Source organism: Barbatula barbatula, assembly GCF_947034865.1.
Source record: "Barbatula barbatula genome assembly, chromosome: 24".
NCBI lineage: Eukaryota > Metazoa > Chordata > Actinopteri > Cypriniformes > Nemacheilidae > Barbatula > Barbatula barbatula.
In genome coordinates this window covers 12,612,669-12,888,016 of record NC_136787.1, presented here as the reverse complement: position 1 = coordinate 12,888,016, position 275,348 = coordinate 12,612,669, and the positions used below count along the sequence as shown (strand labels likewise).

General features: G+C 38.6%; 12 protein-coding genes across 25 annotated transcripts; 10 read left to right on the top strand and 2 right to left on the bottom strand.

Moving 5' to 3' along the window:
* Positions 1 to 23,305: 23,305 nt before the first annotated feature.
* Positions 23,306 to 46,406, top strand: bbx (BBX high mobility group box domain containing). 5 transcript variants are annotated; one of them, XM_079448880.1, is made up of 17 exons: positions 23,306 to 24,615; positions 25,901 to 25,981; positions 31,769 to 31,940; positions 32,534 to 32,791; positions 33,548 to 33,749; positions 33,853 to 33,920; positions 35,905 to 35,985; positions 36,123 to 36,197; positions 36,309 to 36,386; positions 38,489 to 38,566; positions 38,825 to 39,704; positions 40,150 to 40,288; positions 42,472 to 42,620; positions 42,795 to 42,884; positions 43,235 to 43,426; positions 44,172 to 44,364; positions 44,803 to 46,406. In XM_079448880.1, exons 3-17 carry the CDS (start codon positions 31,782 to 31,784, stop codon positions 44,882 to 44,884), a joined length of 2,724 nt encoding a protein of 907 aa, XP_079305006.1. In that variant the 5' UTR covers positions 23,306 to 24,615; positions 25,901 to 25,981; positions 31,769 to 31,781; the 3' UTR covers positions 44,885 to 46,406. The 5 variants fall into 5 exon arrangements, with proteins under 5 accessions (XP_079305006.1, XP_079305010.1, XP_079305009.1 ...); XM_079448883.1 differs by having other exon boundaries at positions 23,363 to 23,949; positions 38,492 to 38,566; XM_079448881.1 differs by having other exon boundaries at positions 23,363 to 23,949.
* An 8,305-nt stretch (positions 46,407 to 54,711) lies between these two features.
* On the top strand, positions 54,712 to 58,931 carry LOC306889733 (uncharacterized protein). 2 transcript variants are annotated; one of them, XM_079448988.1, is made up of 5 exons: positions 54,712 to 54,830; positions 55,189 to 55,500; positions 55,752 to 56,018; positions 57,158 to 57,262; positions 57,988 to 58,931. In XM_079448988.1, the coding sequence occupies exons 1-5, from the start codon at positions 54,767 to 54,769 to the stop codon at positions 58,131 to 58,133; spliced, it is 894 nt and encodes a 297-aa protein (XP_079305114.1). In that variant the 5' UTR covers positions 54,712 to 54,766; the 3' UTR covers positions 58,134 to 58,931. The 2 variants fall into 2 exon arrangements, with proteins under 2 accessions (XP_079305114.1, XP_079305115.1); XM_079448989.1 differs by having other exon boundaries at positions 54,718 to 54,830; positions 57,161 to 57,262; positions 57,988 to 58,928.
* A 630-nt stretch (positions 58,932 to 59,561) lies between these two features.
* On the top strand, positions 59,562 to 62,010 carry LOC306889734 (tapasin-related protein-like). Its single transcript, XM_079448990.1, has 6 exons — positions 59,562 to 59,625; positions 59,871 to 59,919; positions 60,196 to 60,534; positions 60,714 to 61,028; positions 61,165 to 61,251; positions 61,725 to 62,010. The coding sequence occupies exons 1-6, from the start codon at positions 59,623 to 59,625 to the stop codon at positions 61,871 to 61,873; spliced, it is 942 nt and encodes a 313-aa protein (XP_079305116.1). The 5' UTR covers positions 59,562 to 59,622; the 3' UTR covers positions 61,874 to 62,010.
* Positions 62,011 to 67,226: 5,216 nt separating this feature from the next.
* LOC306889963 (uncharacterized protein) lies at positions 67,227 to 70,560 on the top strand. The gene is made up of 6 exons (XM_079449367.1): positions 67,227 to 67,349; positions 68,217 to 68,277; positions 68,430 to 68,777; positions 69,116 to 69,428; positions 69,525 to 69,613; positions 70,092 to 70,560. Exons 1-6 carry the CDS (start codon positions 67,347 to 67,349, stop codon positions 70,253 to 70,255), a joined length of 978 nt encoding a protein of 325 aa, XP_079305493.1. The 5' UTR covers positions 67,227 to 67,346; the 3' UTR covers positions 70,256 to 70,560.
* A 315-nt stretch (positions 70,561 to 70,875) lies between these two features.
* btg3 (B-cell translocation gene 3) lies at positions 70,876 to 74,975 on the top strand. 2 transcript variants are annotated; one of them, XM_079448113.1, is made up of 5 exons: positions 70,876 to 71,169; positions 72,099 to 72,305; positions 72,863 to 73,000; positions 73,119 to 73,320; positions 73,446 to 74,975. In XM_079448113.1, the coding sequence occupies exons 1-5, from the start codon at positions 71,066 to 71,068 to the stop codon at positions 73,656 to 73,658; spliced, it is 864 nt and encodes a 287-aa protein (XP_079304239.1). In that variant the 5' UTR covers positions 70,876 to 71,065; the 3' UTR covers positions 73,659 to 74,975. The 2 variants fall into 2 exon arrangements, with proteins under 2 accessions (XP_079304239.1, XP_079304240.1); XM_079448114.1 differs by lacking the exon at positions 70,876 to 71,169 and adding an exon at positions 71,491 to 71,980 and having other exon boundaries at positions 73,446 to 74,759.
* A 628-nt stretch (positions 74,976 to 75,603) lies between these two features.
* cltca (clathrin, heavy chain a (Hc)) lies at positions 75,604 to 105,805 on the top strand. Its single transcript, XM_079448640.1, has 32 exons — positions 75,604 to 75,896; positions 83,273 to 83,480; positions 86,430 to 86,698; positions 87,192 to 87,353; positions 87,937 to 88,050; positions 88,142 to 88,315; positions 92,207 to 92,404; positions 92,656 to 92,856; positions 93,680 to 93,832; positions 94,488 to 94,610; positions 94,779 to 94,916; positions 95,042 to 95,206; positions 95,293 to 95,473; positions 96,419 to 96,582; positions 98,061 to 98,186; positions 98,276 to 98,418; positions 98,786 to 99,020; positions 99,178 to 99,300; positions 100,659 to 100,804; positions 101,176 to 101,359; positions 101,471 to 101,663; positions 101,907 to 102,064; positions 102,572 to 102,736; positions 102,850 to 102,957; positions 103,051 to 103,218; positions 103,541 to 103,690; positions 103,853 to 103,984; positions 104,072 to 104,182; positions 104,283 to 104,453; positions 104,544 to 104,765; positions 104,855 to 104,930; positions 105,222 to 105,805. Exons 1-32 carry the CDS (start codon positions 75,855 to 75,857, stop codon positions 105,356 to 105,358), a joined length of 5,040 nt encoding a protein of 1,679 aa, XP_079304766.1. The 5' UTR covers positions 75,604 to 75,854; the 3' UTR covers positions 105,359 to 105,805.
* A 368-nt stretch (positions 105,806 to 106,173) lies between these two features.
* On the bottom strand, positions 106,174 to 108,151 carry ptrh2 (peptidyl-tRNA hydrolase 2). The gene is made up of 2 exons (XM_079448641.1): positions 108,066 to 108,151; positions 106,174 to 107,474 (listed from the first exon to the last, which is right to left on the bottom strand). Exon 2 carries the CDS (start codon positions 107,464 to 107,466, stop codon positions 106,942 to 106,944), a length of 525 nt encoding a protein of 174 aa, XP_079304767.1. The 5' UTR covers positions 107,467 to 107,474; positions 108,066 to 108,151; the 3' UTR covers positions 106,174 to 106,941.
* Positions 108,152 to 113,606: 5,455 nt separating this feature from the next.
* LOC306889693 (vacuole membrane protein 1-like) lies at positions 113,607 to 151,909 on the top strand. Of its 6 annotated transcripts, none has more exons than XM_079448901.1 (7): positions 113,607 to 113,986; positions 125,654 to 125,728; positions 128,110 to 128,214; positions 129,668 to 129,758; positions 139,464 to 139,580; positions 142,167 to 142,229; positions 142,423 to 149,760. In XM_079448901.1, the coding sequence occupies exons 4-7, from the start codon at positions 129,744 to 129,746 to the stop codon at positions 142,561 to 142,563; spliced, it is 336 nt and encodes a 111-aa protein (XP_079305027.1). In that variant the 5' UTR covers positions 113,607 to 113,986; positions 125,654 to 125,728; positions 128,110 to 128,214; positions 129,668 to 129,743; the 3' UTR covers positions 142,564 to 149,760. The 6 variants fall into 6 exon arrangements, 3 of the variants coding, with proteins under 3 accessions (XP_079305027.1, XP_079305029.1, XP_079305028.1); XR_013786219.1 differs by having other exon boundaries at positions 113,652 to 113,986; positions 129,668 to 129,772; positions 143,774 to 149,760; XR_013786220.1 differs by having other exon boundaries at positions 113,653 to 113,986; positions 143,774 to 149,760.
* A 12,695-nt stretch (positions 151,910 to 164,604) lies between these two features.
* rps6kb1a (ribosomal protein S6 kinase b, polypeptide 1a) lies at positions 164,605 to 170,644 on the top strand. The gene is made up of 14 exons (XM_079448129.1): positions 164,605 to 164,732; positions 164,841 to 164,958; positions 165,047 to 165,115; positions 165,701 to 165,848; positions 166,373 to 166,430; positions 166,785 to 166,885; positions 166,998 to 167,088; positions 167,471 to 167,561; positions 168,440 to 168,547; positions 168,642 to 168,704; positions 168,834 to 168,911; positions 169,201 to 169,308; positions 170,116 to 170,228; positions 170,389 to 170,644. The coding sequence occupies exons 2-14, from the start codon at positions 164,842 to 164,844 to the stop codon at positions 170,576 to 170,578; spliced, it is 1,335 nt and encodes a 444-aa protein (XP_079304255.1). The 5' UTR covers positions 164,605 to 164,732; position 164,841; the 3' UTR covers positions 170,579 to 170,644.
* Positions 170,645 to 173,089: 2,445 nt separating this feature from the next.
* rnft1 (ring finger protein, transmembrane 1) lies at positions 173,090 to 181,514 on the bottom strand. 2 transcript variants are annotated; one of them, XM_079448782.1, is made up of 9 exons: positions 181,298 to 181,514; positions 180,593 to 181,011; positions 180,431 to 180,507; positions 176,782 to 176,882; positions 176,304 to 176,457; positions 176,059 to 176,217; positions 175,218 to 175,283; positions 174,972 to 175,073; positions 173,090 to 174,240 (listed from the first exon to the last, which is right to left on the bottom strand). In XM_079448782.1, the coding sequence occupies exons 1-9, from the start codon at positions 181,321 to 181,323 to the stop codon at positions 174,106 to 174,108; spliced, it is 1,239 nt and encodes a 412-aa protein (XP_079304908.1). In that variant the 5' UTR covers positions 181,324 to 181,514; the 3' UTR covers positions 173,090 to 174,105. The 2 variants fall into 2 exon arrangements, with proteins under 2 accessions (XP_079304908.1, XP_079304909.1); XM_079448783.1 differs by having other exon boundaries at positions 173,183 to 174,240; positions 181,429 to 181,514.
* A 17,727-nt stretch (positions 181,515 to 199,241) lies between these two features.
* Positions 199,242 to 253,558, top strand: med13a (mediator complex subunit 13a). The gene is made up of 30 exons (XM_079449384.1): positions 199,242 to 199,832; positions 203,313 to 203,547; positions 215,381 to 215,549; positions 226,189 to 226,334; positions 228,984 to 229,181; positions 229,657 to 229,851; positions 230,100 to 230,262; positions 230,460 to 230,573; positions 233,903 to 234,631; positions 239,063 to 239,279; positions 240,536 to 240,566; positions 240,818 to 240,939; positions 241,240 to 241,330; positions 241,759 to 241,970; positions 242,675 to 242,874; positions 244,661 to 245,574; positions 245,669 to 245,836; positions 246,007 to 246,230; positions 246,457 to 246,646; positions 246,731 to 247,145; positions 247,331 to 247,550; positions 247,631 to 247,822; positions 248,458 to 248,681; positions 248,837 to 248,979; positions 249,058 to 249,216; positions 250,829 to 251,014; positions 251,308 to 251,459; positions 251,552 to 251,716; positions 252,188 to 252,288; positions 252,384 to 253,558. Exons 1-30 carry the CDS (start codon positions 199,767 to 199,769, stop codon positions 252,514 to 252,516), a joined length of 6,474 nt encoding a protein of 2,157 aa, XP_079305510.1. The 5' UTR covers positions 199,242 to 199,766; the 3' UTR covers positions 252,517 to 253,558.
* Positions 253,559 to 254,346: 788 nt separating this feature from the next.
* ints2 (integrator complex subunit 2) lies at positions 254,347 to 274,124 on the top strand. 2 transcript variants are annotated; one of them, XM_079449382.1, is made up of 25 exons: positions 254,347 to 254,924; positions 255,631 to 255,924; positions 256,197 to 256,335; positions 256,449 to 256,551; positions 256,636 to 256,749; positions 258,396 to 258,526; positions 258,613 to 258,783; positions 258,870 to 259,090; positions 260,651 to 260,776; positions 261,139 to 261,210; positions 263,163 to 263,277; positions 264,016 to 264,084; positions 264,516 to 264,650; positions 265,718 to 265,894; positions 266,414 to 266,522; positions 267,441 to 267,545; positions 267,732 to 267,896; positions 268,511 to 268,712; positions 268,802 to 268,912; positions 269,606 to 269,807; positions 269,887 to 270,177; positions 271,381 to 271,488; positions 271,775 to 271,880; positions 272,368 to 272,544; positions 272,911 to 274,124. In XM_079449382.1, the coding sequence occupies exons 2-25, from the start codon at positions 255,632 to 255,634 to the stop codon at positions 273,081 to 273,083; spliced, it is 3,615 nt and encodes a 1,204-aa protein (XP_079305508.1). In that variant the 5' UTR covers positions 254,347 to 254,924; position 255,631; the 3' UTR covers positions 273,084 to 274,124. The 2 variants fall into 2 exon arrangements, with proteins under 2 accessions (XP_079305508.1, XP_079305509.1); XM_079449383.1 differs by having other exon boundaries at positions 254,541 to 254,924; positions 255,628 to 255,924.
* The last annotated feature ends 1,224 nt before the right edge of the window (positions 274,125 to 275,348 follow it).

Sequence of the window (275,348 nt, the reverse complement as noted above, 5' to 3'; positions counted from 1 at the left end):
TTGCTCTTTATCTCACGTTGTTATGCCTTTTGTGTTTTAGAGGGTTTTTGTGTATTACGAACACGAACGATCAGTCATTTAAAAAAAAAGCTTTATAAACACTGAAGCTCGCCTAGCTCTGTTCTGCGAAGCGCGTTCACAACTTCACGTAATACGTAATTACGTTGAAAATGTCACGCTTGACGTTGGTAGGGCAGGGCGAAAAACTTCAAAGTCGTCCGATATCGTTGTTTTACCTTTTAACTCCCTTTTTTGTGAACGGCGTTTGACTTAGTATTTGCACGTTCAACTTGTAAACACTGACTCTGTACTTTCGCCTGCGTCAAGTGTGACCTTTTTAACGTAATTACGTATTATGTGAAATCATGAACGCGCTTTGCAGAACAGAGCTAGGCGAGCATTTGTGTTTATAAAGCATATACAATTAATTTTTTTGAAAATGACATCGTTTCGCTAGATAAGATCCTTATTCATCGTCTCATCGTATCTTTTAATGCCCTTTGAGGCTGCACTGAAAATGTAATTTTGACCTTCAACCGTTTGGAGTCCATTGACGTTCACTATATGGAGAGAAATCCTGGAATATTTCTTTTCGACTAAAGGAAAAAATACATAAACATCTTGCATGACAACCGCATTGAGTAAATTATCATCAAAATGTATGTTGAAAGTGAACAATTCCTTTCAAGTTCATTAAAGCTTTAGTCATTATGATTAAACATTTACGCCTAATAATCATACTTTACTATGTATCTTGCTTGCAAAACACTTTCAAATGATCTGTGTATTATATCTGACGTACTGAAATATATATATTTTAAATTGTGCACATAATGTGTAAATATAATTTTCCCATATGTGTTGCAATTGACAAGCATGTTAATAATGTCCTGTTTTGTAAGTGTAAACAAGAGGTCACTCAGGCCTCTTTAACACAGAAATCTTTAAGATTGTCTTTCATCCATCTGTTTTGTCTGGAGACCAGATGTTTATGGATTACCTATAGTATTGTACCCGTTAAATGAATAAAAAGAAAAGGCAATGTGAAACTTGACAATTGCAAAAACATGAAAATGTGAAACCGAGGTCCAACCACTACAAAAACGCACTGTAAACGCTCAACGAGGAAACAGGAAATGGCTAAAACAATACATCTCATTTGCAGTAGAATCACACATCCGTGAAGATACAGTTTATATGATGTACAACGCAAATCTAATAATGGCATAATATGTATATTATATTTATGGCTTTTTAAACAGACCCAGTGTTGTGATTTTCTTTTGTTTATATGCTATTGTATATTTTGATGTCATGCTGTCGTATTAAGTTTGCCTTCTCTTTTTATTATTATACCGGAATACAAATCACATGGCCAAAAAATGCAGCACTTTGAGCTGTCAGTCTGGAAAAAGAGAAATGTAAAATATGACTCATTACACACGCAGAGTTATAATGTTTATAGCAGGCTCTGGTTGTAGATTAAGTAAAGCTATTTATGTGGTTAGCACATCCCCTCTGCTTTTTTCAGAACATCATTTGGTTTTTAGAAAAGTTTATTTCACCCGGCCTTTCATGCACCGCCTGATTAGAATTTTGAAATGTGCTCATGTTGTCAGACAGGAACCATGCATGATGTTTGTAATGAGAATGGTTATCCCTGGGGCCATGACCAGGAGGTCACACGATACAGTGCAGTGCTTATTAAAGCACAACGCTCTCAGTTCCTCTTCAATGACACTAGCCACACATAGACAGGATATGTGATCCCATCTCTCCCAGGCATATCTTTCAGCAAAGAAAACTGCAGATAAGGAATAAGAAGCAATGGAGTTGGTCAAATCATTACAGAGGCTTACGTTGGCTTCATACTGTAGATATACATATGATATGACACATACTTTGTATCTCAAACATTTCAAAGTGTAAACGTTTGAATTGGAATTTGTAAGGAAATATGGTATTCGCTTATTCAGATAGAACTGTAGTGTCAGCATCATACTGCATTATGTATTAAGTGTTCAAGTAAAAGGCCATAATCTAAAGTGTGACGTTACAGGATGTAAAACGATTAAGAAGGTCAGCATAACCGATTTCCTCTCAAAAGGATCAGATGGTCAGCATAATTTTGCTTCTCTGTTAGAATGTGACCCTGCTTTCGATTTCCCTTTTCCTGACCCGTGGAGGTCAAGTATGTGGTAATAGCTTAGAAAGGAGGTGGCGGGAGAGCCCGAAGTGTGACGGAGAGCTTCTGGTCGACCATCACCTGCTTCCCATTGCCATCAATTTGAATTCATATTCACTGATCTATAAAAAGCAGCAATCTTGAATCGATCATAAGAATAAAGAACATTTAAAGGGGTCATATGGCGTGAATACATGTTTTTCTGTGTCTTTGGTGTGTTATAAGTTGCCCATCCATGTATTAGACATGTAAAATTGCGTCGGAACAAAAGATGCATTTTATCTAAAAGCGAATGCTCACCCGGTGCTCATTTTTAGGGCTTTTGTAGAAACAACAAGATGAATTCCATGTTAGGTGACCCGTGGTGCATGTAGATAGAAATAGCTCATTCTAAGGTAATAAAAACACAACGCTTCATTATGTAAGGTCTTTATACACCTACGAAGACATAGTTATGTTTATGACATGGCATTTCCTATCAAAAGATCCTTCTAAATATCACACACCGTACCTTTAAATGCTCTTGAGTATTGAAGAATATCACTGGCATGCTTCTGAGTCATTATTTTGTTGTTATGACTAAGCACACTTCAGTATTAGTGAGAAAGCAGTCTCTCAGGATGTCTGTGGCCTGTCAAATGTGTACGTGAAACGTGACTGACAGATACTGATTTTTGCAAGGGTTGGGGTACTATTTGTTGTATTGTTTCAAAAGGTTTATTATATATGGCAACAGGGCACAGTGATGTCATCAAACGTTGTGAAAGCTTTCGTTGGACGAGGAAGTAAAATGATGAAACTTTGTTCCAAGAGGAGAAAGTTAATTTCCAATTTAGTGACTTTCCATACAGGAACACTTCTCTTTTACATAAGATGATTCAATCAGGAAATTATTACGTGTGCAAGTGCGGCTCTGTGTGTTGCTGAAATGTAAAAGGTGTTATTGTGCCCTCGGGAATTATGGGGCCGTTTGCATCAGAGCAGACTGCCATTAAAGAGAGTATTACATCAGATCTAGTCTTACCTGTAAATAACATATGAATACAAGATCTGACACAGATGACTGGCATAAATACAGTCCCCATGAGCCACCTTGAGGAATTATTACGGATAGGATTTCGGAGTAGGTATTGTGAAAGCCAAGCAATAAGTTGGATTTCTGCTAATTCCAATGGTACCGGAAAAATAAAGTAGTTTTAATGTTCCATTGTTCGGTGTCCAATATAAGTGCCTTTTTTGTAAGTGAGATCAATGAAAATGCTGCAAGTGAGTGTTTTCTTTCAGGTATTGTGGACCGCCTTCATTTCAGCTGGATCTTTCATCAGGGCAGTCATGTCCCGACTTGAACAGTCTGAAAAACCATCTTCAACAGGCCCCTTAGATTTCCATGTTTGGACCCACAGTTTGCAATTTCTTCTGGTAATGGTAAAGCAAACAAAGCAAACAGACACAAATATCCGGCCCGGCATACCAATCCCTACCACGGCAAGAGACTGATAACCAAAATGTATCTCACACAGCACTTTCCTGACACCACAGCTGATAGCTATGCCACCAGATGTTTTCTTCAATGTTAAACCCCCAGATTTATTGTAAAACATAAAATAACTAGATATACTTATCTAGCCTTTCATTGCGTTGGTCTGAACTATATTGTCTTGTGCGAGATATTTTCCTGTCGTTCTCTTTGGTTGGTATTAGACTCTGTATCCAGAGCGATGCCCATGGCAACAGAGCTAAATAAAGATTCATGAAAGTGTGTGTTGCTCAGATAAGACATAGGAGTTCTGTCAGAGAGGAAACGGCTAAAGATGAGAAACAATTCAGTCAACCAGAAAGCCATACAACCTCTAATCAGCTGCAGCTGGTCTTTGGGGCTACTTTGTAGCAAACTTCACACACACACACACAAGCACACATAAACAAATGTTAACCATGCACAGGACTTCCTCTGCGGCCTTGCAATGAGGTTGCATTACTGCACCATCATCTGCATCATCATTGCAGCGATCTTCATCATCGTGTCTCATCTACAGTACATCCTTCAAGCTCTGATTCATATAGTACATCCAACAGATGAACAGTCACTTTTATGCATTGGTTAATCTTAACAGCACAGAAATCTTTTTTAATGGTCATCTGATAATGGCGACTAGTTGAAAAACACTAAGAAATCTCAACATTGTATTAATGAAACCCAACCAATGATTGAAATGCACTTCTAAAATGTCATATTTATTTATACCAATGGTTGTGTTTGTCCATATTTGTCCATATTTTGGGACAAAATAGGGTTTATACTTTTAATTTATGGTTTCTCTATACAAGTTTAATGTGCAGAGATAACTTGAAAGAGCCATTCTTAAATAAATTTCCCATAAAAGTGTAAACACTAAATAGGGGCGGTTTCCTGGACAGGGATTATCTTAAAACTAGGCCTTGGTTAAATTAGGAAATTTCAGTCGTTTTACTTTACAAAAGAACATCACTTGTGGGTATCTTGAGATGAAACAATCATACTAATGTATGTGTCAGTGCAAGTTCTTGTCAATTAGGACCTCTTAAATTTATATTAGTCTGGGAGAAGCTTAAGCCCTATCCGGGAAATCGCCCCCCATTCATTTGCATTCAAAGCGGGACCAACTGTTTGTCCACCCAATGGTAGACCGGAGTATTAATGGAATTTATGTGAAAAAAGTAAGCACCTTTTTAAGTAATTTGTTCCGTTTTTTGCCCCCAGTGGAACAGAAATTACATCTCAAAAAAGATTATCCTTGTGTATCAGGCTTTAAAATCCATATTTTTAGGAATCTACACATAAGAATCAGACATTGTGACACACTAACCATAACTGTTTCCCTGTGTTCTGACCACCACATTGTTTTCCCCTGAGTTATCCTAACTTAGCCCTTGACCGTAGAGGAAGTGGTGATGACGTTGTTAGGATGTGTGGGCCGCGGCCCTTACATCACTAGTGTAATATTTATCCCACTCTACTCCTGAAAACACAGAGACGCAGAAGGAATGTGAGCACTCAGGAAATGGCATCTGCGCAGAGGAGGAGGGCCCGCTGTGCGCCGTCGTCCTTTAATGGAAGCAGCTCTCCATTCCCAAACACAGAGCTCCGGCTCCTCTGTTGTGAAATGTGACACCTTCACAGTTCACACTCAACAGCGTACAAATTTACTTGAATTTACTTGACTTTACCAAGACACTGTTACACAAGCGACAATTGCTCTAAAATGCATGAAGAGTGAGACAAAGAGAATTTTATGTTGTGATATAGTTTGTTTTAGAAGTAGCATTTATAATTTTTTATAGGTTTCTAAACAAAACCGAATACCATTAATAGCAGCACATTTGCTGTGAGGATGACTGTGTTGACTTAGAAGACTTGCATATTCAGGTAAGTTCCTTGGGTAAGTTAATTTTCAAGAAAAGGAGTGTTTTATACTGTGACTGATGAGGCCGGTGACTAGGAGCGGAGTGAGTGAGGTGATAGCCTGCCGATTACCTGAAAGTACTCCCCCCTCCACGGTCTGCTCCCTTAGTACTTAAAATGTCCTCGCCGTAGTGGTCTGCCCCTGCCTCACAGAGCAGTATGTGCATGGAAATCTCTCGATCTCCTGGATCTTACGTTACGTTTGACTGCGGATGAAAAAGCTGACATCACACCAAGGAGTTAGAAGAAGGCTCGCCATACCCTCGAAATGAACTAGGGGCCTCGGTCCGATAGAACGTCTTCTGGTATGCCGAAGTTTACAAAAGACGTGTTGAAAGGAGCTCCGCCGTTTCGATGGCTGCGGGCAATCCCTTGAGGGGACAGAGACGATGAGACTTGAGAATCTATCAATTATCACCAGAAGTATTACCAGAGGGCCGAGGCAGATCCGTGACGAAGTCCCCTCTGAGGTGTGACCAGGGTCGAATGAGTGTCGGGAGAGGCAGCAACTTTCCTTCGGGCAGATGACGGGCACTCTTGGAAATGGCTCGCTCTTTGCAGCTCTGGACGAATCGTCTCACATCCTGAGCCATTCCTGACCACTAGTAGTGTTGTCTGAAAAGCGAGCGGGATTTGTTGGCCTGCAGGTGGCCAGTGTCAAGAGAACAGTGGACGGAGAGCATCATTTGGTTACGTTGAGGTAACGGTACAAACAGGTGAGTTGGTTGACAACACGGCGGACGAGTGTGAGGAGAATTGGCTGGGGTAAGGGAGTCTTCGTGAGATCACTGAATGGGACATACGAACAACGTCTCAGGGAGTACTGGCTCGGAGGAAGGTTGATCTGGTGGGCTGTGCATTCTGGAAAGAGCATCCGCACGAGAGTTCTTCAACCCAGGTCAATAGGATATCTGAAACTATAAACGTGTAAAAAAACATGGCCCATCTGGCTTGACGTGGGTTTAGGCGTTTTGCGTCTTGGAGATAATTGAGATTCTTGTGACTGCACCCCTCTAGCCAATAGCTCCGCTCTTCCAATGCCAGTTTAACAGGCAATAACTCTCGAACTCAGACATAGATATTCATAGTGCCATTTTCTCTGCGGCTATATAAATATTTATATAGTATGTGTATATCAATTTACATATAGGCATTTATCCAAAGTGACTTACATTGCATTACACTAGACATTTTGAGTATGTGCAATCCCTGGGTTCGAATCCATGACGTTGGCGTTGCTAGCGCAATCCTCTAACCACTGAGCTATACTGCATATATACTGAATTAATATAGTAGTACAGTTTTTTAAAGAAATACACGGGTTAAAATGCTGATTTTAAGGTTCACAGATCCTCATAATATATAATAAGTCAAGCATTTCAGTCCATCGCATGTCCAGGCTGTTTTAAGGTCATGACAGAAAAAGAAGCATCGTGTTTTGTTTGGGGCCATTAGTGAAAGACTGTGTGGTCCCAACAGGCACAGCTGTTGGGGCGCAATAGAACAGTTCCTCACAGTACTACTTTTTTGTGTGAAATTAAATGTACCCGGGTGATCCTAAATTGGACCACCCTGATCAGATTTACCAACTCACCTAACGCTGTGACAATTATGGTGACATATACAGTAGAGGGAATTACTTAATTTCACATAGGAAATACTGTATGTCAGAAGATTGGGGTTGGGGGCAAAGATAGAGCAGGAGATTAAAATCAGACTGCGTCTTACGACATGAAAGAGAGGTTTTAGAACATCTGCACAAAAAACCCAACTCATCCTTTAAGGCGGCAACTTGATTCAGAAAAGCTGTGATCCAAGTTATTTCCAGACCTTTCATGTAACTGCAGAGATGAGGGTGAATATTTAATTCTAACACACAAAAAAGTCTGTCAACCTAACAGAACTTTAATTCTTTGAACAGAAACGGTAGTGTGTCATATTCCTTCAAGGCCATCTAAACAACCACATCTCCCTTTGATTCAAAGCGTAACTTTAATCTATGAACAGAGCTCTGAGCACAAAGTAAGGGCACAGATGATTCTTTCAGTCTTTTTAAAGAAAACGGAAGAAGGATGTGGACCTTGAAATCTTTATTTCTCTGTTTTAGGATAGGAATAGTCATGCTTATTCAATTAGCCAGTAGCTGTTTTATTCACACAGCACAAAGCAAATGAAGTTTGAAAATGGAGGCAGTTTGTGTTTTTCCAGGGATGGATTTTTTTATGTAAATAGCAGCTTGAGATGACATTTTTCTGGTCAAGCTGAGGTAAGTACAGATGGCAGATTGAACGACAAGCGCATCGCAGTGTAGTATAGACCTGCTTCACATTGCATTCTCTGAAAATAATGCTTGTTGTTCAGATTTGAAGGAAGTATGTCAAACAGCGAGGAAGAACGTTCTGAAACAAAGTTTGAGCAGGGTTTCAGTTCAAACCTCAGCGTGGGAATTGCTGCAAACCTGTGGTTACTGCCAGAGATGAAATATTAATACTAAGATTAAAATTGTCAAAAATAATAAGACAGAGCCTGTCATTGAGATAATTATAGTTTATTCAAGTATTTTAGGATGTTATTACCGTACTGGATTACAACTAAATGATGTGGGTCAGATTTGTGTGTGTGTGTTATCTCATCTGCCAGATTTCCATGTTTGTGGAAATGGTGAAGGTTACAGTAAGTGAAGGATAAATGCACCTTTTCAGGGCGTCTGAGGAGAACTGCATTTCCACGCCTGACAGATTTCAACCCACATGTATCTGCATGCGCTGATTGACGAAATAATATCTGAGTAATAGCAAAACCGTTCGTTCCTCTTTTCTCACCTATTCGCAGTAAAACTCCATGAGTATGAGCACAGAATTCAACTACATGACCTTTGACACAAACGTCTGAACTAGAAATTAAAAAGATTCTTTGAGACCGTATTAACATTTGAGTGGGACGTGATGATTAATGTAAAATGTGGATAGGATGCAGTCAGCACATTTCCAGCCGAGAGTTATCTTGGCGGGCGGCGAGTATGTGGGCTTTGTTTGGATTGAACGTGGAGTGCAGAAAGTTTTTGGGAAATCTGGTTGATGACAAACTTTTGACCGTAATATATCTCAAAACAAAAACTTACACGTTTCATTAGCATTGATTCATGTCGTGTGTGACGTTCTCCATTAAGCTGAATGGCTGCTAGGATTCCAAAGGAAGTCATGTATAGATATAATGTCATTTTTAGTTATTAAAAAGTATTTTTTTTATGGCACTATGACTTTATGGGGGAAACATCTTTAAAGAAACTTCTAGGTAAGTTTCTATGTCCACTCTGTTGGCCGTTTAGATGCCCCTACGACTTTTCACAGGTCATAGGCCTATATCGTAAAAAGCTTTTATTCTATAAAGTGTTTAAATAAATCCGATATTTTTGTTTTGTTGCTGTAACGTCTGATTTTGATCTTAACAGAGAGCGCCGAAGTAGTGTACTGTCTGTTGCTATGGTAACCTCAGGTAACTTATGTTTGTCTACATTATGTTCATTCATGTAAAACGGGATTGCAAGGGTTGCACTTCCATATTTTGTGCGTTTTAGTATGTTCGTATGTTTTTTTTTATCATAGGTGTATAAAGACCTTACATAATTAAGCATTCTCTTTGTATAACCTTAGAATAGGCTATTTCTATCTACATACACCACGTCCCCTCATGGAATTCGCCATGTTGTTAATATGGTAGCTAAAAGACAAACTAAAAAAGATCTTCCTTTGTGTTCTACAGAATAATGACAGGATTGAAAGGACATGGGGGGAGTAAACAGTAAACAATTTTTTTGGGTGATCTATCCCTTAATATGAGGATTTAAATGTCGAGGCTTTGCCTAAACTTAATGACGGCACGTTGTGTTATTTGTAGTTACGTTGTGTTATGATGTTGTTATTGCCATGGTTAATAATTTGTTAATGTACAACATACAATACGTACTGTATCATGTACACTGTTATGCAGTTCTACTTGAAATAGTTCCACTGCTGTTGCATTATGGGTACTATTTTAAATGACATCTCCCCAGTTATGAAAACAGATTTTCCAAACTAAACTCACACCTGACATCATAATATGGCACAGTGCACAAAATGTTCTCTTGCTGTAACCTTTATATGTACTGAGCCAAATACTTCAACATCGGTTATCAGATGCTAGAAAAGGGTATAAATAATAGTTTAGCTAACTTCCACAAATAGTTTAGTAACAAAAAAAGTATAAACTGAAGTGTTCCACTTGAAGCCAAGATCAGAAAAGTGAGTTTTTGGCAAGCCGGTCTGATTTCCGTCTTCAAACATGTGAGCAGACATCGATAAACTGAAATAAATAAATACTTACATCACTTGAGAAACAATGTAACACAATTAAGAGCTAAAGTGCATGAGGTAGCTCCAGATCATTTTGAAGGTTTCCTAAACAATTCTTTAATGTTTTACAAGGGTTTTGTTCAAAGATGCTTCCTGACAGAAGACTATTCTCGTACCATATGCAAGCAATTCCGGCTTGGCAAACGTATGGCCATCTCACTCCAATAATGTGTTGTAAAATCTGAAGCGCTTAACCGCAGACTATCGTTTACTAGATCTGTGCTTTACTTTATCCAAATGAGGTGTGAACACTTGTAGTCTTGTGCTTCTTTTGTTTATTTTCAATCCCAAAAGATTATGGATATCAATTTGAACGTGCTCTTATGAAATGTATTGATTAATGAAACGATTGTATAGTACACTTATTTTTTTCAGTTTACTTTATTTATCCCCGTAGGGAAAGTAAGTTTGCAAAATAGCCACGAAGGCATTTGACAATCACTATGTCATATATAAAATACACATTTAATATCAGACCAGCTGAAAAGCATTTATTGTTAAAAATAATCTTTCAACACTTTACTGCACCCATTAAACTTCCTTCTGATAAACACATAACCGAAACACATAAAAAAAGTGCACAATAAAAACCACGGGACACAGAGTGATTCACTTTTCAGATTTCCACAGACATTATTTATCAAACCTTTCTGCTGACTGGCAGAACGAATCATGCGCCCTTGGTCAAAAGTGTGCACTTGGCATTGACACTCGGACTGAAGAATTAGAAACACACTCAAGCTTTTAAGGCCGGACAACAGGGTGACTTATTCAGTCACAGCCGAACGAAATATGATGTTTGCCCAGGATACCTGCGAGGACGCCACTTTTAGATTTATTACCACGAAGCATCTCAGTTCACAAAACACAGATGTAAAAGAGCATGTGGGTATCATGTTAATCCAATGTGACTTAGGTCACCCTGTGTTTTTCATCAGTATAAATGTCATTCTGGACCATGTAAATGATCTTTGCTGTGTGTCTGATCTCTAGGCAGTGGTCTTTTGTTAAATGGCAGCGTTGACATGGCTGTGTGCTGACCTCAGTAAAGCAAAAAGCACAGAGGCACACACACACAGGTAGAGTGCTCCAGATGACCTCCAACATTTACTACTGACACTCAGCAGAGATGAAAGCAACCTTTGGGCTTTAAAAGAGAGGGGCCTAATAACAGGAGGCAGTGATATCTGATCACAAAGGACAGTTTCGCTTGGGCCCCTTCTGCCTTTCATTTCTGTCTCTTTCTTCTTCTTTTCTTGAACTTCTCTCTGTGAAGAATGCAGACGGCGCACTAGGAAAGCTGCTAGACATCTTGAAGAAGTAAGAACATGGAGGCGTGTGAATTTCATGACTGTGACAAGCGACTTTTGGGGCACTTTTAAGTTTTCATGCCCACAGATAAGATCTCTTTGATATCTCAATTATTTTTCTGATGTTAAATGGCGAGCGAATCGAAACTTTTGCTTATGTCTTCTCTATCACAGATGATTCACTGAAAAAAAAATCCTACATCAAATGTTTAAGTATTATTTAAAAATGTGGCTAGTGATTCATTGATGTACTGTTTAAAAACAAATGTTTTTATATTTTGATAAATTTTTTACAATGTTGTAAAATATTCAATGTCCTGTTTTGCTGTCTTAATATTTAAGTATCATCATTAAAATGTATTCATTTACAGTTTAAAATGTTTTCACATTCATTCAACTCAACAAAATATGTTTTAGTAAGTTGACTTGTAAATATAATTTGATTTTAGGCTGCTGAAAATGTAACACAGCAAAACATTTTTGTGGAGTTTTAGAAGAGATTTCAACAATGTCTTACAACGCTGTGTTTTGATGTCCAAAATGTTTAAGTATCATCATTTAAATGTATTCTTTTACATTTTAAAATGCTTTTACATTAATTAAACTCATCAAAATATATTTTCAATAGGTGAAATATATATTTTCAATATTTACAAGTTGACTTGAAAATATAATTAGATTGTAGGCTTCTTAGCAAAACATTTTGTAGAGTTTTAGAAGAATCTAAACTATGTCGAACAAATTTACACAGATTTTACATCTACAATTTTACAACCTATAAAAAACGTATTTGTCTAATTTGTGTGTTTTTTGTCCTTCTAAGCATTTTTAGGAGAAACATCATTAAGATAATAAAATATTCCCCTGGATTTTGGAAAAACGAACTTTGAAATATTTTGTACACTTTTACAACAGTGCCATCTATGGACCGTCCTAATTCTTGCAACACTATTGCTATTTGCTAATGCACATGGCCTACTCAGGGTTAGCAATTTTATCCAAACAGAGTAGTTTTGCAACCGCGTAGCAACATACTCAATTCTAACCAGAACAGCTTAACAACGTTGTTTGCGCAGAATAGATTCATAGCAGCCAGTTTTAGCACTTTAGCACCGCTCATATTTGGGTAGGTAGGCTATGCATCTTTGTTCCATGTGTGGCAGCAAAAAAAGTATTATATTATTAATGACACTATAATGCTATCAATATCTAATAAAATGGCTCTTTTTTAAAGCGGTACATCTCGCCATCAATGCACAAAAGGTCTTGATAGGAAACAGATGCATGCTTTGTAGGATGTCGGCATGTCTGTTTTTAGCTTTCTTTCTCAAACACCGCCATGTGCCACGGTGCCTCTGAACATCCCCGGACATACTAACTCTTCCCATCTGAGCACCATGGTATATATGCCACGCTGTCCCGTGCCACTTCTGTTGTACTTTAAAGTTGGTAAAAGTGACAAATATTTCAGTCTATCTTTTCTCTGATGTGTGGGTCTTACCACAGGCTACTTCTGAAGACTGAGCGGTGGTTATCAATGGTTATGGTTAGTGAGGTGGGCTGTCGTCCGGAGGGCTCTGGGTTGGAATCCCCTCCTATGCAAACCATTGGAACTTTATCTACATGCTCTCATGCTTAAGTTATAGTAACACAGCTTTTTTATGTACCTGTGGTTCAAAACCTTAATAAAAGATAATGTTCTCCATTTATAATCGCCAGACGGCTGGCTGAAGATTCCCACATGGATTACATCCAGACATCTCCATATGCAACATACACAAAAACATCATCAGTGTCTGACTGTGTGTGTCTCAAGAGATTTCTCAGGACTGTAACGTGCCACATCGGTGTAGTGCAACAAAAGACCCTCCATGCTGCATTTCCTGTGTAGCTCCGAGAACCCAAATCTGTCAACCATCAAAGAGGACTGTGGTGACCAACCAATGAGTAACTCAAACACACACAGATTCACTGTCTCAAAAATCCACTGACACCAGACCTGGCAGGGTAACATCCCACACACTTACAAACTGCCCTGGAGCGCTGAACATTACACACTATTCTGCAAAAACACATTTCATTTTCTAGTGACCACTGATGAGATAGAATAGTCATTTCTTGAATATGAAACTAGTATATTTCCATTTTTTAGTGCCGTCATGCAACTCACAAGTTTGCGCTAATTATGATTTCAAGAAAATTTTAGATTTATTTTAAGAATTACTATGGTCAGCATTATTTTATTGATAAGTGACCAGTGCTGTGTGTAATTTTTAGAAGGATCTATTAACAGAAATGCAATAGAATATACAGAACTATGTCTTCAGATGTATATAAAGACCTTACATAATAAAGCGTTATGTTTTTATTATCTTAGAATGAGCTATTTCTAACTACATGGCGGGTCCCCTTCTCCATGTTGTTTCTACAGTAGCCCTTAACGGACAAACTGTTCTAACTGCTCTTGTAAATACGTTATCTCCTTCGACAAAGAAGCGAAAACGTCCTATGTCAGCCACCGTAGTGCTTCAAAAGGAACGGGTGAATTGAGTAGTTGTAGATGCTGTTTAATTTCAAACACTGGACCTTTAAAGTAGTTTTTTTTTTATTCACACAATTTCACAGCAATTCGTAACAATTTTTATGAGTTTCGTGTCCAGAATGTTTAGGTTTAGGCGTGAGGTCAGATGTGGTTGGAGGGGATCTTTTCTAATAACTGTTTGCACAGTTCATTTCAAACAAATTCACATTAGCCACCTTGAATGGAGATCAGGCTATCAGTTTATTTTTTAATTTATTAATATTCAGTTTTGTCCGTCAGTGTGGTGACCTTCGAAGCATACTGTATCCTTTAAAAATGTGATTAATAACTTAGACAATGAATCGATTTGATGTCATCAAGGGAGATAAGGAGAATAAAAATATAACCACTTAATGCACTTTACTTTCACTTCTATAAATTTCAGCTGTAGCAAACACATCGGAGAATCATTTTTCAAAAGAAGAGGTTAAATAAAAATGTCATACTGGGTTTGTCTGTTAGGACGTCTTGGGTGTAAACCCCCTCTCTCTCACTCGTCACTTTCACGGGAAATGGCTTCCAGCTCAAATGAAATTATGCTGACTAGCCTGCTCATATCTCTGATTCGAGAGCAAAGAGATCTGTTTGCCTGCAGGGCCAAATGCCAAAAGCATGTATTTGTTAATTATAAAATTATATTGTTTAGAAGCAGTGTGTCCATTTAAAAGTGTCCCTCAGATTACTGAGACAAAAACTATATCCAAAAGTGCACTTTTAAAGAAATGTCCATATAATGGAAGTCAATGGGCTCCAGTGTTCACGAGTACACATACAGGTTGGAAAGATTATTGAAATGAGCATGATCAAATGATGTACATCTTTTTTCCTTTGGGGTAAAAAATATCCATTTTAGGGTAATTTGCTTTACAGGAAAATTCTTTCACCCACCCTCCCATCACTTCCCTTGAAACTCATGACTTTTTCTGTGTGGAACATAAAATGACTCAAAATGTCAAATCTTCTCTTTTGCATGCAAAGCATAGATATAAGAACAGAGAATCATTACTATTACGTTTAGTTTTAGTTTTGATCATTTTATAATGAAATAAATGTGTTCAGGTTGTGCCACACTACCATTTCTAATGCTTTAAGTTCATTGTTACTTTTTTCTTTTTCACTAGTCATGTCTTATCCACCTCGGGACAGGTTTTTCACTGTAAGCCCCATTCAAATAAAATAGTTTATGTTTCGTGCTTCGAAAAGTAACTTCCTGGCGTACAATAGTAGCGTGACAAGTACATTGTGATGACTTCATCAGGACGTGAGAATAAGAGGTAACACTACCCCAGAAGATGTCACATTACCTAAACTGGAAACCTAGAGGCATTTTCCAATTTCACAGTCATCTCAGCTAAATCAAATCTAGATTGCTCAAGAAGTCTTTAAATAAGAATTTGCACAGTTAAAAGAAGTGAAGTGCTGGTCATGCCTGCCTTCGTACTCACAGGATATATGCATGAATGTGCATGCAAAAGAAAAAATAATGCGCTGACACTGTAGCAAAGATCGAATGATCACTGTGTTTGCATTGCGGCCCCTTTAAAAACACAGGAGCTTTTAATCGACACACAGTTGTCATCCCCTCTGTGTCATTAATTTATTCTCAAACGCTTCATCATTAGAAATGTGATATGATATGGTGCTGAGTGAGTCCTCTTTACGTTCTGTGTCGATTCTTGGCTATAAAGGCTTACTGTCGGTTAACATAAATCTAAGTAAAGATAATGACTGATCAATGAGATTGTTTAGGAAAGGTCTAATCGAATCGCTCTGATGCAGTGCTTCCTCTGCTGGGGAGCTGAAGCTAAACACATTATCTCCCCATTTCCATCAGGCCCGAGGCTCTCCCCGCAGCACAGCGGCTGCCAGATGATTCGTCTCTATAGGAGAGAAAGAAAGAGATCTGGTTGTGTCAGTTCTTCTGATCTAAATGTCACAGGTCTGAGCTCCCGTGCTTGCTCTGTGTCTTTTGATGTTAGGCCGCGCCGTTTTGTGAATTGTGAATGAAATGGATTCCATAGATTCTAGCTGGTATCATAAACGTTTTATTTGATGTCCATTAAATGTGTTTAGTCTTTATTCTGCATTAATGTATACATATTTATGTAATATCCATGGACAGCTTAAATCGCTGGTTTTGATAAGCATAGTTTAAAAAGATAAAATATACCTCCACCTGCTGGTTATGAACCCTTACTGCGATGCCTTAATGATTCTTAATGAGAATGCAGCAGTAAGATTAGCAGATTTTATAACCCCCATGAACTGAATTAAAAACATTAAATTAATTGCAATTAATATGGCAAAATTGTTTTCTTTAATTAAAATTGACAACAATCTCACATTATCCCTTGTAGTTGCATCATGACCCTCTACAATGCAATTCAGCAGTCTGATCTAAACATAGTTAATAGTTAATAGTTAATAGTTCGGCTTTATTGTCATTCCGCTACATGTGGGGACATACAGTGGAACGAAATGTCGTGCCTCACAGGACCAAGGTGCTACATATATACAGGCATACATAACTATCCTACTGATGGTATGACAATAAATTACTATGTTTTCATACAAAAGTGTTTTGGGAGATTTGTACACACAGCAGTGTGTAAAAAGTGTCTGGTGCGCATAGAGAGGGGGGGGGTGTGGCGGTCCTTATTTCGGGAGGTAGGGGATGGTTGTATGGGGGGATCATAAGGGCAGGGTGATTTGAGTTCAGGGCTCTTACAGCTTGGGGGGAAAAGCTATTGAGAAGCCTGGCAGAGCGGGCTCTGATACTCCGGTAACGTCTTCCTGATGGTAGGAGCTGGAAGAGACTTTGGGAGGGTAGGGTGGGGTCCTTCACGATCCTGTTGGTTTTGCTGGATCATCGTGTAAGGTAGATGTCTAGGATGGAGGGGAGAGGGGCACCGATGATCTTTGCAGCTGTGTTCACTGTCCGCTGGAGGACAGAAACATTTCATTGATTCAATCAGTAATCTTACGTCACAATTAATTATTAATTTAATATCTTGTTTAAGTAAGAATGTGTGTACATATATCATTGTCACAATGTGATGTGTGTGTTTTTTACCAACTTAAGACTATTGAAAACAATGATCTATGAGGTTGGATTTCAACATCTTACTATTTTCAATATTTATTTATGTGTTTATTTATACATTCATTTATTCAGTCTTTATAATTATTCAGCAGCATAATAACTCATCTGAGTCATTTTTTAACTGGATTCTCATTCAGTTATAATTGATTCAGTTAATGATGCTTTCGATCCTCTTCAACTAAAGATTTTCTGTTGACTTGGGATATTTTGAGAAATATCTCATTCGTTTTGTCAGGGCAAGTCAATGGGGCCCTGTGTTGTTTAGTCACAAACATTCACAAACAATCTTTGGCGTTTTGCTGAAGAAAGAAAGTCGTGCATGTTTTAATGACATGAGGGTGAGTAAATTAATAAAGATTTGTCATTTGGGGCTGAATCCTTTCATCGCAGAGGACCATTTCACAATATTACCACGTGTTTGCTGCGTAACAGAACTTCTCTTTCCTTTTTACGCTATGAGGCTTTGCAGTGAGTGAGTGACACAGTCAGAATAAAGAGAGAGAGAGAGATCTCTTTTAGTTTCTCTCAAGCTCATTAGTGTGAGATAAACGCAGTCGCCAGGGGAGCAGAGACACACATGTACACGCTCAGAATCTCCATTTCAAATCTCTCTGCCCACTGGCCTCTCCCCTCTCGCCTGCTATAAATGCCAGCTGCCTCCTGCTGTAAGCAATGGTGTTTATCTGCCGAAGACCCACCATGTTCATTCATTTGATCTACGGCATCATAAGAAACCCGTTCCTCAAAACGTTCATTGAGATGGCCTTCACAGCAGGCAGAATTAACACGTAATCCCCCTTTTTATGCTAATAAGGCGTTCATTCCCCTGTGTGTACCTCCATCCCCTGCTAGCTTGACCCAACCAGGAAGATTAGCTTAAATGAGAGGGCCGCCTGGCAGGAGGGCCCCTCTGGGTCCCCTAGTAGAGTGGTCCTGCGATATGTTCCACCAGAGCCAGGAAGCCCTGAGTCTGTCTGTTTCCAAACCGTTCAGTTCATCCAAAATGGTTTGGAAACAGTTTGAGATTTCATCCAAACACGAATATTTTTTTTTCATTTACCTACTTTCATGTCATTCCAAACCTGCATCGCTTTTTCTAGTAGAACACAAAGGATGATATTGGGTCCCTATTGACTTCCATTGTATGAACACAAAACCACATTTAAAAAAAATATTATTTCGTGTTTCACGGCAGAAAGTAAGTCAGGTTTTGAACAACATGCTAAACCCTTCTTAGTCTTGGGTGACCTGTCCCTTTAATAGAGAACATATATCTCAAGCTATATTGAAATGATGCTGGCTATGTTTTTCCTGTCTTGCTCTCTCAGCAGTGAAACAGCTCTACCCTACAGCACTAACCTAGAAATCCCCGGCCAGCCAATGACACACAAGCAACTCCTGTATCATTGGTGTTTATTAAATAACCAAATACTATTATACTTCTCTTTTTTCTATTCTCTTGTCCGAGCTTTTCTCATTAACAGATCATTTGCTGGGAATTATAAACATAAAAAATAGACGTTATTGTGAAGATATCTGTGTTCAGGCCATTCTGGCACTGTGTGTTTATTTATGCCGAATAAATCTTTATCTAAAACTGCTGGAAAGTCCATATGTAGCTGCGATCATACTTGTCGTTTTGACCATAACCAACAGGGGGCAGCATTTGTAGAGAGTCAGACGCTACAAATGTGATATCTTAACCGTCACTAGAGAGTGCTAATGTACCGCAAAACAACACATCTACTGCAAATATCAACATTAACAATACATCAGACTTATAAATGCGATCAGACATCAACAAGCGAATAAGGCTAGAGAAGCGGTCAGGCATATCTAACTGTGGGAGGGTCGATACTGTTCTGTTTCTAAAGAGGTCAAAGGGCACAGGAACTCTTATACCTATCTGACATTGATCAAGAACGTTCACAGCATTCAACAGATTGTCTTCTTTTTTTACATGGGTCAAAGATTACAGAGAAAAGAGGCATCTAAACCTTTGGGAGAACAGTGGTATTGCACTTTTTTATATTCATTACTTTCTATATTATTATCATTACAGCATAGACATGAAGGATAAAGTCTGTCGATATAAAGTAAAAAATGACACAAATAAAAAAATGTCATTATAACCTCCAGTAATCTTTCCATTCCTAATTATAAGCTGGGCATGAAAACTTTCCGTCAAAGAATAAAGGCCATAATAACCCAGTTAGGTACTACTTTTCTACTATTTATTTCTTAAACCGGGGTCTTCGTTTTAGCTGTAGTGCAGTGGGCAGAAGCGCAGTGTGTCTTGAATGTGTGAATTGATGAAATGACCTGATCCTGATGCTTTTATGAAAAACAAATTCGACCGGCATAGTAGAGTTGGTTCAGCGACAATACAACGCTGTCACTATCTATTCACTCTCATGTCGTTTCAAACCTGTATGACTTTCTTGCTTCCACAGAACACTAAAGAAGATATTTTGAAGAAAGTTGGTAACCGGACGGCACTTATTCACTTATATTGTATGGACACAAAATCAATGCAAGTGAATGGGTGCCAGCACTGTTCGGTTAACAACATTCTTCAAAACATCTTCATTTGTGTGCTGCGGAGGAAACATGTTCACAGTTTTGAAACGACACGATCATTTTTGGTTGTATCGCTTTAACAACACAACACTGTAGCTTAGTTCACCCATTATGTCTATTTAAGGTTGTGTAATATATGTCCCTGAAAATCTGCAAAGAGTTTATCATTAAAGAGTTTGAATAAAGCTTTTTTAAAGGTGTTTACATATACTAAAAATTACAAAATAGTATCAAAATGTACACATGTTAGGCAGTATTCCAATACTTCTTAATATTTTGTCTGTAAACACATGAAACATGAAGCCGTCTCATAAATCTGTTTAATAATTTGATAACTCACTTTATTTTATTAAATTAACAAATGTTTACTCTCTCTGTTGAATTTCTTTTTGTTTGTTTAGTCTCTGTGTTGTCGTTTTTCTCAGTGTTGTATTTTCTTTTGTTTCTTTTTTCAGCACAGACATAATCAATGGATCATTATGTTGTGTGTGGGTAATCCGTGTACTGTTGTATTTCGGCCTGAGATGGTTAAACATAGCCTATGCTTAGCAAACTGAGCATCCAGAATACAACAAAAATTTGAAACGGTAGAAAAGTGGCCAGTGACACACACACATTAATGCTACAGCACACTCCACCGGTTTCAGGAAGGAAAGCGCAAATCACACAAGTAATTCTATTCAACAAAATTGGTCCATCACAGGCACTGTATAAAATAAATCAGTGGCTTAGGAAATATCACAAAAAGAATTAACATAATAAAGTCTTTTAAATACATTTTCATTCCAACAGTTAATTTCTCTAAAATCAATATTTATAATTTGAGTTTATTTAAAGGGGTCATATAACGCAAATACGTGTTTTTCTATGTCTTTGGTGTATAAGTTGCCCATACATGTATTAGACACAGAAAATTACAAAAATGTAAGTGTCGGAACAAAGATGCTTTCTATCTAAAAGCGAATGCTCACCCAGACTGAAATGACTTGTTTAAGCACTCCCCCACAAATCTACATCAGTTCATGGTATGATTAGACTAAGACCGCCCAAATGTATATGCAAGTAAGGTGGGCGTACCTATCAGTACCTGATGTTCCAAATATGGTAAGAGGCATTACATTTCCTTCACACGCGATATTTATCCAATCACTACGCACTGGTTAACAGGCCAATCATAGCACACCTCGCTTTTCTGAGTGATGTGCTTTGTAAAAAATCAGCACGTTTCACAAAGGCAGGGCAAAGAGGAGATACAAATATGCACGGTTTGTGGAAAATACACATTTTTAACCTTAAATTTATACACATTGCATTCTAAAACATCTAAAACAAACAATTATATTTGTTTTAGCCGTGTGATATGACCCCTTTAATGAAATTTCCTGTAGCTCAGTGGTTAGAGCATGGCGCTGGCAATGCCAAGGTCATGGGTTTGATCCCAAGGGCTTGCACATTGAAAACAAATGTATAGTATAATGCAAAGTAAGTCGCTTTGGAAAAAAGCGTATGCATAAATGGAAATGAAAATATTTGACATTTAGATATTTTTCACTTACATGATTACTTGCAGTATATACTCAATATTGAAGGGTTACTTGTTTCACCAAAAAAAGAGTGAATATTAACTTTATATTTCCAAATATATTTATTATATTATTTACAATAATAACTTTTTGGATAGCACATCTCTGATATCTTTCCATCCAACTCAAATGTAGAAAATGTGCAGCCTTAACAATATAATATGTACAGTTTCAATATTTCAGTAGTGTATGAAGTGTGAAACTAAATGAACAGCAAAAATTTAAGTCTAAGAAACTAAACTTTCTTTGCAACAGGCTCCACGCCTGTTTTTACGATGGTTTACATATAATTATGATGCTTTACCAAATGAACCAGAGTAAGATGATACTTCAAATTCATTATAATACACTTAATAGGTATACATAAAGGTGCTGTATGTCATTTTTTGAAGGATCTATTGACAGAAGTGCAATTTATGCATAATAACTATGTCTTCAGATGTGTATAAGGACCTTATATAATGAAGCGTTATGTTTGTATTACCTAAGAATGGGCTATTTCTATTTTCACCGCTTGTCCCCTTGCATGGAATTCACCAAGTTGTTTCTACAGTAGCCCTAAAAAGAAAAGCGTATCAGAAATACGAAAACGTGACAACATATTTATCCTGTGTCAGCAACTGTAGTGCTCCGAAAGGGAGGGGTGGACTGAGACATTGGTTGCAATTCGTGACCTTACGTATAGATGCCACTAAATTTCATACAATGGACCTTTAAGCACATATTTTTATGTCGGCTACACTTAAAGGCGGGGTGTCCGATTTCTCTTAGCCGTTGTTGTTGTTCAAATCACCAAAACAAACACACCCCTACCCCATCTTTTGCTTTCGTCACCGCTCGGCTCGACTAATGTCCGTCATGTGCACTGTGTACCTAACTGCTTCAAGGTTGTTTTGGTACTCGGCCCGACTTTGTCTAAACAAGTGTAATTGGGAAATCGGACACCCCGCCTTTAAGTAGTAGTACTACATCTTTAAGTTAACTTGTTTCTAATACTCGGTGCTAAGTATTAAAGATAATAGAATTAACTCCTTTTTTCTAAGAGTAGGGCGAGAATTAATACACAAATTGAGTACAGGGGAAGAGGACCCACAATTTCACACAGTTAAATCGGTAAATAAAGTCCATCAAAACAAATATCTTGATTTAAGTCATTCCAGAGTAATGATCTGATCAGTTAGTACTTTAACTTCACTCTCTCAACGGCTTCGTTTTACGGGCTCAAATGATCTTATCAACACTCAAGTTTGAACACTTAAGATGAAACATCCAAAAACTGATTAGATTTCACTTTTGTGGGAACAGAATGTGTGTCATCAAACTTATTTGACCACGAGGTTAATGATTGGCCCATTATAGGCTCAGCCATCATGAATGATGGGATACACTGAAGAGGAATTTGATAGCTTTGTTGTGTGAGTTTTATCAGGAAAGCAAAAAGACGTGTCTCACAGAAATGAACTTGGTTTATTATTAAGTTACTATGAATGAATCAACCTGACTACATTAGGATGTACCAACACATTGCTTTATAAGGGTCTGAAGAGGTAACCGTTTACGGTGTTACTTTGGTGTTGTTTATTAAAAACAAACACAAAATACTTGTGTACGATGTTGCACGACTCTGAAAAACATATAAGTAGTGATTCAAGCACATTTATGCACATCAGATTCATTGTTCGCCTACAGTGTAATGATAATCTATAATAGTTTGAAAAAACCCAAATGAACCCTTTCTGTTCTGTAGGATTATTTTTCTATAGTGTATTTTCGCCGATGCATACATGTAAACGTACTGTATTACGCAAGAGCTCACATATGCTGACACAACTGTCCTGTTTCTTGTGTATAGGGTTAAATGAAATATATAGGGTTCTCTGTTACACAAAAGAATGACGGATATCGCAAAAGTATGAACTTAACAGCCATTAACGTATCGAACGATCCATCGCTTAGGTACGACATTGCACCTCTCCCAACCCTCCTCTTCCTCATCATGCAATAACCATCGATCATCATCAATGCGAACATCATAAATAACCATGTCATAGATTGTTTTATTTAAGCTCACGTGCTACCAAAACCGATACGCGGGGCTGATAACGCAACGTCCACTCTCACGTTAGCACGCGGAGCCTTCGTGGAAAACTCTTGATAAAGAGGGCAGCGAGACAGGAAAACGGCGCAGCGATGACAGACAGCGAGAGCTTTGACACGGATCGTCACTAACGCGGCTTTCTGTCGTGCACAAGACACGACGAGCCTTCAACAATCGCATGCAACGAGTGAATCGAGTGCGATAACATCAATGTTGTTCACTAATGTGTGTGCACTCGACCGCTGGTGTGTGTTGTGGATTGTTCTAACACACCGCGTACGAGGTCTCCGCTCGATGGCGTGTCTTTATCGTTAAATGTACACTTGAACGTCATCTAATGAATGACAGTCTACACTTCTTCTGTAAGTGTTGTGCGTTGCGCGTGTCGCGTTAACGTCCAGGACATTATGAAGATGTGGTTTTAATCTCTCTATCTCGGAACAGTGCTGAAATGTTTCGCGCGTTCTGAGTGGCCGTCCCGGGCTGTCACTCAAGCGTGCGGCCAATCGAAACCGGCCTTACACGAAAACTATATTTTCACTCACTGCATGTACAGTAGAGTGTATGTTGCAAAAAAGTGAACGGAGAAAGACACTCTCGAACGGGGTGAGAAAGGTGGACAACGCCGTAGTCGACATCCGACCTGTTAAGTCACTTTGGTGGCCTGTTGCGGGTAAGTGCGGGCGGGCGGGCATGCACTGTTAGACTTTATTTTACAAGCACGACGCCGATGTGACACTAGTATGCAACACCCAGGAAGCTCTATCAAAGTGGTACACGGCGAGAAGAGAAATAGTGGACCTGTGATCAAAAAGCATTACGTCGCCCTGTGGAAGTGGGTGCTGAAAAAGTTTAGACAGAATGAATTGACTATGGATGATGATGATGATGATGATGATGATGATGATGGTGGTGGTGATGATGATGTGACAAGGGTAGGCCAGTCAGTCCGGCGCTATGAACATCCACACACTGTGCGCAAGGGCTTCATAACAGAGCAGTCAGTGGGAACACTTGAACGCACGGAGGGGGAGGAGGGCTGCGAGAGAAAAAACAAGCCGAGAAAATTGTTCGACTGAAACGAAAGTATTAATACCAAGTGCATTCGGCCCCACCGTTACTCGCATTAAGAGCGATCATCGCGGTAGTTTTGTCGACTTCACGTTGCGGAGTTGCGCGCGGCGGCGTCCATCCGGTAAAAATAATATAAGTGCGGGGAGTCTGTCTGTAGGGCTACTGTACGGACGGCCAGCGCAGAACTGTTCTGATGTGTCAATAAGTTTGAGGTGGACGGGAGGCTGGAATGAGAAGGCCCCGGCGTTTCGATTGGATTTCAGGGGTAAGTTTGCATCCGCGAACGGCACGATGACTGAAAACTTGGCCGTATTTTGTGACAGTAAAAGACCCGAGTGTCGATTGATCGGGAGCTCTCGCGCACACAGTGCGAAATTCGTGCCAGTTTGTTGCACCGACGCGAAGTGTTTGACTGCTTAATAATGGCCCCGGTGAAGATAGGATCATAAACAACTTGAGCGATCGGTGCGTTTGACACCTGCCCTCACCGAACATCACCGTTTCTGTGCAATAACCGTTGATATAACATGTACGACACGGTGAGGGCAGTTATTCGCGCTCGTCAGAGGAACAGCAAAATAGGCACTTCCCTCATCCAGCGCAAGGTTACAATATAACAAAACAATCAAACGCGTTTCGTCCGAGTTGGCTTCCGAAAGTGCGAACATGTCGTGTTCGAAGTATCATCACGGATCGTGCGATTATCGCGTATGGGTCTGGCAATGACACGTTCAGCCGTGCTCGAGCAGTCTCGCATCACAGGCGCTAGCAAGCTAGCCAGCTACTTTTATTCTATCTGACGAAACGCAGCGAGAAACCCGAGCACCAGACCGTCTCATTTGAAAAGTCTTCCCCGAAAACCCCTAGTTTAAGTAATGAAAGCGGTCGTCTGCCCGCGGAGGGGATTCTCTCCCCGAAAATGCGCTGGCGGAGTTTGACAGGAGTGAGATTTATACTTCATCTTCCCCAAAGCAAGATGGACTCTCCTTTCGTGTGTCTGCCTTGTCAGAGCCCCGATCGACATTTTGCACCGATATGCAAAACCGTGGACGGTTCAGATCAGGGGTCAAACGAAGTATGAAATGAGCTCGATGGTCTCAATAATCGGGGAATATCACTGAGATGGTGCTTTGTGGAGTTCTTGAATCGGTGATCTAGAGTTCCCTCGGGCTGCAGAGAGAGAGAGAGAGAGAGAGAGAGCACCGCTCTCAGGCTGTACCTGAAAACTAAACGCTGCAATACTGTACAAACTGTCGACGAAACGGTGTCGGATGTGCTTTAATGTGACATACGTGAACGTGCCCGCGTGGCTTTAACGAATTCAATGCATGCTGTGAGTGATGTATTCTGGGAATTAATAACTTTACGCTTCATCAACAATACCGAACGAAGGCGCACGTATACCTCTAACTAATCCACAACACACGGTTAAAATGTCGCTGACCGACGACGAGATGGGACTCGGGACGGCGTTATGTGGTGCATTTGGCTTTGCTTTCGACGATTTATTCCTGTACTGAGGGCACAGTGTTTTTTCTTTTACTTTGTAGGTCATCTTCATCGCATGATACAGCCTGACTGACAGATCCATCCTCATCTTTCAAATACCGTTTTCCATATTCTGTGACTCTGTAAGTACACCTTCATGCCATGCGTTTTTCGTTATATCTCTTAAACGATCGGGATGTGATACCTTAACATCATTGATCAAACACTCATTACATCACGGGTTTTCAGCTCATGTCTGTACATAATCACCTGCTTTTTTGGTTGTGCTCAATCCGAGATAAAATTCATATTCATACTTCGATGCTTTATCATCCCCAAAACTAGGCTGCTTATAAAGGTTTCCTGAATTATGGCACAATAATGACATTGATAATCATCGCGTGATATCAAATGTGTTACATTTGTAGAGTTTAATTCAGCAGTTTGATTTTGGTATTCACGTTTTTGCTGGTCTGGTAATAGAGTTATTAAAGTTTCAGGCCCCGATTCCAATATTGATGTTATTTGCATACTGTATAAAGCTGCAGTTGTTTGTAAGTGACCTTTTCGCCCGGACAATATTAACAAACGTTTTTGTTTTCATTGGATTTACCAAAGCTGCATTAACAATGGATTTTGTCCTATTATATCTGTAGTAAAACATGCACTTCTTAATATTGATTCATGTAAATCAGCATCATTGGTCTTCTATGTGCTTTTAAAGATACAGACACATTATTGGCGCCAGGGCTGGTGAAAAAAGTTGTTTTGTTCTTAATGCTTTTGTTTCCTTCCATTTCCTTCAAAAACAGCTAGGTTGTAAGATAAATAGTCCCTTTTTTACATTAACCTTTGTGAAGTAGTGGTTAATTTATGCAAAACATTTATTCTGTCATCATTAACTCATCGTCTTGTTGTTTCATTCCCAACGACTTTATTACATGGTGGTATGCAGCAGGTGACCTATGTTAAACACCCGAATAACACAAGAAAAAAAACAACGAATGTGGTCCCTTCTGTTATATCCTGAATTTGTAAAGCAATTCGTTTTGTGGGACAGAAACATTTCGAAACAAACAGCCATGGTTAAATATAAATATATGTGTATAGTTCAACACATTTTTTCACGTTGGTTCCCAAAAATCACAGTTTTTCAAACATGTTTCTGTCATTATCTATCCAGTATCTGTTTGCTATTAAAACACAAATCATGTTAAATTCATATCAGAGTTCCGATTAATGTCATTCACCATTAAGATACGCTGAAGACGTAGGCAAAACCTGATGCAAATAGTGTAGTCATGACTCATGTCAGTCCGTATGGTTTTAAACATATTTGTTTCATTCAGTTTTGGTCAATTTAGATCATTATTTTGTTGTCCTAGCAGTTCAAGTGCGACAAAGTAACAAAACCTTTAGCAGTGTTTCAAATCTATGTTGGAGAATTGTGAAAATGTATATTGTTAGATCATTTCATCATAAAATCTAATTCATGTTTTTTTTTACAGTAATGATATTGTTAGTTGGACCTGAGAGATGAAAATGGCTAACTGTGGAATTGTTGACTCAAATCAAGTAATACTTGATCATCTAATTTAGCGGTTACAGTCTCATTGTCTAATGAGTTGATTAATCCATGTTAACTGTTAAAGGAATGTTACATGTGTAAGAAAACGTGAGGTCTAACGTAAAAAAATAATTAGAAGTACAGAATTTCAGTAATGCACTTACAATGGAAGTAAACAGGGCAAGGCATTGTAATAAACACACATGCTGTTTATGAGTATTGTCATACGTGTGACTTACTATCCAACATTCCTTGTGTCTAATGTCTTAATTGTTTCCATCAAGAACGATAAGAGACTGGCCCAATGTGATGTGAAAATAGTGAAAACGTCACTACAGATTTATATATACGAACAGCATGCAAGGGATAGTTCACCCAAAAATAACAACTCTGTCATTTATTCACCCTCTTGTCATGTCAAACCTGTATGAGTTTCTTTCTTCCGCAGAACACAAAAGAAGATATTTTGAAGAATGTTCATTACCGAACAGCGAGTAAATGATGACAGAATTTTAATTTTTTGCATGAACTGTTACTATAAACTTCGCACAACACAAAGTCTGCCTTCTAAACTCTTTTAATATTGTATGATAAATACTTGTTGCAATACTTTAGGGTCTTTTTTGCTATGCATTACGCATATTGTGCGTTGGTTCTCACTATTGCAACTTTGTACATAATTACAGTTTTATTTATTATTATTTGATCATTACATTTACAAAAAACAAATGACAAGAGTCATTTCTTTACATTCTCTCGATAGCTTTGCTGTTGCTATCTTCATTGCAAACAAAATGTTCGTTTTTAGAGTCACCAAAACAATTGTTTTGTTTCTGGTAATCGGCAGCTGTTTTTTTTAACCAGAACGTTCCTTAAACTGCTAGTTTAGTCAGCAAGTTTACTCCTAACAAACATTACAATGACCAGACCACAAAACAACCTTTTGAATGTTGAGACTCATTTAAGAGTAATTGACAACCACTCACACAATTGCTTTTTGAGGTTTGGCTTTGGGTCACAGATACTAGGAAATGTAAATTTGTTTGAACCTTCATACAACTCTGTTATACCACATGGTGTGCAAGTTCCCTGCATGCAATGCGACAGAAGTCAAATACACTGCTAGTGTTGCTGGATTATGGTATGCTGTATGATCTAATGCTGCCAGTGTCTTGCGGTGCTCATCTTTTTACTTCATTATGTGTTTGTTGATTGTCACAATTATTAGGGAAACTTGAAATCTTACTGTAGATGTTCTTTCATTTAAAGGAAAGCAGTCATGCAATACGTATTTAAGAGGGAAATAGTCATAAAGACACACCTACGTTTTGTCATTTCTAATTGTAAGTTTGCTAAAGGAGAATTGAGTTTGAGTTGAGTGGAGTTTATGACTTGCATTTGTGGCTGATTGAGATTCTAGGCATTTAATATACAAACAATTGAAAGCTGGTGAGAAAAGGGTCTTGTAGACAGTTGCTGTGCGTATTACGGTTTGATTCCTTGAATCGCAAAGCTACAGTTGAGGTACACAATTGTCCTGAAAATGAGCAGCATCTGTGTCGTTTTTGTTTGTTTTCTTGCGTTGCATACTGTTAAAAACAACTAGTAGGATTTACTTTTTTATTTTTTGTCAAGTAAAATTTACTTTAAAAGACTGTGCAAAAAAGTTAGGTAAATTCTACTAAGTGTTTTGTCAGGCAGCCGGTTGTTATCGCAGAAATAAGCCACTGCTTGTACATTATCATCATCACATGAGAGAAAAACTGGACATGAAATGTGAATTTGAAATATTTGATTAGCTCATTTGAACCGAATGCTGACCTTCCGTGAGGAAAAGCCATTTATTTTTAATTTAAGAAACAACGTTCAGATATATTTGGTTTAATCATTTGTTAATATAATGTCATATATGTTTTTACAAAAAATGTGTCAAAAAAATAACCTGTCAAAAGGATTTGCTGCATCTGGGCTACCGTGTGTTAATAGTTTTGAGTGGTTGTTATCTGGGACTGCAAAAACTGAGAAAAAACTATTATGCTATTTGATATTTTAGCCTAAGTATACATTTTCATAATATAAAACAATATATAGGACACATGTATGTTATATTGTCATCTACCCATTTCCAGCTCACTTAAATGCATTGAAAGTTGCTTTCAGACAACAAATCAAACTTTTATGGGATTGTTTGGTAAGACCTTAGTTAAAATTCTAGCATGTTACTCACCCTCATGTTGTTGCAGAGAATGTATTATTTCTGGTTAAAGACATAAACGTTTGTATCATAAAAAAGGACAAAAACAGCAAAACATATTCTTTATTTTTTGTGTTTCTGAAGAGGATTTTGTGTGAAGTGTTGTGTTTAACTTCAGTATGAGACATGCTACATTTTACATTAGGGACACATCTTGCGACACATGTTAAAAAAACAAGATTTCCAGTGAATGATGATTAAAGTGTTGGTCTGCTCTTCACACAAAGCACACAAAGCATATTAAAAGGTTACTGTTACTAGATCTAATATCAAATTTGTCGGTTAAGTAATTTTGTGTTCACTTTAACTTGGTCTTGCTCTCTACGGTTTGAAATGTTAACATCACGCATTAGTGATACTTTGGCTGACCTCATGAAGTGCTACAGGCCTTTATATCTAGCACTCCAGTAGATTTTTAATAACCAGTGTGTTTAAGTTAGCAGCAAGAGGGCAGCAGACACAAGCTTTGGAAAGACTCGCAGAAGATGTCTACTGCTACTGGAATGTCTAAGATACACGTACTCCCAAATTCCTTTCCAAGTATTTACTGAGCACCTCTGGAACAGACTTTAGGATCATTCATTTGTGTGTACAGTTTGTTATTGAGAACATGCTGATGATTGTTAGAAGCAAAGTGTTGCATCTCTCTGCGCTAAAGTGGCATCTAAACACAATGAAGTTCATACGAAAATGACACATTTTCTTTTATGCTTCTAAAGGATTAGTTTACCCAAATATGAATATTCTTTTCATTTACTCACCCTCATGCCATCCCAGATGTAATCTTGTGAGTCATGAGTCATGACAAAACGTGTATATGACAACTAGTCGTGAGACGTGTGAGAACTAATGAGGTCCAAAATTGTCAACGTGCCGCGATATTTGTTTCTAGTGCTCGCGTGTTTATTTCTATTGTGCTATATTATGTTAAAATAATACTTTCTCTCACAGATGTGTTTCACTTTATTTGGATTACTTTAATGAGGGATGTACATGCTTTTCCTGAGCTTTGCTATTTTGAGTCCCATATAAGAAGATAAACTGACAGTATTTTTATGTAGGATTATGCATTTGTGGTAAACTTAAGAAAGGGACTCATACATTTGGGATGGCATTAGGATGAGGGAATCAAAAAAACATTTCTGGTGAACTATTAATTTAATGGTTAAAACATGTTTTTAGGTCCTGAATCTAAGTGACTTTGGGTATTTTATGTCGATGACTCATGTACTGTATACTGTATGTGAGTGTGTGATGTGCCGTGTGTCTATTGGAGAAGCGAGCGCTGATGTGTATGTGAAGGTCACATGTACAGTACAGAGAGACTGCATTGGTGTTGTGTACGCAGAGAAACTGTGCTGAGACAGACAGAGAACACTGCAGTACGCTTGTTTTCCCTGAACTAACAATACTTACTGGAGTTCACTGCACACTGCATCTGCGCTGAATCCACACTGCACAATGGTCTTTGGTCTTCTATGTTCCATCCCTCCATCTTTTTATGACTAAAGATTCTCTCTGTCTATTTTACAGCCACATCAAAAATACATTATGGCTGTCTGTGCTTTTCTTATATTCTTATGTGGATTGTCAAATTATATTTACAGTCGGTGGTTTTCTGTCTGTCTCCTCATATCTCGTTCATCCATGTCTGGTTTCAATGTTCTTATTAGACGTTAAAGTCACTCGGGCATTATCCAGATATTTGCCATGTTGTGTTAACAAGGTTAACCAGTAAGCCTGCCTTGGTCAACCATCTTCATCAGAAAGAACATGCCTGTCTTTTAGGTAGACCAGTACTTATTTAGCATAAGCCAGCTTGGAACTTCATGTTCTTTATGGTCTAAACTGTGTCGGGTAGACAAGTGGCCATTTTTGCATCCCCCATGTCTGCAGTTTGTTGGACAGATAGATTGTCCCACCCCGAAATCATGCCATTGGTCATAATCTTTACACTTTTTGTGACGTAACCTGCAAAAATTAATTTTTAAGCAATGTAATTACCAGTGAACAGTGCCCTTGTGCCATCTTCATGACCTGTTGTGTTATAGGTTATGTCTTGTTAAGCAGCATTGAGGCTTGTGATTGACCTCTCACCTTTGCCCTCAGGGTCAACAGCAGTATGAAGGGCGGAGGTGGAGGGAAAGAGCCTCCGGTGGAGGGAGAGGTCAGCGGAAAACGGCCCAAACGCAAGTGCCTGCAGTGGCACCCGCTGCTCGCCAAGAAAGCTCCAGACTTTTCTGAGGAAGAGGAGGAGGAGGATGAAGAAGAGATGGAAAAGGTGGGTGATATTCCTACATTAAAGACTGGATCTGTGAAAAATGTATCATCTACTAACATGGTAGTGTGTAGATGCAAAGTTGATAAAAGAGAACAGCAAAGAGAACCACTTTTGTCAGAACTTTATGGAGATTTTAATGTTTCATTGCACCATTGGATAAACATATTGTGTTCTAAACTCTTTTTATATTCTATTGTATGAATAATATGGCATATTCAAATGAAGAACGGTTCATTAAAATCATGCAAATGTCAGATTTTCTTACATGAAAGGATGAAATAAAGTTAAATGTATTATTCATTCAAATGCGCACACATTGAAATCTACCAAAATGCTCAACTGGTAGAGCATGGCGCTAGCTGTGCCAGTTCCCAGGTTATGCATGGACTGATGTGTACAACCTTATGTGTAACACAAATGCACTCAAAGATGCTGCGGGTATCAGATGCATAAATGTTTTCTCCCCCTGCAAACAAAATAGCTTCTTTCGAACATTAGAGTCAATACACTTACCTCTTGATTTTATATTCATTTAGATGTTTTCAGTGTTCCTGTTGAAAATCATTGTTTTCTGTGTTCACATGTTACTCAAGGAGCCGGTGTTATGCACTGAGAGCGGGGTTCAGGAGAGCGAATGTGTTGCGATGGAGGATGACGTTGAAGAGTTCTCTTCTGAGCAGCGAGCTCGCAGGCCCATGAATGCCTTTCTGCTGTTCTGCAAACGGCATCGTTCGCTCGTTCGGCAGGAACATCCACGACTCGACAACCGGGGAGCCACGAAGATCCTAGCGGACTGGTGGGCCGTTCTGGATCCCAAAGAAAAGCAGAAATACACAGACATGGCCAAGGAGGTGAGAACCGAACTTAAGTGACTTAAAGTCATAATGCAGTTTTTTTACAGGAATGTCTTTTAGTATTGGTGTCTTAATTTATGGGGTGTAACGATACGCTCCGTTTTGTTTATTTTTATTTTATTAATACATTGAATAAGCTTTAGATTCATATTTCTTTTATTTCATGTTCATTTTAATGACATTTTTTGAAATTCTGTTATGTATTTTGTCAATTTGGCATAGATTTGTTATATTTCTAAGCTTTATTCATTTTAGTTTCTTTTCATATGTTCAATAATAATTGTGGTGCTTTGGTTTATTTCAGTTAACTGTTGAGGTAATATTTATAATTTTTATTGATGCTCCGAAACCATTCTTTAAAGATGTACGGGTATTTATTTCTGGTACTCACCGATACCGATGGCTGTACCTGTATATTTTTGGTGAGGTGGCAATTTTCCAAGCACAACACACTGAAACTCTGCCTCAAAACATAATATAAAAAAAAGACAATTTTATTTTTATTCTGTGAGGTATGTCACGCGAGGTATCGGTGTATCTATATGATTATGACTACAAGTACATGAGCTTGGTATCGGGCCCGATGGTGCATCCCTAATAACTTTGGTTTAGTTAAGATTTGTCAAATAATATTGAGACCGATATTTTATTTTATGTACAGTTGATTTATTTTGTCTTGTTTGTTTTAAAATGATGGAATGAAAAGTGCAACTGTGTTACTGAAGTGCAAATGTATTATTTTGATGCTGTCAGTATAAGGATGCTTTCATGAAGGCTAACCCAGGTTACAAGTGGTGTCCCGCCACCAACAAGCCGGTGAAGAGCCCATCCCATTCCTTGAGTAATTCCCGTAAAAAAGTCTGGTCTCTGCCCTCCAACCCGAGCAAGGACGCATCCATTGCCAAAAAACTGCATAAAACTGAAGGCGCACCCCAGCTAAACTTTGCCATGGCAGGTGGGAATGAATAACAATCATGTATATTTAAACACATACTGTGTCATGTACATATAATGTGCTATTTAACAATAAGATTAAGCTAAGCAATTGTTGTCTTTAGATCCCACTAAAATGGGGGGCTTAAGCATGCTGCTGTTAGCCGGGGAACACGCCCTGACCGCCAGAGAGGTAAAGAACCATCATTATAATGCAAAAGTTTATAATATGCTCCATCTTGACTTTTCTCTCATAAATCAAACATCCACATTTGTACACTTTGTTACGTTTTAATCCATCTAAACCGAAGCATCAAATAATTTACGGACAGCAAAGACAGTGTAGCCTACAGCTTCATTTGAGTTCAAAGATGCCACAAACCACAAATATATGGACATGAGATTTCAGTTTTCCTCCACATCGCTCATTGTGTCAGTCTTGTGATTAAAAACCTCCGCTCCCAGAAGTTGTGTAGCAGCCAGCCAGTTAGATTGAACTGTAATTGGCTGGCAGCTGAATTGGCATCTCTTGCCGTTTTCTGTGCGTTCAGCTTTATACAGTCCATGAACAGTCAGTGGACATTCAAACTGATACCACGTCCAAATCTGTCACAATGCAACCCATTGACTGTTCAGAATTTGTCCATTTAACAAGCCACATGTTATTTAGATCTTTTATAAAGGGACCGATTTGATCCAAGGTCTGTATTAAACATAAACTTCGGATTAGCCGTGGGATTGTCACTTCTACATTTAACAGGTTATTTTTAAACCTTTATCTACATGTGCTTCCTACAAAATCACAACAATTGAGATTGACGGTTGTATTGGTCAGCGGTTAAACAGGTTTTCAGAAACGGGAACAGAAAAGGTATCTAAATGAGAATAGCCGTTATTAGTCAAGATCCAGGATTGAAACAAATCAATATTATTCTGTACAGAGGCAAACGTCTGATATAATGAGCACATGATCAGTGCTCATGTAAATAGACTGTGACAGGCCCATCTCCACGGATACAGCAGCCACAGCTATGACTAAACAGACCGGGATATTAGCGCTGCACTGTTTTGAGCTCCAAACTGGGTTTGTGTGCCGTTAGGAGGTGCGCAGACTTCATCAGAGACCTTTATTAGGCTTTGCAGCTGTGGAGATGCGTGTGTAGTATGTGTGCGATTCGGGGATTTGTCATGACTGCATGTTTGTGTTCGTTCCTGTAGGTTTTACAGTCTCTCAGCCTCGTTAATCCTCTATAAATTTCATTTTCCTCCCACTAAGTGATCCTTATTGCCTCGGCGCGGAGCATTTGTCACTGAAGAGAGCCACTGGAGGTTTATATAAAACGAGAGGCAGCGTCTCCTTGTTTTGTGGCCAAATTCGACTACATCATCTGTTTCAACAAGGAATTCATACTGTCCATAATGTTTGACTAAGGATTATCTTTTGAATGTCTTTGTTGTCAAATACAATCACACACAAGGCCATTATTGCATTCTAAGTCTTTTGGAGTGGACAATTTAGGAGTGTTTACTTCGGTCAAGTGTGACACATTACGATGTGAAAAAAGTTGAAATCAATGGGGTTGTCTACACCGCAAGAACCAGATCTATTGCATCACAACGTGCCAACTGTTGATATACAGTCAGTTTATGTTGTTTTGAACAGGGTGAAATGAAAGAAATGATTTAGGAATATGGTTATATTGGTATATTCATTTTGTACTTAAAGGGATAGTTCACCCAGAAATAACAATTTGGTCATCATTTATTGACTCTGGTGTTGTTTAAAACCTATATATGACACAAAAGGAGAAATGTGTATGTGGTTTTGTCCATAGAATGAAAGTCAATGGGGATGTGGTTTGGTCACCAACATTTTTCAAAATATCTTCTTCTGCAGAAGTAAGGCTGAGAAAATTATGAAAGATGTTTCATTTTTGGGTGAACTGTCTCTCAATGTTAGTCTGACCGCTAACATTACATTTTCATAGTGAATGTGACCTATTTGTCAAGTGTTTTCCATTTTATTGAATCAAACCTGTTGCTTTTCCTCTAAGCTGTCAAAAGAGGGCGACGTTGAGTTGTAAACATCAATGGTCAATTCAAAGAGAGTGTTTGAGTCAGGATTGTATGTACTCCGATCGCTTTGTTCTCCTTTACTGATTTAACTTTCGTTTTAGATTTCCTCCAGCTCTTCCCAGACAGAAGGCACAGATGCTGCTAAGCATGCTGGGAAATCAGCCCTCTTCCAGCTGGCTGAGGTGAGACCACCTGAACACTTGTCAGTTTTTAACAACAGACCCATTAAACCCTCTTTATCGGTGAGACGTCCCTGAGCCATATGGACGCTTGGCTGTGTACATCTGAATGACTTGTTACTTCCTCATTTTTTTTTTAGATATCTTCCAGTCCAGAGCAGCTGACTGAGGAAAGTAAGAATGTTGAAGATAGAAGTTCTCTGACAAATGAGGAGGTCAGTGGCGTTGAATTTATATCACTTTAAGTGTAAATCTGGGTTTGACTTATCATAGATTACGATGAACTGCTGTTTATGGATGACTTCATTGTTCTGTGCCATCTTTAGGCCTTCGGACCGTCTCAGCCGAGCTCTCCAGACCTGCCCAAGAGTTGTGTTAAATCTCCTCTGTTTCAGCTGGCTGAGGTATAGTTTTATTAAACGCTTTTGTGCTATGCAGACATCTTTCAGACTACAGTTACAATCATACCGTGACACTGAAGTCATTCTGAAATGTATTAAAAGGCATTAGTCTACTTTTCAGGATGCTTTAGAAGTATTTAACAGGACTCTAAATAGGGCTGAACGATGAATCGGATTTGCGATGTGAGACGATGCGATTTGCTAATCGCAAGATTCTGCGATGTGAAAAATATGAAAGTGGCATCCATTAGACCGCTTTGAGTGGCATCCATTAGACCGCTTTGAGTGGCATCCATTAGACCGCACACACAGCCTGTATTACACTCGTGCGTCTGCCCCGCATTGCGTGTCTCCTGCACATCACGGAAGAGCCGTTTAAACTTTGACGCGCACACCCAACCTGTGTCATACTCACCCGCCTCTCACCCGTGCGGCGCATCTCCTGGTCAAACCATTTGGACTTGACGAGTCGCGCACACACAGCCTGTTTCATAATGCTCGTTTATACTCGAGTAGGGCGAGAGGGAGGATGTAGCCTATGTACTATTTTAATAATTCACTAACACAATAGAAAACTTTATGGATTTAAGTGTTATAATGGGAGTTGTATTTGTTTTAATGGAAACTATAACAGTGTACACTTGTATTTGGATTATATTGATGTGATGTAATCCGGCAGTTGGGAACCAATAGAACAACAGTAATTCCTATTTGAATAATGCCCAAAACACACTACAAAGGGAATTCTGTAATGGTTTTAATGGAAACGATTAGAATGACTTTTTTATTGTTTTCTTTCAGCAGGGTAACTATACCCATATTGTGCTTGAAACTATTGACAATTTTGAGCTGAAGGTTGACTTAGAAAAATGAAATGGCAAATCGCAATGTCTGTCAAAACAATCGCAATTAGATATCTTCCCCAAATCATACAGCCCTAACTCTACAGAGTATTAGCTTTGTCATCGAGACAGTCTAGTGTTTATTTCTATTGTTTAAGTTTACTTCTCTAGCTCATACTGAGAAGACAAACTTTGGAAATGTACCAAAAGTCGAGTTTCACTACTGGTCTGTTAACAATAGTTAATGAATTCAGCAAAAGCTTTCAATAACAGGCAGTTACGGTGTCACTAAAAGGTCTCACTTCCGCTATAGCCGGTGCATTACCTGTAAGCACACAGATTTCCTCTAAAGACACGTCCATTTTGACATTTTTGCACTCTCTGTTGCTTGTTTAGTTTGGGTTTATCATGGTTGTTAACTGGAAGAGCGTCAGCTGATTTTGTTGGTTTTAAACAAGAATTTGTTCAATTCTGCTTTGTGTGGGCAAACCAACATGTTATCGAGGATATTTGAGGAGGATTGTAGTAACTTGGAATTTTGTAATAGTTTTAATGGAACAATCGAATGGTTATCCACTCGCTAATGCAGACCTATGTTCCTGCCAGAACACTGCGGTCTGCAAAGGAACAACGACTTGTGGTACCATCCCAAAAAGGAAAAAAGTCACTCTCCCGTACCTTCTCTGGATCTGTTCCACATTGGTGGAATGATCTACCTGCTGCTACAAGAACAGCAGACTCGGTTGACATCTTTAAAAAAAACGCCTAAAAACGCATCTCTTCCGTCAACACGTCGCTGATCGATTTATCCTAATTCATTTCCCTTTCCTTCTTATTAAAAAAAAATTAAAAAAATAAATAAATAATTGCTAACCTCACTATTCTTGGCTTTGTATATTCAATATATGTTTCCTCATCTGTAAGTCGCTTTGGATAAAAGCGTCGGCTAAATGACTAAATGTAAATGTTCATAATGGTATTTTAATGGAAACCCGTACACTTTCTGTGATCTTTCTGTTGTTGTTTTTACAGCAGGGTTTTGACCCAAAAATTATGGATTGCAGCTTTAATATAGACAGACAGTGTTTTTGTGCTAAAGATTATCTTGAAAAACGATGCATCACTATTTTGATAACACTTGGTCTGGTGCGTTCTTAATAGTTTTGGTGTGTAAAAATACCACAATTTAGGGAATTGCATGTCATTCCTATGTTTGCGTTTACTGGCAATCCATATTAATTCATGTGTTTTCTGCCTCTATAGCAGATATCCTCCAGTAGGTCTCAACCCGCGTCTGAGGGGCGGCAGTGTGGCCAGTCGGCTCTTTTCCAGCTAGCTGAGGTACAGTACATCACTTACCCACACACACTGCGCTTACTACTCGTGAATACACAGATATTAGACAATTAATCTTATATATTTTCTGTCAAATAGCAGAATGAATGCTCAGTGTTAGAGTTGTTAGAATAAACAATGGAAGACAGTGGGATCTTACACATTATAGGACAGTTATGCATATACTGCCACCTGCTGGATGTTCATGTGTAGTTCATACTATGTGTTCCATAATCTGATGTCTTTCTGTATGTGTATCTGTAGATGTGTTTGGCCTCTGAAGCAGAGAAGATGGAAGCTCGCTCCTCACAACCTTCAGAAGATTCATCTCTCTGTGCACAGCATAGCTCAAGCAGCACATTCGACCCAGACTGCAAAGAGCACAAGGACGATCCTCATCTTCCTCTCCCCATGCCATCATCATCATCAGCCTCATCTTCTGCCTCTACCACTGGGTCCACCTCTTCTTCTCCCACTGACGCCACCCCTTCAGCGCTCAGCCCTTCTAAGGCGCAGAAAAAGAAAAAAAAGAAGAAAGAAGATAAAGAAACTGATGAGTCTGAAAAAAATCCCACATCACCCAAAAAGGTAAAGAAGCGACAGTCGCCTGACTCGGACTTGGACAGCGTGATGTTCACTATCGAGGCGGTTGCTAAAGGTGCCTGGGGTTCAGAGGAGACCCCTAAGAAGAAATCTCGTCCCTCAGAAAGTGACAGCAGCCCAACTGTCGACCAATCTGTGGCGGTGAAGAAGAAGTCAAAACCCAAACAGAAAAAAGCAAAAGATGAGGCGAAAGAGGAAGAGGAGACGGAAGAGGATAAGCAGAAGGACGTGGAGATGAAAACGGAAGAACCTCGCCTGTCCCCTAAGGCAGAGTTTGAGAATCCTGATGTGAAGGTGGAGCCCCCCAGTGGTGTGGAAGAATTAGCGCTTCCCTGCTCTCCCGCACAGCCGATGGAAACAGAAGAGAAAGAAACAGACACCATACCCTCTCCAGACCAAACCAGACCTGAGGGTAAGGAACCAGAGCTCAAGCCAGAGACCTCGGGGTCCAGGAAATCCGAACGGAGTTGTAAAGGGGCTCTTTATAAAACACTGGTGTCTGAAGGGATGCTGACGTCTCTGCGGGCAAATGTAGACAGAGGTATTACGCACATACACATTATACACAGGAATACTTTTAGCAAGAATAACACTTTAGGTGATAGTCATCTGGTGATTTGCGTTTCTCTTTCCTGTGTGTTGATCTTGCATGAGTGACCCAAGTAGATGTTTGACAAGATATGAAACTTAAAGCCCACTTATTAACACTGCTGTGGAGCAAACCTTTAATGGAAAGAATTACTTCTCCATTTATCAGCTCTATATAGCATTTATCCTTTCAACTTCTTAACAAACACACTCACGTACAAAGAAAACTTTATGATCTCTTCAGTCAATGAGATCATTTAGCCGAAGCACCATTGGTAAAGCATTTGTGTTAGCAGTGCAGAGGTCATGGGTTTAGATCTTAGCAAAGACACATACAGATAAAATGTTTAGAAGTGATGTTTAGATGTGTAAATGTTGCCGTGTGACGTTTTTTCCAGGGAAAAGAGGTTCCCTGCGAGGCAGCGTGTCGGATCACGAGGGTGGCTGGAACGACGAGAGTTGGGGGTTTTCTCAACCTGCTCCCAGTACCCCAAAAAAGCTAAAGAAGTCCAAATCTAAAGAGGAAACCACGCCTGGGTGAGCTGTTTTTCTCCAAAAGTCTACTAATTTAACCTAACTGTTATCTTGCTGTCAGATCAAACACCTTTTTATGCTGTGCAATGCAAGCATGACATGCTTGGCTTTATTTTAGCTTAGACCACATAAATAATAATGCAAATGAATAAAATAAGCCAAGACAACACAAGTATATACAAGCAGCAAAATACTCTCATGGTTCCAGATAAACAATGAAGCTCAGAACTGCTCTGCTACACAGCTACTACAACTACAACAACATATCTTGGTTCTAACAAACAGAAAACCAATGTTTCTCACATACTGATCTGAATTAAAGAAACCCCCTTGGCAGGTGATTTTTATGGTGATCTTTCTCTCCAATGTCTCTCTGCTGAAAAGTATCTCCATAGATGATATCATCTATGATTATCTCTGCTAAAAGCCTTAGTACTGCGGGACCTAACGCGTGTCGGCTGGAAATTTGTATAATATTAACGCAGGTCCTGACTTTTATCCTTCTTTTTATACTTAAAATCCACAGACCTTTTATTTTATTAAATAAAAAAGACACCGCTTTCACTACAGTCTTTCTAATGCCCGCATGATCTCTTCCCTGCCTCAACATGAGAAGACACGGCATCTCAGCCACCAACGACTTTTGTAATGTGGTGGCCACCGTCGTGTTTCGAATATAGGAGTGGTGAGCAGAGGAATGAGAGATTGGTTGCAATTCTCAAACTCCCCACTAGTGGCCGCTATAAATCCCACTCTAGACCTTTAATGGTCTAAAAATACTTAAAGTAATTGTGGTGTTTGGTTCTTTTAAGATCAGTTTTCAGTTTTTGCTAAAGATATTCATAATCTTTTTCAACCTCACACCTTTATATTTTTAAATTTTTGTAACCCATATCAAACATTTCGTTTTTTTAGTCCTTTTTTAGTTTTTACAAAAAAACGAATAGCAAATTTTTTATAAATGCGATTTGACAGAGCTAAATGAAAAATGTTTTACTCATACGTCATCTGTGTTTGGGATGAAGTGAACATGTAAAGGATTGCTTCTCAACCTTTTTGGTCTATAATATTTTAGGCCCCGCCCACTCACAGTTTCTACCCAACAAAATATTTAACTATCTTTGTTTTAAAACTACTTTTTTGTTTTGCCTTTTTAATGTTTGTTTTGTCTTATTTTAAATAGTTTTAATATAAGAACAGCTGTTGCATTTTTTAAATGGAACTGTCAGCAGAATGGAAGTCATTACAGGACGGAAGTGCATTTTCAGATTATATCTGAAGATTATGAGGGAACACGGTTTAAAAAAAGAGAATGACCCACATTGATCAATTATTTACCATGAACGCTGCAATATTTCAGGAAAAAATAGGCATTTACATTTTTTCACTGGGACTTTAACATCCAACAAAGCATGTCATAAACCCTGCGTTCATTTGCACTTCTCTAAATAGATTGCGTTGGTCATAATGGTTAGGTGTTTTTTAATGTTCGCCTTATTCACCAGCAGAAATTTCCATTCCCATCTGCATTTTTTTATTGTTTTTACTGTTTAGTCAATCCGGCCCTCAGTATTGATTATTCACACCCATAATAGTGCCATTTGTCCTACTCTAAAATTTCTCAGACCACAAGCATTCTGGGATTGATTGTATTTGTGGTGTTTTAGTGTGTGACATTTTTTTCAGCTTTAAGATTAAGTTAAATAATGAAATGTAAATGTTTGAATTTAAGATGAATCATAACTTAAAATCATAACCTCCTTCGAAACATTCTTCGTAATGCGGTCCGGTCAACCACATCTCTCACAACCTTCAAAAAACGACTTAAAACACACCTCTTTGGGGAATACTTGACAAATAAAAACAACACTTACCCTCATCTCTCAACAGGTAGTGGTCTAGCTCTTGTTGAAACTAGTAACTTTGTATTAGCACCTAATGTACTGTTGCTCTCTTTTGACATATCGCTTATTGCTTCCCCGAACTCTGTGTAAGTCGCTTTGGATAAAAGCGTCTGCTAAATGACTAAATGTAAATGTAAAATAAACATGATTTTTGTGTGATAAAAATATGCATACACATTTTACGCTCAAACGGGCGATGACAACTCTGTAAGAGAAGGAGACCCAGTTGTTTTTAACATTCGAAACGTTTAACTAATGTTCCACTGTGTGTAAATCTCACAGACTGGGTAAACTCGAGGAGGAATTTGAGAAAAAGTTCAACAGCTTGCCGCAGTACAGCCCCCTGACATTTGACAAAAAGACCGCATCAGTCACCAAGAAGAAAAAAAGCACCGCATCCAACCCCCCCGAACTGCCCAAACCTTGCACGGGTGAGTACACTGCATGCATGCAAACTGACATCACTTCCTCTTGGCCTCCACACTCATTTCCTCATTGGTTCTTAGGAATTGGTCATCTCATGTTCAGAATGACATAAGTTCCACCTAACATAGCATGTTCTGTTGTTTTATTTTTTTGTTCTGTTTATTGCTTTTGGAAATTAGGTTCATCTTCATCTCAGAAAAAGACCTTTTTCCACAAGATAGTGAACAAGTACAAACACAGGAAGGAGAAATCCAGTGCGGCAGACAAAGGTGACACTTGAACAACCGATAGACATTGTTCCCATGTTTCTACGTGATCCCAGTGAGAGATTGTGTGTGAAACTGTGTTGACGGTTGTTGTTTGTCCGTGGTTTAGCCCAACACTTCCTGCTGCATTACAGGCAGCGCTGGCATATCTAGGTCATTCTGCACTCTGCTTTTCTTAAAGGGGCTCAGTTATGTAGGTATCCAGCCTGTTGTTGGGCCGTAAAAGGGCCACAATAGAAACATGTATTACAGCACACAAATTCACACCATTAATCATCTAGGTTTGTGTTAAGTCTGAATTAAACCATCTGATTGTTTTGTTTTAACATGCTTTGTGTTTTATGTTTTTGTAGATGTTGTCACACCTGACCCAGCGGTCACAGAATCAAGCCAGGTTGTGGAACCGGCCAGTCCGTGTGTGCCTGCCTCTCCTGAACCCCAAAAGGTTTTGGAAACGCCCGTGGGCAGTCAGAAGAGGAAGGCCCGCAAAAACAAAATCACACACTTGGTGCGCACGGCTGACGGTCGAGTGTCACCTGCAGAGGGTGAGTCTTTAGCGTTTTTTTATGTAGTAAACAAGATTGAAACAAATCCAAACTCGTTCAAGTCATTATGGAATATTGGCATGTTTCATTAATCTCTATTTTTGGTCAATGTGTACCGGAAGTTCAGTTGGTCTCACAAAAGTGACGATTGTTTATGTTGTTAAGATGAAAACGTCTATATCCAACTCATAATGTTTCATCAAAAACATTACAGGGACAGTTTACCCAAAAATACTATTTCTGTCATCATTTACTCGCACTCAAGTTGTTCAAAATCTGTAGAAATGTCTTTGTTCTGATGAACACAGAGAAGGATATTTGGAAGAATGCTTGTAACCAGACAGTTCATGGCCACCACCGACCTCTATAGTAGCAAAAAGTTTGCATTCCTACATTCTTCACAACATGTTTTTTGTGTTCAACAGAACAAAGACATTTCTACAGATTTTGAACAACTTGAGTCCACACATGACATCACTTCTCTACATGATTTTAAAGCAACAACAAAAAACGAACATGTACTCGTATGACAGAATCGGCCCGAGCTTTATATTCAGTGTTATACAGCCAGAACACCCTTATAACTCTCAGAATACCCTAGCGACTGCATAGCAACACCCTGTTGCATTGTGGCTGTGAATTGCATCCTCACCTATTTCAGGAAATGTAAAATTATGTTTCAGACCTGATTGTTACTTGGCACAAGTTTGTGTTTCATTTTCTTATACCGTTTCTCTTTCTGCAGAGGACAAATCAAAAGATCAGACCAAGAATCAGGATGAAAAGCCATTTACTCACGAGACATTATGCAATAGGGGGGTCTGCTACACTGACCCCGGATCAGAGGAAGGGGACAGGTCGGATACGTCCGGCGGCCTCCCGACCTTCTTCAGCTTAGCGGCCCTCGCTGAGGTCGCCGCCATGGAGAACGTGCACAGGTATATGAGAGCAACCACATCGGCACAATCGAGTTCACTGACTCTTTAATGAGACAATAGTTCAGTCATTCACCCTCATGTTGTTTAAACACAAAGTATGAACACAAAGAAGTTATTTCAAGAAATGTCTCGGGGGGTTTTGTGACCGTACAATGGAAGTCAATGGGGACCAAAGTAGTATGGCTACCAACATTCTTTAAAATATCTTCTTTTGTGTGCGTCAGAAGAATAAATGGATGATTTCATACTACTTTATTTCCACATATGACAGGTGGTTTTGAATGCACAATAGTTTAGAGTTTCGATTGATGTATTTCCTTTAATGGCTGTGATTTATTATTATCAGACTAGATGAGAGCTCCAACCCACCAGATAAGAGCTGGTTTTGTGGTGTCCATGAATAATACATCCTTGTTTGTGTGTCTTTGTGTATTGCAGAGCCCAGCATGGTGTAAGCATCGCCACAGAAGGTCAGGTGAAGGACATGGCTCCTCTGCTGATTTCCTGTGCGGACCAGTGAGGTCTCTGGCCCAGACTGGGTCTAGCCCAGTTGTAGCCTATGTACGGACGTGCCGTGACCTCATCTTTGACCATGGGCCCCTGATGCCAGGGGAAAAGAGAGATACTGAAAATGAATGAGGGACGTGGATAAGGATGTTTTATCCCAGAAGCCTTCACCTTGCACCCTATCCCCACCCCTCCCTCTCACACCCTCAGGGCCCGAGGGAGCCATACCTGGTCTCCAAAACTGTTCCTCTAGTGGCTTCGGACCAGTTATCAAACTTTACAATCTGCAAGAAATGGCTACTCTATAAGGTCAAGTTTTGCCTACAAGAAGTGCATTTGAAGCTAGCGCTCTCTCGCTCTATCTGTCTTTATTTTTGTTTTACCTTCTGTTTCTTCTGGTTAGCCTTATTGCACAAACATCTACTTCACAAAGCGACAAATTACTTTCTCAGTGAGAGGAAAGTTTGTGGCTTCCTGCCTCCCTTTCCTGCTCTGAATCTTATTATGAAGCAGAGAGAGAAATGATTTCTAGACTGCCCGACCTCGGCTTTACACATCTGTTTTTTTTTATTCTTTGCACACTTCAATACCATCCTTCACGATGCACAATGCCTAGATGCCTCTTTCTTTCAAGCAATGACCCGTCTAACGCATCGGAAGGTGAGAGTATGAGATCGCGCAGGCAGCAGCGATGTGTAACAGGGGGAGCCGGATGTTTGCGTGCATCTCGCTGCGGCCACATGTGTACCCACTTCTTACTGACTGAATCACCTGATGGAAAGCCTGTCGAACCGTTTGTATCTTGAACCCCCCCATTGCTTTTAAGATCAGCGTGGCGATACTTGAAGGAAAAAATGCATTTTATGTCAATACTTGACCTTTCCGCAGTTTGTAGCGTCTTGCTGGCTAATCCAAAAGAGTGCTACGCCTCTCTAGCATAGTTTAATAATAGACACTGCACTAATTTTTAGCTTCCTTAGATTTTTAGGCTTTTAGTTGACGTTGGCTTTTGTTATAATAGAAAGTTTTGGTATTTGTTTTGTGCTATTTGTATCGTCACTGATATACTCGGCCTTGTTTTCCTCTCATACCCGAGGCTGTAGATGCCATTCCAGCTTAACATTTTATGATTCTGTCCATTTAAGCACATGGTGGGAGGGAATTGGAGATAAAAGGAAACAGGGATTGATGTTGAGACTCTGGATGTCTCTCTCACTCGTATGCACATGCACACACACCTGTATTGTGGGAGTCCCAGCGTAGCGTGTTCGCTTGTAACAGCACATCCTGTGAGTCAGGGTCTGGTCTTCAGATCATGTACTGTGTGTCTGCATTGACTGATTGTGAAAAATCTTATTTCTTACCAGTATTTTGTTCATGTTATCCAGTAGAATTATCTTTTAACTTCCTTTTAAGATGCAATATATTCCAAGTTTTATTTTATAAAGTGATGTTTATTTTTCTTAACCCAGTTTCAAATGCTCAAAAACAGTTTTGTCAGATTTCTACTATAAAACACGTTGAAGTATTTGCATAAAAAAGAAAACTATATAGATTTGATCTGAATATTACTCTTGATATCTGGCACTTTTCATTGTTGTTAAGACTGAAAAACCTGATTTTACAAAAATACTTGAGAAAGTGATTTCAACAGTCGATTTTCTGTGTTTTCGGGCTGGTTTGACCCTCAGACTCAGGTTTCCGAAAGCCTCCTGAGATCCCAGAGAGTCTAGATGAGGTGAATGAAGGAATTCTAGAAGCCAGATCACAAAACATTCATCTGCTGTAGTCGTGCTTTTCCGATTTTGATAATAGTTTGTTTTGCTTTTCAAAATATCCTTCTATAAATGATATTGTCTGTGAATTTATGAACTAATAAGGTTTTTTTACTTTTTTGAAAATACTGTATTTAATTTTTCTTTCCGTAGAACACCTTGCGTAGGTCCGTTTTCCTCGCTTTTGTTTCCGCTTCGTTTTAAAAACCTCTTTCCCGAGGTTAGCTGTACTGGATCGAGACTGTTGTCAGAAGCTCATATACAAATATCTGTGTATATATATATATATATATATATATATATACCTTTGCTTACCTGTTAAGCCAACAAGCACTGAGATAGATGCACCGCCTCTAGACGATTAGTTTCCTGCTTGTGAAAGTGCACGTGCGTGACAATGCCGCATATGGCCTACGTCTGGTGTGTGTGGCGGGGCACAATGTCTGAATGTTCCCCCTCCCTGTTATTTATACAATAGAGGCATTTATTCCAAGCCACGGGTTTAAACCTCAAGTGTATTTTAAGTAATAGTAAGCTTGTAGGCTGTAATTGTGCCTGAGGCAGTTGTGAGAAATATTCATGTTTACCTGATCAATCAGGACCTAATCACTTTTTTAAGTGTGACTTTGTGAAGCTTATGGAATTTTATAAATCACCTTTATGGCCCTGCTTATGAAACTTTAGAAGTGTATCACAGGGTGAAAGTATTATAAAGATTATGAAACCTCCTGCTCGTTTGTGTTGAAATCGGTCGGTTGCGATTGGAGACTTTGAGTTGGATCAATATGATCATGAATTTTCCCAGCTTCATTGTAGACTATCGGTGGACGCCATGTTTGATTCACGCAAATGAAAACAAAAATATCGTCGCTGTTCTTCCGAAACCTTGCATGTCCAAATTTGATTTTGTTCTGACCAAAAATGGAAAGAACAAAATACTGTGTTCTTTTTAATACCTTTTTAATGATACTTGCAAAACCGAGTGACAAACACAAAGGGTGATTAATAATAATGATATATGACAAAAAAATATAATTTCAAAATGTGGAGATATGAGGTTTCGGAAGGTTTTGACGAGAAAAAAAATCAATCCATGAGTTGTTCAAATAGAGATATTTTCTTGGTTAAGTTTAACAATCGAAAGAAATGCTTTTTAGAGTGTATGGTTTTAGGATTACAAGCCAAAATTTCACAATCCATATTTTCCATGTTTTATCTCAAGTGTTTCATCAGCTGAACTGTTATTAAATACGCATCTTGTTTTCATACGCGTCAAATGAATCACGATGTCCACCCTGACCGAGGTCTATTTGAAGATTATCCGTTTCCTCAAAGGATGGAATCATGGCCAGACGAAAACTGTTTGTAGTTCACAGGAAGTTACCGTAAGACGTCTTCCCTCGCGTGTAACGCGCCTCAGACGTTACGCAGTTTATGTTCTTCCCAGCGATCAGGAGAAGTACCGTACGCTCAGACCACACGTTTTTCTCAAGACGTTTGCCAAAGAAAAGCGAAAATAGTCTAATGGAAATGTATGGATGCAGAACGTCAGGCTCACTCCACTGCGTCAGACCAGTGGATCCGTCTTCAGGTTTCAAATGTATTTTATCAGCACAACTAATTCTTCTAATGTTTTCTGATGGTTTTCCTCTGAATTGTGCAAAATGTTGGCACCTTTTTAATGCCTAATTTTAGGAAGACAATATTTGCACCTTAAACCCATACCAAAACACCATCACCTTCTAAAAGGAATAGTTCACCCAAATATTTTGTCCTCATTCCAAATACGATTAGCATATGTTGCACTTTCCGAACAGTTAAAGTAAATAAACAACAAATATTATAAAGATCTATTCCATGAACTTCAGTTAACATATTTTTTTTTTATCAGATTTTTTGTCCGACATCAATATTGAGAAGCAGTGAGATGCATATTGAAAATAGATTAAATAAGCCATGAATTGAGTGTTACGTGCATAGTTAGCAGCATGTAGCATCAAATAAAAATGATATACATGAACAGAATGGAAAGATATATCGGTTGAACGTAATTATTCAAAGCATTCACTTTAATACTGAATTTTGTTGGTGAACTTTCCCTTTAAAGATTGATCTTCCAATCTCGCCGGTGTCCCCCTCATGAATGCCATTCTTAACCGACCCCTCTCACATATTCAGAGTGACATTGTGTGTTTTAACAATTTGTTCATGCTAGCAAATGTTATATTGCGTAGTAGCTTATTTGATCGGCCCAGCATGATGCAGAATTCGATCCCATCCCATGCCCCTGTCATGAAGTCCACCCTTCCTTTTTCTATTTAGAAGATGCCTCTTAGCGAAATGCCTCTATGAAACAGAAATTCCTATATTAGCTATAAAGATTCTGATATTATTCCCTTTTGTGCTAGATTGTCTCTTGAATGTAATGGATTTTGTACCTGTATTTTTCTAATTCCGATTCAGTCTTTCTGTACGCGGTGGCTTTATACAGAGGAATTCTATCTAGGCTGCTTCTTTAAGTAAAAACTTTGTAAAAACTTCCAGTCGTTCTTAATACACACACCCTGACCTCTGTAGTGCGCGGTATAAACTCAAATCTCATGAGGGTACCCCTGCCAACTTCGTATGTGACGTCATCTTCTCTTTTACGCATCTATACGCAATGGCGGCGATCGCAGATATCCGTTTTGCCAAACCTTCCACGTCTCACCTCCTTAACTCGTTTCGAGTCTTAATAACCTGAATATGCACCCCGTAAATAATGATCATTTTTCTCTGTATAAGAATGTAAGTTCGTGGCTTAAGATGCAGTTGTGGCACCGTCTGTTTAAAAGCTAAACCCTGAGATCCTGTTCTTTCTGAAGAGTTTCTTTCTCTTGTGTGCTTGATCTGATTATTGTCACTAGTACTGTAAAATGCAATGTATGGATTTGATTGTTACAGCCCAGTTGTTGATGCAGCCTTGCCTTACTGAAACCCCCTGTGTAGAGAGGGAACCCTTAGCCATTGTCCTTCTCATCCAGTCTTATGTCATTACACTGTCTGCTGACGCAAATGTTATTCTTTGAACACCTATTAAAGTAACATACATATGAAATGTGTCTGATTGCTTGCTTTGATACAGATGTTACTGATGCTGTTTTAGAGACAAAGTAGTATTACATCGAGTGGTAACAAAATAACATTTATAACCAAAATGTTAAGCAAAAACTTTTAAAGATTTAACTATATGTACGGTTAAAAATAATACAATTAAAATTGAAACTGGAAGTGCTTATGTACCCGTGTTTACATCTTGAGAAGTGGTCTACATAGGGCATAAACTAATGTTCATAATATTTTATTAACAAATAATCCTTATCATACGATAACATATAGACAATATTTTGTTAAACAAAAACGATTCTTAATAAAAAATAAACTAATTTGTGTCCTAGCCAGATAGCAGGAAAGCACCATGAGTCGCCGTGGAAACTACAGCAGTTAAAAAGTCACTTCAGGGGAGCCGTTGGGGCGTTTTGAACAAACAGGCGAAAGGGTGACATATTATTAAAAGGTTGTGTAGTGAGTCCTGACACGGATGCAGAAAATTAGAAGCGTGCATCATTAATGCAGACACTGGTATGTATGGAAATAAGTATCGAAAGTTGATGGTGTGAATCCAGATAACCGCAAAACTTATAAATATGGGATAATGTCATCTTGAATGGCTGCCCGCTATCTGTTCCTTGTAGTCTTCAGCATCACACTGTGTATATTTAAGGGTCAGTGTTAATTCCTTTACACCAGGGGTCTTCAACTACTTTTCTTTGAGGGCCAGATTGTAAAAGTATAAATGGGATGCGGGCCAGTTTTTATACCATATCCTCATTTCTTCTGTCATTTTGTATTTCTGTTATTTTATACTGTTTTTTTTCGCTGTTACTTTTAGATCATATATTAAAACATGCAGTCAGATATTGCATGTGCCTTTTTATGATATTTTATTAAAAGGGATACTGACTTTTTGTATTTTATATTCCTTGATGCATTAGTTCACCCAAAGATAAACTTCCTGTTTATTTACTCACCCCCAGTCCATCCAAGGTGTGGGTGGCAGTGTTTTTTCAAGATAAATATATTTGGTTGAAGTAATAAAACTCAAAAACGCTAATATTTTCAGCACGAAAGTAATCCCTGCCTATTGTGACGTTAAACTGGCGTCTTCTGTGCATAAAACTGAACGTTTATTATCGCATCTTCATGTGAACTCCAATTGCGCTCATGTGCCCCACGCACTTAAAAAGGCAGATCCTTTGTAGTGTGAGATCTGGATGGTGATGAACAGCTATTTTCGTACATACGTAGGTAATGAATGCTGCAATAAAAACAACACCGTTTCCTCATTTGGCCCATGGGCCGCCAGTTGACTAGCCCTGCTTTACACTATAATTAATACTAGTATTGACATGTACTTCGTCTTTAATTTAAAAGTTTTATTTCATTTAAGAGTGGTAAGATCATTGCGTTAACAACGCAAGGTTGCGGGTTCGATCCCAGGGGATTGCAGATACCTATGTAAAATGTATAGGATAATGCTATGTAAGTCGCTTTGGATAAAAGCATCTGCCAAATGCCTAAATGTAAATGTAAAAAAAAATGTAAGAGATGCTTGGCTTGCTGTACACAATCATTTTTGTGAAATATAAGGGGGTTGTGTAACGGAAGTCGTGGTTTAGTTATTTTAGTAGGTTTTATATCCTATATCCAAAATGTTGTTATTTTTCTCCTTTTAGACATACATTTGACATGAAACTTCTCAAGAATGTCAGGGGAAACCATTCAGTCAAACTTGAATTACAACAAATTTGTGTTCTTTTTATTTGACTTCACAGGCGCAGAGTTTTTTATCAGCGCAGTCAAAGGAGAAACTGTCCATCTGCCCTGCGTGTCACACCCTTATATCAGTTACCTAAGTTCTGTAGAGTGGACGAAAAACATGAACACAGCAAACATTATTTGTAAATATACGAAACACCAAAGTAAAGCTTCATCTGGATATTGCATTTCCCGTTTTAGAGTTACGCCTTTTAACCTAAATATTGAAAACGTTCAGTTCAGTGACTTTGGTCGTTACACTTGTAAATGGTCAAGAATAATTCCGACACCAAGCCTCGAAGTCATCACAAATGTGACGCTCCTAGTTTAAGGTAATTTTATTCAGATTTAAAGTTTTATTAAAATCTAAGTATAACATGTTTAGCCTTTTGACTTTGGTAATTACATTAGTAAAAGCATAAAAAATATGTCCACTAGCATCAAAGGAAAGATGTGATGCTCTGAAGGTAAACATGTCTTGCGTAAATGGCGTAAAATCTATATCATAGTAAATCACCTATATTGCTGTCATTACACTTTTGGGACAAGTTTAAGTTACAAAACATTAAAAGTTTAGTAAATCATTTTTTGTTTATTGATATTCATCACTCTTGACTGGCAGATCTCTCTCTGGAGCTTCTATACAGCAGTAATAACAGCTGTATTCATCTGCTCTGCACTTTAGAGGCTCTGAACCCTGAGCAGGTGAACTTCACCTGGAGCACAGAGGGTCAGAGGTTACCCAACGCGTCCTCTTCTTCAGACACGAGCAGCAAGCTCGATCTGTGTGAACCAGCCGTGAATGATGGCTACCCAATTACCTGTCAGGCCAGCTACTTCTACAACAATACACTGTACAGCATAAACAAAACAGTTGAAGCTTTCACTTATGAGTGTAGGTGATTTTATTTTTGGGGTTTTCGATCAAAAATGATTGCAACTATCAGCCTGTTAAAATGATGCTCTGTATAGCTGGACTGATTGATACTATTGATTGTTAAAATTCACGAGGCCAACCTGAAATCTTTCTGGTCCAGTGGTTTTCAAGCAGAGAGTTTCGGTTGGTGGTGTGACGGTTTATGTCATCTTCATATTCATCATTGGCTTCAGCTGGACCATGTTCTTCAAGCATAAATGTAAGACTTTCTCAGTCATGAATTTAGCTTTTATCCCATGACCACAACAACATTATTTTAGCTGCTGATTGTAAGCGGTCTTTAAAGGGTTACTTCACCCAAAAATTCATATTTCGTCATGAATTACTCACTCTCTAGTTGTTCAAAATGTTTATGAATTACTTTGTTCTGATGAACACAGAGAAAGATATTTGGATGAATGCTTGTAAGCAAACAGTTCTTGGCCACCATTGACTACCATAGTAGGAAAAAAGACAATGGTTGTCAAAAGTTCCCCACGACTGTTTGCTTTCCTTATCCTTCACAATATCTTCTTTTGTGGTCAACGGAATACAAAATATATACATTTTTACGACAGCGGTAGTCAATGGGGTTCAAGAACTGTTTGGTTACAAGCATTCTTCCAAATGTATTTCTCTGTGTTCATCAGAACAAAGACATTTATACAGATTTGGAACAACTTGAAGGTGAGTATATGATGACAGAATGATTTCTTTTTTGGGTGAACTGTCCCTTTAAGTGGCTTTTATGTTATTATCAAAAAGGGTGATCGAAAAATCCCTGAACCTCTAAAAAAATAGGCTTCATTTTAACCCAACGTTGTGTCAAGAAAGGATGCTAGAGATCACTATCTACTGTTTGCATGGTGGCTAAGCCCTCTATTTTCTCATTAGTTTGCAAACAATTAAAAGGTCCAAAGACTACATTTTAGATAATTCATGTTTGTAAATCACTGTTGACTCTAAATAGTTTTCTTTCGTCCTACAGTTAAGCGCTGGTAAGGCTCCCCTTAACCATCAACATGAGAGAGCAGTAGAACACAGGAGTAAAATACAACCTCATACTTTTTGGTCAGAACGTAGTACTGTAATTTCATTACTGAATACATCATTTCTGCTACTTTTCTTCTATTGTACTGCCAAGATGTGTTATAACGTTTTTATAAATCAAAATCTAACTTAAACCCGAAAACAAGCATCTAACAAGTAATTTGATTGATATTGTTACGTTCGTAATGTAATGAGTGATACAATAACTAATATTTAATATGTCAATGGGAGCTTTTAAAGCTACAATCTCATATCCAAATGTAATTTACAAAGCTGTGTGCCGTCTGTCGACTGTATGGAGACAGTGTTTATGAACGGTATTAAATAAGCCATATGACTTGGTTCTGTGTGTGGTTTAATAAATGATGTCCTGTGTCACGGTCGCTAGGAACGAGAACCCAATTGCAGGCACCAGAAGGTGGTGGGAAAACAAAGAGTTTATTACAAACAGCCACAATGGGGAAGAACCACTGACGACACTAAAGTACAAACTGTGAAATAAACACTTCCCACGAGGGGGCAAAAATAGACCAACTGGCAAGGCAAGCAATGAGATAATAATGGGCTGGTGTGGGTAATGACCCACAGGTGGAAAGCTGGACTAGGAACGAGAGGGGCAAGGCCAAAGACAAGACTGGAGAGAACGCACATTATGTCCTGATCGACAATAATATGTGTCTCTCCACACAAAACATGTGGCTCTGTCATGATTCTGCCACTAGACTAGAAAATCAAGACAAGAGAGGCCAGAACCATGACAGTCTACGAGACATGGATATCATTTACTTGTGCTAATATAGTATGTCAAGTATTTAAGGGTGATTGTGAAATATTGTGGTTGCCCCTTCCAGTATGTTATGGCTTCTTGTGTATGCCTTTATTTGGAAAGCAGAACTTGAAAAAAATTATATGATAAAAACAAACAAAAAACTCCCGGTTTCATTTCTTTGGTATGTTTTTAAAATGCATTTCAAACCGATTGTCCTTTGTCTTTGAATGAGTAAATTTTTTGACCATTGCAAAAGTCATAACACCAACAAGATTAGAAATGAGAAATGTTGTTTACAGAAACTCAGTGTACAACCACAGGTAGCGTAAGGTTGAACGTGGTAACAAATAACAGAAACATAATCTAAATATGTATTAATGTTTACTCAGTGGAAGAATGGTTGTCTTTTTTTGGTGATTAGGGTTGTGGGCGGGTTTATGGACAGGAAGTTGTTCCTCCGTGTGTGTGTGTGTATGTTGCGAAGTGTTTCACTCGTTGAGCCTGGCTCAAAGAGGAAATTCAGTCGACATGTTTTTAAAACAGCTTAAAAGTTATCTTTTAGTTTTGGCTTTAATTTATTTCCCAGATAAAGGTAAGAGATATAAATTCATTGTTTGTTTGATGTCTGTTGTCTTTATTTAGATCGAAGACATTCCAAGTAATTGGGCTACTACTGAACATTTTAAGTGATAGCATATTTTTATAAATATATTTATATACGTTCTGCGGAAGAATAAAATGTCATACAGGTGTGAACTACTAAGGTGGTGAGTAAATGATGACAGAATATACATTTTTGGATGAAAATACACATTTATATTACACGGACTGACAAGCAATAGACTTTTACATTCGACCACAAGTATGTCATGATTCATGTTTCTCATTTTATACTCTGTTCGTACAATATTATGTTGTTGGCTTCACTGACATTTAATCTCAAATTACAGGTGCACAGATTGTTATCAAAACATTTAAAGGAGACACTGGTCATTTGCCCTGCTTCTCAGACCCTGGAAACAGTACCAAACATTCTGTAGAATGGATAAAAAGCAACAAAACAATTTGTAAATATCAAATTGATTCTGTTATTGGAACTACATCTGGATCTTGCATTCCCCGCTTTACAATTAACAAGTCTTTGCACCTGAATATAGAAAATGTTCAGCCCAGTGACATTGATACTTACACTTGTAAATGGTCAAGAATAATTCCTCCACCAACCATTGACAGCATCACAAATGTAACGCTCCAAGTTGAAGGTAAACGTATTAAAAATGTATTCATATATTTTTTGTAAAATATAACTCTAGTCATAAGTAAAACTTTATCACTTCTGACAAAAATTGCTTTCTAAGGTGTAAAAGAGATAATATCGAAATAAAGTGATATTTAAATAAGATCATCACTGTTTTACAATATCAGGCAATAACAGGACAATAACATGGTCCGCTATTAATCCTTCAACTGACGTTGGTTCTGCTTTCTAATATTCATCTCTCTTCACTCTCAGATCTCTTGCTGCAGCGTCTAAACAGCAGTAATAACAGCTGTATTCATCTGCTCTGCACTTTAGAGGCTCTGAACCCTGAGCAGGTGAACTTCACCTGGAGCACAAAGGCTCAAATGTTACCCAACGCGTCCTCTTCTTCAGACACGAGCAGCAAGCTCGTTCTGTGTGAAAAAGACAAGGATATTAAAGACAATATTACCTGTCACGTCAGCTACTTCAACAACAATACACTATACACAAAGAGTGTAGATTTCAACCTGAGGACAGGTGAGTCCTTTAAACTTTCACTAGCTTTCACTTTAAAGTGATAGTTCACCCAAAAAATGAAACTTCTGTCATACTTTACTAACCCTCTTGTCATTTCAAACCTGTGTGACTCTGTTTCTTCTGCAAAACACCAAAGAAGATATTTTGAAGAAACAGCACACATTCACTAGCCATTGGTATTGCGTAAATACAATAAAAGTGAATAGGTGCCAGAGTCTATTTACGTCTAAAAACATATTTTTTGTTCTGCAGAAGAAAGATTGGTCATGCAGTGTTGAAATGACAAGAGGTTGAATAATGATGACATCAGTTTCATTTTTGGGTGAACAATCACTTTAAGCAGGACAAGAATGTAGCCATTCTTGAAATAGTAAAAATAATACATGCCATTAAAAGACAGATCGAAATGGTTTTCAGTCTGACCTCTGTCATCAAACCGCCACCAATGTTTGTCTGTTTGTGGAAAAAGTGTTAAAACCACATGACTGGTTGCTTGTTTTTTTCTCTGTTGTGACAAAGTGTCAAAGAAATAACTTGTACAAATTATTCCTCCACCTTTTTTCATTTTTTGTAAAGTAAAATGTCGTTTTTCATGTTGTTTTACAACAGGATTCAGTGTATTTCTGTAATTGTCAATAAAACAGTACAATTCTGTAAACTTACGGTAATTTTACATTGTACCTCTGCTTAAATCATTATTCTGTCTTACTTTGTATAGTACACTCTTTAAAAACATTCCAAAAGTGGTTCTTTGTTAATAGTCCTTAAATGAATAATTTTAATTTATTTTAACAGTCTGCCAAACCTTTTTCTACTAAAGCCAACCCATCCTGATCACACAGGAATTCGTAACTATTTTACGAGGTGGCTTATTCGTACAAATTCACACATCCTCGAATCGAAACAAAAGCATATGTATTAAAAAGACTATTCTTTAGCCCCAACCCTAACCCATCCCTAACTGTCACGAAAGTTGTACTAAAATGTGAATGACGTCAAACGAATTCATACGAATGAACCAAAATTAGAGGAGTTGACTAGTGGAGTAGTGTAAGAGGTTATGGGGCCGATTTCAAACACAGCCATAGTATGACAGACCGGATGTTAATTCTCCACTAAAGATGATCCTCTGTTCACAGCAGATGCTGTCAGAGGGAATCTACAGCTGCTGATAATCGTATGTAGTGCTGCTGCTGCTGCTGGTGTCATCTTCAGTCTGATCTTTACTGCTGTCTTTTACAAATGTGAGTCTTACTACAACGCATATTACATCACACAGAGCGCATCTGGTTTCCACAGGAAATGTGTAATTCCTTAAAAAGACTAAATGACACAAATAAAGAATTGTGCAACATCTGAATACAGTTTTAAAAAAGAAGGTGAATGTTAAGTGGAAACAGTGACTACCTGCCACCCCTCTCTATCTCTTACATCACCGTCCTCCTTTATGTCAGTTTCTGCTTTCTGTCTCCATGACATCTTAAAGACATGCGTATACCAAGCCATCACAGTTAATAATAAAAATGATTATCAAAATAACCTCCCTAACAAGATCATTTTAAAGCCACCTGAGGATAATGTGGCCTTTTCCTTTTCATGAATCGGCCTCTGGTTGCAATCAGAAAACTCCACTAGGTGGCGACAGTAAACAATACTTTTACAATTTTATAGTATAAAAGTAACTACAGTTCTTGCAGTTGTAATATTCTGCTTATAGCCACGTTACAATTTGATGAGATTTATTTTAACAATTTAACAATTTGCATATTTTTGGGCTACTAAATCTGGTGAGTGGTGATTATAATAGATACAAGAATGTGTACTGTTTCTTATTGCAAAACGGATGACTTAAAATGTAAATAAATAAACAAAATTAATTTGTGTTGTCTGTCATGTTTATTTATTTATTTATTTTCATTGTATTTGTCATCACACTGACTTTAATTGAATATCTGTTTGATTTTTGCAGGCAGAAAGAGACGGAATGCGAATGAATCTGTAGTTTTCACCAATAAAGTGTATGAGAACTTCAGTTTTGCCATGACCCGCCAGTCAACAGAGAGAACACAGCCTACTATTACTACACAGAGGGAAGAGTGTGTTTATGAAAACTGACCTCCATACTGTCCATACAGTCTTGAGCCTAAACTTGTTTAGGACGATGGAGTGTATGATAAAGCAGTGGTTCTCGAACTGGGGGCCAGGAGGCCCGAAGATGGATCCAGGGGGGCCAGAGATTTTGTGGGATTTTATGACATATATAGTAATTTATCATAGATTTTATGCAATCAAACATTATAAAAATAAGACCACCATCTTCAAGAATAACTGAATATGTTCTTGGTTTACTTTTAAGTATTCTAAGTATAAGATTAGTCTTTATTTGGGGGCCGCAAAGCTATTCACTCTACACATTTAGTTATCATAGCCTATAGCTGTAGGTGAGACCGGAGCTATGGTCACACTTTATTTCAGTGAATATTGCACAAGGTAGCCTTCATTTGTTTTGGAAATTCATTTTCTGAACTTTTCAATCCAGACTTTATAGCTGCTCTGGTCAACTTCCCTATGTGTGAAAAAACGTCTTTCCTATTGAGCGTTGTGTGTACTATGAGTGCTTTTATGTTCCAATCCATATTTTTTATATAAGCGGGCACTTTAAAACTTAAAAAAACTAAAACAAAAATGTTTCAGAAAATGTAATATATGTGTTTTCATTGTGTTCAAGCACTATATATATCAACTAAACTATTTCATGTTGAATTTGTTAATAACAGTCTCTGTTTGCACGTTTTTGTCTGATGAATTATAATATTCATACTGTTTTTGCATTAAAGTGTTGTAAACATAAATTATAAATATGCATACATTTATGAATTCTGTGAATCGAATACAGTATCGCCTTATTGTGAGAGTCTCATGACTGACAGTTCCTGTGTTGTATGCTGCAGAAAACAAATCTCACACTTCTACTCTATTGAACTTTATGGTGTCATTAATTACAATTATCATCGGATGATCATCATACTTGTCAGATTCTTATATTATTTTATTTAGATGTTAATTATATAAATATACAAAATGTATGTATTTTCTTTGCACATGGTGAAAATCTATTTCCCAGTTCTGCCCACAAAATGTTTTGCGGTTTACAGGCACATGCAAACTCTCTTTAACATCTTTTTCAGTTGAACTTCACATTCACAAAAGTACAGCAAGTATAAGCAGATGGTATGATTTGCAAATACAAACACTTCTTGTGAAGTGAACTTTTGCCTAAGGAGTCCTCTCTGTGTTCTAAAACTGGGGTACGGTAACAGTCTCCTCAGCATATTGTTTGATAATTGTGCTGTACCTTTTTGTTTTATTTTTTTAATCTGGTCCATATGATTTAGAAATACGTTGTCAGTCATTGTAAAAAATAATTTCCACTATGTTAAATGTTTGAAAACAAAAACAAAGGAGTAAGAATCTTGTTGGTGTCGATTTTAACATTTGCTGTTGAATTACCCAAAGAGGAAATCGACCCCACAGCACAGTTTCACACTTTCAGTAAAACACAGTGAGAGAGCAGTCACGATCAGCGCTTTCCTTGGATTAAGGGATGGTGAGTGTGTCATTTTTATCAACCGATTTGAAGACTAAACTGTATGAACATGGTGGGATGATGGATGATGCATGTTTGCTTTTGTTTGACAAAATATAAATGTATACATATAGTCATTTAAGTCACTGATCAAGCATTTATATTAAAACAAATTCTGAAACATACTGTATCTTAATGCATTTTTCTACTGTAATGTTAAATGCGTGTGATGATAAATAATTAAATGCATCAAAATGTATTTTCAGTGTCTTCCTCTGGCATGTTGTGGGTGGATGCTTCTGACTTCGATTTTTGGTAATGCAAAGCTTTTTATCTTTTGACTTGTTTATATGACAAAGTGAATGAAATAGGTATACTAAAAGTATAATGGATGTAACAATAATACGATGACCTGAAATATCATCTGTTATTAATGATTCAACGTAAGATACACATTTAACATAAATAAATAAAGCTTAATTAAATTGATTCAGAGATTTAAGTTAAATTGGTTAGAGATCTGCAAACAGCATATTACACAGGAAGCACAAAATAAGCTCAACTGTCTTTTTTATGTTCTGTCTTTTTCAGCTTTTGACTACAAACCAGAAACTACAACACTGCACTACCATCAAGGAGATTCTGCCAATCTCAGATGCAAATATTATCCATTAAATGATACTGACATCATCACAGTGGGCCTTAAAGAAAATAACAATGAATTGTGTGCTTACATGAATATGAAGTCAGAGATGTCTCAATGTGATGATCGTATCAGATTTATCTGGATTCCAGAGACTAATGAAATATTTTTTGAGCTATTAAATCTTCAGATAAATGATTCTGGCACATATAGTTGTGCTGTCACACGTTTGGCACCGCCACCTCAAAAGATTCTGGGGGTAATAATATCACAAGTTAATGTTTTTGGTAAGTCAACTGCAGCATCAGGTAGCAACTGCCCCTCAAATTAATGCAACAGACATAAAAACATGAAGTTGTTTGTAAAAATGTTCGTCATTAAAAAAATATGATTACAATATTTTGCATGTTGTTGTTGACATCTGCAAAATATTTCGTATTTTACTGTATACGTCTTTCCACTTTAGTGCGTCCAATATTATGTATGTCCTGTGTGAAGAGGCCTAATGGATTACCATCGATTATCTGCAGTGTTGAGGGATTTTACCCTGCTGCTCTTGAACTGCAATGGATGAGAGATGGAGAAATCATCAACAGCTCATACTCGCACAAAGATGAGAATTACAGCACAAATGCATTTGGATTGTTCACTCAGAAATCTTACCTGGAGTTGCCACCACATTTATTTAATGAAACAATCTTCTCCTGCTGGGTTAACCACTCATCCCTAAAAAAACCTCTTATAGACAATTTATCCAGCACTGCCTGTTACGATCAAAGGGGTGAGTTTAAAAATGTTTCATATTTAAATCTTTACTGAAATGTGTTATTTTCATTATTAAACCAAATATTAAAAATTTAACAAGGAGGTTTTAAACAAGCTTTTGACATGAATATTCTGTCCATTACTTTTTTAAGCTGTGACTTTGACTCAGACTGTGGCATCAGTAGTCTTCGCTTGGCTGTTTGTCTTTGTGATTATTGTGGTCAGATGTAAATGTAAAAGTAAGTACAGTTTCTAACCTAATCTGCTTGAAATCTTGCTTGAAGTCTTCTACAATTTTCGGTAGTTTAGTAATGTTTTGAATAGCTCTAAATTAGGAAGTGAGTAGATTCTCATCTGTGAACGTTGTACCTTTTAAAAAATAGGCAGGTGCAAGTAGTAACCAAGCAGAATATCCAGTCTATACAATTTTTTGAGAATCATTTTCTTCAAATTTAGTCGTGTTTTTTAACTTTGTAGACTCAATGAGCCACAAATCTCCCACGCTTATTATCAGTTCCTGTTTGTTATCGGAAACCCTACTGAGCCTAATTGTCCTCAAGAATATTTAAACAATATTGACAAAAAGAGTATATATTTCACCACTGCAAAACTGTAACAATACATAAAAATAACTATTATAGATTTCTTCTCATATGTGATTCATTTTTTATCTTTGTGTTCATTGGCTGAATAATCTCTCATGTTCTTCCAGGAAGAGCACAACCACAGTCTTCTGTAGAAGATGGTGTCATGCCTGAGCCTGTTTTCCCGACTGTCCTCCAATCTGTTGTTTATTCAGCGTTGGGCGATCATCATCCAGTCCCATGCAGCCGCAGCCCTATAGTGTCATCTCACCTCTAAACCTAGATTAAAGACATTTAGTTTGAATCATGTATATCTCATTCACCACCCTTATAATATACCCATTTGTTTAATGCATATATGGTATAATTGATCTGTAAAATAATTTTATCCTCTCTTAAAAGTAAGTTCAGTTCAGTTCATTTTTATTCATTTCCCGAAGGCACTTTGGTTGCAGCATACAAGCACATCACTTAAGACAACACCCACAAAATAAAACAAAACAAATTAAAATGCGTAAATAAATAAAATTTTAAAACATTATAGCTGAGGGCATAAATACATTTCTAAACCGGCATGCTTTCCTGTAGCTCAGTAGTAAGAGCATTGCGTTAACAATTTATTATTTTGATACCAGGGGATTGCACATCTACGTATAAATGTTTAGGATAATGCAATTTAAGTCGTTTTGGATAAAAGTGTGGCAAGTGCCTAAAATGTAAATGTAAATGTCTTGCTGATAGGAGTTCAATAATGAATGCCAGAAGGTAGATGCTTAACCTCGTGATACAATGAGTGGGCGTTAACCAAAATGGAGTGCATGGAGTCCTCCTCACTCAATAGGCTAACAATTACAGAATCGTCAGCAAATTTTATAATATGCCTATTACTAAAACTACTCATTTGTTACTATTAACAATCATTTGTGTACAACATACAGTAAATGATAAAGGAGAGAGGACACACCCTTGAGGTGACCCAGTAAATGACACCAGCCATTCAGAAAAACAGCAGAGTTCTGCGCACAAGAAAATCTAAAATTCATCCCGCCAGATTAAAATCCAGCCCAAATTCATGACATAATATATATTTTTCAACTAAAATGTGTGGCTGAAATGTTAAAAGAAGAGATCAACTTTTTGACTTATCTAAATGCTGAAGTACTGCGTGTAAGAGAGTTGCTACTTCATCCTCTACCCCTCTTTTTTCCCTTTACGCAAATTAATGGGGGTCTCTGTGTCCTTAGCATAATTTGTCTTTTGACTAATATTTCAAAACATTTCATAACTAAAGATTATTTTGACGTTATGTTTGTTTGGCACTGGAATTACTGTCGACTGCTGTGCATGTTGACTGTACATGTAGCTGAAAATACAAAACAATAGTGTATGACCAACAAAAATGTTGATGTCAACAAAAAAGTGACCTCAAACTTTGTTACATTTATAATGTATGTTTATTTTTCCGTGTTTGTTTAGGATGGCCTTATTCAACACATAACCTAAAAACCAGTAGCACTGCGTGAAAGTAATTATTAGGTAAATGCAACCTGCAGCATGCAGTAGCTGTGACTTGTATACTGAATTCCTTGCTTATTTCATATGCATTGCTTTGATGTGTTTCTTTGTTACATACTTGAATGTTCCTGCAATGGAAATTATAGAAGTAACACGCTGTATCAGAGTGTTTGAAACAACATATTCCTATAGCTTGGCACTATGCCGTATGATATACAGATATGAGATAACCCTTATTGTACCATGGTCTTTTTGAATACTCGATTCTGATTGGCTGGTAGGTGTTAACTGTTTAATGTACAGGTAGTTCCAGTCTGTTTGATCAACGTTTAATATGAAATGACAAAAATATTTTCTGGTTAATCAATAATTGCACGGCAATATCAGCTTTAACGTGGCAAATGACTTAATAAGCAGGACAATCCACGTCTCTCCTTGCATTGATGGATTTTAATGCACTTCGTGGATGGAGGTTCTTATACTCCAGGTCATGCATTAAAATTCTTTAATGCACTTGCTAGCCGTGGATTATCCCTTACTTACTTTAAACTTAAAGCTAAATAAGTAGGCTAAATACATCGTTTTGAGATAATACAAGATAACATTTGTAATTGGCATCATCTTAGTATGCAGTCAATCTCCAATCAATCTTTGTCAAAATGTAAAACCTGCAGCATGCAGTAGCTTAGACGTGTATACTGAATTCCTTGCTTATATCATATGCATTGCTATGATGTGTTTTCCTTTGTTACATACTTGAATGTTCTGTGCACCTGCCTCAACACATCTTTACTACCTCCCACACTGTGTGGTTAAAGTAAACAGAGCGCAAGATTCTTCTGTTCAGCTGCCCAATCAGAAGATGAAGATGGCGGTCTCAAAAGTGGTCTGGGGTAAACAAACACAACAAAATGCAGGTCTGCAAGCAGCTTAGATTTCCTTGCAACTTAATGTGCGTTTTAGACCTTCTCACACCACTGCAGAGCATTGCAAAACTGTACACTCATGCTGCTCACACTTCCCCTAAACCCTCAACACATTCAGTTTGAATTCAAATTTGATTGAAAAATAAAGTACAATAATCTCAATACTTTTCTAAAAAAACATCAAACATCCAGGAAGTCAATAAATCCAAGTATGATAGTAGTGCATTTCAAATGTACTGTAAAACCACCAAATTGGGTTTTGATATTTTCCACACATAGTATTATACAAGTATGTGTATATGTTTTGTGAGTAAATGTTCAATGACTCTGTAATCTGAGAACGGATGTCATTTTAATCAAATCTGTCAGCTGCACACATTTCTCTTTCGACAAACATTAATCTCTCATGACTGTTTACTTCAGGTATATTTTTACTTCCTCTCACACTGTGTGCATATAAATAACTTAATTTGAGCTGCCGGTTTACAGAATGAGGCAGTGATGTATTTCCTGCAATGGAAATTATAGAAGTAACACACTTTATCAGAGTGTTTGAAACAGCATATTCCTATAGCTTGGCACTATGTCGTATGATATACAGATATGAGATAACCCTTATTGTACCATGGTCTTTTTGAATACTCGATTCTGATTGGCTGGCAGGTGTTAACTGTTTAATGTACAGGTAGTTCCAGTCTGTTTGATCAATGTTTAATATGAAATGACAAAAATATTTTCTGGCTGATCAAAAATTGCACTGCAATAACTTTGATGTGGCAAATGACTGTATAAACGGGATAATCCACGCCTCTCTTTGCATTGATGGGTTTTAATGCACTTCGCAGATGGGGGTTCTTAGACTCCAGGTCGTGCTTTAAAATTCTTTAATGGGGTCTTTAAAGCATCTGCCAAGTGAATAAATCTAAATGTGAATGAAAAACGATAATTAATCATAATACTGCAGTAAATGTCTTTGTAAATGGAAAACATTGTGCTCAAACACACACCAGCTCTCAGTGTTCATCGTGGATTATCAGTCAGCATCCTCTGCAACTGTTTCCCATCAAATGACATTGACATCTTTACATTGAGACTTTTGTACATTGAAAATAATTATGTTTTGTGTTCATACATGCATGCAACCTCTTGGATATATCGGTCATATGATGATCATATCAGATTTAATTGGATTCCCAATTAAATGTTATTTCAGCTGTCAAATCTTGTAAATGATTCTGGCACATATAGCTACAGTCACGAGATTGACACCACCACTTGAAAATATTCTGTTGATGTATGGAACACTGTGTATGACTTATCACATTTACATTACATTTACATTTAGTCATTTAGCAGACGCTTTTATCCAAAGCGACTTACAAAGAGTTCAGGGGGCAATAAGTGATATGTCATACAGGAGCAATAGTACATTAGGTGCTAATACAAAGTTACTAGTTTCAACAAAAGCTAGACCACTACCTGTTGAGGGAAAGAGAGAGGGTTAATGTAACTTTTTGTTTCATTTGTCTGTCAAGTATTCACAGAAGAGATGGGTTTTAAATCGTTTTTTGAAGGTTGTGAGAGAAGAGGTTGACCGGACCGCGTGGATGAAGTCTGTCTTTTTCACAGCTGACTTGCAGTTCCAGAGACCCTCAGAGAGATTCAGAGGTGTAGAAGTGGTGGCGTGAATGGGATGGGCGTGAGAGTGAACGCAACGTGCAGAATAGAGCCAAACATGCCTTGTCGATTAGCAAACAAAAGCCTGAACGACTTGAATGGGCCAGGGATCGCGATCAACTAGCTCTGTGCTTTTAAGTGAAGTACTATAATGTATAGCGGCTAACGGCAACTTAAAGTGACTTCAGTAACACAGTACTCGAACGGAAGAAAAAGCACTAACACCTAAACACTCAGTCAACAAGTAATTAAATAAACAAGCTCAAATAATCTTAACTAACAACAGGCAACAGTCCAGTTCAACAGTTAAAACAAGGTAGCAGGGTAAATAGCAGACTTACGCACTACTGCAGACTTCTGATGACTATTCGGTTCTCAATGTTATCAATAACATTAACCAAAGACTTGTAACCAATGTTTGCCAAATGAATGCAATGATGTTATATGATTTCATCAGTAAAACCACAGCAATTATTTTGTCGAGATCAGAGATTTCTTGACCTGTGAGTGTGTTATTCATATGCTGACTGCTATGAGACGTTTAGAGGTATATGGCTATACAGATACTAAAAAATTTATGATATAAAAATGTTTATGTATTTCTACTTAAGGGGGGGCGCTCAAAGAGGTTCTCGCCCGGGGTGCAATTCAATGTAGAACCGCCACTGTTCATAGTGTTATGTGAGCATTTCAGTGAGTTCATTTTTTTGTTATCGATGTAAGCTTTGGTCTTCTTGACTGTATATTGTTAGGCGCCCTTCATATTAGTACTACTTTAATGGCTCTAATCCCTGCATCTGTCTCAAAGGTCATCCACTGAGGACCTGTCGAAAGCGACCTCAAGATATCATTGTATTCCACTCGGAACTACAAACCGTGTTGCTGTATTCGTCATCCGGTTTCATTCAGGAAAAGCCATATTAGTGTCACCAATGCAATAGGTGATTAAGAACAGTGACTAAATGAATACATCATTCACACTAAATGAACATATCTGTCTTTGAACATAAATATAGATCTAAGAGTTACTACTTGTATTGCTATAAAACGCATTAGAGCGTTGTGAATTGGTTGATTGACATTAATGGCCTTAAGTGTTACTCATTCTTGAGTTTTATCAAGACTTCTCTAATTAAGACTTCACAAATTTACAATAGTTATTTTCCTTTTCCACAATTTAAAGATGAGTTAAAGGATAGAATTTTTTTTTACGATTATTCATCTGACATGTAATTTGTATTCAAATTATATTATTTTCAGTACATCCACCAAAGTGTATCATTCTAAATAAAAAAGGTTTAATAATTTTAAGTACTTTATCATGTGTGCATGCCAAATTTTGTATAAAGAAGTTATACAATAATAGCTGAGCTTTGCATTCGTGACAGATGTTAAACCTCAAACCACATTTGGTCATCTGATCAGATGACTTTATTTAGTCTTCTCGCTCAGGAGCGAGTTGTAACCAGTTCCTCTAGACCTTAGAATGTTGTTTTCATTGTCCCTTGGTCATGGGAAGCTGCTCATTCAAAAAGGTTGTATTTAACAGATTTTTTGGGCACATCATCTGCAAACAAAGACATCACGTTAAGAAACAGAACAGACATTATCGCCAAGAAAGAAAACAGTAAAATGGTAAGAATGTGGATTGTTTACTTGTTTTAATGTATTCTTTTTTTAAATAGATGTAAATTTAGAGTACACTGTAAACGCTTTTTTGCTATAATTATGCAGCTAGTTGCCAGAAACTTGCTGTAGATTTATATTTATCTAATTTATTGGCAACAGTTTGTTCATTCATATCAAACATTAACTTTAAATTAAGTATTTTATCTTTACAGAAAAAAAGAACAGCCTCATGCAAAGCATTCTGGGCACCAGAAAAACACACATAACCCTTTTTCAGTTTATTTTATTTTGGGTCCCAGAATGCTTTTCATGAGGCTGTTATTTTAAATGTTTCTTCTGTAAGGATCATTTATCTTTGAACAAACTGTGGCAAGTAAATTACATAAATGTAAATCTACAGCAAGTTACTGGCAAAATGAATGTTTTCTTTGTTTAAACACAACAAAGAGGGATACCTAACAGTCTCCTGTTGAAAGAAAACATGCTGGGTTAGGTTTTGATGCTGGTTTGACCACCTTAAACCAGCTATGGACCAGCACATGACCAGCTAAGGACCAGTTTAAACCATCTTAAACCAGCACAAACCAGCATATGCTGTTTTTTTCAACAGGGTCATGATGAGCTTTAGAGCTGTCAAGACAGTCAAGTTATAATTTTTGTAAGAAATGAGCAGAACCTCCAGATGAGTTTCGGTTCTCGCTCAGTGCGTGAAGTTTCATTATGGTGCTTTGCGAATTTCAAGACCTAACGTGTTATCTACTTACTGAAGGGACATAGATCTTGTATGAAATCAAGTGTGTACATACTGTATTAAAACGAATCCTCTGTTTAATATAGATGTAAGAAACTAAACAATTTTCATTCTCTGTGCAGAAAACATCAAAGTGTTTGGCTTTAACCTGCTGTGCGTTGATTCTTCCGTATTTTATCGTAGGTAATGAAATGCTTTTCTAAACGGATCACGAAAAAAAATAATACAGCCTTCTGTATCTTTTCATTTGAACGTAATATAATATGGTGAGAGAATGGTGTGAATGCCAGGGATGAGATTCAATTTGTTCCATTAAAATGATCATGTTTTTTCAGCTCAACACAGAGTGCTGAATGTCACATGGCCCCGGGTTTTTTATGTTCAGCGGGGAACGTCTGTCAATATCAGCTGTAACTACAACATATCAGATGACACTGAAATCATTCATGCATCTCTAAAAAAGGATCAAGAATTGTGTTTTTACAATATTAATAATAAATCACAGGTTAAAAAGTCATGCAAAGATATAACAATTTTCTGGGTTGTAGAAACTAAAGAAATAAAAATTCAGCTGTCAAATCTTCAAATAAACAATTCAGGCACTTACACCTGTACTGTGGAAAGACAAGTACCTCCTCCTTCTGTGAATCTAGGAATAGACCAAACAAATGTTCAAGTTATTGGTAAGTCATTTTAAGAATCCTAAAGGGATTGTTCACCCCTAAATTCTGTAATGATTTATTTACCTTCATGTTATTCTGTGAAACCCAAAAGAAGACATTTTGAGAAATGTCTCAATGGTTTTGTGTCCATACAATGTGAGTCAATGGGGGACAATGTTATTTGATAACCAACATTCTTAAACTTATCTTCTTTTGTGTTCTGCAGAAGAAAGACAGTCATACAATGTTGTAATGTCATAAGGGTGAAATTCTTTAAATTTGCTGTACCTGACTTGGATGTGATCTTGATCAATGTTCAATGTTTTCTAATAATTGTGTCATTATTCAACAATTCCTAGCACATCCCAATGTGTCCATATCGTGTATAAACGAGCCAGGTGAATTGACAATGATCCTGTGTAGCTCTGAGGGGTTTTACCCTTCGGATCTACAGCAGGTGTGGCTTAAACATGGGGAATTTCAGAACATCTCTCAGACACAAAACATTTACAGAGCTAACCCAGATGGATCAAGCAGCTTCCATTCACATTTAAAACTATCTTCTGCCATCTCTGATTATGTACACTATTCCTGTTGGGTAAACCACTCATCCCTGAACAAACCAGTTGCGCTCCACCTGTCTCTTGATGACTGCTATGAGAGAAATAACAGGTAATCTGTTACAGAATGTACCAATGTAACGGCCGTAGAAATACTGACAAATGTGTTATGTTTACTGTAATTGATTTCAATATTTTCACATTCAAGTAATAATATACAGATTGTTCTGGGGATTTCTGCATCAGCATTGCTGATTGTCATCATCTTGATCGTCGCAGTAGTACGTAAGTGCTTCGGTGAGTTTAAAATATTATCTTATTTTCGAAAGATCAGTATAGTCTTCACACTTTGACTACATTTGCTTCTAACACCTCCACCTGAGTTAAATAGAGCTATCATTTCTGATTCGCTTATGAATAGAAGGAAAGGAGGTATGAGGTTTCACTGGGTTCGTCGGGTAGGCATCCTCTGTGTTTGGGGGATATATGATTATAGAAATACATAGTATATTTACCTTTCCTTGCAATTATCAGAGAGACTTCTCATGAGTTCTGTGTCCGATCCCACTTTCATAACATCCATTATCCTGGGCGAAAGATGCCTTTTGGTGAAGTGCAGCTGGTAATGCCTTTTGCATGCTTCCCATCAATGCGACATAGGCTCATAAAAGCAAACATAACAAACATGGGTTAAAACTATCCTCCCAGATATTTTCATATGCAATCAGTGTCCAAGTATACTTATAAGAAGATTTACAGTCTCCTCTTTTTACAGAAAGAACCAATCGCAGATCTCCTATATCAGCTGAGGCTGTTCGCAATTCTCATTCACAGGTAGAGGTGGTTTATTCGATGCTGGGTAATCCTCGTCCTATCCCATGCTCTAACAGGCCTAACCGGGGTCTTGTCAACACCACCAACACATTAAACAATGACTGAAGACACTTCATATAACCACTGACAGAGAGAGAAATGTAATCTGTTGATATTCAGTTTTGTCATGTGATCTAGTCTCTTTTTAATGAGGAGAAAGGTCTCCTCAGCAAGGAGTTATTACATAATTTGCAAAGTACAAAATAACAATGTAATAGATGGCTTTTAGCTCATTTTTATATTTCTCCTGACATGACATTTGTCTTCTATTCTATGAATACACATACAGTGTACATACAATTATCTAATGTTTATTGTCAACAGTGTTTGGTAATTGCATAACTTAATAAACAAAGAAGGTTTCTATGTTGAAAAGATGTCATGTTTCACTGACTGAAAGGTTACGTCCTCTCCCCTGCTGACATGATCGGTGTTACCATAGGGTGCTACCCATAACACGTCTTGGTAACTGGTAACATCTTGATCCTGCAAACAATTCAATGCTCCTTTTATGGTAACATTTTAGAGGTGGTTCATCCTGTGAAAGAAGCACATTATATTAGACAAATCACGCATGATGTCTGAGCATTATATTTGGCCTGTTAAATGATCACAAAACTGTTTAGGCCTGTGAAACATGCCTCCCCACGCCATAAGAGGGCACCATCGCCCCATTTCTAAAACAATGGTGTTGAACCCAAGCTTAAAGTTTTATATATTAGAATAGTGCCGTTTTTAAAACAAAAACGGCACTTTTATATCCAATGCCCTCCCTTTCTAAAAGCAAGATATGAAAAAACGTGCTTAAAACTAACTGTCGACCTGGACCAAGCGGTTCAAAAGAATCGATTCCCTCCGGCATCGTTTTCTCAGAGCATGCGCAGAAGACACAGTAACGTCACTCGCGTTGCACGGATCTGGAAGTGTCTCATGTGCCAGGCGGGCAGGAGTGAACCACATGTGGATGAAGGGAAAACACGGTCAGTTTTTTTGTTTAATTCCTAGTATAAAACCACTTATAACTAATGAATGCTATACAATATCTAAATTTAAATTATAAATTAACTCAAATATTTTAAACTGGAACGGTCGGAAAAGAAACGGAAAATGATATTATTATGGCCACGTTAACTTCGGCTAGGATACAGTAGCTAGTTTCACTTTGTAATAATAATTTTAGGATTTATATGAGTGAATAAACTGAAAGGTAAATATAAAATGATTTTGTGTTTTAGGATAAATTATCTTTAAATAAGGTCGCCGGTAACGTTAACTAGACTCATTGAAGGTGAAGTTTAGCCTATTCTTTGTCGAGCAATGTTTCGGAACTAACTGTTTACAAATGTTTACGTGTCTAACAGACGAAACGTTTGGACGTATACATGTGTAACGAGTGATCATCACGACACGATGATAAAACGAAGACTTGAAATGATAAAATGGCGCGCTTTTTAACTTGCGTTAATATTCTAAAGAGTGCCACTTTATAAAAAATAATCAAGCAAATTTGAGCCTCTTTTAAAATGCCAAATATGTTAAATTATGCATTTTTTATCAAATTGATGAAGTTCAGAAATTCTGGGCGTCACACTTTTTTTCCACGCGTGATGTCAGTCGCGTGTCATTTTAAACGTTTGTAATGTATTCAGCGCGCCAATCTAAGGCTCAGTCCCGCCGTCTGAACTCCCATCTTAGTTATTGACGTCACGTTTGCAGGGGCACAAGCACAGTGGTTTTAGTTCCATGTATTTGTGTACATTTCTTTTGTAAACATAGATTTTTATTTACGAGGTAACCGTTTGAGTTGAGACATGATCTGTTGAATTGTGTAAAGTCTGTTTCTATTTAATGTTTAAAATTGTTTGTATATATTATATATATAATATAATAACTGGGTTTACATTTACAGACGTCGCACCTGGATTTCAGCTGAACAGCTAACAATGAAGAAAGAAATAGCGGCGGTGGTATTTTTCCTGAAGCGGTTGATAAAGAAGGCGGAGAAGTTGGATGCAGAAAAGGTGGACCTGTTCGTGGAGCGGTTAACCGTAGCATTACAGGAGAAGTACAAGGGTCATTGGTATCCAGACAACCCCAGCAAGGGCCAGGCATTCAGGTACAGCATTTCGATCATTGATAATAGAGAATGTGAAGCTACGTCATGCCGTGTTGAACATTGCGCCATCTTGGGAGGATGGCTGCTAGTGCGTTCAATGCAGCGTTTTGTTTTTCTTTTTTGATTAGGAAATATAACTATGGTAGGTCGGGTTTGCTTTGTTAACTGCACTACATTTACATTTATACATTTGGGAGACGCTTTTATCCAAAGCGACTTACAGAGCATTCATGTGTATACATTATATCACTGTGTGTGTTACCTGGGAATTTAACCTCTGTCCTTTTACGCTGCTAACGCAATGCTCTACCACTGACCCACAGAAACACAATAGCTTACGCAGAGTCGTTCTGGAAAATCCCCTGGTTCTTTCACTTTCGATATCTCCATTTATCAAACAAACAAGTAATGGCACATATCAAAACGATAACAGCAGTGGAGAATGATCCTTCCAAGATGGCAGCGGCACTGCAACATAGGGCTTAACGTCAGCTTTACATTCTCTAAAGAGACTTCATGTCTACTATATCATGAATTTGACATATGTTTGTATGCAGGTGTATTAGAATAAACCGGTTTCAGAAAGAGGATGTGGAATTGCTCAGAGCTTGTACTGAGAGCAGAGTGCTATACAAAGATCTCGGTCTTCCTAAAGAGCTCACTCTATGGGTTGACCCTGGAGAGGTGTGTTGCAGGTGAGATGTCGTAAGTCTGTGAAATAAAAGGTTAAACGTTTTCTATTATTCGCATCTATATTGGGTTGTATCTATATGGGTTGTTGTTTTATCCGTGTCTTCTAAAATGGTCGCACAGGTACGGTGAGAAGAATCATGGTTTCACTGTGGCCAGTTTCTCAAGCGATGATGACGATGATAAAGAGAATGTGACAAAAAGGGTGACGAGTGCTGTGGAGAGAGTCACATCGGATTACCATTCTGGATCATCTTCTGATGAGGACACCAGCTTTAGGGAGCCCCTGTTTACCCCACCTTTCCACAACCAACCTCCATACCAGGTACACAATGTCACCGATGGATGTAACTATGTTGACTAAAACCAGTTAAAAGAGGATTTAGCTATGAATTTTTGGATTGGCTTAAATCTTGGAAAAAGTAATATATTCTTCTCTTCTTTGTAAAGCTTATATATGCCAGTGCCCCAATCTGGCCCCATGCACCAAGGAAGAAATTTGCTCCTGGGAAGGGGCACTACACTCCACGCCCACACTACATGCCCCGCCTCCCTTTCAGACCTAACCAGTCTTTTAAACCACACAACTGGGTCCAGCAGGGGTACCGTAGCAAGAGCGTCTACTGGGGCAGCACTCACAACCAAGTACACCAGCTCCTGTGAGCACTGCAACTATGTTAGTTAACTGGTGTCTATGTGAAAAGCGATCGATTGGGAAAGTGTTTTTTGAAGTTACCTCTAAAATGACTGACCAACTTTTTAAAAATTGTATTTTTGTAGTTCTATTGTTACTTTTTTGAATTAGTGACTGGTCTATTTTTAAAGATAACAGTAACTCTTTGCACTTTAGATTCTTTGTAACAGAATATGTATCGTACTTATTGGATTAGGAATATTTGTAAATCATTGTAATTGGCTAACACTATATCGTTTTTTGTCATGGTTTCAATGACCAAATGTTTTATTTATTGACAGTGAAGTATTATGTATTGCATAGACCACTTAAATTATGGATAACATTAAAAAACATTTTCAGAAACTTTTCCATGCCTTTTTTTCTAGTGTTACTGTAATGTTTGTTGTACTTTTGTACTGTATTTTTGGGTGAACTACTGTTGTAATGGTATATTGTTGTAGTATTGTTAGAACACCAGTAGGTGTCAGCACAAGATTCATATTTAACTACTTTTCCTAAATGCGCACTTTGAATTGGGTATATCCAAAAAGGTGCAAAACATGTTTGTGTTGTTGTCTAGATGGTATTGTACTACATCCTATACTGTTTTATTAAACATGTTCTATCAAGTATTGCTGCTATGCCATTTTAATACTAATATGAATGATTAAATACTAGTATATATGAATGTATAAATACACAAAGATTTGCTTCTGCATGATTCAGTTCAGCAAGTTCATTCTGCTGGCCACACCTTTCACTCTGAGCACAGCAAACTATCCACGAACTGACTGTGGCATTCAGAGGAAATAGCTACACTTCATGGCTATCAGCCCCACCATTGCAGACTTGAGGAATTGCTTAATAGTTCACTTCTCCTTTTCCACACCTTGTCTGTTAGTCAACAATTTATTATCCAACTGCATACTGAAGTCTCCACCATGAGTTTGGCAAACATGTTGCTAGTGGGATGACCAACAAGAAGTACAACAGACAATGTATTTGCAATAGAGCAATTGTATTTCGTCGTATGTTGCACTAATTTATCAGTATTTTGCAATGTACAATAAATCACTTTCTGGAATTGGACAGGATCAAGAATTGATGACTACAGGAGTCTGAAACATGTATGCATAGAAAATGCACAGTACTGTTAAGAATAGGCTATGGCGTATGATGCTATAGTTCCTTAATAAAATTAAGGACTGTGAAACATTAAGTTAGGGTCATTTTGATCATTATGTATAGTGAAAATCAGTATATTCTATTTGTTGTGGTTATGTTTCTAATAAAGGAAGATTTTTAACAACAAAATAAATGGTTAACTGTTAAAATTTTCCGAAAATCAAGAGTATATATACAATTTTTGGTTTACATATTTCGTCACCTTGTGTTCGTGGAGTAGAAGAAGCCGGAGACGCAAATGCACTACTAATAAAATAGCTTATTATTTGTATATTTAGTATGCCATGGAATTCATATTTGTTTGTTGTGTTTTGTATATTTACACTAATCGTTTTAAAATGCATCTCATTTGATGCAAATAAATAAAATGCAAGTATTCACATTAACATTCCACGACTTTGCATAAAATGTCCCACTACATGCTCAACTGTCACATAGCTGAAAAAATAAATTACAAGAAATTTAGTCGGATCTGACGTCAGTTCACGAGGACGAATGATGTGGCAAAAAGCAAAGGGCGAATCGCGAAGAAGTAGTACCTCCTCTATCCATCGTATTTACACTAATGCTTACCGTTTGGGCTTTAAAATGATCAAAAATATTTTGTAACACAACAAAAATGTTTCTAATGTTTTTGTGTCTTTTTATAATGTCAACCGTTTAATGTCAAACCAAATAAAATTCCCTTTTCCCCACAGCGCTCTGTATCCCTCCGCCTCCATTGAGGTCTACGGCTGTTTCCGGTGCGCATCTCCACCGGACGGGTTCCGCCGCCATTGCAGGTTTGTAGAGTTCCCTTCAGCGGCGATTGACATTCTGGAGTCGAAGCGCCTCATTTACATTCAACGGGCGAATAGAGTAACCTAACACATCCCCGGCTCATCTCCCTTCCCCAAAAACAAGACCACATCCTTTCATTCCCGGCTTTGGATCTGGAGTAGTTTAGAGTAGGTAATAGCAGGAATTAAAGGGGAAAACGAAGAGGAACCACCATCATCATGGCTCAAATCCTGCCCATCCGATTCCAGGAGCACCTGCAGGTAAAGACTCACACCTTCAAATGACAGTCACAATTAATTTGTTTGTGAGTTTGTTAGTTTGAAATGAATACGTGAGTGTCGTTTTAAAAACACGGTTGTAGGCAAACCCACTCCCCGATGAATAAGACCTCCCATTACCAAGCGGTAGCAGGGAGTTAGCATAGCTAACGTTACAGTCAGCGAGAAAATAATTCAAACGGATGTGTATCAAAACCTTGTTACGATATGTTGCCTTCATAGGCAGCATTTTGATCGTCGTTGTTTTCAATATACAACCGGTGGAGTTATATTCGTGTAAATGTAATGCTGTATTCAAACTGTAACGTTACCTTAGCATGAAATAGATTTGTGGCCTGGAAGTGACTAAACTGATAATAAAAGGGAAGGTGTTGTAGTCGAAGGGTCATTACACTAAACTCTAGTAAGTAACCTTGTCCCCGGACCGTATACAAATATATACATAAAATTCAGACTTATTATGGTATCACTTTGGTAAAGGATTCGTTTATTCTTGTTAAATATTGTCTAACGTAAGAGGACAGATTTTTGAAACCGACGTCGAGATTACGTGCGTCAGGTAGCAGGTGTAAAGACGCCCCGGGCGACGTGCGTGTCACGTTTTGGATTTGCTAATTCCCATAATTGTTTATTGTATGGCTGACGTTGTCTATACAACTATAGGTTGTGAATGGTGTTTGGTCACTAATAATATTGTATCAAATTATATGTGGCAACCTCAGTGTGTTGTACAAAGCAACTGTATTTCAGTTTATTCAATGTCTGTTCTACGTCCTTGTCCTTAGGTCATTTCATATGGCAAACAGTCCAGTGGGTAAACCTATTAGCTATTGTTAAACATCATATTTGCACTGGACCTGGCCTGTAATGGTCAGTGTTTATCATTAAACATTCTTTACATTTGTACCTTATACTGAACGTTCAGTTTGCATTTTAGACATGAACAAATGCTTGGCAATTCATTTGTGTATCTTAAAAGCTGCCCAAGTCATTTTTTGTCATAGTGATTTTAATAATCTGTACTTAAAAAAAACAAAGAGCGCAATTGACCAAAAAGGGCCTAAAGCCCCCTTTTTTTCAAATGTGAATATGGAACATCACTTTTTCAGTGAATTGCCAGCTTATTGTCAGGGTTCAATAGAAGTGGATGGCATTATGTTGTACATGTCACAAGAGTATGCTTTTATGGAACCTTGCTCGTGTTACGTGGAAATATACAGCTGGATATTTGGGTTTGCCGCTAAAAACTAAAGCTGAAATAGGTGCACGTTGATGGGAATATTTATTTACAGAACTGGGGTCTAGTCACCAAGATTCAATTTAATGAAGTATGTGTCTTAGATGTGTCATACTTTATTTATGATTGTAGCTCATTCATATGTTATCCATATATAGATCTGTAATTCCTGTATATAGATCATTTAAAAAGGTTTCCACTGTGCTCCGTAAAAACATGCAATAATCTTTCGATCATTTACACTTTATTGTAATGCATTATCAAATATTCCTCATTCTCCTGATTTATAACCAGAGCAGAAAGTCAAGTCTACAATGCATTGGATTTAATGTAAATGATCTGAGTATTTTACGCTTATTCGAGTAACATTTACATTGTTATAAGGGTAAGTCAGGTGATTATCGGATGGAGTGTGTGTGTTTTATGCTTTAAGCCCGTGTGATGCTGTTTAATACGTTACAAGCCCTGCAAATGCATTTGATCTTCGAACTCTAACCTGCTGATCTCACATGACTGTCTCGTGTAGATGGAGAGATCCACTCTTCATTTTAGACTGCTCAGCATTGTAAATCACTGCATACCTCAAAAAGACTCATTGAATGAAAAACAGATGTATTTTAGTGGAATCCATGGAAATGCATTAAGCCCTTTCCCTTTCTTGTTCACCAGTTTAATGTCCACACCAAACCTGTCCGGCTGGTCACATGTCACCTGCAGTCATGTGGTCAAATCTTCTAACATGTTGATTTAGCATTCTAGACAATAGGTCCCGACTTCCTGTTATGGAGGACGATGGCAGTGCGTTGCAAGCCTCAGCACATTGCGTATCCTTTTCCACTTTTCCTTCAGCCTTCTGATAGTGATCAGTGTGCATTTTATGCTGAGCAAGGTGGCAGTTTTCCCTGTGTAGAGAAGGAAAGGGGTTGAAGAGACACAGAAGGTTCCTGTGGGCCATTATTAGTAAAGAAAGGAATGTGCTGACAGCTTTAAAAAGTCATGAATTTAAACAGCATGCCTAATTTATATGTTTGAATTCAGAGGCTATCATGTTGTAAGGTCTTCGAAAAGCATCTCTCACTTGCACTGATTTGCGGTGAAGCTCCCCCTTAGAAACTTGCTAAATGCATTAACACCTCAAAAGCGGTGTAGGTCAGCATGACAGAATTATGTGCTAGTTAACCCCGGTTAAGTCAAGTGACTGGCTATTCTGAATGTTTAATGAGGACACGGTAGGAGTTACGTGGTTTTGGAAAATGCCAACTGGTAGGCAAAGGCAAGTAATTTATTTGATGGTAGACTGTCAATACGAATGAATCAAGTAGCTTTTTTATTTAAGGCAATACAGTGAAATGATGGAGTTGTTCTTAGGAAGCACCACAGGAAGCATAATTCTGCTGACTGTTTTGTCTGTTTCGTCATCAGTTCATGCCTTTGAATTCTGCCTTTCCTCTTGTATCTTGAATGCATTTTATGTCACCTCACTGGTAAAGTTCACAGCCATTATCTTTATCTAGCCACTTTAAAATGCAAAGGAAGTTAAGTGTACAAAAGAAAAGAGATTAAAATGTTTTTTTTCTTGCCTATTATGTTCTGCTTATACATTTTCGTATAAATAATATTTCAGAATTTTCTCAACTATATATCTGACTTTATAAATAAGCAGCTTTCCTTGTTCCATATTACATTTATTTGGCCTATTTCCTGGCCAAAATAAAATCTATGTCACATGCACTGAAGGGAAATATCCACCAAAAATCCAGAAAAGGAACCGGCCTGCATTCTTTTTTTGTTCTGTTCTGATATTTCTTGAGCCATGCAGCTTGTTCTTGAAGGCCAGACACCGATGACTTACCTAGTGGGAAAGCAGGTTAGTTTCTGGGCATGTCTGTGACGACACCGTAGCAAGCAGGAGTTGCGTGGTGTGGATGATTCATGCTTTGCCCAAGGCTAATGCTACGGCAGTTAGCCTTCTCTCACTTACGATTGCTTCACTGTTACTCTTTAACTCGTTACATTTATGAGAGCTGGCAAGGGCTGGGTTTTCCATCAGCCAATAAGAACGGAGTGCTCGGCACTGATGTCATTGTGTGTGATGTCATCTGGAGATACAGGAGAGTGTAAGAAATGTCAGAAATACATTTGTGAGCAGCCTTCTGTTCACCTAATAGTGGACAAGTATGTATGTTTGTTTCTATGTGTTTTTCATTAATTTAAAAAGTGTTGACACAAATTAAAACTTAAAAATTTTAATTGACTGTATTTTAAAATAAAAAAGTAGAATTTAGTTTAAATTTGACATTTCATTTTTAAAATAAAATATTATTTTATTCTTTTTTTTTACAAATTAACCATTTTAATAATTGTCGGCTAGTTGTTACAGTAAGTAATTTTCGTTTGAGATGATGTGGCATTCTGCTTCGCATGACAGAGGAATGTGGGTGTGGCCTCGGGCGTGTCAGTGTTAGTTCTTCATTGATAAATGGTTATGGTGATTTCGTTGAGGTCTTCCTAGAAATTGTGCAGCATGAGACAGAGAGATACAATAATACATTTGTTAACTAAAATAAAATCATTAAAACATTCACAGTGTAGTATTAGTAAATATTTAGGAACTTAAAGGGATAGTTCACCCGAACTATATTCTTTTTCCTGCAAAACACAAAAAATATTTTGTTTATTACCATTTATATAACAAGAGGTAGGTGTTAGGTGAGTCTTCCTTTCTCGTCGGTTGATGTGTGAGCGGGCTTTTTCATTCAGTTTTCTGGGAGAATTGAAAAGTTGTTACGAAATGGATTTTCACGTTGGAAAAAAACTTTCCGAAACCTATAAGAACGCTGGGGGAGTGTATCAAGCACAGAAATGCTACCTCTACTAAACCCTACTAGTTTTTTGACAAGTTGAGCATGAGAACGTTTAACACTGTAAAGAAGTCAGAATGCATGACACACCATTGCACGGCCACTTTAATACTCTTTACTTGCTAGTTTGCATAAAATGCAATGCAATTCTAGCATTCTCCAGATTTACATTAATATAATATAACGTTGATGACCAAAGTTCTTTTTAATCTAGATTCAGCATTAATTCAAAAAAGCTTTTAATATTAGTATATAAGTAGTTAATGTCCCAGTGGAGGTACTGTTGTCCAGCATCACGGTTCATTTGTGCATAACAGACATTTAAATGCTGTTAGTCGTGTAATGTAGAGGAAGGGCTCCTTGTGTCATGTGTCCAACTGTCAGCTATGATCTTTGTTATTCCCCTATGGATAGCAGCAGGTGCAGTTTGCAATATTACAATCTTGACTGGTTATCTCTCTGTTCTGTGCTAGACTGCTGCTTTTGTATCAACCTACTGGTATTAAAGATCTGTCTGGGGACTGATAAAAACCAGGGCTGGGTTTTGGCTGCTCTTCAGTAATAAATTTACTGCTTCCCCTTTGGGCCATTTGACTTTGTATTAGACAGAACAGTCACTTTATAAGTTTTAGAAATTTAAGCTAATATGACTGAAGTTAAGATGCATCATGACGCCCAATCAGTTTCCCACTTTGCTCCTGTCTGCACCCATTTTAAACAAAATTCTATTTTGAGATAAAATCTTACTGCATTTGTTTCTTAGTCATATAGTCTGATTCATACTTTCTGAGACAGATAAGATAGATTTAGACTTATTTACTGTTCAGTAAAGAATCTGTTTTGTTAGTGTGTAGGGAAGGTTGTCAGTGTTTTTCGCAGTTTGAGAGACTGTGGCACTGAAGTCATCACACACTGATGTCAACATATTTTTATTGAAAATAAAGTGCATTTTTACTAAAGTGTCTTTATTCAAAATGAAATAAATAGAGGGGTCTGAAACCCAACCACTCCACCAAACTCATTGGTAGGGACCGAGGAAGCATCAAACAGGTCAGGAAATAAAGAAGACGCGGAAGTGCTGTTTACCTTCTAGTTACTCAATCACAGATATATATTATTATAATATCTTATTAAATACCTGCGGACAAAGCACTGTTTATATGTGCAATTACTAACGTTACATTCAAACTGCGATAGCTTGTTCATAAATAATTATGAATTCCACAGGGCTGTATTTATTTAAATGTTTATTAGTGAAATAATGGTTATATAGTCAATGAAAGTATAACTTAGGGTGTTTTACACAAGTTAATCTTGTTAAAAAGTTATGCTAAAACTTGCTGAGTATCAACCCGATGAGTGAACAGCAATATGAATTATGAGCATAGAAAACAAAGGTAATTAAATTCAGCTCTTTTATTCCCAACATGAATTAATTCATGGCTGTTTTATTTCATAAAAATAAACGTATTTCACGTTTATAAAAAAACGTGTCTACTCGTGTTTTGTGATTGGCCTAGTTTTAGTACTTGAAATCTGTTTCACTTCTACTCTCTGATTACATGTTATTGTATCGTATTGTAATTGAATGCTATTTTCACATATCATCTGTTCTGTTGTCAGACATAAAACGAGTAGGCCTATGAAATAGTGACTAAACACAATCCAATCACATCTTGTTTAATCCAACCAGCTGTTATATGAGGTGATGTTTGGCTACATTAAGTTACTTGTTTGTCTCAAGCAGCGCACAGCCTTTACTGCCATTGCTCTTCATCAATGTTATTGTTGTGTTATGAGCGCTTTTTTTATTTGTAATGCATGGAATCGTTTTATTGTATTGCAGACAATTCGGCGCAAATTCAGAAATATGATTCTATATCAGTTATTCTAGGTTGCCTGTGTTGAACATGCATATTCTCTTTTTAGGTGTTATCAAATAGAATGAGATGTGACACCTAAACCACCAAAACTAATAACTTAGTTTATTAAAAAAACGTTCTTTTGAGAATATGGCCTTTACGATAAACTCCTCGAGATCTTGTCACACAGCAGAACCAGTTGTTTGTCCAAGTTGCAGGGGAACTTAGTGGTTACAGTTCCAGTGCTCAGATTAGGGCTGGGCGATAAATCGATTTTATCGATTAACTCGAATTTTACGTTTAGGGCGATTTTTTTAAAAATGAAAATCGGTTTTCTCTTTAACTTCTACGAGCGACGCTCCCGAGTGTTCACACCAAACGCGAATAAAACACGCTATTCGCCAGTAGTTGGAACATTTTGAGTTTACTCGCTTCATTCACGCGTGTAATTCGCGCCATTCATGAGTGAAATACACGTCATGGGAGGGGCTTCTGGCTAGCGGCTCTCGTCTAATTGCGACATGGATTTTGTTGAGAGGGTAGCGGCACACCCAGACGCTGATCCACTTTACACTTGTCTGTCCCTGCTACAAGTGCCCCATCAGATAGGCTTTTCAGTGTGGGAGAGGGCATTGTTACATGTAACCGGGCATGCCTCAAGCCAGAGGTAGTAGACAGGCTTGTCTTCCTGGCTAAAAATGTGTAAATGAAGAATGTTGAAACTAAAGTAATGGATGCAGATGTTTCATTTTGTTTACAATTTCAGGGATTCAGGAAAACCGTTTAAAGTTTTGTTTGCACTTTATGAATACCACGGCTGTATGTATTTTTGTACAATCTAATTTAGTCATTTTTACCACATTTATTTGACCAAAAAGGGACACACAATTAAATTATTTATTTATATTTTAAGTTATTTTGAAGGTGCATTGTGTCACTGTAAGTTTGAGGTTATTAGAAAACTGATAAGCTACATTTTCACTGTTTACAACGGCAGGGCCTGCCATCTCGTTTACAAGCATGTTTTAAGGCTTGTTTCCTGTTACACTTATCCCCCAATGGGCAATTTAGATTAAACTGCATAAAGGAAAATCAGAACAAAATAAAGAGTACATTTGTTTTGAGCAAGTTCTTTGTCAGTTGTAGTTTGTTTTTAAATAGAAAAAATAAATCGATTAAAATCGAAAATCGGGTTTGGTGTGAAAAAAATCGGAGATTTCTTTTTTAAGCCATATCGCCCAGCCCTAGCTCAGATATTGACATTGAAGTAAAATATTTGGTTATAACTGTTGGAGTTGTTTGTGCCAATTATATGGATTCATTGTAAAGGGAAGCTTGGCACACTCATTGTTTCGAGGTCTGAGAGAAACCTGATATAATTTAAATTCTTTTTTCCAGCTCCAAAATTTGGGGATCAATCCAGCCAACATCGGGTTCAGCACCCTGACGATGGAGTCAGATAAATTCATCTGTGTGAGGGAGAAGGTTGGAGAACAGGCGCAGGTGGTGATCATTGATATGGCGGACTCAAACACCCCCATCCGCAGGCCCATCTCTGCAGACAGCGCCATCATGAACCCAGCCAGCAAAGTCATTGCGCTCAAAGGTATGTCCTAAAAGACATTCTTAACAATAATAGAAACATTTGTGGACTGCCGGATATTTACTAGTGAACTAGAGCATTAAACTGATTTAAATCAATTTAAAAAAATGTAAGTGTGTTGTTTTTAAGCATTATTTGTTCACCCAAATTCCCCTTAAGCTCCTCTTAGTTAAAATTTTACTGAACCAGATATTGCATTAAATGTTTTAGCGTTGTCCTCATTGTAGGTAAAATTTTTGCCCACATTAACATGATATGTTGTGTATTTTTTGTCATGCAGCCATAATTGCTTTGTCTTTTTGTTTTGTTTCCTTTTGTTTTGTTGCTGCTTTCTCATGTGTATGCAGACGGTGAGTTTACATTTTAGTACAATGATTTGTGGAAGTTATAATCCTGTTTCTAAAATGGTCATAATTGTTCGGCCTTATTCCTTAATGTTGTATAGGGTTATGATTTTGGCAGCAAAAAGCTTAAAAAAACTATTCCTTGCAATTCTGTTAAGTTACCTGTGCTTAACGGCAATTTACAAGTACAATTACAACAGAAAAACATAATTGATAAGAGAGGTGTGCCGCAAGGTATCGGCATGGACCCCATGCAGATTCACACAATTGTAGTCTGTGTGAATCAAGCATTTTCTGGCAACTATTTGATATTGTTTACATAGATAAGGACTATTTAGCCAACAGTATACATCTTAATTACCCACTTAAGCTAAACAGGATTTGACTTTCACAAAATTCATAGATTTTGATGTTCACATCATTGTTGATTTCTGTAGACCTAATCTAATTTATGTTTCTGGGGTTTGAAATATTGTTGGGTATATATTTGTCTATCTGTTTATTTCATTTGAATTATAATTTTACAAATTTAAGCTGCTTGCATTTTGAATAATTACCCTCGCCCTGACTGTTATCTTAACATAAAGCATCTTAATATGACCATATAAATAGAGGCTATTTTATAGTCCATTTGGTTTATTTCCTCCATTGTTTTATTGCTACACAGCTTGTGTTTAAGTTGCAACTGTGTTCCTAAAATGTTTTCAGTTAATGGCTGTAGATCATATGTAAATAAATACCACAATGTTTTGATATGAAGAGACATTAGTGTAAGCACTGTAGCTTGACCATTTTAATGCCTTCTCCCTCACGTTATGCCTTCTCCATCGCGCTATTAATTGCCATTGCTATGTTAAGTGAAGTTAATGGGTGACATTGGCATGATAAATGTAATTTTCTGCTTGAACAGAGTTTATTTGTGGCATTAGCGGTTTGCTTTGCCTATTCAGTAGAGAAAACAGAACAGTGAATGGCTGTCATTGAAGAGCCAAGACAGTCTCCAGCATAGTTTAAAGTCCAATCAATTAAATGTTTGTTGCCACAGATTTAGTAGCTTACTTTGTGTTCATAACATCTTGTAACCACCATGTTGCCTTAACAATATGTAAAGGTAATCTAGGCTTACTAAATCCTCCTCTTGGAGATTCACCATCCTACAAAGGCTAGTTCAAACTGTATTAAATTAAATTGGCTATTCTAGGTGTTCATGTTAGATCTTAGTTGAAAATACACTGCATGGACATAGATTTCTTGGGAAAGAAATGAGATGCCTAGTAAATAATTACAGACTCCTGTGAGACATATTTATGGTTCTTAGCAAGTACCATACTTCTTGTATGGGTGTTTAGAACTGTAGTTTAGACGCTTCCATTCCACATTGGGACAGTTTTTAATGTGGATTGACCCCTCCTCCTCACTGTCTTTCTAATGCTTTAATGCTCACTCTACCCCCTTCATTGCTCTGCACATGGGATTCGAGCATCAGATGTAAAACTGGTCAATTTCCGTCAAACGCACATAAGCTGAATTCAGATTTCTGCAGCAGTCGGCTAAACAGCAGCCTCTGATCCGCACTTGGGTTGAAATCCATAATGCATGCGCAGGAAAAATGGTTCTGCACAGCAAGCTGCTTACAGTCAACATGAAATTAAAATGGACCCCATTTATTTTCATCACGAGTCTCTGGTCTTGTGTACAATTCATCAGTGCACATTATTATTGTATAGAAAATAAACGTATTCTTCAAATATAATAACCGTTCCACCTAAAAAATGTTAACTTAAACTAGGAATGTGCTGTTCAATCAAAGTTTCATTAAATTACAGTAACTATATGCAGTATTTAATGTAGTTACGTATGTAAGCCAAACTACGTCCACACCACAAATGTCACACCTCTTTTAATATTGAGGTCCTCCTCCAGCTGAGGATTTGTCCTGTTGATCTAAGTCTTCATCGTTGTGTATTTTTCTTTATCAAAGTCAGTCTTACGTCCAAAATCTCAAGTGTGTCTAACATGCAGAAGTGCAAAAAATCTATTCCATCACAACGGTGTATACTTTCATTCCGCCTAGTAGTAGTATATAATGCAGGCTTTGAAGAATCTTTCCAAATAGTAAAAAAAGAAGTGATACCAGTTAATAAATTAAATGGGTTACAAATGTTGTTTCATGTTGACTTTACAAGCCTTTGCATTTTTTCCTGCAACCTTTCTGTTATTTTTACTGGAATGTATTTTGGCTAAATAAAAAATATTGTTAAATAATCAGGCGGAAACTAAACAGGTGAGTTGTCGACAAGGTTTTCCTTTCCCATAACATCCATTATTCAGTCCAGTGTGTCATTCTACACTGGGACACAATGTGTTAAGATGAAAACCGTCGCTGCCGTTTTCTATACAGTTCCAGAGCAATGCTTAAAAAAATGTCATCCATTCCTTATCAAGTGGATTCCCTGAAATGTTTAATTTACTTTGTACACCTTTAATCGCTTGGCTTTGTGTAACTGCTATGACTTGACAATATTTCTACCCGGATACTTTACCAATCAAATATATTTGTCTGTTTCTTATAAATCCTCCCTGATTGTCTTGTCATCACCTCTTCCAGCTGCCAAAACCCTTCAGATCTTTAACATCGAGATGAAGAGTAAGATGAAAGCACATACCATGACCGATGATGTCACTTTCTGGAAATGGATCTCTCTTAACACGGTCGCCCTGGTGACCGATAATGCCGTCTACCATTGGAGCATGGAGGGAGACTCTCAGCCGGTCAAAGTGTTCGACAGACATTCCAGCCTGGCAGGATGTCAAATCATCAACTACCGCACCGATGCCAAGCAGAAGTGGCTGCTGCTCATTGGCATTTCAGCTCAGGTGTCACAATCATTCAGCGTTTTTCCTCATTTCCACGTGGAAACTTTTGTGTTTTGCCAGACATTACCATCATTGATAGTTCACCCAAAAATGACCCTCATATTGTTCTAAACCTGTATACATTTATATTTTCTGCTAAACACAAAGGAAGATATTTGGAAGAATGTCAGTATCGGTTACAGATCTCGCCCCCCATTGACTCCCATAGTATTTATTTTCGCTATTATGGGAGTCAATGGGGAGCGAGATCTGCTCGGCAACTGACATACTTCCAAATTTGTGTTTAGCAGAACAATGTATTCAGGTTTGGAACAACTTGAGGGTGAGTAAATGATGACAGAATTTTTATTTTTGGGTGAACTCTGGTCCAAAACGTCTCTCGCTGTCTATCTATCTGTCACTTTATCTCTCTTCATCTGTCAAATGGGCTATGTGGGTGTGAAATAAAAAAAAATCCCAAACCTTCTATTGAGTGTTCTGTTTCTCATTACAGCAAAACCGAGTTGTTGGTGCTATGCAGCTGTACTCCGTTGACAGGAAGGTGTCACAGCCTATCGAGGGTCATGCTGCTGCATTTGCCCAGTTCAAAATGGAGGGAAACACAGAGGAATCCACTCTGTTTTGTTTTGCTGTGCGAGGCCAGGCAGGAGGAAAGGTATGTCTACAGAAGAAAACAATTTTTGCATTTAATACCTTTAATTGTATTTACATTTTATTTAACATACATATGATCAATGTGTAAAACAGTTCTCTGAGTACGAGAGGAAATGCTATGTTTTGTTTTTGAGGATGTGGTGTTGAGGAGTGCCAGTTTCGAATGTTTATATCACTGCTGTATTACTAGGTACTCATGTAATTACAATAAACAGCATGAGCTCTTTTATAATTACTGTTTGGGGGTGATACTTTCAATACCCCAAAATTAAAATTCTGTCACTATTTACTCATCCTCAGATTGTTCCAAACCTGTATACATTTTGTTGTTTTGCTGAACACACAGGAAGATATTGTGAAGAATGTCAGATCTCCCCCCATTTACTCTCATGGTATTTATTTTTTATGGGGGGCGATTTCTGAAATTTCTTTCTGTGTGTTCAGCAAAACAAAGGAGGTTTTGGATCAATCTGAGGGTGAGTTAATGATGACAGAATGTTCATGTAATTATATGGAGAACTTTGTTACTCCACAACATGAATTTTACCAAAGGAACATAAAAAACTACTACTATTGTTATGCAGCTCCATATTATTGAAGTGGGCACACCACCGACCGGCAACCAGCCATTCCCAAAGAAAGCCGTGGATGTGTTCTTTCCTCCTGAAGCACAGAATGACTTCCCAGTGGCCATGCAGGTATGCAAGTTATTTGACTTCACCTGTGTGACGGACAACATGTATTCATTTATTAATTCCTGATGTCCAAAACGCATTTCTTTTCCCACAGATGAGCTCCAAACATAATGTCGTCTTCCTCGTTACTAAATATGGTTACATTCATCTGTATGACCTGGAGACCGGCACCTGCATCTACATGAACAGAATAAGTGGCGAGACCATTTTTGTGACTGCATCCCATGAAGCTACATCTGGAATCATTGGAGTCAATAGGAAAGGACAGGTACGTGGCATTTTTTTACAGCAAATTTGGTTTACACATGCAGATATTTCAGGGTGATGTCTACATTTCTGTGGATGGTCACTTTGATCACAGAGATCTTTAACACCAGTGCTGTGTGTGTGTGTGTGTGTGTGTTTGGTTGGATATCTCAGTCCAAGCAGATCTAAGGAGGACACATGTTACAGATCTCTGCTCAGTGCCCCACAGACAGAACATTTAATACCCTTTAACAGTCGTACCAAGATATGGAAATCTGTCCTTTTCCTTCTACTCTTTTCCATTTCTCTCTTTTCAACTGCCTTTCAGCACAGCTTGAGGCATTTTTTTATTTTTACTCTTTCTCTCCATCCTTCTTTTCCTTATAAAGAGAGTACAGCTACTGCAGCCATGTCACAAATGAAGTCATAGTAGATGATTTTGGGGTTGGGCAATGTCTACCAAATTGGCATCGGTCAATGTCTACAGTGAAACATTGCGAACAAAGTGAGCAATTGCTGCACCCATCGATATAAATAACTAGATGCCTTATTCATTGCCCTCCAGGTACATGGATGCGTCCACCATCTTGGAACGGTCCAGAAAGTAATGCAATTACATGGGAAAGCCATGTAATACAGACCGGTCCGCACCGTTCAAAATGGCGAACGACCTAAGTATAGCGGCCCATAGAAAGAGATGCTAATGCGGCATCTAGTTGATATATATGGGGGCACCTGCGTTTGTTGCAATCGTTCGCATCTTTTCGCATCTTTTCGCGTCTTTGCATTGAATTAGAATTTTTACCCAAGCGAAAGTTCATTGACACCCATTTTTAACACGTTTGTATTTTTGAAGACACTGAATGTATTTCGCGTCATCCGGGTGCGAAAATTACAAACTATTCCCACGAGTAATAAAGAGCAAGGAATGTGATCCTTCGCGTTTGGTGTGAACATAGCATTATCCCTGTTCTTATTTGTTTACAATGCGCAGCGCAAAGCAAAGCAGCAAGAGTCACGTTGGATGACATATGGTCATCATGTCAATTAGCCATCGGCAATGGATGATGGCATCGTCTATCGGACCAACCGTAGATGATTTCCTCACCCATTCTGCATACTGGTTATTAACAGACAGGTGTTCGGCCTGTAAGGTGAGGCAACGTTCCCGTCTTCCAGCTCTATCTTTTCACAATGCCCCATTATAAGCTTGTTAATGGATCCCACAAGCGGGTAAATAATTTTCCAGTGGTGCCGGAGAAAGTCATAAATTATTCAGCGGGTGACCGAAAGCTGATCCGAAACCACATTAAGGCAGAATGTGGAGAGCATGTTACCTTCCTCAATAATACACAACTGCTACCTGTGTCAACAAGCCACCAATGGGGAGTAAACCATTATGGCCATGCTTGGCTTTCAGTTGACATTTTACTCAGAACCGTAAACGTGTAACTTAAAATGAAATATTGTACGTATTATTAGAAATAAATTTAGCCTTCGTAGTATATGTCAGCTGTTGTTTGTCAAGCCAATTTGTGTCACAGACGCGAATGCAAAAACTCATATGATGATTTATTGAATAGAGATTTTGCATTTACTCGCACTGGCATTCCCCATCTTTCGGTCCTCGGCATTGGTGGGTAAAGAAAAATCAGCTTGTAATAGCCACATCTTCACCAGTGATGGGAGTGACCTTGAGAAGGCCTTCAATGAGAATAGCTGTGAAAAATGCAAGGGGGAGACCGAGAGAAAAAACTGCTGTTGTCATGTGATCTTGCCGTGGGAGGCATTGACTGGCGTTCTAAATCCTTTCACGTTAACCAGGGCAGAACCTGACTACAATGCACAGCCAATGGCAGCCTGTGTAGGCAGAATGCATCATCAGGTTCTGTGACATCACACGCATCCCTTCCTTTTCAATCTCTGTATATTTCTTCCCTCTATTTTACAGGTTATGCTTTATTACTTTTTGAATCCTTTGAAAAAACTGTTTTGAAATGAAAGAATTGTTTTATTTATTGATGATATGAATACTGTATGTAATATTATAAAAATTAGTTTAATAGTAAATTAGCAAAGTGGTGGCACATATTAATAAACCCAATATTATAGAATCAATTCATGAAAAAGTCATTTCAGAACATTGGCTGTTAGTGTGATATCGCTTTTCTAGGGAACTGGGCTGTTTATCTTGTTTGTTTGATAATGGAGGGTTTGCCGCTTGTATCAGCAGATGTTTTCTGGTCCTCAGCAGAAGCGATTCATTACAGTCATCCTATCATCATCTCTTCAGGCCTTGAGCTTTTATTGACGTCAGTGCAGCTTTCTCCCCCTATTCCCCACTGCAGTCTCTCTTCTTCGCTCTCTATATCACACACAGACATGTAGTCTCTTGTTCACTCCTCTTTCCGTGGTGGCGAGCTGCTCGATACAAAGGACTGCTCTATTTTTACGCCTCTCTTTAGTGTCTCCCTCTCTCTGTGCAAGCTGACCCATATTGTTGGGGGCGGGCCGTGCTGGTTTAAGTGGAGAGTGAGACGCATTCATGCAGAATAACGGCTGTGACTTTGACCTGCTGATGCCGATTCAGAAGCTCACAGTGTCTTACGCAGAGTAGCGAAGAGATGACAGCATCCTTCTGCAGCAGCAGGGATACAGTCATTTACTTGTCCACCTGGTTTTCAGAGGAAATTCTGTTTTTGTGTCCCTGTTAATACTTGAAACATTGTAAACGTAACGTGACCATTTATGTGCAGCAATATATTTAGCAAATATTGTCAAATATATACAGTTTTTTGTTAATATGGGTTTGATTAGATAAGTGTAATATTGGTAAATATGTGTGGCCCTGGTTATATAATCTGAAATTCTTTTCGGAGGAAGAAAAAGTTAATATATTTCATGAAAGAGTCTTAAACTTTTGGCGGTATAATGACCTTAATCAGGTATACCTTGAAACCGGTATTCAGCCCATGCCTACCCAGAATGCCATAGTGATAGCATAGCAATACCGGGCAACCATTCCATATTTAGCATGTTCATTAGTCATCTTATTTTGATGTTGTATTAAATTATTTTACGAATTTATTTTCTTGTGATCTTTAAATTACATTAGGTTAGACCTGTTCCTGGAAAATCCGGTTTTGATTTTGTAATTTGAAATATTCTCCCCCACTTGTGCAGGCCAATTCATGTTGACAGCAGTTAAAGTATGTGTTGCAACCATTGAAAATCAGTTTTTTTTAGCTTGTTGATGTCAGTATATCACCTTAGAAGCCAAAAAGGCTTTCCAGGTATCCCAGTCTTACATATTTAATGTAGCTCTAAAAATACTGCAGAACATTGTGCTTTGTTATTTTGGTTGCTTTAGATTCAGAAGTAGTTAGAGAAGCTATTTATTTGCAAATAAATGCACAAGACATTGGTCGAGACATTGACATCTTAATTGAAATTGCACACACTCCTTGTACTTTTGAATCCGATCATATTACATACAAGGGACGAGCATGCACACTACCTTACCTCCAACTTGATGAGGTCATCTGATATGAGGTGTTGTGTTTTCTCATTAGGGTTCATTGAGAGGAGATATCTCAAATTCTCCCATTTTGAAAAAGTTTCAGTGTTTTAAAGGCGTCTATTCAGGGTTGTTAAATACATTGAGGGCACACAGGGAAATGTTTGCTTTTAAATAGCAAAGATAGAAGGATAAGGCATTGGTCTTGTCAACTTCCTGTTTGTTTTTCCTTCCTGGATGTTTTCATTCTGTTCTCAGCCTGATCTGGTTTTTGATATTGAACATAAACATAATGATAGTTCAGTCAGTTCCTACATTTCACTTGTATATCACTCCTGTACAATGATTGATTACTTTCTTACATCCCAGACTTTATCTGTGTTTGTGTGTTCTTAGGTGTTGTCAGTGTGTGTCGAGGAAGAGAACATCATTCCGTACATCACCAATGTGCTGCAGAATCCAGATCTGGCTTTACGGATGGCGGTCCGAAATAATCTGGCAGGGGCCGAGGAGCTGTTTGCCCGCAAATTTAACAATCTCTTTGCTGGAGGAAACTACTCTGAGGCGGCTAAAGTTGCCGCTAACGCTCCAAAGGTAAGCTGATTATTTTAAAATATAATTTACTTTTTAAGATATTTGATTGTAAAGACCTTTTATATAATTCTGTATGTATGTGGCATTAGCAGTTCCAAAGTAATGAGTTTGATACCCATTGGAAACATTAATAGAAACAAAAATATTGTGTAGGAAATTAAAGGCACATATTGCATAGTTTTTCCACACATCTGAAATTCTTGTGAAAAACATACATGTAAGTTTGTTGACCCACATCTTGTTTGTCTCAGGGTATCCTGCGCACCCCTGACACCATCCGCCGGTTCCAGAGCGTTCCCGCCCAGCCCGGTCAGACGTCCCCGCTGCTGCAGTATTTCGGGATCCTGCTGGACCAGGGCCAGCTCAACAAGTATGAGTCTCTGGAGCTGTGCAGACCCGTCCTCCAGCAGGGCCGCAAACAACTGCTGGAGAAATGGCTGAAGGAGGACAAGGTATGTGGAGGGGGGTCACTGGGGAAATGGCACACCCACCAGAGCCCCTTCCTCTAAGGCTATGTGTGAAGTGCAGGGAACATGGTGTGCTTACATGTTCTTTAGAAGCGAAGAATGCATCTATATTTGTGACAAAGAAAGGGTTTGTGCGAACAGACTGAGCCTGCGTTTGAATGTTATCTAAGATGTTCGTTTTAATGATGTAATGGGCTTGTAATGTAGGCCGAGGGGTGTTTAGGTGGCGTTCCTTGTAAAATGGGGAAATAATTCTTAAGCTCCATCTTTCAATCTACATGGTTTTTTCATGGTCTTACAACTAGTAATGTTATTTTGGTTCAGTTTATTTAATGTAGTGTCATGATTTGAAGTTCTGTACACATAGATGGCCTCTGTATGTTTTGAAGGCTAAAGTGATAGTTCACCCAAAAATGACATTCCGTTAAAAACCTTTATAAATATTTCCTTCTCCAGAACACAAAAGAAGATATTTTAAAGAACATTGGTAACCGAACAGTGGTGGAACCAATTCACTTCTATTGTATAGACACAAAACGATGGAAGTGAATGGGTACCGCTGTTGTTCAGGTACCAACATTCTATAAAATATTATGTTTTGTGTTCTGGAGAAGGAAAGTCATACAGGTTTGAAATGATGACAGAATTTTTGTCTGGGTGAACTATCCCTTTAAGGGCCCTCATTCTTGGCCTAGTCCTAAAATACAATTGAATACAGTTTAGTGTTTTTATAAAATAATCTAAAGCTTGTACTTCACTCCAGAGTTAATACTGATGGTAAAATCTAATGTTGTCTTGTTTTCTTCAGCTTGAATGCTCCGAGGAACTGGGAGACCTGGTGAAAGCTGTGGACCCCACTCTTGCTCTCAGTGTCTATCTGAGGGCCAACGTACCGAACAAAGTAATTCAGTGCTTCGCAGAAACTGGCCAGTTTCCCAAGATCGTACTGTACGCTAAAAAGGTACAGTAACCAATAACATGACTAAACTAATTCATTGTCTGTCTTGAGTATTTTGACTGTCATTTAGTGTCTTTATAAATCCAATTTAGGACTTCAAAACTTGGTTTGTACAAAATGTTAAATGCTCTGATGTAAGTATGGTGCAAGTCACTTTAGGTAAAAATGAATTGATGTAAAGAAGCAGGATGTCTGCTTTGTGTAAGGGTATTTAATATTATTTATAGTCATCTTACTGTGAAATAACAGAAATGTGTTTTAAAGGATAGTTCACCTGAAAATATAATATTTTGGAGACATGCGACAACCAACAAGAATGGTTTAATATAAGAGTTATGTAAAGTAATATGGGATGTTATTTCATATCACACATGTATTTGCCATTTCTTTTCTGCATATTTCTTCAATTGAGCAGTGACCAATTCCGTATTTTATACATGAAGTGCCAAACATATACTGCATTTTTGCCATTCCATTTTAATTTGGGCACAATTTATAATTGTTTATGAAGAACTTTAGTACAAAGCCTATATATCAAAAGTTTTGTAGAATCTTGAAATACATATAGTCAAATGGAATTGATTGAATTCATTTAAATACATAAACGCATATTAAACCAGACTGATGTTATAATAACAAATGGTTTTGGGGGTTGTAGGTGGGCTACACTCCAGATTGGATCTTCCTGCTGAGGAACGTGATGAGGATCAGTCCAGATCAGGGTCTACAGTTCGCTCAGATGCTTGTTCAAGACGAGGAGCCGCTCGCTGACATTACACAGGTCAGAACGAGGTGGTGGAGAGGAAAACACTAAAAACAATTTGAAATCAAATCCAGAGGGCGATGTGTTATTACTCACTGCAAATATAATGACGTCGGTGAGGAAATGTTTCTGTTTATCGCAGCAGCCGACAAACAGTTGACCGCTGCTGTGTGTTTTTCCTTCCAGATCGTTGATGTGTTTATGGAATATAACCTGGTCCAGCAGTGCACATCATTCCTGTTAGATGCTCTGAAAAACAACAGGCCATCAGAAGGGCCGCTGCAGACCCGTCTGCTGGAGATGAACCTAATGCATGCACCACAGGTACACAACAATACAAAATCAGTTAGAGTTGTCGCAGTATCAAAGTTTCGATAGTCATTGAACTAAATTGAGATACATAAGTCAAATCTAAACAAAACTGTCGACGTATAATTTCCCTCCTGCAGGTTGCTGATGCCATTCTTGGAAACCAGATGTTCACCAACTATGACCGTGCCCACATCGCCCAGCTGTGCGAGAAGGCGGGGCTTCTGCAGAGGGCTTTGGAACACTACACCGACCTGTACGACATCAAACGAGCTGTCGTACACACGCACCTGCTCAACCCGGAGGTACCGAACCCTTCGTTCAACTGTACTGAAGTCTCTTATCATAGAAAGGATGTGACCTGTCTGTTTTATTTCCCAAATGTCCGTAGTGGCTGGTGAACTACTTTGGCTCTCTATCAGTGGAAGACTCTCTGGAGTGTCTGAGAGCCATGCTGTCCGCTAACATCAGGCAGAACCTTCAGATCTGCGTCCAGGTGGCCTCCAAGTATCACGAGCAGCTGTCTACCCAGTCCCTTACGGAGCTTTTCGAGTCTTTCAAGAGTTTTGAAGGTAAGAAGTAAATCCCTTACAGAAACAGTTCACCCGAAAATGAACATTCTGTCTTCATTTACTCATCCACAAGTTCTGATGAACACAGCGAAATATTTGAATACTTATACTTTCAAATATCTTTCTGTGTTCATCAAAACAAAGATACAGACAGATTTTTATAACTCGAGGGTGAGTGAATGATGACAGAATTTTCAGTTTTGGGTGAACTGTCCCTTTACTGTCATTTCATTGCTTGTATGTTATAAATGAGCTTTACCAAAAATGTCAACCGCTTTGTTGTAGCAATAAAAGTGCTCTTAGGGCGCATTCACACCTATAGTTCGGTTCATTTGGTCAGGACCAAAGGCAAAAAATGATTACCACTTAAAGTGTACATTGCAGATGTCTGATGTGTCTTCCAAAACAGACCCTTTTTGTTGGCAGGTACAGCCGCAAAATCACAATAAATGATCTCAAACGTCTATATAAACACTCTTGTTCACTCTTGGTCGCCTGCCAACAAGTTTGATGCATCTTGTGTTTTGCTTGTCTATTGACTGTACTCTGTGTGCGTGTGTGTGGTTCTAGTCTAAGTAGGACAGGAGGTTTGGCAGTCGAAGCAGACAGCAGCATAGCCCTCTGGCCACCCACAATACTTCAGGCTTTTCACATGACACACAGAGTTTGAGTGCTTTTGACAAGTGCCTGGAAGTTAATGGAAACATAATGCTAATGCTAATTCTGCGGTCTGAACTGTAATTTCAAATGGTTACCTTCACCCGTCAGTATGACAGACGTCTGTGGATGACGAAATATGTCTGCTTAGTTTTGAGGAAAAAAGTGGTTGGATAATAATTTTCCACGAAATTGACATACGCTTTATATAAACAATGTGAATAAAGCACATCCAAACATCTGTCCACTAACAGTCGCACGTCATTTTTGGTTGTGTTCTGGACGCAGGCCTCTTCTATTTCCTGGGTTCGATCGTGAACTTCAGCCAGGACCCAGAAGTCCATTTCAAATACATCCAGGCCGCATGCAAGACGGGCCAAATCAAAGAGGTGGAGCGGATCTGTCGGGAAAGCAACTGCTACGACCCAGAGCGTGTCAAAAACTTCCTGAAGGTACTGCCAAGAGCCTATCAGCACGAATTAAGAAATGGTCCACCGCAGAAGCACATTATATTCTACGGTTTTCTTTCCATCTTTAAGCATTGCCTCATAACATTTCCTGTTTTGTTCTCTCATACCGAACTGAATTCGTTGCCACGCAAGCGAGCCTGACTTTTTTTTAACTTTGTTTACTTCAGAAAAGAAACATGTATCCACGTCAAATTCACAATGTTGACCAAACACACTAGAACAATTTGTATGCACTCAGTAGGTGTGCTATATATATTTTTCCTTATGAATATTATTTTATTTTTGTCCAAATTTCAACTACCATGACCCTCATATACTGTAACTAGATCGGGCATCCACCTGCCTGTAGTTTGCAGGGAGATGATCTGATCTTCTGTTCTGATGGTGGCTTTTGTTATCTGCTGTGCTTTTCCTTGTAATCTTTGGAATGGGCAGGACTTGTATCAGGTAAATCCACCCCTAGTCCAAAATTCCCTTTTGTTTTCTATTTTCCCTTTATTGATGTTTCTTTATGGCTACTTTTCACCCATTGGTCAGTTGGTGGATTAATACTGGGATTGGTGTGTTGTTCCCAGCATTGACTGCTGGGAACAACCCCTAAACTTGGGCCCGGACTGATGGGCCTGATATTGAGCTTGTGGTTTCATGGAAGAGTGTTTATATGCATTTGGCTGTGTACGGTTTGTGGTGACCCTGTTTCCTTCTCGGCTGAAATAGAAGCCGATTTTTTTTTTAATCTATTCCATCAGAGTCGGACCTTTTAAAGTCATTTGATTTGGACTCGGACAGCTTTAGAAGGGAGGATCCCGAGATCAAAGTTCTTCTTTGTTGGAATGATTTTGAGTTGCTTAACGTTGCATCCTTATTTTGAGATGCTTAATGTAGCGTCCTTTGAAGCTTTACAAACGTTCAGCCTCGGTAAACATGTTTGTAGCCAAGCTTCTCAAAGTTGTGGAGATGGATTTGTGATGTTGCTGTGGAGTGAATTGTGCAATCCCAGTTTATTAATCCTGTGTCTGTTGTAAACATGGCTGTTGCTAGAAATTCTGGGAATCCTGTGTATTTCTCAGCGTCACTAATCAGTACAAACCTGTGGGTCCCTGTAATTGTTTCCACCTTTACCTTTGATAGCTACATAGCTACAGCACTGAAGCAGGAGAACAGTTACATGTTTTGGCCAACAGAGGGAGCACTGATACCACCTCAATGAATGAGAGGATTTATACTCTGGGTTCAGTTCTCCACTTGTCATTCGAAACAGCCTAATTTTTATTCCTCTAATATTTTCACATATCTAAATTAGTATTTTTATGTATACATATCTACTTTCATGAACTCCTTTGATTATAACATGAGTGGATAGTCATTATATTTAAAGAAAATGCAGATTTGACTTTAGTCAATAGACTTCAGAGTGCCTGACATCTGTTATCTTCATTTCCTCGTCGTTTGATTGACAGGAAGCCAAACTCACCGATCAGCTGCCTCTCATCATCGTGTGCGATCGCTTCGACTTCGTCCATGACCTCGTGCTTTACCTGTACCGAAACAACCTGCAGAAGTACATTGAAATCTACGTGCAGAAGGTGAGAAACCTTTTGTTACTGCTATAGTAGCTTCTGCATTGCACTTACACTTTTATTACAATGGAGACATTATAAATGGTGATGTGTAGGTGAATCCGAGCCGTCTTCCTGTGGTGATTGGTGGACTTCTGGATGTTGACTCCTCAGAGGACGTCATCAAGAATCTGATCCTTGTTGTACGTGGTCAGTTTTCCACCGATGAGCTAGTGGCCGAGGTGGAGAAGAGAAACAGGTATGAACCAAAAGTCAATTTGCATGTTAAAGATAACATCAAAATTAAAGTTATTATGGATGTGAGAAATGGATCTTGCGTTCTGAAATATTCGTCTTCGTTATGAGAGGTTCCTGGTCAATTTGATTGCATGAAGTTAAAATAAATAAACTACATATCTCATTTTAAAATATTAACATTTGATATGTTAAAAAGTGTTATATAAGAATATGAAATGTATATATTTGAAGGTATTTTGAATATTAATTATTTTATTATAAAATATAATGGGTTTACATAATTTAAAATATCATGAGAAATCAAGTTTTTGTCTTTTGTAACATTTCCTCACACATTCCAAACTTATTAACTTTTTAATGATCATCAGACTGAAGCTGCTGTTGCCATGGCTGGAGTCTCGTATCCATGAGGGCTGTGAAGAGCCTGCTACCCACAATGCCCTGGCCAAGATTTACATCGACAGTAACAACAACCCTGAGCGCTTCCTCCGAGAGAACCCATACTACGATAGCTGCGTGGTGGGGAAGTACTGCGAGAAAAGAGACCCTCATCTGGCCTGCGTGGCGTATGAGAGAGGACAGTGCGACCAGGAGCTCATCAATGTTAGTAAAAATTTACTATAAATGAGCTTTAGGCCCGTTCACTTCATGCCTGGTGCCACAGAGCAATTTGATGTAAAAATATTTGTCTTTACTGCAAAGCTGATTAGAAATTTAGTGCATAGTTGATCATTCTCCGAATGATGTTTTTTTCCTACAGGTGTGCAATGAGAACTCGCTGTTTAAGAGTTTGTCACGTTACCTGGTGCGCCGTAAAGATCCGGATCTCTGGGCCAGCGTGCTTCTGGAGTCCAACCCCTTCCGGAGGCCTCTTATTGACCAGGTAGACTTTAGAGCAGTGGTCTTCAACGTGGTGCCAAGCACAGGGCTCCACCAATCAAAGTTGCACATGAATGACCCTCGGGACTATACCGATCGGACCAGTGCTGCATCTTCATGAAAGTTTTATAATTTGCGTGTTTTTAAGCTTTGCCAATGTAAATATATTCAAGTGCAAAAATATATAAAAGAGAACTTAATTTGATCCCTGTGAATTTGATGTGCGTTCTGTGCGCAGGCATATTACATAAAACGCAAATGATAAAAAGCGCATAAAAACGTATGCGCTGAATTGAGTCTTATTCATTTTAATCCAACAAGAAGATATGCATAATCAAATACCATAGCAACACATTTACTGAAAAAAATCCCTGCTGCGTTTAAAAAAATGAATGTATCTTTCCTCAATTTATTGCATATCTGGACTAACGGTAAATGTAATGCGCCATTTCAAGTTTAAAAAAGTTAACTCCTTGTGTGGATAACGTTACCAGCCCGACTGAAAACCATAACCAAAAATAATTTCATATATTTGTTTCTATTAAAAACAATTTATGCCTACTGACTATATAATCATTTATTTGTCCATATAACAGTTGGTTTATGTGGTAGAATTGAACACAAATTAATGTATCTTGCAATCCAGGGTTAAGTCGCTATTTAAATTCTTAACAAATATCATATGTTATATTTGTTTAACAATGGGAATGGGTGCTCTGGCGAGACGGGTCCAGATTCGTACAGAATGCGCTGCGCTCGAGTGGGATTTTGGCAGACGATTTCTGATTATTATAGGTAGTGGTGTCATAACGTGATTACAATTCCAAAGGATGTTTAAAAATGGCCCTGCTTTAACAAATGTGGTATGCTGGATCCCTGTATTAGCTCTTAGACTCTTTACATTAAATGTAGATTAATCCTACATTCACTTTATGAAGTGTTATTTTACATTTATTTTATTCAATTTCTGCATGAATACTGTTTATTATTTTTTCATTACAAAACATAATCATTCATTTTTGAATGGTTATGGTGGTAGGTCCTTAACTAAGGTGAAACTGACTGTAACAAAAACAAAAGGATTAAACCTAAAAGTTAAGTAAAACAAAGAAATAATGCATCGCACAGTTTAAAGTTTGGAAGTATTTTCTTATTATATCCAACATGTAGCCTTCTGGATGATTTTTTCTCTTCAGGTAGCCCTCTCTTATAAAAAGGTTGGAGACCCCTGCTATAGAGAATGACATATTCAATATTTTATCTCTATCTAGTAGTACTTCTATACATTACAAACTACTAGTAATAATAATAATAAAATCAATTATATATGTTGCTTAATGTTGATTTATTTCTATCGTGCAGGTGGTACAGACAGCCCTGTCAGAGACACAGGACCCTGAGGAGGTGTCAGTCACAGTGAAGGCCTTCATGACCGCTGACCTGCCCAATGAACTCATTGAGCTGCTGGAGAAGATCGTCCTGGATAACTCGGTCTTCAGCGAGCACAGGTAGATAAGCACAAACATATTCCAAAATACCATGAGCTGAGCTTCTCACTGGTGGAAGTAAGTGTCGTTGTAGACAATCTCAACTTTTAAAGTGACATATCAAATGTTTCCCCAAAAATCATCATTTACTCACCATCTTGTCATTTCAAACTTGTGTGCTTTTCTTTCTTCTGCAGAAGACAAAATAATATATTTAGAAGAATGCTGGGAACCAAACAACGGCGGCACCCATTGACTTGCATTGGTTTTGTGTCCATACAGTAGAAGTGAATGGGTACCGCTGTTGTCCAGTTAGCAACATTTCCTGTGCTTTGAAACTGTATAATTCTATTCCAAAACTGAACTCAATCAAAACCTTTTCCTGTTTTTAGAAACCTGCAGAATCTGCTCATTCTGACAGCCATTAAAGCTGATCGCACTCGCGTCATGGAATACATCAACCGTCTGGACAACTACGATGCCCCTGACATCGCCAACATTGCCATCAGCAGCGAACTCTTTGAGGAGGCGTTTGCTATCTTCAGAAAGTTCGATGTCAACACATCTGCGGTTCAGGTACATGATGTTTAACTGCTGGGTGGTTAAGTTTACTAGTTTGCAGCATGATGCGTAATTCATTTGAAGGCAATCTGTTTATTGAGATTGAACTCCCTCTGTGGCCCTCAGGTTCTGATCGAGCACATTGGTAATCTGGACCGGGCCTATGAGTTTGCCGAGCGCTGTAATGAGCCGGCCGTGTGGAGTCAGCTGGCTAAGGCTCAGCTACAAAAGGGTCTGGTCAAAGAGGCTATTGACTCCTACATCAAAGCTGATGACCCCTCTGCTTACATGGAGGTGGTCCAGGCTGCTGACCAGAGTGGTACGAGCTGTTTGCTTCTGCATTATTCTGTATTTTACCTTCTCTACACAATTCAAATATAAATAAATTGAATTTATCACATCACATTCTTACCTTGAATGCCATATGTTAACAAATGTAAATGGACTCGTTTTAGCAGCCCACTGTTTTATTTAATAGATACAAAATAGTTTTAGACTTTAGTTGTTGATAATAGGCTTTCCCCCATTTGACTCTGTATTGAATGAATATTTTCCACCTCAGGTAACTGGGAGGACCTGGTGAAGTTTCTGCAGATGGCCAGAAAGAAGGCCAGAGAGTCATACGTGGAGACTGAGCTGATCTTTGCACTGGCCAAAACCAATCGTCTCGCTGAACTAGAGGAGTTTATAAACGGACCAAACAATGCACACATCCAGCAGGTAATGATGACATCAAACAGACAAATGAGAGGTTTTATTCTGGAAAATATAGCCACGCACAATATTAAGAGAACATTTCGGCTAAAATTATAAATTTGGTTCATACTGTGAAATACTAACATTATCTAATATTAGCATTTATTTGCAGAAAATGAGAAACAGGTCAAAATGACAGAAATTATTCTCTGATTTAATCATATGTATTTGGGAAAATTATAATATTATTTTTGATGTAAAATAAGTAATATGTAAAAGATTATAATATGTGTCTTGTCATGCTGTCAGTCTTTCACATTGCTGTTGGATGACTTTGTCACTGCCGAGGTGTGATTCTGTTGAAATTCAGACTGGAATGGCCACAATAAATCTGGAAATGCTAATTAAATGAAAAAAAATTGGAATGGACCTTAATTTTTTTTCGGAGGCTGTATATTCTACTATTTCTGAAACGCGCTGTCGTTATAACTGAACTTATGAACCATAAACAATATTTACTGTCTTTTACAGGTTGGCGATCGTTGCTACGATGAGAAAATGTATGAGGCAGCCAAGCTGTTGTACAACAACGTCTCAAACTTTGGCCGCTTGGCATCCACACTGGTCCACCTGGGCGAGTATCAGGCCGCTGTTGATGGAGCCCGCAAAGCTAACAGCACTCGCACATGGAAAGAGGTAAGATCAGACATCCTCCGATATTAGACACAAACAAAGACAACTCATAAAATGTGTAAATAATAAATTGAACCATTTTATGAGTTAACATGGGCGCGTATGTTTGTTCGTAGGTGTGCTTTGCGTGTGTGGACGGGCAGGAGTTCAGATTGGCACAGATGTGCGGTCTTCACATCGTGGTCCACGCTGATGAATTGGAGGAGCTCATCAACTACTACCAGGCAAGTCGGAAGCTCCAAAGTAGAAGTTTTTAGCAGAAATTGAAGCTGTAGATCACAAATTTGAGTTGTAAAGTTTTACATTGCTGTCTGTAGGACCGTGCCTACTTTGAGGAGCTGATCACCATGCTGGAGGCGGCGCTGGGGCTGGAGCGTGCTCACATGGGCATGTTCACCGAGCTGGCCATCCTCTACTCCAAATTTAAACCACAGAAGATGAGGGAGCACCTGGAGCTCTTCTGGTCCCGAGTCAACATTCCAAAGGTACACAACAAACCTGCTTTTGCGCTTCACTAACTTTATTTCAGATTTGTTTGGTTTTGATCAAACTAAAAACTTCTTTATCCTGTCTTTGACATTCGAATGTCTTTTCATCCTGTTAAACAGCAGTACTTTATTGTTTTGCTTACAAGAGATGTTATTTTCCCTCCCATCATCCCACTCCAGCTATAATTTAGTTCAGTGTGTAATGGGATATTCTCCAAAGAGACTATCTTAGTATAATCATATCATGAACAGATGTTACAACGTCTGTCTCCTCTCCTCTGTGTCTCCCTCTGTCTTTTTCTATCGCACATTCAAACAGGTGCTTAGGGCAGCAGAGCAGGCTCACCTGTGGGCGGAGCTTGTCTTCCTCTATGACAAGTATGAAGAATTTGACAATGCCATCATCACCATGATGAGTCATCCCACAGACGCCTGGAAAGAAGGACAGTTCAAGGATATCATCACAAAGGTAAACTACCTTTTAAGGTACAGTAACAATGTTAGTCAGAGCCTATGGAAGCTCTCTGAAATCCAGATTGTGTGTGTGTGTGGTCAGATTTCAATCTCAGCTGTGCTTTTCAGCTTTCCAGGAAATTCTGATTAAATTATAGTTATGATTTGTCTTGTTAAGGTGGCCAACGTGGAACTGTACTACAAAGCGATCCAGTTTTATCTGGAGTTCAGGCCCTTGTTACTGAACGACCTGCTCATTGTTCTGTCCCCGAGACTGGATCACTCGCGAGCCGTCAACTTCTTCAGCAAGGTAAAGAAGACGAACTGCAGTGTCCAAACAGTTGTTCAACTTTTAACTTAACCCTTAATTTCTCACATGAATCATTTTGCTTTCCAGGTTAAGCAGCTTCCTCTCGTCAAGCCTTACCTGCGGTCAGTACAAAACCACAACAACAAGTCTGTCAACGAAGCACTTAACAACCTCTTCATCTCCGAGGAAGACTATCAGGTTAGATATCCACTTTGAACTCAATCAATTAAAAAATACTAAACCAAACTACAACAAAAACAGTCTTATCATCTTCGTGTTTTCTCCATCGTCTTCTCAGGCCGTCAGGACGTCCATAGACGCATATGATAATTTCGATAACATCTCCCTAGCCCAACGCCTGGAGAAGCACGAGCTCATCGAGTTCAGAAGAATCGCTGCTTACCTCTTCAAGGGCAACAACCGATGGAAGCAAAGCGTGGAGCTCTGCAAGAAAGACAAACTCTACAAGGTGAGCTGTCCATGAAGAGATGACCTCGTATGAAACATTGGATGCGCTTTTGTAGCGTGCACTGGTGACAGCTCTTGTTGTTTTACCCAGGATGCCATGCAGTATGCATCCGAATCGAAGGATACAGAGCTGGCCGAGGAGCTTCTGCAGTGGTTCCTTCAGGAGGACAAGAAAGAGTGTTTCGCAGCTTGCCTCTTCACATGCTACGACCTGCTCAGGCCTGATGTGGTGCTGGAGACTGCATGGAGGCACAACATCATGGACTTTTCCATGCCTTACTTCATTCAGGTGATGAGGGAATACCTCAGCAAGGTAAGGACACTGTAAAATAAATGTGGATTTCCTTACATGGATTGAAACTCCCACGTGTCACATACAAAATGTTTATATTTGGTTTCCAGGTGGACAAGCTGGAGACCTCAGAGTCTTTAAGAAAAGAAGAGGAGCAGGCGACAGAGACTCAGCCCATTGTTTATGGTAAAACACGAATGATTGATTTACATTTACTTATGTAATGTGTGTGTGACAGTCTTCCTCAAACAGATTTAGAAACTTTTGCAAAATTATATTTCATTGTATTCATGAGTACAAAAACACACCAAAAATGATTCTACATTTTTTAAACCAGTTAAACCAACAATTTTTTTTTAAATGGCTTTGATACATAACAATGATATTTGAGTTTAATTGTAAATACATTAGTTAATTTAAGTTAAATATGTATTCACGGTTCTATGAATTTGACAAATCTTTTTTTGAATTCCTCAGGAACACCTCAACTGATGCTCACAGCAGGTCCCAGTGTGCCCGTTCCCCCACAACAGCCCTACGGCTATGGGTATTCGGCAGCACCAGGCTACCCCCAGGCTCCTCAAGCCCAGCCTGGTTTTGGTTACGGCATGTAAGGATGCCCCGCCGCTGCCGGTTGGTTCGGTCCAGCATCCCAGTCTAACTCTTCCTCAGTCCGACTCTACATTTTGCTCACAACAGGGGATTTGAGCAAATATTCTTTTATTTTTCCTTTTTTAAATGATTGTTTATTATTGTTTTTTCTTTATACCATCATGAAGGACTTTCTATATCGTCAAAGGTTTCATCAAGGATTATTTTTTCACATTCCAAATATCTTCTAGATTTAATTTTCTGTCAATTTTATCTGCAAGTCTAAGGGTAATGGTGTGTACAATGAAAAGACTTTTCACCAAGTCAGCGTAATTCAAATGGCAAATGTCTGATTTGCACTCTAGCAAGAAAACAATTAATGTATCATTTATTTTCATGTGCTTTGTTCGGTTTGTCTGCATATAACTAGTGTATATTCCTGAGAAGAAAATAAAATAAATTTGCTACCATCACCTCCACCATAACAAACACTACTATATAACAATAAATACACAGGGTTGTGTAGCTCTTGGTGTTTAGAAAGATTTTAAATGCATACTGATGCAGGCAAAAGGCGTGCGTTTTCCCCACCTATGCTGGTTCTCCAGTTAAAATTGTCGTCTTTTTTCCAAACTTTTGTTGTGCAGTCACCTGTGCTCATTGTGTGGGACCATCCATTTGAAAATATATATATATATACAGTATGCCGCTGTACACACCTGTGTATTACTAACCTTACCTCTCTGTGCTGCAGTGTGTGTGCGCGTGTGTGTGTAGGCTGGTTGTTGTAATTGTTTAGGTATGGCATTGACCTGAAAATAGAAAGCCAGTTTATCCTGCCAGTTATGCCTGATACCTAAATTCCATTTATCCTTTATTTGTAAAGAATCACAAATGGTAATCTAATTTGAAAAGAAAATTTAAATGAACACCCTGTGTGTCCTATACTCAGATTTCACTGAGGTCAGGTTAATTATTTGCGTATATTGTAGTGATCAGTGCACATAGAATAAGATTTTCCCTTATAAAATAAAGGCTTCTTGTTTGTGAAGATCTTGTGTAAGCTTTATGTGCCATGTTGTTTTACACACATCCCTGTTTCTGTAGCTTTGCCTTTTCTTACCCTTCGTACTCAAGATTTATTTGGGAATTTGTGGGATTTCATGATTTGCGTTCAAGCATCACATGTTAATGTTCATAAGATATAAAACAGTCTGTAAAGGTTAATATTAAATACAAGATGATGTCCAGTTAAAAAGGAACAGCATTTTAAATCCAATGGTCATGTTTTGGGAATGAGGGAGTCTTTCTGATATTGTAGAACAGAGATCTCAGATTAACATTAACGGAATAGCCCATTTCTGTACATAGATTTAAAGACCAAACAAATGTACTTGTATGTTCAATACTGGAATGGGTAAACTGTTTAATTAAAATAAACGGTCAAACTATAATTCAAATCGTCTCATTTCAACCCTTTAATTGAATTTCTTCGATCTTTGTTATTTCCTCCACTGTACAAAAACTACAAAGTCTAGGACTGGTGAAAACTGTACACCTAATGACAAGTTAAGCCCCATCTTTCCAATACACTCAGTGTATCCATTTAATACAGTTTTAAGTGTCCTGTAACTTGGTCGACGAGATCTGACGGCCCAGGTCCCACACCAAGAACCGTCCGAGAACCAGGGGCGATTTGGGTTCTTCCAGCATCCTGTATTAAACTAACAGGAAGTCCGAGCTCTTTGGCATGGGTCAGTAACTCTAACAGACAGTCCTCATCCGGGGCCTTGACCACCACCTTAGGTTGCCCACAGTACTCCCACTGTTTCAGGAGCTCTGGGTTTCTGCGCTGGACCTGTTTGTACGCGGACACGGCGGCATGAGAGCACTGGGCTGCCACTTTTCCTTTTCCCATCTTTAGATCTGTTCGGACCACCAGGATCATTTTGAACTCTCCGCGCTCTCCCATCACGCTAGTCTCGCTGGCAGTAACACTGCGGTTTTCCAAAGCGGTCATCATAGTGCGGGATGCTTTGCCAAAGCGCCCACGGAGGTGCCAACCCAGGCATAGGCCACAGCCCACACCTGCCAGTATACCTAATGCCACAGATCCATATAGGGAATCCATCCTGAAATCTGAAAGACAAAGATCAGGGGTTTTATTAATGAAACATCTCAACTCACAACGCTGTCTTATCTGTTTGGTAAACAATATTTTAATTTTGCAAAGAAACTTATCACATGGCCCCTCCCTTTTTTTAACTTGGCCAATAGCGTTTCGTTTACTTCACAGCCTTGAATCTGATGAGAAGCTGAAGTGCAGCATGATGTCATTAATCGTTGATCCGAATTGGTTAAAGTAAGGGACTGTTTTGAGTACTTGTATATTCTAAACGCAATTTTTGGCACCCTGGTTTATAGGTACTTTTGACGTATTATTGGTTTCTATAAACGAGTATTTAAACGGCTAGCTTCTGAACGAGCCCATTCATTTATGTAACATAAACTATAGTCAACACGGCACATTTGTTCGCTGCATTTCAATAATTTAAATCAAGTATATATACAGATCACTCTCTGCAGGTGTAAATGTCACGTTCATGACCATTAATGCCAGACCGAACAACTATTGTTCACTAAACAACACTCCAATGAGCTTTTATTTACATTTACCAGAGAGACTATTTAACAAAAACGCGATTGTCCGAGTATTTGGAAACAACTTACCAGCTATGATAATGATTTAGCAGCCTGAAGCTACCTGCAAACTCCACAAGAGCCACTAAAGCGTGCCGGCGCGTTCTTATGACGTCACTCTCTTAAAGACGCAGCAGACATTTACTTTTAGGAGACACACGTTAAATGATGTATCCTTTTCTGCCCCAAAAGTGTCTGTGCGTAATGTTAACCGTAGGTCTAGACTCTACAGACACCTAGACGTTAGATATTGCACCCACTACTTCAAAATTTTGGGTAATGCCCTACAAAATTTCATTCGTATCAGAAAAGGTTCCCCAATGTTCAGCAAGGGAAAAAACTAAATGGGGCTGAATTCAAACCAATGGTCTAGAAGCTGTCAGTTAAAGGAATAGTTCACCAAACATGAAAAATTATGTCACCATTTACTCACCCGGTTATAAAGATATTTTGAAAAATGTTGGTAACCAAAACCGGTTGGTCCCCCTTGACTTCAATTGTATGGACACAAAACCAAAGCAAGTTAATGGGGACCAACGGTTTAGTGTTACCAACTATTTTCAAAATATTTTCTTTTGTTTTCTGCAGAAGAAGAAAGTCAAACAGGTTTGAAATGACGAGGGCATGTAAATATCGAACTATCCCTTTATAGTGCTAACCAGCGGGCCACCATATTTGCCTTTGCCAGCCCTTTGTATTCTTCAACTGCATCCCTTGTTCAACATAGGAGGGGGGACGCGTCCTGATGGCTGAGAATGCTCCTGTCAAATACCTTCCCCCTTGTGTCCCGCAACATTGAAAATTCATACATACCTCAGATTTTTACTACAACAACTATCCCAACCCCTGGAGGTTTTCAGAAAGCTATTGCTGAATTTGTCCAACAAAGCAAGGGAACAGATCCTGTCAGCTGAGAATGCCACTGTCCCCCCTGTGAAAAAGAAAATAACCATTGGGCAGGACCCAAACCCACAAAGTTTGAACTGCCAGCATTTACCACTGTGCCACATGACTTCGTTCAATTGTGACTTTAAATGTCCCTCTTAATTCACAAGTATCTCTCTTCAACTAGTTAGGTTACCTTTTACGATACACCGGCAAATATTTATATGTGCAACCTGTAACAACGGTCCAGATGAACTCTCTCAATAAGTGTCCGATCTCTTTTTGTGTGCACTGTTAATTCCTTTCTCTATTAAGCCCTGGATACTAATTTAAGAGTGTAAGGAAGCTTGAAACCAGACACTATGTTTTTTTATTTAGCTCTGGTGATTTTGATGCCCTCCGTGTACCCCTGATAGAGCAGGTGTGTTCGGGATTGTGTAACATACTTACAAAATTGCTGATATAATGTTCTGGATTCTGACATTGTCCTTCCTGCTTGCCAGGCGTTTCCTTGCTTGATGCAATGGTTAGACAAACATGTGTGTCCTATTCATCCTTCTGTGAAGCTACTATGTGAAAGCCGTAATTGTAGGTGCTCTGAACGTAGAAAAGTACTTTTAAGCTGTTAAAGTAGCATGTTAAGTAAGGTAGCACTGTGGTGAGTGCACTGAACTAAGATGTTGTCGTGTTTTAGATCCTCCTAAAAACTACACACTGGACCTTTAAGGTGCAAATATTATATAACTCTTGCAATGATTCTTATTTATGTAACCAAATGTGGTCAGGTAATTTCAGTTTAGTTGATCTTCGAATTCTTAGAGAGCCTTTTAGGTAAACTGACATTTAAATAAAGTCATTTGGGTCTTACAGTATGACTTCACTCCGTCACCGCAAAATAAAGTCTTAACATGTATTACAATTATTTTGAATACTAAAAAGATACAAAGGGGAAGGAGAACAAGATAAGATTGGGATAAAAACACAGGGCATCAAAGTTTTTTCTTACGTCTTTGCAATGGTGGAACAGTTATTTTCGGTGAGTTTGTGGTGGGCCTCTGGGTTTTTTGTGTAGTTGGAAACTGACATGACTGTCTTTATATAGACTGTCATGCCGCTGGCCTATTTAGTGTGTCTGTGAGATCTCACCAGAGTATCGTTAAGCACACCAACATTAAACTTCCCTGTGTGTTTGCCATCCACATGCACTACATTTGTAAGATTTCCGGAGAAAAGTGCAGTGTTGCTCTCACACTTAAAGAAACAGTTCACCACAATATGAAAATGTTGTCTTCATTTACTCACCCTTGAGTTGTTCTAAATCTGTATAATAGTTTTGGTTCTGCTGAACACAGAGAAATATATTTGGAAGAGCTTTTGTAACCAAACAGTTATTGGCCACCATTGACTTCCATAGTACCATATTTCTTTGTTCGGTTGAACACAAAAGAAGATATTTTGAAGAATAAGAAAACAGTTCTGAGGCACTTTTGACTGCCATTTTAATTTTTCTACTATGGTTGTCAATGGCGGCCAAGAACGGTTTGGTTACAAGCATTCTTCCAAATGTATATTTTTTGTGTTCATCAGAACAAGGATATTCATACATATTTGAAACAACTTGAGGGTGAGTAAACGATGACAGAATACATTTTTTTGGGGTGAACCGTCCCTTTAAAGTAATAGTTTCAAACCCAAAGATTGCATTTTTAAGGAACACAGAACTTCAGCAACACCTAATTTGCATACATTGAAAGAACATTTTGCTCTACTTTTATTATTATGTATATGTTATAAATTAGTAACAAATTTTTATGCATATATCGAATGCAAACTTTTTAATTTTTTTAGTCTCTGACACAAAAGGTTATCAAAAGGATTCAGAATTTTGCTTTCCTTTTTGTACTTGAACTTGAGCTTGTATTGAAAGAGCCGTTAAGGCATCACGAGCATACAGATGATTGAAAAATGCATTAAAAACAAGTACAAATTTTTAACTTTAGGTGAACTATGACTTGAAAGATAAGGATAGACAGTTTAGGATCCATACGGCACAAAGTATGGAAATCAGCAGGTTGTTTTTTAGCTTCATTGTGGTTGGCAGACTTGGCACTGTTGCCTTGGCATCTACAATGACCCTGGCAGGCATAAGGCTTGCTTCTCTGGATCATCCAGGTCTGACTGAGTTACAGTAATTTGCAAAACAGCAGAGAACGGCATCTGGCAGGGCGATCGGGCAAGACAAGCGATCGGATACGACTATGAATTAAGATTCTTCACCTGTCATTGCTTGTTTATCTCAATCTTTTGTCTCAAAATTGTCATCTCACTCCTGGCTGAAAGGCATTTCAAACACTGATTTTTTTACTTTGTTCTGCAGAACCCCTGAATATATGACTGAATGAATGGTGCATCCAAAACCTTCAGGCTATCTTTTACTGTATTAATTTACTTTTCCAGAAAATTCCATAGTTGTCTTTTCAAATACCATAAAACGTTACTACAAATAATGTTTTGTTATATTCTATTATACAATATATATTTAAAAAGGAAAAATTACATTTGATCTTTTAATTTCCAAAACATTTTCAAATGAATCCATATAATCATCCTTGAAAGCAGCCACAGCATTTCTCACGCACTAACAATGAGATCTTCATGCGGGCTGTATTGTTTGCCAAGTAGTTATTTATTAAAATCCCCATGGATTACTTTCACAGATCTTGTTTCAGTTCTGTCAAAAAGGTTTGAAATGGCTTTTAGGTGGGTAAGACTTCTTGCAAAACAGCCCCGGGTATGTAATACCAGTAGTTAAACACTTAGAAGAGCTAGGGGCCTCATCGTGGTTTCCTCCCACACAGCCGAGTGCGATAGAGCGTGTGCTCTACGTGCTCTTCAAGAGTACATACACACTGTTCATGTAGGCCACTTTAATGTTTACATAGTAAAATGTAAAATATGCTGTTGTATAATGCCATGTGAAATACATTGAAACACGTGGTACAGAACTCTCTCTCTTTAACCTATTTCTTACTTCCAGCAGTGATAATGTCCAGCTTTAATTGCACTTGAACTGGCAAGTCTGATCGGAAAAACACATCTTTCATGAGGGAAACTCGAGTCGTCTCTCAGTGTGTGGGAGCATTTAATCAGGCGAGTCGCTCTGACTTGTAGTACTTGTGTGGAAATGATTCTTATATGACTAAGTCTGGCATTCCCGGACCAGGCGTCTGGCTTTTCCAAAACTACATCTCTAATGACGCAAGTAACCGCTGAAAAATAGGCCAGGTGATGCTCCGCTCCCCTAAGATAAATCTTATTTAGTGACAGTGGGAAACTGATAGTTTTCAATAATGAAAGTGCGGAAAAGTACAAGCTATTATAGGCAAGACAGGGTGTTAGTTTTCGCTATTGGATTAATAGGAAATATACAAGGTGTGTTAATTGTTGTGGATCATGTCAGCACAAACGTAGAAAAAGCAAAAAGGTGAGAAAATTTAAGGTGAGATGATGGTGTTTAGACGACATAGGCCGGTTATGCTTTTTGAATGGGGAGGTTCTTCCAGTGGCTTTTTGCAAACCATAATTTATGATGTCAGGATGTTGGTCTTATTATAAAGATTTATTGTAGATCTTTGTTTGTAAATGTGGTTGCGTAATGTCCTCTCTAGCTCAACATATAAACATGCCTTGACATCTCCCTGCCTCCTCATGACAACCAGCTCTTATTATTGCTAAATCCCTGACATTATGATTTAGCAGAGGTGAATTTGCACTTTTTACCAAGCCTGTTTAATCACTTTCTACCTGTAAACATTACATAATGTATAAAACACCAGTATGCAAGCCCAATGGGACTGTGGCAGCAAACAAACAAAAAACAGCAAGATGTTTAAGTAGAGGAAGCTTCACTGGAATTCACTGGAAAAGCGCATTTACTGTTCCGTTTTCCTGGAATTCCAGTGATGCAGATCTCTTCCAGAAACCTTCAAATGTCTCCATAACATCTAAACCCACTAGTTTCACTATGACAACAAAACAGCCTGCCCTCTTCACCAAAAGACGAAGAGACCCAGAGGAACAAATGTTCAGATGTTGTTCTTTATCTCTTGAGACTAATGGACTTTCATTTAAGCATTCACTTTATTTCTGTTGTTTCTTTAACAGGAGAAGCAAATAAGACATTGATGGCATACGGTGAGAGTGCGGCGCTACTGTATAAAATAATTTGGAGCACCGACGTATTTCATGAGAAATCTGGGTTCATACTGAAATCATTTACTTTTGATTGCAGACATTGGAATTTGGCAAATCTAATCATACTGTGAGACATTGTTTCAACCTTTTCTGCAACTATAGGAGACACATGTGGGACCAATAAGATGTTCTTCTCATGAGAAACATTTACAGCAATAGCTTCATCTCTATGCAATCTCATATGAATAATTGTAATAATAAAGTTGTGTCATATAAGTGAGTTTTCTTTCTGAAGACAAGTCATATACGTAAAGGAGAAACAAACGAGAAATAACAGTGGATATAAATGAAACAGAAAGCAATGTGTGCACTAGATGCAGTGAGTGAGTGAGTGAGAGAGTGAACGAGCGAGCGAGTAAATGAGAGAGAGAGCAAAAGGAACTTGTTGCCCCTTGTTGGTGTTATGTAAGACTTGGCCTGCTGTAGCAGAATAACACTCTCAGTGCTTTGAACTCTGGTACCCTAGCTCCGACCACCCCTCTCTGTAACAGCGAGAACTCACACTGAGGTGCTCTCTCTCTCTCTCTCTCTCTCTCTCTCTCTATCTCTCTCTCTCTCTCTCTCTCTCTCTCTCTCACTCACTCACTCACTCTATTTCCCTCTCCCTTCTCTGCTGTGTCGCACTTTTCTTTCTCCACTTATAAGCTGTGTTTCATTCTTGTTCACAATCCTCTTCCTTCCACATGTCTGCCTGTCAACCTGACGCATTGATGTACATCTCTCGCATGGAACGTTCCTGAGGAAGATGTTATGGTTTATTTACTTTCTCGCCTCTGCCGGACATTGACCATTTGCACACCACTCTGTATCTAGTAAGTACCTGCACCAGCTCAGTGTCATACCAATGTGTGCTTTTAAAAACAAGTATAACTGGATTCCTGGGAGTTGCACGTGTTTTGCGCTGCATGGGTGCATTTTAAATGCGACATACGTGCGCGCGTCTTTCTGTTGGAGCTGAATGCACATCTTTTGGGATGTTTGTATAACGATCCTGCGTTGTCTCGTGTAAGTGATTGTATAACCCAACTATTGCTTCCTTGTTGCTAATGCATGTGTGTAAACAACGTATTTTGAAAGTGAATCCACGTGCACGCGTGTGTCCGCACTGTGTGTGTTTGTGGCGTGGCTGGCTGATGTTTGCAAGGTGTGCGTGTGTGTTGACAACGGGTGTTTGGTTCGGCTGTGTGTCAGTCGGACACCTTGTTTGGGGTCGGTTGCCATTTCACGAAGCTATTGGAATGAACGAACCCCTTGACCCGAGATTTAGCTGAGGACACGCCCCCTCTTACAGACGCACGTCCTCTGTTTCTTGTTCTCTCTCTCGCTTTATTTATTTCTCCTCCTTCTCTCTCTCTCTCTCTCTCTCTTTATTTATTTCTCCTCCTTCTCTCTCTCTCTCTCTCTCTCTCTCTCTCTCTCTCTCTCTCTTTATTTATTTCTCCTCCTTCTCTCTCTCTCTCTCTCTCTCTCTTTATTTATTTCTCCTCCTTCTCTCTCTGTCTCTCTCTTTATTTATTTCTCCTCCTTCTCTCTCTCTCTCTCTCTCTCTCTCTCTCTCTCTGTGTGTGCTCCCGAGGGCAGCTCGATCATTTCGATTCTCCTGATGCTGTTTTTCTCACTATATTTCGTTTATTTTCGGTTATGCAATAGGGAATTAAATGTAGGCTACTTATTGGGATTTCTTAATTGTTTATTCGATTAACGCACACAATTTAGTACCTATAAACGGGAATTTCGACTTGAAATCTTTTGACAGTGTTTACTAAAACAACTGGTTTTAGGGACTTTCTGTTGTTAACATCATTACAGTAGTTTGTCGTTGAACTGTGGGTGAATCGTTGAATCTTTAACTAAACGGATTCGTTTAATAATCATGACTATTAGTTTAAAACAATCTGCAAATCGTGACGTATGTCATTCAGCGTAGGTGTGTTCTGATTTGTGATCTATTATACAAACTATCGCGAGAGCGTTTCAAGGGCATGCTCTCGAATCGCTCTCGCGGGACTGTGATGTATTACTTCGATTGGTCTGCGCAGCGTCGCAAGAATACGAAGCCACCTTTAGCCAAAATGAATTTCTAACCATCTAGAGTTGCTTAAGATGCTGCTAGACGGGTTTCTTACAAATGCAATTTTGGTGTTTATTTTAATAGAAAATTGCCATTTATTTCTATAATTTATAATACTCTATAACACACTCTGATGTCATAAGATCCCGCTTCGCCTGTTACTGTATATCGACTGCATCAATTCCAAACATCTTAATCAGACGTGAGTTTATTTAAGCCTCTGTTTTGACACACAGGTGCTAGCAGGGTCACAGACAGAGGCTTTTAAACATCTGGTAGACTTTAGTGAAGGCCAGCCTAGTTCTGAACATCCCCGTGCGTCACGCACTCACTACGCTTTCACTGTTTCATTTGGCACTGATCCCTGGCTTCAAACGGAGAAAGAATGTACTAGAAACTTCCCCTGGAAAGAGCACTTTCCTGTCTTAATGTAATCGGAGAAGTATTTCGGACTTGTTTTTTCCTCTCTTTTTACTATTTGGCACGTTAGGATGATTCGCTTGTTATCTATTAGAGCTGTAGCGCCATCTAGTGGTTATGTTTGATAACGTCACAGACGAACCCAATGACCTCTCTTAAACGTTGAGGTTTAGGGGGGACGTATAAACCGATGGGGGTTCTTGATAGTGTACGGTGTGAGCTACAGAATGTATAGATTAAGCATTAATTCACGGTGGATAAAATCTTTAAATGTGTTAATGGACGACGGTTCAGCGATCGGTAAGTTGGTGCATTATTGTTAAAACCTTGCTGTGAGGTAGACAGTCACGAGTATAATTTCACTTTTTATTGATCTTTGTTATATCGCGTCGCCTTTTCGGTGTTCTGTCCAATCGTGTAAGAAAATTAAACCCTTCTGTGTGCCAATGCATGCATACACTTAAAAGCAAAACAAATACAAAAATGATCGATCGGTGATATTAGATAAAGTAACAAACTGAAATGAAAGAAGGAATAAGCCAATGAATGGATTAATAAACTTGCTGGATTGTTTTGTTAATTAAACAGAACGTTATTGCTCACCTTGCGTCGATTTGTTTATGTCATCTGTTGTCCAGAAGATGGCGCCATTGACCAGTGTTGATGTCACGTTCGTGCTCTTCGTCTGATAACTGAGAGCCAAAAGTTGTAATATTTTCTAAAGGGCCCCACAGTGTTTTGGAAATCATTGGATTTTAGTTTTCGTCTGTATTGCTTTAAATTGATAAATTCACCTTTTATTAAAAGTAATGAAATTCTGTGAAGAGACATGATAAGAACATGGTCAAGTTTTTTTAAACTGTGAAAGTACCATCTTTGCTGTCAAAGATCAAATGTTTTCTGTTGGGTGAGGTCATTGCGGATCTGGTTATGTGATATGAGGTGTGTGATCGTATGTCGTCCCTTTATTTCATTGAAAAAGGTTTTGTCATATAAACCAGTTTTACTTGAGTAAGGACAGGATGTGGCGAACAGCGTTTGAACGTGTTTTACACACATTTACTTTTTATAATGCACATTTATTTATTGTTATATTTTGATTGAGAATTTGGAATGAACATCCTACCACCTTAACGATCATCAGTACTATGTAATGTAAAAGATCACATTTGTTTTACTGTACTGCAGTGATCGGCACCTGGATATTTGGAATAAAAGATTATGGATGTACAGAGTCATATACCTGAAACAGCTTTCCTGTTGCTCAGCTTTCCTGAGCATGGCGAAAGCAACCCAAAGGAACATGGGTTGGATCCCAGGGATCGCACATACTTCGAAACAAATGTATAATAGGATAATGCAATGGAAGTCAGTATAATGCGATGGAAGTCACTTTAGATAAAAGCGCCTACAAGATGCATAAATGTCAATGTAAATATACATTAAAATTTTACGTGGACGATGAAAACGTAGCAGAATTTTAGTTAAATTAGAGTTTTTCGTCTAAGAGTTTTATTTTAATTTTATAATTGCATATTTGATTTTGTCACATAAATAAATATAAAGAAATAGACTAAAACCTCTGCTGTATTAGGAATTCAATGATTTGGTTGTAATTGTAAAGTATAAGAATAAACAAATGTATAGAATAATCGTGAATGTAATTCAGGTTAACTTTTGTTGTACTCGAATTTTATTTAGTTTAATAACAATAATAATAGTTGAAATAATCTGACAGGTTGGTCCACAATTGTCGTCAAAATAAAGTCACACTTCAAAATGCTATGTTCCTAAAAATAGACTTTTTATAAAAAATATATTATTTCTTTTGATTTATTTGTATTATTAATGAATTTAGCGATTTCTTTTTAGGTTTTAATTTGTTATAGCTCAGCTATCATTCAGTAATATTTTCAAAAATAATCTTTACTCTATTTTTTTTAAAAGAAACTCTTGTCAAGCAGAGGGTGAATAGTTTCATTATTTAAAGATCTTCACATTCCAATATTCTTCCTTTTTGTGTTTTAACTCTTTGAAATACAGAACATGCATAAGAGCAGGACTAATATATCTTTTTTGGCAACCCTATCGCCAGTCCTGTCACATAACATCATTAATCACTGAACACGGCATTCGATGAAGATCTTTACAAACTTTGGTTCTTATGTCTCTTTTGTCTGGTATCTGAATTTTGCATTCACTGCTCATATGAGTCACAGCTCGATCCCAGCATCTCTCTTTGTCTGTCTCTGTGGGAGGCAGGACGACATGTACTCTACCCCCTCTTAGGAAAGTCAGTTGTTCTAACTTCAACCAGCCTGCAATCTCACAGACCTTTGAACCAGCTCCGCTGACCGCCATTTTTGTCAAGTTGTAAATATCGCACTCTGTCCCTCTGCTGAGGCGCAAACGAAACTGTTGTACTGCTGGACTGTGATGTGAATTGGCCTTCGAACAACCTCACATACACTATGAAATCAGATGACTATACTCACTGTAAATCTATATCATGTTACTGAATGAATGGGATGTTAATATACACATATCATGGTACATGCCTTAAAACATGGTATTGCCATGGTACTTTGAACTTTATCATTTGTAGTTTATATACAAGTAGTAATTTATTGTCATGAATCATGATAATTGAGACAAATGTTTTGTCATTTGCTACTATTAAATGAATTGCTGTCAGAATAAAATGACTGCATTAGCTGTGTTAAGGTCAGCCTGGAAATTAACACTCAACTATAAATCAATTTAACCCGGTATAAAAAACAATATGACACTTTATATTTTAACATTTGCACTTGAGACGTCATTTTGAAGATTCATTGTACTGTATGTGTGTGTGGTACTTTGCCTACAGCTATTTGCACAGCGGTTCTGCGATGTAATTTTGCCATAATATGCTTGGAAACATGTTTGGGTAGGAAAAAGCTGTTTGTTTATTGAATTGGTCTGATTTAAAGCTTTTTCTGTTTCTGAAATAATGCACCTGGTTTCCATCAATAAAAGGATGTGTGATGTATGTCTATCTAATACTCTCCACCAGCACGTTATATTAGAAATCGCTTATTGTGTTTAAGGGGTTTGTAGAATTAAAATGTGCTAAAGACCTTAAGATAAAATTGCGATTACACCCTGAAGTGCTCTAAAAAATGTCATCGGCTATGACAATATAAATGTCAGGGTTGGGTTAGTACAGATATTATGTTGCAGGATTTACGGCCAAGAGGCTTCATCGTCTGAAGAAGGTGAATTTGATCTTTGAGAAGCACAACTATTCACAAACGCTCAAATACACTTTGCTGAAAAGTGAAAAACGAATATTGTGGATTAAATATTTATACCCTTATACACATGGTAAAGAGTGACAAAGAAAATAGTTCCTGTTCGTTTTTAATCGTGGCGTATTTAAAAAAAAGACAACGTTCAGAACATTTAACATTTGTTGTCTGTTTTGTTAACATTATGATGTTAAAAGATGGTGGATTTTATTGCTATTCTTTTGTGCTGTTATTACTATTTTGTGCTGTTTTCACTATTTTGTGCTATTCTCTTACAATGACAAAAATGTATAGGCTGGTTAATAAAAGTTACAAAACAAATAAGTACAGAAGTCGCATATACAATAAAAAAATCTAAATGGAGCTTTAAATCTACAGTAAATGGAGACATAACTTACTATCATAAACTTATTTATTTTTATTGTAACCCAACAATACTTCTAAATGTTAGCATTTAAAAAACTAAAATTATGCAATTATCTAAAATATATATATATCCTTTTTTTGTGATGTCCCTGGAAGGTTTTGATTTATCTATCATCTGAAGGTATTTTTTACATCTCTTGGCATAAGCAGGTTAGAAAGTCACATACTTAATGTATATATAGTATAGACTTATATATGAGCTTTTCAAATAAGTATTTTAGAGAAGTATTTTCACAAGTTATTTATTTGTGAAAGTTGTATATTTAAGGATATTTGTGAGAACATTTGACATTTTCTATAAAATGTGTTAAAGTCCGCACACACACAGAGAAAAACTATTGACCATGACTTTGTCACAAACTGTGATGAAGCCTTTCTCACTTTATCAAGAAACTCTCAAGGGTCATAGTCTCTATATACCACACCTCCACCAACACCTTACCACCTGCAGTCATGCTCTTAAAACCCATTGCCCAGGTGCAGCAGATAGACGCTCGCACACCTCACCCCTCTTTTGCCACACAATGGCCCTCTAATCGTGCGTGTCATTCTGGGTTGTGGGCGGGTTTGAGTTGTGAGTCAAATCTGTACCTGCTCAAGGCCCTGAAACCACGTTTGAAACACACGAAAGGAAACTGCCGATTCATACGGGTGACAGGTGTGAATGTGTGTGCAGACGTGCTCGTCTCTGTGCTAAAGGTAAATGTAGTTTGGCATGGGCATCTGTCTTAAGATCTGTTCTTTAAACTTTAATTCAACTTTTTCATCATTTCAGTAAAAGTCTTATTGGTGTCAAATCCGGGACTAAAGCTTTGACTTTTACGTTATGAATGGAACAGACATTTTTGCATGATTCATTTCTCTCATTTGCTAGTAGGAAAGTGACACAACATTCATTCCATGACTGAATTACCGACAAATTTCAATTGTATTAACTTTCATGTGCATGTGTTTTAGTTTTCTTGAGTGTTTACTTTTGTAATTGTGTTAGTACAGATTTATTAAATGTATACTAATAAAAAAACAAGTTTATACTAGAAGGTAGTAACATTAGATTACATCAAAAATGATAACATTAAAAGTTTAGCAAGTTCCAGAGTTGAATCTGGAAAACACATGCTAGTGCAGAGATTAAAGAGTTAAAGAGACAGTTCACCCTTTAACTTTCTGGTAAATTCTTGTTGTTTTCTCACTCTCTTGTTATTTCAAAGCCGTATGATTTTCATGTCTGATGGCCACATAAGACGCCAGACAGAATGTTCCCTCTGGTCTTTATGATACAGTGAAAGTAAACGGTGATCAAAAACAAATCATAAAAGTATTATAAAGTCAAGCTTTGTGTGAGACTTATTCAGTGAGACCTTCCCTGCTGTAGCACTCAGATCTTGTTAGATTTTGTGCAAAAATTGAATCCTTCATGAGAAAAAAAAGCACTGATTAACCCGGCATAACAATCATGATGCATTAACAACTACCGGTAAACACACTCAAGCATAACATCAGAGCTAGTTGAAACTGGTGGGCATGGCACTGACTAGTAAAGCCTTTTCTTTTCGCTGCCGGGAAGTTGAGGTGTGATGTTCGTATCTGTGCGCTTTTGGTCTTCGTTTTTTTTCTTGTGTCACCAGAAAAAAAGAAATTTGTAAGAACACAGTAGCATGTAATCGTCACTTTGAGGATTTGCAGAATCCTTCTTAAGAATAATTGATAGTTTGCTTGAGGTCAATAAATGATGTAATGTTAAAGGACTTTTGTTCTGCGTAGTCTTTCAGTACGCTTCCTGCCCTCCTGAGAGATGAAAACAAATATGGGTGTAATTATAGGAGTTCTCATTGTCAAAGCTTTAGATCGGCTTGTATCATCAGTGTTACTTTTCTCTGTTTCCTGTCAATCAATGCATTTTGTGACCGGGGCTAATCGTCACAAGGGTTGTTTAATGGTTTTAGTTAAAAGTTTATGTTTACATTTTGTTTAATTTAGTTGTTAGATTTGACATTTTTGCTATTTAAATTTGTGTGTTAAGAATTGTTTTATTAAGTTTACTTTTAGGTTACAAAACTATCACAATGTGACAACTTACCCCATGTGTGTCACAGCATGAGTCACTGCATGTGTTTTCATGAGCTACACATTTTTTTCTAGAGATACATCGATGTATCTACCAATAATCGTCATCGGTTAATAAAAGCAAATTTTCACACTAAAGGCTATCGGCCGATAGTTTAAAAACAGCCAATGATCAGGACCTACCAATCATAAGGGGACAGGAAAATGCAACGAATTTGTGCTCTGTATATAGAAAATAGAAACATCGCCAGTTTAATGTTCAATATTAATGGTCATTATATTCATTTATAACTTAACAAGTTAAGAAATATTAATTTAATCTTCAGAATCGGCAGATATCACTCAGAATAGTCGCCTCTCTGTGGATAAATTTAGTATCGCTGCATCTCAAATTTGTCCTATTCATTTTTAATAACAGTAGAGATGTTTAATATATTTTCTAACCAGGATATTACAGTATGTACCCTTGGCTACAACATTTCTCAAATAAAAAATAGGCCCTAGTGTCTCCTATTTGTTTGCGGTCTTTCATACCTTCAATTTGTGGCCTTTTTATTTGGACAACCTTATTTCTTTGTCTGTGTCCAGTGGCATGGCAGTGGGTGGAGGGACTAGAATGAGCTCATGTGGTTTAAAATCCCACATTGATAAATCATGAACTAACCCCCACGCATACAGTCACAGATCCCCTCTACCCAACCACACATTACTTCAGCCCAGGGGATGCTGTCTCACAGTCACCTTCCGTACACATGCATACACAGATTTCAAACTGACATCCTATGATTCTGGGTAATTTAAGTAACCGTTCTTTGTCTAGTCTAAAATGATTGGGATGATGTTTTCTATACACTTCTGTACAAAAATGTGTTTTACAGAAGCACCGTGGGTGCCGCAAACACAATGATGTCAGCGGTGATCTAAACTAAAGTGATTATCCAAATAGGATGTTGAGCTTAAAGTGGAAATGTGTCATTTTTTATTCTTTGTTGAAGCACATTCTCCTAATGCTGCTTAATATGTAGAGAAAGCTGTAAGAAAGCTGTTTGTAGGGTTTTTTTTCCAAAACATTGCTCTGCATGTTTCAGCACCCCGACAGGATTTGATGGCTCAGCCAATAGCATGAGTTTGGGCGGGACTATTTTTTTCTAGCCAATGTCAGATGCGAATAGTTTTGATAGTGTTAAGAAATCCGTTTTCTTTACAATATCCCTTTTACAATATCAAACCAACTTCATTTAAAATACCATTTGGCAAAAGTAAGGATACATTTATTTTCATTTTATTAACGTAATTTATGAATTACAATTACAATGAACTTATTAAATTTAGCGGAAAAAATTCTCTAACTGTTTAATCTGATCAATTTAATTTTCAATAATTCAATTATTAACAAAGCCCAGCAGCAGTTGGAGAACTGACAGTTGCCAGTTCACAGATCATGAATGAGGGTTGCCAGATCCCAGGCCTCCCTCCCGTGTGACTGCACTTTTGCTCTGTTTGAACATGTGTGTACACTTCACTAGTGATGTGTAGTGATGTGACTCCACAAGTGGCTCGTCTTTATTGCTTGACCTGGGTTTCTGTGGGCAGCCACAAGAACGTCCGCTCTTTCATTTCCATTATCCCATCGCTTTGGACTATGTGCCGGTGTTCAGAGCAGACAGCTATTGTGGGGGAAAAAGAGAAGTATTAGGCAGTTTTATAGACTTGAGCATTTTTTTCACCGACCACGTAACTTCAGGCAGAGTAAACATCTCCATGCTTGGAGACTGTTATTCTAACAAAAGCAAAAATGTTCTTGCTATATTTTCATTCACTATCAATGTTGTTTTTGGTGAATGAAGGTGAAGTAGTCTTAGATTTTTGATCTTATTGAATGTCTGCGATTTAAAATGTACAGTTACAGTACTGTACAGTTATGTTGGATGTTATATTCAGAAGGTTTACAGATTGAATTTTTAACATTCATTTTAGTGAACAATACCTTTCATTTGCACACCTCATTGCCACAACAAGGCAAACTCATGTAATAAAATATCTGCACTGTTTGAACATCTACCAGCCCGACTCTTTGTATATTGTCTCTACACGCAGACAGCATTCCAAGACAACAACACAACTGAATGTAAAGTTAAAAAAAAGAACACAGGCAAAGACATTAATGCTGTTCTAAGGCACAGATGTTAAAACGAGGTGGATGAGCATTTCTCAGATTTACAAAGATCTTTCAGATTTACGGGGACCATGATATTTTTTTCAGTAGATGTATTGAGAATGAATGATTGTATTTAACAAATGAAAACGTTGCATCACATCTTTAAAAATGAAGAATTTATGAACTGTGCACAGCCGCAGTTAGAGGTGCGTGCTGTTTGTTTACCCTTTTATCTTACAGGCTTAATCATCGGTATCCGAAAAAGAGAATTCTTCGAAATAGCTAAAGAATTACAAAAGCTTTTTCTGGCATAACGGATTGGTAGAAACTGCACCTTAGTCACGTTGTGTAATAAGTTTTAGGGAAGTTATTGCTCAATATTAGGATTGCTGTGACTCATTGGTCCTATATGAAAACCATTGAAGAAAAGTGACAGTCTGGTATGATGAATGATGATTCAGACTTTTAGAAGCATTCCTTTACGGAGACTTATAAGCGGCCAGCGGCGTTATCGGTTATCACCTGCCGATGGCCTACTTGTACTGGAAGTCGGGGGCCGGGCCCTGTTGCAAAAAAGGTTTTTTGTTATGGCTTGTGTGTAGAATGTGCGTCAGAGAACACTCCTCTTTTACACCCTGTTAAACAATCGTTCAGTAAACTATACCTGCGAGAGCCCTCTGTTTACAGAGCGAATTGGCCTGTGGTGTCAGGTGCGTGTGTACATGTAGAAGCATGTAAAGTCTGTGTAGGAGTGTCATATTGTCAATTCAAACGATATAGTGCTCTTGGTTTGTCGGGACAGGCAAAGGGTTTATCATCAGCTGTGTTTGATGTGTTAAAACTTTCTTTTTTCTTAATGCGTTAAGTCGTACTACTGGAAACACAGAAAATTCAAAAGCAATACGCCAGCTGCATCATGTCCAAAATAATGTTGTACTTTTAATATGTTAAAGTGTAATGTTTACGAGGATCTATTGACAGAAATGCAATATACTATACATAACTATGTCTTTAGGGAAGCGTTATGTTTTTATTAGCTTAGAACGAGCTATTTCTATCTAAATACACCGTGGGTCCCCTTACATGGAATTCACCATGTTGTGTCTACAGTAGCCACATTTCGTAAATACGCTATCTCCTTCGGCAAGGAAGCGAAAACATGATGACATCTGTCTTGTGTCAGCCATCGTAACACTTTAAAAAGGGAGTGGGGAGGGACAGACTGAGTCAATGATTGCAATTCACAACTTCCACACTAGATGTCCCTAAATTTCATACACTGGACCTTATTTTAGGTACATTAGTAACCAAACACTGTCCCCCATTGACTTCCAGTGTATAGATACCAAACCGCTTCGACACTTCTCAAAATATCTATCTATTGAGGTCACCGGGCCACGCCACCTCATCTCCCCTCCCACTCTCATCATGTCTTCCTCCCTGTACGGAGCAACAGTTGGCTGGTGACACATCATTTCTGTATTTTTGATATGAATGGATTTCAGAAAAGCAGTGAGTGCCATAGTGCTTTTGCGTGTTTGTGTGCGTTTACAATGGAAAGTTGTCTGATGTCTTCTTCTCATAATGTATTTGACACAGGTGCAGCACTCGCCCTTAGCAACGGTCGTTTCTTCCCCAGAGTTTCTTTTTTCTCCTTTGATCCGTGGCTTGTTTCTGCCCCCTGGGTTTCCAATTATCACCCCCTAGTGTTTCTGCCTCCCACTTATGGCTTTCAAGTAATTGCAGGTCACATCATGTAATGCAGTTTTGACATAAAGTCATTGCCAAATAATGTTTCTTCGTGCCCTCTTTTTAATATGCATTTTGATGTTTTTTGTAATTACATTTGTAATGAACATCACTGGTTAATTTCCAAGTTTTGTTTTATCAATACTTAAAAGTTTTAGTTGTTTTTTTAGTAGATGCCTGTCTAGAACTTGCCTGAAGTCATGTGGATTTTGCTTGCATTATATACTGTATTCATTGACATTGAGTATACAACGTTAAAAATGTATATTTTTTAAATAATTCTACCTTTTTCTTCTAGGGTCCTCACAGAGCCCATGCAGAGGTAGTGGGGGTAGAGGCGTCTCTTTTGGCTCTCCTCTCTGAAGTAAAGCAGGTAGGGGAATCGGGCTTTCATGACTCTTGGCCTTTTCATCAGAGGGTCATGTTATCCTTTATTCAACCCCATGTTGTTCAAAACCTGTGTATGACTCTCTGTTTTGTGGAGTACAGAAGATTGTGATATGCAGAAAAAAAGTCGAACAGGTTTGGAATGACATTAGGGTGAGTAGATGATAAAATAATTTGTGTATTTAACAGTAGCAGCACAAGTAACATCATCAGACGTATTTGATCAGTGACCTAGAAGTTATTTTTGAAGCATTTGTACATCAAAACATTTCAATTAAATGATGGCTGTCAAATGATTAATCCCAATTAATTGCATCCAGAATACAAGTTTGTGTTTGCATAATATATGTCTGCATGTACTGTGCATATTATTCTTGTATTTATAAAAACATACACACACATGCATATATTTAGGATACAAATTAACAAACATTATTTTATTTATAATGTATTTCATTGGTAAATAAAATTAAATGCATGTAAATATTTCCTAAAAATGTACACATGTATGTTTTTGTGTTTGTAAATACAAAATGAAGATGCAGAGTACACAGACATACAGTATATTATGTAAACAAATCGTTTGACAGCCCTAAATACAATTTTCATGTTCAGAATTGATTTTGAATGCCAAATTTGTTGGTGTTTTGTCTGGTCACCATATTTGACCATGTTTAAATCCATTCTAGAGATGTCCCACCAATATCAGTGCAGAAAATACTATTACTAGATTCGGTCAGGTCTGCTGACGCTTCATATCTAAGATTCATGTGATTAATACTGAGGTCTGATTTCATTGAGGTCTTTTTTCTCAATGATAACTGAGTGCGGTGGGGAAAGAACCTGCCAGTGTTTGTGAATTTCCCCACTGCTGCTTACTAGCGGTTTCACACTTCACACATCAGACATGTGGTTTTGCATTTTTTTTTCTATGAGTAGTACACTCTGTGCTTCAGGGCGCACATGCACACACAAGGGCCAAAGAGGAAGTGATTCTATAGACAAGGCAAAGATGGTACAAGCTGAACTAGAAATGTTCTTACCATCCTTCCTGTCATGCAGCCCATGTATTATGTGCGTATGTAGGGGACTTGCTTACGTTGTGTTTACAATTGTGGCTTATCTTTTGAAGCCTTTTTTTCGTCGAAATCAATAGCCCAGTACTTCATTTCCCCTTCAATTGCGTAACCAAACTGAATTACAAGTACATGTTTTTAAAGCTAAAATAATAATTGTTGGAAAATGGTTCTTCGAAAGGTCGTTGGGAGGTTTAATACCAAAAATAATGAATCTGAAAAGGAAACATGTTGACTACCAGTAAATGATGCTCTTGAACTATTTTTCATCTTCCACTAATCAGAAATGAGAAGTGCTCTCTGTATCTGTGATGATATTATCAGCTAATGTCTGTAAACATGTTTTGTTATGTAGACTGTCTTCCGAACTATTCGTCGTACTGCAGCTAAAGCTCATTTTGCAGTCATTTTATCTTTCAACCGACCTCAGGTAAAAAAAAAATACACAAAAAAATGCTGTTGACAGTGTGGCGCACAGTGAAGTTAATGCAGTAAATAGAGTATACGTTAATTTTCACTTAGAATTTTAATGGCTTTTAATTTTCCTTCATTATGTTTTGGTTTTATTCCAAATGTGCACACAAGAACTGGTTATCTTATCGTATCCGTTCTGAGGTTGCGTATGACCTGTGTTTAGCTTTGTTTCAGTAAAAGAAGCAGAAAGGTGGGTTGGAGATCTGTGTCTTAATCAAAACACCTGGCAGTGCCAGACTGTCTGCCAGGCTCCCCCCACTCCCAGGAGACTGGCATTGCCGTAACCCCTATTTCCCACCTCATGGTGGGGGGGATTTTATTTATTTTATATTAATTGTATTTATGATAAATGCCATGGTTTCATTCTTTTGTAAAAATGTGTGGGTGAAAAACAGACTCGCCAAGTAAAGAAGTCAATCTTTTGAAATGCATTTACTTTGTAGATTGATTTTTGAGACATTTGTGACCCTTTCTGAGAATTCCAAACTAATGCCTCATAATCTGTTTATGAGATAATGAGCATCAAAGTTAGATTTCAACCAGCTTGACTATGATTTCGATCTTTGATATGGCCTTACTCAGTCAATTTAAAAGATATCAAGGTGTTTTTTCTGTAGAAAATGACTAGCCGTATTTTCCCAGACTGGGTCACATTTGTTTTGGACACTATATCTGAATGTGCATTTACAAGAAAAGTTCTTTTTTTAAATAATTGTACTCATTAGACAGCCATAATACAGCATTTTCAGCTATGTCTATGTCTTTAAAGGTGTATAAAGTCTTTAGATAATGAAGTGTTATGTTTTTATTAACTTAGAATGAGCCTGACCCTGCATGGACACCCCTGTCTCCGGATAGAAATCTTTGGTGAAGCGTGAAAAAGATCTCGCTGAACATACGCACACCAAACACGGGTTCAGAGGTGAGGATTCTCAAGGCTTATTTTCCAAACTAAGCTGCCTCGCAACGGTTAGCGATTGATTCCTAGAGTGTGCCACCCACACAACGCACATACACATACACACCCATCCATGCTGGTGGCAGTTTATCAGGGAAAGTAGATCTTTCCTGCCCTGCAGACCTCATCTGTTTCTCTACCACCCTGCTATAACCCCCCGTGGACATAACTGGGCTTTCTATACTCTCCACCCAAGGGGCAGGTGGAACACACACATACGAACACACCAAGTCACACACACACTAAGCAAACACCTCCTACCGAGTGGCATTGAATAGGACAGCTGCCCATGAGATTAGGGCCAACTGCTTTGTGAGTAATGCAGCGTCGGCTGCCATCAAAGCCAGTTGTTTTGAAGAGACAGGATATGTAAGAGGATGTCCAGATTAAATAACAGACTTATTAATGTCAACCTGACAACAGCGGGACACAGAAAAAACTACTTTTAAACATTTGATACACTCAGTTTTTTGTTGCCAGTTCATTAAATATGTATTAAAATGAGCTCACGCTATGCTCATTTTTTTTACATTTACATTTCGTGTCGAGTTAACTTAATCCATTGTAATATTTACTGTACTTACAAAAAGCATCATCTGCATCCATTTACACAGACACTGTATATTTACGTAATAATTATTTGTGACCCAGTCTGTGAAATTCAGGCTTAAGTCTCAAAATCTAATTCTAAGATAACAAGTGATTTCAGTTCTTGGAATTGTCTTACTCTATATTAAATATTAAAGATATTAAGATTAAATGTGCTCTATATCATGTAGGATGATTTTATATAGAAAACAGTAAATCACCAAAAACGACGTTAGCTGGGTTTTACAGACTGGGTCACAGTTTCCTTTCATTCATTAAATGTTTTTCAACATCCTAATTTTTAAGTTTTAAATAGAAACAAATGTGTACAATTGAATGACTTGTCAAATGGAACAGAAATACAACCTCGACGTGATGAGTAGGTTTAGCACAAAAAAATTGTATCAGATGTGCGGTATCAAAAATGGATAAGATGTCTGTTATTAAAACCTAGCTTCGTCTTTCTGGTTATTCTAGTTTGACCAAGAAAATCATGTTAAAAAGATGTGGAGTCATCCCATCCCTTACATCCCAGAATTTAAACACAACATTCGCTAAAACAGGCTTTTCTTCATTGTATCAGTTATGTTATAAAGCATTTTAGCTACTGCATGCAAATTCATAGGCTACATGAGAGGTGTGTATCTCTGTCACTGTACAGGTTTGAACCTTCTGAACAAATATACCATTCAAAGACATGTTGTTGCTTGGTACCCTTCTGGCCTGGAGGTAAAAGGATTTACGGAAAACCCATGTCATCGATTCAGCAGTTCATGTTTTATGCAGAGTCATCTGATGTCATTTTGGCAGCTTGTGTGTGTGTTCACAGGGTGTGAGAACCGTGATGGGGAGCTCCCTGCGTACTGCGTGGTTTAGGTGATGAAGACCATAAGATCCTAGCAGAGATGATGGGAACAATGGTAAGATTACTCAGGTGGGTCATATCACAATTATAGGCCCCTCCCTTCCCTGTGACCTTTCTGTCTGGCCTGTTTATTCCCCTCCTGAGGGAACAAGCTTTTATATCAGTGCTGCTTTTATTCTGTCCTGTATTCAGTCTGTAAGACAAACACAAGACCACACCCCCACTTTCCACTCTTTATTTGTGTTCTTACCCTCATTAAACTCTTCAGATATACAGTAGTTATTACTGCTTGCTGGCACTCACACTTAGGTTAGGGAGACCTTAGTTTAAACTACATGCACAGGCAAGCATGAATCCCATTTCCGTCTTCCGTTTTTTTTTCATGAATACCTCTGTCACTCGAATTACAATTTAAAGTAGGCATACACCACATTGTCACAATCCCATAATACTCCCAAGAAACTGCGCCCTACCTTACATTTAAAGGTGTTACACCAAGGAAACTTATCATATGGATCTTAGTAAACAAGCAAACATTTTTGTTGAATAATAATTACACAAATGTGATGGTAGAAAAAATATTGAGCTTTATTAAAGGGCCAGTGTGTATATTTTTTAAAGGATCCATTGACAGAAAGGCACTATGATATACATTATTATGTCTTCAGAGGTGTATTAAGACCTTACATAATGAAGCGTTATGCTTTTATTACTTCAGAATGAGCTATTTCTACATCTACATAAATCGCAGGTCCCCTTGCATTGAATTCATTATGTTGCTTCTACAGTAGCCCTTAACAGACAAACTGCTCTACAGAGCACATTTCGTTAATACATTATCTCCGTCAGGAAAAAAGGGAAACGTTATGTCATCTTAGCGCTACTGCGGCTGACTTAGCACTTTGAAAAGGAGGGGTGGAGTGAGCCGTTGGTTACAATTCACAACCTCACCACTAGATGCCGCTAAATTTCAAACACCGGACCTTTAAGAAATTGTCTACAATTCTACAAGCCTGTATTTTTATGCATAAAAGTATCTTTTTATCTGAAATGTGATCTACCACTGTCTAAATGCAACCAGTGAAAACATGCAGATTATGTTCATGTGTGCGTTCTGATGTGTTACGACAGACTTGGGTCTCTTTCTCACGAATAGGAAGTTTCTAGTCACTGCAGACTTACAGGGAACCTTTATCTTGTTTGTTAACCTCAAACCGTCAGCGATGGAACTCTGTGTCGTGACTCATGTGCTCACTGTGTTTCTGAATTACTCTACAGCCCAACAGCCAATCGTTTCACATACAAAAAATCTCTCTGTGATTACAAAACAGCGCTGCTGTTCCAGATTCAATCAAATCGACTGTGCACTTGGACAAAAACGTCCAAATAATGTTTGTTTTGGTATGATTTTTACACCACTGATTTAGGTATTGAACATATTCTTTAAGTGATAGAAAATTCTCTCATAATTTATTCAGTCTCATGTCATTTCATACAGAGAAAGATATTTGTAAGAATGTTAGCAATTTTTCATTGACTGCCATAGTAGGAAAAATAAAATGGTAGTCAAAGGTGCCCTAAACTGAAATGAAAAAGAATTCTTCTATGGAAGTCGATGATGTTAAAGAACTGATTGCTAACATTCTTACAAATGTCTTCTGTGTTTAACAGAACAAATACATTTTAACATGAGGGTGAGCAAATGATGACGGAATTTGTATTTTTGGGTGAACTTTCCCTTTAAGCTTTGCACTGTTGTTTACTCACCCAAAGCTCTCGCTATATTTTCCTTGTAATATATAAAACCGTTTAGCTTTATATTAATGGTTCTCCACTGGTTTTCCCAGGATTAAATAAGTAAACAAATAGTCTTAAAAAGCTAAATGAAATAAATTATTATCAAACAGGCTAAACCTTCTTTAAAAATTGGGAAAATATAATTGTCTCTTGAATTTTAAGTTACATATAGACAGTTTCAGCAGCAACAACATAAACAGACGTTATGTGTCCCAAAATTAACTTCCAAAGAGACCTCCGTAAATTATCTAACTATTGAGTAGTTTTAATTGAATTGAATACAGTTAATATGCAATAAAATATTCATATGAATTATGGAATATAAATATAAAAAACAGACAGGAAGTTAACGTCGGGTTAGCGTATGCGTCCGATGGTACCGCCTTTTAGGTACGTTTTTTTGTCTTCCCTTTTAAATAAAATCATACTCTTTTTACTATACTTCCTTTTTCCATTATTAGTTTTTTTGCTTTTATTATAATTTTTTATGACATCCTTTTTTTAGAACAATCCTGCGATCCACCATTTTAGAAGTAATGCTTTATTAACCTTATATTTGCTTTGTGTGTGTGTGTGTCTTTGAGTGTTTATGTGTTTGCACATGTTTATATTTGTGTTTGTCCTGTCCTCACATTCATAAACTACACAGTCAAAGAAAATAAAAAGGGCAAGTTAAGCAAGAGAGCATAATGAAAAGCAAGATATTCGGATAGACGGATGAAAAACTTGCTTCAACAAAACAAACATGTTATGACTTTATGCATTTTGTCCGACTGCTTTAAGATGCGTAGCCGTCTCTCTCCCTCTCTCTCTCTCTCTCTCTCTCTCTCTCTCTCTCTGTTTTATTCTGTCTGTCCCTCTCTTGATCTCTCACTCCCTCTCTGTCGCTATGAGTTCAGTCATTCCGGCGTTCGCGTCTGGGTCGCAGCATCTCTCTTTAGCGCTGCAGGATTGTTTCTCATTACATTTCCCTACAGTCCTCTCCTCTTGCGCCTCTCGTCTCAGTTGTGCAAACGGAGCCTCATATCCTCTGAATGAAGACGCATCCTCTGTGGCTTTTTAATTTTACTGAAGATTTCTAATGCTGTTTATCTGTGATTGGTCGCTCTGAATCCCATTTGTCTTTCAGAAATCATCCTTCGGTAGAGTCGCGATACAGGCGCCGATGAAACGATCTGACGCCGTACCTTTCTCCGAAGCGGATTTCAAAAGCTTATTTTGTTAAATGCCAGGACTGTTTAAAATTGAATACGTTCGAAAAGAGCGCAGTTTTTACGTTTTTCATCTTTTGGGGGAGCAAAGGAACTGGTTAAATGGGTCTTTGTGTGTGTTTACAACTGTGTGTGTTTTGTGTGTGTTTGTGTGATGACAGATAAAGCACTTTAAAAGAATGGCTTTCAGGGGTCCCCTGCCCACAGGTCAAGGGCATGGGATTATATGTCAAGTACCTGTGTCGTCATGCTGGTTTCTGATAGCACCGGATGTGTCCCACGTGTGTGACTGCACATGAGCCAGGCTGGCACGAAGCTGCTCCATACACATCATCAGCTACATCCGTTTTTAGCTACGAACAGCTGTGCTTTAGTCACTGAAATGGCATCATTCCTGATTTTTTCCTTCTTTTTATAGGATTGACATTCTTATATGTTCCATCTCTTAAAAAAACACACAAAAGAGGTGTCTGTTTGAAAGAAAGACTTATTTTTCTTCCATTGGACTAACAGTGTTTCAAAGCCAGGAAAAGGTAACATAGCTGTTTATTTATATTTATTTCCCAGCACTGAAAGGGTTAGGTAGTCTGTGAATTCTCCACTGCCAACTCCCAGGCAGTTGAGTAAAGTAACCCGATTCAGAGGCATCTGCGCTGGGAAGGGCACGTATCCGCCTGCCCTACCTCCCCCCCCCCGTTTCTCTCCTCCTCCCGTAGCTGTGGTTAGCCCCGCCCTTTCGTGTCACATGACTTCTCTGAAAATCCCTCCTCCCCCTGCCTCCCCCCATGTTTCCAGTAAACCGCTTGTAAGGAGGGGCTGAGTCAGTCTGCAACCAGCTTCCTTTTGACCACAGCTTGTTAAGAATTTGTCAACGTGGACTCCGGGCGCACATTTTTTTCCCCGTTTTGCGATAGATAGATTTGAATTTTTTGTCCCTCCCTGGAACGGTCTCTGGCTCTGATTACGTCAGGCAGCCATAATCACTTCCTGTGCTTAACCATAGAAAGACAGAGAGAGCACGTGTGGGGGGATCTCATAATGTACTTTGATATTTGGCGGCTTTTGTGGCAGACACATTTGTCTTGGTGCCTTTCTCAAAGGGTTTCATTCATAAAAATAAGAACGATATAATAACTGACGACCTGATTACGGTCTTCTGCTGGGTGTCCCAGCTGGCTGTTGGATTTTTCCGGATCGCACAGACTCACGGACCGATAAATTTACATTCCATGTAAACTGGAGCGATCCAAAAATAAGTTTCTAGACACCTCATAAGAATCTATTAGGTGCTTATTTTTTAAAGCTTTTTTAAAGTCTGTCATCATTCACTGTCCCACAAGTTGTTCCAAAACTCTATACATTTCTTTGTTCCGACAAACACAGAGAAATATATTTGGTTGAACCAAATAGTTCTTGACCACAATTGACTACCATAGTAGGAAAAATTTCGATGGTAGTTAAAAGTGCCCCAGAATTGTTTGCTTTCCTACATTCTGCTAAATGGCTTCTTTTGTGATCAACAGAAAAAAGAGATTTATAAAGAGATTTTTTTATACTATGTTAGTCAATGGTGGTCAATTGGTTACAAGCATTCTTCCAGAATGCAACACTTTTATACAGATTCGGAAGAACTCGAGAGTGAGTAAATGAAGACAGAAATTAAAAAATTTACAATACATTTTTTGGTGAACTGTTCCTTTAAGTGTACGATTGTCATCCGCTAGCCTCAGGTATATGTTGATGGTTTATGTATAGGAATGTTGCTATTGTTACTAAGGCGCCATTGACGTAAGGAGACCCTGGGGGAAGTCAGTCTGTGTAGGCAGTAACTTTAAAGCGCAGTGGAAAGAGGAATATTATGAGGTGTGACTGTAGATTAACAAAACACTTTTTCCTTTCATGTATATGCGTCAGTCTTTGTAACTTCTGTGTCAACGAACCGACCATGAACCCTGTGCAGTGCTTAATATATTACGTAAGTACAGTGTTTGATAGGTGGCTTTACAAAATTAAGGTAGGTCGATTTTAGGTCGATTTTGTTTAGATATACATCCTTAAAAGTATAATGTTCAAATGTGTTCCCTTAAAATTATGCTGAGCTTCTCCTTAGCAAAACAAGAAAAATAAAAGATGAACTTCAAGGTTTACCCAAAATTTGTAAATTCTGTCATCATTTACTCACCCTCTTGTCATACCTGTATGACTTTCTTTCTTCACAAAACACAAAAGAAGATATTTTGAAAGAAGAAAGTCATTCACTTCTACTGTATTATATGAACACAGAACCAATGCAAGTGAATGGGTGCCAGTTAACAACATTCTTGAAAATATATTATTTTTGCGTTCTGCAGAAGAAAGAAAGTCATACAGGTTTAAAATGACAAGAGGGTGATTACATGGTGATACAATTTTGAACTATTTGCCCAATGCATAATGTAAACTATCCCTTTAAAAATGGAAAAAGGAAAAAAAGTCCTGGAACGGCATCAGAGAGCTAAACTTGTCTCCCATGGTTTTACTGAAGGTACACCTTTGACGAGATCTCTTAAATGTAATTGCTGGTAAACGCCGCCCAAGGGACCGCTGGGTCAGAGCTGGTAAAGGCAGTGGACTGTGGTGGCTGAACATCTTGCCAAATGGAAATTTTCTATGTCCATAGAAAAAAAAGAACAAGTCCTAAGTCGTCTGGTTATTCATCCTTCATGTCAGATGGCCACTGTTGTGGTTAAGGAGGGATTCTTCCCTCTAGAATTATGAATATGTCACAAAGTCATGATTACATGTGTACAACTCTATAAAACTCCGGATTTAGCTCTCTTCAGTGTTCCGAGCTGTTAGGTTAAGGTTCGCCTATAACTCAGACAAATGACTAAGGAGAATTAGTCAGAATCGCGAGCAATACGGCATTGTGTCATTTTTTTTCAGTCTTCATAAATGAGTGATTGTTGGGGTCCGTTATGTAGGGTTTGTGGTTTAGCTTCGTCTATTCAGCATGTGCAGCTGGATGATGGGTGAATCGTGTTCACAGATGTCTGGAGATAAAAGATACCTTTGAAACAGATAAGGCATTTGTAAGTGGACCTGAATGCAGTGATTTAGTCTTGACATTACTCAGCACTTTCTTGTGACCGTTTGAAACTGACTCACCGCTCCGAGCAGAATGATGTGTTTGTATGGGGATGGGCATGAATGTGTCTCCTCTTGGCACTCTTTAATAAAACACTTTGATCTTGTGATTTAAAGCTGATCCTGCACTATGTCTGAATAAAAGACATTCCTATCTTACCATCCTGACATCCTTTAAACAAATGTCCGGTTTAAAAACCGAACAGAATCTATAGAGAAGAAAAGCAGTAGGATGCTTTAAAGAAAAGAAAAAAACAGTGGAATGCAATGTGCTGTTGCTATGTGTCCAAACAGTCTTTGTGATTGGACAGAACAAATTTGGTATTTTCAAGTTCGTCCAATGAAAACACAGTTGTTCTGGCCGGTCCCCGTCAACCCCTCCCTTTTCTCTCCTGGCAGCTTTTCTTGGACCCATTTGTTGTCCATATTAGGTCTGATTTGGTAAAATCCCCTCCCATGCCCCTGATAGTTGTATCAAGCACTAATGTACTTTTATCTCCGGCAGCAAGATGCTTTTTCAGCATATGTACAGTAAATGAATTAAAGATGATGTCATTGGGCCATGTCATCAATATATTAATTGGATCAGCCACCTGTCAGCAATTTTACAGTAACCACGCTTCGCAGTATGATCCGTGGATATTAAACACTTATTTTCGATCATGCGATGCAATTGCAGTAATTTATGAGTACACACGAAATGGATTAAAAATATAACAAATATAAAAACATGTCGATACGGAGGTAACGGTTATCTGTTTTTAACATTTGCACAATAATGACTAAATGCTTACTGAAGATTCAAATGTAGCATGTTGTCACTTTATTATCAATACATTACAAAATGTATTTATTTCTTAAAAACATCACTCTTTAGCTTACTATGACCTAAAGAAAATTGAGTTATAATATATCTTTCGAAAGAACATTTAAAATAAGATTTCTGTTCAATTAAAGCTTTTAACTGTTAGCTATTACATTTTATTAACCCATGGATATGTACCTGGTCTGCCCTTCCACTTAAAGATTAAACAACATGTCAAGTGACTTCAATAATATAAATTAAAGCCTGATTGTTTGTCAAAAGTATTTCGGCTTTATATCTGCTGAACATTAATGCTGACACGGTTTCAAGTAACCTGTGAAATGTTTTCATAAGAATATTCCAGTATGTCTTCCCTTCCCAGACCTTATTTGTCCTATATTTAATTTAACCACCCCTCTTCCCAGCAAAGGTATCATCAGAAAAGTCCATGTCATTTCATTTAAAGAGTCTTTTGTGAGAAAGTGAGGAATAAATCTTCAGATATTTCAAGCCTTTGTGACTCACTGGAATTATTTAGACGTCTGGCCTTGCCCCCCACTGTTTTAATTTGACAAAATATCCTTCAAAGGTTCACAAATCTTTCTGGTAAGGGTTAAAACATTCAAACAATACTTTATATGGTCAGTCTTTTGTTGCAACATGCATGCAATCTGTTTGATAAAAAAACTAATATACAGATCATCTGATGTCTAATGTCTAAAGAAGAAGAGATGATTCGGCTGTGTTTTTGTCTCTAAACCGTCTATCAGAGAGCAGTAAGTTCATGTAATTAGTTTACACAACTTATTGTTCTTAAGTGAACACAATACACCCTCTCTCTCTTTCGCTCTCTCGCTCTCTCTTCTGATTTAATGGTGAAATCCTTTTCAATTACTAGGAAAAATCATGCTAAAATGTACAGAGATAAATAGGAACGTAAATCAAATGTTTGAGGTGCACAGAACATGCCTGTGCAAAACAAGCAGTGTCATTCGTTTTACTCTTGGTTTATCCTGTTCTTTGAGTCAGTGCGCTCTCACGATTCTTTCTTAATATCCTTTGATTTGTTCTGTTTCATCAAAAAACTGGTAATTCTGACATTTCATTATGTATTGAAACAGTTTTGACTGTGCATGTTTTGCAACCAAATGATTATTTAGAAATCTCACAGAATATGTGGAACGCCCGAGTTTACAGAATCCTGTTATCCGAATCATGTTAAATATCATTTCGTTTGAATTAATCTGTCAATTTTTTTTAAAAGGCTTCACAAAGACCAGACAAAATCATCAAACGTCTTAATAATAATAATAATTGTTACTGATTATACAATTGAAATGTTTTTGAAGATCAAGCTTCATTAAAGACAGAGTTTTTCAAATGATTTTTGACTGTAAAGAATTCTATTAATAAATAAACCACTGGGGTGAGTTAATACAATTATCTCTGTGTCAAAATATATTTGAAATATGATTTAAGCTTTGATATGGTTATTATTTCATAGAAATTGCATTGATTGTATGTATTTATTACATTTATTAGATTTTCGTTTTTAAATAGGAGAGGCATGAAATCTTTGTCTGCTAGAAACATTTCTTAAGCAAATTTTATAAAATAAATATAGAGATCAAATACATTTTCTTTATAAGAATTTAATGTTACATGTGTTCGATGTAGGCTATTGTTAAATACTTTTGACAAACTCTATATTATAATTATTTTAAACAAACAGTTCCTAAACTAAATGCAACAATCACTGGATTTATTACGAGGTGTTCATTACTGGCAAATAGTATAGACAAAATAACAGTTTATTTCTCTTTAAGTGCTGTCTGAGAAGTATATCAATATTTTTTCTAAATGTTCATTTATTTTGTGGATTTCTTTAAAACCTTTAAATGATACTAATATGTGTTACTCTGAAAAGATGAAGAAATGTGTGTACGGTCTTAAAAATATGAAGTTGATAAGGCTTTGTGTGTCTTCTTTTTCTGAATATCTAGACAGCTGAGGGAAAATGAGATCTAATTACTTTATTTAAAAAATTGTCAGAACAAAGTTTAGATCTGTTTTTGTTTTGGTGTTATCCTTTCCATCCGTAATCCACATCGAGTCTTTTCTTAAAGAATGATAAACCATGAAATACAATCATTCAATACTTAGAAATACTATTATACTTTTGTAATTAATGCTAATTGTATTATCTGAATAAGATTTTCGTTTACTTACATTTTCATAGATCATATATAATTATTTCGTCTGTATTTTTAGCATGGGGGAATAACACTGATTTCACGGTTTTCTCTTAACTTTCTGATCGGTCAAATGTTCTAAATTATTATAACTATTAATAGCTATAAATTCCTGTACTATATGAAGTATTTTACTAAGTTACTTTACTAAGTAAAAACCCTTTCTAAGCTCTTCTTCCTAATAGTTATATTATTATTTCTGTAAAACTTTGCCTACTGTTCCATAAATCTTTGATTCATAGTCCAGGAATCTCTGCTTGTGTTCAGGGGAACAGAAGGACTTTCATAGGTTATTAGTAATAACAAGAATATGTCACAGTTTGTCAGCGATGCATAGTTTTGTTAAATAATTTACTACAAAAATCGTATTCTAGTTATTTCTGCTTCCTGCATCTTTGTCTGCACTCTCATTTTTGTTACTGTTGTGTTGTACCTAAATCCGATAAAAATAATACCTAGTCACTAAACGCTAAACTTGTATTTACATTTAGTTAAAATTCTGTCTATTGTTGGACAAAATGTTTTCATCGTGATTCATCAGACATCTGGGATTTTCCTGTGTTTTTCAGATCTCAAAGCTTTTATTTGATGTGTCAGGGATCATCGCTGGACATTCTCCAATCCATTTAGTGTTCTACAATTTTTCAGTTTCTCATGGAAAAACAATGATAAAGACAAGCATTGAGGTGAGTTAAGTTATTTTATTATTGTGGAGATTGCATAGTAATGTTTATCCACATCCTTCTATATGTTTGAGTTTATATTTATACGTGAAAGTGACAGGTGCTGATAAACAAGTTAAAAAAACACAAGTTATTACTTAAATTACATTACTTAAACCAATCCAAATGAAAGAGAAAGAGAAATATCTCTAGTTTATGGCAAATAAAGTGGCAAATGTACAAACAAATTAGCATTTTATATATAGTGTATATACATATATGCATACAGTGTATATAAATATATATATATATGTATGTATGTATATATATAGCATAGCATTATATACAGAGTCAGTATAAATGTGTGTGTATTTATATATAACCATAAATATGAGGTATATGGATCTTTTGACCTACTAAATGTCCTCAATATCATATTTGCTCACCTGAAGGAACATTCAGAGCAACTGTGACTCTACTAAATCCAGAGGCGGCCATTTTGTGTTTTATCTTCCTCCATTTTGTCAAAGTTGCAGCTGTGGTAGTCTCTCAGTTGAGACGCCCAAACACTAATTCCACGTTCATGTGTATTAAATTATAGTGGAAGTGATCCAAATATACTTTAACACACACACACACACACACACACTTGAAAAGGTTTTGTGCCGTCTTTGTAAGGTGGAGTCAGGCTAAATTTTTAAATAAAATATGCTGTTCTTTTTTCTGGTGTCACAAGTATATTAGAAATATATTTACACAATTTTAAACACATTTGCGAATGAAATTGTAATGAATTTCATATATATTGTCTTTTTTATTCATATTGTTGAAGCAGACAGACGTTTAGAGTTTATTGAGAGGCCATGTCACCGTTATGACTGTTGACAATGTACTCAAAGTGAAAATTAAAAGATATTTAATAAACATGCTCACATGCGTGCACACACACACACTAACAACCCTAACTAGAAAATGTGATACTTTCCACCGGTTAGATAATATCTTCCAACAAAGAGGTCAGTTTGTGTACAAAAGTAAATCTCCCTTAAATTACTCTACTAGTAATAGTTGAATAGTTCTGTGCTAAACTGCACATTAAAAAATAATACAATGCAATGGAACCGTAGTATGTAGTGTGTTAGAAAGAAAAGTGAGAGACACTGTATGCGTAGGTCTTAATGTGAAAGGATGCAGGACTTAGTCATACATCTAAAGTATCTTAACAGCCTTTTAGTCTTGCACCTCACCTGTGGATCAGGTGTATTCTGACGCACAATATGTTTTTGTTTATAAAATGACACACTCATCTCAATTATTGTCTTTCATTTCACCATAAATAACTCTGTAGTTATAATTGTGTTGTAGTAGAAGCATGTATGGTGAATTTCTGTGATGGGAAATGGAGGAAGAAATATGTGTGTTAATACTGGTATAACATAAGCATAATCCATCCGAATATCCAAGAAAAATAAATGGTACAAAAACATAATCAAGCATTTCTGTTTAAATGCTGTCCTGTTAAATAGTATTATAAAGCAAATCAAAATTATTAATGTACAAAATATTACACTTTTACTTATTTAAAATGTTTTAATTTGAGAATTTGTACTGTTTAATTAGTCATCAGAAATAGAAAAAAACGTTGGAAGTTTTGGGGATTCTTTTTTGGAAATCATCACTAATGCAATGTTTGGTGAGAGACCTACTTCACTAAAGTTAGGATTTACAGTATCACATGCCTGTACTCCACCAATCATATAGGATATGTTTTTGTAATAAAGGTTACAATGAAAAGTGCAAAAGTATTTTACAAAGTGAGTTTCGCAAAAGAATATAGACACTCCTGGTAAAAGCCGAAATGCATTGTAGCCTGTAGTGGCACGTACACACAACATCCTTTGTCAAAAAAGAGTTTAAATAAAAAACATAAATAAAATGTTATCTGCACAAAAGAAAAAGATGTTTCTGGCCTAATGATGACACGGCACTAAAACAACACACCTCACGCACGCAATGTCCAAATGTTTCATACAAAGGCCCAGACGTTACGATGGGTGTTTATCTGACTCAGTCACGATGGCTGAAGAAATAACACTACTGCAGACAAACATAATGAGTAAGTTCAGACTGATTGAGTTGAACCCTCCACTAAAAAGAAAAAGCCAACCACCCCCCAACACACACCCGTACCACCCATCCTGATTTGTATCATGGATGATCGGGAATTGTGACTCAGCAGGATCTAGACTGGACGGGGGCAATCTTTGATCCTAGTTTACTTCCAGTCTGGTTTTTGAAAATCTTTTTGTCTTTTTTCACAACACCCCCCCCCCCCCCCCCTCGAATGTATTAGCTGTAGCCCTGGGCCCCGATAGACTCACGCCATCTGTAAATTGCCTCGCCAGTATCTGTCAGCGTGTTGTGTTTTAACCTCTGATCCAAAAACCTTCTTTGCTGACCGCTGCATGCTCATTTTCTGTGTTGGAGGGCCCATGGGGGGGTTCGCTGATGTGGTTATGAGTGTTTCACCCAGTTCCACTCCCCAATGAGCGCATGGTTAGATGGATAACTTGATGGAGTGACTCGGTCTCTCTCTCTCTCTTCATACAGAACGTCTTTGTGATCATTACCTTCAGTGTGAACATAGTGGAGCAGATGGTGGCCCCTTATTGGGTGAGTAATTCAAGACATTGACTTCTATCTGGGGGCCCATGAGCAAATGGAAAGGCAAAACATTGTCTGTGTGTCAGTTTGTGTGTGTGGTTATGGTGTGTCAGAGGGTGGGTGGACGTATAGCAAAAAATGAAAGAGTTACATGAAAGTAAGGATAGAAAGCAACTTTGAGCTTTTTTTGTTCTGTGTTCAGGTCTCTGACTGGGAAAACCCTTCACATGAAGTGTCTACCTACAGTTCCCCAAAACATTCATTTGACAGTTTAACTGTGGAAATATGCTTAAAACGAGTGCCATTCGTACTGCATATTACAGGCCACACACACAAATTCTGACTTTATTTAAAAATTCCATCCATTTTGTTTGCATATGTCAATGGCCTTGATAGAAGGCAATTGTGGGTAGGCCCGTATGGTTTATTGGCGGTGTCACATACATATACTATGCTTGGTCTCAAACTAAATCATACTGACCCTCAAACTTAAATTCTTTAAAGTATATAGACGCCACTAGCTGGGTGGCAATGTCTATGAGGTGGCCGCTTTAACAGTTAGAATTAAATACAGCACATACTGTAACTTTGTGAACATGCATATCTAAAAAACTTTGTTGAGTTTGTTTCTTCTGCTGATCACAAAGAAGATATTTTGAGGAAGGTTGTCAACCAAACATTTTTCAAAATATCTTCTTTTGTGTTACTCAGAAGAAAGAAAGTCATACAGGTATTGAATGACACGAGGGTGTTTACAGAATATTTTTAGGTAAACTATCCCTTTAAGGACTAGAATCACCTGAGCGGCCTTATGAAAATATCTCACTGGCCGAATGTAAAAGTTTGACACTTCTGCTTTCATCCGTTTGTAAGTCGTGTCTTTTTTTGTCTTTCTAAACAATATGTATCCATAGTACACATTATGGATTTCCGAGATGGATTTTCGGGTTGGCTTTTGATGATTGTGCCGACGGTGACTTGTTTCAGTCGGCTAATGGCTGTAGATCTGACGTCGTCTCTCTGTCATTGCACTGTGGCGTGTGCTCCTTCTAATCTGAAGATGACGCCTACACAGAGTGTCATATGCACCACCACTTCACATAAAAATCCCAAAATGGCAACGATGACTGTTTGGAATATTGTGAGTGGGTGTGTGTGAGAAAGAGGGAGCGATACAGAGATAGAGAGATGAAGACAGAATGCAACAGGCAGACAATCTGGGTTCTTGATTGACCCTTTGCAAAGCCCGCCCCCTTTTGCTATGTCCGACATCAGCCAAAGCGCTCCCACTGCACTAAAGAATATTTATCGTGACATAATCATTTCGGGGGGAAAATGATGTTTACTTTTAGCCAAAAGCAATAAGAAAGTCTGCAAAATGCATTTGAATGATATATTCAGGATGTGAAAGTGACTGGGAATAAAGTTAACAAAATAAAGATCAAAGCTCTTGCCTTTATTACTATGCTTGCTGTAGCGACATAACGTCTGGATTGCTCCATTGATTTCTGACACCTTTAGGCAACTGGTGAAACTTAGATTATTTTTTGCAGATACAATTCTGGCAGTGCTGATGAGATCCAGTCCATCAGCGCGAATCATGACAGTCAGTCTATGAGGTAAAACTCCGGACAAGTCTTCTTGTACGAGTCTGTTTTAAGCAGTCTTTATTGTTGTACATTATGACAACTAAGATTCCACAGTGACATGACTTTTAGCTGGGATCACGTTCGTAAAGTGTGACGGCCAGCAATTAATCCCGAAGGACTTTTTAAAACCACATCATGCGCAGCCGGTAAAACTCTGTGGTTTGTTTGTCGGACAAAATGGTGAATAGCAACATGGGGGGGTAAAATATCGGCATTATGATTGGTCAGGTCGCCTGTCAATCAAACTCCAGGCGAAGGGTCAATTATGTACAAACGTAACACTTCCAGTCTGGAGCACCTATGAAAGACTATTTGGGAACCAAAGTTACATTTGGAAATGTATCGATGCCATTGCACTAGAAAATTAAACCGAGACCATAGATAGCATGGAAGCAAAATATGTCATGAAAAATATTTCAATTACAAAAACCACCTGTTGGATAAAGAAAAAAATACAAAAGTCTTAAAGGGACAGTTCACTCTAGAAAATACAAATTCTGTCATCATTTACTCACCCTTGAGTTGTTCCAAATCTGCATAAATGTATTTGTTATGATGAAGACAAATACTGTACAATACGTTTTTGATGGTGTAAGACTAAACTTCACAGGAAGTAGTATACAGTAAAAAACTGGGCTGTTGTGCTTTAATGGACTATTCAATACCATCTGCTATATGTTTTGTTAAAAAACACACACATGCTGTGTTGTGTCCAACATCTGACTGTGGTGAGGCTCTCAGGTGTAATATACTCTACTAAGCACTTGTGCTGTGGTAATGGGCATTTGTGTTTAAATGGGGTAATAGGATGCTATAGGTGGGGTTCAACACTGCTGTTTTTGGCTTGTGAACACCTGTCTTCAGGGGCAGCCCCTTCTGACAATGCAGAAGAGTCAATCAACCCGGCTATGACTGCAATACCTCACTGAGATTGCATCAGCCTGTTCAGCAACAGCACGATGTGCTCTTTCTTTTAAAAATGCTGATGATATAGGGAATTTCTTATAAATCTGTTTCCAATGAAAGAACAACAACTTTATTTTCCTTACTTTTCGTCCACATGGTGTTTTGACCCAAAATTAGGTAATGGGAATATCAGCAGATTTGTGTTATTTATGGACTTGTTTTTCTCCAGATGTAGTGCAGAGAAATAGAGACGTGTTCGAGGAACTGGTTATGATTTTAGACATGTGTCTACGTTGTTATTACTGTTTATCTCAAGATGTCCTTCTGTGGTTTTACCAAGTACAAATGTAGATATTATGCAACTTAAATCTATCTTTGTGTGTGTGTGTGTGTGTGTGTGTACCAGTTTAACAGTCCTTATGGGATATATTTGTACCCATAAGTGAGATCAATTTGACAAAATATTTTTGAGATGATAATTTGTGAAAGTGCTGTATAAATAAAGTAAATGTTTTTTAATGGTGTCTTCTGTTAGTGTTAGGTTAGAGTAATGATAATTTGAAAAATGATAATTTGCCCTGTATAAAAAGTGTGTGTGTGTCATACAGTGTTTTGTGTGTGTAAGAGAAAGTTTAGGTAAAATTTGTGTGAGATCCGAAACTAACATTTGCTGGTAAAAATTGTTTAGGGGTGTGTGTGTGTGATCACATCAACCTGTCTACATAGATTAAAAAAAGAGAAACTAGTGATAAGAAAGGGAAAGAAAACGAGGACAGAGGGTGTTTCTGAGAAATCGTCATTACAAGAATTAGTTTTAGGAGATGTAGTTGTATTGTTACCTAGAGTTCTTCAGTCTCCCCATCAAAGGCCTTTAACCCCCTCATTTTCCGCACAGACACCAAACATTTATTTTACAGCTTCTTTGTCATTTTTGTCCATAACTTTTGTTTTTCTTTGTCTTTCACAATCCTAAATATTTTTTCTATACATTGGATCCTCTTACATGTTTACATTTTCAAATTTTTACACCGTGTGCATAAATAATCCACAGAGAACGCTGACATTTATACTACATTTATCCAAACATCGTTTTATCAAAGACAAATAAAACATTGTTATTTCTAAAATATTCATGTCATCATTGTACAATTTGGACAGTAATAAATATTTAGTTTTAGTCATAACCAAACGAAAGGCATGCAAGTCTTCCTGTTCCTGGATTGTGTTTTTCATTATCCTGTCACAAATGTTAATGTTTATTCACTTTTACAACCTTCCACTCATGAACTTTATTGTCATGCTTTGCTCCTGTTTTAACCTCTTTGATTTAATAGCTGTGTGGTGTTATTACTCTGGTGTGAAAAGAGACCTTAGTAATGAATGAGCTTTATTCAGGTGCTCAACAACTCTACACAACCACTCCACTAAAATAAGGTGTGTAGTTATTTCATTATTGAGTAAAGTGAGTCCCGTCACAATGTTCGACTCGTGGGCACATTTATAGCAGGCATGTTATGTGTATTTTGAAAAGTTGAATGATGCGGGAAATATACAAATGTAAAAATAATGTACAGATTTTAATATCTGTTGCATGTTTGTGTGCAGTACATACAGTCGTAAGTTATGTTTTTAAAAAATAAGAAGCCTTGCATCTGAATTTAATATTATGTTTTCATTTCTATAATTAAAACAATTCTATGTAGATTAAGTTGCTATATTTTTCATGACATAACATATTTTGAAACATTTAGCATGTTTGGATTGCAAGAAATATTTTGACCCAAGGTCTGTAAATGTGAAGTTTAAAATGATTTGGGAGTATTTTGCATTAGCTGGATTCATGACTGATGCTAATGTGGGGAATACTTTCAGTTCTCATTCCCTCAAAATGAAACCGTATAAATTCTTCATTTCTTCTGTATGAGGTTTCTTCAGTTTTGGCAGGGAAACTGTGGCTTCATTCACACATGTGACACATGGCTAAACATTACATGATGGCTGAATATGTAACGAACTGGATATTGACCCTAAAAATGGAGAGAAACATTTGGACTTTATAGCACATGATAAACAGCATGTAAAGTCATAGATTACATAACCTATTTATTGTTTATAATAAAATGATAAAATTGACATATTTTGTAATACTAATAAAGTGTATTTATTATAACTATAGTCCCTTCCAAAAATGTCTTCTTCTTTTCTCGAGTTAACAAGGCTGTCTATATGTCATATATTTAGTTATTTAGGGTTTATTTGGGGATTTTTATTAACTAATTAATTTGATGATGGCACATTAAATTTATACAGTGTTCAAATGAAAAAAATACATTCAATACGATCAGTATTTTTTTATTTTACTAAACTTTAATTTTACACAAGGACAAAATCTTATGAAAAGATATTACAGAAACAATGGCAATAAATATTTGTCAAAAGGAAAAAACAGGATAAAGAAAAATATTTCAAGCATCCTATACAATATGTGTGACATAGACAGACATTTTAAGTGTTTTTGTTTCCTCTGCCAAGAATTTTAAATATACACGTGGCTCATGGTTTCTTTACGTATTGCATCTAATGACCAGGTCAATGGTTTTAAATGGAGTGACCCAGAATCTTTTTAAATGAAGAATAAACATGCAGTTACATTATGTATGCCGGTTTTCAATGTGTACTATCCACTATAGAGCATTACTTGATTTAAATGAGATAAAACAGTCCTTAAACTTTTATTTTGGACATTAATGGGAAAATCAGGGACATGTCATTAAATTATGCCACTTTGGAGAGCTGTAGATACCTTTACGTGTAGTGTTCCATATGCGATATATAACTGTAGTATGAATATAATTGCCTTTAATGATTTTAATGATGCCTTTAACGGTTTATCCAAAAACATATTTGCCCATAACTTTATGATAACTTTTATACAGATGATTTTATGATTTCTTGTTATAGTGAAAAGGTGTTTTATTGCTGGCGTTGTGAAAACGTCACACAACTGTTCTTTGAGGTGGGACTTTTAAAGTATTACACACCTTTAATTTTTAACATTTTGGTGGGACCTTATATGCGGTAAGGAGTTATTGTATGCTTTGTGTGATGTCATCATTTAGATTTAGCTTTATTCGGTAAACAGATTAATGTGAGGAGCTATAAGACTCCTTAAATGCCAAGTTCACCCAAAAATTCACTCTTGTGTCATTCAAAATCTACATATGACTCTTCTGTAAATCTAAAAAATACATTTTGAGTAATGTCTCAGTGGTTGTGTGGCTGTAATCGAATTCAGTTGGGGACGATTTTGTTTGGTTACAAACATTCTTAAAAATATTTCCTTTGTGGTCTGCAGAAGAAAGAAAGTTAAAATAAAATATTTTTCCTTTCACATTTTACAAAATAAAGGAAAACAGAACGTGGAAAACAGGCCATTAGTGAAGCCAGTTTGGGTTCACTTTGTGAATTATCATCATACTGTACATTATTTAACCTGACCATTGTCCTGCTCCCTGAAAGGCTTTGATTTCCTGCTAAAGCTGTTGCTTTGTCTCACACGTAGTGTGGCGTATTGTTCTGTCTTACATTAAAGCTATCTATTGTTGTTATTTCCTGATTTGTGTGCTAATCGCCTGCAAGATCTCAGAACTAATGCCTTTGCCACGGTCAGGCGTGCATGCTTGTGGACATTAAACAGCACTTTTAAAGCTGAAAAAAGTGCGGTCCTAATACGTGTCCGTGTATTGTGTGTTGCGTAGATAAATCATACTGAAACAGTCTGTGGTCACACCTCAGTTAACCCCTCCCATTGATGATGTTACATCAATACTGTTGATTGGTTAACAGAGAGCAGTTGTTTTCATTCAAAAACTACTTGGGTGCGTGGCTCATTTTGCATCTCTATTCAAATACGGATTACTGTAAGAGATCTGAGCATATGTTTTCTCTGTTGAAGATCTGCATTGATAGTCATGGGCTCGGTATATGAGCATAGAGAACTAACTTTGGGCTATTTTAAGTGAATGGCATCTAGCTGAGGAACAGGACATGTGCCTTTTATCCCCACACCAGCATACATTTCCATCTTACAGCATTTCCTGCGGTTGAGCAGTGAATGGTCACATTATCAGAACAATGCATATGCAGATGAGCTGTTTTTTACCAAGAACAGTAAGACAAAAAACCTTGACTGATGGTGGCAGGCCAAGACAGATAGACATTCCTTAAAAAAGTGAGAGGAAGAAGAAATCAAATCAATCTGAAGCATGGCCTGTTTAAGATTTGTCCATACCAATGCTAATAGGGTACAGTACATCCCTGGTATTTCTGGCACGCTCATTCACTGTTGTTTCGTGTGGTTAGGCTAAAAATGGTGATCGTAAATGATGAATTAGTTTGCTGTCGGTTTCTTGGCATGGAGGACAAAGTCACCTGTTAAACGGGCATGATTGGACAAAGACTGCTTTGAGTTGATGGTGTCATTTCCAGCTCAAAAGCTCAGGGTCGAGTCTCCGTGGATGGTGGCTGTGTGCTGATCGAAGCTTGTCTTACTAATACTGACTGTAATAATGTTATCAGCCCTTTATTCCTGGTATCAGTATTTGTGGGAAGACAGATACTGGCACAGTCACGAGGTGACTAATACACACTTTGCTAATCTGTTACACAGAATGGTAGAAGGGAAACAGAAACACATTATTAAAGGGACAGTTATCTTTAAAATAAAAATATGTTTTTCTAAACAATGTGAATAGTGATCAGGTGGTTGGCAAAATTTCCTAAATGTAAACAAAACGTCAGAAAAGATGCCATAAACATTCGAAATGTTCCACGTGAAGTCATGTCACTTTGAATATATTTCCACATAAATGTTTCACACAGACGGCTTGAGTCCCCCGTTTACCATTTGCATTCATTGTATACCAAATAACCTTCGTTTCGTGCTTTATGGAAGAAGAAAAAAACAGTTGTGGAATAACAAATGGGACTGGAAATAAAAAAAATTGGGCTAAACTATTGTTTTAAAAATGTACAATAGTAATTTTCTTTGACGCATTAACATTAAAAGAGAATGCGTAGGATCATTAAATGGCTTGTTCATTAGAAATGAGGTGACCGCTTTATCTGTTAACGCTGTGTCCGTGACTTGCTCGAGTTCTTTCGTCATACTTGTGTAGCTTTGCGAGTCATTGCAGACCCAACCAGCCTCGAATCTGAGTCATTGGCCTGTTTTACTGGCCTGTCACAGGTAGACGTGTTTAAACTGAACAGGGGGCCATTGCAAGGAATTTGGTTAAAAAAAGTAAACTTGGGGATTTTTGGCTCCATGTGGCTGGGAACTGTTTTTGCACACAGAGGTGAGCAATAAGAATGACTCGCACCTAAGTGTGGAGAGAAATGATGACATTTGCAATAGATTAGTCAAGAAAATGTGATTGGCACACTACAGCAACAAATACAATTTCGTTCAGACAGTTTTAACAGTGTTTTGAGTTTGGCATTGAAGGAATCCATGTTCAAAACAAACCAACTGCAGTTTGATTGATATTCATTGGACTGCACAATAAACATGATTTTTTTAAAAACAGATTTATCTCATTTTGGAACCAAACTCTTCAAATGTTTACAGATGTGCAACTTTAGGGTGAGTAAATGATGACAATATTTTCATTATTCGTTTCTGACATCTGTCTCACCAGTTTAACCCTAAATAAATCTAAACGGATTCATAAAAACAATAACCATCATCAGAGCTTTTCTCTCACAAATTCAATGGTGAGTATAAATATCATAATTCATAATGTATAAATAATCTATGCACGTTTGAGGATAAATCTATAGTCAATAATATTATATTAATCCTCTATGATTGCTGTGTGTCTATTGGGTGTTGAAGTGTTTGGGTCAGGGTTAGTTGGTTAAACAGCATCCTGCTAAAGGTAAGCACGGTTTACCCGCAGACCTGCAGTTCACCGGATAACTCACCTACATCTGCTTCACTGTATGACTGTACACACTGCACCGTTCCTGTGCGGTTTCTAGCTCTGTAGGTGTGTGAAAGTGTTTTTGTTGTGTGGCATGTTGTCTAAAAACTAACATCCGATTGTGTGAGCTCGTGAAATTTTATAAAATACACACAGAACAGACGCAGTAAAAGGTCAATAATGACATTTGTATTGATGATTGCATCATTTATTATTCTATAAGGTGCAAGGTGTTCTCAACACAAGAATCTTTATGCTTGTGATGATATACTGTATGTACGTGAATTATTTTGCTGCAGAATGTGTGAGCATTTCCGTTTCAAAACTCTTGTTTTTAATCATCACTCAATGTCTCATGAAATAGCAGTCGGATTGCACGGAACTATATCTGTGCGGTACGCGGCCGCAAGTGCGTCAATATTAAATGCCGCCGTGTTTCGCGTTGACGTTTAAATATCCTGTTTACTTGTTTGCACACTTTCCCTGATCAGGAAATCGATCTTGTTCATAATCACTGGGTTATATATTGGTCAGGTGGCTAAAACAATACTGTCTGTGGCCTCTTTTGACATTTGCGTTACAGTGGCTCAGATTATATTTACAGTTATATAAACTAGCCCGTGTTTAGGGACCGTGTTTCAAGTGTCAAAGTTTCATGATTAAGAGGAAGGGAAGGGCATTTCAGGGTAGATTGTGGCTAACCAATTTATCCCTCTCAACCCGACACCCCAGCTTTCCATCTTCCGCTGGCTCGGCCAAAAGCAGCTGTGCCTGGCCTTGCCCACACAGTCATCCTGGGCATGTTTGGTTCTTCAGTGATTCAACAGGCCGTCCACCACATTCGGTTCCTGCGTAATCGAAGCTTGCTTTGAGGACGTCTGACGGCTCTCTCGTGCCTAAGCCTGTTTGTGTGAGCACACAAAAAGATTTTCTTGTGATCACAGATGCGCAAGACCTTGTGGACTGCCTACAGAGGCACCATTTTAAGACACTGTTTAATAAAATATAACATTTCACCCAAAAATAAAACAATTGTCATCATTTACATCATTTCAAACCTGCCGAACACAACAGAAGATATTTTGAAGAATGCTAGTAACCAAACAACGGCGGTAACCATTGACTTGCATTGGCACTATTTCCACAGAATGAGGTTTCATGATGGTTAGGATGCTGACGTATAGGCAGCTTTCTAGATTTTGGGCTTGGATCGCTATTCCTTTATTTTGGCCTTTGCTCTTCTTTTCACAGCTTGAGAATTTGGAAGGATGTGAATATCGGGGCACATTAGTAAACACTTAAATATTTATTTTCAGTGGGATTTGTGAGTTTGCCTGCCGACCTGCTTTATGAATGTGCATGTTTGTGCATCGAGCTGACCAGCGTCTAGTCAGTGATGTGTGCAGCTGTGAAGTGGCTTGTGTAAGTTTGCTATAATTAGTCCATTTTTTCCCCCTGTGAGCCAACATGGAAACCCAAAGGGGCAGAGATCAGTATTCCCTCTCTCCAAGTCTCGTGCTGATAAGTCTTTTCCGATATAAGAGTGATCTCACCCTTATTCTGCTTTCCTGTTCTGACATCCTTTGTTTAGTTTTTTCTTCTTCATTCTTTCTGAGTTTAAACTTTGGGCTGGCACAGCTGGTATATAAGCAAGAATGAGCGTGAGCACGTAAGTCTAGTGTGTGTGATTAATACCCGGAGTTCGGGGATCTCCATTCAGGATGAGTTCTCATGGTTTGCTCATGAGGTCATTGGGAAAGATCCTCATATAAACTGGAGCGAGTTTTAACCGACATTAGAAGCCAGACTAGAGGTGTGCCGCAGTGTAGTTATCAATTTCTCCACAGACCGTTACCTTTATTTGTACTTACTCCAGTTAAAATAAGTTCTGTAAGTGATAGGGCGTAAATATTTAATTGCCCTACACTAAATAAAAAATCTGAACGCAGTTAAACTGAAAGGAGATGAGGAAAGCACATTAAGGCCACGTCATTAGTGTGTATATATAGATGTGACTGTGTGCGGTTGTGTGTGAGAAGCTGTAAATGTCTGTGTTCAACAGCCATTGATGTGTGAGGTTTAAGCTCTTTATTTCAAGATGGCTGTTCTTATTACCTGGCAACAATGGTCCCTCCTATTTTTTATTGTTGTTGAGCAAAACTCATTTCAGCTGGGTTGACTCTGTGGTCACTCGAGCAGAAACAGGGAACTTTAGACTTTATGTTGCATTTAATATCTAGACTGTATGTAATACTGTATGCCGCTATTAATTTTCTTTTTTACAAAATCCAAAAGGGATAGTTGACACAAACATTATAATTCTGTTATCATTTACTCGCATTCTGTCTTCTGCAGAACACAAAAGAAGACATTTTGAACAATGTTGATATTGGCATTGGTTTTGTGTCTATACAATAGAAGTTTATCAACATTCTTCGAACTATCTTCTATTTTGTTCTGCTGAAGAAAGAAAGATAATGTGACATCACAGAATAAGACGAATAATTCGATTTAAAAAAAGACATAATGTTGGCTTCTGTATGTGCGGCTATGACTCAAATACTCGCAATGTTCCGGTATGTAGTATTCATTATATTTTTCCATATTTAAAATATCTAGACTTGTATTTCACATGATGCTCATTTGTTAACATTTAATTCTAGACTGAAAACAAATATTTTTAGCCTGCCTCCCGAACAGCATGGGGGGACATCAGATATGTGCTATCGTGCACGCTTGCAACATTGAGGGAAATATTGGTCGGCGGCTTTAGAGGGGACCTGAGGTCAGAGGTCACCTGTGACTCAAGGCTTGTGGAATTCAGTCTAAAGGAAATGAATAGCGCTGAGGAAAAAATAAGAGACAGAAATCGCAACTGCTACAGGAAATGATAGCTCATTAGAATGTTGTGAGATGGTGACTGCAAATTATTAACTGTTTTATAGAGGGACAAAAAACTAAAAGGAAGTTGGGACCTGTTTACTACTAAAAGTCCCCACGTTGTTCACTGGGGAAACAGAAGCATAAATGTTTGTAAGATTCCTGTCTGCTGATCCCATGGCTGTGCTCGCATGATGTTTCTTCTGAGTAAGGTCTAGTCACCATTCCAAAGATTTCCGTTTGTAAAACACAAGTGTTAACAGGTAATTCTGTTAATGGTGTGACAAGACCTCATCCTGTTCCTGCATCCATTTAACAGATTCGTGTAACCTACATTCAGAAATGGGATATTTGCCGCTTGCTCTGTTAAAAAAAGGTAGACTCAAACAATATTAGATTTACATTTTGTCATTTAGCAGACGTTTTTATTCAAAGCGACAGAATGTTCAGGGAGCAATAAAGCGATAATATGTGCAACAGGTTTTTTTGTTGTCAATTTTTTAGTCAGTTGATTGATATTAAATTTGATTTTATTGTGTGGTAAAACTTGTTTAATTGTTCTTTCATGGTAATGTGTATTTAAGGATTTTTCTAATTTTCTGAATTTCGGGTTAGCGTTGTGGTCTTCCTGTAGCTCTGGTATGAACATATTCTGAATGTATATCTTGAATGTACATTGTTCTGGATCAAAATATGTGCAAATACCAAGTAAAATATAAACACCATTTGCTTAAACCGAGAAAGGGATAATGGAGATTCTCCAGCATGCTGCTTTAGGAAAATAAAAGATTCTTACAAGTAATCACTTCAACACTACATACTTATTGTTTCATTTTATGTCTTAAAGCATTACGATTAGCATGCAAACGTGTGCTAGTGTTAGCTAGCGCTATACTTGATTTAGTCAGGTTAGATTTGATCTGGCTAATTTAAGTTTACTTATTTCCGTTGTTCGCACTTTCCAAAGGTATTTCAGTTAACGGTTTAGTTTAATACTAAGAAAACCTTATTAAATGTGTGGAACCACTGTCCACAATTGAATTAATCTGAGCCCAAAAATATTGTTTTGCCTGTCCCCGCACGCTAATCTGTTTTGCTAATCATTACTCTCCTCCTGCATCATCCTTTATCCAATAATACAATTTGGAGAGCCACTTTTCACTTTTTCCCTTCGGCTTTTGTTGACGTTAGTGTACTCCTAGAGCTGCCTGAGTCAGAAGCTTATGTGGTCAAACAGGCAAGGAGTAGATGTAGCTCGCGCCATCATGCTCTTGACCGGCATTTCACATCAGCGATGACCGGCATGGATCATCATCATCATCCTTTTCTGCGTATGTTTGATTATGTCACACTCCTGTCACACACTGTGGAGTGAGGTAAACAAGTGAAGGAAGGGTTTTAATTAAATGACATCAGCTGGCCATGTTCAATCACCTGCGAGTAATGGAGGTAACGTATCCTCACTTTAACATCGTCCACCAGTACATCCTGTGAATAATCTCAAGTAATCAACATGACAAGCCGTATAACTGTAATATTGTAAGGTTTTGACTTGCTAATGATGATTCCTCATTTGGAGGTGTATTTGTCTTCATGAACTAGCACTGACATTTGGAATGACATATTACAGTATAATTTTGGGCCTTGCCTTGTTTTGTATGCTATTTCATTATAATATATTTATATGTATATATGCATATGTATTTTATTTTGATAATATGAGATGAATTGTTGGTTGATTTTAGACACCTTATATTACACACGTTTACTCATGAACCAAATGAGGACATTCCATAGACTTCTATTGTTTTATACATAGCTAGTTATAAGCACTATAACCTAACCCTAAAAGAGAACCTCTGCATTTGTTACATTTTAAAGTGATTTTACAAATGAGGACAAATCCAAAGGGAAGTTATGCTCGGATTTGTTAGGTTTTGCTCACTTTTGGGTACAAATTTGTCCTCAAAATATGGTTAAACTGGCGCGCGCACACACACACACACACACACACACACACACACATAGATGTGTGTGTTTGTGCCCAAATCCTGAAAGTTTTTGATATAACAAAAACACATCTTTTTTTTAAATAATTTATTAAGACAGTTTTTTAGCACTTTAGTAATTTGTTCTTTAACTTACATACAACATAATGAATATTAACAATGAATTAGTTATTGCTCCTCAAAATATTTATTTTCATAGATGTCTCCACATAATTGTAATATAACTTTCTGTACATTGTATGTTTCATGTGATTTTATTTGGGTGTTTTACTTGCCTCAGGAGTTCCATGGATTCATTTTAATAAAATAAATAAAGCAAATCACACTTTGGTTTACACTTTTGTCACTTTAGATTAATTACACATTTCATTCAAAAAGTGTCATTTTAATAATTGTAATTTACTTTTTTAATTTATACAGTTGCAGCCACAAGTTTTACATTTTGGATAAAATCTTTGATAAAGGGACGGAAAAACACTTTAGCATTAGGTGTTGTGCCAGGTTTGGTATGACCATTTATTTTAAGATAGTGTATTGAGATAATGTATGTCTGCTTGTTTTGTAAGGTCTATTCATTTTTTTATTTACATTATTTAATCATGAATAATGAGCCATTAGATTTTTTTTAGAAAACACATCTTCGTAAAAATAAAGCTACAAAAGACATTACATTTTTATATAACATGTGTTGAAACATCTCTAAATGGATTGTGTTGAGACTGTATGCTGCTTTTGTTCTGATATCCTCAAAATGTACACTTTCAGACTTATTTCTTCTGCCGAAATAATACCTTTACCATCATAAAATATTGTGTTTTCTTTCCAAAACCATGCCAGATATTTTTGGAAATATTTCAAGTACTCACTTTTATTGCCCCTCACTGTACAAATCGCATGGCTTCCACCGTGAACCAAACACACGAGCATTTCCCAAGACATCACAACACATTTTTCTCATTTAAAAATGTAAATATGACCAGACCATAGAATGCTGAGAGTGAATATATATCATTTAGTCCAGAATGTTTTTCCAAAGATATCCCTGCCCCAGAATGTTCCAGAACCGATGTGAAAATCCTTGTATTATGGACTTGACATGTAGATGGACCTCATGCTTTAGTAGCGTGCTTCTGGCGGTTGGTAGGAGTTTAAGGTCTGACTCGCACGGGCACTGACTCACCGAGGCTCATCGGAGGCTCGATTGGAGCCCGCCAAATCTCAAACACAAAGACACAAGTTTTTGATCTGACTCTTTGTTCTACGCGAGGGTGTTTCGCAGTACCTGTTCTCCAAATTCCCGCTGACAACAAAACAAATGAACGTTTAGATGTCGAGATTAACCCTGAAATGTGCACATTTTAGCCTCTCTGTGTATTTAGTTGGTTAGCTTTTGGTATGAGGTGTGTGGGTGTTGGTTTTGATGGTGGATCCTAACATACTTACTATCCATTACGAGTCTGCATGTTTTTGCCACTTCTCGTGCTCAAGTTTTGTTGTTTTGATCTTTAGTACATTCAGTTAACCCCCATACGGGTGGGTGATAATGTGTTTAGTTAATGATTTAACAAAATGACCAGCATGAGCTCATCTATTGTCTATCCGTAAAAGTTGCACATTCAGAAAGTGCCCGGGAGAGTAAATTGTTAGCCTGTGTGTGTGTGAAATGCACAAATAAAGATTCAAAGAGATCGTCCGACCACTCATCACATGACTTAAAGTGCTAAAACAAAGACTCAAGACATGTCAAAACAGATTAGCCAATAAAGTTGTCATTTTATCAATATGTGTCACACAGAAATAATCTCACTTTTAGTTCAAAAACGTATGTATTGTGTTTAATTTGCTCGACTTGTTTGGGAGGGGCCATTGGCCATGCCAGGGCAATCTCCTTCTCTTTTCCTTGCCATGTGATTGTGTGTATGCGTGTGTCAGTGGGGGGGGGGGGGGGGGGGTGTATAGCTAGTGGCTAAATCTCATAAAAGGGTTTCCTAATATGGGCTGTCTCTCAAAGAGTCCCTCCTTCCAACTTCAAGTGGGCGGAGTTTTCACTCTGTCTCAACCAGTAATGACACAGCATGGACTCACTTCCTCATTAATTGGCTGAAACCAGTTCTTACAGGAACCACCGATGATAAATGTGAGAGTTCTGAGAAATCATTCATTTCTTCCTTCAGCCTGGCTGAGGGACGTTTCAGGGGAGTGTGGATGGCTCTGCGCGAGCATGCCTCTGGGACAAGCAATCTCCTATTCTCGATCCCCACATTTTTCCGCACCATTATTTTTTTACGCTAGGTTATGTAGGTTTGAGAACAAGCTGTACTTTTATAGTTTTTTTATTTTTGTTTCTGTCTTTTGGGATAAACTCTGAGAGCTCTGTCTCTCTCTCTGGTGCGTGCGCTTGCTCGCTGAGAACGGTGGGGGGAGGCAGTGCTAACACTGGGTAAAGGAAACTCACTGACCTTTCGAGTTGGTAAGTGAAATTTATGTGACCTCTCTGATCGCTCTCTCTCTTTCTCTTCTCCCTCCCTTTCGTTCCCCCCGTTTCTTTTTCTGTCAAACAGAGATCTTCCCCGTTTGGCGCCTCTCTACAGAAGCCTTTCAGGAGTACCTTGAGGCCCAGAGGGCAGAATTACAGCACTGGGCGGGAGAGGCCACCCTAACCGTAAGTGTTCCATCTCATCACGCCCTTTACATCATCTATCTATCTGCCTTCACACATAGTCATTCCCTCCATTCTTCCTTTAATTTTCCACGGGTTCAGACTATATGTTTATTTCTCTCTCTCGCCCCTTTAATTTATTACTCCCATCCCATCGTTTTGTTCCACGTCCTTATTATCTCCCTCGCCTAATTATGGCTGGTTTTATTCCAGCGTGTGATTCCGTGTTATTGTTTGCATGTGGCAGACCATAATGTAGCGGAGGGCTTCGTACGTACGATCGCGGGGGCCTGTTCAGGGTCTGGCCGAGGAGGGATGCTGAGTCATACTGAGCAGTTGGAGCTCTTTGAGTGAACCGGACACTCCCCCGCGTCACACTTACCTCCCCCCTCCTCGGCAGCCGAACCCTGTTGAACCCATTGCGGGTTGCCGGGGACAGGAGGGGCCCCTGGGAGGAGGTTGGGGGGAAGGGGGGGGCGTGTAGCTGCACTCTCGATTCCTACCGCTGACAGTCCCCTCAGAAAGGCGCGTGGAAACAAAGAGCTGCACCTTTATACCTCCGGAGCGCTCGCTCACGTCGTGTTGAAGAATCAGTTGAATCGTTCTTCTCATGCGAGCGCTTTTCCAGCTCGTGTGTATGTGGGGGAGGAGGAAGGAGAGGGAGGGAGATGATGTTGCACAATGAGAGATTACGGATGTTTCTGGAACGATGTTCCTTTTTCTGGTAACTGGAACCTCTCGTAGTTACTTGAGCAAAGCAGTGGTGCTTGTTTAACTGGCAGGAGGGGGTGATGCCAGAGCGCGTGTCACAAACACAAATCGGTTTTGAGAGCGAGAGATTAGAGCGATCGAGGGGACGGCGGAGGGGATAAATGATGACTTAACCTTCGGTTACATGATATTTGTGATGAGTTGATGTACTTGTGTTCATGTTTAATTGACAGCTTTTTTTTCTTTCTTTTACAGAATGAAGACCGGCTGTTTCAGGAGGCAGTGGTCATCGTGGTTTGATTTTCGTTCTCTCAACTACGTGTACCTAGATGTATGTCATGAAAGTTAGCTTCCTTAGGTTTATCTCGAGATAATCTTAGAGTTTTCTCCCTTTTAGTCAGGTGTATTTTGTAATGGGGCTATCAGTAACATTTGACTTTTTAATGCCCTTGGTAAGCAGGCGGTTTGCGCTGAGATACTCATGTTATCAGCTCTTCATCTTACACAGGTCATATGATCTTACTAGTAGGGGTTGGCACTGATGTTGTAGTCTGTTACCCTTAAGTAGTCATAAGGGACCGACTGCATCAGTTTTGCCTGGTCTTGATTGACAGCTGATGTGCTGTTAAGTTAAGCTTTGCTAGGTGCTTCTGGTAAAAGAAATGTAAGTTACCCTAAAGATTCTGGAGTTTTACAATTTTAATGAGAAACCCCTCATTTTAAGCTTGCATCACACGTTTCGTCTAGAGATCGCTTTGTTTCAAGAAACCCATAGACGGGGTAAAAGAGAGTGTTCGTATAACCACATGACTCACTATAGTGCCGCTCCACTCCAGATGCAATAACGCATTCAATCAGATTAAAACGTGCACATATGTGCGTGGGCGGGGTGCCACGTTTCCCGCGCAGCTCCTTATCGCTCATATTCTATACATGTTAAGAACATCCGGTCATGATGCGAGATGCTCGTCGCCGCACGTGCTCATTCGGACGCTTTGACGGTGTGTTGTACATTTGTGTAACAACATGTTTAGCGTGACGATGACGTTCGTAATCTTGTGTGGGCAAACTCGTTTTTGTTACGTATTCTTTCCCCTTCGGTTGCTTGTGAAATGTTTTTCGCGGTGCCTTTTATAACGTCGCCCTGGTAAGCGAGTCTGGAAGCGTGCAAAAAAGGCAACAGTGTGGAGTTTCTGTGCCGTTACCTCGAATGAACCCTCGGCTGAACTCAATGCACTGCGCGCCGCCGGCGTAGCGAGAGAGAGAGAGAGAGAGAGAGAGAGAGAGAGAGAGAGAGGCTGCGCTTCAACATCCAGCCAGTCGTCTACCTAGACAGCCTGTGTAGAGCGTTCGATCGCGCGAACGGAGCTTTAACATTGTCGTCTATGTAGACAGCTCGGTGTATTTAATACACAGCCACAGAGAAAATAGGGGACACAGATTGAGAAAAGGCTCTCGGCTCTGCCATCAAGGGATTTATGTAATTAGATTGTTACCATTGATGACCACGCCCCTCTTTCAGCATCCCGTCGGCTCCTGTCGTCATTGGTAAGTGAGTTAATTCTTGGTTGTGTGTTTTAGTAGTGTGGATAAGATATTTTCCAGTGTGTCAGATAGCTTATCAGACTGGTGTTGGCTGTTACATTAGTCCGGCGACAACAGTCTGTAGGCTGTCCGACATTTTGGGCTTTTCACCCCCAAAAGTCATAACATCTGTTTTTAATTCGAATTTGTCTTTTTGTAATTGTATTTTGAGTACCTGTGTTTTTGTGTTGATGTCGTTATGGAATATGTCCGGTAGCTAAAGGGCACTGGTGTGTGTTATGGAGAACGCGAATGACGTGTTTCTGCTCGCCCTATAAGTTACACGTACACGCGTGTCTCCGCATAGACATACATTACTTCCTTCCCGTTAAAATGGTGTGTGTGTGTTTCCGGCACTTAGTTTTGTCCTCTTGAATTTCTTGAGAATCCAGAAAACACATCTCATTGCAACACACTTTCATGGCAGCATATCTGTCCACGCTGCTGTATTTATACTTGCTCATCACTTGATTCGTTAACAATAATCGTTGATTTAATACCAGGATTTGTTATTGAACTACAGTGATGTTCATACAGCAATTCATGTTCGTTGTGCACTCGGACCTTGTTAAGAAACGAGGGTGCTTTCACGTTAGTCGTGTCATTTCCTTGGTACTCTTCAGAACATCCTGTACTTTATGGAACCCCCTCTGCCATTCATGTTTGCGCGTGTATGTATTTTTTATGTATTTAAAAAAAACAATAAACTTGAATAAAGACTCTGTTTACGTGTCATGGTTTTCTTTATTTGTTGTATAATTTACAGATTTGTGTTACCAAATCATTACAATAGCATATCTTATTATTTTTAAAAGCAGAACTTTAACTTGTAGCTGTAAAGCATTTACAACTTTAAATAAACATTTGAATTACAAAATGTAAATGAAAGAAAATAACATTAGTTATTTCTAAAAAGTATTTGTGTAGTATACATGCATTTTTGTAAAAAGTCTTTGTTGGAACGCACCTTCAGTGACGTGATATGATATGACTAACAGTTTGAAACTGACCCACGCCCACTTCAGTTACAGGCTTTGCCTTATGGCTTGTTATTATGCAAATTAATCTGGTTTAAACCGTTCTTAATATTCAAATAAGGCTTGACATGTTCTCTTTGAGATTTTAGCACCTCCCCCCCCCCACACACACTCTTTTGTATTCTTTATGAACACTGTAGGTCAGGTGTTCTTGCTCAGCACGTGACCGACGCCAGTGTTTTGAGGGTTTAGTGTGTATCAGGCTACTACACACACGCACGTCTTGTATGCACTGCCTCGAGGGAGCCAGTAGGGGGCACGAGTTAACTTTTTAGATAGACCTGAAAGCAGTCGTTTAAAAAAATGAGTGTTATATTGTTATACAATATATTTATATATTAACAATTTTTCAAATGTATCGGTACAATTTATAAATCATTTCCTTTCATTTTTTTCATAGTTACGTCTCATTTTTGTGACGAGCTACAGAAGTACAGAAATGTGTGCATGTTTATTTTCTTTCGAGATATTCTGAAGGAGTTGATCTACTGTTATGATTCAGAGTTCCTATGAAACATGAGAGGTTTGAAACAATCAGGGAATTATGATTCTCACAGCTGGCAGGAGCAGGTGCATAAATAATTTAAGAGGCGGCTGAAGTCCAGGCGAGTCAGGGGCTTTACCTGTCACATGAATCAATGATGTCCTGTCACAGGACCAGAGAGCACTGTCACACCCAGGTTGAGTCAGAGTCATGTGTAAATGTTACCCTAAACAGATTTTGTGATTATTATCCAGTAAAATAATAATCTTAAAATAATCAAAAAAAAAATATTCATGCATGATATCTGCACATGCCACAGCTACCTACAGGTATGAATTATTAAAATGACCGGAAAATATGTTTAGTTCCTTCTTGTTCATGTTCCAATTGGCCACTTCTCCTTTCCAGAAAACAAAGTTATCCACTGTAACTACACTTAACAACAAGAGGCTAATTCATAAAACAATCTACATTCAGATCAAATGTACAGTAAATCAACAGTCATATATTGTGATGTATTGTTTAGGAGTCGTTTGTGTACAGTATAAATGGGCTATTATGACCTTTCAAAAAACATAACTTTGGAAAGTCCCTGTAACTGTATTTTGCATAATGCTTTTTTCCAGCTTGAAGCATATGTAACACACAAAGTCCCCATTGTGATCCATTTATGTGGTTTTATGAAGTGGGGAACAGAGAATTGTGGCCATCCAGCACTTTGTTACAATGTGAGCTCGCATCTTTTTTCCAGCTGTCCATTCTGCCACATTTACCAACTCGGTTTTAAGTAGAATAGGATCAAAGGTTTGTATAGAATTACATGAATTGTATAAAGTTATCCCTCATGACACAGTTTAATCCTTAATCTAGTACTATTGGAAATATATATTTTCTTTTCTACACTGAGCCTCAATGTAAATCTTTATACATACACCAGTCTACAGAATGTTCTCCCTCCACTAACATATTCCTGGCTGTAGTCACCTTTAGCTTGCTCACTATTTTCTGAGACAGTGTGGATGGTAGATCTCTAAACCAATAAAACATAACACTATACTATAGTGTAAAGTAGTATACTGTGCTACACTACACTATATACCCACAACTTGGTCTTTTATGGACATCTACTGGTTGTATGGCGTTACTGCACGTAAAGCACTTTTTACAGGAGTCTATTTACGTCCATGAACCGCTCAAGACCCATCGTTCATCTACAGACTGTACCAAAACTAGATCATTAATAGACTGGTTTCGAAAAATGCAGCATAAATTGGTTTTCAAAAATAGTTTTACATTTACATTCTGCATGCATGCATTTTTGCCAGGACTTAAAACACTACACTGAGCATGCGCACTAAAGGTCGTTGAGAAATCGCTCCACACTCGTCGCCGAGCTACCGGTGTGCCAGTTCAACCGCGGCAAGGATGCGTACCGGAGCCGGTTATGGCGGCGTGGCATTAAGGTTTATGAGTTAAATTATAATATAACGTTAACTGGATTGGGGCAATGGCCGGCGTGTTTGATATCGATCTCGATCAGCCGGAGGAAAATGTCACGGATGATGAGCTTGTTGACGGGGTATGTAACCGGTTACCGGCTTCGCATCTACCGCATCACCAGGGCATGGCAACCGGCCTGCTGATCGATGCAGCATTGTAACGATACAGCTTGAGTCATTATTATAGGAGCGGTCAGACGACCAATGACATTAGAAATTAACCATGGTTTTACTATGGTATTTTCTAGTAATGTTAAGCACAGATTTAAAGTCGTCTTACTGTTTTAATAATCAAAATATGAACATGGTATTCGGAGTAAAACATTACTTTAACTATAGTAAAACCATGGTTATTTTCCATAGGACATCAGATGGTATCCAAAAGTATTTTTTCTCTGTTTCATTTAAATATTTTAAATATTTATTTAAACACATTAAAATGCATCTGAGACTGAAATAATCTAAGGAAGTTTGTAGAGCAAAGTTTTACTTTTCTTAAAAATATTGTTTTAATATCAACATGCGATCAACAGCAAGCATCTATATTTTACCCATTTAAAAGTATAATTGATTTCACCATTAAAGACAGGCTCATCATTTATACCTGTGTAATATAACATGTATCTAATATCTCAAATTTGTTTTATAAGAAATCAAATGAATGCAACAACAGGATACAGTGTTCATACTTGTGTCATAATATCTTCTTTTAGATGCTTTGCTACTGAAATGCCTCTGAACCTAGAATAAACTTGGATTGGTCTGATCTTCAGTCTATTGTGAGGCCTAGACCTGTAATGTGATAACAGCAAATAGTGACCTTGATAGTCTCCTGAGTTGAGGAGAGCCAGTGCGCATCAGTCATTGCTATAGATTGAGCTTTAATGTTCATGTCAGATCTGCACACTGCATTTGGAGGAAAAGCTGCAGAGATACGAGAAACTGATGTTATAGATTAGTGTAAGCAGTTAACCTTACCAGAACACAGTTTTAGGCCTACACACAATGTGTTGAGATGTTTCAGCATCCCACAGTGACGCTTGTTTTCATTTGATTGTATCCACAGGCCCAAATAAATGACTACGTAGACCAGTGCAATAGATTTGAATGGTAAGTCTGTACTCGTGCATGCATGTGTAAAAAACACGAAACACCTTCATGTCTTTTTCCTCTTCATCTTTTTTCTGTAATAATAAAGTGGTAATGTTTTGAAAACAGTATGGATGACTGTGAGAAGTACGAGGTCTCAGAAAACAACGTAAATCAAGGCACAGAGCAGATTCGTCCTGAGTGCTTCGAGTTGCTCCGTGTTTTGGGTAAAGGAGGCTATGGAAAGGTAAATGGGAGAAGAACATTGTCCTCTGTGGGGACACACATACTGATTAAAATGCACCTAATGTAAATGTTTTCTTTGTTTAAAAAAGGTTTTTCAAGTACGCAAGGTTTCTGGGGCAGCTTGTGGAAAGATATTTGCTATGAAGGTCTTGAAAAAGGTACAACCTCATGTTTCTCTTAAGCCTTTGCAATACATCTTTTCTGGGATGTCTTTTATCATCTATTGTTTGTAATGTTCTTTTGTGTAATCCATCATGTCGGGTTCAGTCAGGTGAGTCTCAGACTAAGGGTCTGAGAATGCAAATGTTTCATAGTTGTGTGAATGTTTTTAGATTTTTATGCATGTATCATGTCTTTTCAATGATCCCCTAACACGTGGAACTAAAGACATGGCAATTGTAACATTCATCAACAAAAGGTAGCTTTGTTTAAAATGCTTTTTTTATTATATCCATCTCGAGTCCCCACATTAACATGTTCCTTTTAGCTTTTGTTGCATTCAGTTTGCTAGTGACAATGCCTTGGATTCATAGATTAACTTTGCACACAACCGTTCACTGTAACGGCAATAAAAGCAATAAGGACACCAGCCTGAAGCTTCAGAGAAAAACACACGACAACATTCACTTCACACTCATCTCACAACCCATCACAGCTGTGGTCGAGGGTTTTATGATTGTGTGGTTTGGAGACCCGCCGAGTGTGTTTCACTATTGACATGATCTTGCTGTGTTTCTCACCAGGCCATGATCATACGCAATGCGAAGGACACGGCTCACACTAAGGCAGAGAGGAGCATCCTGGAGGAAGTTAAGCATCCATTCATTGTGGACCTTATATATGCCTTCCAGACGGGAGGCAAACTTTACCTCATTCTCGAGTATCTAAGCGGTATGTTTACATGGTGTGTGGTATGCCTTTGCTGTTGTAACTTTGGTATGTGCCAGCAATCCATCATTTTAATAAATAAAGCTTTGGAGTCCAATCAAATTTAAAGGGACAGTTCACCCATAAATGAAGCTTTTTCAAAAATGTTGGTGACCAACCAACACTGGCCCCCATTGACTTCCCTAGTATGGTCACAAAACCACTGAAACATTTCTCAAAATATCTTCTTTTTGGTTCCACAGACGAGAGAGTTGTATACACATTCTGAATGACATGAGGGTGAATAAATGATGCCAAGTGGGGTGAACTATCCCTGTAACTCTCTAAAAGTATATTTGTATCCCAAATAATTGCCTGTTTGAATGCTTCATGTTATTGAAATGTCCTGCTTCTCATTGCCCATTTCGATTGTAAAGAGGATTTTAAAGATAAAGTGCACGTGTTCAGGACATTGTCTGAACCATTCATTTCCATGTGTATCTCTGTGATCAATAACTTTGTGTGATCATTTGATGTTTCTCTGAAAGGTGGAGAGCTGTTCATGCAGCTGGAGAGGGAGGGTATCTTCATGGAGGACACGGCATGGTGAGCCAATGATCTTTGTCTGTAGGTCTCAGAATATGGATTCTTCTGGTGTCCAGGTGACCCATCTGTGTGACCTCACACCTCTGCTGTGTGTAAACATTGATTTAATGAGGAAGAGATCCATTGTGTTAAAAAGTCAATGTCCAAACAAGTATAGATTGCCCTGTTGTCCTAATAGCTGACTTCTAGGAAACATCAAATGGATTGAATTCAGATGTAATAGATTTAGTCCAATAGTGGTATGGCTGCTATTAAACACAAATAGTCATAATAATTGAAAGGGTATTTTTGTTGCAAATTTGCTTTTTAGATTCTAAGTTTTCTGGGCTTTTTTTAAACAAACTTCTGCAATAGCTTTTACCTAGCAGAAATTTCCATGGCGTTAGGTCACCTCCATCAGAAAGGCATCATCTACAGAGATCTGAAACCAGAGAACATCATGCTGAATAACACCGGTAAGAAAATTCACAATCCACCTCTGTACGTCTCAGGTGGTCCTCAGAATGACCCCATAGCATTAATATGCTTTGTTCTGCTCTGTATGTGCTCATTACATTCTCATTACAGGTCACGTGAAGTTAACAGACTTCGGACTATGTAAGGAGTCGATCCACGATGGCACAGTCACACACACCTTCTGTGGGACCATAGAGTACATGTATGTTTTTTTAAAAGTCATATTTTAAATTTCCCCTTTACTGCAGTTCTCCCATAGAGTTATTCAGTTATATTTACATCAAAACAGTCATATTTTCGTTTTACATGCTTATGTTTTTACCCTTAATGGGTCTTTTATTGTCACATATGCATGTGAAGGTTGAAGTATGGGTCCCACAATAGATTTGATGCAATGGCCCCTTTAAAACTCCATCCAGTGCGGTTCATAAAGGTCAAAGCCTCCATCAGTCACATGCACTGAGGCCTCTCGTGTCAATCAGGTCAAAATAACATAGACAGCACCAGAAAAAAACAGCTTTTCTCTCTCAAACTCATTCATTTTCTCTCTTTGTCCCTCTGTTCTCTCTCTTTCCCACTTTCAGGGCCCCAGAAATCCTCATGAGAAGTGGTCATAACAGAGCTGTGGACTGGTGGAGTCTGGGCGCCCTGATGTATGATATGCTAACAGGAGCTGTGAGTGCTTCTCAACCCTTCTGTCTGTTGTGTTTGCTCTACATTCATGTTTCACAAAACGATAAGAACCATTTAGTCAATGAACGGAAATTTTCGGTTTGGGCGTTTCAATATGAGAGTGTAGAGTATGCTGCAGTATTTGAGATATGCCAAGAAAGTACTTTTTATCAGACTCTTGAAAGTGTCATCTTTGGTGATGTTATCTATATTCGAGGTGTATTTGACCTCATGAACTCATTGACAGACTGACACCGTTTTGATGGTCCACAAATGACCAAGCATAGAAAAGATAACCGAGCAAAGCCTTATTAGACTTGATGTACTTTTGTTTTCATTGTATAAAGTTGGCACTTGGTTAAAGGAATAGCCCAAATATGAAAATTCTGTCATAATTTACGAACCCTAATGCCACTCTAGATGTACTGTATATGACTTTTCAGTCCAAAAATCACAGTGGTTAAATGTCTTCGAGAGTGAAGTTTTTATATGAGATTTTGTCATTGTTTGTGAGAGAAAACAATAATTATTTTGAGATCAATTAAAAAAAATATATACATTTAGGTGAACTATTCCTTTAATGCACTGTACCGTTCAAAGGTTTTAAATCAGTCCTCAGTTTATGTTTCCTAAATTTGAGAATTGCAAGAACTATGTCAAAACTATGCAATAGTAACAATACAATTTATGTTGTGTCTAAAGCGTCCAAAATAAACAAAAATAATTTTCTAGTCTCTTCAAAGTCTCTAACAAACAAAAAACACATTTACTGATTTAGAAGAATACATTATCTTTGACATCTTCGGGTTATCTAAGTTTGTCCACAGGTCAACTAAACATCCAAAGACTGCACATTAAACATCTAACCTGGTCTCCCACAGCCCCCATTCACTGCTGAGAATCGTAAAAAGACCATCGATAAAATCCTGAAGTGCAAACTGAACCTTCCACCTTACCTCACTCAAGAAGCTCGGGACCTTTTGAAGAAGGTAGAGGTTATCATAGTTCCGTCAGCCTTGACCTACTTTGTGGAATCTTGTTGTTGTTGCTCATCTCTATATGATTGTGTGTGTTTACACCTAGCTGCTAAAGAGAAATGCTTCGCTGAGACTGGGAGCAGGTCAGGGAGATGCTATAGAAGTCCAGGTATCATTGTTTTTTACAGTTGCATACACAACTTAAATAAACTCCTATAAGGATGCGTGCTCGTATTAATTTGCCCAATCCTTCTGTGAACATCAGTATACGCTGAATAATGTACATTTTTGTCTTCAGGTCCACTCCTTCTTCAGACATATAAACTGGGATGATCTTCTAGCTTGTAAAGTTGAACCTCCCTTCAAGCCTTTTTTGGTACAAGACATCTTTATTATTTTCATAATCTACGTGTATTGTGTCTTACATGTATGGGAGATTGACATCTAGCGGTTGAGCTTGGAATCGCAGTCTAAATTCTAAATATTTTGTTTAGCCAAGTGACGCTTCTTCTCTGGTTTTTTGCTTTTTATCAGAAATAATCTTGTGACTGTGTATCGGAAGTTAAGGGCAGTCCACGAACGTGCGCATGCACAGTAACATTCGTTTATGTTGTTGCTTCGAAACCGTCTATAAAAAAATAACTTCTTGATGTTTATTTCTGAAGCAATCAGCAGATGATGTTAGCCAGTTTGACTCAAAGTTCACCAGTCAGACTCCTGTGGACAGTCCCGATGATTCGACACTCAGCGAAAGTGCCAACCAAGTCTTCCTGGTCAGTATGTTTAATTTTAGGCTAAATGTATTCTCGATTGTGACTGTATTTACCTATACAGCTTGCTAATCGACATCACACCGCGTTGAATGTTGCGCCATCTTGGGAGGATGGGTGCTAGTGCGTTTAATGCCTGAATCGTTCAGGAATTTCTCCATATATCAAACAAAACAAGTAGCGGTATACATCAACACAATAATGCAGTGGAGTATTAACCTGCCAAGATGGCGGCGCCACTGCAACATGGGGCGTGACGTCAGCTTCACATTCTCTATATGCATGTGGCAGACATTCTTTTCAAAGAGCATTGACATCAGCTACATGAAACTACCGACAGCTTGACTGTACAGAAAAAAGAATATCACACACATGAGGATGTATTGTGACAAATACTGTGATATTATATTAACTTTGCTGCATGTGGCACAATAACAAACACAAGAGTTTTGTATACAAAGTCTGATCTTGTTTGTCATTGTCAGGCTATGTAGAGCAGTGGGTCACTGTGGATTTGTATTTATTTCCTATCTCCACACTAAATGTGTTTATACATTGTGAATTTGTCAGTTGTTCAGCATGTTGTGAATTAGTTTTTGTAGACAAACTTACGAGAAGAAGATAATGTCTCATCTGGTCTTTATTATCACCGTTTAATTGGTTTTTCCAGCTCGTAGCGTGACATGATTCTTTTTTTTGCTTCATCATAATTACACATCCTCCTAACTCAACTGTTTTTCTTCCCTTTTTTCCTTTATTTTATCTCACTAATCTGTTTTATATCTCTTCTCGGATACCGTCTCTCCTCAGGGCTTTACGTACGTAGCTCCATCTGTGCTCGAAAACATGAAGGAAAAATTCACTTTCGAGCCAAAATCCTGTTCACCTTTCAAACTTCTGGGAAGCCCGAGAACACCAGTGAGGTAACATGTTTTTCTCAATCCTCTGTGTTTGTACGGTTTATGGAACGGGAATGTCCAGAACGTTTTATAGTCTTGTAGCGAAGACTTTTTTTATGTAGATCATCAACAGAAAATTTGACCGAACGGATATTCAAAACTCCATCACTCTTGTTCTTCCCAGCCCACCCTTTCCAGAAGTCACCACTCCATCATGCCGACCCCCCGACGATGCGCCCGAGCAGATGGACATTAGCAGCAGCGTTGAGGTTTCCGCACCTCTTCCCATCAAAAAGCCTTTGGGATCCACTTTCATGAAACAGTCTTACCCGGTGCTCTCCAAGAGACCTGAGCATTTGCAGATAAATTTATGATGTTTAGTCTCTATCAGATTTGCACTTTAGGATTAACAAATTACCCAGAAGGCCTTTCTGCACCCACTTTTGAACACATTCTGTATACAAGCATGAAGCGCTTGTCTAAAGCCAACTGTCTCTCTGCCACAGAAAGTTGGTTTACTTGCTGTAAATGTGATCACATTGGACCTGGAGGTGACTTTAAGCATGAATTTCGCCATCTTTTATATATATATATATATATATATATATATATATATATATATAACACTCCTGCAAAAAGTAAGGGGAATACAGAGTGTCTCTAGGTCTGTTTTTTTATTTATTTGCTCACATGCTTTGGGGTGTTTCGTGCAGTTTTGAAGAGCGACATTACTGTGTTTGGCGTGTCTGTATGTGGTTGGAAATGGTTATAACTTTGTTAAAGTGCTTAGAAAAGAGGTGGATGCTGTAATTCTTATAATGCATTAAAATGTGTTCCCCATGAATCAGAGATGTTGGCACCTTACAAGATATACAGATGTGTTAGCATAACCTACCTATGAAAAAAACGATGATTTATATTTTATTATTATTTTAATTATTATATTTCGTCTGTTTTAGATTTTTTAGATATCTTTTGCATAATTTTGTCCACTTTTGTAAACTATGCAAATTTATATACAGTAAAGAATTACAGCAAAATATGTGGTGACATTATTGGCTAAAACATTTAATAAATATAGGTATAATACATAATTCATTATAATTAGTCATCCTTTGATCCTTTGCCGCTGGGTTTACAAATAAACATTTAAAAAGTGCTTGTTAGTTTTGACAACTTCTTATTTAATAATTGAAAAGTACAATTTCTTTTCCATATCCTGAAAAACAGGATATTTGGTATCCAAGGTTCGTAAGGACAGCAATGAAATAGATTATTGGTTGTTCCAGTGACTGCATTATTATATACGCACCGGTGCTCTGTGGGTTTCAAGCGTCCACATTTAAAATCTGGAATCTACCATTTAATTTCATCCTGAAAATATGAAAAAACGTATAGTTGTAAATGATTGAAAACAAACAACAATGTGACATTGAACGTACAGATTGTTTAAAATAATCATCTGTTTTTTTTTACAAATTTGTGTACCAAATAAAAATTCTAAATTGATGGACAGGTTGCTCAATTTGTTATGCTGATTATATATTTGTAATGAGGTTTAATAAATTATATTTACCCCACTATATGTCACTGTATGATATTGAGGGAGAAGAAAATCAGTATTCTAGAAATACTTATAGAGATTTTAAGGTCAGAATTTATCCCATTGGTGTACATAGATACTATTCATCACTATTGTTGCTTTTTGTCATTTTATTTTAGTTCTAACAGCATAATGTTTTTTATTATAAATCCCAGAAGTGAGCAATGCTAAATCTGCATCTTGTTTAAATGTACTGTATGTATAAAACAACCATCATTTAGAGGAAAACAAGTCATCATGGTTGGAAGTATTCATGAGTGTCCCTGTGCAAACAATGCTTTATTATTATGAACAAACAGTCTGCCTGCGGCTAAAGATCGTATCATTGTAACCGCATTTAAACTATTTCTGGATGACAAATCATTTTTATTCCCATGTGAATGTTAAATAGCCCAGGCTTGTTTTGCTGTGACACTGTAATTGCCTGATTGAACGTGATATTAACCTCATTTCCATTGTGTATCATCGTGGTTGGACATTAGGAGGCTGTTGCTGTGATTGAACTGTCTGGACTTTGAATCAGTTTCCATCAAGCTCTTAATTGGTCGTGTTCACTATGACCTGTCTGTGAATCTCTCAAGCTCTTTGCTCATAATACTGTCAACTACAGTGTCTACAGATAAACAACAGCCTGCTGTGCCGTGGCGGTTAAAAGCCTCTAATGGTTTTATATCTGAAAGGCTGTGATTTTGAAGTCTGTGTGAGACCAGCAGCATGATTCCATTACGATGCATCTGAACGGCTTTTTAACTGCTACTAAGACCTGCTTTTGCATACATAAATATCGACAGATTATGAAAACTATGCAATACTCGCTGAGAGGCTGGTGTGCGTAATTTGGCACAAATGGCTTTACCAATAAATTGAAATTGGTTTTGTGTGTCACGTATGACACAGTGGGATGATTTGAATAGTGACTGTGGCCTCAGCCTCTATAATCACAATTCTTACAGCCTGGGTCTTAAAAAAACTAGTGATCAATAATCTATCACTGATTCGTGATGATCTGACAGAATATTAAGACATGCTCAAGACTTGGTGCTAAGTGTAAATGGTGTCATTTTCTAATCTTGTAAGAAATTAAAGTTTACATATGCAAAATCTATTGTGTGCTTCAGACAGTTTAACTTAAAGATGTAAACCTGCTTTAAGAAATGTAAGGTCGATTCAGATTTGGGTTGTGAAAAAAATCATATGAATTGAATGCAGAATTTCTCACATGAATCTACTCGATTTGTCATGTACTTGACATTTAATTAAAAGATGAATGGATCTAAAGTATTGATTTATGATGAATGAATCTGATATTTATTAAATTTCATAAATTCTTTGTCAAATCTCTGGTGAACACAGTTCAATAACTGAAACACAAGTCTCAAATTGCATTTACTAGAGACTTTATTTGGTCAATTCTCTTTCTTTGTACTGTAAGAAACACACTTGCGTGCAGTAAAATATATTTGTAATTGCATACTGTATCATGGTAAGAAAATATTCCTTTGGTTTATTACAAGCATGATTAGAAAAATACCACGAAACTGTGTAGACCTGAAATGTGCACTGCAGTAACGTTTGTTAATGAATAAATCACAGAGAAATCTTTCGTGAAATCCTAATGCTACTCTGACAAATTAGAAGTAAATATATCCCAGAAAAATAAAACATGCCATTTACATCCAACGACCAAACCAGAATTCTTGTAATGCGACAGTTTACAAATGTAAACATCAGCATATTTTCAGCCTCCTTGAATGTAAATTCATAAATGTTAACTTGTTTTTGTTACAAAATGAACAACAGTTGACAAAATGCATCTTTCATACAAAAGAGAAAAGACTCTCTAAGAAAATTAAAGAAATATATTAAAATACTTTTAGGGAGCAAAAACTATTAATTGTCTTTGTGTTTTCTTCACAAATACAATATCACATTGTGTCCCCATCTTCGTCAAAAGTTTGTATCTTTTCATTAATGAAAAAATATTTGTAAAACCATAGATGGCAAGAACACCATAATATATAAATTATAGGCTAAATATTAAGGGATTCCATGCAACAATGAAAATAACCATTAATTATAATAATTCAAAGAGCTGGTGAATATGCTTGTCTTACTGACAAGATTTATCCATACAAACAAAGTCAAAGAGAGGGACTTTTGGAGATATCCACCAATAACCCAATAGCTACCGCCCTCTACCAAGTGCTGCAGTGTCAACCCAGCAATCTAATAAGATAGAGACACATGAGTTGATTCACAATTAATACTTCGTCTTCATCCAGTCCGTCAGCAGCATGTTCAGTAGATCTGTAAATAAGCCGATGTCGTGCCGTCTTTCCACTTATGCACCTTGTCAGAGATAACCATGCGGCAGAGCGGGCACGTCTTCTCCTGGTTAAACCAATGCGAGATGCACTCCTCGCAGAAGATATGCTGGAGGGCGAAATCACACTTTACGTTAACATCTTGTGCTTTCAACAGTGTGAATGCTTTTTACCGTAGCTTTCGCAAGTCATGTGAACCAGAATAAATGCTGTAGTGTGTGTTTTCATGGGTTTCAGACACGTGACCTTTTTGGCGTGGGCACCATTTTGAGGACCTCCGCATTACAGAGTATATAAGGACATGGAGATCCAAGGCTAATTTTATTACTAAACCATGAGTTTCCAAACCGTGCCCTCAGTTTTGTAAATAGCACCATTAATTCAAATTCCTACCACAAAGACAAACTGTGCTCGCGCTTTCCATTTATTTGCATTTTACGTTTGTGCATTTGGCGGACACTTTTATCCAAAGCGACTTACATTGCATTATACTATACATTTGTATGTGCAATCCCCAGGGATAGAACCCACAACCTTGGCATTGCTTGTGCCATGCTCTAACCATTGAGCTACAGGAAAGCATTCCCATAGTTTTGCAAATACACCCTTATTTTCACCTTGAAATTAAAAATATTTTTAGGATATATTACATTTATAGAAATTGATTATAGAATTAGGGCCCGTACTACGAGGAAACAAATTCATTGTTTTAAGATTTCATGTTATCACAGATAGACGCATGTTGCATCTTTACATTTTATGACTCATTGTTTAGCCTGGGAATGTGGAAACTATCCGGTTGACATTACAGGTCCAGCTGAAGGAAGATCTCGTGCTTACCTGACACAAGAGAACCCGAGGCTGCTTAAAATCAACTTGACAGATTGGGCAGATGTCACCTGCTTCTACACATTGAGCTGAAGTTGCAGGTGATCCATTCACCTTTATAGAGGGGAAAATGGTTTTCAAAAACTGAATTTCTGTAAGGTGTACAGGCCTGCTTCACACTATAATATTGTGTTTAGCAAGCGCACAGACTAGGTAAGGTTTAATATAAAGTTTTCTGAAGCTGGTAACCTTTTATACCTCATAACTGATAAAAGTCCGTAGCGTTTTTTGCAACGACCCCCACTGTCCGTACAATCCTAGAAGCTGAAGATATGGAGACATGACAGTAATTAGAGCAAACCAAAACACCACTATATATTTCCACAGAGTTCTCAAAAATACTGCATTCTGATTGGTCAATTACAAAATTCTGAGCAAATATTTTATTCAATTCCGCATCTGATTTCCTACAATGTTTTCCTACCACTTTTAGCACCTATTTTAAATCTTCTCAACAAACTTTGCTTCTAAACACTGATTAAGAGCCAATTCACACCAAAAACACACCTACTGGATAGATATTAGTTTCTACACCAATGGACGATAACGTATGTTTATTATAAGTTTGCACATGGTTTTCGATTGGCTGTCAATATTTCATAGATCCCAATTATATCATTCCTTTGTATCATTATTGTTATAGTTGTATTGTGAACTCTACTTCTCTCTTAAATTTAACATTCATAGTGTGGACGGATAGAAATAGTTGAAATACTTGAAAATGAAACTTTTGTCATCATTTACTCACCCTCTTGTCATTTCAAACCTGCATGACTTTCTTGTGCAGAACACAAACAAAGATATTTGAAAAACGTAGGTACCCATTTGACGTTGTTTGATTATCATACATTTTCAAAATATCGTCCTTTGTGTTCTGCGGAAGAAAGAAAGTCATACAGGTTTGATATGACAAGAGGGTGAGTAAATGATGACAGAATTTTCATTTTGGGGTGAACTATCCCTTTAAATCCATTCAGAGGACCTGTTCAATTAAACACGAAGTCAACTGGACAAACAAGCAATGTTTTCTGGTGCCTACCTTCATTATGAGGTAGAGCAGCGCCAGTATGATTCCCAAAGTCAACCCTACTGAAGACTCTATTTCATCATAGCTGACCAGATAACGGAACCAGAGAGGGACAGGAGCAATCATCTGATACACCTGACTCACTTCCTCTAGAAGCATATACCACTGACCCTGTGGACAGCAGGATAGATATGAAAAGTTAAGCTTTCAATAAATCATTACAAACCACACAACAATACAAAAAGCATCTTGCTTACCCTTCGCCGGTACGCCATGAGGGGAGAGGGGACAAGGAGAATAAGACACTTGAGCCCCATGAAGACAAACTTCACAATGAAGTTAGTCACACCGATGCACCATAAAACCTCCCAGAAATTTTGGGAATCTATCATCGGGTTGGCAAAGACAAGGCTAAGGGAAGATTAAAGACAGAATACTTTATTTTACAGCAGACAGATTATAACATGCCGTGCATGTTTCGATCAGTTCCCTTCTCAGAAATTTGCTCATTTAGCTGACGTGTCAATTACTGTTTAGTAACATTAGGCCCTTCTCACCTTTTGTTCACCCTTCGTGAAATCTGTGAACTAGCAACTTTTCAGCTAAGCATCAATATGTTTACACAGTAAGCGAAACCATTCATCACATGGTGTAACCTGTGATGTAAACAGCCTCAAGCTGACTGTGCTGTGACATGTTACAATCTCAAGCAATATGCAGTTAAAAAAAACTAACCTGCGGTAAAGTGACTGAGTGTAAAAAGTGAAGAACAGGAGAAGACTGGAGGATGTGAGGAACAACAAGAGCCAGACACACTGCCGCTTTGTCCTTCGGTCCTTTACAAAAGAGACACAAAAACTACAATTACCAACTCCAATGCAGAAGTAAAGCTTTACAGTACCGTATTGACGCATGCCCAGGATTTTTGGGGCCGATCACCGATTACGATCTTTAGAACCAGTATCGGACGATATGATCAGAGCCTTCTATTTATCATGTAGAATTGTATTTAACAATTTCAAAGAACAGTGTATATTTGATATATATTCATAATTATGAAAAAACAACAGAAAAACAAACACATACAAACTGCAAACGTTCGGGAATGACAACCCCGTTTAAATGCAGGAGTGAATCCCCTTATAGTTCCATTTGTCCGCATTAGTGATGATTGGGACACTAGTAACCATAGCCTTGTCTGGCATCTCGCAGAATATAACTTCTAATATAATATCTGTTATTTTTCAGAGATTCGCCTTGTCCAACAATTAAACTAAACTACCTCTAACAGATGCGCTGTGTTTTGTTGGAGGGCGTTTTTTTGCAGTGTTGTCAGATTCATTTATTTTTAAGCACTTTTATGTTTGTTGTTGTCTTGTCTCAGATCCTGGCCAAATTCGCCATTCGCACTATATACATCATGGCCTCCTAATCAACCCCATATGTACCAATTGGCTTTGTAACACTGTCTCCTCTCCACCAATAAACTGGTGTGTGGTGGGCATTCTGGCGCAATATGGCTGCCGTCGCATCGTCCAGGTGGATGCTGCACATTGGTTGTGGTTGAGGAGATTCAATGTAAAGCGTTTTGAGTGCCCAGAAAAGCGATATATAAATGTAATTAATTATAAATATTAATTATAAAGCTCGACACTTTAGGTGTTAAAAATGGATATAAAAATGGATTTTTGGGTCTTAAAATATATAAATTATTTGTATTTTTAAGGTTTACTTTGGGCTTGTCTCTGTTTGCAGTTTTTTTCTATGAAGATATGGCAACACTGTCACTTCAGCGAAGGGCTCGTGAGCGGCTAAGAATAGTCCCATGTCAAATTTGATTAAGGAAAGACTTCTTTCACTGCTTTTTTCTAGCACCTCACATACAGACGTATTGCACATAGCGAGATGAACAAACTCCTTGCAGAGAAAATTTCGGGTTGACAAAACCAGAAAAACCCAACCTGGTTTAGATCAGGTTCAGCTGTTGCACAACGCTTGGTATCAGTGTTGCCAGATTGGGCGGGACCCTCATTGGGCTTCTTTTGAACAGGTTAGACCTGAAGAAAAATGCATTGGGCAGGTGGACAAAAATTGGCCTTCTTATGAAATTAAAAACCCGGCCAATCCGCTTGCCTTTTCTTTGCGTTCAAAACATGTATAGTGTCATCCCAAACACTCCTGACCTCAGCATTATTGGTTCAGTTTAACCAATCAGATCTGGGATAGGAGACCTGTGAATCAATCTACCATTTACAGTCTACCGCACGTGATGACTCGTCAGTGAGGAGTTTTGGCGCTATAAAGACCAGATTTTGTATATTGAAGCGATCACAATGCCAAAGTAGCCCAAAAATGTTGCACGGTACTGGTGTAACTTCCTCAAATCTCACAACGTGGATTACACATGTGGGGACAGACGACTCGAAGACTTTGAAAATATAACAATAACTTAATAAAGAGCACAGTTCAATGAGTTGCCAGCACCACCCGGTCCTGTAGATTCATCCTCTACAACATTAGGAAAATTAGACCATTCCTATCGGAGCACTCTACGCAAGTCCTAGTCCAGGCTCTTGTCCTGTCCAAACTGGATTATTGCAATGCGCTTCTGGCTGGACTTCCTGCTTGCACAATCAAACCTCTCCAGATGATCCAGAATGCGGCGGCAAGAGTGGTCTTCAATGAACCGAAGAGAGCGCATGTAACTCCGCTCTTCATCAGGTTACACTGGCTCCCTGTTGCCGCCCGCATAAAGTTCAAGGCTTTGCTCCTGGCCTACAAGACCAACACCGGATCTGCACCATCGTATCTCCACTCGCTAATGCAGATCTATGTTCCTGCCAGATCACTGCGGTCTGCAAAGGAACAACGACTAGTGGTACCATCCCAAAAAGGAAAAAAGTCACTCTCCCGTACCTTCACTGGATCTGTTCCACATTGGTGGAATGATCTACCAGCTGCTACAAGATCAGCAGACTCGGTTGCCATCTTTAAAAAACACCTAAAAACGCATCTCTTCCGTCAACACGTTGCTGATTGAGTTTTTCCTAATTCTCTTCCCTTTCCTTCTTTAAAAAAAAAAATAAATAAATAAAAAAAAATAAAAAAAAGAAATGATTACTAACCTCGCTATTCTTAGCTTTTATACTGTGCTAGGCTTTAATGGACTAGTTTGATGCACTTATGTATTTTTCGTTGCCTATGTTGTTATAATTGCTTCCAATGTTTCCTCATCTGTAAGTCGCTTTGGATAAAAGCGTCTGCTAAATGACTAAATGTATGTAAATGTAAATGAGTTAGTAAAATCTAACTGATTATGGGATTAAACTACATCTGTTCATTATCAGAACACCTTTAAACTCTACAGACTGCTCTGGCATAGCTATTCCTTGACAGCTGCAGGACTTGCTAAATCTTGCATTATATGTTTCTGTAAAAACAACTTCACGAAAGACGTAACTTAGTGTAGTTCGGTCAGACATTGTGGCAACTCTCAAAGGTAAGCGCATTATTGTTGCTGTTGTCGTACTAGTATGTATCAATGAATTGCTCATTTTTGGTGCATGTATGAAGTTCATGAACTAGTGAAAACTGCCTCCTCATGTTGCTTTGCGATTTATTATAGTGGGCACCTTTTCTTGGTTTCTGGACATATTAGTCATAATTTCTTTCTCTCTTTGATCCGATAGATCTGTTTCCTTGTTTTTATTATATTTTGTCATCTTGTCATACTTTCGATTCGACGCAGAAGTATAATTCAGCGTTAACTCCTCATATCCGAGTAGTCTTTCTTGCATATGAATCATATGAAGTCAATTATTTGACAGAGGAGTTTCAATGCCGTTATATGTGTCTTGACCAGACACGAACCGAACTTCAAAGCTATTAGCAAGAGTCTAGTTAAGTTCCCTTTCATAAGGCGTTGCGCAGGCCGATCGGGGTATGACATCAAAGTGCAACAAGAGCAGAGCTCCGTGGGCTTTCGAAATGTTCTCGCGGCACTATGATGTCAGACATTCGTCGATCGGTCTGCAGCATTTCATGAAGTCGAACATACCTAATGCAAAGTCAGAAGACACAAATGCAGTATTTTGTGAGTATCAGCTCAGTACCATAGGAGTGTGCACTTTTTAAATTGTTATAAATTGTATGTGCCTAATGTAAACCTGTAAGCTATCTGTCTGTCTGTTTGTTTCACGGCAGTACTGTATAGGTACTCAAGATTATATGAGATTGTGTAACCCGATCTTTAAAGCCATTTATTGTCCGATCGGCGACCGATCAATCGGAGCACCCTTACTATTCAAATCAAGCGTTAATATTCATCATGTGATTTGAAACACTTCCCAAAGATCTATTGACACACCAATAAGAGGCAACTTACATGGAGAAACACTTGCGTTTGAATGTTCTTGTTGACATACATAAAAGTGGTAAACAAGCCGACAGCAACAGCCAGACCTGAAGGAAGAAAACATCAACAGGGGTCATGAACTTCACACTCAGATCAGACACCTGTTTTCACACATAGCTGTCCTGTACTCACCCAGGGCGTGCTGGATGATCAGTTTTGCGCACAGGATGACTAAGAAGGGAAGACTCTTCTTGACCCATCTCAGAACGTAACGCAGCTCTGATAACGAGCTGCTGGATTCTCCAGATTCCAGGTCCGACTCTGCACTGTCCGAGTCGTGTTCGTGCGCGTGAGAATGAGAGCGGCTGTGACTGGTCGCTCTCGGCCTCCGGGAGTTGGCACTTCGTCCGCTCGTCGAGCTGGCGATTGGAACTCGGACGTCCTCGGCTGTTTCCGGCCCTCCGGATGTTCCCGCACCCGGCATCCGGGCGAGCAGCTCCGGCTGCAGGGTTAATGACAGCCCGGTGCCGTTCTGTGGGTTCGGCTCAGGCTGCATCGGATCAAGTGAATCCCTCGGTTTATGCGTTCTTCTTGACTCGCTATATGCTGCTCTGTGTTAGAGGGAAAAGTACAAGTTACATAACGTACAGTACGTGTTACAGTATAACGTTACACCTGTTTACACGACAGTACGACGATGTAGGAAAATAAACACAAAGACTAACGTCGTGTAGCAATTACTTGAAAGTTATTAATACTTAGGGAACGAATAAATAACAGAATTGCGCTCCGGTTTGTACCTCTTACACTTTGTGCTAGTACATTATGTTTAAAAAAACATCAGATGGTGTCTTTAAATAGTAAGTCTTTGTGCTACGGTTCGACGTAAATAAATACCTGTCATACTGCGCGCGGAGTTTCATGATAAAGAACCGACATCCATACTACAAACTATGGATGTGTTTGAGCAATCAACATAAAAGTAACTCAAAGAGATAATTATTAAAGACCGATAATAAGGAGTTTACTTTCGGCTTTACATTGTTCCGGGACCATCTGACCTACTAAAGGAACCTGTGGCTCTACAATGCGACGCACAAAAACAAAAGTCCTCAACATGGCTGTCTGCCAGGCGGCTTTTCAAAATAAAAGCGCCATTGCCCGCAGTGGTGGGCAGAGCGAGCCTTCGTGAAACATTAGATCGGTTGAATCAAATGTGTCGTGTCGTTTCGAGGCTTCGAAACAATCCGACACACGTCTCCACTGTGACACCTAGTATTTATTTGGGCGCGTTACCCTTAAGAACCAATGTAAAAACGATAGACAATCCCTGACGAGTTACAATTTGTGTGTTCATAGGGATGTTCGTTTGAATGTGTCGTCGGAGGTTCGAGTCTTGGTTGAAGCGTTCGTTTTCACAACAGAGTCATTGAACAATTAGTTTTTTTTTTTTTTTTTTTTTTTTAATAGCCTATATGTCTGACAACTGCTTGAGACGGGTTTTGTAAACTTTAGACTCTTCGTTGTAAATGATATGGGCTGCTTTGGCAGTGAAAATTAAGATCCACAATGTCTCACATTTTTACTTAAAAACATTTTCATTAAAAAATGTTATTTGCTCTGCTGTTGAAGGACTTAGCCTACTTCTGTTTTTTTCTTTTACATCAATTTACATATATAACCGTTTACTTCAGTAATGCATTGTGGGAAATACTTTACTTTGGGTCTTTACAAATGCCCTGAAGCTCTCATTCTCCAACACTGAAAACGGCTGTAAATGTTTGATCATGTCCAGTCTAGCCTGCTCAAAGTCCTTTGCACCTGCTAAAATAAAAATGAATAATACATTCTGTGTACATTTTTTAGTATGTTATATAATAGTTTTTATACGATTTGAGGGCTTAATAACGGTGTTATTTAATTACTGGGCATGAGATGCCTAGAATTGTTAATGATTTTTCACTGTGAAACACATACATACCTGAAGAACACCATGTTTTGGCTGCACCATCCAATAAATGAAGGTAAATAAATGATATGTCAACACACACCTCACAAGCCTGTTCTCAAAATGGTCCCATGGGCTACAATTGACCTTTGACTTTTTGCTGTACTCTTCTTATGTATAATGTATAATGTATGTCAAATGCCAAATTATCTCACATATATCAATAACACAAAAAATTGATCTTTTTGTTTAATCAAATTTGGCTAGATTTCACATTAAGTGATATTTATCCAGAGATGATCATTGTAATAGATCAAACATGGTTATTAGTATCTTCTTGATTTATAGTTAAATCAGTTATAGACACTGGTTTGTGAGTATACTTTCAGATCAACAACCCTAGTGGCGAAATGTAGTCGAGTTTTGAAATGTTTCGAAACAGTAATGACCTAACGAAGCCTTGTTTGCTAAAGATCACGTGACTTAGGCCTTTTTAAACGGGGCTTGAAGCTTCATGAAGCCTGTTTCGAAAGAGAGAGAACCCAACCTAATACACATACATTAATTTCTGACTTCAGGGGGAGAGATTTACCCACCCGAAGATGTTTTGGATTGTTGATGGTAACCTCATGGCAATGTATCAGGTTTATTTCAGGTTTATAATATATATCACTTAACCAAAGGGAGCCGTCCCTGAAGAGCATAAATACAGTAACAATTCCAAAGGCCAGCCCATTTAAACTAATCATATGCTCGTCTGTCTGTCAGCTTCTTACATGTGCAGGCATGCTTTCCAACTACTCAGTATGGACTCTGCCCCCAGACTGTCTTTCACTTGCTCAGTGATGTTCTAAAAATTTTATTAATATTTAATCTGGCAGAGGTTAGATTTATGTGCTCAAACGAATGCAAGTTTTAAGTCTTAATAAAAATATATTGTAATCCTTTTATAAGCTGTTCTTTATTAAAGAACAGAACAACGTCCAAAAAGACATATAGGCAAATGTAACTAAGTAAATATATGGCATGCCCCTCAATACAGTATATGATGGTTGTGTCGCTATGTCCAGATTTTAATACTCATTACCTTACTTTATTTATTCATAATTTTGTGAATCCTGTTTTGTTAAATGATGCCTTTTATTTTTCCTGCTGTACACTGAGAAGATACGGATAAGGTGACACGGATAAACTGGAAGTGTATCCTGCTAGATATTAGAGCAATAAGAATTTTAAGGAAACTTTTCAGCACAAATTCTGCGCAGGATTTTATTGTTTTTAAAGAACATAACAATGGGAAAAATATAATATTAAGCTTGACAGTGATTAGGTGTTGAAGTTGTTAATATATCATTTTCTACAATATTTCTAATTCCATAACATCCTCCTTGCAAAGGTGGTTCTAATTTAGTTCATTTATGCAGATTATTAAAACTCTAAAGTCGCATTCTTTGATGTTTTGCTGATAACCTCTATTGTAAAATGTGTGCTTGTTCTGTCTCGAAAATACATTTCAAATGGTTTGATACGTGGTTTGATTTTATACCAATGCAATAGCATTTATAAAAAAATCAATGTGTCTTTGAAACATTAAATAATTAGGGCCCAATAAAAAAAAAGATTGGCCAAACATTAACATAAAATGAATCCATTTAAGATCATCCTTCAACACTCTAGCTCTCTCTCAATTCCCCTCTTCTTATCTCGCCTTGGTGTTAAACTCAAAACAAGGTTAATGAGGTGAATAAGAGCAGCTCCCCTCTCCTCCACTACCATATAATCATGTTGCTCAACAGGAAGGCTGAAAGTTAAGTTGCAGACCAAGTCGAAACGGCAAGTGTATCTTACAAAGGTATACTTGACACGTAAATAGCTACATATCAACACTGAATGAATATATCAAGAGCAGTACGTGGACATGGTGAGCTGATGGGCTAACTCACTCACTTTATACCTCCCTTTCTCATTGCTGTATCTCCTTTCAAACTCTTTATTGCAATTTAGGTAAAACTTATTTATAGAAATATGAATTCAGCTCATCGAATATGTATTAAACTTGCATTTTATAAAGGGTTTACCAGTTTTGTAATGATCTGGATTACCAATTAAAAAAATATCGTTTCTTATTGAGTATATTCCGTTTACAATCAGCAGATGGCGCTTCATGGCAAGGAATTAGGAAGTCAAAGAGCACATGAGCTAATAAATAAATGTGTTGTTTATTACAGGACAGTTTAGTGTCCAATTTAGATACGCGCGCGTGTGTGTGTGGGGGCACTTTTGTGTTTTTTAGTCAGGTTACAGTGCTGGTACTAAAAATGTAATGATTGTTTTTTTTTAATTGATCTGCTTTCCAAAGTTATTATTACAAAACCCTTTGAGATTGTTCACATTTACATGCACGTTTTATTACATTCATTTAGATTACAAAAAAAGTATTTAAGGCCATAAAACAATGCATTTATATAAAATATTGACATTTACTCATGTTAGCCATTCTAATGATATACTGTGTATATAGCTTACTAATACACTATCTACCATCACGTGCAGCAGTGAGTGACAAAATGAGATGCACACCCGTCATCCAAAAGTTCCCGTAACCTCCAGTTAGCCTACTACATAATAAACAAAATTGACAACATTTAACTACATTTTCCTTAAATAAATAAGCAACATTGCTGCTTGCTTAAAGTGTGAACTGATGATCTGCGATCGAAATTCAGCTCCGATTTTCAGGCATTTAAAAAGACGTCTTTGATCGTTCTTTGTCTGAGCGTCTCATTTTACCACCATACGCTCGCACTCTCTCTATCAGAGCTCCCTTAATCAGCTTGTAGGTCAGTTACCATGGCAACCTGATCTCTCGTGGATGCGGGGCTTCGCAGAGAGGGAGATGATCACCTGCCCTCAGGTGTGTGTCTGTGTGTGCGTGGTTACATTTCGGCAGGCCTCTGCCGACAACCCCTCTTTACAAATGTGTATTTTTTTCTTATCAGAAATGGAGATGATGTGGACGCGCCCTTCAACGAGGTCACTAAATGGCTTTTAGCAGCAGCTTGACAACATGCCTACGTGAATGTCACATCTCATAGGCCTCTAGCTCATTTATGTCCGTATTTGATTGACAATTATCGCTTAGCTGATACATCTGATGAACAGCGATGGGCCCTTGTTTAGAAACTATTGTTCAATAAAAGGGAATGGTCTAAAATATAATTTATTAATAATAATATTAATATATTAAGAGCTTATATAATTGTATACAACATTCTAATGCATTCTAATGATAACATCCTCGTTGCAAAGGTGGTTTTAAAACGACTTGAATTAATTTATGCAGATTATTAAAACTCTAAATCTGATTGGATGAGATGGACACCTGACCTCACATTCCACATACATAGGTCGAGTTTCTTGCAACCATTACATACAATGTATAGGTTAATGCATTATATTACTTAATAATAATTAATAATTTTAATAATAATTCATATTAATATGCAAACTATTTATTGAACATCTGTGTCTGTATTGTATGTTCTTTAATAAAATATTAAATGCAAAATTAAAAACTGTGTCAACCAACCTACGTAGTTGCTTTTTTGTTTGATATATATATATATATATATATATATTTAATAACAGATTGCAAGTGGTGACAGTATGTGGACAGATATCTTTGCTCTTGTCTGTATCATCACTGGTAAAATTCACCCAGCCATTAATCTTGAGCACTTGATCAATGTTTTCACCTTCACAATGCAGTTATGAAGCCCACACTGTCAATTATTTTAAAGTGTGGTGTCAACACATCTCATCAGATACATCCGATAGACACAGCACGGCCGAACACCTTTGTGTGCACATCATTACGCGTTAATTAATGTCAGCTTCCTGTACTTTAAATGTACATACATTAGCATTTATCACACATGCTGGGCCGAGTGCACAAGGTCGACTTCTGTTGCCTGCTGTTGACTGACTTCCCTGCAGAAGGATTCTTTGGTAGAAAGGAAGTGGGCAGCATGTCACAGCTGCGGGGTGATCCCGGATCCCACATTCCATCACGAAGTATGAACATACGCATGACTGGATTTAGTGAGATTTTATAATAATAGCAAACAGTGAAGGGTGAATTGCTAATGTAGTTTAGCTTAAATCAAAATGTTCTCTTTATTATTGTCATTCCATTCAAGATGTAAAAATGTTATGTATCCGGTCGGCTCCAATTGGTACAAATCATTTTAACTTAGTTAGTTGAAATTGGCTTCCATAGTAGTAGTTTTTATACTATGGCAGTCAATAGTGCCCCATAACTGTAGCAAACATTCTTCCAAATATCTTTCTTTGTGTTAAACAGAACAAAATAAATTTACACAGGTTTGGAACCTGAAGGTGAGTAAATGTTGACCGAATTTTCATTTTGGGCCGAACTGTCCCTCATTGATCACATCAACTGTTAAAATGAACTGCATTAATTAACCCAATAAGTTCATAAACTAAAATATGTTTTGTGATTGTGTCTGAGAATGTACAGTATAAAGTCTTATCTCAAATGTCGCCGGTGTTTAACATGGATATGCGTGTGAAGGGATCAGCATCAGCGGAGGATTTAAATTTTCTCTGTGTGATGAACCTCATATGTGTGTAATGCCCTTGTTATACATTACATGTCACAGCACATATCAGTCTCGGGTGGAGCTGGAGCATCTTAATATCTTAATGCAAAGCTTAACATCTTTACAGCATCAAACGACAGCTCTTGAAACATTAAACAATACACCATCCAGTAGGATTAATTTTTATTTTATTTTAAACAATATGTTTTATCACACGCTTAAATAAGCAATAACTCACTGTGATATGATATTTGTCGCTGGTTAATTACGCATTAATAATTCAATCATATTGATGACAATATTGCTGTCTTCCCTCATTTTTACAGCGCCTGCTGATAATGCAGACGAAGTCTTTGAAAGCATGACGCTTATAAATCTTCTGAATTTAAAAGAATCTGTCTGGTTTCGCTTTCTCAGCACGAGGAGAGATCTAGAACCCTTAGATCAGGCTTTTGCTCTCGTGCCGTCTGGGTTTGTGCAATGGCTGTATGGGGAAGATAATCTCATTTAAACCATATCTTTGTGAAGACTTCTCATTTCAGAACACTCGAACAGCCTGCACGTGTGTTTGTGTGCAGTAAATCCTGTCTACTGCGCTCTAATAGGTGTGGTTTCTCCTCAGCTCTGTCTTAGAAAATGTATTTAGACCAGTTTTTTCCTCAATATATCCTTTCTCACCTGAAGTGTGCAATTTTGTCCATAATGTCTGTCACAGTTTGGTCATTCACCCCTGTGGTGCTTTCCAAAGATCTTGCAATGAGTTACGTTAGAGTCAAGCAGTTATAATGAGTAAATTCAATATAAAATGCATCCCGGAATTTTCCAGTGTAAAATTTCGCATGGTGTCTCCTGTGTGGTGATGGTGGATGTGTTGGAAGCAGCAGTGTGCACACATGGGGGGATGTATGACTTGACAGCTGTCTTTGTGTTGTGTAATCTCTCAGTTGCACCATCTCTTACTGCGTCAATCCCTTTGCCCGGTAGCTTGTGTAACCAACAGCTTGACTCCAGTTGTCATATGTTGTGGTCATACGGGTTGTCCGTTCTGTATGTGTGTGTGTGTATGTATGTGGTTTAGAGGAGTTTAACTCTTGTAAGGGGTTTGATGGAATAGTTGTTTGTGTGTGCGTGCTTGTGTGCCAGAAGGGGTCAGATAGGTTAGGGTGTTCCTCCAAAACTGAAAACCCACTCTCAGCTGTCACAAACCATCAAGTGATCTGGTGTTCATGCACCTGTGTGTGTGAGTAAGATGGTGCAGAAAGGTCAAACTGAGGTTGATGCAACAAGTGGCTCTTGGTGTCACTCGTGACGTCACCGACAGCAGATCAGTCTTACGCGTGCCATCAGATACGGTCAATATCAGTGCAGCTTGTCTAATTGTTGCTTTCGCCATCTGTTCTCAAGTGTTCTTCAATTTTACGGTTTGTGAAAAGATAATGAACAGTGGTGAGAAAAACAGCAGTATTATTATTGCTCGCATGTCGCTTTAGGGATTTGAACAAATCCTTAAGGCTAAACATTTAACTTAATAGTGTAACATGTTCCACACCTTAGCAACCACTTGCAATGCCTTAGTAACCACTCATATCACCTTTAGATCTGCACAGCAAGATGCCTAAAACACCAATTCATTCACCAACATCCTGGCAACCATCCAAAACTCCCTTGAAGGGACAGTTCACCCGTAAATAAAAAAGTCTGAAATAATTTACTCACCCTCGAATCTGTATAAATGTCTTTGTTCTGATGAACACAGCGTAAGATATTTGGAAGAATACTTGTAACCATACTTGTGGGTTTTTGGCCAACAAAGCATTTTTAGTGTACAACTGTTTGGTTACGACCATTCTTCCAAATATCTTTGTGTTCATCAGAGCAAAGAATTTATAAAGATTTGAAACAACTTAAGGGGAAGGAAATAATGACAGAATTTCTATTTTCGGCTGAACTGTCCCTTTAAGCATTGCTTGTCCCTTTTTCTGACGTCATAATTTGCCCTTTTTATGATGGTTTCAGTGTCAGCCAAGACATGGAAGTTTCACTCTGAGTTTTAGATTGACAATATTGTTCTACATTTATATTTGGCAGACATGTTTATGCAAAGCAGCTCACAGTCCATGTAAAATATAACGTTTATTCAGTTTACTGCGTGTTTTACAAGCTGAGCTGTACTGATATTTATTAGTCAGTGTTTTTGTGTCACTGCTACTGAATCGGTGTCATATTAAGTGGTCTTAGAGTATAGAAGATGAGAGAAATATGTTTTGATGCAAGAAATGTCTCCTGCCACAAGCCACAACTCTCTCTCTGTTTTCTCTTCCTGCCTCTGTCTCCCTCTTTCACAACCTAGTTCTGTCAGAAAGTGTCCTGGCATTTCTGTCTCCTCTACTGTGTGTTTGTGTGTGTGTTTCGAATGTGCGTGTGCGAGCATGACTCCAGAGACATACCATGAGTGTGTATCCAGAGAATAATCAGGTAATTGATCATACAGACAGGTAATCATTCCTGTGCCAGACTCTCTGGCTGCGAGTGGTCGGGCAGCATTAGAGAAACTTGTCCTCAAAAGCTGTAGAGAAAAAAAACAGTCAGGCAGCCCGGCGGCTAACGTGGGGAGAAATTAAAAACGAGGCCATATCACATAAATAGAATTCCTAATGTTGCCAAGGCCACAACAATTCTAAGAAATGGTTTATGACAATGATTCATAATTTACAACTTTTCTGTACTGAGCAGATGGTAAACACAAAGAAGATTCTTAGTTTGACTTGACATCATTTAACCAGCATATCTAGACGTATCATGTCCATTCTAGTCCAGTGTCTGTTGAATTTCAACAAAATCAAACCTTAGGAGTCAACAGCAATGTGAAAGACTGACAGCATGACAAGATAAAATTAAGGTTATCACATCAACTTATCAATATCAACTTTTCTAAATACATGTACAAATATAACTGTTGTATTGCTTAAAAGTGAATAAGAACTTGTTTGCTGTATTTTTAGTACAGAGCATATTTTGACCGGTTTGTTTTCATTTTCAGCAAATCTGTGCCAATATTTGATTTGAAATTTGTGACAAATGTTGTTAGTAGTTCATAGAATGAAACAAAAATGATCATTTTACACAAACACATACCTATAAATAGTAAATTCAGAAAAACTTAAATTATTTTAAAATGATCTCCTAACTTTTTCCTCGGTGGCAGATGTATATACTTTCATACTATTGACAAAAATGAGACGTATAAAGACTGTCAGTCCCCATTCACTTTATGTAACAAAACACCACATCAACCATTCTTCCAAATTTCTCCATAGAACATAAAATATTCCTACAGGTTTGCTACAGCATGAGGATTCTTTAGGAGGGTAAATAAATGTGAACAGAGTAATAATTTTAAGGGCGAGGTATCCCTTTAAAAATGTTGGCTCATGGGAGCAAGAACAGCAGGAAAGGTTATATTAATAATTGGGGAAGAGATCTATAGCCAGGGAGCTGCTCAGACTCAATAGTGATTTACATTCATTGATATTCCGTCAGAGTTTTATTTTTACAGCTGCATCAAAGCCTGAGAATCACTGCCATGTTTTATCAATATTCAACTACTAAAATATTACAGGTTTACTTCTTCAGCAGTGTAGGGCTGCAATGGAAATGTATCTTGCCAGCCTTGAGAGGCTGCTAAAGCCTCCCTAGCACTCAACACACATAGTGACTTAATGATAATTAGGTCAAACCAGGAAAAAAAGAAAAATGGGATATAGATGTTATATTAATATAATCTGACGTTTATTAATAATTAATACGGTGATATTGGTTTAGTATATTAAACTCTACTAAAATACTGTATGTAAATTATAATTTAAGGTTAAAAGATTTCGGCCTTTCGTTCGTGTGGGGTAGTCGTTACACTTCATTGAATATTTCCCAGGGTCATATTTAATATCTACCTTTAAAACACAGCGAACATGCCTAATTTACAAAATAACTGACCTTGTAAAACATGCCCCAATGTATGTTAGTGTGGTTTTATTGTGTTCACTTTTTAACCAGCAGCCATTATTAAAATGTGATGATATTTGGATTTATAACATGTCTGAACTAAATTCATGAAACATGTTTGAGAAAAAAAGTATTTATGTAAATTGACTTTTCGCCCGCAACCTTATAAAGTCCTTGTGACAACTTCCCGTGTGACAACTAATCCCAGTCTCCTCTGTACTTATCTTAACTTTAAAAGCAGCTTCAAATTGACATTCTCCCCGTGGCCCTCAGCATTAAAGAAGAGATTCGCCGTTGTCTCCATCAACCCACATTTGCCCTGCATTTTTCTGAGGTAAGTGACAGAACCAATCCCAGCACACACAGGAGGCTATATTCCCCCTGCATGCTTTATTTACGAGCAGCTCTCCCATTAGCTCTGCGTTCCATTTGTTTTTTTGTCATTTCACTGTCTTTATACTTCAGGTGCCTTTATTAACAAATGATCCTGTTGTAACTGGCTTTCACCTTTAGGAAAAAGGGACTGAAGATCAATGCACACATTGTTAAAGGTTTTCTTTAATTTGTTACAATTGCATGACAACTTTTTACTAAATTGTGAAATCACAGTTTAAAGAGGATCTATCTGCATTGTGGATGCAGTCTGGATACATGTAAAAAATATATATTTACAGATCGCTCTATAGTGAGTACTATAGCAATAATTACCAGCATGCGTTGCAGCATAAATAAATTATGTGGTTGCTTATTTCTATTGCTGCTTTATGTTGCTATTACTGTCTTTGTTTTATTTTAAATATTGATCATAACATTTTTCTGTGTACTTTTTCTGTTTATCATGTTATGAAAGTAGTTTCCCGTTCTATCCTCCCTGTCTCTCTCTCCTGGCACAGAATCTCATCGAGGGCATGTACTTACAATATCTGACTGCAGGATAAGATCACTGTCTGCCAAACGGAATTGCCTTGTCTAGCATGAAACTAGGGCTGCGGACTAATCATGAGTTGAAAAGCAACAAAAGGAAATAAATAAAGCAAGCAATGCTGGAAAATTAATTGAGCCCCAGCATGCAGCCGCTGCGCAGGGGAGAGAGCAAGACTTTGGGGTTTTCGATAGGCAGAGTAGTACGGGAATGTGAAAAAGAGGGACAGGGTGAGAGAATGAAAGATATTGAAAAGGAGGGCGAGAGAGAGAGTTGCTCCCTTTGTGTCTGTTCAGTATGAGATGGGGGAGAGGGCAGCAGGGGGTCGTGGTTGTGTGTGTGCGCGTGTGTGTGTTTGTGTATCATGAGAACCCTGCAGACGCTGTCCGGTGGGTGTCTGAGACCATGTTGAAAGGAGTGATTCTCCGTGTGTTCAGAGAAATAGCACACTCTTCATAAATTATGTATTCCTCCCATAGACAGCCAGGCAAACTCACTCAGACAGCCAGCCAGCAATAAGCTGGCTTCCTGTAGCCATAAAGGAACAACAGAAAAGAGAGCAGAGGGTCACATAAATGGTGTCAGAATGCAGAGAATAGAGAAGAGAATTATGGGTTATTGGTTATAATGATGATCACAAAATGTGAATTTACAGTGGTGACAATGAACAGACTAATTGAGATAAACAGATCAACTGCAATGCATGCTGGGAATCATCAATGCGGTTTTTATTATGATATTACCCAGCATGCATTGCAGCATGACGTTTCTTCTGTTGATTTTCACCATTGTTGAGACTTGTACACTGATTCTTGATGTCTGTGTGTGTCTTAAACTCTGATATAATTTTGTTTTAATTAACATATTTTCAAAAATGTTTAGGCATTAAAATATAAATAAACTCCCTGATCTTATAATGTTATTTTAGGACCAGCAGCACAGCACACAAACCACATGAGTTCAATGAACTTTCATTACCATAACAAATGTAGTTTAAAATCACAAAGCGCATGTTAAAACCAAGGTTTAAGATCCCAACTCAAGGAAACACTGCCCACCATGATGATGACATTTGTTAGATGGTATGTAAGTCCAGGTGACTTGAAATAAGTTGTTGGGTCAACTATTTTAAATTGTGTCAAACAAACTTTCTGAGTTGAAATAGTTAGAAAATTAAGTAAATACAACTTCACTGAGTCAAAGCAAAAAGTAAACTTAAAAGTTAAGTGAATAAAACATTTATAACAGTACATAGCATTTAATAATACATTTTTAAAACCAATAGTTGTAACATTAGTTAATACACATTGATCATAATATAACAGTATTTGCATAAATTAACATGAACAAAAGTTAATACAAAATTCTATATTTTATATTATATATATAATTATATATATTTTATAACATATTAGCTAATACATGTTAACAACTGCAACCTAATTGTAAAGTGTAAATATTTCTTATCCGCAATAAAATAAAACAACATGCAGGTTCACATGACTGAGTTGTGCAATGCAGATCGACCACCATGCAAAAGCCATTTAACACCTCACTGTGCCAAAGCGTTGGGAGAAATAGCTGGGAAGATAAACTCTGCCCACAGAGAACATGTTTCATCATATCCCAGACATATTACAGCTATTTGCTTAGAAGTTATTAGAGGTTACAGTTTCTGAAGAATATGGGTCCACTGCTGTTTCTGTGTGGTATGAGTGAATGAAAGCAAATTGTTAAGTAATGGGTCTGCTCGATTGAAAGCATCAGATCCTTATTATGGGGTTGAGCAGAAGGTTGAGAAACTGGACTCATGATCACAGAATTAAGAATGTTAGCATTCTGCACCATTGTTAAAAGAAACTGCAGAATCTTCTGGGTACCAGACTGATTACATTACGTTTTTGCTTTATGACCCTCACAGTCTGTGTTGTGTGTGTGTGCTTTTATAAAAATATATTTGCAGGAACTGTTGAAGCATACAAGTTTGGCCATGACCCTTTTTTCACACTCCACTAAATACCTCGCCATTTGTAACACCCTGATGATACATCGGAATCAATTTATTAACATTTCAAAATATTTAGTCCTGTGTTATTATAAATTATCTATGTTTAGGCATACATTATAATTTAAATGTTGTACATTTATTTTTTATAAGTTAAGTTAAGTTTAAGTATAAGGTTAAGTTTACTGGCCAACAAGACATTTGTTTTTTTTGTAAAAAATGCTTGAAGGAGACTGTTCCACTCTATTTGAAATGCAACATAATTTCGCTACTACTACTACTACTACTACTACTACAAAAACTAATGATAATAATAATAACTATTCAGAACCCTGTTAATCTTAACACACACACTTTCTACTGTACATCGATATCAAATAGGTCTGAGTTAGTCAAAGGTGACTTCACTCATACAGTTATTAAAGCAGCTTACAGTACAGGGCTGCTGCAGGGCTGATATGAGCATGCATTATTCATGAGCACTGAGCAAGTGTGTAAATTGCTTTGCCAGGGTGCATGTTGAAACAGTTTATGGTATATCTCTCCATGGCTAATGCTGTAATGCTCATATTGATTCCAACCGTTTTCAATTTTACACACACATGCACACGCTGAAACGCACACACAGTGTCACATCGTACCCTTGGCAAATCCTCCACAGAGCATATTACAATTTATCATCAGTGTTAATCGCACACTTGTCTCATTTTATAGCTCTTTGTTTTAACGGATCGTAAAATTGTGCCTTTTGTTGTTGCAGTTTCGCTCTTTCCTGGAGCCTGGTGCACAGGAAGCGCAACGATGAGTACATGTTTGTCCAATGGCCTTCCTGATAAGAGCCAGTCTGTCGTACCCGTGACCACCTGCCTCATTTACAACATTGTTAAGGTGTTTCTCAACTACAAATAAAGGTGCTTAAAAGGTTCCTAACAGTGATGCCATAGAAATTCAGCCTCGAAGAACCATTCAGCCAAAGGTAGTACAGCTTTGTGTTTGCAACGCCAAAGTTGTGGGTTTAATTCCCAGGGGATGCACATATTGATAAAATCAATAGCATGAATGCGCAATACATTGCTATGGATAAAAACATCTGATATGAGATACTTTGTCATGTCTGAATGTTTGTTGTCAGAATGAATAAATACCTGTAAATGCAACATTCAGCATTTATCTCACGTCGAGGTTCTGTGAGTTTGTGGACATGCGGCTGACCCGTGCCCTGTATCCTCTGCGGCAGGATCTGAGCGCTCAGACCCCAGCCCCCCACCTCTACCACCACCCCCCCCTCCGTCCTGGCAGGCCTGCTTCTCTGACGCCTGTCCTTGACCATAACCTAGGACATGACTACCCACTGCTTCACGTCTAATTGGCAGTCCCAATACCCAAACACAAGGGGGAACTGCACCGTGTGCAAGCTTTGATTTAGGAGAGGACCATGGTTTTCATTTGTCATTGATTCTGTCCTTTGAGACGAACGGGTCCCGATTGGGTGGGTGGCTGATTTCTCAGTGTCTTGCTCGTTGTGGACATCTCAGCATGTTTAAATTGTTCAAGCCTTGCCGAGGTGATGCGCACGGGTGTTACTTCTGTATTCCGAATAATGGTCTAGAGAGAATACTTGATGCTTTCTATTCTTAGCCCTCGAGAGACATCTGTCGAACTATAAACCACACGTCGGCAAATATTTAGTGCAGGCTATACAGTTCAGTTTATGCACAAATGATCATTCTTTTATTTACATAATGTGTATTTATGTGCATTCGTTGTGTCCAGCCTGAGTGTTGATATGTTTATTGGCAAGAACTGCAAGGGAATGACAGAGTGAGCTGCCACAGAGGAATTTGCAGAGGTCAAAGTCTGTCTGCGATCCAGGGAGTTTCTGCTGACTGCCGCTTTTCAATGGTGCTACTTTCAGCCTCTTCAGACACCAGAAAACACAGCTGAGGGGGGTGGGGGTCTCTTTCATTAACTCTCTATTCATATTGAATTTATTAATCTCATGCTGTTTCTGCAGCTTAACTAAAAGAAGCAGCGATGCCGTCGCTTCTCATCCATCTGCTCATGGAGCGAGAGATAGGAGGAATGGAGTGAGAGAGAGCGAGATGAACAGAGCAACGGTGCTGAAATGTTAATAGACAGTTCGGAGAGAGGGAATGTGTGTCACATTATTTAGCAGTCCTGGATGTGTCTGGGGGAGGCAACAGCTTTGCACAACCTCTCCCTGCATCAGGTGCTCAACAAAGCTTCTGTCATGTCTGCATTTGTGTACGGGGGAATGTTCTCGCTAATCTCCTGTGTGTTCAACAGTGCGCTCCATTCAAACAGCCATGGCCTCAGGCTGCTACAAACCATGGTGTCACACAAGCAATCCCAGATCCTGATGCTAAGTGTTTACACACAGACTGAATGGTGTCCAGCAATCTGCTTGCTAACAACCTGCTCAAAACCACCTGTGAGGAGAAACGGCGAGAAAACAAAACAGGTACAAAACATGCACCTGTCACATTTACACACTACCATGAATAAGACCATCCTAATTACGAATGTTCTAATACGTCTGATTTTATTTTTGTATTATTCCAATCCACCTGTCCTCATACCACTCAATACCCTATCCATCACATAAATTAAACATAATTCAACAAAAAACTAAGATTTCTTTTTGAAATATTTAAAATAGTTATATTTATCAATTTAGTAATAATAATAATTATGATTAAAATTATTACTCTTGTTGTTAGTCAATTTATTTAAATATTCAAAGAATAATAATTTATATAATTATTATTCTTATTATTTAAGTTATTATTCTTATTATTAATGTCTACGAGTGGTTTTATAATAAGCAAACAAATAAATAAATGATTGTTAATAATAATAATAATAATAATAATGGTGAGCTTTAAAGTTTTATAATGTAAAATATTGATTCTAACTTTATAAATTATTACTACATATTCTGTCTTATACAATTCACTTTTTGGGGAAAAGCAGAAGATTGTGCCCACCACAGGTGAGATGTTGGATTAATCTTGCAAATTACACATTTAGTTTTGTGGTATGTTCCAGTAGAAATCAGGGCTATGTGATGTGCTTTCCTCGAATTACAAACAACAAAAGAGAAGGCTTTCCCTGAGTTTGACTGACACAATCTTACACGGTTCAGGAGAGATTTATGGTCGGAGGCAATCTCCGTCTGCATGTAGCCGGCAGGTTCTCTCAGTAAACAAAAACAGCACTGGGCATTTTCAGAGATGAGAGGGGCAGAGATGCTTGTTCAGTCCTTCAGTGTTTCTAAACAAGGACATCCAGGGGAGAGCTCAGCCAGGGCCACAATTACCCCCTAAATGACCCATTCAGTGGTTTGGAGCTCTTACCAAAATAACCATGAACCCTCACTGTGTGTTCTGGTTGGGCCTGAAGAGCTAACAGGGTATTAGACTGATTGTAGTGGTAAAGGTCCTCATAGACTTCTCTTCGACGTGTCTCTTGGAAGACGATCCGCCCACCAGATGAGGGAAGAAAGTGTCTGGGACCAGATCGAAGCACTTCTTTTACGAGTTCAGTATATTAAAAGTTTTTTTACTAGGTGAAGGAGGTTATTAAAATCCATGTATTACAGCGATTCTCATCCAGTGGGAATTTTGCCATGAATTCATGTCACTTGTAAGAAGCGAGCCAAATTAGACAGATGGCTATGGGTACAGGTTGCATTGACGTGTCCTCGACAAATATGAACAAAAACTACACATGGTAACAGAACATACAACCCAGATTACATTTTCTTTGCAACAAGACTTAATATGCTTTGTGCCAACCTCTATTTTGTCTAAAGGATTGTCACCTGCAAGAGCATCAAACAATTGAAATTCATATATTAAGTCTATTATTATGCAGTTTAAACAGTTGTTGCATTTAAATCATTTATTTCGTACAATAAGCAACTTTCTTGCAAATAAAATACATCTGTTTTAAACTGCATAAGAAAGATAATAAGTGTCGGCTCATATTCTTGTGATCGGAAAGAAGTAGCCTGTCTGCTCCTGTATTTACCCACATTAGCCTTTTTGAACCTTTGAATCCCTCATTGACTCCACTTTTGCAGAAAGGAGCAGGAAGGATATCACCACTTAGCTTGTGTAAAGAACAGGTCTGCTGTTGAACTGTGGCCCTGCAATTCCTACAAACACACATTCCACGGACCACTGATGAGCCCCAAGTCTGCTTGTCTTGTCTTAACAGCATGTCTTACGTGCCCTGTGGGGCAACGTGTGAAAGTGTGTGTGGCAATCTGATGAACTTAAGAAGAGGAGCCTGTCACAGGGTGAGAAACTATCAGCTTTTCAGACAGGATAGTCTATAGAACTGCATTGATCTGCGGACATCTGTTAGAATGTGTCATTTTAATTTGTATCAGTTTTGGAGAACAGGGAAAACAATAATAAGCATTAAATTTACACATTTTCAATAGTATTTAATTTTCAATATGTTTCATATTCCTTTTTTAAATATTGCCGATTGTAATAATACAAGCAGAAGTGTTTGAGCGAGAGAGATGTGCATACCACCCATTGACAGATCTATTGTCTGTGTAGGCTAGGTGTAGGCATGACCATATAAATCAATGCACCCATCAATCCACCTAATTCTCTTTGTATCCGTAATGCACCCACCCCATCAAATCCAAAGCTTTTATAATTTTACAACTGACAAATATGCATTATCCAACCATTATCTCCAGAAGTGTTTAATCCAGTGGACATCTGCTTGCCTTTTGAATATCTGTACAAATCTACAGCTCGCAAGTTCATTATTCTGAAGTAGTGATGTGGCTAATAGGTTCCTGCATGCGCTCATCAATGAAGTTTTCATTTTCTAAATGCACTTCAGCCAGACAAACCCCTCGTGATACTAGAAAAGCAGGGAATGAATCTGCCATCCGATTATCACATCCATGGGAATACATCTCACTTAAACTCTAGAGTGAAGGTAATATCATTCAGGCAACTGCGCGTCTAACTACGCCTAACACTCCGCTGTGTATTACATTTCTTTTTGATAGTCCTCTTCCTAGACATAAAACCCGGCTCGTGTCGGGGAGCCGCATAAAAATGCAAGGACACGTTCGGGAAGATGCTCAAGTGTCTGAGTAACACTGCCGTGGGTTTGCTTTAAATATCCACAGGGTGGCGCAGGGCGAAAGTCGGACAGTAGCGACCTGTAATGCACATCACGGATATACATTAGCTCGGCGGCGCCCCTAGCGGCGGCGAGCGTCGTTTACAGTGTTGTTACGCCCCTCATGACTGCCGAGCAGCCAATGGGCTCCGGGAGGCAGAGTTCTCCCTGTGGCCGCCATTAGAGAAAGGAATCCATGAATTCAAATGGAAACCAGCAGGAACACAGAGCGACTATAGGCTTTTCAGAAAAATGAGCCGTTTCATGTAGTTTCTCGTCGCCTTTCGATGATTTTAACGCGGAATGTTTGTCGTTTTTAGACCGCTTTCTGTTGGGATGGAGGTATAAGGTAGCCGTTTGTAAGCTAAAACCGTTTTTAAACCAAGGGGGAGGGGGGAGAGTTGCCTCTTTTCGCTCTCCCTTTTCTTTTTTCTATTTTAATAACGCATTCCTGCTCCGTTTTTACATGTAATTTATTCCCTCACGGGCCCGTCGACGGTTGCGGCCGTTATTTTATACGAATTTGGGCCGATCGCGGGAGGCGCGAGCGATCGAATGGAGCTGTTGAATTCCATTCCCCCACCGATTGTTTAAAAATAATTCCGTTCACATTCGAGTCGAATTCGGAGAAACCTTCTTTTTTTCCATGGAAACCCCGATGATGGGATGTTCGAGCGCGCAGTGAAAGGATGAGTTCTTGTTTCGTACCGAACGGGGCCAGCTTGGAGGACTGCCATTCCAATCTATTCTATCTGGTAAGAGATTTAAAAACTAAAAGGAAAAAGCAGCCATTTTTAGCCGCCTAGCATGCTAACATCAGCCCCAGTGGGGAGAGAGAGAGAGAGAGAGCGAGCAGGATCCGGGCCCAGTATATGTGTGTGATTTAAACACATGCTGCATGTTTTGCGTTTATTTACTTTTTTAAAGCTTTGCTACAGAGAATGAAACGTTTAAAGGGCTGTGCACACGCCAGCGGTGTGTTTGTTTGTGTTTTTCTGACGTGTTTATAAATTGAGGAGAGTCTGTAGAATGAAGATTCAAGTTTAATATTAGCAGCAGGTTTTGCAAGTATAAATAACCTTATATAGTTTAAAACCTGTTATTTCAGGATTTGTGTGTGTAGTGAACCCATTCATTTAGGCGTCAGCTCAAACTTGAAGTTATCACGTTAGGGGTGTTTACATGAGTGTTTACACGCCAGTCAGTTTGTATGACCACATTTACCTGTTACATCTGACATGGTTTATCATCATAACCAGTTGTTTGATTTAAAACAACCAGTGTTGGGTTTGGGGTTTACCTCATCTCTGCAATAAGAAACATGGGGTTTGAAATAGATGGGGTATTCCTGGAGCGTGCAGGGATGTTTACAAGACTTTTCTGCTCCGCGCACACACACAACCTTTACACACGCCCAATATTGTTGTTAGATTAAGTTTCTATTAGATTAAATGTAATAATTATAATTGCTGTAGGCGAACCCTACATTTTTTGTCATTTTAACATTTAAAGACGACATTGTTTGGTCTCTGTTGACTTTTTTTTAATAGATCATTTGACATTTTCGCAAAATGTGGCACTTACTAAGAAGCCAAACAAGTACAGCTAGACAAACAGAGTCATCAAGGTCTTGTGGTGAATTATATAACCTCAATTTAGTTTAATTCATGCTCTGTTTTATTACGGCCACAACACAATCTCTGATATTATCTGAAGATGGATAGCTCAACCAAGAGCTTGCTTGCACACTTTGTTTGAACGTATTGGTTGATGATTTGAATATGAATAGTTGCAGTTTTCCAGAAACTCGTTCACTCTCAGTGCCTCTCTCTCTCTTTTTGTCACTTAGTTACAGGTGTGCCAATTCTTTATTTACTTTGCTTTTCCATCTCAAATACTAGGTGCGTATGTTTATGCAAGTTCTTTGAAATATTCAGATGATAAAAAGTCAGCATATAATCACAGCGAGCAGCTCTCGGTATATGTAAGCTTATATAGTTTGACCATGTTTTGTTTTGCTCTGTGTAATTTTAGCGCACAACTGGAAGGCTCAGTTTATGGGAAACTGCCTCACCTAAACTTGCTGCTTCATACACACCCACGTATCCAAGTTTCAGTGTATAGCATTAGCCACAGGTGTGGAGTATGTATATGATGAGTTTGGTTCCAAAATGAGATTAAAAAATCGTTTTTTTACTGTGCAGTCCAATTAATATCAATCAAACTGCAGTCCATCATAACTCAAAAAATACAACTAACACCATAAAAACCTGTTAACATGATAAAAAACATGATTTTTTTTCATCTTCATATGATTATCAAAAGTTTCAGAGCAAGAAACCAAGCACCCACAAACTTTTGTAATATGTAATGACTGTGTTTTTTGGATGATAAACAAATGAAAAGATACAAATCTCTGCTTTGCAAGTTTGCTGTGGAAGCTGTTTTGTTATGCATTGATTTTAAATCATGTGTTGAAGCACATATTTTGCAGACAGCTTGCTCGCATTGTCTAGCCGAATTTGATTTGTGTATATCTCTGTAAAAGTGATTTAGCAGCTTTTTTGTTACATGTAAAGCTATTTTCCTGTTATTGAGGAAGGTCTATTGGTTTTTGGGTGCTGATTGACTTTCTTTGAGTGGCTGAAACAATGTGAGAGAGACACTATTGATAAACATTTCCTGGGAGTGAGAGCAACAGTCAAAATGACCAATAGTTTCCTTCATTCTGAGCTGTTAGATGAAGTACAGAGGAGGAGTGTGGGTAGGGGATGTTTTAAGGAGGTTATTAGTGTCACTTCACCTGTGGCTGAGTGGACCTCTGATTCTCATGAGAAACATCTGCTGTTGTTTTTGGGAGTGCTTTGAGTTTTTGTAAAGCTCTAGTGAAAAAAAAGAGTGGATGGATGGATGCTGTGAAAAGGCGGGGAAGAAAGGAGGAAGTTATGTGAAAGGCCATGACCCATTAGATCATTCAAGTTTAAGTGGAAGGTTTAACACGAGTCTTACTGCTTGGACCCCGGCCCTCAAAACACTCACACTTTCCGTTGGTGTTTTTGAATATTGTGGTTGTTACTAAATTTAGCCTGTATTGAATTTCAAGGAACATCTTGTGTTGGCTGTTTACTTCGTGAGGTTGTCGTCTTGTTTTTAATTCAACGGCAGAGTAATTTCCTGCCAGTTTGTTCTTTTTGCCCTGAAAACCATTTTGACTTTTCCCCCCTTCAGCTGTTAACGGTCTCTAAACATCAACCGCTAGTTTTTGTCCCATTTTTAGTTTCAGTAACAAGCGTGTAACCAGCTTTTTCTACTGTATTTTTTTGTGCATCCTGTGCCTAGATGTCGCCTTTTGCATACCGTGCAGGTGTTTGATCTGTGCTCTTAAGTGAAATGAAAATATTTTCCATAGCTAGAAAAGCAGCTGCGAGAAGTTTCGCTTTGCCACAAATGAGCTTTATCAAGAACATGTTTGTTAACAACTGGGCTGATGTTGTCTTGCCAAGTCTCGATTTCTGTTTGCTGCCCGTTCACGACTCTGCATGTAGGAGAAAGAAGGGCTGTTGTTAGGCTTGCTAATGGTCAAGGCTGTGCTGTGCTTTCTTGTTATGACAGTTAATAACTGAATCTTTGATTTATGACTGTTTTTGTCTAGTTCTGTACATAAACACTCCAGTCATTTTGATTGAAACTGAGGTCTTCATGACCTGCCCTACAAAGTCAATTAAGCCGATCAGGATGTGCATCATGTTTTTTATTTGTTAATGGGATCCCTGAATATATGATTGAATCCCCCTCTATCTTTTTTAATTGTTGATTTTCCTCTTAGTTTGATTATTTAGCTTTATTGTATTGTATTGCTTTTTTCTCAATTGGCCATTACCATCTGATTTATTTACTGTTGGAAGATGTATTTTTTGTATGCTTGTGTTTTCAGTTTTTCTCCATCTCTCTCTTATCTGTGCTTGTCTGCGTGTGGCTGATCTTACAGTGGATCATTAAGATAGGATTAACTCCTGGGCCGGGATCCATTAAGTATTTCGTAGCTTGAGTGATGTCGGTTTGGAATCCGTTCCACCACATTTATGCCATTTATCTCAAGTCATAAAATCAGATAATAGATCAGCACTAAGACTTTTAGATGTTCTTCAAATGCGGCCGAATATGTGTGTCTTTTCACAGGTAGTAAGTGGATTTACTGGCAGAGGGTAACTCGAGTTCTCTCTCTTTTTTTCCAGGCTGATTTGACTGGGATAAAATGGAAGAGGTTTGTGTGGCAGGGTCCGACCTCGGCACCCATGCTGTTCCCGGTCACCGAGGAGGACCCCATCCTCTGCAGCTTCAGCCGCTGTCTCAAGGCGGATGTGCTGAGCGTGTGGAGGCGGAGCCAGAGGCAGGGACGCCGGGAGCTCTGGCTCTTCTGGTGGGGCGACGATCCCAATTTCTCTGAGCTCATCCACCACGAGCTTACAGGTAAGCGTTCGAACATTTGAAAAACTGTTGAAGGTACACAAGAACGAGAGAGTTCTCACCCACGCTGTCGACTGTGGTCTCTAAATATCTCCTCTCTCACGCCCACACACTCTTTGTGTGTGCATCTTGATAACTTGTCATCAAAATTTGCCGTAGGCCCATGCAGGCATATTCAGTTATTGTTGCTTCAGTCTTAGTTTTGCAGCCAGACAGTTTGTTACTTGTGGATAAGCATACAAGCGCTGTTAAGTTTGTGGAGTGCAATATTTTTTAAATGCATTTAAAAGAACCAGACAAGACATGAAGATATATCATATAATGTCTTGGAGCTTATCCTCTGTTTTTGTGTGGAATGTATTTCTGTGTAGTGCAGCGTTCGATAGCCTGCTTTAAAACTTATAATCGGTCTGTCTGGTACAGCTGCTGTGTCAAGGAATTGGGTAAAAACTTAGTTTTTTATATTTTCTTGCTTTTAAGTTTAGTTCTGACTGCACACCCACATGGACACACCTGACCCTGCGGGTGCTTATTGTTTGGGATTACTGATATTTGCATTGCATTTTGAGAAGCAGTGGAGTTGGACTGGGATGCTGTGTAATCTTCAATCCAGTGGACGGAATAATGAAGAGCACCCATGCAAGAATGAGCAGAAAGTATCATGGATATTTTCTGAAGAGCTTTCATTTCCACCTTGCTTTTCTTTTATTGGCCAAGACGTTGGACCTGTCCCATTTATATTCTGGCCTTCTATTACATTGAAAAACAAAAGGAATAAAAAAAGAGATTATATAGAGAAATGGAAAGAGGTGAGATTCTTCCTGTGTCCGATGACCCACCCTCATTACTGAGCTTTGTGCCGGAGGAAGGACAGAAATGGAGTCTTATGGCCAAAAGAATGACCAATTCCTGCTACCACAAGGGTCGCGCCGAGATATTGCTGTATTTTTCATTTGTTTTAGGTGGTGTGTTATTATGGCCTTTTCAATGTTGTGCTTTATGTACTTCTTCTTTCGAACACCTCTAGTATTTTTGGTCTCCTGTTGGTCTGCAGAAGATTTTATTGTAGTTGAGATCACATTTAATTCGCATTGGACTGCTAATCCAGTTGATCAAATATCACATTAGGCTTCGTCCTTTCCAATTTGTCCACATTGGGCATCTGTTGTAATAAGGTGTTCTCTGTTTGACTGATTCAGGATCAGCTTTTTTTAGGACTGACTGTCATGTTTATGGTTTGTAGTAAAAACTACAGGGTCATGACCACTTGACCTCTCTTCTCCTCGTTTTAAACGTGTAAACTTTCAGCCAGTGTAAACGTCCCTCTTGACAGATACTCAACAACCTTCTCCCAAACACACACTTTGCAGTGGTCTTTTTACAGCCCCCCCTACAAATACGTCTTGAGACTTACTAGATGGGATAAAGGGCTCTTAAAAAGCAAGTGCATGTCAATATTATTTCCCACGACTTGACCATTGGAAACCTGATTTTGCATGCCTACAGGCACCCTCGCTAAGAACAATCACTTGTTTTGTACACTTTATATGGGAAACATGTCTCCAGAAGGTCTTGTCTTGTCATTTATTATTTTTCTTTTCCTATCTTATACTCTATTGCTGGAGTCTTCAACAAAAATTTCTTGAGGTCCAGTAAACAAACCCTCCTTACCAGCCAAGGTCCGGACAATTAAATACCTAAAAACACGAATTGTTGGTTTTTGGCAGACCAAAGAAATAAACACATCTTTACATATTTTTTTGTCATTTAGCTAATAATAATAATAATAACGGCTGAACTGAGATGAAAAAATAGCAACATCAATTTGTGACTAAACATCCTCTGATAACATTTCAGCTCTTGTGGCTGTTGCAGCTGAAAGGGGGTTTGTTTAATATTTCTTTTAGTTCATGTCTATATTTTCCTTCTAAACGAGTTTTGCACGCATCCTCCATGCACTCTCTTTCTATTTCCCCATCAATAAAGGGCTTATGTTTTCCTAAGATCCACTGTATTCTTAGTGAACACTTTCATATACTCGTTGTTGGCCGGTAAGTGAGTCAGGGGGTACCCAGTAGATCTCTCATACTGGGCTATGAGTAGGGATGCACCGATACCAGTTTTTCTCTGCCGATCCGATTCCGATACTGAACTTTCAAATATCGGCCGATACCGATCCAAATCCGATATCAGTTATTGTTGACCTTTTAAGGTTTAGAATGTCTGTAACTCACACAGTCATTAAATTTATCTGCTTAAAGTCAAGCTTTGCATATTCATGAAATACATCAAAACTTAGATAAATAATATACACAGTATGACGGACATCTTTATTAAGGACACTGTGCTAAACTTATAATTGAAATACATTACATTTAATCAAGCTATGGAGTCATCCAAATGACAATCTGTATTTTCCAACCATCCAGCATTTCTTTGATTGAAGCTGAAATCACGCTGCTTCTGTGTGATCCTCGCAACTCTTTAGCATGTAGCACAGCACTCTGCAATGCGTAACCAGAATCCATCCCATGCGCGGTTAAACTCAAAAGGGAATGGGACACACGTCGGAGCTCCAAATATTAGCAGTGAAGCTCAAAGATTTTACATCTTTTAACTGATCCGCAACATGCGACGACACTATAAAATAACTCGGGCAAAGCTGTTTCAGAAATGTATTTACGCGATGGTAAACTAACGCGGTTCAGGCGACGGAAGCCTACATTTTCCACAACAGAGAGAGGCTGATTATCTAGTACAATAAATTCCACAACTTTTTCTGTGATTTTTACAGATTTTTTTGTCGTCTTTGTGAAGTTTTTCTTGCCTTTGAAATAATTCCTGCAAGGTTTGGTGCTTTAATTCGTCCTTTTTGCGTTTCGCTTGTACAAACTCTTCGTGATCTTTTCCGTGATGCTTCTGAAGATGTTTGATTAAATGTGTCGTGTTGTAACGCGCAACAGTACTTACACACTGGCAGCTGTGCTGCTTTCTGTTGTTTCAAGCGTGAAATATTTCCACATCTGCGACATCTTCAACGCGCTGAAATTTCCATATAGGCATAAAGTTGGGTCCTGAAAGGTCTCCCCACTAAACTCGCCTGTCGGGCCATTACGCAAAATAAATTTCAAAGTATTTAATTATTATTTTTAAGTAAATGCATTTTTCTCAAAATAAACGAACGTTTTCTATTTACTTAAATACAGCTCCCCGTTGAACAATTGCTGGTAATTTGGTATCGGATTTGGATCGGTTGTGCTGACTCGCGCATGATCGATACCCGATCCATTCAAAAAGGTATGGATCGGAGCCAAATCCGATCCAGAGTATCGGATCGGTACATCCCTAGCTATGAGCTAATATATTTTCTGTGTACTTACCTCAGACTGCTGCGTGTAAGTTTCTTCAAAGTGTCCGTCTAGTTTCATAATGCCGTTTAAGGTTTGCACTTTTGACAACCACAATAGACTCCGAGCAAATGAGTCAACCAGGCCTCGTATATGTCGATACAGGAAGAATAACTGCAAATCTCTCGACCCATTCATCTCGGAAAACATGTGATCTTTTCTAACTTTTGAAAAGGACATTGTTTTTCAATCACTGACAGTTCCATCTGTCTGCGCGCTGTGCAGCGAGTCTGTCTCGGCTCTCTTCCATGTTCGAAGTCTAAACGTAGCAACAGTGTGCATATGTTAACTGTCCGTGGCGCCGTAGGACCCAAATTGCTACTGAGCGGACCTTGATGTGCTTGGTATAAATTTGATTGCATTAGAAAATAGTGTTTATTTTTTTCTTATGTCCAGACGGATGCATCTTGCGGTCCGCATTCGGACTGGAGTCCGCTAGTTGGTGAGCCCTGCACTATTGCATAACCTGGCAGGTTGCTAGCATTTTGGGGCTTAATGATACAAAAGAGATCCGTTGCTTAATTGATGTACCTTGTAGACAGCACAGTACCTCACTAGGTTTTACCCCTTATCAGATTTGCAGCTTGTTGAAGTCTTTACATTTACAGCAAGCACTGTTCCTGCCTGCTAAATAACCACTCCTGTCTTTAGAGAAGAACAAGTGAATGAAGAACTTGAAAGATCTTCTGAAGCCTTTTATTCAATCACTGCGAGAGTTGTGGGAAGCATATAGTACTGTTTTGTAGATGTAATAAAACAGGAGGCCATTTGGCTGATGTTGGAGAGGCAACTTTTTTTTTTAGCTCTGAATGGAAGACAGGAGAGAACCAATCCAAGCACTCTGTCGGTTACATGATGGAATGATGTGGAATAACCAAAATGCCATAATAAATAGAGTAAATGAGCATCTCCTTGGGAGAGCACGGCCCTCTATTTTCATGTAAATACCCAATCATCTCCCCTACCCCCCAATCCTCTGTTTCGATTGCTGATGTGCTGCTATCCAGGGGCAACCAGAGCCAGACATGAATTGGGTCTCTCTCTCTCTCTCTCTCTCTCTCGCTCTCCTCTTTGCTTTTCCTCTCTTTCCCTTTCTGCCACCACCTCCTCCTCTTTTTCTCTCTCTGATCTTTTTTGCATAGAAATTAAGGAGCTATAGTCTGTCTGTATGGGTAATTGCTGTAGGGCTCATTTCTTCCTCATTTTCCTCCTCTGACACTCGTCTGCTCGTTCGCTTCCTCCCCCGGCTGCTTGTCTCCCCATGGTGCGAGTTGTGCTGGCAGCTTCTCACTCTCTCTTTCTCTGTCTCTTTCTTGTTCTTGCTCTCTCTTCCCTTCTCTAGGGCTACCTGTTTACCGCATAGCTCAAAGACAGCTGCTGGTGATACCCATTATGCTGACAGGCTTCTAGCATTCACGCTCCGGATTTTTGAGCCATAGCTACGTCTCTTATTTTGTGAACACTTTATATTACAGAGTTACAAATATATGCTTGGAGTTACAAAAACACAGTTTTTAATTGGAGTTGTCTTTTGTTATTCACTACAAATTGAATTATAATATTTACTTGAGGGAAGTCAAAGTAAAAGAATGCCAGACGGAGTTACAAACAGTTGATTCCATACTAGCTTCCCCAAACACTGTTATTGTGTTATTAAATGTTTTAACAGTGAACAACACACTGGTTGTCAGATGCCGTAATTACAGATCACCCTCCGAGACTTCCCCACCAACGTAATGACACAGACGAAGATGCGATGAAGGCACTTTATTTAGCATTTGTCCAGATGTCATGTAGGACGTGACTGAGGCACTCCAGCAGCATGCTGACGGCTAGACTGGAACTGTTTGTCAGACACATGAGCCATGGATTTAAGAGCAGGAATCTTTTGCTGCCAAGCTGTTTGCAGCGTGAACCCTCGGGCCACATAGCCAAGCCGCTCGGAGAAAAGGTTCTTTGAAAACATGTTGGATCCCATCTACAGAGAGAGAAGTGAGTGCGCTGGAGGAGATGGTGTTGTGCTACTGCTTTCCTCTGACATCACTGAGTGTTTGAAGACTGAGGGGCTGTTCTGAGTGAGATCATCTCAGGGAGGCCATTTGTTAATCCTTGGCTCGCTTTGTCCCTTGACCCATGGCTCTGGTGCTTTACCCCAACAGGAAATGATGGCAGAAATGAAAGGAAATAATACAAGTCTCCCCGCTTCAGAAGTGGCATTGTTGTAGTTCCCAATTTCCCAGGGCTTCCCATGTTTTAATCAGAGCTTAGATACCATAACAGTCAAGCAACATGATCGGACCGATAATGCGTTGTGCCACATGACTACCAAAAACAGCTAGGATCTTGTCCGTTTTAGGTAGATATTTCTAGGTCACATGAAATTGGTGCTCATTGTTTCATTGGAGAAAGATTCATACTGATTTACAGTGCCGGAGGTTTTCTGCTCAGCATAAAATGCAAAGCTCTTCTTTGTTCTTCTCGCCGCATGTGTGGGGTCTGTTTCCCCCCTTTTAATCTTGTTGTGCCGTTTGACAGGTTAAGGGCTTTGTGTGCAAGACCGTGTGTTTTTTCTGTAATGCTTGGTTTCGTTCATTTCTATTGCATGTACTATTTCAGTTGTCAATAACATCCTGTTTTATGCCCTTCCCGGTAATGTTTGCAAGCTTAGGTTTAAATCGTGCATCAATGCGGCTTGTATTCGGCTTAATGGTTAGGACCTGCGCACACATGAAATCAATCAATGATTATCTATGGGTTTCAGCTCGAAGGCACCTGGTCTAAACCTGGTAGTGTTTTCAGACGGTATTGTTTGCTACTTGTGCTGATGTAACTCTGACTCGTTCACCCTGTCCTGATGATGCATTGGTTTTTGTACTTAATTCTCAAAAGGGGAGACCAGGAGGAGCCCTCCCTTCTTGTCTCGCTCTTTCTCTCTGCTCTCCTGTCATCTCAGGAAATAGTCATTAATTAGTAATTGAAGCTCTTCTGCCGTTGTAAGGCTGTGAGCTCAAATTCTGAGAAAAGGAACAAACGAGTCGAAGGAAGAAAAACCAAGGGCAAGCGGAGAAGAGAAAGGGATGGAGGTGTTCACGGAGAGAGAGAAGACAGATTACAGCAGAGGATGAAGATGAGGTGGAGAGAAATAAAGAAAGATGGAGACTGAGAAGGCAGGAGAGAAAATAAGCAGAACGAGAGAACAGAGGCTTCTGTTGCGTACGGCTCTAGCTCTTCCCTGGTCAGCCTTGGTCCCCTGGGGCCAATGGTTGAGCAGACATTAATCTCTCTGTTTAATGACCCTACAGCTGATCTAATGACTCCTGCATAGGAACCTGTGGCTGTAGGGAGCAGTGCTACACCACTCCTCTCTGTCCTGCTATTATGCGCCTGTGTGTCGGAAGGAGGATAATATGGCACTCGCTGCTGGTGTATTTCAGTGAATGATACAGGGAGATGCTCCTGAAAAAAAAAGATCTTTGGATGTGGTCTGGTTAAGATATATATTTTCAATGTGTGATCAAGTCTCTCTTTTTAATAAATGTAAGGTGTGAATTTATAATAACAGCCAAACAAACAAATAAATATTAGTTATATATTTTATGGTTATAACTCATCACATCAAGTTTTTATAATAAATGTTTATATTAATATAAATAACTGTAACTGTTTTATCTATGACATTTTAAATTAACACAATAACATCATCAATTGAATTAGAATAATATAGAATAATATTAAAGATTCGCCGGAAATACGTGTTTTTCGATATATTTCGATAAATATGATGTATTTTATGTAGATGCGAATGCTCACCCAGACCTGCTTGAAACGCCTCATGTAACCACACCCCAGCAAATTGACGTCAGCCCGTGGTGTGATTTGACCAAGACCTCCCAAATGTAAACGCAAGTTAGGTGGGTGGCCTGGTAAATCTCATTGTACCGTTCCGTCGCCGGCGCAGCCATGTCGCGGAGATGCTGTGTAAGCCTCTTGGTTTGCCCTTCCAAGGGACGAGGCAACTAAAAACAAATGGTTACATTTTATGTACAATACTGTTCCAGAAAAGTACAGTCCGAATATTCAAGTGTGCGCAGCGCATTTCACGGATGATTGCTTCACAAATCTGGGAGAGATCAAGAAGCTTTGTTAAAAAGTGGGGCAATTCAAACTGTTAAAACTCTTCAAGGACTGTCTGGCGCCTGTAAGTATATTTTCATTGTAAAATACTTTGTAACGTACTAACGCAAGTTGAGTTTGATTTTGTTGTTTCTTTGATTGATCTGCAAATGCAAACACACGTGCAACGTGGAAAAAAAGACAACATAAGTCCTAATAATCAGTAATTATGTTCCAACTAGATCAAAACAAATGTCGTGTTTATAATGGGGTTTATTGTCTTTGTTGAGTCGCGAGGAGACATGGCGTAACACTTGTTGATCAAGAAGGGCAGAAGCACTCGCTGTATTTATTATGTTACCATTCCCTGCTGTAATGCGAACTCGTTTCTATCTCACACAAACTCTTTTTGATGTCTATGGTTGTTTGTTTATTGTCAATTGCTCTTAACCGATGAGCTTTATAAATTATCAGCGCGTTTGAGAGAGGCGGAGCAAAGAGGAGATACAAACATGCCCGGTATGTGGAAAATACAGCGTTTTTAAACCTTAAATCGTCTATACACATTGTATTACCTCTAAAGCAAACAAAAATATTCGTTTTAGCCCTGTCGAATGACCCCTTTAAAAATATAGACTCCTATTTTTTGTATTTATAATGTAATTTAAAGCACAATTGTATTGTGATTGAAACTGTGCCAAATGTGAGGGACTGAATAGACCAGATCACCAAATCTTTTACAGTGTGCTTCATTTTTGCCCTCTGTGCACCACTTCAAAACTGGCTCTTACTTTACTTAAACATGCCAATATCAGTGGCGTTTATAATATCTTTTGAATGTATGTCCATCTATCCCACCTTTGTGTGTGTTGAACCTCCCGTATCGTTACTGGTGTTGTTCTGAAGTATTTTTGCTTGTTTCATTTACCTGCACTTTAACAGCTGTTTATCAGTGTCTTGACACACAATAATACAGCCAGTGTCATTTTGGGATTTTGTAAGATGAAATAAAAATAAAAAGATTCAGGTATGTAATATGCATTTATAATAAATTGCTTATTTTAGACTCCAAGTAATAGGCTGTTTTTTGTATTAGGTCTGTTTTAGTTAGGGGTGTGATCTAAACTCTTTTCTCACGAGACGAGATTTTTTACTTTAAAGAAATACTTAAGGATGAAATATATTTGGTAGTCTTTCATTCAACTTTACACCGATGCAAAAAATATGTGGCATTATAAAATCAACATGTACTGTGAAACACCGTAAACTTCTATTTTAATGAATTACATTATGCAGTATATGAAATGTTTGCTTCCAAAATAAGTTTGTCTGTGACTGTATTTTAAATAACGTAATGTGAACTTGCAGTTGCTGTACTGTACCTTGTGGTACAGTCAGCTCGACTGCTGTTCAGCAGTGCGCTGCACGCTCCCGTGAAAACTAGTGCTTATGCACGCGGCGTTGCAGACGTGTGCACGAAGGTTGAAACTCTTCCGTCTAGCACGTGTTTACATAGAAAAACGGTGAGAAAGTATTGGGATGGAAAATCACGGTGTCTATGAATGGCCGGGTCGGTCACTTTGGGTCACATCACGCACATACTTTGTGCAGTTATTAACATGTTCTGTACAGTGATGAAAACGTCCACAACGAAATGTGTACTCACACAAATGCTCCAAAATGTACTTTGAGGTTACACAGGTTAAATTTAGGGAGCATATGCAACTTAAATGGTAGCAATTTCGAGGCCAACACCCCATCAGTTACATTTAAGCATTTGGCAGATGCTTTTATGCAAAGCGACTTGCATTTCATTGTACTATACATTTGTTTCTGACTATGTGCAATCCCTGGGATTGAAACCCATGACCTTGGCGTAGCTAACAGCATGATATAACCACTGAGCCACCGGAAAGCTGTTGTTTTATTCCAATTGCGTAAGGAAATTGTGTTCTTGCAAGACCAGTTGGCTCTCGCGAGACACATCGGTATCTCGTCACACTCCTAGTTCTGGTATTTGGGATTTCACGGTTGTCTTGAAGTCTTTTGTGTACTTCTGTCTGTATAAGTCTCCGTCTCTCTCTCTCTCTCTCTCTCTCTCTGTCTGTATCTCTCTTTCTGAGAGAGTGTGTGTGGGCAGTGGTCAGACCAGAGAGACAAGGTCAAAGGGAACACTTGATATAAACCAGGCACCCCTTCCCCACTGTGGAAATAGAGAACATGATGGTTTGGTTTAAAGTAGAAACTAAATTACGTGTATATAAATTCAGATTGTTAATATGGCATTATTGTATTGTAGTGGTGTAGTCGCGACTCACGAGTGGATGCATCAAGCTTCGGCAGAGGTTTAAGTGGATATGAGTGTGTTTTGCTTGGTAAGTATTTGAATATTGTGCGCAAAACTCCTATTATTTCTTTTCATGTTCCATTGCTTTAATGTGCAATAGAATGTTTTGAAAATAACACGTTTTTGTAAATCGCAAAGATCAATGCCTGTTATTCTTCACATGTATGATGAACGGAAGTGTTTCATGGTCTTTGAGGTTAAAGTTTCTCACCTAGAATGATTCTGTCGAGGGTGTTTATCAGCGCACACAAAGTAGTTGCCCCCATATTTAAGGTATTAAAAGATGCATGAGACAGCCAAAACCACCTTATTCTATCTCTCTCTATCTCTCTTGATCTCTCGTGTGCTCTCTCTTCGCTTTAACAAAAGACAAGGTGTTTTATTGTTGCCAAGCTGTTAGTCAAATCAATGACATCCTTTAAAAGTGAATTGTGCTACTTGCTGCCTTTTCAGAAGACATCAACGAATTATAGATTCGCCTCCTGGCCTGATTCCAGTTTTTCAGCTGCGTTTAGCCTGCGGTTTGTTCACTGCATGCAGACGCTCTCTGACTGAATGACCTTTTGATTGGCCCACACCGAATCTCTGCCTTTATATTTGCAGTGCTGATTGTGTTATTGAAGAATCTGTGGTATTTTACAGAATTTGATTTAAATAGGATTTAAATAGGTTAGTACTGTATTGTAACGGTAGCTGAAAGCATTTTTATTTAATATCAGACCTATTCATGATGCTTTAATAGTGAGTAAAACTGGATATGCAAAACTTTGTGTATGATTGCCGTTCCTATTCTGCATAACCCTGCAGGGCTTTTTTGCTGAATTTCAGGTGGCGCATCTTTGTATGTCACATGCTAATGTAGAATAAAAGGTTGTGTAATATGATACATGTCTATATACTGTGCATATTAATTTTGTATTTATAAAGAAATACACATACATGTATATATTTAAGAAACATATAAAATAAATTCTAATAACAAACGTGCATGTGTAAGTGTTTATGATTACAAAATTATTATGCACATTACACAGACATATATTATGTAAACAAACGCCTCCTTAGAAACATGAATAGACACATCCTGTTTGTGTCGTTAGCAAGAGACTTCTTCTTACATGCAAAATTGCATGCAAATAGTGCCGTGTCTTATTGAGGACACCGTGGCAGATGTGTTGTTTCAAGTGTCTGCAGTGTAAGGGATCATGTCTGAATGTTTGTTACTACTCCATCAAGTGGATTTGCTCTGTATCCGTCTGCAGGCCGACGGGCGTGCAGACAGGCCGGTGTGGGTAGTGTAATGCTCGCAGCCCCTGGGTGCTCATGGGAGCTGTGCAGCACAGGGACATGTTTGAAAGGAGCTTAAGAGCTGCCAGGTTTAAGCAGTGACTCCTAATGAGATTACTGAAGCATGGAGGCCACAGCTGAACGTGATCTAGAAACAAACCAGCGCTCAGATTTACAGCCCTGTTGGACACTATACCTGCGAGAGCAGCCAGTGAGAGGCAAGAAGACGTTATACAGGGATCTGTCAAATCAAATTGCTTTATCTCATCGTTTTATCTCATGGCTTTAGAATTCTTGCGGGTTGTTTTTTAAGTGGTTCAGCAGAAGTGTCTTAAAGTTCAATTAATGTCCCAGGATTTAAAATGGTTCAATGTTTATCTGGAGTGCTGGAATCTAAATTCAAGTGCTCAGGTGCTGCGCAGTTTTAATTGAAATTGTTACGTGAATTGTTACCTACTCTTGCTAAGAGAAAATGCACAGAATTATATTCCCCAGGCCTAAGAAACGATTTGCCCTAGCTTGCATGTTCAAAAAGCAGCTTTTTATGGAATAAAAATATTCAGCTCATTTCTTTTTTTATTGTAAGAAGGATTCAATTCATAGTCGTATTTACTCTTTTGACATCATTCTAATTGTTACTAAAAAGTTGGTGACCAGGTTTCTGTGTGTGTCTTTTCTCTAGGCGAGGACGACGGTGTATGGGAAAGCGGTCTGTCCTATGAATGTCGTACTCTTCTCTTCAAAGCCATTCATAACCTGCTGGAGCGCTGTCTGATGAACCGCAGTTTTGTTCGCATCGGCAAATGGTTTGTCAAACCCTACGAAAAGGACGAGAAGCCCATAAACAAGAGGTATAATGAGCATTACTTCTGCTTGGTGATTTTGAAATGTTCTTTTGTGCATCAGGTTTGGATGTGGCATTTTATTCGCTTTACGTTAAACTGTATTTTAAGCTAAACTTAATATGCAGTGGGTAGTAATGCAGGGCTCTACTTGCATCTATTTGGACTGATTGATCTTCAAGCGTTGATATTATCGATCTCAATTTTTTCCTGGCTGCTTAGCCTTGGGTAAAGCAGAAATGTGGTTTTAGTTATTTTGATGAAATGCAGATATTTTTATCCTCGGTATAGCATGCACTTATGAGTTGTGCACATTCGATTTTGAATATGATTTAGAGTGTTTTATGTAGCCTTTTGGAAATGGCAAATTTTGTATTCTTTTACCTTGATGGGGAGAGGTCTATAAATAATTTGCTACCAGTGCTCTGACATCTTTTCTGTTGGCATCCTTCAGTTTTGTCCTTACACGCCAAACACATTTGTTTATGAAGCTGTAGTTTGTAGACAGAGCAAAGACGTGATCTAGACTAGGTGGCTTTAAGCCAACCACGTTACCATCACCCTATAAGACCAAAATATAAAATCTGTGTTGCACAGGGGGTATACACACAAGTGTTTATCCAGAGATTGTTGATGGCCGCATTTCTTGTGCTTTAGTGTTATATACATTTTAATGCCATTTAGGTTGCTGCCATGATACATCGTATAGAAAATCAAAGGCAATAAGGTTTGAACGAAGATTTCCGTCTGGAGTGCACTCTTCTCTGTGTGCGCATATTAGCTGCTTACTGCGGCCGTGCAGGCACTCCGTCTCCCGCGCTGCATTTCTCCTTGTCAGCATCTGTGCTCTTTGATAAGAAACTGAGACGACGTGTGTGTAGAGGTGGGGAAAAAAGAGCAGCTCGGCTTTTCTCTGCCCTCTGCCACCGTTCTTTCCTCACGGAGTCATTTGTTTGCTCTTTTTTTTCTTATCATGCTCAAGGTCATTTATACTCTTAGCGCTGCCAGACAGCTTTCAAGCTGCTTAAAAATACAGGTGTTGTAATCTACGGTCTCAACGAATTACACAGATCTGCAGCAGGGAAGCCTGATATCAGTTTAATGTTGTGGTTAAAACACACAAGCATGATACTGAGATCTGTTAACAGGGATGTAACACTCACATTCTCTCTCTCTCTCTCAGCAAATCACTACGATGTGACAGAAAAAGACACAACAGTGTTTTCTTCCAGCTCACCCATTTCACTTACACACTGACACCCACCCATCCCTCTTTAGCAGATTGCTGCAGATAGTGTGATGGGATTCAGCAGTGTCAAAATGCATATTTTAGTATTTCCCTTTTTCATTTCTTTTACACACAGTGTAGTAGAGATACAGTCATTGGGAAGTTATGATGTTAATGAATACAGGCAGGGCTAAACCAATCAGCTCTGTCAAAATATCCGATCTGTGCATTGGTCCTTGCAGTGTAAATGGGTGGTAGACAAAAAAACGTAAGGAAGAGATGGTTCGTTGAAGAACCTTTGACTGAATGGCTCTTTCTCAGGGCTCTAGACTAACATTTGAGAGAGGTGGCACTGTTTCTTCAAAGTCATACAGTTGGTGGCACCAGCCCTTAATTTGGTAGCATTCGAGTTAGGGGTGAGGCAAGAAAAAAGAAACACTAAAACTACATCCAAACATGTTTAGTAGATCACATTAAGTCATTTAGCAGATTAATAATTGCATTAGAAATGAATACAATTCATTATTGTGCTGTCAGAATTATTAAATAATCGTCTCATGGCATTTATTCGACGTCATCGGAATTATTTCAGATAACCACAATTATTGTGAATCCTTCGAGGGTGATCTGCGGTATCTGCTGCATTTTTACATTCACCGTCCTTGATCTGCACTCACTGTTAAATTCAAATGACATTTCTCCATCATTTGAGTTGTATTAGCTTTGTATGTTTTGTGTTGATTTGTTTTGCTTCCAGACTTGCTGCATCTTCACAAGACCCAACACCCTCCTATCTAGTTTTAGTGCTCAAGACAGTTCTCTTTTAAGCTCGCTCTGGGTGCGCGCATATCTCAATCAATGCGTGAGAACTGAAAGCTTTAAGTGATTTCTCTTCATGAAAGCTGCATTGATACAGGGGAAAGGGGACACTGATAGATAAGCGAATGGCTGAAGAAGGGGAGGCAAAATATGGAGTGACTGGATGCGTCGCTTGCCCTATATAATGTTTCTGCGCATTAAATTTACAATGCACAAAAATGTTATATTGCTCAGTTTGGCAGTCGCTCAAGTGCGACCATAAAGAAAACTGACCGCACCAGCAGGAAGATTTATCTTTGTTGTTTTTCTTTCTAAGGTGCCATCCTTATCTTGAACACACATGCAGGTGTAGGCCTACCATACTTTTAAAGAGTAAATATTCCTTGATTTTTAAGTTCCTATTTTGGTTTATGAAGTGTCCAAAAACAAGTATATGTACATACAAGGATTAAAAACACTATTATTTTGTTGATAATATGCAGTTATTCTTAGCTTAATTCTTGACTGACTCTCAAATGATTTGTTCGGCGAATCATCCATCTAATCCCCTCCTTTCCGCCAGCCTACCCTGCTATGACTGGTCTACCGCTCAAGAGCTACAGTGTTTTGGGAGAAGAGTGAAGTCCTAGCAAAATGTAGGCGATATGTATACATATAGTCCCATATGTAGTGATGTAGATCTGCGACGGTTCGCGAATCGGACTAGGGCGTGATTCAGAGTCGACTCCCTTTTAACTTTATTCATTCATCTTCGGCTTTACAACTTTGCCGACTGCTCACATTCACACACGGCATGAAATGTAATTTACACGATCTCGTAGTATGTGCTTTTAAGCGATTTAACCAAACACTTTACATTTTAAAACATGAACATTTGATGAAAATGACTTAAGCTTGATAAAACATTACTTTTATTTAACCCAACCGAAATGTTTTGAAATCAAATAAAGCTTTTTATCCTTTCATCAGACTACATTAACCAGTCTTACTAAATGGTCAAAGTAAATTCACATCCTGCGTTCTCTTGTGATTCACTGATTTTTTTCATACTGAATTCAAGTGTTTATTTTTGTTATGATATGAATTCTTTATTTACAAATCAGCTTTACTTGATGATAACAGTGCGTTGCATAATATTGGCAAAATGTAGTAAAATGAGTAGTCATCTCCGGTGAGTTCATCTTCCCTATATTCCTACTAGGATGGGCATTTTTCAATAAATTCATATTCAAATATTTGAGCTAATAAAATATGAATATTCGTTTATTTAAATTAAATAAATAAAGATGTTTTTTTACGTTTTTATTTAGTCACAATTTCACACCAGGCTTATAATTATCTTTAAATAGTCAGAACGCATTTATATTATATCCTGTATGTAGATTTTTTTATGTAAATAAATGGCAAAAATACATGATTGCATTTAAACCTGTGCAAAAACATTTCGAATAGTTATTGCTGATCGCGTATTCAAAAATTAGAACATTCTTGCACATCCCTAATTCCTACAATAAGATATGACCTGAAGTGAGCTGGTTCACAATCCAAGCTCATTGAGGGTTTTAGATAACAGGCTGGGAAGCAGAGAACATAGTGTAGTAATGGTCTGGGTGGTGATTAGCATTACCGCCCGCTACACTGACTCCCAGAGCTTGCTTACATCTCTCTTAGTGCCAAATCCCTCATTGATAAATTGTGTGTTCAAGTCTTAAGCATGTTTTTTTTCCGCCAAGGAGGTGTTTCATTTTGTCCCATTAGCGCTACCGAAGCAGAACGGTACATCTGTACCTCAGAGGATATCACCTGTTACAAATATGGCTGTGGGTTCTTGCGTGCCATAGAAACACCTCTGATTCACAGCTCCATTCATGAACGACAAGCTGGCAGGAACTGAATCACGTGATGCAATGCCTCTGAAGTGAAACATTGTGAGGCTCTGTGGTGTCTTCCCACCCGTTTTTAATGAATATGTGTGTTGTTTGTGTGTACACGTCATTCCAAAGTAGTCATTCTTAAAGTGTCACACAGATTATTCCAAGTGGCTCGTGTAATTGACAAAAAGTGCCAGCATTGGATTAATTGGCCTGTTCAACCAGTCATGACAATAACTGACTCATTGTCTTAACATTATGTCCCTATTTGTGTTTTGCTTGTCTCCCTTTGACTAGTAAATTATGTCTGTGTTTGGTCTGTCTTGCTGCTAGTAAATAGTTTCATTTATTTGCTAAAAGTGGGATAGTTCACAAAAAAACATGTCTTCTACTTCCCCTTTGTTGTTCCAAACCTTTGTTCTGTCATAAATGATATTTGGAAGAATGTGGGAAACCAAATCGTTCTGGGGTGCCATTGACAACCATAGTACATCTTTAAAGTGACAATAAACTTTAAACAACCAATGCTTTTGACAAAGAGAATATGATTTCCAATTTTAATAATAATCAAATTTAGATGAACAAAAGTCCCACCCATTATTTCCTGCTGAACATTGTTTCACTCCACATTTATGCAATGCCAGTTCATGTTATCTTTAACCTCTGTGGGCCATTTTGATTAGGTAAGGTGTGTTTAAGTAGCGCGTTGCAACCGCTGCATGCACACACATTCACGCATTCCCTTTTGAGGGATTACCTCAGTAAACCTGTTAGACTTCAGGCCTGTGTTGTCCCTACCAGCTCTTTATCTTGACGACCGCCCTCTAAATCCTTCCTCACGGAAAACACAGACAGCCTCCGCAGCGCCGCTGGTTTCCTCTCGCACTCCTAGTTTTTTTTAAGAACAAACCCAAACCCTTCCTGTTCTCTCATGTGCCCTGTTGTCTAGCGTACGGGCACAAAGTGTCTTGTGGTTTCTCTATAATTAGAGGAACTGTGGGGAAGTGAGCGGTTCTGGAGTGCAAGGGATCTTGCTTTTTATTTGTTTGTAGTTTATTTTGAAATGGTTAACACACTAAAATCGTAAATAGCTGTTGTGTTTGTACTTGTGTTTGTTTGTTGTAACTACACTAAGTCACTGGGTGGTTCTCTTATTGGCTGGCTGTGCTGTTTAAGTTGCTTACATCATCCTTCATACAGGTCAGAGCAGTGAGCACGCTTGTGCGCTCTCTCTCTCTTGTCTCGCTCATGGTGGGTGTGAGCAGTAGATCTGTTACCATGGCTAATCCTCAGATCCAGTGTGTTCTTTTATGGGCAGTGTTCACAGGGGAGCTGGTGACGTGTGAGCCATTGTGGAACACGATGCATTCCTTGCACGTCACCGTGTGTTATTCAACACCAATTGTGTCGTAGTTATACTGTACTGGTTATTAACGAGGCATCTGCAATCAGTTTTTGCATTCGCATGATTAAAGTGCTTTTAGTAGGACAGCGAAGGATCGGATCAGACAGACTGCGGCCGCAGTGCTAAATGTATCCCTCACGACACCAACCTGGGTGAAGGCGCACACATTTCTGTGCATCTGTACGCAACCACTGCGATCACCATTAATGAAATCACACGCTTACGTGGGCACAAAATCATTTATCTGCAGAAATGCGTGCACTGTTACGCAGCTGGACAAATGCAAAGAGTTCTTCTTAATGCACACCTGTAATGAACTGCAGCCTGGAATGCGATTTTTATGGGTTTACATAAAACCGTCACACACATACACTTAACACTCTCTTAAGCGACAGAATTCCATAAAAACCAAAGCTCTGGTTAACACATTTTGCCTCTTGACGTATCCAGGCAGAATAAACAAGCAGTTGCAGATTGTACTTTTAAAAGGTCCAGCGTACAAAGTTTGCGAATTGCAACCAAGGGCGACTTTAGAAACAACATGAGGAACTCCACGGAAGGGGACCTGCAGTTAATGTACATATCTCATTCTAAGGTTATGTTTAACTGCACTTCATTATGTAAGGTCTTATAGACCTCTGAAGACATAGTTAGATATATTATATTGCATTTGTGTCAATAGATCCTCCAAAAATAAACACTGGACCCTTAAACTAGTAATATTGTATTTGCTTTATAAAATTGTTGCTGCGATTGAAAAAGCAGAGGAGTGCATCCTTTTCCATCTAAGACACATGTTCTCCCACACCTTGTTCACATGCTGAAAAATCAAAGGCATGTCCGGATTGTCAGAGATAACCATTCTTTCACCCTCCACTGTTCGGCAGCTTCAATAAATAATAAAAAAATCTAGAATGTTCAGGGTCAGTCCTGAAGATGTAAATCTCAAACCCTGTCCAGACTACAACTCCCATCTTATCCGAGTCCTCTCTGCTGCTTTCTGAACACACTTCCACCAGACAGATGCGAGTTCCTGACATTCCACTCTTATACTTCCCATTTTTGTTCTCCTTTCATCAGTAACACACATTTTTCCACTGACTGCAAGCATTGGTCACAGAGATCAATGGTGAACGTCAACCATCTCTTTATCTTTATTCCTGTTTTCCTCTCCTTCTCATCTTCATCCGTCTCTTCTTCTCAGGCCTTGACTCTGTAGATTGTTCTTATCTGAAGCTCCTGTCCTCTCCTTCCTGGGGAGTGGATAGATTTACAGTGGGTGGAGATGTTCCAGGGTCTGGTGTGCCCTCATTTTAAAAAAGCACTTTGATTAAAATAGTCTCTGTTGTAAAGTTTAATATTTAGGTTGAAAATGCATGGACTGTATTTTAAGTAAGTTTGTGTGTAATGGGGTTTAGATGTGTGTGTTTTAAGGTGCAAAGAGTATACACCTGTTCTTCTGTATTGTCTCATTTTATTTGTGTAGAATGGAGTTTTTCTGACCAATAGCAGATTGAGGTATGTGAAGGAGCAGTTGTGTTCACTTAAAACAGCGATGCATAAATTACAGCCTTCAACTTTTAATATCTAATTCAAATGAATAAGCAAAACTGTCAATAATAGTGTTAAACTGATTCTGTGAATTATTAAATGGAATTTTGCATTAAAGCTTAATAACACCCTTCCATGTGCGGCTGTTGTGATAATCTTTGTCAAGATTGAGGTTCTCTGTGATCTGCACTTCTGCAGCCAATCAGATCTACTTTAGTTTGAACAAAGGCTTTGTATTTTGTGAAAGCTTGTTACACGAGATCAATAAACATTTAATTAGCATAAGTGACTGTTGACTAACAAACGTTTTGTTTGCGAACGTCTCGCTTTTTTGTTCAGCTGTTACGAAGAGAAACACAGTCAGCCGTGGAGTCTAGAGGCTTTTTAAATTCGGTTATTGACTGAGCTTTACGTTTAAGAATTATGCTTTATGAATGAGAGGATGTCCTCTTTCTTTCAATCTCTCTCGCTCTCTCTCTGTGTGTAAAGGCATTGCGTGGTGGATCTTTGATAAATGCAGTCAACGTTCATGTTTTTCTATGTTAACTGCCGTTTGTCTGTGGTTGACTGCTTGAATCCGAAGGCATCTCAGAAACTCTCAGTTCTCTATTTGTGGTAAACACTCCACCAAGTGTTAATACTCTCTACTAGTTTTTGACAGCGAGTGAAGTCTTCCTGGGGTTTGCTATGGAGGTGTGTGTGTGTGAAGTGTGTGTGCACGTGCGTAACATCATGTTCTGGTGTTGGTCATCTGATCTCGGTGCTGCTTTTGGTCAGGTGATGGATGACTGAGGCTGTGATGGATGATGTGGGTGATGTGTGTGACATCAAGATTTTTGTGTTTGTCATCTTTGCTCATTTTTCCTTTCATGCATTTAACCAAATAATCTCACCAGCACTTGTTTTTGTTTGGTTATTAGACACCGACTGCGATGTCCCTCGTAGACGGAGATCGGTGCGGTGCGGTTAAATGTAAAGTATTCTAGTGGCAGACCGTTGGCTTAGACCGAGAGGGTATCTTCAGACAAACCCTTCCGCAGATGCCACCTGTTTCAGCGTGTGGGTTAATGTGCTGCATTAAAAGCTGTGCAGTTAAGTTTTTGATGTGGGTTTTGTAGTAACAGTTTGCTACGCCCTGACCAGAGGTGCTGTTCTCAGGAAGTCAGTAGCAGCCCAATACAGCAAATAACTATGTGTCACCTCTTATTTTTTTCTACTGGTGTTTTTCTCACCAGTAGTTGATCTATGGTAAAGTTTTCTTCTTTCTGCTCAGTTGTTATTTTAGAAACATTTGGTATGGTTCTCATTGGCTTCCACTGTGTCTTTTTCTCTTAACATTTGCCACAGGAGTTCTTGGAAAATAAACTTTAGGCTTTTTGGATTAACTAATTGTACATGGTGTAACAAGTTTTTTTTATTTCAGTGACCAGTGAGGACTAGTCAGACCCTGCGTCTCAATCATTCGCAAAATCCTTCCTGTGCACTGAAACGCTCGTTCCCTAAAGATTCCCACAATGCACCGCAGAAACAGGGATCATCTACACTCCCTTACTGTAAATCACATGACAAGTTTTGAAGACGTTTAACCTAAATCACAGGAGCCAACTCGATGAACTTCATGAAACGCTTATTTAATGTTATGTATAAACAAACATTGCTAGACAGGCAGGCAACACAATCTACTTAACAGTTAAATGATCTTATCGAGCTAATTTGTGCACTGATATTAAAAGAATAATGAAAGTGTTTTCTCAAATGTACTTGAACCAGTATTTAAAAAACAAAGTCAGAGAGATGTCGGTTTTGCCGGTTGTTGAATAATTCATGAAGCATCACAACGCGCTTAAGCAGTCACATAACAGGAAAATAAGTGAACGCTGTCCCAATGAGAATAGAGCCAGGGTCCTTACCAGTGCCCAAACCTGTGTGCATGATATACCGATTCATGGTCTCGGGAGCAAGGGAGCTGATTGAGACAGCCAGACTCTTGTTATTACAGTTCAACTGTAATGTTACAATTTCTTAAAGGGATTGTTCACCCCAAAATGTCATCACTTACTCGAAACCTGTATACATTTCTTTGTTCTGCTAAATATTTGGAAGAATGTCCAAATATACATCATCCCCCGTTTATTGCCATAATACGGAAAATAAATAAACAAAACAATGAGATCTGTTTTGTACTGACATTCTTCCAAATATCTTCCTTTGTATTTAGAAGAACAAATACATTTATAAAGGCCCAACCTGAGGGAGAGTAAATATGACAGAATTGTCATTTTTGAGTGAACCATCACTTTAATAGTCACCAGCATGCTGGAGATTAGCTCTCTCACCAAGGCATTCTTTACTGGCATTTTGATCTTGTGCAGTGCAAACTCTTGACGCTGGGCTCAACGTAGGCAGTGGTTACGCGTCTTGTTTTTGTTTTTGGTCTGTGATGCGCACACACACATTGCTCTGTCCGCAGATAAATAGAGAACTTCAGAAGCATGCTGTTTTTGGTCTTCACACACTGTGCTTAAGTGATCAGATGTAATGGTGCAGCAGTATTGACCTCACTGTGTGTTGTTTAGAAGTTTTGAGAGTTTTGTGAGGTCTGTATACGACTGAAATCGGAGACATTTTAGGACTAATGTCAGGCCACAGTCGCAGTTATGTCTCTACAGGGGGCAGTCTGCAATCCAACCTTCTCCTTTAGCACAATGCAAGAGCTGTCGGAGAGCATTGGACCAGTGTGGTGTGTTTATTTCGTGCAGGCGTAACGTATTTGCAAACCAGTGTCTTTTCTCTGTGGGTTTAGTTTTTGGCCCTGTTCTTTGGGTCTTTCTAAATGCAGATGTTTGGCGGGTTCAACATTGATGGCTGTGTTTTTGGATTGTTTTTACAAGTTTATGACCAGAGTTATAAAGCTTTTCTCACTTCCAATGTACTAGAGCGAGCAGCCAGCTCAAAAAAAAGTTTTCAAAATATCTGTCTGTGATGGATGAATGAAATAAACCAACTAGATTTGACCATTTTAAGTGAAAATGTTGAGGTCTGCTTGCATGTGCTAAGTGTTATACATATAGTACATGAAATACTTAAGAAAGCACATATTACTGTTTATATATGTACAGTATATAAATATTGGTGATTTTAATGCACGGTGCATTGTCATTTTATTGAAATTCAAAAGGTTATTTCATAACTAGTCATTTTGCCAATTGACCACAATGGTGTTAAGATGCTTTAATGCCTGTGATGAATACAGACCATCAGAGCAACTCTTATGCGCCATGTGAACGAAAGATTTAAAGGCAGATATTACAGAGTAGGCGTAGCTCAGACTGTTTACAAGCTCATACTTTAAAGCTCAGAGTGTAATAAAGTGTTTTTGTGCTTTTTACCTCATGAATATGCGAAAGGATCTATAGTGTGTGCAAACACACATCATAGTATTTTGGGGTGAAAGTGCAGACCCCAGCATCTCAATGACGTAAGACGTTTCCCTGCATCTGTGGTATTAACAAGGCTGTTTTTAGTTGTGATCTGTATCAAATTCATTCTTCCGGATTAGATAATCACTTCTCAGATGTCAAAGAAGCGACTCACAGGAATTCAGTGATGCCGTTTATGTGACTCGCAGTGTCAGTTTGCTCCATATCCAGTCTGATGATACTTTAATGAAAACGTCATGTTGTGAAGTGCTTGCTACTTGGATTAATCCGATGTATTTTGTTTGATAATGTGTTAATGCTTAACTTAAAACACCTGTCCGTCTCTCTTTTTCAGAGAACATCTGTCTTGCTCCTTCACTTTCTTTCTGCATGGAGACAGTAACGTGTGCACCAGCGTGGAGATCAACCAGCACCAGCCCGTGTACCACCTGAGCGAGGAGCACCTGACGCTAGCCCAGCAGGCTTCCAGCCCCTTCCAGGGTGAGCAAAAATTGTGACACGTGCCCGAAAATCTCTTTTTTTTTTCTTTTCCTTCTCTTCGATCGGAATCAATGTTCCATGATAGCGTTTTGAAAGCATGTAGAATAGTCTCTCCCGCGATGCTTTTATGCCGTTCGGTCCGCGCAACACCGAACGAAGTCAAACACACACTTTAGTTTGGAGACAGAGTGAGTGCACAAGCTCTCTGCTCGCTCTTTCCTGCACTTATCACAAGCGCATCATTCATCACTAATAAATTGCGTTAAATGTTCAAATAGATCTTTTGCAGGGCAATGCGACAGCGAAATCTTTCCACACACGTTATAAAAAATTATCGCATTTGCGACCTTTTGGTCGCAGTCGTGAGCCCTGACTAACCCTATTCGCAAAATGTAAATACATTTCCCAAACCAAGCTGGAGTTATTTTTTAAACAATCTATCTATTGCTGACCTTAACAGGCTTCTGCGGATGCTGCACTGGGAAGTACAGTAGCTATTTACTGGTGTTTTATGTTGTAGCTTTTACTACATTGTGTATTTTCGCTTTACTGGCATGCTGTTTCGACCAATTAGCATCCAGGACCTAACTATCCATTTTATAATGCGCATTAGAGGACATCTGCCATTTTATTGCATATTTTAATATGTTTCCAGTGATGGCAAATAAACATTTTATAGTATAATTCATCCTTTTGATTGGAAATAACCTTTTGCGGTGCATCAGGAATTTGTGATGTGTCAATTGGAACCAGCTGACCTTTCTATCGCTCTTAATCTCGCAATCTCCTGCTTCTCTCTGTTTCTGACAGTCTTGGATTAGTGAGCGTGCAAGTGTTGCGACTATGACCTCATAAAGAGCAGTGAGAGGGGTGTAATGAACTCACGGCTCACTTAACCGAGCAGAGGAGAGAGAGAGAGAGAGAGACCACTGGTGCACAGAATACTTAACAGAATAAATGCTTGTTGAACGGTGTGATATTGGAACAAATTTGTTTGCCGGTTTATTTGAAAATCAGTTTGTGTGATGCCCCAAATCAAATCCAAAAGTTGTGGACCTGTCTTGATGTCGGACATGATTCAGCGTGGGATATCTCTCTAGTGGGTTCAATGCTTTAAGCTCTCTTGCAATGCAAAAACTGACCTTCCCACACCACCTGCCCGAAGATCTAGTCGCTGGGCTTTCTGTAAATATCTTGTGTCTCAATGGAATTGTTCCTGATGCGCTGGGACGAGTCGAAAGTCCAGAGGCCAAAAGAATTCAGGCCACATCACCTTGGTTTGATCAGGGGACCGTCGGATATTAAAAGAGCCATTTTCGCCTGGGGAGACATTACGCGAGCGAGCCGTGTTTGTTTTGTTATGTCTGGTCAGCTTGTCCTTACCGCCGTGTGTCTCCTGTTAAAGTATAAACTTGGGTTTTCTACTACATACTGCATTCCAACGACAATTTTCCTAGAGCCTTTTTTGATAAAAGATAATGATCTTTGTTAAAGAGCATAGGTTTTAGCTGCCGTGACCCATTATAGATGAATCATACCGGTTTTCCATTTGTACAGCCCCCCGTTCCAGTTCTCTCTTCCCATACCTTATCCTGATGGACGGTGTCCTCTGTCATTGCGGCTTTTATGGATTTGTGTGATGAAGGCCATGGAATGAGCCGGCTAATGGAAGGACACAGGATAGATTCATCCACCCTTTCCCCCCATTTTATCCCTGGAAGCTCCTTTTTTCCTTGTCGTTCAGTGGATCAATATATCACAGGAGACCGGTGGAGCATGATCAAGGAAGCTAAGCATGTATGTACAGAACGCATTAGGAAAATGTGCGACTCCCTACTTCTGCGTCAGTTTTTTCCCCCAAGCTTTCAAAAGCACATAACAGAGCTCCTCTTGAGAAAGTGAAGCGTTTCGGTGAGACACTAAAAGGATGTAAACTGACGCTGCCACTCGCACATTCACATTCTTTTTTCCTCGCTCAACCTTTTCTTGCTCTCTGTCTCTGTTTCCTTTACCCTGTTTCTCACTCTCCCTCTGAGTGACCTGTTTATTTAAGTTGGTTTATGGGCTCTGAATGAGCTCTGCTTGGCAGCGACTGGGGGCTGGGTTGATATGAAAGGGTTTTGGAAAGTGTCTGAGAGAGGAGGAAGGAAAGAGAGACACGGTGCAGCGGGGGAGTCATTTAAGACCACGGTTAATGAGGAACAGAAGCGGAGGGAACGCTTGAGAGAGAGAGAGTCAGGCGGGAGTATTTGTACGGTGTTCTCCACTTGATAGACTCATTTGGCCCTGTTCTGATTACACCCTCTTTATCTTTTTGTGAGTTTCTGCTAAATATTGTGGCCTTTCTTAAGATGTGGGGAGCAGGGAATGCCACCTGGTGAAATATAAATATTTGTGAAATATTCATGTTTTAGAATTTTTATCTCTGCCTATATTTATATAGTAATTGAGAGAAAACATGAAATTTGAATCAATTGAATATTTTACAATAATCGTTATTAATTGAATAATTTAAGTAATGATAACTACAAGAATGAGCAATGATTACAGTTATTTTGTTTATCCCAGATACCTTTTTCACTACTGCACAATGCCTCTTGACTGTATATGATGGATTACTAAAACCCATCTCTCATTCTCTTTCTACAGTGATCCTGAGTCCATTTGGACTTAATGGGACATTGACCGGTCAGTCCTTCAAACTGTCTGATCCACCAACGCAGAAACTCATCGAAGAATGGAACCAGTTCTATCCCATCAGTCCCACCTCCAAGGAGAGCACAGAGGACAAAATGGAGGACGTCGACTGGGAGGACGACTCCTTGGCCGCAGTGGAGGTGCTTGTTGGTGAGTTGAATATGAATTGTTCACTTTAAGCTAAATGGCCATTTCCCGTACGGGACCAAAAATGAAAGCATGGAGTTTTTAATTTATTCCAAAAATCTCAAGCCAAGTAAGAGTTAGGAATGAAATTAAACCTGGAAAAATACATTGTAAACTTTAAAATTAGTATAAAGACATGCATAGAGCCCGAACTCTAGTTGGTACGGTTTATGTGAAATGTTTTTGTGTTTTGCCATATTCAATAGTTATATTAATATGAAATTCATTTCTGATCTCATTAATGTTGTTAAGAAGCATGTTTTACATATGCTGTTTGGGTCCACCTCCTTTTATTATTAGCTTGTAGTATTATTCAATGGCAAAAATAATTTTTATAATGTTGATGGACCGGTACTAACATGGTTACAATGTTTGTTTGCCTGCAGATGTTTGCTTTATGGTATTATTGGGTGTTAATTGAATGTTTGGTTTCCCTCAGGTGGTGTACGTATGGTGTATCCTGCATGCCTGGTGTTAGTCCCGCAGTCAGACCTCCCCACGGTAACACCTGCAGGTTCCTCGCACTGCACCGCTGTGTATTCAAACGGCCATCAAGTGCCTGCTTCAAGCCGTGACCCTGCCATCTCCTCGGTGACCCTGACGCCTCCCACCTCACCTGAAGAGGCACAGACAGGTAAACACAATTGTGATGTATGATGGAACATAAACAAACTTAATCAGGTTTAATCATGTGATTCATAATATGCACGACTGATGTTTCTCATTTTATTTTCAAGTGTCATACATTTTTAATTCAGGTTTTTTTAAATCCATGTTTTTTAAAGGGTGATTTCCAGACTTGGAAAAGTGAGAAATGAGTAGCATTGTTCATACATTTAGTTGACACTCACTTGACCTTTTTATCCTTTTTTCTGTCTTCAGTTCACTCTCATTCAGCTCAGAAGTGGATGCGGTTGCCAATGGCAATGGACGGATTCAGTGTTGACAGCACCAGTCACCACGGCGGAAAAATTCCACGCAGGTTGGCCAGTCAGGTGGCCGAGAGCGTCTGGCAAGAGTGCAACATCAATCGAGCTCAGAACAAGTAAGTGTGACATCAGACGCAAATCTCAGATCTGAAAATCTCCTGTTAAAGTCATACTGAATCAAACTAAAAGCCACAACATACAATCAGGCAAACATCTCGGTGACAGCTATTTTGTTTTAAATAAACAAATACTTGTGGATTTTAAGTAAAGTGATTTTAAAGTGATAAATAGATCTTGTTTGGTTTCCCCACAGACGAAAATTCTCCGCCACAGCCCCTAACGGGACAACAGAGGAGGAGACGCTGTTGAAAGTGGGCGCCTGGGACTTTGTCGAATCCACGCAGAGATCGAGCTGCAACTGTTCCAGGTATAAACTCGCTCACATTGGCTGTTGTTATTTAGGCACTAGGGCTATGCGATTTGGGGAAAATATCAAATTGCTATTTATTTATTTATTTTGACACCGATCGATTGCGATTTGATGTGTGAAGACATTTTTCTAAGTCAAGCTTCAGATCAATATTGGCTATAGTGTGCAGCACAGTATGGGTATAGATAACCTGCTGAAAAAAACAATAACAACCCTTACAGAAATTCTCAATCTTATTGATTCAAATAGGATTTACTGTTGTTCTATTGGTTCCCAACTGCCAGATTACATCATACCTATATAATCCAAATACAAGTGTACACTATTATAGTTTCCATTAAAACAAATACAACTCCCATTATAACACTTAAATCCATAAAATGTTCTATTGTGTTAAAATAGTACATAGGTTTTATGCTGATTTATACATTTTGAAGTATTGAGATTTTAAAATAAAAAAAAAAAATGTGCTGAATGTTTAATTTCATCCAAGTGAAATTAGCAAAACAGTTAGATACAATTTACATTTGTTTAAAACGCGGCGCCAGGCGTGAATTAACACGGGTGCGTCAAGCCTCGTCCATATTGCCAGATGCTCTTGTGGAGACTTGCGGTGTGGAGCCAGACTCAAGTACAAATGAGCATTACGAAACAGGCTGTGTGCGCACGTCAAGTTTAAATGGCTCGCCCGGGAAACGCGCCACACAGGACAGAGACGTGGGAGTATGACACAGGCTGTATGTGCGGTCTTCTGAATTGGAATTTTCTTTAGTGTTTATTTACCTAATATGATCGATCGGACTCTGCAGACGCCATAATCCCTCTCTCTATCTCTCTCTCCCCCTCCGGCTCTCTGTTTGTTTGCCTTTTTTAATGATAGGTTTGCGCAGTTGGCTATGGCAGTGCTGATCGGGCATAACGGAGGTGCGCTCACTCAGTTGGTTAGCAAGAATGCCACTCAAAGCGGGCTTGGAAAAGATGCGTTTCATATATTTCACATCACAGCCTCATGCGATTAGAAAATCGCAACGTCTCACATCGCGATTCGATTTCGATTAATAGCTCAGCCCTATTTGGCACCCCATGCTAGTGTTGCTAATTGCTTTTTTGCTCTTGCCATTTCTCAGAGTGAAAAATGATATAAATGTTACGTTTTCAAGCTTTTTGTAAAGACAGGAGAAACTGGTTTGTGAGTGGTGTCGCTGAATTACTTCATACATCATGTTCTAATTCTGTATTCCCTTCCGTTTGAAATGTGGAGGAGGAAATCACTGAAAGGCGTTGACATAGGGAGTTTCTGGACTGTTGGTTTTGTGTTCTGAACCTCCGGCATACCGGCCCAGATGTGCTCCGTCTTTCTTTAGTGTTTAACTGTGTATTTCTCTTGTCTCGTTCATTAAAAAGCAAAGAGACAGCACATACACGCAGTGGCTTGCAGTTAAATGAGATAAAAATAGCTTGTTGACATCTTGGCCTCTGCTTTGTGGTGTTGTCCCGAGTTGATGTTTACCCCTCTTGCATTCAGATTTGAATTTAATCACAGGGATTTGTTAACAAGTAAACAAGTGTTTAATTAAACTTTTTAAATGATTACATTATATTAAAGAGAGTACAAAAACTAAAATCGAAACAAACATTTACACAAGGCTATCATTACCTCATCATTAGTTTACAGTTGAAAGGCTAATGATTTCATTTGTTCATGACATGTTGTTTTAGCTCTTGTCGGTTACATGCTGCTTATAAGCATGTGCAGTATAAAATTTGAATTGGTAATAAGGCATAAAATTATCATTCGTGTTTTGAGTTTAAATAATCCCAGGAGGAAAATAAAAGATGTGACGCTGTCTCTTAATCTAATTATGAGATAACAAACATGAAAGTTTAATTTCAAGCATTAATTTCATTGATTTAAATCAGGTTATTTTCACAGAATGTCCTTTACATGATGAGGAAAAGTTGTTACAAAAAAGTCTCTGAACATTTGTACTGAGGCAGCAAGTACCAACAACAGTCAGTCCATGTGCTTTCTGTGGAGCGTTGTTTGAGCAATGCCAACACCCGGTGTACAGTATGTTACGGTTTCAGACTGCTGTGTGGCCTTTCTCTGGGTCATCTTCTTTTTTCTCTGTATCAAGTAGCAGGTCAAGAGCAGGCGAAGCCTCGTGGGACTGCTGTCATGTGCCAGTTTTGTTTTTGGAAGGGTCCCAGCATGAGAGGCACGATGAAACTCGGAGTCCCCCCCCGAGAAGTGAAAATGACCATGCTTTGACCTGACACCCTTTCTGCTTGCTTAGCATTCTTCTAGTTTGAGCGAGTCATTGTGCGTGTAAGGTACATGCACGTAAAATTGATTCGAGTGTGTTGAAAAAGGAGGGTATAATTTTACCCTTGACTGCCTTGTGTTCTGCTTGTCTCTGTTTAAGTGGGCTTTTTATTTGCTGTGTTTGTTTGCACAGACAGGTTTTACGTGTTAATGCTTCTCTGAGGTGGTTGTAATCTTCTCAAGGTCCTCGTGTAGACTCGTATGCACACAGGTCTGCTTGCTCACACCTTCTCATTTCCCACTGCAAAGTAGCCTGTGGTTTCTTTGTTTACATATTTGTCCTAGATTAAGTTCCTGGACGCTCATACCACACATAAACTACACACAACATTTCTCTCAAACACTAACGTGTACAAACACCTCACGCGTTTAATGTCAGATCAAACTGAAGTTTCCTGGCTTTGTAATGCGAGCAGTTGTTGTGAAAGGTTCGTGCTGGGCATTTGTAAGGGAGAGATGACAGCTGTGTATTAGAAGCATTCAGATCTCACTGTAGGCTCGTGCGCTGAGACTCTGGAGGTTGAGATGGTGATTCTCAAGTGTACCATTATAAAGAGAGACTTTAAAAGGGAACCCACAGGGAAACTCTGGCAGCTGTGGAGCTTTATATATCTCGGAGAAAGTGTGGACACACGTTATCAGGCCAGACAGACTCTGATAGTACTCAAGCACTTATTGTTAAAAGCACTATGTGGCTATTTCTTAAACCTGTCCTTGGACTCGACAAGCTGAGAATTTTTATTCAAATTTTTTTTTTCCCAAGGATCTTGTAATAATTAAAAAAATATGAAATTATGAGCTAAGTAAGAAACTTGTGTTTCTCTGTTTGGAGTCTCAAAGGCCTATTAAACCTGAAAGGAAAACCCTCGTAGTCAAAATAACTTATGATTCTTGGTAATAAGCTTTCCTAATAAGGATGTCAGCAATTCATAATCCACAACTCATCATGTTCTTTATAAATGTGATCTTGTATTTAAAAAAGTCTCTTTTTTTAAATTAGGCACAAGACACTGAAGCAGAGAGCAGGCAGTACTCCCGGACAGCCGCCCAGTGCTGGTCAGACACAGCAGCCGCCCATCAAGCACAAGGCCGGGGAGAAACCAGAAAAGGGCGACAAGCAACAAAAACGCCCGCAAACGCCCTTCCACCACCGCAACTCCGTCTGTGAAGAGGTTTCCATGGAAACCGATGCTTCTGCGGGTCAACGCCTGGTCCTCAGAGGTCAGGAGGGCGGGAGATTTTCTGGGCTCCGGCCATCTGATGTGAACACCAGCTCGAAACCGCTACAGCTACATAGTGTGGGCGGAGCTACCGTGGGCACCGGTGGCTCGACAGAGATGGTCGGTTCCCCGCAGCCGCCCCCTTTGAGCCCTCACCCCTGCGAAGGTGGCGACGAACACTCAGATGCAAATAAGAACCCCTCCACCCCCCACAGCCAACATTTTTACCCTCCCTCTGCAGAACCCTGCCTTTTACCCCAGAAAGGCCCGGATGAGAACCGATTGGAACCGCTCACTCAACCTTTCCCCCCTGTGTACCCTGAGCTTCTGGAAACAATCCCGTACATCAGCGCAGCAGTGAACATGGAAGACGACGGGAATCACGCACCATGGAGGTTCTTTAACCTGCCACGTAGGAAAGACACAGAATTTCCAACGCCATTGCTACCGGGGGATAAACTAAGAGAGGAGATATCACTTGGAGCTGAAGGGATTATTTCGGTTACTGAGTGAGTATCAGATTTATTGAACAATACAATGTGTGATTGGTGCACCATTTGTGCATCACTAGTGTCTTAAAATAGCTTTTTAAACAGGTTACTTAAAGCTCCTCCCCTTTACATGAATGGTCTCTGTTGTGATTGGTTGATCTCAGAGGTTTTAGCAAGTTGCTCTGGATCGGAATTGCGGCCGATGCGTGTCTTTCTTGCTGGATCGGATATCAGACTGACGGGTTTCATTCAGATCAGATCCGTTGTGTTACCCATGGGTGTTACTCTTAAGCTTCAAAAAGGACTAACTATCAAGAGACTGTTCTGTATTGTTCTACATCATGTATTTCGATAGCCTTATGCGAGGAATAAACAAATATAGCATAATTAATAAACTCTGACCTCTGATTGTGCGGTCATCTGCCAATCTACATCCAGCATGCATGTGTCCAGTTACAGTCAGGATGTTACTCATTCTGATGTTTTCATTATTCTCCATAATCACCAGAACATAGTCTACGGTTTTGTTTAAAATGCATTTTGCCAGAGATGGTACTCAGTCTATGCTGTACGTCATTCATACACAATAACAATTTTTAACTGTTGGATGGATGCAATGCACTGTGTTAAACGGATAACAAATAAATTGTCTTTGTGTTATAACTTTTCTAAACTTGACGAGCAAATATCCCCGCTACATCAAAAGGGTCATCATCAGGATGCATCATTACATAGGACATAGCATCCGGGATCATGCTCATTCTGTGTATGCAATGCGCATGGCTGTAAATAACATGGAAGCGCATGCATTAAGTGCATCATTTGTCTCCAGGATGTGCATGAGCAAGTCTGTTCAACTCTGACTTTTATACCATGACCGTTTATAAAAATAAAGTTAGATGCTATCGCTGAAGGAAAAAGTCTGTAAACACTGCACCACTGTGCACGTCTGTGTTAGCACGCCACGCGGGGGTCTGATAAAGTGACAGATGCATGCATTGCGGAATCAGATCCAGAAACAACGTTATCGTTGTGTTATTATGAAGAGTGTACAAATATTTTTCAGTTTGTTTTGAAACTTTGGAGAAACAAATTAGACGGTGGTGAGCCGTTATAGTCTTATGCCTTGTTAAGAAGTCTCCACTGATCCCGCGTGGGTTTTCCTAAATTGGGCAAAGCGTTTATGATTAATGAATGGGGAAACATGCGCCCTTTCCTTACAAATTGCCCTCATTAAAATCCGTCAATGACGGAGGATTTTCGGTTAACGCGACCTCTCGGCATACGTCTAGCGGTGGCTTGTTCTTAAGTGCCGACACAGGTTCATCGTAATAAATGCTTTGGAAAATGCTCCTCTACATCAGATATCTTTGGAACATACACTGCAAACTGGAATTGTTTCTCGAAGCGCTGTAATAGTTCCACACTGGCAATAACATGATCATTTTCGTCCACACTCATTTTGGACATCATCACGTGGTGACGTCATCAAATTGCGATCGGTCAAGTTAGTAAGTACCGATCGAGTCATAAAATGTGATAATCGGCAGATACCGATCTGTGGTCGATCGATAGGAGCATCCCTAACAAACAGAGAAATTTGTATTTTACTCAAGTCCATTTTTTAAGTATCTGAACCGTATGAGACTACACTATAATGCATTATATTATACTCCAGTACAATTTATAAATGCATTACATTTCAAAAATTCAACTTTTCCACTGTCCAGTAAAAATACTTGAGTAAAAGAAAGTAGTGGACTTTTATGTACTCAAGGATTAGAAGGTTAAAAACAACATTTATTTATGAAATGTAGTGCAGTAAAAAGTATGATGTGCTTTATAATGTAAGGAATAGGGATGGGTACCGAGAACCTGTGCTTCTTCGTAATGGTACATAATTGGGTCGATACCAGAGTATGGATAAGCTTCGTGACAAAAGATACTGTTATCAATACTTGCGTTGTTTTATCTCTGTGTATTCTGTGTTAAATTGCAAATTAGAGGCTGCCGCAGGTCATTGTCCATTCCTGAATAATGTCAGAATTGCCGAAGTTTACTCGACGTTTGTGTGATATCTAGAGCCATATGATTTCCACAACGTATTTGTAATCTCCTTGTTTTGCGTGTTTATGAGTGAAAGAGTGGCAAGGTGCGCTGGTAGAGCTTTCAATGTCCGCCTTTCACATGAGGCAGCTTCCGTCAAACATCCCTTTGCAGCAACCTGTCAAAATAAGTCCCTTATTTGAAAAGAAGTTATAACATTGTTTTGAATAATTCGGCCACGGAGTATATTTACTTTGGTGAAAAGTAAATGTGCTAGTAAATATTTTACTTTTTTCTCTAAGCAAGTCATATTTATTTGTACTGTTTATTTAATTCTATGTCGATAAAGAAAAACAGTGCTAGTATTGGATCAGGGTCGGTATTGGCCGAGACTAAGAATTCAGGAATCGAATCGGCAAAGAAAAGTGGTATCGGTGCATCCCTATTAAATACTGATTCAGGCTTTGATTTGGAAGCATGGGAAGGTCAAGTTGATGTACTTAAGGTTTTATTACTATGTCTGTTTCTGAATGACCTACATTTGCAGGTTAGTTTCTCTGACCTTTTGACTGTGACATTGAGAATCTCTGCATAGTACTTTTTAGTTTCCAAAGTAAAGTCTTGTTTTCCTTGATGTCGTCTTTAAGACATTTTGTGTACGTAGTCTTTTTTTAAAACCACCCTGATGTCTCCAAGAATTCAGTAAACTGCAAGTACACATTTTCAAGATTTAAAGCTTCCCATAAACTGTAAAACGTCAGTTTTTCTGTTTGCCAGAATCTCGCACAGGCTCTGTCGACTGAATTCTGCATTTGTGTTGTGTAATGACGGCTTAAGTAACAGTGTTTCTAAAGCCACAGTGGGACCCCCCTGCGGATCCTCTCACCGCCAGTAGAACCCCCTAATCCCTCCGCTAGCAGCCCTTTTATTTCCTGCGGCCAGCGTTGTTAGAGCGAGCCCCCGATATGATCCCCAAACGTCCTTGTGTGTTTGTGAAGTATGTGTTTTGAATACTTCGACCACACATACTTGCACAAACACACTGTTGTTCTATGCAGAATGTTCTGAGCGCACAAGCCATAGTAATCTCTCGCTATGTGCCCTTTTGACACCGTGCTTCACTAGTGTGCAGGCCTGAAGCTGTTGTGATGTAGGAGGTGATTGATCAATTTCTCACGTGCGTGCACACATACAACTGGGTTAAGGTTTAAATGGTGATCACAAATGAATATGATGTCTTAACCACCAGCATGTGGAAGAACAGAAATATACTGTTGGGTAACAGATGAAGGAAGAAACTAAAAGATGTTTGACGGCATGAAATTGCAGCTACTGCGAGAAGAGAAAGGGCTATGTGGTTTTGACATTTAGACTTATTGACTCCCAAAATGTAAGTGAAAACAAATAGTTTTACAGACAAACACTTTCTGTCTGAGTGGGTGTTTCTTGGCCAAAATAAACTGCAGTGTGGACCAGATTTTTGTCTGGTTATGTATAGGATGCATACGAAATAGACCTTCACGATTTTGCATTAACAGATAATTATAGATGACTATATATATATATATATATATATATATATATATATATATATGAATATACATGATTTATGTATTACTTTAACATACCAAGATTAACCAATTTACACATTTGTTAGTTTTGCTACAAAACTTTGTGTCGCAAAAATTTAAATATTTGCATTTGAATGTAATATCACGCCTGTTAACATAAGTTCATGTTTGTTGAATCTATTAAAGAGGGAATACTGGTTTAAGTCAACGCTGACAAGTTCGTTTTTATGCAGAATCTTTGTACACATATGAAAGTAATTTCAGTGTAGTATGAACCTTCCCTCTTACAGTTAAGGCTGCGATCTGGAAAGCAGCGACTTTATGACCCTTATAAATTCATGAAGCATCACTGTTATGACAAAATAAGTGTACACATCGCTCAGCTAAGCTGTTGTTTTCTTGGAAGAAAGCTTGTTGATGGTATTAGGTAAAAAATGTGTATAGAAATCCCTCTTTAGAAACCCTGGGGAATGGCTGGTTGAGAGTGTTTAATGTGGTTGACTCTTGGTTAAACAATGAGGTTTGTTCCTGTTTTGTACCCATTTCTTCTGCGTTAAGATTTCCTGGAATTAGCCTTGAAGAGAAAGTGAAACTACATCATTTAGAGCACATCCTTATTGGTCACTTTGAGGCATTATGTATGCAGTGCAATCCCAGAATGCATTTTGCTTGTTTTTCTTTGATTGTAATGATGAAATTGATTTGTAAATGTTTTGGTATGATGCAAGGTTTTGATTTGTAAATATTTTCATAAGATATTTAGCATTGTTTAGTTTTTTATTCATGTTTAGTGAAACACTGTTTTCTTCAAATTTGTGTTTTTCTTATGTAGGTTAATGGCTGCCTCCAAAAGGCCTCTCAAGGTCTCGGATGAACGCGTCCAGACGTACCTGCAACGACAGAACCAGCACCTGGCTGCAGCCATCACAGACGGCGACCACGAGCCCGAGGTCGACCCCTACGCATTTGTCGATGGGGATGTTAAGTTCACCTTCTCAGATAAGAAAGACAAAGCTTGTGGAGATAGAGAACCGGGAAAGAAACACAAGGTGAGAAATGCTTTAGGCCAACAGTAGCTAGAGATAACCCACAAAAAAAAACACAATAAATGTGAGGGTTGGGAAAAACACGTGTGAGATTTTTATGTCTGTTGTTCTTTGACCGTATAGTGTGTTAGAAGCTTGCCTAAGGTTGACTCTCTTCATCTTGTGGGAGATTCCTGACTGAGACCTTGAATCAAACACCCCCAAACATTGAGGACAGTGAGCTTGGATAGTATCTCATGATTTTTTTGCACATTTCTCTGGCGTCTGCGGAGAATGCCTTTTTTATACTATTTACCTTCAGTACTTTTGTCTGTGGTGTCTCATTATCTTGTAAGAGGGCCTTTGTGTCGGTGTCTCCGTAACCTTACAACCCACAGATCACTCCAGAGATGTTTGTTTAGTAATAGGAGGCCATATGATGGGACACAACATCATCGCCCGTAACAAGCATACGTTTGCAAAATACACGGTTTACATGGAAAATTGCTGCTTTAACTTCTCTACTCCACCCCAGGGTTCTACTATCGATTACAGGGCGGAGTGATTTGCACGTACAGGAGTTTTATTAGGGTGTTGGTCATTAGGATGTGGAGCGTGTGTACGCAGGAACAGATTACACTCTTTATTCAGAGAGACTGCCTGCAGCGTAATGAAATTATGCACGGCGTAATGAATCTCTGCATGTCGTGCGGTGTGCATGGGGGGCAGGTTAAGGGTCTGGGGTGGGTTCTAAGGCACTGGGAGGAAAGCTGCAGTGTGTGCTATTAGCCTTTGCTGTTTTCTTATATTACAGGGTTGTTTATTATGCTGTGTGTGGAAGATGTCATTTGATGGCAATTTAGAAGCGTGCTGTACCCCCTCCTCCTTCAGCGCTCTCTTGTTTCTCTTTTAGATTAAACCTCATCTCTCTTTTGCTCTCACACTATGATTGGTTGGTTGCATCTGGGTGAAAGTAAACAAACATGTGATTGTGAAGCAGCACGTTCTTGCCTCTGTTTTTATATTATGTTTTGGGGACGGTACAGAATTTCATCAGTGTGCGCAGAATTGTTTGATGTTGAGAAGTGTGTGTTTTGAAAATGTGGTACAATATGCAATGCATTATGAGATATTCAGAAGATAGCCAAGAAAACTAATTCTCAAAGCACCCACCATTGGCTCACGTTGCAAAAAGAACATTTTGGACAGTGCATGTCTGCAATGATCTGTGTTTGTAGATTATATATTACAGTTTGTAATCATTTTTCTTTCTCTCGCAGGGAGAAGATGGCAACGCTTCTCTGTCAGATGGTGAGGATTGTCATGATTCCTCTGTTACACACCAGTTATTTCAAGTCTCCCATGAACCCCTTTCAAACAGTTCTTTTAATAAATTGTATTCCCCCATTGACATTTTCTGGGTCAGTTTGGTCGTCGTATTGCCCGTAAAGGTTAAATTCAGTGACTGGGAAAAGTACTTGTTCTGATTTGATCTCAGGTCCAGACTGTTGTTACACCAGATAAATTGTCTGTGTTAAGTTCTCTCTGTCTCTATCTCTCAGATGCTCAGCAGGCTGCAGCTCAAAACCGGGCCGTTTCCACTAGTCTCATACATGATTCAGACCTGGCGGTCTCCATCAAAGACCTGGACAACCTATTCAACTCGGACGAAGATGAGCAAACAGTCAGTATCAGTCTTGCTGGTTTCTTTTCGGCTATTTATTTTTTCACAAATTTGATGAACCTGTTGATATTATTTGAGCATTTAAATTAATATGGAATTCTTACAATACACTGCTCGAAATAAAGTTGCAAACAATCACTTATTTTGATAAAATAATATAATTTAAATAACTCTTCAAATTTGTCAATCTGCTGTTGGAAAATTTATACATTGTATTAGTATTTTTTAGGTAAATTGTTTAGATTTTTATGACGCGATTCATATTAATCAGAATGTACGGATTTGTGTTCGTCTGCACAGCCTGGGGCCCGAAGAGCTGTAAATGGAGCAGACGAGAAGTTTGGCAGTAAGGAGTCCAAGCCAGCCACACTGGATCCTGTCTCCTGTATAAGTGAGTCCAGTCTCTGTATCTATAAATATACAGCAGTTAATTCATTCACACTGGAATATACACATTCGCCCCCTGCTGGTCACTGCGACAAACCAAATGGTGTACGCAGACAAGCACGCTGTGCTCAGTCATATTCACTGTACGTGTAGACATGAAATAATTTGCGGAGGTTGACATACACCCTCAATACTCACAGTATGACAAGCTATACTCCATCTGAAATTATTCTAAACAGCATATTGCTAATTGTTTTATAATTACAATGCGTGCAGATTTTATGGCCTCATTTGTAAAATAATGATCCATCATGAAACAGTGCTTCTTTAGCGATGGTTTAAAAAAACAGCAACATGTCTGTCATTCGTGTACGCTGTCATTCTTGCCTTCTCAATCCTTTATCGTTCCATGTCATCTTTCCCCTCCCTCAGGCTCGGCCGATCTGCACCAGATGTTTCCTACACCTCCCTCTCTGGAGCAGCACATCATGGGTTACTCCCCAATGAACATGGGCAGTAAAGAGTACGGCTGCATGGAGCCAGGCTCGAGCCTCAACATGCTGGACGGCCCCTCTGCACTGGGTGGCCAGTTTAAGATCGAGGTAGAGGAGAGTTTCTGCAGTCCTAAACCTTCAGAGATCAAGGTGAGACGAGTTGTGAAAATCTCCGCGCCGCAATGTAAATCGTCCGAAGTAGCACAATCTGGGTGTTGGTTTAAATTCGTGCTGCAACTAACGATTATTTTGCCGATTATTTTATCGATTAATCTGATAAAACGTATAATTAGATCTTTGGCTTGTAACTAAATCAGAGATGGGAAAGTAAACACAACTGAACTCATTAGCCTTCTCCCAAAATATTGTGGATGTCCTCCTAATTAACACACCAAGCTTATTGTTTCCGGTGTGTCATATTAGATAAAGCTGACAGTAGTCTCTCCCAAACGTGGGAGGGAACTGTTGGCCAAGGAAATCTTTTTTTTTTGTGGCATTAATAGTGAGATATTTGTCATTCAAATGTACCGATGTACAGTTAAAAGAATTCCCCCAAATCAGATTTTTGTAGCCACAAATTGGCTTCGCACAGAAAGACACGTATGACTTTACAACTGCGTACCTGGCGCTGCACGAAGAGACACATCTTAAATGGTCATTTTATAAGGGAAGCTCGCAGGTGACGTCACAGATCAACTAATCGATATTGAAATTCGTTGACAGCTATTTTCATTATCGACTAGTTGTTATAGCGCTAGTTTAAATGCATGCACACATTTAAATGCTTCTTTTAAGAATCATTACTTCTGGATCGCAAAATTCATTATGCTTCTAACGCTCTCTTTATCTCACAGGACTTCTCATTTGTGTACAAACCGGACTTGTGTCAGCCGTTTGTAGGCTGTTCCATGTTTGCCCCCCTCAAGTCTCTGCCCAGCCAGTGCATGCCTCCTATCAAACTGCCTGATGAGTGCGTGTACAGGCCAAGCTGGACAGTGGGTAAGCTGGAGCTACTCAACAGTGTACCTGCTATGACCATTTTCAACAAGGACAGGTGAGTTACAAACAGGGATGCAAAATAATTTTTTCCTCATCAGATGTATAAAACAAACCAGAGCCTATAGCGGTTTCGTGTATTTTTACACGCACACTTTTTAAATCTTCCAAATCAATGTAAAAATAGAAAACTCAGGGGAGAATATATATACCATATTTTTTGTTTGCATTGTGACTTTTAATGGTGATCCACAATTCTCAATACCCTAATTCAGAAAAATATTTTCTAATTACGAATGCATCCATCTTTTTTGATAAAATCAGCATACAATTAAAATGTTATACAACAAGTGCTACACTGATGTATACATACAATTCTAAATATTTTATAGCTTTACAGTAATGAGTAACATTGAGCTACTCACAAATATAAGCTTAATTAAATCATAATGTCTTACTGGCCTTAAAATACATTAAACATATTGTTTTCAGTGCACATTGTTTCACAGTATTTAAAGGGATAGTTCACCCAAAACTTTTAATTCCGTCATTTACTAAAACCCTCTTATAATTTTAAACCTGTATAATTGTCTTTGATCTGCTAAACACAAAGAAAGATATTTGCAAGAACCAAACAGATCTCATCCCTCATTGACTCCCATAGTGTTTATTTTCTCTAATATGGCAGTAAATGGGGAAGGAGATTTGTTTGGTTATTGACATTCTTCCAATAATCTTCCTTTGTGTTCGGAAGAACAAATACATTTACACTTGTTTGGAACAACCTGAGGGGTGGGTAAGTGAAGACCGAAATGTCACTTTTTAGGTGAACCATCCCTTTAAGTTCACACACTAGATATATATTAACTCCAAGTCATGTTTTCACTCCGATATTTACACCCACGCACCTCTTGTTCTTAATAATGGCAGATGAAGAATAACACAGCTCAGTTATTACCCTGTCAAATCCATCCGCTGCCCCTATTCTTCTATTTTCTTACACTTAGAGCTGCCAATCTCCGATCTTCATCACTGTCCAGACTAAACCTGCTTTCTGTACCTCATCGACCAGTTTATTTGAATAGCTGGTGTTTGCTCAGACGGCCACATCTGATTGTTATTCACACTGTGTTCTTCATAATCTTGTCGATTGAATCGCTTTCTCGTGTGATGTTATGAACCTGTGTCAGGGTAAACTTGAGTTACACTCTTTCATTTTGTTTTGAGGTTCGAGTCATGCTGTTTAAATTATTGTCTCTCCATACAGCAGCAATATCAAAGCAGATGAAAAAAATAATCAAATAAAACCTATTTTTACAGTTCTCTCTGTGTGCAATCGCAAGGAGCAACAAGAACAGTGTATTCTTGGACGTTATATTTGACAATGGTGGGAATTTGTAGAAAAGTGTGAAGCTGAGAGAAGGGGGGGTGTCGGGAATGGTCGATGACAGGGCGATAAGTCTAGTCGTAAAGCTTGCGTTTGTTAAAGTCGCTGCAAAAGCTCTTTATGAGCTGGTCAGGCTTCTTTTATAACCCTCAGCAGCTGGGGTGGAGGGCCACGTCTTCAAACGGGGGACCTTCACACGGACGCCTGTTTTTAAAGGCCACTGGGAGCAACACTCAGCGTTCTCACACACACACAGTCCGTGTGGCACAAGCTGTGCTTTCATTTCTTGCACAGCTGCCTGTTGGACCGTCTGTCTAAAAATAGTTTTTCTCTCCCTCCCGACTGGAGGTTCTCTTAGGATACCAGTACAGCAGCTCATAATATCCATCTACAGTGGTATAAACCGATAGTGTGTTTGTCAGAACAGAATTAACTAAATTGTCTTTGTCTTCTCTAGTGAAAACAGCACGATGGAACATGAGTACATTCAAACTTACACCCCTTCGACCCACACGCCATTTTTGTCTAACAGTGCCCCACCCAGCAACAGCGGCACCAGCATCCTCCCATCCCCTGCCACGCCCCGTTTCTCAGCTCCCACACCTCGAACACCACGGACGCCACGCACTCCCAGAGGCCCTGCCAGCGTCCAGGGGTCCCTCAAATACGACAACTCGGACCTGTACTCGCCTGCCTCGACGCCCTCCACCTGCAGGCCGCTTAACTCTGTGGAGCCCGCCACGGTCCCATCCATCCCCGAAGCCCACAGTTTGTACGTCAACCTCATCTTGTCGGAGTCCGTCATGAACCTGTTCAAAGACTGCAACTTCGACAGCTGCTGCATCTGCGTCTGCAACATGAATATCAAAGGTGCCGACGTGGGCATCTACATCAACGACCCCAACATGGAGGCACAGTACCCCTGCGGGTGCGGGTTTAGCGCGGTCGTCAATCGCCACTACGGTAACGGCTCAGGCCTCTTCCTGGAAGACGAGCTGGATATCATCGGACGAGGTTCGGACGTCAGCCAGGAAGTGGAAAAGCGATTTGAGACGTTACGGAGCATTTCCTTGGAGAAGACAGGGGGCGGAACCAAGGATCGAGTACCGGATGATCTTATCTCTCTCCTGCAGGATCAGTGCACCAATCCTTTCTCCCCCATATTGGGATTGGACCCTGAGGAACTGACTTCCCAAGGACCAGGGGGCCCCACAGTACCACCATGTGTGCGTGTAGAGGAGAGGGACTTTCACAACGACTGTTATCTGGCACTAGAACACGGGAGGCAATTCATGGACAACATGTCCGGTGGAAAAGTGGATGAGGCGCTGGTGAAGAGCACCTGTTTGCATCATTGGGCCAAACACAGTGGTGAGATATAAACACCTTTACTGAAGGTTTTTAATTCACGTAAGATTGTAAATAATATCAATGTTAGATGTCTAACTAATGTCTCTTTCTCCAGCGGTAGACGTTAGTGGTCTATGCTCTCAGGACGTGTTGAGGGTTCTCCTATCTCTACAGCCTGTTCTCCAGGATGCCATCCAGAAGAAGAGGACTGTCCGCTCTTGGGGCGTCCAGGGTCCTCTCACATGGCAGCAGTTTCACAAGATGGCTGGAAGGGGGTCTTACGGTGAGTAACAAGGGCTCTCAGAAGTCCATGAAGTTTTTAGGGAGCAAATATTAAGTACAAACTGCCGTCCCAGTGGTTATTAGACTACTAGGCTGTTGAAGAAAGGTGCTGGTTTGAAGAATACTCAGGAATATCTATGTTGTGATAAAATTTTTCTTTTCTCTCTCCAGGCACTGATGAGTCTCCAGAGCCTCTGCCCATTCCTACCTTCCTGGTTGGGTACGAGTATGACTTTGTTGTGCTCTCTCCCTTCGGCCTGCCGTACTGGGAAAAGCTTCTGCTGGATCCCTTTGGCTCCCAGAGAGACGTGGGATATCTGGTCCTCTGCCCGGACAGCGATGCTCTTCTCACCGGAGCCAAGAGCTTCTTTAGAGAGCTGACAGCGGTCTATGAGGTAAGAGAGGTTGTCTGGCGTGCCAAGCTTTTCTTTCACAAGGAAATTTCTGTCTTACAATAAGCCATTTAACAATGTTAAAAGAACATCGATCAAATAACACTCATGTTTGTATGTAAAGATGACTTTTATTTTACCAGCACCCATGGTTTTGGTTTAGACGTATTCAGTCTCCCCTTAAAATTGGAGGAACTTTCTAATTCGTTTCTGTCTTTTTGTCCAACAGTCTTGTAAACTTGGGCAGCATCGACCAATCTCAAAGGTGCATGCTGATGGAATTGTCAGGGTGGGCGGGGTTGCCACTAAAAAGCTCACAGAACAGCCGGTCAATGATTGGTTCTTGAAAACTGCTAATGGTAGCAGTGATGCGTTTGCCAAACTAAAGCTATTCGCCCAAGCCTGCAGACATGACCTTGGTAAGATCCCACAACAGGAACCAACAGTTATGCTTAAAATGGAAAAAAATCTTAACTAACTCTTCTCTCCATTTCTTTTTATAGCTCCATACCTTGCCGCACAGACATTGGACAGCTCTCTCCTCATTCAGCCGAGCCCCACCCCCTCTTCCACGCAACCCACTTCCTCGCAAACTTCAGGCTCCGCCTCCACCAACTCCCAAACCTCATTGGCTTCTGGAAGCTCTGCCCTCAACAATAGCAGTGCTGCCAGCAACAATGGCTCAGGCTTGCCAGGCAGCACCAATAACACCCCCTCCTCCTCAGGCCCTCAGGGCAACAGCATCCAGTGTGCCAAGCCCAGCTCATTCCCTCCTTTTACGAGCATGGGAGGAGTCCAAGGTAACAGTTCCCAGTCTGGGGCTCTGGGCCAGCAGGCTGTCACCCAGAACTCGAGCCTCTCTGGAGACGGTTCAGCTGTCAACAGCCAGACTCAAGGGCCATCTGAACCACCAGAGAGGTACGGAGAATGATCCCGTTTGTGGTGTTTTCTTGTCTAAATAGCAGCATCATATTTCTGTTTATCATGTCCTATGTTTTTTCTTGTCTTCTAATATTAATTTCACTTACTTTTCTGTGTAAACAAAAGCAAATTGTGACCAGCACGTATGTGAACTGTAGTTGACCTCTCTTCTCTTCTTTCAGCACTATGGAAAGAGAAAAGGTCGGTGTTCCCACCGACGGGGACTCCCACGCCATCACTTACCCACCTGCCATCATGATCTATATCGTCGACCCCTTCTCGTATGAGGAGGCAGAGCCTGGAACGTCACACTCGAGCGTGTGGACACTAGGACTCCTATGCTGCTATTTGGATATGCTGCAGGCTCTTCCAGCTAACATCCGCAATTCTGTGTTTGTACAGGTAGGTGACACAGAATATGATTAAAGCAGTTTCACATGTTTTGCTTTTCTGTTTTTCACCTGTCAACATTTTGTTTTTAGATTGTCCCCTGTCAGTATCTGCTTCAACCTGTAAAGAACGAGGAGAGGCACCTTTACGCCCAGCACCTCAAATCTTTGGCCTTCTCCGTCTTCACCCAGTGCAGAAGACCCCTTCCAGCCTCCACCAATGTCAAATCGCTAACTGGTTTTGGCCCTGGCCTCGCCCTTGACACCGCCCTCAGGAACCCAGAGGTAAGCAAGGGTGTACCATCAATGTTTCCAAGTATCACAATGTCATAATGAAAGCACAGATGCTCTATGCAATTGTTTAGGAGGTTAATAGGACCCAAATCTGAAAGCGTCTTGAGTCTCTCCAAGCCCGTGCCTATGATGCACTCCACACATCTTCCAGGCTAGCATCCCATTCAGATTTGCTAACAGCTCTCAGTGCTGTATGAGCACTCAGTGACATGTGGAGACTGTTATACTGACCTCGTCGTCCTGGAACAAAACCAAACGGGACTCGCACAACCCAACATTTCTCTTTCCATTATCTGCTCGGGCAGCTCTGTGAGACCTCCCTAATGGGATCCGGCTTGCATGTTTTGGCAGAGGAATTCTAGCGCTCCACTCGCGCTTTTTCGCCGAGCTATTTGTAGAATCCAATTTTCTCTCTCCCCTTGCTGGTACTGTTTCTCCCAACCCACTTCCTGCTCTTCTCGAATAAGAGATGTGACTACTTTGTATGTGCATGGTTGTGGCCACCATATAGGTTAGGGTGTATTTTAATGTTGTGTGTATTTGTGCCAGGTTTACAAAACGTGGCTTACAGTGAAAGCATACTTTAGATTTAAACTCACTCTTTGACATTTGACCTTTTTCCACAGAGACCAGAGTGTCTCCGGTTATACACGCCGCCATTTATACTGGCTCCAACAAAAGACAAGCAGACGGAGCTGGGTGAGACTTTCGGAGAGGCGTCTCAAAAGTACAATGTCTTGTTTGTGGGCTACTGCCTTTCACATGACCAGAGGTGGCTGCTAGCCACCTGCACGGACCTGTTCGGAGAGCTTCTGGAGACCTGTATCCTCAGCATAGATGTACCCAACAGGTGAGTTGGATGTTAAATGAACTACGCAGGATCAATATTACTCAAGTGCTAAACCTTTAACGTATGACCACAGTTGTCAATACAAGCGAGAGAAATGGGAGAATTTGGTATTTGGGACCGGTCTTTTTAAGTGTTGTCTGTTCATGTCGCCTCAGAGCACGAAGGAAAAAAGGCTCCGCCCGGAGGGTGGGCCTTCAGAAGCTGTGGGAGTGGTGCCTGGGTTTGGTTCAGATGACTTCTTTGCCATGGAGAGTGGTGATTGGCCGATTGGGTCGAATAGGCCATGGAGAGTTACGAGGTAATGCATAAGCGAACTTTACTTTGATAAAATTTGTGAACTTTGTGTCTTAAAATTAATCCTGTCGCTCTGTTTCAGATTGGAGTATTTTACTAAGCAGGCGGAACTTGCAGTCGGTGTCTCGGAGGTTGAAGGAAATCTGTAGATTGTGTGGGATCTCGGCAGCTGACACTCCCAGCATCCTTAGCGCCTGCCTGGTTGCCATGGAACCCCAGGGCTCATTTGTCATCATGCCAGGTAAAAATCACACTTCCTCTTTTCTCTCTGTATGTCGTGCATGTGTCGTTATCATATGTTGGCTTCTTGATCTTATGGTTAGTTTGTCACATTAGTGTGCAGTTTATGAAATGTAAGAATTTGTCAAATATATCCTCGCGCCACTATAGCCTCGGCATGTGATTGATGGCCTCGGCATGTCATAACGCATGTCTCTGCTGTCCCTATCTGATATACACTCCAGTGCGTGTCTCGATCTCATAAAACACCTTTTTACACTCCTATTGATTCCTGAGCTGCTGTGATGATACCAAAGATCGATGGTTTTATTTGACGAAAGCTTTTCATTCTGTCATGGTATCACAATGTATTGGATCTAATAGATTTTACCCATCACTCATAGAGCTTAGAGAAGAACAGAAAGGTTTTTCATACTTTGATGCCTATGCTAGGAACAAAATAGTGTGTCTTTGAAAAAAGAGTGGATTGATATTGCATTATTCTAATGCTGCCTTCACACCAAACCTGAAGGAAGCGATTCGCGTGAGTAAATAGCAAACAAACTCGATGCAGAGATGCGATTAGACGTGTACTATAATAGTTTATTTTCGCATGAGTGATGTGGAGTGTCTTTACCAGATGTGTCAAACAGTTGGTTTCAGTAAGCGTGTTTCCATCACTCTGGTTTAATTCTCATTTTGAAGTCTCACATCAGAAACGAGTCCATCACTTGCATTTTTTCGAATTAAAAACCCCTAATTCGCAAAAACGTTTTTAAGCTTGCTTGAGGTGGTTTTTCATTTTTGCAAAAAAGGGTTAATGCGAATAATGGAAGAAGGAAACTTATTTGCCAAATTAATTCCTCAAGTCCCGTAACTGCACTATGAAACTGCTTAACCTGACTAACCAGAGTACTTATTTTTTTAAACAGCATCAGAAATGTTGTTAAGGTCCTTCTTAAATGCCTGAGCAAAGTCGTCAAAGTATTTTTGTAATTGCGTCTTAGAACTGTCACGACCGTGGTCCCCAAACAGCAGGCATCCACAAAAGTACTGCATTTGTGTTTCGTAATCGTCTGCTTGCGCAAGTATTAATATTTATGAAAATTATTATATTCATTGGCTTCTCTTACTTTCTTACAGATATTTAGTGGCAGTTTATTTCGGAAGTGACGGTTGACTAGTTGGATGGAAACTGTGCTTATTAGCAAATGTTTTATGCGATATTCCCATTTTGCGCAAATGCTAAATTCGCTACTTTGTATAGAAACCCAGCTACTGTGCTTTTTGCGCAATGTTCTTGCTCGAGAATTTGCGTTTCACGTCTTCGCGGCAAATGCTCTGCCGGATTTGAGAATGAACGACAAACGTGCCCTCTGCACAAGTTTAAAAATTACAATTGTAAAAATAGCCCATTGATGTCTACTGTTTGACACATCCGGAGGAGTGAAGACGATAACAAATATAACTTAAATGGTTTGAAAATAACTAACTATTCTCGAGAGGAACGCAATGCTTCACATTTGGAGTTCAAAAACACCATATTCACTGAAAAAAGGTCTTCTCCATTCACGCTTGCTTATTTTATCTTATTTTCAAACTCTCTTATTTTAAATATATTCTTCTTTTTCCAGACTCCGTGTCAACAGGTTCTGTGTTTGGTCGCAGTACAACTCTAAACATGCAGACGTCCCAGCTGAGCACGCCGCAGGACACGTCTTGCACACACATCCTGGTGTTCCCCACCTCTGCCTTTGTGCAAGTCAACAGCTCCAACTTCACACACGAAAATATTGACATTGCCTTCAACCCCAGCAACGGTGAGAAAATACTTCCAGTAGATCTCCACAAAGAATCAATAACTCTTGAGTATTTTCAATTTAATTGAACACAATTAATATACAAAGAAAAACTAGTATAAATTAAATATAAAATTATTATGTTATAACCAAACACAGACTGCAAGTTAACTTTGGGCCATTTATTATCATTAGCCTGAACATGAACTAATAATGAGCAATATATTTTAAAAGCATATTTTATCTTTATTTAAGTCTATACTTTGTCGGGACAAGTACAAATGTGTGATTCTGACGTTTAATGCTACTTCTAGATGGAACTGATGCGATCGGCATCTTTGACCTACTTGGGCAGGACAGTGATCTGGTTGATCCAGACCTCATAAACATATTACCTGCCTCACCCACAACCTCACCAGTCCACTCACCGGGATCCCAGTACCCCCACGGAGGAGATGGGAGCAAGGTACGAAGATCTCAGAGAGACGTCCATATACAAGTGTTTTTAACATCCTCCCTCTTGCTCTGTCTGACCCCTTTTATTTTTATCTGGTTCAGGGTCAAAGTACAGACCGCATGGAGTCTCATGAAGAAGCTCCCAATATCCTCCAGCAGCCATTAGCTCTGGGCTATTTTGTGTCCACGGCTAAAGCAGGTCCACTGCCTGACTGGTTCTGGTCTGCGTGTCCACAGGCACAGAACCAGTGTCCCCTTTTCTTAAAGGTAACCAAATGGCTTTGACTTATTTTTTTATGTTTTTCTGATAATGCCGTATTGCATTGAAATGTATTTGCTGTGTATGATTCAGCTAATGTGCACTGGAAATACCGGATTTGTTTAGCTTTACGTATTTTGGCATGGATGCAAAAAGATTTCTGCAACAATATCAATGAGAATCTTGTAACGCAGTGTGCAGGAAATGAGTCAGTCTGCTGTTGGTGTGTTTAGGACAGAAACTGTGCTCAACATGAATTATAAAGGCAAAGAAGCTAATCTGATCTGATTGCTAAATTGTACCAAATTAAAAATAGAATATGTACACCAAGGCATGAATGTTTACGCCATCTCTCGTCATTCCATTTCTCGTAGACCCTGACATTGAGGCATGACAGTCAGCTTTGTATCTTGCTTAGGGAAAATGTGCAATGGAACTAAAACTACCTCGGTTTTCACTACCCTTTGCTTTTATTTCAGGCCTCTCTACACCTCCATGTGTCTTCAGTGCAATCAGATGAACTTTTGCATAGCAAACACTCTCATCCTCTGGACTCCAATCAGACCTCTGACGTTCTCAGGTACATGACCTGTTGCTCTGCCACACAGGGAATTTTGGTTCTAAACTCCTTGTGTTTTCAACGCTTTTACATTTTTGCATTTTACTTTTTTGCAGATTTGTGTTGGAGCAGTACAATGCTCTTTCCTGGTTGACATGTGACCCCGCGACCCAGGACCGGCGCTCCTGCCTGCCCATTCATTTTGTGGTGCTTAATCAAATGTACAACTTCATCAAGGCCATGTTGTAACACACACCAAGCTGAAACGAGAGCAGGAATTTATCAGGGATCAGAAGAGGACAGAGAAGGTGGACTCTGGAGGGATCTAAAAAAATGAAGAGATATAACTAAATTGCTGGACTTTATATGTACATGAGTTACAATGGAGATGATCTGGGTAGGCAATCACTACACCTGAGACCCAGCACTGTGGAGGAGAATCAGTCTTCTGGTGTTTTAGCACTCACCCAGAGAGAGAGAGAGAGAGAGAGAGAAGAAAAATGGAGGCCTTAGATGAATTTTCAGAGATGTGGAGGCCAAAGAAGAGGCAGAAGGAAAATGAAAGTGCTGACTGATGATCTAAATCCCTGGTTTCGCTGTTACCATGACGATAGCATGCGGTGACCACGGATTCGGCCAGTTCTTTAATAAATGTTTATGGAGATCTAATCTGTATAGAATCAGATGGAAAGAGACACGGGAGAATGAATTTTGGGGCTTCAAGACCTCTAATTCCCTGTTTCTTTTGGATGGAGTTATATCCAAATGAAATGCCTGCATCTGTCTTATTTATTGTAAGTTTTTAAATGTATAATTTGTCCGATTTCTTAAGCTCTTTTATATATAAAAGTTCTAGAAGGTTTGTATCGCCTTCTTGCTTTAAAGCAATTGGTCAAAAATATATGTAATCGTCTTAAATACAAAAACAAACAAAGAAAAACCCACTAAAAAGATGAATAAAATAAAGTTGCAGTAGGTTGCTTTTAGAGTATTATTTTTTGTAAGGGAGACAGATTATTTGTATTGTCACGATGTACAGAGAAGCCGGACGGGGGATTTCTGTCCACGCCTTTGCGTGTGGACTCAATTGTAGCTAAGCTTTAGCTGCACGGGACTTGTACAGCAATGAAGTTCACTGTGTTTAAAAATAAAGAGGTACATTGTCGTATATTGTATTTTATACATTTAGACACAAAAACGAAGAACTGCAATATATAAATAATTATATATGAATGCCGCACCAGCCTTGGGTGGCACTGCTTCTGTTTTAGGAATAAAAAGAGTCAATTCATTTTTTCTTGTGCTTGTGTTTATTGGGGTGAAGAATCGTGACATCTAATCGTAGTGATGGAGATGTGCGGCTTTTCTTTTAAATGAAAAACGCGTTGGCATTTAAAAAGGTAAGAAAGACCCCTTGCCCTCCCTCATTGGCACTCCTGTCCAAGCGATCAAGGACACTTTTACACCCACAATTCCTTTTCTTTGAATATGACAAAGAAATGTGGCGTAATTGGACTTTAAAACTGGATCTGGGTGCATGTTGGAAATGCAGTGTTTGTGCACCGAGAATGATCTATTTACCGGAATTAAACTCTGTTCAGAACAAACAGTACGCTGGGATTTCTCTTACATCCCACACCATTGCTTTCCAAACGCATGTGTTATGAATGTAAAACTACACGTAGTTTAAACCGCATAGTCTTCAGTTAACCCGTTTGTAGATGTCCAGGTTGATTTAAATGTTAACGCCAATTATTGTAGTTGATATTTATAAATAATTAACCATAGTCATATCAATAATAAATCCATGCAAGCTTCCATAGCTCTAAAGTATTGTATATACTTTTTCGTGACCGATACCATATTTTGTTTTATGAAACCCAGTTACATAAATTTAACAAGGAAACATAGTTTTAGCTGCGGTTACTAAATTCTCATTAAACACATCTGTCGTTAGAAAAACGTTATTTTATCATAATGCAAATAATCCTCCCTGCGTTAATAATTTGAAACTATTTAAAATGAATAGACAAAAACATTTACTTGCTAATTCTCAGCCATCTCAGTCCTTGTGTGGTAATAGTATAAAACAGCGAGCTCTCTACATTGACAGCATTTTATGGGCACCACTATGCACGTTTTTTAATTTAGCTAAAATATTAATTCTAACTTCTCATGCCAAGCTTTTCTGTGGTCCTATCGCTAACTTTTGAACACGCCTAGAATATCCGAAAATACTGTCTGGGTAGGAGGCTCACTAGGTTTTGAAACGCAGCCGGAGTCCGTCATGTACATTACACAGCTGGGGAGACTGTAGGGCTTGTGCTAAAATCATTTTAACGTTACCACACGACTTGTTTGCGTGTTATCTGTAAAAGCAAAGTCTAACGGGCACATAGTATTTAATACAGCATAAGTACATGATTACGGCAAAAAAACTGACTGAAATAACAGCATTCAGTTTAATCTTGATCAATGGATGTCTTTATTAGCAGGATAGCTGTAGCAGCTAGCCTGGTAGCTAACCGGTGAGTCAACCCTCTTAGACCGACAAAGTTCGACTTCCTGTGACAGTGGGAATCACGACAGACCGCGGCCTCGCGGGCCTTACCGGGTCTTGCGTTTCCATTGGAACCAGAAACACCGGTAAACTCCAGGTAAGGCACTTCACATTGCTATTCCGGGGTTCTCTTAAAAACGTGATAACTAATATTAGACTTGCGTGGCCTCTTCGGGCTGTTTTGTACTTTCGGCATAAGCAGAACCTTGCGAGGTAACGTTATCTGCTAGTGTTGTTTATCTGAGAATACTACCGTTCGTACAATGTGCGTTTCAATGCGGGTTTACATATGAATGCCAAAATATTACCGAATTGAATCCTTATAATTAACATGTAGTTTATTGAATAAAATAAGAAACAACTCCCTTTAACTACCATTAGCCATGTGATATGATTGGGAAGTTGTATGTAAAAGCGAATAAAATGTAAACAATAAAAGAAATAGAGAATTTGCTATCCAGGTAACTTAAATAGAAAAAAGCAAATAACTTAATAACAATGTATTTGTTTATTTACGTCTAATGTGGTTGCGTCGTAAGGCGAGTAACTATTTGTCGAAAAAATAACCCACAATTGTTTTCGCCAAAATAGCACTAACTACATTTATGGAACAAAACCAACGATCATATTCCTATACAGTATTCACACTTTAATCCCAGATTTATGATTTTACAGGAAAGCCGACTATATATAAGCTCACAATTCATTTATCAAAGAATGCTTGAATCTGTGTTGCTATGTAAACAACACTCTCATGATTTGTCATCTCTCCGTCCCCTCTGCGTTCTCTTTCCACCCAGCAGAATGGCAGACAGTGCAAGTCTTCAGTTTGTGAGCTCGTATGCCTTTGAAGCCATGCAGAAGGTAGATGTGGTTAGACTTGCGGCTTTGAGTGACCCTGAACTACGGCTTCTGCTTCCCTGTCTGGTGAGGATGGCTCTCTGCGCCCCTGCCGATCAAAGCAACGCCTGGGCGCAGGACAAGAAGCTCATCCTGCGAATTTTGTCGGGTGTGGAGGCTGTGAATTCCATCGTCGCGTTGCTGTCTGTGGACTTTCACGCTTTGGAACAGGATGCTAGAAAAGAACAGCAGCTCAGGTAGATTTGCAATTATTCAAATTGATATTTTTATATTAGACACGATACATATTGACCACCGCCAAAATGTTTTTTATGTAATAGCCTGATAAGAGGTCAATAGCTTAGAAAATCATGTTAACTTTGTACCAAGATGGATGTGTAGGCAGTGTGAGTTGATGCCATGAAGTGACAAAACACATCCTATGTTTATAAGGTAAACGTTGTAAAAAAAAGATCAAGTTGAAGTGGTACCTTTATATTGAAATGTCAACTGTTTGTCTTTCCTACAGGCATAAAGCTGGAGGTTCTAACGCTGAAAGCATTCTCATCTCTCAGCTGCAGCATGGATTGACTCTGGAGTTTGAACACAGTGATCCTCTCAGGAGACTCAGACTGGCTCTAAGCGAGCTGCTGGCCATCATGAACAAGGTTCGGTTTCCTTTCTTACTCCTGCACAAGATTTGAAGATATGCTCTATAGATTCTTTAATTCTACATGCACATTTCTCTGATATGAAGGACATGTTTTCCTCTGTTCTTCAGGTGGCTGACTCCCATGGAGAGTTTTTCCTGAAGTCTTCTGAACTCTTTGAGAGTCCTGTATACCTGGAGGAGGTGGCTGACGTTCTGTGCATCCTTCAAGCAGGTAAATTGTGTTGTATGTCATTTTAGTATGACAATTTAAGACAACAAATTGCTTCCTTATTGTAAGAATGTCTGCTTCAAACAGAGCTGCCGTCATTACTTCCCATCATTGAGGTGGCTGAAGCTCTGCTTCACGTGAAAAATGGAGAGTGGTTCCTGTGTCTGCTGGTGGCCAATGTCCCAGACAGCTTTAATGAAGGTACGTCCATCACCTGCTGAAATATCATGATTGCATTGATTCTTATCATTTGAATTCTTATGAAGATGACATACACTCAAAATTGTTTATTTGTTTCTTTAATAGCTGTGTTCATTACAACACTTTTTTTTATACATCTGAAACTAGTTTTTTGGCGGATATGCCCAAGGCTGTGCAGATGTGTGAAGATTCATATTAACCAATAACCTATTGATAAAATTGATGCCCATTTTTCATGATTCAATAAAATCCTCATGGCTAAATTCTAACCATAGATTTTTTCGTATGAATATTGTTTTAATTTATAATATTTGAATAGTTTATTATTTTAACATATTTCACATTGAATGATTCACAACATTGGAAATGCGGTCTTATTTTTCTTCAAACTTTGTGTAGTTAGTCAGGTTTTCTGGATTCCGGATTAGATTTATGGATGCGTTATAAACTACATTAGGAAATTGGGAAAATGTAACATTTATATCTCCGTTCATTCATTTAGCAGACTTTTTAATCCAGTATGTCTTTTTAAATGACAATAATAAAACATTTATGGGTGAGATTAATCCAAGAAAGAGGTTTGCTGCCTTATTCAGCTGTTTCGTGATCATCCAAAAAGAAGCATATTTCCATTTTGATAAGTTTGACTGATGATTATCTGGAAATTGGGCTTGCGTGTTGATGCACCTCCTACTGTGCATATGCATTCTCCTCTGAGATATTCTGACTACAAATAAAAGCATCACAATGCCTCTGGTATCTTTTCATCAGTCTCAGGTCCCAGTTGAGTCAATAGCTTATTTGTGAGAAGCTTGTGTTGAAACGTTTCGTATTATTGAATGGCCAATTCTCCGGGCTCATTACCTAGACAGGATCTTTCATTGGGTGAGTATTCAGCTCAAGGCTGAATCATTAAGCGAAAGAGGTCGTCTATAGAGATCTACAGTAATCAGATGCAGCATCAATTCTCTCAGACGACTTTTTCATAAGAGGTGATTGAAACTAATTCTAGCAGTCAGTCATAAAACAGTCCATAATTCTGTAATCGCTTTGCATAGTAAACTGTCATCTGTAGTTAAATCATAAAAGAAGATATTTAAATCAAAGAAAGAGGCTTTTATCCAGAGAGAAATAGAGAAATGATTGTTTTGTAAGTAAAAACGCAGTGGTTAAGCTATGGTTCGGTCATTTTAGCTTTTAGCTTTCCTATGGAGATGCAGGTTCAAATCTGACCTGTTTCGTCATCAAATCCTAATTTCCGTACTCTCTATACTCTTAATAAAAAGTGGTAAAATATCTACATTTGTAGACACTTCACTGTATATAAATACCAAAAACATGTACTGTAATAAGTTCTGTTGAATTTAGTGTAAATCTATGTATAATAGTGTCACGTTTTTTTTATCTGGTTCATTAATAAATAATAATAATAATTTAATCCAGGATAAAAGTTTGTGTTTACATAATTTATGTCTGTGTACTGTGGAGATTTGTTTTGTATACTCAAACACGTACATAAATATGTTTAATAAAAATATTTAAATCGTTTAACAGCTCTAATGGACTATAATAGTTACTATTGTCCACATGTATAGGACGTAACTCAGTCATGTTTCTGTGTTTGTTTGTTTGTTTTTTTCCTCTAGTTTGCCGAGGTTTGATAAAGAATGGAGAAAGGCAAGATGAGGAGAGCGTGGGTGGCAGACGCAGGACAGAAGCACTCCGCCAGCTGTGTCAGATGAACCCGTCTCAGGCTTTGAACATCAGGGCTATGGTGGTGAGTCTTCATCATCAGATCACTTGGCAAACTTTATAGTGTTGCGTAAAATTCTGTAAAAATAACGACTTCCTGTCTGTCTGTAGGTGGAGGAGTGTCACCTTCCAGGTCTGGGCGTGGCTTTGACGTTAGACTACAAGCCAGATATAGCAGATGAAGCGGTCAGTCCTCTGGTGTCTTACGTCAGCGGCCTTCTGCTGGGTACTAATGGAAAAGTGCGCACCTGGTTCAGTATGTTCATACGTAACGGTCAGCAGGTGGGTTGCACTTGATGCCTTCGTTTATTTGGTCTTGTAAAAGTAAATCGCATAACAATTGTTTCTCAATCTCACACACTTTTCAGAGGAAAAGAGAAAGCAGCTCTGTGCTGTGGCAGATGAGGAGGCAGTTGCTGTTGGAGCTGGTTGCCATCTTGCCTCGTTCTCGCAGTACCCACGTTCCCAACGACAGCGACATGGAGTCTGACAGTGGCTCGGGGTACTCTGGCTTGCGGGAGGAACACGTGGTGAAGGCCAGTGCGCTGTTGCGACTCTACTGCGCGCTTATGGGCATCGCTGGACTCAGGTACAACACGTGTGATGCAGTCAAGGTGTTGATGGGGAGATATTTGGCGGAGGTGCTGTGATGGAGTCGTAACCAGAAGGTTGCTGGTTAAATCCCACAATAAATCATCACTGTTGTTGTTTTAAAGGAAAAGTTCACTCCAATATAAGAATTCTGTCCCTGAGGTTGTTTCAAAGCTGTATGAATTGGCTCCAATAAAAAACTACTATAGTAGTCCATGGTGCCCCTGAACTGATTGGTTTCCCACATTCTTCAAAATATCATCTTTTGTGTTCAACAGAACAAAGACATTTATATTGCTTTGAAACACCTTTAGGGTGAGTAAAAGATGACAGAATTTTTATTTTTGGACGAACTATCCCTTTAATTTAACTGCATCGCCTGTTATCTGTTTAAAACAAGAATGGAAGTTACTTTAAAATCATCATAGGGGGTTACTTAATAATCATCATTGTAAGCTTACCGATAAGAATCAGGGTGAATAAGGAGACAGTTTTAAACACTTATTCTTTATGTACTTGCCCATTTTGCTCATAAACCAAAACTAAGATTTCACCTGCAAGTTGTGTTCTTGGCTTCACAAATATATTTGAATAGATTCTTTGCACGATCGCTTCCGTGTTTTGTCTCAGTCCACTCTGTTCCCTGTGGACGCTACTTGCACAGTATGTAACTATGATGTTTTCACTCAAGATGCACCACGGATAATGGTAAACGACGCGAGTCATATTGTTCAAACACTACATCATACATCGGCAACTCAAAAGGGGAAAGGCTTCAAGCTACATCTACCAATACGAAAAAAACTGAATTCAACTTTTGCACTTACACGAAGCTTGATCACAGTCACTCAACAATGCTTAGCTGTAGTGCTGTCGGTTCGCTGAAATTTGAAAGTTTTTCTTTTAGTAAAAATATCGTTATTGCTTTGTGGCAAATTATCTCAGTGCTATGAGAGCAGACGTGACTTTGCCGGCTAAACTTTTAGTGGAAGTACGTCATCACCCTGCGTGCATATAATCTATTGAACTGAATATGCATGACAATGGGCTTAAAATGATAGTTCACCCAAAAATCATGTCATTGTTTACTCACCTTGTTGTCAATTCTAATCTGTATGACTTTCTTTCTTTCGCAGGAACACAAAAGAAGATATTTTGAAGAATGTTAGTTACCAAACAGCTCTGGCACCCATTCACTTCTATTGTATGGACACAAAACCAGTGCAAGTAAATGAGTGCCAGTTAATAGCATTCTTCAAAATATCTCCTTCTGGGTACTGCGAAAGAAGCACAGTCAAACAGGTTTGAAATTACTTGAGGGAGAGTAAATGATGACAGCATTTTTATTTTGGGGTGAACTAGCGCTTTAAGTTGTCAGGCTTAGAAAAGTTCCACTTTTAAAAACTCATCCTGAGACGTCCGAGTTGTCAGTTAAATATCTTAAACAAATTTGCCAGAATGAGGTAACCTCAAAACTGGTCTATAAGCTTTAAACGATTCATTTGGCACATAATTGTAAGTGTGTCATTATTAAGCTAAATGTGGTTTCTCACTGCAGGCCCACAGATGAAGAGGCGGAGCAACTGTTACAGCTGATGACTAGCCGTCCGCCGGCCACGCCCGCAGGGGTGCGCTTCGTCTCTCTGTCCTTCTGCAAACTGTTGGCGTTTCCTACACTTGTCAGGTGCATATTGACAACTCCCTTCATTAAGATAAATGATGAATGAACCATTAAATATAAAGCATTAAAGTGTTTTTCAGTCTTTTTATATAACTTCCTGTCTGGTTTCATTAAATTCATGTCCTTGTGTGTACATTCTGGCTCATCAAATAGAAGTGCAGATATAATGAGTTTCCAAATAGATTTCCTGCACACTGTTGTTGTCAAACTGGTCATGTTGCTTAAACAAACAGAACAATATTTTAATGGCTCCAGACAGCCACAGTGTTTGAATAAACTTCAGCTTAGAAATGCTTACAAACAAGTATGTTGGAAGTATTTGATCAATAAACAAATGACACACTTGTTGTTTACTCTCTCTGCAGTACTCCAGAACAGGAGCAGCTCATGGTAATGTGGCTCAGCTGGATGATTAAAGAAGAGGAGTATTTTGAGAGGTACGGCAAGTCCGGACGGACAAACACTTCATACTCCTAACTCACCCATAAAGGCATTTTTCAAATTCTTAACATTCTGAATACAGTGGCTTTTTCCTGAAAAAAATTAAATACGGGATTAAGAAAGTTATGCGGTCAATTTAAAAACCATTTATCTTGTTTATCCATTAATCCAATTAGTTCTGACCTCTTCAAAACAAAGTAAGGATTTATTTTCCGATCCCCTAAGACCTCCCTATCTGTTAACTGATGCACTATATCCCGCTTGTGTTTTAGAGATGAGGGCACAGGCCATAATTTGGGGCTGATGGAAAGGTGGAGAAGAGATATTAATGTTAGCCTGGACGTTTTTTTAGACTGGAAAACACAAAATATTGTGCGGTAACACATGCTCAGTTTGTGTTATCAGATAATTTTATGCTTATATAAAAGGGGAAAACAGCATAAGTAATACAATGAAAACCGATGGGGTTATGGGGAGGTTAGGCAGTGACAGGCTTTTTCAATTTAATAACAAATAAGCAGCTGATGGGTTATAAGTCATCGCTCCTGCCGCTTGACTTCCTCATGACCTGCTTATCCGCACTCTATAAATTTAGAGATAAATGCCCGTCGGGGCACGGCCGTGTATGTGCGGTATACATTGTAGCTTCAGCAAAGGTGGGGGTTTGTATCATGTGAAGGTCTGTGTTCAATATGCAAGAAGTCAGATTGGTTGTGGAATAGTATAGTTGCTCTTATTTACAATCAGGAATTATGAATAAAACTGCTTTTTTGTTGCTTGCATGTGGTATAGGGGGAGGGTCATTTTTATTTTAAGATGACATTTGATTGGATGAAACTTTGTGTAGTGCAGGATGAGTCGTGGTAGTTTTTATCTGTGTTTATGATTTTGAACGTGTGCATTTGATAAACGTTTATTTTAAAGGCGCAGTTTCTAAAAAAGGTCACACATTCAAAACAGATATGTTCAAAGCAACAACAATGGTGTTGCTTGATGACACTGTGAAGGAGCGTGAATTAATGGGAACTGTCATCTGCAACTCCACCACTAATAATCATTCAGTGTCAATTTATGGATGATGTAAAAGAATAAAATTTTATAAATATTGCATTATAATAAAATTAGACGCATTAGAAGTAATTCATAAAATGTATTTATTACTATTTAGTCAGATGATCTAAAAACGATTACTGCTTGTTCAGTAAATATATACATGACACTCGTGCTAAATTAAGAAAAAGACATTCAAACAATAAGACTAACCTTGTTGATCGATTTCTGACATTTGCTCACCTATCAGCGTCTCGGTCTAGTTAAAATTTCTTTGTTGAAAGAACCAGCTGCAAACAGTAAAAAATTATTGTGCTCATAACGTCTGGGCAAAAAAGATAGTTGCTTGATAGACGCTACAAACTAATACTTTCACATTTGTTCATGAGACGGTGTTGTCATGGTTTCTACGGCAGTAAAAGTGGTTATTTGGAGAAAGCGTAACAACTTGCGCGAATCACGTGAGGCACCTCAGCCAATCATACAACCTCTAGTCTCCTTTCCTGCATTCCGCTGAAGGTTGCAGGCTTTCCATCTATTGTCTTTGGTAACGCGGATATGACGTCATTGACAAGCGACTGCCAGACACGGCCCATGTCACTGGTTAAAATGAAATTTCTCACAATTTACAAAAAGTTGGAAACATTTTAGATATTGTAAGTAGTCAACTGAACAAAATATATAACACTGGCCTAGTGGTTTTGGGATATTTTTCTGCAAAAAAGTTACAAACTACACCTTTAAGAGTATAAAAGAGTGCACTTGCCTACAGGTGACCTTAAAGCTGACGGACAAAAAAATACAAAACTCTCATTTTTAATTAAACAAGTCTGTAAATCCATTTCTGTTTTCTTTTATCTTGCTCTTCGAACCACTTCCTCTCTCTTCTTCTCTTCAGCGCCGCTGGTGTCTCTGCCTCTTTTGGAGAGATGCTATTACTGGTTGCCATGTATTTCCATAGCAACCAGCTCAGTGCCATCATAGAGCTGGTTTGCTCCACCCTGGGGATGAAGGTGAGCTTAAGCCACCAGTCGGTCGGCAATAAAGTAGATTCATAGCGGATTAGAATAGATTCACAATGTGAAACATGAGTTACCTAGATTAATTTTGTCTTTAGGGAATACCAGTCCCGTCTAAAAAAGGCTTTATTTTGAATGCTTCATTCAAAACATTTTCTAGAAAGGGGTCTCGATAGACAGCTCACAGGTTTTTTGAACACAACCATTTAATATTATTGCCTTCAGCAGACTGCAAAGGTTTGGTTTACTTTTCTTTAAACACAATTTAAATTTAGTACGTAGAAGAAACAGTGCTTAGTTTTGTTTACTTTTGGGCTTAAATGTCAACATTGGTTTAGGTCCAGAGTTGGTTCTCTGTGTGAAAATGTCGATTATACTTACCTGCACTGTAACAGTCTCTAAAAGACGTTGTTTATCGGTGCATTTATCGATTGTCAGCGTCTAAAAGCCAGCCGAGAACATGCACATCCCACAGAAGTCTAAAGCTTGTCTGTGTGATATGTAATTGCCCTCAGCTGAGTCGTGCATTATTGATGCGTACAGATAGATGACTCACGGACGGTACAGGATGCTTTTCCTCCAGGTTTGTTTAGACAGAATGACTCACTTTCTACATTAAAAAACCTAATATCGGGAAAGAATTCTAAGACTTGGATGATATTTCTGAAACAGAGTTTCCTCTGGTTGAGAAATGGATGGCGTGCAGTTTTTAACGTCTTTATCTGTCCACAGATCGCTATCAAACCCAGCTCACTAAGCAAAATGAAGACCATTTTCACTCAGGAAATCTTCACAGAACAGGTGGTTCTTTTCTTTCAGTGCATTAGATGTCTTTTAATAGAAAACAGGCATCGCAAAAGTCACTTATCTCTTTTAATAAGGAAAAAGTAAAAAAATAGTTTTTATGTTCTGTTTGGTGAAATGTTACTAATCTCAATGTTTGCGCATCTGCTTGACATAGAACAAGAACCGTGTGGGCACCAGAGGAATAATTTTTAATTACTAACAGCTTGTCATAATATTCTAAGCGCTTTTATAGATATCCTGTGTTAAATTAGAGAACTGTATGTTTGCCATCTGTTGAACATGACAGTCTAAAATATTTTTTGTAAGTTGTCATAGAGACACCTGTTAAATGTCTCATTTGTAAATCTGTCAGTTCGGCATCTGTGAATGACCTTATAAAGCTCTGTGTATTTGCTCAGGACTGATTGTGTTGTGCTATGTTGCAGGTGGTCACGGCACACGCGGTGAGAGTGGCAGTGACCAATAACCTCAGTGCCAACATAACAGGATTCCTCCCTATTCACTGCATTTACCAGCTGCTGAGGAGCAGAGCCTTCACCAAACACAAAGTGTCTATAAAGGTAACCCTGAGGATTACATTACATTTCCTGTCTGTTCTGTTTTATTCTGCTGTGATTTAGTCTATTCTGGCCTTTCCTCTTCTTTTTCTCTTGTTCTGTTTCTATTTCTATCGGTTGCGTTCTGTTATATTCTATTCCATTCTATTCTAATCTTTTCCGTTGTGTTCTGATCTGATCCGATCGGTTCCGTTCTATTCTATTCTATTCCGATCTGTTCTACTCTAATCTGTTGTGGTCTATCCTATTCTATTCTAACCCGTTCTATTCTGATCTGTTCCTTTCTGTTCTGATCTGTTCTATACTTATCTATTGTATTCTATCTATGGTCTGCTCTACTCTATTCTGCTGTATTCTAATCTGTTCTGTTTTGTTCAGTTTTGTTTCTGTATTCTAATCAGTTCTATTTTGGTCTGTTTTGTCGTCTGCGTTCCGTTCTATTCTTTTCTTTTTAATTCTGTTGTATTCAGTTCTATTCTGTCTTTTCTACTCTGTTCAGGCCTTTTTGTCTGTTTCCTTCTGTTGTGGTTTGTTCTTTTCTGTTGCATTCTGTTCTATTCTATTTGGCTTTTTTCTATTCTGTTCTGCTCTGTTTTCACGTTCTAGTCTTATATGTTGTTTTCCATCATTCTTTTTTTATTTCTCTATTCTGCCCTGTGAAAAGCCATGCTATGCTTACCATACCACATGATTCTATTGACTCTGTTCACTGCCAGTATTGACTTGAATCCATTGGGTTGTATTGTGCGTTTGACTGGCTGCTTCCTCTCTGACTCGTGGAAAGACACTCCATTGATTTAATTAAAGGATGTGGTTTTTGAATGTGGTAGCGCATCGCCTGGTTGATCAGAATGTTTCCTACAATTACATCGTCAGCCATAAAGACAGAGTCAGTAGAGAGTCTCCTCTAGAGTCAGTAAGGCATGTTATAGCTATTGATCTGTTCAGCTGGAAAGATGATTTAATCACCCAAGAGCCCCAGGTAGATGATTGGATAATTCACTTATACTGAGAGATTCCTTCTTTCTGTCTACCGTTTCATCCCACGATGTGTATGATTTTTTTCTCAGGACTGGATCTTTAGGCAGCTGTGTCAGACGACCACGCCGCTCCACACTCAGCTGCTTCCTTTAATTGATGTTTACATTAACTCCATCCTGACCCCTGCTTCCAAGACCAACCCAGAGGCCACCAACCAGCCAATCACAGAGCAGGAGATCCTGAATGTTTTCCAGGGCTCGGCAGGGGTGGGTGGAGCATGCATTATCCTTTTGATCACATTGACTGCATGAATAGCAAAATCACCAGAGAGAAAGTTAAAGAATCAAATCACTGCAGTGATATTACATGCTAGAATTTTACAACTGTGATAAATGACTGCCCCGCAGTAAGAAAAAATGAGACGACTCGCATCAGGGCGAAAGATATTATTGGATATTATTATAAGGATATTTTTAGACAGACTGCATCTGCATATTGCAATATGTGCAACATTCTTGTTTCAGAAATTTCAGATGCTTAGTAGTATTGATGTATTTATGCATCTATTACAAATAACTCAAATGATTTTTAATATTTTTTTAGTTGTTTTCTATGTGATCTGTGATACATTAAATGTCACTGATACTGAATAGTTTTACTCTGCATCCCATTTTCAGGTCTGTCCAGTACAGTCACATCCATTTATTCCTGCTCCCTATATTCACTTTGACCTCAAGTTGACCCCACTTTCTGCCTCTTCCCCATTTCTCTCTCCTGCTCTTTAGGGAGATGGAGGGAAGGTTCGTTCTCAATACACCATCACTACCCAGTTGCTCATTCTCTACTATATTCTGTCTTATGAGGAAGCTCTGCTGGCTAATACAAAAGCATTAGGTACCTGATACACTCACACAACAAGTCACAAAACATAAACTGATCATTTGAGTTATTTTGTAGTGGTTATACAGTGCAGTACTTGAATGTGTTAATGGTTTTGCTATGTTTTCTTAAATATGGTAAATTTTGTGAGCTATTGGTGGAAAGGACTGCCAAAACTTGCAAAGGAATGTGATTTGATCATTATGACATTTCGTTCATTTGTTTAGTATTTATTCACTAGATCTGATAATGGCCATTACCACGTATTTGTGTAATATAGAATTTTTTATATATATTAGTTCTATAGCAATATACCAGTATCAACAATAACTGTTAATACTACACATAATATTGTATTTACCTTTTTAACAGATTTTTAATAAACGTAGTGAAAGTCAGATATTGAGACCATAATTTATATATCGCTGCTTTCCTTCTGAAACATTGAATATTTGTGTTTTTTGTCATTATAAATCATTATTATTAGTCACCCTTTATATTCGTCAGTGGGTTTTGCAAAAAAAGCGCCGATAATTTATTTATATATATATATTTACATAAAAACTAAATTGGCATATATGGTTAACACTGTTCTTAAAAATGACTTGTAAGATTTGTTCATAATCCCTTTAATAATATTAATATAGTAGAAGAGCTATACAACGTGTTAAACCTGCGCCAATCACCCGCAGTTTAAGTGCTTGCTCTGAAGTCCTCTCATCAGTTATCAGAGCGGTTACCCTTCACTGTTTATGCACACAGTCCTTCCCAGACTGCTGTGCTTATTTAATCTCTCTCCCGCTCTTCTCCTCTATCTTTCTGGAGTAATGACGCCCTTTGGCTGTGCTAATGAACTGAATACAATGAAAAATCACCTGTACACGAGCCGAACTGTCGAGGCCTATTTTTAACAAACAGCCAACTTTTTCCCAGCACTGATGCAGAAGAAGCCAAAATCTTACTCCGCGGCCATCATGGACCAGATCCCCATCAAATATCTCATCCGGCAGGCCCAGGGACTACAGCAGGAGCTGGGAGGTGAAGCACATCTGTTTCAAACTATTGTTAATGCTGGTGTTGTATTTAAAATCTTTATAATAAGAAATATATAAAACTTTATAATGTTTATACTTTGCAGTTTTTTATTATTAAATAATGTGTGTCTAAAACGTTTGTCTTGCTGTTATTTTAGTAAAGAGTCTCTTTCTCTCTCTCCATCCCTAGGTCTGCACTCGGCGCTGCTGCGTCTGCTCGCCACAAACTACCCACACCTGTGTATGGTGGAGGACTGGATCAGTGAAGAAGAAGTTACCGGCACCCTGCCCTTACTGAGGAAGATGCTGCTAACCTCTTCATCCTGCAAATATTCACAGACCCAGCTGCGAGAGGGTACCAACACACGCGCAATTGTTCTGTTAAACAAAAATTATTATTATTTAGGTTGTATGCCACAGATCAGGTGGAGTCTATCGAGCGATCAACATCTGTACTGTTTGACATATTTGTCAAGTAAATTTCGCACAGCAGTTAACTGGACTACTGAACTCCACACAGAGAGTCTCATAAGGGCCTCTGGCGCTGGAAGAGATCACAAGCGTTTTTTATGGGCTATGATATGAATAGGTTGTTGTTGTTGCTTGACCTTTCGTGTGCATGACTCAGTTTTGCACCTGTGGAGTTATGAGCCTGAAGGTGTTTGTGTATTTGCACTTTGTTGCTTTGATGGACTTGTTTCTGTATGGGTTTTTGTACCAGTTCATCAATCCTCTCTCTCTTCCTTCTTAAGATATATCTTCATTTTTAATCTTGTGACCTTTTTTTAAATATTTTAATAATAACGTAACGTCTTTACTTCATTTGGCAGATTCCCCGGGAATTATTAACAGAAAAGAGAATTTGTGAATTTTATTGGCATATCAATATCATTGAACACATTCTTTATTCCACTTATCCTATGTAGGGTCGCGACATCAATCGATTAATAAACTTAATTTATTTCTTAGCTTTCCAGACTGTTCTCTCTGGTGGGCCCAGACTGCTGCGTATCCTGGAGCACTTGACACTTCTCTCCCCAGGAGATATGATCCCATACGCCGAGGCTCTGACCGCCAACATGGGGCTGCTTCTGGAGGCCGGCATCTCTCGCAGGATCCTGCAGACCGTCAATAAACTCTGGATGGTACTTAATACAGTCATGCCACGCAGGTGAGATTTCTCCTCTGAGTCATATGCTGTAGAGAAGGTCTCTTTAAACTAACACACGTTAAGCCGTCGGGTTTTCTTCTGTCTGTTAGACTGTGGGTGATGACTGTAAACGCTCTACAGCCCTCAGCGAAGAGATACACACAGAACGATCTGATGGTCGATCCTCTCATTTGTCTGCGCTGTGACCCCAGAGTCTTCAGGTATTATGTGCTTTCATGTAATCTGATGTGGTTACTGTGTACAGCGTAACACCACACTGAGTATCTGTGACTTCTCAGAAATAAGGTTTTATGATTCTGAAAAGAGCAAGATATTATCATCTATTAATATGAATCTATATGTAATAATAAAACCAAAACCCAATAAAACTATTAAATTATTCTAAATAGAAACATAAAATCTAAAGAAATAAAGTAATACAATAGACTAAAGCACATAATAAAATTGCCAAAAAATGAGTTTAGATGAACACAAAAACTAAAAAGGTAATTAAAAATGTATTTATAAAAAATAAAAATATTTTTTTTATTAAACTACAATAAAACTGAAAACAAAACTATTATAATTCAGTTTTAAAAACATTATTAAAATTTAAATAATGTCATTTAATTTAAGTTGTTTAAAAACGTTCTATAAATGGACTTCTCGACTGCACTTTAAGTTTTTTTAAGTTTTTAGTTTTTTTAAGAGTGCTAAATTAAAGTAAATGTTACGAAAACATTTTCACCATTTCTAGTTCATTCATCACATGTAATCTGGATATGTTTTTTGTCTTCAGCTGTTTTGACACATTGAGTTGTGATGTTTAGGCGTTCTACACAAGTTGGAATTTAGTGCACTTTTCTTATTTGAACTCACTCTAACCGTATGATCTCTGTGTGTTTTTACTCCAGGTGTCCTCCACTGATGGACATCTCTCTTCACATGCTGAATGGGTACCTGCTGTCATCTAAGGCCTACCTGAACGCCCACCTGAAGCAGACGGCTGAATTTGAGCGGCAGGGTCAAACCGTTTCGAACCTCAGCCTCGGCAGCCAACCTGATGCCCCTGAGGTCACCAGAGAAGAGCTGAAGAATGCTCTCCTGGCTGCTCAGGTAGAAAGAAACACCCTTAAGTGTCACAGAAAAGTCATGGAAAGATGAATGCATTAATTGCCACGTCTCTGTTGTTCAGGACAGCGCAGCAGTGCAGATCTTGCTGGAGGTGTGTCTGCCGTTCCCTCAGGAGCTGCAGCTGGGAGGAGGTGGAGGAGCAGACAGCCTGTTGAGGAGTGTTCAGTCTGCTCCGGGTATTCCCGTGGGGATGCAGGTTGGAGACGCAGGGGCCAGACGGGGGGCTCAGGGGGAACGTGAGGCTGAGAACGGACTGCTCAGTGACCTGAGGGAGGTGCAGTGCCTCATCTGCTGTTTGCTGCACCAAATGTTCATCGCAGACCCCAACATCGCCAAACTAGTGCACTTCCAGGTAACCCAGTCTCTCGGTCTGGATAAGAGTACAATAAGAGTTCTGGCAAATCTGTGAGCAATGTAAAGGTTTTAGGTAACTGAAGTCTTTTAGAAAACAATTTGAGAACAACTTGAACATAATATAACAACAACTTACTTTTATATATAGCAAGAAAATGTAGGACAAGACTTCATTTAATTCATTGGGAATTGTAAATGATTCCTGTGTGACAGGTGGTTGAAGTGGAGGGGTAGAAAGAAAGAGGGTTAGGCAAAACAGCTAAAATATTTACTTTAGAGAAAGTGTTAAATGTTAGTCTATGAAGTATAACACTGTGTCTACACCGGACGCGACATGACAATCTGCTTGTTCTTAATGGACAGTGTGGACAGATTTTAAAATTTATAATGGCTTCAGATGCGTTTCTAAAGTCTTTTGTCGCGTTGCGCCGATAGCATCAGTTTTGTAGAATGCTGCATTAAGACCAATAGCTCTTAAAGATGAATATAGGGTTTTGAGATCTTGTTGACAAGTAGGACTGTCATGATTACAAAATTCGTTAATTGTCTAAATAATTGTCTGTTTTAAAGATTTGACAATAGTCATTCAAATTGTCAACATTTTTGTGCTTCATTTCTTAAATAATTGCTACAAATTATTGTATTATGAATAATAATATAATTATTAATTATATTACTATTTAATAATATAAATATAAATGATTATGGGTATATATTTACAGGATTATTCATTCACTATGTTTTTTATAATTGTGAAAATTCTGTAAGTTACAAAAACAATCACTTTAAAGACGTCATAGCAAAAAAAGACACCTAAACTAAAACCTTCTTCACAAAACCTTAAAAACACACAAAAAAAACTTAGACACCAAACTAAAGTTATTTTAAGTATAAAAAAAAACTTAAATTGTGTATACACATTACATCTTAAACAAACGATAATATTTGTTCTAGCCGTGTCGTATGACCCCTTTAATATTTGTGAAATCTAAAACATCTAAATCAAGCTTTCTTCTTTCTCTAAACCAGTTTCAGGCAAAGAAAATTGTAATCTTTTTGATCTCACAGTCGGAAAACAATTTGTTCTTCTAATCTTCTCCTAAGGCTTTCTAATCTTCTCGTAGTAGAATTCTCAAAGAGATCTTACGAGCTCTATAGTAAATCTAAAAGGGTTCATAATGTTCTTGACATGTTTCTGCAGGGTTATCCACAGGCTCTGCTCCCTCTAACCGTGGCAGGAATTCCTTCCATGCACATTTGTCTTGACTTCATCCCAGAACTCCTGGCACAGCCACAGCTGGAGAAACAGGTGATCTATTATCACTTGCACAGCTGGGACTAAATACAGATCAAAGCGTTGACACATTTCACTATAACTGTATATCTGTGTATCCCAAGCTGAACCTAAGAATTGTAATAAGTTTCAGTTTGTGTCAGAATATGAGTGCTTTTTATTAAACAACACAACTTGTAGTGTAAAGCTATAATAAGAGTGTGTAGTACACTGTTGTTGTAAATCACAGACACATGGTGCGAGCCCTCGGGGTTGACCTCTGGGCTTGATGCTAATGGGAGGTTTGTTTTGTCTGGCACAGATCTTCGCCATAGAGCTGTTGTCCCATCTGTGCACCCAGTACGCCCTGCCCAAATCTCTCAGTGTGGCACGGCTCGCCATTAGCGTGATGGGTACCCTCCTTACAGGTAGAATAAACTCTTTTTCATCTGTTGCTTTATCTCTTTATCTTCCATCCTCTCTGTATCTCGGCCTCTGTCCTTGTTCATTTATAAGGGTTGGCATTTCAATAAAGAGTGTCTAAAAATAAAGTTGATAATTGGAAAGCTCAGACCTTTACCTTCCTTTTTTGGGGGAAAACACGGTTATCTTTGTGTGCACTGCCCTCTGCTGGTCGTTTTTTCTACCTTTTAGGACCAAACTTCATCTGCAGTGTTTATAAATTATGCATCAACCATCCATTTATTATGTTTTATTGGATGGAATGCCAAAGGAGTCTTGAGCACCGTGAAATCCAGCAACTTCCTCTGCTCTGTCATATCGGATCATTAGTTTTTTTATTGTCTTGTGCACCGATTCTCAAAAAGACCTTCCCTCAAGCAAAACCTTGTCTCGTGTCATTCTGTTGAATATAAAATGTTATGAAGTAACCAGCGTGTTCTGCATCTTTCTCAGTGCTGACCCGTGCCAAGCGCTTTGCATTTTTCATGCCCACGCTGCCGTGTCTGGTCGCGTTCTGCAAGGCTTTTCCTCCGCTCTTCGATGATGTCATGTCACTGCTGGTGCAGGCGGGACAGGTCTCTGCCGCTGATGTCACCACAAAGGCCAGAGATATCGACCCTCTCATTGCCAGTGGGTGTTTTTTTTAACACTTTTTTATGAGTTTATCTTATTTTAAACCTGAATTTAATTGTATTTTTGAATGTGTTTTTGAAAAATCTTGTTGTACAATCCTCTAGAGACAAAAGAGAACCAACAGTACCACCATAAAACATTCAGTTCTATATTCCAATTTTGTGTGAAGAACACATTGATCTGATCTCCGAGAACTGACCTAAATTCACGTCTAGCCCACATTTCAGTCCATTATTCAGAAAATGATTTCTCATGATTGGTTACTGAGCCCATCTGAACCAATGCTTTTTAATGATCATTCAGAATTTCTGCATTTACGTAAATGGGTCGTTTTGGGTGACTGCAAAATTCTCTTGTGTTTAGGACTTCAGTTTCTGAGAGAGAAGCCGCAGGAAATAGCGTCACAAAAATCCAAATTCCCGTTGCCCAAGAGGTCTGCTGAGGAGCTGGGCGGAGCCGATCCTGACGTACAGCTTTGCTATCAGATAGAAGCCACATTCATGGATATCATCAGCTCCAGCACGCAGGCAATGTGACATCACAGATTCTAATATGGACAGATTTCATTGAGAACTTTTAATAGACTCTTGTTACAGGAACATATACTTAGGAACCAAAAGAGCATTATGATGATTGATCTCTTGCATCTGTTGCATGGTGGAAATAATTCAGTTTGAAGTCAATGCATTTGAAGCATCCTTGAATAAGAGTGGTTGAAATCATGCAGTAATACAGTAAGAACAAAATGAATTTTAAGCGTAAAAGGCCCTGCAGTGATTTCATGAGTATTGCCAACTAGGCTAAATATCCTGCTGCCGCTGAAAAACACATTGTTTTTATTATTTCTTTGTATGCACCTCACCCTTTGATTTTCCAGGAAGAGTTTTGAGTCTAAAGTGAATTTGGAACATGATGATCTCTTCATTGTGAAATGGAGAAACCCTTAAGCAAAGAAGATGGCTTTAGATGTTATTTTCAAAATGGTGTATTAGCTTGCTAGTTAAGTGTGCTTTGTTTGATGTGTCGGGCACTTAGCAGTGAAATTATTGGTCTGTTTTTTTAGACCAGCATTTGAAAGAGTATTTTCTTAGCTCAAAACATTTTCACAATGCGATTCACGATGGTTTTGTAAACATCGATATTAAGTTTTGAACATTTGTATTAAAACATGTTTTCGGAAAGTCTGTGCTTGTTTTCGTTACGTTAATATATTTTCTTCAGTATATAGTTTAAAGTTTATAACATTATGCTTCATGAAGTCAAGTACAAGGGTTTTCAAATGATGTGAGGGACGCCCAAATATGATGAATCCTTTGAGGACCCCTTTCCTAAAATACATAAAGAAACATTGAAGCTGTGTAACATAAATTATAAGTGTGATTATATTGAGAACATATTAAATATGTGGCTAAAATAAGAGCAATGCTGGATGTATAAATGTGAACAGAAAATGTTTTAATTCGAGTTTATTTGTACTGTAGCAGTTTTCATTACATATTTCAAAGTACTAGGCCCAGTGAAATACAAGGAACTGTAGTGAAAAAAACTTACAATAAAAATAAACAATTCTGGAAAGTATGCATGTAGCAAGAAAGAAGAGATCAACAATATATGAACCAGTAATAATGTTCAGTACTTTTTAAGGAAAGGTTTGGTTAGTCTTTTTATTTCAGTCATCCTCAATTGGCAGGCCGGATCCGGACCTTTGCCTTATTCCATCCCGACCTCGAGACAGGCTGATAAACCATTTGAAACATTTGCTGTCTAAATTGAACCACGCGCCTTCACAATGGAGAATCACATCACACGCGCTCACAGGAACATGTATGTAATTCATATTTTGCCCTCTATATATTCTAATATCTTCATTTATCCCTCCCGCATGAAGGGCAGCAGACACGCAGAGCAGGTAAATGGACACACAAAAGTAAACAAAATGCAGCAATATTAAAGTATTTGTATCTGTCAGTCTGTTACTGCTTGCTATATGTCGCCAACCTTTCGACAAGATTTGTGATATTTTATGAACCATAACGTTTTTAATCTACATTTAGCATTATTGATCAGCATGCAAATATTTGTGACCCTGTGAAACCCAGGCTAAAGACTTATAATCTAATTCATTATTAGATAAAAAGCATCAAAGATCAATGTCAAGCATTAATTTCAATCTGTAAAATGGATTTATTCATTCAATATTGAATTTGTTGTTTTATTATATTCTGTAGGATGATTTTATGTAGAAAACAGGTTTTCACAAGCAGGGTCACATTTTGTGATGAACAACGTTCTAATTGGGAAATTATTGAAAGATAGAAGTAGTTCTGGTATGAATGGCATGGAAAGGCTAATTTAGTAAGTAAAACTTTGTTTTCTGTTTATGTTGAGAGCATTAATGATTAATTTTGTTTAATTGTTACATTGTTTGCTGTTGGGTGTTGTCAGTAGTTTTTTAAATTTACAAATATGAATTATCAGACTTCTATTAAGAGGGCATTCCGCTGAAGCCACAGAGCCTACAATACATACAAACTGTGGATATCAAAATATATATAAATGGCCTGCTAAAAAAATCATATCTTTAATACAGTATATCCAAATGGACTAAATTAATTACATTTTTATTTAAAAAAAACCAAATGCTCCGGACCTCCGTTTGGAAGAAAATATAAAGACAGGACATATGGGAACTTTACTTGCTCAAAAATCTTTGGGAGGCCCCAGTTTGACAACCCCTGGTCTAGTAGACATGGTGACATTTCTTTGACCTCCATGTGGGGGCGCTCTTGTCACATGGGGAA

Coding starts and splice junctions, on each gene's coding strand:
- LOC306889734 (XM_079448990.1), top strand. Junction 59,920..60,195: donor GCTTCTGACTTCGATTTTTG/GTAATGCAAAGC, acceptor TGTCTTTTTCAG/CTTTTGACTACAAACCAGAA. Junction 60,535..60,713: donor ATCACAAGTTAATGTTTTTG/GTAAGTCAACTG, acceptor TTTCCACTTTAG/TGCGTCCAATATTATGTATG.
- cltca (XM_079448640.1), top strand. CDS start 75,855: ATGGCTCAAATCCTGCCCATCCGATTCCAGGAGCACCTGCAG. Junction 83,481..86,429: donor CAAAGTCATTGCGCTCAAAG/GTATGTCCTAAA, acceptor CACCTCTTCCAG/CTGCCAAAACCCTTCAGATC. Junction 104,454..104,543: donor AGAAAGACAAACTCTACAAG/GTGAGCTGTCCA, acceptor TGTTTTACCCAG/GATGCCATGCAGTATGCATC.
- rps6kb1a (XM_079448129.1), top strand. CDS start 164,842: ATGGATGACTGTGAGAAGTACGAGGTCTCAGAAAACAACGTAAATCAA. Junction 165,849..166,372: donor CATTCTCGAGTATCTAAGCG/GTATGTTTACAT, acceptor TTTCTCTGAAAG/GTGGAGAGCTGTTCATGCAG. Junction 169,309..170,115: donor GTGCCAACCAAGTCTTCCTG/GTCAGTATGTTT, acceptor GTCTCTCCTCAG/GGCTTTACGTACGTAGCTCC.
- rnft1 (XM_079448782.1), bottom strand. CDS start 181,323: ATGAAACTCCGCGCGCAGTATGACAG. Junction 176,458..176,781: donor ACTCAGTCACTTTACCGCAG/GTTAGTTTTTTT, acceptor ATCTTCCCTTAG/CCTTGTCTTTGCCAACCCGA. Junction 175,284..176,058: donor TGCTCTACCTCATAATGAAG/GTAGGCACCAGA, acceptor CCATATCTTCAG/CTTCTAGGATTGTACGGACA.
- btg3 (XM_079448113.1), top strand. CDS start 71,066: ATGCGCAGAAGACACAGTAACGTCACTCGCGTTGCACGGATCTGGAAG. Junction 71,170..72,098: donor GTGGATGAAGGGAAAACACG/GTCAGTTTTTTT, acceptor TTACATTTACAG/ACGTCGCACCTGGATTTCAG. Junction 73,001..73,118: donor CCTGGAGAGGTGTGTTGCAG/GTGAGATGTCGT, acceptor ATGGTCGCACAG/GTACGGTGAGAAGAATCATG.
- ptrh2 (XM_079448641.1), bottom strand. CDS start 107,466: ATGGATTCCCTATATGGATCTGTGGCATTAGGTATACTGGCAGGTGTG.
- ints2 (XM_079449382.1), top strand. CDS start 255,632: ATGGCAGACAGTGCAAGTCTTCAGTTTGTGAGCTCGTATGCCTTTGAA. Junction 258,784..258,869: donor TCATACGTAACGGTCAGCAG/GTGGGTTGCACT, acceptor CACACTTTTCAG/AGGAAAAGAGAAAGCAGCTC. Junction 271,489..271,774: donor AGCCACAGCTGGAGAAACAG/GTGATCTATTAT, acceptor TGTCTGGCACAG/ATCTTCGCCATAGAGCTGTT.
- med13a (XM_079449384.1), top strand. CDS start 199,767: ATGAGTTCTTGTTTCGTACCGAACGGGGCCAGCTTGGAGGACTGCCAT. Junction 251,015..251,307: donor TGCCTTCAACCCCAGCAACG/GTGAGAAAATAC, acceptor TGCTACTTCTAG/ATGGAACTGATGCGATCGGC. Junction 251,460..251,551: donor ACGGAGGAGATGGGAGCAAG/GTACGAAGATCT, acceptor TATCTGGTTCAG/GGTCAAAGTACAGACCGCAT.
- LOC306889733 (XM_079448988.1), top strand. CDS start 54,767: ATGTTTTTAAAACAGCTTAAAAGTTATCTTTTAGTTTTGGCTTTAATT. Junction 54,831..55,188: donor AATTTATTTCCCAGATAAAG/GTAAGAGATATA, acceptor CTCAAATTACAG/GTGCACAGATTGTTATCAAA. Junction 57,263..57,987: donor TACTGCTGTCTTTTACAAAT/GTGAGTCTTACT, acceptor TGATTTTTGCAG/GCAGAAAGAGACGGAATGCG.
- bbx (XM_079448880.1), top strand. CDS start 31,782: ATGAAGGGCGGAGGTGGAGGGAAAGAGCCTCCGGTGGAGGGAGAGGTC. Junction 32,792..33,547: donor ACACAGACATGGCCAAGGAG/GTGAGAACCGAA, acceptor TGATGCTGTCAG/TATAAGGATGCTTTCATGAA. Junction 43,427..44,171: donor TCGAGTGTCACCTGCAGAGG/GTGAGTCTTTAG, acceptor CTCTTTCTGCAG/AGGACAAATCAAAAGATCAG.
- LOC306889693 (XM_079448901.1), top strand. Junction 139,581..142,166: donor TGATAAAGACAAGCATTGAG/GTGAGTTAAGTT, acceptor CTCTTCATACAG/AACGTCTTTGTGATCATTAC. Junction 142,230..142,422: donor AGATGGTGGCCCCTTATTGG/GTGAGTAATTCA, acceptor TTCTGTGTTCAG/GTCTCTGACTGGGAAAACCC.
- LOC306889963 (XM_079449367.1), top strand. Junction 68,278..68,429: donor TCTTCCGTATTTTATCGTAG/GTAATGAAATGC, acceptor ATGTTTTTTCAG/CTCAACACAGAGTGCTGAAT. Junction 68,778..69,115: donor AACAAATGTTCAAGTTATTG/GTAAGTCATTTT, acceptor AACAATTCCTAG/CACATCCCAATGTGTCCATA.